The 253,801-nt window shown below is 42.9% G+C and overlaps 1 protein-coding gene across 1 annotated transcript; it reads left to right on the forward strand.

The window, feature by feature from the left end:
- The first annotated feature begins 14,046 nt into the window (after positions 1–14,046).
- Positions 14,047–159,795, forward strand: LOC131591765 (low-density lipoprotein receptor-related protein 6). The gene is made up of 23 exons (XM_058862805.1): positions 14,047–14,176; positions 28,865–29,258; positions 66,335–66,532; positions 84,458–84,654; positions 85,393–85,524; positions 110,243–110,639; positions 111,122–111,293; positions 126,090–126,306; positions 127,398–127,687; positions 128,810–129,036; positions 132,703–132,887; positions 134,588–134,914; positions 138,392–138,594; positions 141,256–141,467; positions 141,647–141,837; positions 145,981–146,190; positions 147,406–147,531; positions 148,896–149,132; positions 150,700–150,810; positions 152,593–152,823; positions 153,584–153,720; positions 154,900–154,997; positions 157,197–159,795. The coding sequence occupies exons 1-23, from the start codon at positions 14,122–14,124 to the stop codon at positions 157,480–157,482; spliced, it is 4,833 nt and encodes a 1,610-aa protein (XP_058718788.1). The 5' UTR covers positions 14,047–14,121; the 3' UTR covers positions 157,483–159,795.
- The last annotated feature ends 94,006 nt before the right edge of the window (positions 159,796–253,801 follow it).

The following is a 253,801-nucleotide window of genomic DNA, read 5'->3' on the forward strand; positions in this document are numbered from 1 at the left end:
CATCCCTTGAGGAAGGACTAGCCAATGGTATCTTTTTAAAGGTGCTTGTCTGTTTGGAGAGGGAACCGAGAATGCAAATCTGGGGGCGTCCTGAGGGTGGAGGGGTATGTTGAAAAAACAGTCCTTTATGTCAATGACAGCCAGCTTCCAATCTCGGGGGAGCATTGAAGGGGAGGGCATGCCAGGCTGGAGGGGGCCCATGTCTTCAATAACATCATTGATTTTCCTGAGGTCATGAAGGAGTCTCCACCTGTCTTTGCCTGGTTTGCGTAGGACAAAGACAGGGGAATTCCAAGGGCTATTGGTCTCAGTGATGTGGCCCTTGGCAAGCTGCTCTTCTACGAGAGCTTCCAGTGCGCGCAGTTTGGTCTCAGATAGGGGCCACTGATCAACCCACACTGGATGGTGCTGTTTCCAGGTGAGTTGGGGGATGGTAGGCATGGCGCGCTTCTCAGTGACCCCCACTAAAAATCCCTGCTGGGAATCCTCAGAGAAGCTCCCCATTGGGACAGGAGATCCCGTCCCCAGAGGGTGATTGGTGCTCTCACCACAAATGGCCTGATGGTTGCCATTTGTCCCTCAGGTCCTTTGATGACAATATTCCGTTTGCTCCTCATGGAGGCTGTCATCCCTCCAATTCCTGAAATCATGCCTGCTACAGGCTGTAATTCCCAATTGTCTGGCCACTCGGAGCGGGCGATGATGGTAACATCTGCTCCAGTGTCTAGCATTCCTGGGCGCTGAATCCTTTCCCCATAACAAAACAGGCTACAGTCTACAATGGGTTTGCAGGAGCCCACAACCTGTGTCCACATAGCACTGGGGTTGAGGGGAACATGATCTGGGCAGTCACTAGGAAGTAAAAAGGCCTGTGCCACAGGAGTCTGTTCCTTTAAATAATAAGGAGGGTCTATGCAGGTCAAAGAGATGGAAATTTCATCTCCAGGGTATATAGTCTGGACTTCAGGAACAGTATGAATTTGTCCTGGACAGTTGGTTGGATCCCCAAGTATTAAGATGTTAGAGGGACCGCCTGGTGGTCCACGTTTCCCTGTGGGGACTTTGTAAACACAGTCACCTTTCATATATAAAGAGAGTCTAGTTACCAGTTGACGCCGAGTTCCCATCTGAAGCGCTCCACCTGCTGGGTTTAATATTGGGGCCCCCGTGGAGGCAGGATGGTGGGTTTGGCAGGAGGGGTGGAACGGTGCGGCATTTGATTTGATGTCGAAGCGCGGGGCCGTTCTGCGCTCTGCTTGAAGTTTCCCGAATGCCAGTTCTGTCTGGGGAATCATTGGTGGGCTGGCAGTTGTATAGAATGTCTCTCCGGACAGTCTTTGAAAAAATGTCCAGGCTCGCCACAATTAAAACAACAATTTCTATTGGGGTCTGCAGCATAAGCTCCAGATATTGCCTCTGCCACTCCTTTAGCCACTGCAAGTGCCACCGTATTCTCACTTGAGGCAGAGGAGTGTTTGGTGCAGGCTTCAACCATCTGATCTATGGTTGGTTCGGGGTCCAGAGGGAGGGCTCGCAAAACTGCTTTGCACTCCTGATTAGCATTGGCCATTGCTATTTTTACTAATAATTCCTTTTGTGCCTGAGGGCTCTCTATCTGCTTTTCAATGGCTATTTTTAACTTATCAATATACTTAATAAAAGACTCAGTTGCCCCCTGCTTAATATTGGTGAAGCACTGCGTTGGCACTTTATCATCAGGGGTGGTAAAAAGAGATACCTTGGCAGCATTAGCTATATCTTGTAAAGCTGCTTCAGGCAGATCCCGGGCCTGATCTCGGGGCTTTTGGAAATCTCCTTCTCCTGCTAATTGCTCTAAAGTAAAATTGGGTCTGTTAGCATCTCTTGCATAAACATCTGCCAATTGCTTTAAATGTTTTTTCCACTGCCTCTCCCACAACGTATTCTGCTGGAGAGAGGAGGCAGTTCATAATATTTTTGATGTCATGCGGGACCATGACGTGGGCAGAGAAGGAGGCTTCCAGCAAGTGTTTAAAAAAATGTGAACCCCTGCCATGTTCCTCTGCAGCTTTACAAAGTTCCTGCAGTTCCCTATAGTGGAGGGATTCCCATGCGGCAACTTGTGCCCCTGCCCTGTCTCTCCTCATTATTACAGAAAAGGCAAGTATTTTCTGGGACAGAGCTGAGTTCCCCGCCCGTGTGGCTTCCCTCTGCACCTCAGCCCAGTGATCTTCATACTCAGAATCTGAATAAGAAGATTCACTGCTCTCATCTCCTAGTGGAGATGGGGGGCACTTGCTGGCAGCGCGGGGCCGGCTCGGGTGCCTAGAGCTGGCCCTTTTGTGGCCGGGTGGGGAAGCCGAGATGGCCCCGCTCTGGCCGGAGCCGTCCCGACCTCCGGGGCACTGTGACCCTGGAGCGGGAGCGCAGCTGGGGACGGGGCCCCGGCACAAAGGGACAGGAGCGGGGCCCGCGACGGGGAGGGGTTTCCCCATGGATGGGGGAGGGCCCGACGCGGTTACACCCAACGACGCAGTGGGGGGGGAGGAGGAGCAGGACGCGGCAGGAAGAGAAGGGGTGAAGGCGGGAAAGTGGCCATTTTGGGCATCGAGGGCGGGAAAACCGGGGTGGGAGTGGGACAAAATGGCGGGGCTGGCCACACTGCCGGCGCCATCTGTGCTAACGCTAGGAACTGGGGGGGACACAACCGGGTGTGAGGGCATAGGAGAGAGGGTAGGGGAAAGACCCAGAGCGGCATGGCCACTGCCACCCTGGTGCGGGTAGAGAGACGGTGGGGGGGTGTCAGGGAGACGGCAGCAGCCCTGTGCCCGGGGGCAATGTCCACCCGCCGACTGGCTCTCAGACAGGGAAAGGGGTTCAGGGACACCTGGAGGGGCTGACGGGGTTGGGGGGTTTAACTGGGGACCCAAAACTCCCTCTTCTTTTTTTCCCTCTTTTTCCAATGAGAAAATAATATTTTGAAACACAGGAAAGAACTTTGCAACAGAAAAATCCCCTTTAGCTTGAACTGTATATAACTTTCTCCCCACATTATCCAAAAAAATTCCTGATTTAGCAGAGTCCGAATTAATCTTAAAATGCTTAAAAACCCAATGAATAAATCTTTTTAAATCCCCTTTAGAAAACTTAAAATTTCCCGCTTTTAAGGTAGTTACAACTTGGATATAAAAGTCCCTCTCAGGTGGGGTCAGCCTCAATACAGAGGACTCATTCCCCATCCTTTTTCACTCCCCACCCAGCAGTAAAACAGCAAAAAAAAAAGAAAAAAAGCCCGAAAAAAGGAACCTTTCACGGGATACACTTACAATTTCTCTTCGGCAGATGCCGGCGGGCGAAAACAAAGCTGCTGGGTGGGTGGTCACCTGACGACCGGTCCTCAGGGGCTTTCCCTTGCCCCAGATGGTCAGCGAGGGTCCCGGTCGCAGCCTCTTGGATCGCTTCTTGCTAGAACGCAAGCAAGCTTCCTCGAGGGGTGGCGGCTCCAACGGCGGCTCGCCTCGCAGCTGAAGGTGCAGGCGGACGCTTCTTCAGGGCTTCTTCAATGCCCCACGTTCGGGTCGCCACTTGCCGCGGCGGCGGAAAGCCCGGAGCACCGCGACTTCTCCAGAAGCAGCCTTGAGAAAGGCTGGCCCGAAGCGCATGCGAGCAGCTTCGAGCAGTCGAGTGATTCCAGCTCAGCTCAGTAATAGTATAGTGATTTCAGCTCAGCTCAGCTCGGCAGCAGCGGCGGCAGGCAACACAGGAAGCAGGGACGAGATAGCTGGTCCAGCATTCCACCGAGGCACAAGCCTTTATTCAGGCAAAGCTTCGGCGAAGGGTGCCGGTAACAGCGAATCTCCCGAACAGAGGAAAACCCGGGATATTTATGGGGAAGGAGAGGGGCGGGGGGAAGCCCGAGATACCTGTATCGGGGTGGGACAGCAGGGGGGAACACCAATGAAACACAACAGTTTAACATAACTAACTCAAAGACCCCTGGGAGCGACATTGTGTCGCTCTTACAGAGAAGTATCTCCTCTCCAGGGGAGGGCCAGTATCTCGGGCCCAGCGGGCTCCTCCGTACCCACAACTAACAAGTTTTAACAAATTCTTAACAAAATGAAATAAACGAACTACAACACTTCTCTACATTCCTATTCATTGATAGTTACGGGATAGCTGCATCCCCTTATCCTTGAAGTCTTGCACATCCTTACAGGAGTGTACATGCTGTTCCCAGATGCTTTCCCAGTGTCTTGATAGGTATGCCCCCTGAAGGGCTAGGATATATTGAACATTTTTCTTCCTCTTCAGAAAGCCTACACTCAATCTCACAATCTAAATTTGCTTTTTTTTTCCTTTAGGTCTTTATACTTCTTGAGGATGTCAAAGTGCAAAGCATAAAACTGCTGTTCTTTGTCACCTGTGTGTTTGGTATTATAAGCAATGTATAAGTGTTTTTTAAGTTTCAGTACAACTATGCTGGATCCTTGTTTCCTGTATATTGGCTCACTTAATTTAAAAAAAAAGGCCTGAGGGTCATGCATTAACTTCTCTTCTGTTTTTCTCTTGCTACTCTCCTTCCATCCTATAAAAGGTTATTTTCTTACATGGCAAGAGTTTAGATATGCCATGTTCAAGCTGTTTTGATCCCTTTTCTTTTTGGTTCACTTTGTTTTAATAGAAAATTGATGAAGAAAATTGAAAATTATGTCATACCAATAATATTCAGGAGTAGTAATCAGATAATTTGTGTACCCTGTATTTTCTCAAAGAAATTTAACAAGCAGTTAACATCCAGAACAACTGGCTAAGCCATAAGGAATGTTTTGAAACATTTGCTGATTTGAACAGTCACTCTGAAGACTGCAAAGGTGTTTCATCATAATGCTGTGATGGTAAGGATGGTTATATGAGGTAAAATAACTCTTTGTAAGATGCTTCAGTACCAGCTACCTCAGAACGGCTGAATTCTGGCTGAAAGTTACCAGGAACATCACCAGGGTTTCTCTGTGCTTCCACTTGCACTGAAGAACGGATGTGGTCAGTGGAGCTTAGACTTTGACACTGTGGCTTTTGCAACAATTCTCAACAACACCTAGATGGAAAATTTGCACAAAATTTAAATATACATTGTTGTGTTGCGAAGATGGTGGAAGCCCCCTCACTATGACACAGATCTCCTATAGACTTGCCTGCTGTTTAACTAGTTTCTGAGTAAATTTTTCTGTTTGCTTTTGTGAAAGAACTTTTTTCCCTTACACTGAAACCCAAGTTCCACTGGCACTATTGAAATACTGGTGTGTAAGTATTTGGATACTACAAGCAAGGTTTTTCTGATCCTCCAAGTAAGGATCCGGGTTAGTTTGGGTCCTCTGAGTAAACTGTGAATGAGATGATCCTTTTACTACAGTGGTCATGTGTTATGTGTCTTTGTCAGTACAGCTCCAACTGGTGTCAGTGGGAGGTCTTTCAGCACGTATTTGTAAGTCAAGTCCTCCCACTTAGAGGCTCATTAACTGTTCAAAACAATTGCCTTACAGGATGAGAGAACATCTCAGCTCAGAGATAAAATTTTGAAAGAATCTGTAGAACATTTTCCCAGCTGCTTCTGATTATTTAACTATGACAATGTTGTCCTTCTTTGGTTCCAGGGCATGAAATAAGGAGTTCAAATGTTTTTCCACCATGTGATAATTCAGGCAGTGCTTCTGGAGATACTCCAGATTCAGCACACACTGTATGTTGCCTTTGCTCTGGTTTAGAAGAATTTGATTGTGAGATAGAGTTTTAAACCCATGAGAACAGCTCACTCCATGTTTCTCACTGCCAAACAAGATACACATGTGGCTTTCCTACACTGACAAAGCATAAAGCAAAGGTAGACCCCATTCAAGTGAACATTATAAAGAATGGTAGAGTTTGAAAAGTGAAAGCCTGAATGCTGAAGTCTATCCACATGCTACATCTAGCAGAGTAGCTACATATGGCAACTTTTCTAGAAATATGTCAGACACTCCATGTGGCAGCGGCCTCAGGGAGACTCAGGAGTTACATTGTTCCACCCCAAACCCCTTGTGAAGGGCGGCCCAGGAGTTCTGATTGGGTTTGAGTCCCTGGGGGGGTTCTCCCTTGGTGTGTTTCTATTGGTCCCTGACCCTGAACTCCACCCTCAAAGGTGTAAACCCTCGGTTCTGTCCCTCAAAAACCCCAGCTGTGCCTCTGTTCGGGGCTGTCTGTTCTGGACCTGAGTTTGTTCCCATGCTGAATAAATAAATGGTTTTATGAACAGGAGCCCGTCTCGTTGGCGTTTCATGCTGGTCCCCAGAATCCTGCTGCTTCCCTGGACGAGATCCTGAGGTTGCAGACTGCAACAACTCCATCTCAAGGATGAGTTTAAATGTAGTTAAGTGCTGAGATGTTTTTGCAGCTGCCAAAAATGGGTACGCCTGGTGATGGTAATGAAAATTATTTCAGGAGCATTGACAATAGCAAAAACAGCAATTGAAGAAGGGTCTGTGTGCTGCAAGCAGGTACAGTACAGGCCTCTTCCTCTTGTCTGGAGCATCTCCTGACTTTCTAAACCATCAGGCATTTGGAACATAGAATAAGGTTATCCTGGGCAGCAAACAGTTAAAGTGGGAGGATACAACAAGTCACTGAACAAAAGAGATGCATGGAAGTTGTGAGAGACTAGCTTTTCAATATAATGTAAATTATTTTTGCTTCTGTGATAATGAGACATGAACAGACATTAATCAGAATTTACCAATGCATGGTAAATTGCAGTTTCAGAAAAAAAAAAAAAGCAATAAAAAAAGTTAAATACTTAAAACTTCCAAATCTAGCTTTTCAATGCCACCAGTGCCTACTCTAAGGCAGTAGGAGCTGTGCTGGCTGTGGGGGCTGTGCTGGCTATGGTGGCTGTGAAGGGTGTTAGGGCTATAGGGTCTCTGAAAACTATAGGGTCTGTGAGGGGCAGTGGGGGCTATGGAGTGTTTGAGTGCTATGAGGGCTGTGAGGTCTACGAGGTCTCAGGGGGTTTTGAATGCTGTAAGGGCTATGGGGGCTTGGAGGGCTTGGAGGGCTATAGATGCTGTGCTATGGAGGCTGTAAAGGCTATGGTTGTTATGGGGGCTGTGAGGGGTGTGGCATCTGTGAGGGCTAAGTTTTTTCCTTTTCCTTTTTTTTTTTTCTTTGTATGGTTTGGTATTTTGGGGCTTTATCTTCCTCTGCTTGGTATCCCCTCTTCTCTGCTCAGGCCTCTCTTCTCTTACTTTTTCTTTGCTTTTCATTTTCCTGCAGGGAGCCTGCGTACCTTTCCACCCAACAATGGGCTTATACAGCTAAAGCCAGCATCAGTTGGCATCAGCTCTTGGTTTAGCCAAAGTTGGCTCATTTAACCCTCTTTTTGTAGGAAGGCTTTTTAGTTCTCCCATGTAATGCCAAGGAGTCTGCTGTAGCCTCTGGGGTGCACGGGACAAAAGCAACAGGTGCCTAAACTAGAAATGTCAGAGTCAGAAGTTCAACAAGGCCAAGTGTCTGCAAACAGTTTTGTCTCCTATCTTTAAGTGGTTTGGGTCTGTGGTTCCCACTGTTTTGGGTTTTTTACTATGATGACTGAAACACCTTTTCCTATACTGAATGATTTATTGCTACAGTATGCCCTAGGCCACACATATCCTAGCTGTTTCCTCCTGTTAAAGTTCCAGGATTTTTAGACCACAAATGAAGATAGGACTCTAAATCATAGTTCCTTTCAACACTTTGAGCTTTGGTTATCTTGAAAGAAAAAAGTGTTTTGGGAAAATAACACTTTAAATGTATTGTTCAAAAAAAAGATTTCTTAATATGCTGAGGTTAAACAGGGATTTTGCTCTGTGTAAACCCTTTCCAAATTGTTATAAAGGTATTAGATTTTTCACAGTTGCAATAAGAAAAAAAAAATAGTAGAAGTTGCATTATCTGCAAAGCTAATTGAAAAAGTCATTGGAAGGACACTGAAAAAGTCATTGGAAGGAGCTTTTTGAGTTAGGGGCTATTCAGACACAATTCCCTGTCTTTTATGCAAAGATCCATGTGACCAAATACTGTCTTTGTGGGTTTGACTTGGGAGAGGGTAGAAAAAGGAAGGATGAGGAATGGGTTGGGTAGCCTTACTCTAATCACTGTTTCTTCTTGAGAGAGGAAAATATAATCTAATTATTCCAAAATAGAATATTATCATCCTTCAATAATATCTTTATAGCAGCCACTACTTTTTTTAATAAATATATTTGGGAACTGGGTCTGACTTTTTCTGAGTTTTCCTTTGTCACTTATCTACATTTAGTTGCCAGCTGTATTGGAAGAGTATTTATTGAAATCTACACTGCAAGGAAATTATTCAAAGAACTAATGAAAATGGAATGGCAGTGAATGACACTTCAGCTCTATATAATTGCCTCTTCCATCTCCTCATCACATGAAGCATGAGTTACGGGCCATAAGCCACAGAAACCTTTATATATGCAGCCAGTGCGAGCTGGTGCAGTGTTGCCAGTGCAAGGACCCACATGCATCCCTGCTGTAACAGGCAATGTCTATTTGATTTAAAGATTTTTTTTTTATTTTAAAAAGGTAGGAATTTTGTTCCTTGAAGTTTACTCATGCAAGAGTGAGATTGATCTCTAGGGCTTTCACAGTAATTATGATACTGAAACAAACTGGATAGCTTTCATGCCATTTTTTCAGACCTTGAAACATTTCCCACAGTGAAATATAAAATTAATCAAATCCAGTATGAGTAATAGTTCTGAATTGTCAGAGGCATCCCTCTTCTCTTTGAGAAACCCTGGCTAATGGTAGTTTAATGAAAATGTTACCAAGAATATGCCTTCATCTTTGTTTTTAATAATTAATTTATTCATCAATTAAGAAGATAACAAAGATTTGGGTTTTCCTTGAAATAATAAATTGCTCCAACATCTTGCATTTGTGTGGCCTTACCTTACAAATCACATAGAAGGGGAGCACTTCATAAAACAGGACAGACATTAAACCTAGAGATTAACCATTAGAGGGCAATCTTTCCTGCTCTGAGGAACAGCTCATAAAAACACCCCTGAAGAGATACCATGGTTGATGCTCCATACCCATATTCTTGAGGTGCTTAGTGTCTTTGCTGAACGGCAGACTAATTTTTATATGAACATAAAAATAAATATATTAATATCAACACAAATAAAATATGAACATGGCTATAAATATGTAATACAAATAGGAAATATTAATATGACTCTTCCTCACAAAGTCTGAATGAAGAGGGATGGGTCTCTTTTCTTGCCATAAACTGCACTCTATGACAGAGTACTTCAGCCCAGAAGTGACTACTGCAGGTGGCAAATGAGCTCTTCTCTACACACACATGGTGTGTCACGCTATAAGACACACAAGTAAAGATTGAAAACTGTTGTAGGAAAGATTGCTTATTATTGTGACACAGTGACTTACCTTTCTTGACCATAGGCATAAATTCTACTCACTAATCCCTGTGACTAAGAGTGCAAGAAAATGCACAAGGCTTTACCAGTAACTAAGTTTTAAACTTCAAAGGCTGCAGTGCAAAGCAGAATTGTTAAATATTATGCATATTGCAAAACGCTGAAGGGGTTTGAAAGGGGGTTGAAAAGGAAATATTCTTAGATTGTTGTTGCTTAAAAGGCACACACGTTATGGTTAATAGGGCCCAGATGCTGACTGGTTTTGAAAAGCTGAGCAAACTAAAACAAAATAGTGTTTTGGTGTCTGTCAGCCTGAAATGTGAGCTCTTTTAAAAGGATGTTTTCACTGTATCAACATAGCATTAAAGCACTTTACAAATTTTAGAACAGTAACTTTCTCAAATGACATTTTTATAATATGGCTTTGAAATGTAGCCATGGCTAAATATTCACAAGGAAAGTCTTGGACTTGCCCTGTGGTCTGGTGGGCAGTGGCAAATTAAAATCAGAATCCTGCATGGTTCACACTAAAAAACATGACCGCTGATGAAGTGTATCCTCAGGCAGTGCTGTTTTCAACTCCATGGGAGATAGGAGAGAAGAGATAGTAGGTAGACAGCCTGACCTTGAATGCACCATCAGCAGGAGTCCAAACTCTCCTCCAAAGTCATAAAGAAAACGCCCAAGCCTTCCAGGTCATCTTATTTCATATTTCCTTGTGGGGATAATGCTGGATTTCTGTTAGACTAGCTTGCCTATATGGGCTGCTGAACTCAAGCACCTTCTCCTCTGTGAAGTTTTTGTTGTAAGGATTTTTTTTAGCCACAAAGAAACGCAGTTCTCATCCTGGGCACCAGGCAGCCTCTTGTGGTAGAGAAGATGGGAAAGAAAGGATGGTTATTAGCGGGGGGAGGGGGCGGGCGGGGGGGGAATGGGGTGGGGAGAGGAAGGGTGGGGAGATTTGGGGGGAATAATAAAGTAGTACTGAAACACAAGAGAAAAGGCAACTCCATATGTGATAAAAAAGGGAATTTGATGGGAAAATTGCCCCAGAATTAGTAGAAATGCTAATTTTTGCTGTGATTTGACTGTAGTGGTAGTAATGGCAAAAACAGGTCAGGTTTGATGCCTGGAGAAAATTGCTGGACTAGAGAGGTGACTCCCTGTTTAAGGAAATCTGCTTGTAAGGTACCTGTATCCTGGGAAAAAGGTGCAGTTCATATGGTATGGGAAGAAAAGTGAGGGGAAAAGTATCAACGCTTGTGATTGAACTTCAAGAGGGAAAACATGATCACTGAGGATGGTGATTCTGCTCTCATGAGACCTCACCTGGAGTCCTTCATCCTGCTTAGGGGCTCCCCACATAGGAGCCCCTGCTGGATGCAGAACACAGGGCTGGACCAGCTCTGCCTCAAAGACAAGCTGAGAGAGTTGGGGTCATTCAGCCTGGAGAGGAGGAGGCTTCAAGCCTTCTAGTGCCTGAAGGGGGCTTTCAGATGGAGAGGGGATTTTCACAAGGGCATTAGTGATAGAAAAAGGGAGAATGGCTTCCAGCTGAAAGAGGGCAAATATTAGGAAGAAATTCTTTATTATTCTATGATCTGGTCCTCTATCCATTGAAGAAGGAATGCCATGGTGAACCTATTTGCATGCTTGGAATAGGATAAACTGTGTCAGGCATTTCTATCACATTTATTAGAACGGACCTTGTTTTGAAGAGGAGTTGGATGAAAAATTTTTCTTTATTAATTAACTGCATGACCTAAGCAATGTGACAAGATGATGATGATGATGATGATGACGACACAAGTCAGGGTGTCCTATTTTATTCTGTGAAATCATTGTAACAGGCATCACTGGAGGCAACATCACATCCCATTTCCCAAGTTCCTGTGCTGCAGACTTTCCTGCTGGGGGTAGGAGGACTTGAGCTTGAATTTCAGTATGAAGGCATGGCCCTTTTGAAATCAGTGAGAACTTTACCATTGCCTTCAGAGGGACCAGCATTTCGGCACACTATGCCCATTAATTCTTGTTGAAACATTCAGTGAGAAAGCTAATTATGATAGTGGCTTCTGTGATGTGGGCAACCACAAAGTCATTTGCTGAGCATCCATCTTCTTCTAACAGCTTTTGCTCATTAGGAACTTTGGTTCTGGTTCTACAGATCTCATTGACTCCATTCAAATTCGGGGCACAGTTCAAAAGCAGAGTGACTTTGGCAGTCACTGCTGATTTCATGAGCTCCAGCTGCTGTCCCTTGCTGTCCTAGGAGCTGACAAAATTGCTTGTGAGGCTGGGCCACCAACTAAACCAGGGAACTTATCAAAGTTTAAAATTAATCCCATGAAAGCTCTTGTGTCATTGAGCCACCATCCAAATTCAGAGGTAAGGGTTAAGCTGTCCAGGTTTCTCAGCCTCAGTCAGATTTGAGCCAGCAAATCAAGGTTTCTCTTTCTAAGGTTGTGGGGTTCAAGCAAGGCTGGTACCCTGGCTGGAACCAGCACGGCAGCTAATCCCCAGCTGCTCGGTCCATATCCCACTGCATCAATGTGATGGATGGCAAATATGGCGATTTATTGCAGGGAAACTTAACATTTTATAGTCTGGGGTCACTGTGTTACTCCCATCTGCTTACATCACACCTAGATGCTATTGGCCAATTGCAGAAGGTTTTACTATCCTAACAGAGAGGGGGGTTAGCTAACTTTCCGTAACATCCCGAGTTCTTCAGATCACCAGGCCTTAAACTACAACATAAGGTGAATGAAAATAACTGTGACCAACAAGGGGAGCTTCTTACTAAAATAAAAGAGACATTCCCTCTCTACATACTTTGACTTTAAGCTCAAATAAAGGAACATAATAATTTCAGAGGAATCATGCCTGGTGGAGGCTTTTTTGTGTGTGCTAATCTTGCCTATTTTACTTTGTAGAAGCTTCAGCTATAGAGTTAATTCTACATATAATTAGAAGTAAAGCTCACAAACATTTAGGAGATAGGTATTTTTTGAATTTTTCCGCAGTAAAAGCTGAGTCTGATAATATCACACGACACCAGGAGCCCTTTAGAGTCAGCCTACAATGCCCAGGTCTTTAATCTGGCACAGATGTTATCTCCTACTGTAATAACAAGAAAAGCTATGAAAATATATGTTGAACAGATAGGAAGGTAAAAGTTAAATGGTTCTGTGAGTTTCTAATAATCCTGAAAATAGTAGCAATTTTGGAATGGCAAGTACCTCAAATACTGCTCTGAATTGTTCTGCTTCATATCATTATTCTACTCACCAGCTGTCACATTCTGTGAGGGAGAACAGTGCTGTAGATGTCTAGACTTAATGAAAACGTTTAGATGCATTGAAATCATGAAGTAGATTTTCTCATCTAGAGGAAATGCAAGAAAGCTGCATTTTACATTGTTTATTAGGAATGAACAAAGAAGTTAAGGAGGGGAGTTTTTTTCAATTGAAGGTGTATTACAAAATCTTAACTTTTTAGCCTCTTCAGAAAGAAAAGGGTAGGTTTACTTCAATGCAAGAGGGTAAAATACTATGTTTAAACACAGCACACTGGCCATGCATATTATTGGTAACACTGTTCTAACCAGCACAAACCCAGCCCACCACATTTAGTTTAGCAAGGGGGACAATAACGCAGAGGGTCCCCAAAAGCGCTGGGAAATAAATCACGCATCATTACATCAGCCGGGCAGCAACTCCTGCTGATAAGGAACGCCTGCTCCCTCTGCTTTGGGAAAGGCCGGGATTTATTGCTCTTCAGTCTGCACACCGGGGGAAAGGATCATAACTTCATTTTGCCACCCTGCCTGCTGCCGCCCGCCCCCCGGGCGATACTCCGGCGTTACAGCCCGTTCCAGGAGCAGAAGGGGGATCGGGATCAGGATCGGAATCGGGATCGGAGCCTTTGTGCTGCCGCTCGGACGCCGCCGCAGCTCTGTGGCAGAAAGTAGTCCCGTCCTCACGGGCCAGGGCTGAACCGCATCGCAGGCGGCGGAGGGGGCGAAAGGAGGCAAAGTAGTCCCGCTGGAATGCGGCCGCCCCCCACCTCGCCCCTTCCCTGTGCTCGGGGGGTGCTGTAACCCCGCTCACCTCCCTCCCTTAGGGAGCTCTCCCGAGCCGCGCTCCCCGCCGGCTGCGGGGCTGCCAGGGGTGTGCGCGATCCTGCCCGGGAGAGGGGAAGCAGAGCGCCCCCGCCCCTCCGCTCCGGCCCTCCCCGACGGGAGCGGTGCCGGGGGCGGGCGCTGCGCCGGGAGCCGGCCGGGCACGGCGCGGGAGGAGGAGAAGGAAGTGGAGGAGGACTGTATCCCTGCGCCTGTGCGCGGCTGGCGGAGGCGTGGATGGGGGAAGGACCGCGGCGGTCGCGGTGAGGCGGCGGCAGCAACAGCAGCAGCAGCCGGCATGGAGGGCAGCGCCCGCTCCCGCGGCGGCACGCCGGGGCCAGTGGCCTGCTAGGGACCGGCGAGGGGGGATCTCCGCGGCCGCCCTTCCCCGCCTCCCAATCCCCCCCCCCCCCCCCCCCCCCCCCCTCCCCCCCTTTCCCCACCGCTTCCCCCGCCCGCCTGGAAGCATGAACTGGCAGCGGAGGTGCTGCTCCCCGCCGCCGCCTCCCCGCCGGTGAGAGCGAGGAGGGAGGGAAGATGGGGGCCGTCCTGCGCAGCCTACTCGCCTGCAGTTTTTGTTCCCTGATGCGAGGTGAGCGGGGCGGGCGGCGGCGGCGGGAGGGGCAGGGGGAAAGTTGCTGGGTTGGTGGCGAGGGGCCATGTTTGGGCGTGCGGGAGGGGAGCGGCGAGGCCTGGCTGCCGGCGGGGCGCGGGGCCCGGCGCGGGGGCAGCGCTCGCTCCCGGCCGCCGCCGCCTCCCCGGCTCCTGAGCAACTTCCCGAACCGCGCCGGGAGCAGCCCTCCCTGCCAGAGGCCACCGGCCGCGTCCCGACCCGCCCTATTGTTGTTTTCAAGTTTTTTCATTTTCCTTTTTTTTTTTCTTTTTTTTTCTTACTTGTTTTGTTTGTTTGTTTGTTTTTAAGGCTCGCCTTAAACTATCTCACGCTCCCCCCGTGTCTCTCTGCACCCCCAGCAGTTCGTGGGCACCGGCGGCTCTGGGGCAGAGCTCGGCCGCGCCGGCGTCAGGCTGGTCCCGCTGTGCCCGTAGCCGGGCTGGTCCCGCTGTGCCCGTAGCCGGGCTGGTCCCGCTGTGCCCGTAGCCGGGCTGGTCCCGCTGTGCCCGTAGCCGGGCTGGTCCCGCTGTGCCCGTAGCCGGGCTGGTCCCGCTGTGCCCGTAGCCGGGCTGGTCCCGCTGTGCCCGTAGCCGGGCTGGTCCCGCTGTGCCCGTAGCCGGGCTGGTCCCGCTGTGCCCGTAGCCGGGCTGGTCCCGCTGTGCCCGTAGCCGGGCTGGTCCCGCTGTGCCCGTAGCCGGGCTGGTCCCGCTGTGCCCGTAGCCGGGCTGGTCCCGCTGTGCCCGTAGCCGGGCTGGTCCCGCTGTGCCCGTAGCCGGGCTGGTCCCGCTGTGCCCGTAGCCGGGCTGGTCCCGCTGTGCCCGTAGCCGGGCTGGTCCCGCTGTGCCCGTAGCCGGGCTGGTCCCGCTGTGCCCGTAGCCGGGCTGGTCCCGCTGTGCCCGTAGCCGGGCTGGTCCCGCTGTGCCCGTAGCCGGGCTGGTCCCGCTGTGCCCGTAGCCGGGCTGGTCCCGCTGTGCCCGTAGCCGGGCTGGTCCCGCTGTGCCCGTAGCCGGGCTGGTCCCGCTGTGCCCGTAGCCGGGCTGGTCCCGCTGTGCCCGTAGCCGGGCTGGTCCCGCTGTGCCCGTAGCCGGGCTGGTCCCGCTGTGCCCGTAGCCGGGCTGGTCCCGCTGTGCCCGTAGCCGGGCTGGTCCCGCTGTGCCCGTAGCCGGGCTGGTCCCGCTGTGCCCGTAGCCGGGCTGGTCCCGTTCCCCCCGCGGTTCCATCCTGCGGGGTGCGGGAGCGGGGAATGCCAGGAAAGCGGTGCTGCCCCGACCCGCTCCTCGCAGCCGAGGGAGCGAGGGGAGCAGTGAAGGCTCAGCTTTCAGCTGGGCTGGCGCTGCGCTGGGACTTGAAAGAAGTTTGTGTTTCTCTGGTGAACCACCACGGATGCTCATACGGCTTTAAAGGAACAGTCGAGTGCCTTACGAGGGGATGTTACTTAAAGTAGCTGAGAATTTTGATTCTACTTCCCGGCTGCTACAAATTTCTTGTCTTTCAGGGCACAATCTGAAAGAAAACAGGATTTCTTCAATTTTTTTTTAAATGCAAACCTAACTACAGAGTTATCTGTGCTCAGTCTTTCTGGGAAGAAATCGCCTGTGGTGCTTGCATACATAATTCCTCTGTTTACTTGATTTTGACTTTTTTTCATACTAGATGGGAAGAGATTAATTGCTAACAGTTAATTGACTACATTTTGAATTAGAGAGTTCACCCCCATTAGAGTGTTTTGATGAAAGTTAGTCTAAGGGTGGTGTAGATTGAAGTAACTGCTCAATCTCCAGTTGCTCAGTAATCTGGAAAACTAAGATTTTCATCTCATCCGTAGCTTTTTTTTTTTTTTTTTTTTTTTTTTTTTTTTTTTTACCCCGTGCATCTGTTTGCCATATTGTATCCTGTTTGCAGAGATACAAATATACTTATTTAAATGGCATGTGTAACTTTTCATACTTCATGTTGTGGCAGTTAAACCCCAAATTTTAAAAGTTTTAAATTGGCTCAGGAGTATAGGGAGAAACTGTTTCCTGCTTAGTTTCTTTTAATAAGTAACAATCATACCCATTCTTAATATACCATGTGTTTGGCTTCAGTTTGATGTTCAGTCTAGTTCAAATGACAGCACAGAAATAATTGTTGTATGTGATGTCACATAATATTGTTACAGTGATTTCTGCAAATTAATCTCAAAATAGTGGCATGTGCTTTTGCAAATTTTTGTATACTTCATGCTTAATGGGACACTTTGAAGAATCATTCAGTTTATAAATCATATGGCTGTAATTTATTTTCTCATCTGTCACCTCTGTCTATTGCCAAGGACCTTTGTGTCCAAACAGCATTTCTGTTTCATCTGTGTTCCTGGTGCTCTGCTGTTTGATTGCCTACCTGAAGTTGTAATCCTCTGTTTGTGACATGATAGTAATTTTCCTTCTGGCTAATTGTTACTTTAGCTAGACATAAACAGCAGGAACAGCTGAACCGTGAAGAAACAAAAATCAAATTTTAATGCATAATCCTCCCTAATAAACAGCATCTATGCAAGTAGAATAGGTTCAAGTAAGATGTGTTGAGTTCAGAAGAGGTGTCAGCAGTTCCTTAATGAGGCAGAGGGAGTGCCAGCATGAGTATGAATAAGCTTATACATGAAAGTAGAGTTGAAGTTAGGAAGTTCACTGTTTGGTTTGTGAATTCAGTGCTGTCTGTAGAGGATGCCAAGCCGACAGTGCTGGAGACAGAAACTCAGCAAATGTAGTAGTGTGTGTTTGTGGATTGCAGTATCCTCTCTGCTTCCAGAGCCAGCTTCCTGTTCTCATAGAAAACACAAATGGACAAAGGTTTATGACAACTGAATTATTACTCTGAAAAAACTATGGTAGACTTGCTTACCAGTCTGAAAAGGAATAAAATCAGTACCCTGGAAATGCATAAAGACTTGAAGAAATATGAGGCTGTTACTGGCTAAAAATGGATGCACAGGGCAAGGCACCTGTCTCAAAAATCATCCAAGGACTGCAATAAATTAGGTCCTACTGATGTTGTCAGGGCAAGTGTTTGAATTTCTAAGCGACAGGAGGTTATCATCATGACAGCTTGCTGTGGAGGTTCTGTGCTTTGGGCTTGGGTTTTTTTTTTTAATATAGCTGCTGGAAGAAGGATGTCACTGGTCTCTGTTCTGTCCTCTTTGCCTATGGGTTGATTTGGGAGATTGGGGTTCCACCTCTCTGACCAGCAGTGCTTCTTGAAGCCACTTCCTTAGGGTATTCCAGAGGAGTGGACTTAAGGCTGCTCCCTGGCAACTTTGAGGTGTTCTCCAGGACAGCTGTGAAACCAATCAGAGAGATAATTTTTAGATAACTGACAGATGCAAAGAAGCAAAAGCAGCGTCATCACATCTGTCAGGATGCTACAGATAACTGTGAAACTGAGGTTTCAACTTTTTAAAAAGTGATAAAGAGAGGTTTCCTACACCAGTGTTCATGGCTTGCTTTCTTCCTGAAGTAGCTCTCCAGCCAGCATGCAATTGCTGTTTTGTTGTGGCTTTAAGCACTGATCATGCAGGCAGTGCATAAAGCTCTTGCTTGAACAGAAACCTTATAAAGGATATTTGTGCAAACCTACTGAATGTTACAGTCCTCTCTGTTTAAAGTCAGATAGTGAAGAAATGAAAATGCCTTTTTAGTAATTGGTATTTTAAAACTATGCTTCCCTAGAGTTCAGAAAAGAGTTTGTTTGAATCCATTATTATTGTTGTAATATTGTTACTGTTTTAATTGATTTTAATCCATTGTTTCTGTTTTCATAAACAGATCCTTGGGTTTTTTGTGGTTTTTTTTAAAGACAGATCTATTTGCATGTTGTTTAGAGGAGTTTAATGTTTGAAACTTTGCTAAGCTGTGGTGTGTTTGAAACTTCCCTAAACTTTGATGGTGTGTGCATTTATTTTTCTACCAGAAGTCAGAGAAGGGGATAAGGAATAGATTTGTGCTCCTGAAGCACTCAGGTTGGAGACCAAATGTGGCATTTCAGGTGCCATTTCACATTTGCATTCAGGTGAAGGGTCTCTTCACCTAGAGACTGTACAATACTATGGCAATAAGACTTGGAAATATATATTTTTTTTTAATAATTGTGGTCTGTTTCTTCACTCAAGCTTGAATCAACCATTTTCTAGTTATGTTTCTTCATTGCATGATTCCTCAGAAAGCAGTGTGCCCTTGTCTGCCATTTCCCTCTTTAATATTTTCATAGAATAGTCTAAAATTAGTGTGATCTAAGTTGTTCCAAAATCCACTATTAATTTTATAGTTCTTTCAATTGCATTTCTGTGATATAGTTTAGTTATCTCCAGATTGCTTTCGCTTTTATTTAAAACTGAAAAATTAGGACTTAAAAACTTTGATGGCAATTTTTACTCTGTCTTAGAGGTGAGGTAAAGTAGCATTTCTGACAAGGTATAGGGAAGTTCTGAATAAACAGGAAAGTTCTGGTCAGAGGTATATGCAGGTAAAGGACTTGTATCCTTCAGCATGAGTTATATGAAGATAATCAGGTGGAAAGCTTTGTTCTTGTTTCTCAGCAATACTGGTTAGAGGGGCATGAACTGTATTCATGTTTCTTTTTCCCTAGAGAATTGCTTCAATCTGCATTCTCCGAGTTCTAGGTAAGGAATTTGGCTACAAGGTGTAGAATATGTAGAAGGGTTTTGTTTTGTTTTTTGTTTTTTTGTTTTTTTTTCTTAAGAATTGGGCATATAGGAACCTTTTAAGCTCTGTCTTTGGGAGCTGGAGAAATCTGATTCCTTTGGGCATCTGTAATCCACCTTTATGACGATGTCGCATTTCAAAAATGCCAGCTTCAAAAATATCTGCTGCAGTGCTTGTAATATGGGATTTACTTTTTAGTTTAAACTAAGTAGAGTGAAGATATTTTTTCTTCCCTCTGAGGGAGTGGGCTAGGGCAGGAAAACAGAGAGAAACAGGTCTCAGTTTCTGCTCTGTCACCATGCATCTCCTCTGGCAGCCAGTCTGCAGACTTAAATACTATATTCTTTGTCCCCAGTATATTTAACTTCATTAATTTCCTAAGAAATGTTAAATACTTCAGTTGCTTTGCTGGTGGCATCTTCAAAATTTCCTTGTACTTTTTGGGAGGTGTCCATGTTACTGTTGTGTGGCACCAGAAATGCAGTTAGAACTAAAGCTTTATTGCATGCTCCTGCTTCTGGCTGAGCTGGTGGTTCTGCTGTGTCTGGGAGTTGTTTGATTGCCTACTTGCTCAGCTCCTTCTCCAGTTCTCCTGCTGGGGAGCCTGTCGTTCTAATTAGGAACGGCGGAAAGAACGACACGGACTCTCAAGGGAGTCAGAACAGGAGAGAATCTCCAGTTTATTGCTTCAGTTATGTTATATAGACTAGTTCGTCGAGAGTACAGAAAGGAAACTCTTATTGGTTAGTAAAGTATTACATTACCATCATTGGTCAGTGGGGTTTACCACCCCCTGACCTTCTCCTGCAAGGAAAACACAGGAATCAGAAAAACAGCACCTGCAGGCTGTTTTGTGTCTTTGAGGATTGTTTTGAATCCTCCCATGAATTTCCCAGGCTAGCTTCTCAGGCAGGCCTGTCAGGCCATGGGCCTACAGCCTGCTCCAAAGCTAGCATCCACAGGAGCCCTCATGTTTCACCTCACCTGAGAGCTTTGGGTAGAATTCAGGTTGATAAGGAATTTCCCTCAGATGGAATTGTACCAGTAAGAGGTGTATGTTGCTTAGAAAGATGCAGAGGGGAATGCAGCTGCCCTGCAGGCTTCAAGGATGGTCTACTTGTGTTCGCAGTTGGTGCTCCCCACTTAACTGAGCCCTCAGTTTTAAATGAGTTTTAAATGCTGTGGCTCACTAAGGGTGACTGTTGATGTGTGCACATGAGGTTTGGGGTGAGCCAGCAGCCAGTGATTCCACTTCTTCTGTGCCGAGCACTTTGTAGTGATGACTCTTACAAAGTGTAATTACCGTTCAGTGAACGAAGTACATGCTCTCCTAATAACCCTTAGTTTTTCAGCTTACACATCAGGTGTGGCTTCAGAGTATGTACCACTTGCAGAGATACAGAATACACAGTACTCCAAATGAAGAGGCTGTCATTCTTTTCTGGTAATTGTCCAAGGCTTGAAAAGGGAAATTTTTGGATCTTTAATGGATTATACATAAATGCTGGGTATTGACACACTAAATATTAATCAACATTTTCCAATTTATGTATTTGCCAGACAAGCTGACATAGGGAGCCTTCATTGAACTCTCTAGATAGCCTTGTAGTTTATAAATATTTATGTCAGGACATTCACAATGTGAAAGGCTTGCTATTTGTTCCACATGGACAAACTTAGAACACAGTGCTTGCATTTGCGACTAGAAGCATCTTGTTGTCATTTCTGCTTTTTGGTATGTTCTCTGGTGAAATGGTTATGAAAATAGGGTGGGGTTTTTGTCTCATTATTGTCTTGCTACAGACCTTTCGATTTCCATGTAGTTGGCACAGTTCCCCACCAATTTTGAAATGGAGTCAAACATATCAGTCTATGAGTAGAATGGGAATATTGTTAATACCTTTATCTGTAATACCTTGTTCTTAATAGACTTATAAGAAATTAACCAGTCAAAGTCTAGGTTAAAAGAAGCAATTCTTTAGTTAGTAAAACTTTGTTTCCTTTGCAAAATGTTATAAACTACTTGGAGAAAGAAGCATGTCAGTTTAAAAGATGGAATGTGTTTTGAGCTTCAGTATTTATATAAAGAGAACAATAAGGAAATGTTTTAAATATAAACAGACATGGAAAATGGCAACATGCATAAAGATTTTTTTAGTGTCTTGTTACATGATCACATTACCTAAATAGAATTACTCCCTTGTGATATAATCAATGTGGCAATAATGGGATTATAGTTTTAATTCTGTTTATGAGGTCCATGTGTGAGTTCTTGATGTCCGATTTTAAAAGTAATCATATTTGAGACAGAAAAATTTAATCAACTAGCTATATAATTTTGCTTAATCAAAAATTGTTTGTTTTCTTCTCTATGATATTTTTCCCCTTATTCCTCCCCTCTCTGCCCAATCTGTTCTCAGAGGAAAAATATAGTTTGTATGTAGTGTGCTTGGGTTTTTTAACTATCTGTGCCTCTAGAATTCCTTAATAACAAAGATTCTCCTCTGTCCATTTTCAGAGAGTTCATGCTTCTATAAAGTAGCTGATATGTTTGCTGGTATTCTGGAAGTTAAGGCTATGTGGAAAGTAACAGAAATTTAAGGTGTCATAGGACTTCAGACTTTGCTTCCTTAGTTGTTCTGTCAAAACTCCTGCTTATACTCATAGTATTAGTGTTAATTAAAATATTAACACTTTGAAAATTCAAGAATCCTCTTGTCCACACACAGATTAATAGAGAAAGAATAATGAGGAAGAATTTGTAGACCTTGTGGTGAGTCTTATTATGTCCATTTAGAAAATGTGGTGATGTTCTTATAGCTCAAAAACTTAACTGAAGTTCAGCAGTTACCCTTTTACCCTGTAGGTTATGGTAAAATGAGTAAGATAATTCCAAGTTGCGTGGTTTTGTGTTTGTGGGTTTGTTTTTCTTTTGGATTTCTAGAAATGAGTCCCATTCATTATGAAAAAGACAAGGTCATTCACCCTTTCCAAGGGATCCTGCATATGTGTGTGTGTGTGTGTCGTTTTTTATGGGGGGTAGTTTGATTTTTTTTTTTCCCCTATGTGTCATTACATCAAATGTAAGCCTATTGAACATTTGACATTAATAGTGCTGGGATATTAAAAGTATGAGAGTTAAAAGTATGCTACATTTTTTCACAAAATAAAATGTCTAATAATTCTCAAAATTATTGAAGTATGTGCACATCTTTCCTTACCCATTAAAAACAGTCCCTAACTTTTCATTTGAAAAGGGTTTTTTTGTGCTAAGTTTTATGTTCCTGCCCTACAGCAACTTCCTGATAGTGCTTAAAAAATCTAAACAAAAAACCCCAGCCTCAAAGCAGAATAAATGAGCTGTTTTGTTTGATATGGTTTTTACTTAGTGAGACAAACTGACACACTTCAATAAATATTTTTTGAGTATCTTTTAGACTGGTGTGCAACCTTGGATAAATTGTTGGAAAAGTCATCTGAGAGTGGTTAATTGCTGTGAACTTCTTGTCAGTGTGGAGAAAGGCCTAGTTTGTTAGATGTGTGCTGTTGTTGAGGGTGTGAATCCTTTGATCCAAGTGGAGCTAACAGCAATCAAGGTAAGGCTTGGGCTGTTGCCATGTGCTTGGGTTACACTCCAGCAAAGGAGGTGAGTGAGCTGGTAGGAGTGACTGAGAGTAACACTCCCAGGCCATTCCCAACCGGATGTGCACTCTCAAGTGTGAGCTGTTTAGGCTGGAACACATCATAAGCTGCAGTTGCTCCAGAGTAGCAGCAAACCTTGGGGTATTCCCACCTTGGCTTGCCAGGGTGTACAAAGTCTTGCAGCCTTTAGCCTTCCTAGAATTTGGGAAATGAGCTCCTGCTGTCACAACACCACAGTGTCGTGTCTTGGCACTCTCCTTCAGTGGATGGACTCAGCTTCAACAGCTTCCTGAGGAATATGATCAAGACTTTTGGTTTGTTTTCTTACTGTTACAAATGCTGTAGGAAAAGGTGATGCCAGGTGTGAAGGGCAGTGTTTTGTTTCAGTGTGATCCAGTTGCCTTCTCTGTCATCACAGCACTTAGTTTAGATTGGAGAATACCATCCCTGTTCAGATGTGGAACTCTCATTGGTAGAGCCAAACAAGACTTCTTTCCTGCAGGAGCAGAGGTGCTTGCTAACTAACTTTTTCATTAAACAGATTGTGTTGATTTAAACATGGGTGTTGCCAGTAGAACTGGGGAAGTATTGCCAACGTATGTGGAACTGGTATGACTTCATCTGCAGTGCTATGTGTTATTCTGACAACCGTTTGAGAGGCTGGAAGAGTGTTGAAGGAAGATTACGAGGACACTTGAGAAAATGAGCTGTATAATGTTGAAGTTCTGCAGATATTAATGTGGATCATGGAAGTATTTGATTACACATCCCTAAGGAGCCTTTCTGCTTTCCGTAGCCTGCAGTTGGCCCTGGAAAGTGCCAGGTCACCTTTATTTTGCTGCTGCTCTTTAAGCAGAAGGGTCATGGAAGAAGGTGGTGGTAGTGTTTTATGGCAATGCAGCTGCAAGCTGATGCCTGACCAGGGAGCATCAGCTCTCTGCTCATCCTGTTGTCAGCCAGGTAGATTCAGAGCAGAAAGCTAGAAAAATGTCAGAGCTAAAGTGCTGTGTTCCACCCTCATGAGAGTGCAATCAAAAGAACTTCAGAACAGGGGAATACACGTTACAGAAAGGTGGACAAAAGATCTGTATGACTGTGCTACCTAGCTCTGAGAAGAGCCACACAGTTAATCCTGCTGTATGGCTCTTGCCAGTGGATGATTTGGCAGGTGATACCTACTATTCAGAAAGTTTTTTGCCTGTCATAGGCTGGGACTTCATGGTGTACTTCAGTCATGAGTGCTTTTGCTATAATCTGTCAGCTCTGTTGGCTTTTTTATGCCTGGACCTGGTATTTCTATCCTTCCCTGAAGCCCTGTTTCTTTTCTTTTTTCCTTCTCTCATTCTCATGTCTCCATCCTTCTATCTTTAGTAAGGTAATTTTTTCCCTGTTTTTAGCAGGCTAAAAGATGACTTGCTGCCTCTGTACTAGCTAGTCCTGCAGGTTGTCTTGGTCTCTACAGCTAGTAACTGGCCAAAGGCCTGAAAACAGTAAAGTTTAGTGCAGAATCCAAATGCTATTATTGCCTAGCTTGGTGTCTTTGCTGTTGCACTCGTATGGCTACTAATCTCCTTCACTGGCCTGCTGCTCCTGTGACCTTTTGAGTTACCATCTGAACGGCCTTTGCATGGCTTTAGCCTGAGGAATATACTTTAGGTTAGCTGAAAAGAGAAAAGGTCCTTTCTGCCAAGTTTGGGCTGCCTCATGCTCATTTACTGAATTCCTGGTTGCCTGCTGTGTCCTGCAAGTATATTTGTGAGAATAAGGAGGCTCCGAGAGTAGACTGCTCTCTGTTCACAGTGAAGGAGGGATGGCAGGCACTAGTAAGTTCATTATTCTTATTTTTAAAAATGTATGGAATTGTGTATTGCATGGAAAAAATTGGGAAAGTGCTGTGACAGAGAACTTAGTGCAAAATCCTGGCCTGTTGCTTGCTGTGCTTAAAACTCTTATGTATTTCCTGGTGATTTTATTGTTTGCTTGAAAATATAAACCATCTCTGTATAAGCTTCTTGAGGCTGGCTCCCCCCTGCTATTTGGAAAAAAAACTATGTCAATTTTCAAATTGTCTCTCTTATTTGATACAAGTCTCACAGGCTATATTCCCAATGCTACCTCAATCTTTTCATTCTTGCTTCTCCAAACTGAGTAGCAAAACTCAAACATTTGTAGAAAATAAATATACAGAATTTCTTAGAAGCATGAGCAGTGATGAAGGAATTTGAAACCCAGGGAGGGAAGGGACAGTCCTCATAACTGACTGCTCCAGAAGCCTTGTGCCAGTCCAAATGTAAGTTTTCCTTACATTCTTGTGTTGGTTCTCTGTGGGACATCTTGGGGATGATTACTGTATTGCATACAAGGAGTTTTCTGTATTGAATGGTTCTAGGGAGGTTGCAATTAATGTTCTTGGCTGGTTTTCTATGTCCATTTACCTGCTTTTCCTTCTCTCGTGAGCTGAATATGAACACATGTCATTCTGTCAATGCATTTGGAGTCCTTTCTTACTGTGTCTCCTCCAGGTCAGCATGTATTTAGTACATTTCATCACTGTGTCTCCTCTTTTCTCCAGTCCTCGCATTTGCTGTCCTCACAGAAGTGTGCTTGGCATTACCAATTCACTTTAGATGCTCAGAGTTCTTCAGCAAGACTTTTAAAAGATGGGGAGTGTTCCCTTCCCAACTCAACGTCATCCTCCAGTGTGACAGTCTGTGGGGTTTCTTACCTGTGACTTCTATGTGGATATTTCTTCCCACAATGTCAGCAGTTGTTCAGTGGTTTCCAAACCGTGATTCTGTGGCAGGTTGCCACAACTTATCAGTGGCCATCTCTACTCTGAGTCCTGTTCCTTAACTGGAGGTTCATGAGGAACTGGTTCAAATAATTAGTCAAAGCTGATGCAGTCCTTCCTTCCTCTGCTGTGCTAGTGCTTACGTTGATTTGATTTTTGGTCTGAACTGATTCTGGATGATGGCTGGCTAAAAACTGCTTTTTGGCAGGTGGTGGGGGAGAGCTCGGTAGCCTTCAGCGGGTTTAGCTTCTTGCTTTGTTTCGCCATGGCACGGGACAAGTGCTTGAGCCAATGCAAAAGAGGGGTCCAAAAAGGGCTGGAAGGGAAGCTGGGGAGAAAGGAGATGGCTGTAGTTTCATCTTGAGCAAATCCAGCAGGCTGCCAGTGGAGGGGGGAGAGCTGCTTCCCCTTCCAGCTCCCTGCTGCTTGCCTTATGTCAGCTTTGGAGTTCGCTGAAGCAGTTCTTGAGTTGATTCAACTTGCTAACCCAGTCAAACCTTTTGGTGACATAATGATTTGAATCAGCTTGGGGAGGGGCCCTTAACTGAGGGAGGGGGGAGAACAGCATTGCTGGGGCTTGGGACTGAAAAAAAAGGATTTTGTGGAAATGCGACTAATTGCTTTAGCCAGGCTAAACTCCATGTCAGTGAAAGAATGCACATGTTGAAGGTAACACTGGCCTTGCCTTATGGCACCCAGAGCTGTCCTGGGTCAGTCTAGGTAGAAAGGAGAAACTGGGAATTTGTGGAAAAGGCCACTGGACCAGTTAAAGAAAAGCATGACAAATTCTGACAGCTTATAATTGCCTCTTAAACACCAAAAAGATTAAAAAATCTTTTTAGCTGGTAAAGTGCTTGTTTTATGTTGGTTCATCACTTTGCATCCTGTGAGAGGCAGCATTTTTATACCTGTAATAGATGCCCTTAAGTCAGATGTACAATGCAAGACCTGAGTAAATAAGTGTAAGGGAAAGCAGACTTGAGTGTCCTAGGGATTAGCAACTTTCAGTAGGAGAAAGGAGTTGCAGCCAAGAGAAAGACGTGGTGTATGAACTGGAGTTTGGCAGTGGGAAGAAGGATGCTGGTAGAATTCTAGTTGTAAAAGTAAGGCAAAAAAGACAATGTCTGGCCCTTAATACTGCATGTGGTAAACTTAAGGTTTTACCTGAATATTGGAGTAAAGAAACAGTTACAGGCTCAGTGACCACTACTGGCAGAAGTTTCTTAACATGTAAATTATTTTTGTTGCTGTTGAAATATGTAAAACCTGAGTTTTGGTAACTTTTGTGTTCTTTAAGGAAACATTTGTTTCTGCTGGTAGGTACTAAAAAAATATCTTAGTTTATAAATAAGCATAGCTTTTACTCTGTGTTGGATACTTTAATTAGAAGAATTACCTGCATGTAGACCTCTCAGGTCACAGAGGAAATGGTAATACTCATTACTATTTCTGTTTTTTATTTCCAGGATAGGTGTTTTTATCTTTCAAGAATGTTCTTCTGTTCAATGTATTGTAATTTGCTGCAGTTACACTATATTTTATTATTGTGTCTATAGAAAGAGAAATAAAAACATGTAAAGAGTTCAGCTTCTTAAAAAAAAATCTGATTTGTATCTTTTTGCCCCATTATAACTTAAACTGCCAAATGGTTGCCCAGCTTTGAAAGGAGATGTTCTTGGACTTCTTCCCAGATCATTAGTACAGTTCATAACTACATTATTCAAGAAAGCAGTCTCTTCAGTGTCCTGTGCTTTTGAAGTTGGGACAGGGTGGGATCTGGCACAATTTTGCTCTTGGCACTGCTGCCTGGGTGAAGTAAATGTAGAGATGATACCCAGTCCTAATGCTGCCTTCAGTAACTTCAGTAACTGGGTTTTATAGCACATTGAAGCCTTCGTGTTTTCTGGGGAGGACTGGAGGCGGAGTGGAACAAACCTGGTTTTTATTATTTTAGTGATGCAGGCTTCATTCCTGAATGTAACAACAAATTGGAAAGCTTAACATGCAAGTTTCACCCCTCCCTTCTTCTATCTAAAGTTCATCATAAATCAAGTTATATTCAGTGTTTCTGAATTTAGAATGACAGACTAAGCAATTCAGTTTTCTTAAAAACCAGCAAAACTCCCACTGTCCTGAAACATATAGAACTCATTTAATTGCAAGTAGATGAAGGAACTTTCTTAGTTCTTTCAGCTTCTCCCAATTCAGATGTGACAGTGTCTTTGAGAAATTGTTTTGTGATAAGATGAGGGGAGTAGTCTGATCTTGGAAACCAGCTTTTGAATTTACTGAAGTCTGTTAGTATTTCTAATTTCAGTGTGAGTTTGTCATACAGGGAACTGTATGACAAACAGCAGTGTGGCTTTTTGACATTACTGAGCCATGCACAACCTTGGCTCTGTAAATTTTGACCTTTTGGTTAGGACATCCATCCTGCTGCAAATTTGAAGTGCCCATCTATGCTGAGGAATAAATCTGCAAGATCCCTGTGACATTTGTGTGGTGACAGGTAGAGGAGTATTTATGGATCTAAATGCTTCTGTAGAGCTCTAGTGCTAGAGTTGCTGAGTAAATACAGGGAAAGGTAGAAATGTTTTCTGATAGTCAAAGGGTGTCATTGTCTGCCTTATACAAATGTAGTGTTTTTCTGAACCTTTTGTTGAAGTAGGAATGAGGCTGGAATTTTCATAATGCCATATATAGTTTGTGGTTAAGGACAATTAAGCAGGCATACTACATTTAAGAAGCTGTCTTTTTTCATGGTTACTGCTTTACATTTAGTCATTTTAGGTGTTGTTATGAAAAATATACAGACTGTACAAACTGACAGAGTATGCAAATAAAGCACATAAAAGGAAGGCTTTGTGTTAGAGAACTAAGCAGGAATGGTAGAGCTGAGTTTGAAAGAACTGTGTTGTCCATTCCTGTATATTTTTTTCTTCCTGCCTCCTTATACCACCTTCAGCACGCTAAACCAGTATTTATTTGCCTGATGCTATGAAATGAATTTTGTATTTTTATGTACTATACATAAATGTTTGAGATATATAATTTCAGGGAGTATTGACATGCAGATTGCTCTGATAGCTTGATGTGAATTATGCTTCTATAGAGGTGGGGTGTATATTACTAAATTCTATCAAGAAAATCCATTCTCAGGTGAGCCAGTACTGAGTGCTTAAAAACTGCTTTGCTCTTATCTTTCTGATCCTTCTCTACAGAGCAGTGTCATTTGGGCACTTTCAAACCTCCATTTTTTTTTGTTCTCTCCCTTCTTTAATGTTATTTTAATAATGCACAACCCAGAAGAGTGAGCTGCCCATTACGAAGACTTATAACCAAGTTGAAAAGCTTTAAGCTGGTGCTTTTTAGTCAAACTTCAAAATGTCTCCCCAGTATTTCTTATTTTTGTAAAGAGTATTTAATCAGTAGCTACTGATGGCCTGATGCACCATCATAGTGCAAGTTATGCTTGATACGAGTGATGTTAACACATCTGTCTGTCTGTCTCCCCTGTTTCTGTCCTGTGTGCAGCTGCTCCGCTACTTCTGTATGCGAACCGCCGGGATCTGCGGCTGGTGGATGCTGCCCATGGCAAGGAGAACGCCACGGTGATTGTGGGGGGACTGGAGGACGCGGCTGCCGTGGACTTTGTGTTCCTCAAGGGCTTGATTTATTGGAGTGATGTCAGCGAGGAAGCCATCAAACGGACAGAGTTCAATAAATCTGGGAGTGTACAAAATGTGGTCGTTTCTGGACTTCTGTCGCCTGACGGGCTGGCCTGTGACTGGCTGGGGGAGAAGTTGTACTGGACAGATTCAGAAACAAATCGGATTGAGGTTTCTAACTTAGATGGATCACTGAGGAAAGTTTTGTTTTGGCAAGAATTGGATCAACCCAGAGCAATCGCCTTAGATCCTGCAAGAGGGTAAGTCTTTTTAAAAATAGTTACAAATACCAAAATTTGTACTATTTCTTGTTTGTTGAATGATTTCAAATGCTGTTTTCAAAGTTATCCTGAGCCATTTTGCATCATTTGTTTCTCTTTCTATGGGTGTGATTTGCAGACTTCTGAAATTCCATTCATGTTGGTTTGTGAACAATCAGGAATCATCAGACTTTAAAAGACAGTGCTAGAAACTTAGTTTGGCTATAGTGCAGAAAATTAGCAGAAATGGAGAAGTTCTAACCGAAAACCTAATACAATCTGCTTTCCTCAAAAGGCTGTGTCAGCTGCCTGTGGACAGATAGACTTGTGCCTCTGAAGTATCAGGAAATAAAATTTTTTGGAGCTCTTTTCATTGTTGATATTCATGCTATATTGAAGCATCTGAAGAAATGGGAGAAGTCAACATACTGTATTAATAACAACTTAAGATGTGTTTTGAAGTTTAATCAGAAAATTTACAAGAGATGCTCCTTTCCCCAACCTTGGGGAAACTCCTGTTTTAAAAAATGCTGTGTTTTTGTCCCAGCTCCTTCTAGAACTGATGTTATTTTCTCAGCTCCTGTTTGAGTCCCTGGGTGTGGCTCTTTTTGCTCTGTTCTTGGGACAACGCAGTGTTTGCCAGCAATGGAAAATTCAATGGTGTTTTGGTGATGTTACATAAATGGCTAGCTTGAGGTTACTCCAAAGGCAGTCATCTGTGACAAAGTGTTTGGGAGAGCCTAAGTGGAATAGTAATGGAATATCCTTGATCCTGTGGATCCTTTTGAAAAGATTTTATATGTGTCGTATAGAACTTGTTTTCACTATATATTTTTTCCCTGAACAAGCAAGGAAGTTAATCTATTGTACTGCCATTTCACATATGTTTTTCAGCCAACTCTTTTTTTGGGGTGGAAAAATTAGTGCCTTGTTTCTTTGGAAAGATGTGGGTTGTGTCTCACTGCTTGCCACTTCTTTGCATTATAATTTTTGTTTGGCTTTTTTCCTCCAAAACAAGAAAATCTCTGCAAAACATGACTTCTTTCCTGAACTTCATAGAAATACTGTATCTTGAATATTTTCTTCTACAGTTTCAATAGTCCTTTGACAATTTATATACAGAAAATATGTTTATTTTCCAGTACCTATATTTCAAGTTTTGAAAGTAACAAAAGTATGGATGTATGCTTTTCCCATGTATTTGCAACTTGTAAATCAGAGGCAATGATAGTGGGTTTTTTTTTTTTTATTAGATTCTAAAACCCTTTAAGAGTGTAAGGAAACTGTAATGTTCATGCCTTTTCTACCCACCATCCCAAAATTGAGAGAAAAAGGAAGGAAACACACATTTAAAATGGCTTTGATTTGGCTTGTACAGAGAGAATGAGATTCTTGTTGGTTAGGAGTAAAGCTCTGTTGTGAAGCCAGTTGGTCTTTTTCTTGAACAGTGTTTGTATTTTCTGAATGTGCACACTAATATGCTCAGCAATCCCAACTAAGTGTTTGCACACTTTTTACTCTTTCTTAATAGTTTACACCAAGAGGAAAATACAGGAAGAAAAATGAAATAGATCAAAAGTAAAGCAAACCTGTAACTTTTTCCATACTGATGATCTGTTAAAGCAGTAGGAGTAAACACTCCTGAAACTATGCTGAAATTTAAAACAAAACAACTCAAGCAAAAAAAACCAGCCAAACCCCCTTCCCCAACCCAAACAAAACCCCTCTAATCAAAACAAAAAAAATTCCTCCAACAACTGTAATTTAAGGACAAAATATTTTCTTTCTTCAAAATTTTTGAATAAGTTGCTTTCTAAGTTGTTATATAAAGAGTATGTTTTAGGAAGGTAATCCAGCAGTATATATCCACTTTCTGGTTTACTATATTGCAGTTGCAAATATTGCAGTTTTAATATGCAGTTTTATAGCAAAAAAGCTTTCAGCTTTTGATAAATTTGGTTACAACTCAGAACAGCCTCCAAGGCTTGAAATATAGGTGGAAGGGTGACGTAAGCACAGAGATGTAAATTTAAAAAGATAAATAATTCCCCAAACTCTTCTTGTATGGATGCTTCTTTCACTAATATTTACATATTTTTCAACCATGTAATTGTCTCTTGGTTTCAAGATGTTGCCTAGCAAATAGTGGTAGGAGTAAGCCATAAAAAATTTTAAGAGCAGTTAATAAAATCTGAAGCCTGGAAAAGCAAGAGGAAACCCTTCACATTTTCCTGCAGTCTAATCCACCTCCTATTGTGCTCAGATGATGTTTGTTTCAGATACAATATTCTAAACTTGCAATTCATGAAAATAAATAATTTAGCAGCAAAATTTACACTAAGGTCCTTTTTACCAATAAGTTCAGTTTTTCATCAAAGTTAAATTGTGAAAAATAGTTTATCTTAACTAGCATGCATCAAGTGTTTCATGAGAAAGCTGTTTTAAGGCCTAAACTACTAGTCTTTTCTGGAGTTGGATGTGTATTTGTTAAATGCATCTCTCTTGCTGAAAACATGAGAATACCTACTTGGAAATTAAACGTTAACAGTATAAACTAGCAGATATATAATGATGAATAATGCATTTTCTTGGCAGTGTCTCTCAAAGTGAAATTTAGTAAAATTTAAATGTTTCACCAGTGCTCTGGTCTTTCTTGAAACTACTTCTGTAGGATACTCCAGGGTTTTGAAGGTCACTGCTTGATGCTATTGTGATGCTTTGGAGGAATGTCATTGGGCTCTTTCAGAGCACATTACAGAAATAGTTGAGGCATTATAGAGTAAATGGTTTGGCCAGTCTTTACTTCATTGCCAAAACCATCAGGTGATTATGTGTGAGGTTCTGTGTGTAACTGAGATACTGGAGTAGAAGTTAAACTTGGTTCCTATGTCTTATTAGTAATAATAAATGCAATGGATTTACTAATGGAAAGTATTTCTTATTTGGTAACTGAGGCACAGCAGCCAAGACTGGGTTGTTGGTTTTTTTTACTTACTGTAGGAAGGCATTAAAATCTGAAACATCTATATTTTTCTTACTGGCCATCTCCCATGTACATTCTGAGGTTTGAGCTTCTCATTGCTCATGTTCATACACTACTACTTACTTGTTCAACTTGTCTTGATAATTAATAAAATACTTTGTGTGTAGCAGGAGAGAAAAGGGCCCTGAGATGAAGGTGAGGGGAATGGGGCGTTTGGTCAGTCTGCTTTTGAAGTGAACTGGCAGGTTCCAGGAAGGCTCCTTTGTCCTGTCCATCCTTGCTAGAACTGTTTATTCCATGGTGTTAAACATGAGACCCTTTTTAATAAGATCTGCAGCTGGGGATAACACTGACAGTTTAATGGTGACTTTTTGCTCAGAGAAGACCAGGTGTTAGATCACCAAGTGCAGGAGAGCACTGTATTTAAGAGCAGCTCACATGAAAGTTGAGAAAGTGGAAAAGAGATTTTTCTGCTTCAGCACTCAAGATGAAAAAAAAAGGCATATCCAGATTCCTGAGCAAGTACAGCTTTAAAGTGCAGTAATGTATATTTGTACTGCTGTTTTCTTGTTGTGTTTTGTTTTTTTTTTGTTGCTGAGGGGTTGGTATGTTTGTTTATTTTTGGTTTTTAATTTGTGCAGACTTTTTGTCCTTATGGTAAAGACTTCATTATCATAGTTTCAATTCCCCAAAAATTACACTATAGACAGCTGGATCAGATTTCTTCATAAGGAGCACTATCAGAATGAACTGGCTCAGTTCTCTGAACTGGCCAGTTCTATCAGAACTCTCTTCTATGTGTATTGTTTACCACAAAGGGAATTTTAAGTGCCTCCTAGAAGTGGTGACTAATTGCTTGCTTTTCAGGACATGTTTTAAATCAAGTGACTATATAGAGTTACCTTAATTGTTAAGGTCTTGTAAAACTTTAGGGTTGTAAAGGGGTTTGGTTAATGAATGGAATTAGAGTACAAAGAGCTACAAAGCTTTTTATGGCAGCTGAAGTTGATTTCTGGCTGAAGTACTTTGAATGTTGGGGAAGATCTTCAGGTTTAATGGGTACCCCTCCCCCAGCAGACTTGCATTTTTTTTCATGCAAAATTTTGCAGGGAACACATACTTTCTTTATGGACCTTCTTCTTTTGGTTTTTTGAAAGTTGAAAACTGGTGTCTGACCATGTCAAGCACAAAAGCAACTGTAGTACAGGCCTTACATCTGCACATTGCAACAAAAGATTTGTGGAAAGTGGTAGTACTTTTGCTGAATGGTAGATGTTGTACAACAGAATAAGAAAAGGGAAATGGATAGTTCTAATAACAGTTACAGTACCTTTGATTTTGGGAAAAAACATTTTAAAAATGAAAAAAATTAAGAATTTCCCAGTAAATTCACTTGTACAGTATATTTTTGTTTTCAGGCAAGTTAACATTACATAAAATAGCACTTTGGGTGTAAATTCCCAAAATAATGCAAGTAAGTGAAGGCTTTGCTTTATACCTTCTCCTGCTTGATGCCACCTCTCCTGTGAGCAGATAATTTCTGATTGGAAATCTTTCTGCTGCACCTCTGCTGACAGTAATGTTTCACAGGTGACAGATCAGTGCACTCAGCTGATCGTTTGTTCTATAGCCTGGATTGTGTACTAAGGAGGTAATTTTGAGGTTTTATAGGTGACATGTGGACAAGTGATATGAAATCTGCAGACTCCTGTGTGCGCAGATTATGGCACAGAGATTTATAAGATGTATTTCATCTTTCTTCACCTAAGGAGACTCTGTTGATCAGATGATGTTGATTGCAAATACATCACTAAATTCGGGTAATAACTAGGATATTAAACAAACCACAAGGTTCATTGCTTAAAGATTGCAACAGTATTGCAGAGGTTGTCCTGATGAAACTGCACCGGGAGTGGCCTACCTTGCCTCTTGGGGCTGCATGTGACTCTGGGAAGATCTAAAATGAATCTCTGCTGTCACTCGTAGCTGGGTGATCCTTGCACAGGCACTGCTGGTTGACCTGAATCTCCAGGCATGGCCTTTCAAAGCAGAGAAGGTTGCCTAGGCCAGGATTATACTGTGTGATTCAAAACCCAGCAGGGTGCAATGCTTCATCCTGCAAGAGCCTGGCAGAGCATCTGGGATGTCCTTGCTAACTCCTGTCCTAGAACTACTACAGCTCCCTTTGCTTCTTGAGTATAAGCAGTTATTTTGGAGTTTGGCTCTTGGTCCTATGAAGGTCTTTGTGGGAACAAGATCAGACACTATTCATTTACTGTAATAGCCTTGAATTTTAACTCTATGGGGTTGCTTGTTTTTCTTCAGGGCTTTTTTGCTTAGTTTGAATCTCATTGACAGGCAAAACTTTGCAAAGATTGTTTGAGATTGATTGTATATGGTCCATATGATGCTAGTTTCTAGTCCTATGCTAGAATTTTTTCATGTTGGATAGACGCAGAAATTGTAAATGAGTCATTTTATTGCACAGCTCAAAATCTTAGTTTCTTCCTCATCATCTCTTTTTGCCTCATGTGAAGGAGGAGGTGAAGGAAGGTAACCAGAAACCCACATATTTAAAACAGTGAGGACTTGGAGAGGTGACCTCTCTTGTAAATCTTGCTATGCTGGTTTTAGATGTTACTGCCACTGTCTGCCTGTCCTCACCCTACTGCTAGAGGTTACCAGGAGCTCAGATGAACATGCTTGCTATTATATTCTCTTTATTTTGCAGTTGTTTTACCTAGTGTTTTCCTTGTGGGAAGAGATGGGAGAGATTTGGCTTGCTAGAAATCAATCTAGAGTGCACAGAATTGATTAGTGCAGGAGAAATATTGTTCTTACAGACTCCTATAACAAACTTGTAGATGCTTTTAGCTGTAGGCAACTTTGAAAATAGTCTGACATCCCCATCTCCTTCATTCAGTTCTTGGGCTAGAAAACAAGACTGTAGAGAAGATCAGTTGAGAGCTGCACTTTCCCTCCCTGCAAACATTCCTGTGAATGTCAGTAGTGTCTTGTAGCACTGTAAAGTTTGTCAGAACATTTCATTTCTTTGGCTTTTTTTTTCAATTTATCTTCAATTTCAGACTTGTTTGGGTGAGACATGTAAATATGGTATGGAAAATTATAGTCTATTGACAATTTAAGGTAACTTTCAAGAGTATCATTTGTCCTGTCCTTTAACAGGTCGGTGCTGCAGTGATAAGGGTGACAGGAATTAGTTAATTTCATGCAACTTGCTGTAAAGTTTCCATGTATCAAAGTACACTTCAGATTTGTATGCAGTGTTTATTTAATAAGTTAGAACTAAGAATTTAAAGTGAGGTAGTAATTTCTGCTTTGCATGAATAACTGGTGATGAGTCTTTGGGCAGGCTTCTGTATCTGCATTTTCAGTCCCTGTAATTATAATTTAGCATCCAAGTCTAGACTATGAAGATCTGTTGTATTTAAAAAAAGAAAAATCATGATTTGAAGTTTCTGTTAGGCATTATGTTAATTAATTTTTCTTCATACACTTAAAAAACAAAAATAGTCCTAAGATAACTTTCAATAATTTAACAGAAACTCAAAGGGACCATATTAATTTGCAGCAGAGAGTTATAATCTGGTTAATTGTTCATTCTATGTTCTTGCTTAAGAAGTCCAAAGTAGCATTGCTTGTTAAGGAAGCAGAGAGGCTTTAAAGGAAAACCCATGCAGTTTCTGGGGAAGGGGCCAGAGAAAAAAACCAAGAAAACAAAAAAACCCCACTCTACAAATAATACTTCTCTCCCCCAAATGTAACTTAGATAACTTGGCAGTGTTTATCAGGAAATCATAACTTCAGAATTCATGACAGCTATTAAGACTTGTAGCAGGGAGCGTGTGATTGCTTACTAAAACCATTGCAGCTGACTGAGCTTAATAATCACAAGGAATTACTTCTATAATTCATCTTGGAGAAAGGTTTTGTTTGTAATCTCTTTGCTATCTCAAGGCAAGACATTATAGAGGGGATTTTTTCAGAAATTATGATGAGCCTTGCAGACTATGGTCGTTAAGGCAGATCTGCACCAGAAGACAAAATTAGCCTTTATTGATTACAGCTCATTGCAGAGTGGTTTAAACTTTCTTTCTGAATCCTGCAACCATCTTCTTGCCTTTCTTGATGAGCTTCAGTGCCACAAACACACTTTCTGTCCCAAGATGAAATTACACTCACAGGTCTTGCTGTGAAGTATCAGCCAACACACCTGTACAACTGACAGGTAATAGTAGCTGTGTAGACCCAGCCTGAGTCACGGTTGGGTCAGAGGAGTGTGGTGGTGTCTGGCCTTTTCACAGGGTGCACAGATGGAAGAAATCTTACATTTCCTTCATTTAAAATCAAAGTGGGTCTGGTTGGTTGTGGATTGGGTGTGTTCTCCATCTGTGTTTTGGGGAGTTACTGAAATGTGTTCATTTTAGAGTGTAAAGTTTGGTCCAAACTTTAGAACAAAGGTTTCGGTCTGTGCTGTAGAAAGTGGAGCAGAAAGTTTCCTTTGTTCCTCTGGAGGACAATGATAATAGGATTTATGTTTTTTACAAAAAGAGAGATTGATTTATGGCTTATTTCTTGAAGACAGCTGATAAATTCCTTTGCTAGCATGATTTGAAACAGACTGATAATATTCTTTAACTAAACTATGGATTAAGTTTGTTTAAAATATGAAAATCAGAACACTCAGCTGTATGAAATTTCAGCATGATTAACAAAGAAAAAAGTCTATAGAAAAAACATTTTTGGCTGCATTCCTGGAAAAAAATAAGACAATCCCTGTGGAGAATGAATGTGTTTCAGTTCCGACATCTTTGTAGAATGGTCAGATAAAATGTCACAGGATGATACATTGTATGGAGGACACTGAGCAGATGCAGCTTTTACAGTGCAGCCAGTGAGAAAGGAGGACATACCAGGGACAAATGTTAAGGTGGCCTAATAAAATACCTAAATAAGCATTTTGAGAACTTGCTCAGTGACCCTGGGACAGGAGCAGATTAGACTTGGCTCACATCACAGAGTGTCAGGGTTGTTAGTTGAACCTATATCTGAACCAGTACTATTTTATCATTTTAGAATCTGTGTATATATGTCTTGAAAATGAGCTGAGCAAAGCAAAAGTTAGTGCTTTGGATTACTGCTTGACACTTGGAGAAAGAAATTACTCCTTTTAACTCTGTGTTGTATAACTGTAGCCTAAGTTGTGAGTTTCTAGTTAGTCTGCTTCTTTCATAGTGGATTCCCCCTTCCAGGTTGCTTTCAAAACATCTGGCCCAGTTGTGGGTGTTCTATAATACAGGAAAGTAATAGAAAAAACCTGAGCCTTGTCAGTGGGAGCAGAGTCACTTCAGATGGGCCAGTGATGATGTTCCATGGTATTGCTCTAGATTTTAAACCATGTACTTTAAATGCATATGTGTGGGTGAGGCTGTATATGTAATATGTGTTTGTGGCGTCTGTGTCTAGTTAATTGTATCTCATACTAGAAACAGTGAAACAGTCTAATTGTGTTGTACCTTAAAACCTAAAATCCAAAGAAACTGGCAAAACATCTCCATCCCACCCCCCAAAAAACCCCAACCAAAAAAACAAACACAAACAGCAAACCTCAAGTGCCCATAAATATGGAACCCTTCTTTCCCCCTTGAACTGATGAGTAGAAATATAAAGAATAGTAACACATTTTCTGGACCTTAATAGTTTAATTAGAATCCTTCTAATACCACTCTCCTAAAAAAAAAAAAAAAATTAGCACTCTGGGCCTCTCTCTTACACCCTCCTCCGCCGCCTCCTTTCTTTCCCCAGGGTTGTTTAACACATACTTTACATTTTCATTTCTCATTTTCATTTCTCATGGGAACCGGGTCATTTCTCACTTTTACATCTTAATTTCATGTTTCAGCATAAAGTATTAGTTGTATTAAGTTTTCTCTGTCACTTCAAGCAAGAAGTACTAAAGATAGGAAATTATGCAGCTAAGAGCACTATTAAAGCTAAGAGCTTTTTCCTAAATAAATCTGAGTTAAGTATGAAACTTATTTTTCTTATTCAAAGGATAAGTAAGATCTCTGCTCTAGCCCATTGTTTAAAAATTCCCTTAAAATTCAAGAAAAATGTCTTGCAAATTAAGCTTGTGTGATTCCTTTGCTGTGTATTGTAGTGAAGCATATAAATGTCTTTAATTCTCAAGTAGAAACAGATTCTTATTATAAACAAGATGTTTGTCATAGAATAAAACTGTGCCTTATATCATGGTCTAAACTCCAAGTTAAATTCTGGCAAACTCACTCTTGTACTAAAAGATACTATTTAGATATTTCTATGATTTTTCAGCATGCATTTTTCTTGTATATGCTAAAAAATTTGTTTCTGTGAAGGACATTTTTAGATCTGGTTATAACCCTGGTTAGCCTGGCACAAAAATTAAGTGAGGGAGGGAAATTACTCAAGAGGAATATATGATTTATAAAGTAGAGGAATTGTAAGAACATCCTGGAAGAACTTTCAGATGTGTAAAACAAAACCTGCCTATTTCTTACTGTAAACACTTGAAATGTGATGGAGCTTGAGCAGTTGTTAACAGTGCAGAGCTGTCTGGTTTTATTGTCCCTGCTTATGTTACTAAAATGATGCTTTACCTGATCATGAGCTGTTACACAAATGCTCTGTTAGCTGTATAAAAAGTACAGGCTGTGCTGTAATTTTACCATGCCTTCCCGATTAAACAGGTTGTTGTTTTATTACAATAGGGTGACATGCTGTTTTAATCAGTATTTTATAATGTGCTTTATTGTGGCCAGCAGTGGTAGCTGGAGGTTCTGACTGAGCATTTCTGTTGCCCTCTCTCTACACATGTGTAAAGGCAGTCTCTTGACTGAGCAGAAGGATCGCTGAATATAGTGTCCAAGCCAGCCTTCAGTGCTGAGCTGGCAGGCATAGGATGGCTTGGCCAACTAGTCAATACTATAACCAGAGTTTTGTTTTAGTAAAGGTCTGATTGCTGCTCATAACCACTAAAAGGTTTAGCATTAAATAAATTATATAGTCCCAATCAACATTGTATAACTACAAAACCAAATTTGGATTTAAATGATGGATACTATGAAAGCATGAAAGTACAATGTGTTCTTGAGGTTTGACAGAAATTTGTTACTTAACTTGGGAAGAATTATCTCCTTGCATAAAATTGTTCTTCTATTTAAATAAATGAGACTTGGAAAACCGAGTTCCTAAACTGAGGCAAATGAGACTTGAAAAACCGAGTCCTTAATATAAATGTATTTGTTTTAATGTAATTAAAAATGGTGATCTTTCATCAGCTTTTATAACCAGAACATTTTGCCCACTATTTAAGTAGACAAAGGGCAACCTTGTTGATAGCCATGAAACATAAACAGGTTCTCCTTGCCTCCAGTCAGAAGTTTCCCTATCTGGGGCAGATTCTTATTAAACTGTGGCCCTATTGTTGCAAGTCCTGTCTTCTCTGTATCCCCCTTCAGAATAAAATGGCTGCTATCAACTGATCACACACAGATAATTAACTTATGAAAGTTAAAAAAGGAAAATCCAGAATATGGAATACTTCAATGTGTCAGAAGTTTCAAATGTCCATCAGGACGCACCTGAAATAGAGTGAAGCAGTGGCTGGAAGAAAGGCTCGGTAATTTTCGTGTTTTGGTAGGCTTTATGGTCATCCATTAAGAGATAGTTTTCCTGTTTTCTCCAGTATTAATAGGATTCCAGATGTCAAAGGGCCATCTGTGCAACAGTGTCACAGTATTGTCACAGTACAGCTGGCCTAGACTAGACAAAGTAAATCTGACCGTAACACAAATCAAATTTGGCCAGCCCCATCCAAGCTGAGAAGTAAGCACAACACTGGCCAGGAAGCTGGGCAGGGAGAGAGATCTCAGCCAATGGCTGTCTAGCCTGGGAGTTCTGAATGATAAATGAGGCTGTCTGTCTCATGAGCACCTGGAGCACAAGTTGTGGAGTTTTCACCTCCCGACCTACAACCGGCACATTACACAACACGATGGGAGGTTTTAGATTTTTGAGCTCTGGCTCCTGTTAAATTTTTTTTGTCATTCTCCTGCTTGCAAAGCCTGGCCCTCTGCAAACAACTGCTGAATATTTTATCTGTAGAGTTCACCAGTATAATTTTAGCAGTACATACACCAAATGATCTATGAATAAGAAGTGCCTGAAGTGTGTTACAAAAGCCAACCCATTAAAAATGGAATGTTGTTGCAGCGGCCTCAGGGAGACAAAGAGTTACATTGTCCCACCCCAAACCCCTTGTGAAGGGCGGCCCAGGAGTTCTGATTGGGTTTGAGTCCCTGGGGGGTTCTCCCTTGCTGTGTTTCTAATGGTCCCTGACCCTGAACTCCACCCTCAAAGGTGTAAACCCTCGGTTCTGTCCCTCAAAAACCCCTGCTGTGCCTCTGTTCGGGGCTCTCTGTTCTGGACCTGAGTTTGTTCTCATGCTGAATAAATGGTTTCATGAACGGGAGCCCGTCTCGTTGGTGTTTCATGCTGGTCCCCAGAACCCTGCTGCTTCTCTGGACAAGATCCTGAGGTTGCAGGCTGCAACAGAATGTAGCTCTAGAACAGCTTGGTTTGGGTGTAGGTATTTGAGTCTACAAAGCCTTTGGACTTTTATCTGGAGGCCTTCACAGGCATGCTTCTTGCTGCTTGTTTTACCTCACACTGTGGTCCTAGAGCTAAGGGTTTGGAGCAGCTATCAGGATCTTTGGAAAAGATGGAGGAGAGTGAAACTTCTTAAGATACTCTAAAACTAAGTTTATGAAGATCAGAAGTAAAATTTGTCATATTGGAAGATGCTGCCTGGCAGCTCTTTATAGACTAGCAGAAGTCCTGTATTTAAGGTAACAAAGACAAAATAAAAGACAGTGACCCTGAACAATTAAACAGGCTTGATGAGAACATTCCTGAAATCAAGTGGAAAGTCATCTATAGGAGTTACTTGATGCTAAAACCTGGCCTTTAGTACTGCATGTCTAATCTTAAACTCATGAGTGACTTGACATGATACTTCGATTGCTGATTTCCAGGACTAAATTTGATCGGGGATTGTCATTCCTAAATTTACAACTACCTGCTTAACTAGGAAAAAGAAGTTTTGTACCAGTGAAAGAATCTACAGAGCCAGTTATCTATAAACTAAATTTATTAAGTAAATATACTTTAAAAAAAAATGAAATTGTGCTAATGGAAAAGTCAGTAGTATTTTGAGAATAGGGTTACTCAGTGAAATTTCTGCATTAAAACAACCTAATTAAAAGCAAATATGTGGGTTTTGAGGTGGAGGAAGATGGGACCTTTTTTCGAAAACATTTATCATGATCATCTAATTGTGCCATTCTTGTTTCCTTCCCTCCCCTCTATTTTTCCCCACCACATACACCATCCACTTTTCCAACTTTCAAAGTATGCTTTACCATCAGCTTTGGGAGGGAATTTGTGTAATGTGAGCATTAGGTATATCCTTTGTGGTTGTGGCTTTTAAGTGCTTTTCTTTCTCAAGTTCTGCTTTCCAAAGTATATTTAAGATGCTCCTTAGAATCTGTCCTGTCAACTGTCTGGTTTTTCAGGTTGTCTTGTTCTGGTAGACCATGCAGCTTGGACAGATAAAAACAGTATTAATCATTAGTTTGCCATTGCATTGTTGACCATGTGTTTAGGTAGAGAACTCTAGTTTTGTGCAAAAAGTTTGTGGGATTCCAGTGTCCAGACTTAAATGATTGTTTTCTTAGTGCAGGACCCTAGATACCATATAAAACTTATTTTCAGGACCTGCTGAATATGAACTTCAAGAGTTTTCCCCTTGAGATGATAAAGGATATAATTAAGCTTAATCTATGTATTTTTTTCTGTTGAATAAAGACAGACCAAAATCCCATTTAAAACAGTGTAAGTGCTGACAGTTCTCCCCTATGTGGGTGCCAAAATTGGTTAATGAAGTAGAGTTCAGCTGAGAATTTGAAAAATGCCCACACTATGTAGTGAGAAACGAGTATGTGGTTAATTTTATGCTTGAAATTTTTTAAAATTTGTTATAGCAAAAGGCTACCTTTTTCTTTTGCACACGTATCTTCCTGGCAAATATTTGGTTCTTGTGAACCATGAAACTTGCCATTTTCGTGATGTTCTGCTGCTTCTAGGTAGGTTTCCAGTGGTGTGAGCATGGTCAAGAAGTTCACATGAATGTAAGAGAAAGCTTATCAAACGTATGTTTAGTGAATGCTTGGCTAATGTTTTTATGATGGAAAAGTTCTGGATCCTTTTTTTAGAAACAATAAGAAAAATCTATGGGAACAATTAGCCTTTTTATGTCTGACTTTGAAGATATTACATGACTTGTTTCTTCATTTCAGTCTGTTCCTCTGGAATTACAAAGTCACTGGCATCTGTTTTCTCAAAACTGTTGAGAGCTGTGTACTAATCTTCACAGAGATAGTTGGGAGTTTTCTTTGCGTCACTAACTGAAGTTTTAAGGATGTAAAAAAATAGAGTTTAATGCTCCAAAATCATGATGGGATGTGATTGATATTGATTTATTGATTGATATATCCAGAGAGTCAACAAAAATTCCTGGGAAACCATATACATAAACCTTTTGACCTTATATAGTTTTATTTCACCTAGAATTACCCTGTGTTGCATAACTGAAGACAATACCATTTTAATGTAGTTGCGTTTCCATGCCTGATGAGAAATCATGTAAGTTAAGAAAGTAGTAATTTAGGGCCTGGTGCAGTCTCCACCTAGACACTTGTAGACCGAGTTATGCAATTCACATGCCCTGTTGTATAGTTAATTTGATTACAACACCTTATTCAATGTTTCAGCAATAGGAACTGTTGACAGGAATGGCCATGCCCAGTTTTATTTCAGAGTGTTTTATTTTTCCTTGAGATTTTTTGTGGATAGATTTGTTACCCTTTTTGTGATTCAAGGTGCTTTAAGTTGTTTTCAAAAACTGAAATTCTCTGTAGTCAGCTGGTGATTTTGGAAACAGTAGTCGGCATGGACAGCATTCTGGTTTGGGACAGAGTTGCCCTTCAGTGAGGGTATGACTGCAGTTTAGTAGTGGAGGAGTTCAATTGGTTCTTTCAGAGTTTTATTTTAGTCCTGGTCTCTTTTTCACAAGTTTGGCTGAATTTGTGTCTAACACGGTGGTGTTAACAAGTGGGGAAGTATGAAAATGGAGTGGGAAGATAGGTTTTACCTTAAATAAAAATAACTAGTAGTGAAGACAAAGTGACCTGATAAAGTGTTTTTCACAAATATACATGAACACCAAGCTCTGTTTTTTCTCCTTTTTACCACTTCTTTCCAACCCTAAAGTGTTTTACTAATATTCCTCTTGTGAGAAGTAGGGTTGCTTTCATATATCATAAGAGGAAGCAAGCCCTTTTTTTTTTTTCTGCCAGTCACTTTTTAAGAGTTTCCTCTGCTCTTTCAGCCTTTACTCTGCATTATAGTGTTTTGTCTGTGTCACTCTTGACATGTTCCAGAGTGCATTGGATGAATTTGTTTAGAGAAGCAGTTCTTTTATTTATCTCTTTGGAAGCACAAGAATGAGCAAAATGTGTGAGCAAAAGTAAGCTGAATGATCCCACAAACAAACTTTTGTTGCTCACAGAAGAAAAGTACCATTTAATTAAATCAGTATTTTGATGTTAATGCTGTGTATTTTCTGTAATAAAATCCGTGACCATTGCCAAGGTGGCTGTGAGTGGGGTAAACATACTGTACTGAGAGTGCTGTTAACAGAGACTTAGGTGAGCGCTTTTGTTTTTATGCGTAGGTTCTTTTTTTGCATAGAAACACTTAACTGTGTGATTTGTTGAATGTTTGTGTGAGTGATGTACACATGGAAATGGTGGTTGCTGGGCTGGAAACAGGGTCCATTTGAAGACATCTGTTGTCACATGCACTTGGTTCTGAGTTGGTGGGTAGTGATTTTGTATCAATGATAGCTTAAAAATCACAACACAGCACAAAGCCTTAAATAGACAATTGCTTAAGGAAGCATTTAACTGATGGTTTGTCACCCAAAAGGGCACAGGTTGTGAGTTTTTTGTGTTGTAGAAGTCTAAATATAACCTGGCAAATGAAATCAGGAAACCTAGCAACTGAATATTTTAGTTGAGTGTGAGATGCTAGTTAATTTAAAGTTAAAAGCTGTCAAATCACTTGCATAGATAAATAGCTAATGTCTCAAAGGAAGGTTTCTGTGTGTAACTCTTGGTATAATGAATACTCAGCTCTTGTGATTAGCAGCAGAGTGGGCCATGATACAAAGTATCAGGCATCCAGACAGCATAATCATTCTGAAAATGCTACCAGCTGATTTACACAAGTAAGTCAGTGTGTAGAAAATAACTGTATTTGGTAGCATTACATCATTTGAACTTAAGAATTTAATTTTTAGATAAGGAATGTTTAGGTACAGATTAAGTTGAAGACTATACACCATGAAATGGCAATAGTTACAAGCATGTAACTTTACAAAAGCATCACATATTTAGTGGTGTAACATGTCTGGAAAGACAAGAGTTTTAGCAGTGGCAGTCTGCCTTATCACTATAGCTGAGTGGAGTGAGTGATTTGTGTATCACTGAGCCAGTACTCTGAACTACAACATTTTTCAAGGGGTGGATAACTGAGGTTTTTATTTCTGCTTCTTCTTTGTGTGGTGTATTGTGGTTTTGGTGTTTGTTTTAATGACAAATCCTGAGCAAATCAGTTTCTGACTTAACTTTCTTTTTCAAGACATTTGATGTTATTTAGGTGGTTTGTGAACACAACGTGGTTCTCTGCTTTTCTTTTTCCTGTTTCCCACTCCTGCAGATTCCTGCTGGAAGTGGCACTGAGATTCTCTCTGCCTGAATGAGATAGGCCTGGGCCAAAGCTATGCCAACCTTTTGTGTTTGTTTTAAAATGTGTGAAGCAGCAGCTGTGCTGTTATATATTCATTCTAACAGCACTGCTTGTCAAACAGTTTAGATGAATTAGAAAGGCAGAAATAAAAATATGTTTCAATACCTAGAATCAGTGTAAACACTTTTGGGAACACTTCGGGAGATTCTGAGATGGAATCTAGGAATGTTTGTGATAAAAGCATTATTTGCCATTGCTGAGTCCTTCTGACTGTAAAAGACATGGTGCTAATGTGCTGTTGAAATGTACATAAAGAAACAGATGCTACCTGTCTTCTTAATTTGAAGAGATAAATCATATAAACTGCATCAAATGGTGAAGTAAGAGCTAGCACTTTCATTAAAGGATTCAGTTAGCTGAAGCTGGTATAGAATTATCTGACCATTTATTTTAGTTGAAATGCTGTTTCATCAAAATTGACATTTTTGGTGGAAACATTTGTTTTGACAGCTTTTCATAAGGCTGACATCCTGGGGCACATGGTTGGAGCCTTGAGTTTCCTGTTCTGTTCCAGTTATTCCACACTAGGTAGCTGGTAAGGTGGCTGAGGATTTTCAGCTGTGGCAGCATTGTGATCTTACTGTTCTTAGGTGTTTCTATCCATAGAGATCTTTCATTTTTAAATGTTATTGTCACATGCTGTTCCACTGTGGTGATAACTAAGAAAGGCTTATATGACAGTGAAATACCTACTTCTAAAAAAAACATACTGCCCTTTCCACATCCCCAGTCCTCATTCCTTTGTCAGCTCTTCCTCATTCTGGCTCAGTGGTTTGTCCTACACTGCGCATTGCCTAGATGAAAGGTGGGATCAAGGCTTGTCAGGCTTACCATTTTAATACCTGTCTTGTAGACCCTAGAAGGCAAGAGGGTGATAAAAATATAAGTTTGAGATCTTTTTTTCATGAGACAGAAAATGACCAGCTGAAGAGAGATAGAGCCTCTTCCCCTTGTGAGAAGTTTTAGCTTTGTGTTCTTATTGACCTGTATACTTCCATTGTACAATCTGTTTGACATACAGGAATACTATTTATCTGTTTGCTGTTCTCATAGGCAATATTTTTTAATAGATACTAAGATGTCATATCAGTTTTCTAATTTTTGCTCACTGGCGGCTTTTCTCTAAGGTTAATAGAGACTTTAAGACATTTTTCAAGTTATATGGCATCCCTATGTAATGCTCTGATTTTCTTGCTGACTTATTAAAGTCCACACTATGAAATGCAGAAACATCTTTCTTTATTACTTGTCAAAAGCAGTGTCATTAAATTAGAAGCAGCCTTCTAATTCACCAGTGATTTGTTCATCTTTTGTCTCAGCACTAAGCAGCTTACTTTGTGAAAGTTGTATTGTCTTTAAATATATGAGCAGATACAAAAGAGGAAATATACACAGTTATTAACAGACCCTTTTTATCATTTGTTAGATGTTCTTGCTCCATCAGCTTCTAGCACAGGATGCATTCTTGCTTCTGCAGGTGGGATTGTGAGAACAGAAAAGAAGTAGCATCACTGTAATGCCAAGATAAATAGCTCATGGGCCTCATGTATCACTACAATCTTGTCAGAACAGCTGTTAACTAATTGTTTGAGATGCTTAGTGGTGTGGGGATTGGATACTACTGTGGTAGGGTGGCATATTTAGTGACAGGTTATTCTGCAAACTAATACCTGTTTTCTCTGATAATTTTGTTTTAAATATGCACAGCTCAAAAACAGTCTGGCCACAGATTAGTGCTGCCTGTGGAGGGTTGAACCAAAGAGCAGCAAGTCATTCCCATGAGAGCAACTGCAAGAGCTAATGTTGCTCTGTCCAAGAAGTTTCATCAAGAACTCTGCTGGTTGTCTAGCTTTCCACATATTTCATGCATGGATATCTAGAACCTCTTGCTACCTCTGCCAATGTTATTAAAAGACAAAAGTTGTTAGTGATGGCAATTTTCACTCCTGACCTTGGGTCATATGCAAGAATGCAAAGGAAAGGGTTGCTGCACAACTTTGTGGTACTCTTAATTAGCTCCTCTGAGGTTACAGATTTATGCATCTGAGGTTTGTGTAGCTGAGAAAAACAGTGTTCACAGCTTTTTAAGTGTATGAGATTGGGTTATGTTAAACTAACGCTGAGCATATGCATACAAAAACCTGATGGATCCAGGACCTGACAGTAGCCTAAAAACAGGGATAAAAGCATCATTAGTAGCTAAAATGTGATGCATGTGTGAATACTGCAGGTATCTGTGTCACACCCAATTTGACCTTTGCAACTTGCTCCGTTTTGGTCAAGCTGGGCCCCAGCTTCATCCCCCAGTGGCCTCCCAGCCCAGTGGCATCCTGCATGTTTGTCAAAGGGCAGCCACATGAGGCAGACCCTCCTCCAAGTGCTGCACCTGCTGGACATGCTTCATTCAGTGCCTTTGTTTTCTTTAAACTTCAAGGAATCTAGCTTGATGTGGCTTTTTCTAGATGATCAAGTTTTCTTCATTCCATTGTTCACAGAGAACAGGGGGCTTTTTCTGTTTGTTTTCAGAGGTTTTTCCCATTTAACATGAGTTAACATCATGTTCGTTGCAGGAGATGCACTAAATCAATACATAGATCTCTGTTACCATGTTTTCTTGTAACAGTCTCTTTGTGTGAACTTTGTTTAAATGATCTAGGAAAAGTTTGCTTGGACTTTATGTTGAAAAAAAAAATCCCTAGTCTCTGCTTTGACAGAAGTTTCATATCTCTTTAGAATGAGTTACCTACAGAGGAGATGATGGCCTTGCTCAAATACAGAAGCTGGTGACTTTACTTAGTCCAGGTATAACTGCCTCAGTGACATCTGTTTGGAGTGATGACTCTTTGCTTTCGCAATGAACAAAAAAACCCTGCATAGTAACTTCTCATTAGGATAGAAACAAAAGTTCAATTCTTGCCAAACCAAGCAAACCTTATTTCTTTCACTGTTATCTGGGACCTCAAGAAAGGCACAAATCCTATTTCTTTCTGTTTGACAGCCAGAAAGCCATCTTTGAGGGGAGATACTCTCTTGCCAACTACCTGAGGTCAGCTGGCCACCTCAACTTACTTTACAGTCACTGGAGCAGGGTGGCTTTCTCCTTGGGTTCAGTCAGAGCAGTACTGTAACCTCTGCAAAAGGTTATTTCTTCCCACCTTTTGTTTGAGGAGCCTAGCTGGTGAGCTCACCCTTTGAAATTGGGTTTTAAAATAGGACTTTGTGATTAATGACACCATCAGAGAACTCTCTGATTATTTAGAATTAATAACTATTTGTTTCAATGCCAACTTTGCTGAGCACAGTTGCTTCTATGGACTGTAAAAATGATGGAGGAAAAAAATGTATGTTCTTGTTTTGAGAAATGGCTATAGTTTAACAATTGAATTGAAAAACTAAAATTCCCCTACAATAAAGCAAACACCATAAATGTGAGTTTATTAGACAGTTTCTTAACTTGATATAAAAGACTGAACAAAAGGGTCATCTTGATTTCATATTCCTGTTCAAGAAACTGGTGTTTCTTAGATAAACAGGAGGAACTGGAGATGTATGTGCAGCCCCAAGGCTTTGGTCTCATTGCAATTATGGGGATGTGGTGGGATAGTTCCTGAGACTGGAATGTTGACGTGAAGGGCTACACACTGTTTGGGAGAGACAGACTGGGAAGGAGCAGTGGTGAGGCAGCACTTGGAATGTGTCGAGCTGTGTCTTGGTGAGGAGGATGAGTGAGTTGAGAGCTTGTGGGCTGTGACAAAAGGACAGACTAGTAAGGGTGACACTGTTGTGGCTGTGTGCCGCAGGCTGCCCAGTCAGGAGGAGGGAAGTGGATGAGGCAACTAGAAGCAGTCTGAAAGTCACAGTCCCTGTTTCTTGTTGGGGACTTTTAACTACCCTGGCATCTATTGCATAAGCTATACAACAAAGCACAAACAGTCCAGGAGGCTCTTGGGAAGCTTTGAGGATAACCTCCTGTCAGTGAGAGGATCCCACAAGGAATGTGTGTTCCTTGACCTCATACTAACCAACATGGAAGGCCTTGCTGGCGATGTGAAGGCCGAGGGCAGCCTTCGCTGTAGTGACCATGACATTGTAGAGTTCAGCGTTAAATAAAGAGGTAGCAGAATGGTAAGCAAGATTATGAGGTGACCTAATTTAAGCGTCTTTAGGGATATTCTTGGAAGAATCCCATGGGAGCAGGCCCTGCAGTGAAGAGGTTCCAAGAGAGCTGGTCAATGTTTAAGGCTCATTTCCTTCAGGCTCAAGAACGATGCATCCCAATGAGAAAGAAAGTCAGTCTGAGGGTATGAGAACCTCTATGGATGAATAAAGAGCTCCTGTCATTGCTCATGTATAGGCAAAAAGTTCACAGGAGATGGAAGCAAGGCCAGGTCACTTGGAGTGAACATAGGTGGTCAGGATAAATAGGAATGAGACTAGAAAGGCTAAGGCCCATCTAGAATTAAATCTGGCCAAGGATGTTAAGGATAACTAGAAGCACTTTTTCAAATACTCCAATAACAATAGGAAAATGAAGGATAATGTGATCCCATTAGTAGGTGAAGGTGGGGGCCTGGTAACAGAGGACGCAGAAGAGGCAGATTTATTGAATGCTGCCTTTGCATCAGTCCTCACCAGTAAGACTAGCCCTCTGGGATCCCTGACCCAGGAGATCAAGGTAAAGGAATGTCAGGAAGAAGACTTTTCCTTGGTTAAGGAGGATTGGGTCAGGTAACACTTAAACCTGAATGTACAAGTCCATGGCTTCTGATAGGATGCATCCATGAGTGCTGAGAGAGCTGGTGGGACAGCACAATGAAGTCACTCATGATCGCCTTGGACAGGTCATGGAGATCAGAAGTAGTGCTGGAGGACTGCAAGAAAGCAGATGTCATTCCAGTCTTCAAAATGGGCAAGAAGAAGGGCCCTATGAACTTTTGACCAGTCAGCTTCCCCTCAATCCCTGGAAAGGTGATGGAGTGCCTCATTCTGGAGACCACCTCTGTCCACATGGAAGATAAGGTGATCAGGAGCAGTCAGCATGGGTTCACTGAAAGTAAGTAATGTTTAATGAACCTGATTGCCTTCTATGGTTAAACAACTACTTGGATGGTAGTTGTGGAGCAGTGTATATTGTCTGCCTTGATTTCAGCAAGACTTTTGATACTGCCTTTCATGACATCCTCACTCAAACTGAAGAAGTGTGGGCTGGATGAGTGGACAGTAAGGTGGACTGAAAACTGGCTGAGTGGCAGATCCCAGAGGGTTGTGATCAGTGGCCTTGAGTTTAGTTGGAGGCCTATCACTAGTGGTGTCCTCCAGGGCTCTGTTCTGGGCTCAGTGTTGTTTAACTTGTTCATCAGGGATTGTATGATGGGTTGATGCCACCTCAACAGTTCACTGATGGTACAATGTGGGAGGAGCAGCCAATAGCCCTAAGGGCTGTGCAGCCCTTCAGAGGGACTCAGCTTGGAGAGATGGGCAGAGAGGAACCATCTGACATTCAATAAGAGCAAATGCAGGTCGTGCACCTGGGCAGGAGCAGCCCTGAGCACTTGTACAGGCTGGGGGCTGATCTGCTGGAGAGCAGCTCTGTGGGGAAGGACCTGGGGGTCAAGCTGTTCCTGAGCCAGCAGTGCTCTGGGGGCCAGGAAGGCCACTGGAACGCTGGGCTGCATCAGGAAGAGCAGTGCCAGCAGGTCAGGGAGTGATGCTGCCCCTCTGCTCAGCCCTGTGAGGCACATTTGGAGCGGGGCCAGCAGAGGCTGCAGAGATGAAGGACCTGGAGCATCTCCATGACAAGGAAAGGCTGAGGGAGCTGGGGCTGTCCAGCTTTGGGAGGGGCCCTCAGCCCTGTGTCCCTGTGAGCAGGGAGGGCTCAGAGCAGGGATCAGGCTCTGCTCTGTGGGGCCCAGCAATGGCACCAGAGGAACGGGCAGGGTCTGATACCCAGGAGGTTCCACCTGGACATGAGGCAGAACTTCTTCCCTGGGCAGTGCCCAGGCACTGAACAAATTGTCTAGAGAGGTTGGGGAGTCTCTCCATCCCCCTTTCAATAGGAATCCTTATGGTTGTTAGGCACTGATAGGTCTGAATTTGCTTTGGAAAATCTTCTTTTAGTCATCACAGCCCAGTGTAGAGGAGCACTGAAGAGCTCCGAGTAGAGAAGATCTTTATACAGAAACTCTTAAGGGGATAATAAAGTCATCAGTATGTACAACCCTGTAATTTTATGTATTACTTGGAATTTCAGCTTCTTAGCTTCCCTGAGTACAGAGCATGGTATTGAATACTATCCTAGAAAAGGGCTTGTTTACAGAATGAATTCTTGCTGCACTTGAAAAGCCCTTCCTTAAGCAAATAGTTACATCAGCTTGCTCAGTTGATCTTGTAGAAATGAGTCAATTAGACTTGAGGTGGAAAAAGTACCTTGATACCCCCACCCCCTTTCTTCAAATCTGTGAATTGTTACTTAGGAATTGGCATTGTTACTGGTGTGGGAAGGGAATTGATTAGAAGAAGCTTTTAGGAGGTATCTACTGCTGTTGGTAAGTCAATTTTCTTTCCTCATGCTGTGGAAAAGCTGCAGTTCCTGTTTTCTTGGATTTTTAATTAGTAAAGTTAAGTTAAATATGCATTTTTTTCCACTTTCAAGTAATAGAGTATATATTTTCTGGTCTAGCCATCCCTTTTATACAATTGGTATAATTCTATCAAGCTCTTAGTGGCAGGTGTTGAGGGAAGTTCCCTGTTGGACCGTCCAGAACCACTCTCGCATTTCTTCTTGCACCACCTGGGCCAGGGCCCAACCTCCTTCCAGCAGCTGCACACCCCACACTCACCCAGGTAGACCAGGTTTCCCGTAGCAGAGTGTCACACATGTTGATCCTTTAAATAATTTTATCTTGGTGCAATAGCTACATAACAAAATAACAGCTGGAGCTGGGTGCCTCTGAGGCCCTGGACAAAGGAAGCCTTGGCCTTTTATACCCTCACAGTCTAAGAGCAGGAAAGCCTGGGGGCTGTCAGTCCTATCTGAGTGTCTGGTCACCTGGCTGTGTCACAGATCCCTGTGCCATTTGTTATCTAAAAGGGGTTGGTCCTCTGCCTCTTCTGTTAACCCTGCAAAACCAACCTATCCTGGCAGCTCACAGCAGTCCATGGAACAGAAGAGGAGCGAGGTTATAAAGGGTTAAGTCTCTTGAATAAATTAACCATCTATATTTCTTACACACTTGGGGGAAATTCTTACTGTTGTCACCAATTCCGTATATTATTAGAATTACTCTCTTTGAATTGCTTCATGTAATTAGTTTTCCAAAGATATTTTTGTCCTCAGTGGTCATCCCAAACTCTGGGTTGTTTATTGATTTGTTTGGGTTTTTGAGGTTTTTTTGTTCAGTTGCAGAACTGGAGATCCATTTTATTACAATTCAGTTCAGAGAAGAGTAGTTAAAGAGTAATTGTCAATAAAGCAGATTAAAGCCTTTGGTAAAATTGGACAACAACCATGAAGGGATTACTGTTCATGACTTTTAACAAAGGAAAGTATTATCTGAAACAGACCACGGAATGGACAGACTAAAAGGGGACCTGATATGAAAGGAGTAAATTAAATGTAGGGGATAAGACAATTTTTTTGGATGCGTATGCAGTCGGTTGTCAGAGATTGTTGCACTTGAGATTCAATTTGATTTGATCACTGGTGGACATAAACTCAGCTCCTGAGGAGAACGTCCATACATATGCATACATCATGTGGAATTTTATTTATGTTTTTCTACAAGCTGATGCAAAACTTTAAGGAGTTGGGTTGTATGACCATGTTACACATTTCCATGAAAGATGTAAGCTTAAAGGAAAACCCAGAACACAGATGCATTAACCATACTTCACATTGGGACAGAAATAATATACAGCAAAACCTGTAAGTTATGGTACATGGTTTGGTCACAAATCTCAAACTTTCTACAGTCATGCTCAATGCTGGCACTGAAGCTGTCTTTTGGTTCCAATCCTTTTCACTCTGAAGACTGTGACTGTAAGAGTTTTGGAGTACAAGTGCTTAGTCCTCTTCAATAAAACAATACCAATGCTGTACTGCTTCCTAGAGAGTGAATTGTGGTTGCTTGGTGAACTTGGATTGGTGGCAAATAGGTGCAGTGGTCAGTCAGCTTGAGAAACAACTAATTTATAGTGGAGAGGAACAGTGTTACACCAAGTGCTAAAATATCTGCTTTTGGGTGTAACAGTGATATAGTGGGGATAGTGGGAGAGCAATAATAAATTGTGGTTTGAGGGATGAGAAATTAGACAGTTTGTATCCTTCCACAGTCATCCCACTAATGCAATTCTGTAGTAGAGAAAGGACTGCACCCCACCATTGTATGTCAGTGGTCAGGAGGGAGTAGTGTGGCAACAGACACCAACTCCTGCCCTGTTGCATTCCCACCCCTGGGTGGATACAGTTGTATTTTGGAGAACAGATGATCTTTGCTAGCATAAAGATTACAGAATGTGACACAAGTTTAGATATTGGGAAATGCAATTTCACTGTGAATTAAATTGCTAATCATTAAGTTGGCATTTCTTCTGCTTAGCTCTCGCTTGCTGTGGATGTGCAGTTGTTCTGGGGTATTGTATTAAGATGTTTTTAACACAAGGTTGTCAGTAGCACCAGTTTTTCACAAAATCACAGAATATTCTGAGTTGGAGAGATGCACAAGGATCACTGTGTCCAACTCCTGGCCCTGCACAGACACCCCAACCATCCCACCCTGTGCATCCCTGAGAGCGCTGTCCAAACGCTCCTGGAGCTCTGGCAGCCTTGGGGCCATGACCATTCCTGGGAGCCTGTTCGGTGCCCGACACCCTCTGAGGGAAGAACCTTTCCCTGATGTCCAGTCTGACCCTCCCCTGACACAGCTCCAGCCGTTCCCTCGGGGCCTGTCCCTGGTCCCAGAGAGCAGAGCTCAGTGCCTCAGTGCTCCTCTTCCCCTCAGGAGAAGCTGTGACTGCCATGTCTCCCCTCAGACATGTCTCCAGCTGAACAGACCAAGTGTCCCCAGCTGCTCCTCACACAGCTTCCCCTCAAGGCCCTTTACCATCTTCATGCCCTCCTTTGAGCATTCTCTTAATATTTTAATGTCTTTCTTACATTGTGGCACCCAAAACTTCACACAATATTTGCAGCAAGGTGCCCCAGCCCAGAGCAGAATGGGAGAATCCCCTCCCTGGCTTGGCTGGGCCTGGTGCCCACAGGACAGAGATGTCCCTTCTGGCTCCAGGGCACTGCAGCTGTTGACCAGGACCCCCAGGTCCTTTTCCCTGGCACTGCTTTCCAGCCTCTGATTCCCAGTCTGCCCATGCATCCAGGGTTGCCCCATCCCTTGTGCAGAATCTGGCACTGTCCCTTGCTGAACTTGAGATGATTGGTGACTGCCCAGCCCTTTAATCTGTCCAGGTCTCTCTGCAGGGCCTTTCTGAATGTGTTAGATTCCCATTAAATTAAGCAATAAATTTCACTGTAGAGCAAAATGAAAACTAAACAATTTGCAACACGGGCTATCCACATACAAGCAGAAATGCCTTTTCTTGGATTCTGTTGTCTTAAATCCTGTATAATGTAGGAAGATGGCTGTTCTCCTTCTATGCTCCTCAATTTCTCCCACTGGTTCAGGGCAGTAAGAAATTTTCCCCCACCTGTGCATATTGGATTTTGCTGTGCTTAAGTTTAATTTTCCCAACTCTTTATTTTCTCTGTACCTTTTTTTTCTGCATTTTTTTACAGAAGAACTGTAATGAGTGAAAACACAGCAAGAGACATTACATGAGATTGTCACATGCTTAGAGTTGCCATTTTCTATTCCTGCATGGAAAACTTGGGAACATTTTATAGATGAATAAGAGGGATGGCTAGCTTTCTAATATAACACAGCTGTATACTAGAAAGGTTTTCATACCTAGCAGAGTCTTTAAAGTACTGAACTGTAAATTCACAATATATTTAGATATAGAAAATATGTTTATTTGGTTTAGAGATGCCTGTTCATTTTTATTGTATTCTTATGCTTATTATGCATGTATTAGCATATAATTTACTTTATACATAGTGTTTTGTTTAATGTGACAGCTTTGCAAGTTAAATGCAAAAACAATGACACTGTTTTGTTAAACAGGTGAATGAGTTTTTGTATAAAATTACTGAATTTACTATCTCCTGCAGGAAAAGCTTTGAACTAGATAGATTTTGTTAAGTTTGCGTGGTTTGAAAACAAGATAATTGATTTGACCTAGGTGGGCTTCTTTGGTACCATCACTGTTTTGGGGTTTTCTGCACATCTCTTCCTTTTTTTTCTCCTGTTGTATCAACACATCTTTTTCACCTCTTTGGAGGGATTTGGAGCAGGGTAAGAGCAGAGGAAGGTAGCCAGGAGTAGGTGTACGGAGAGAAGCTTTTGGGCCCTTCTGCATCACCTCTTCACATTGATGCAGGAGAGAGGTGGAAAAGTGGCAGATTTGAGTGGCAAAAGCAACTACAAACAGAAGGGTCACTTTTATAGGTAAAGTAGTTATTGGGCAAGAAAGAAACATTTTTTAAATATGCAAAATATTGCTGGCTGCTTCTCTCAGCATCAAAGTCGCACACAAAGAAAACTGGGGGTTTTGCTGATGTTGAATATCTGATTTTACATAAGATGGGCAATTTCTAGAGGCCACTTATATATGCAATAATCCCCCACATTGTTGCTAAGTAAACATAGACTTCCTCTCACTAAGGTTTTTAGTATATCATGGTATCATTTCCGTAGTATCCGTTTCTCATTTGCCCTCCCAAGAAGCAGCTGAGTCTCAAAACTTGCTCTTTTATCTAATTTAATTGCTCAAAATGTGATCCTTTTTTTTTCTGCCTGCAGGTGCTGTAAGGAAAACAGGGAAGGACATTTTTCTGTTTGTAAGCAGCCTGTATTTTGTAAAAACCTTTTAACAGCATTTAGTATAATTTTCAAAAATTTTGTGAGCTGATGGCAAATTATCAGCACTTTTTTCTGCTGAGTAATTCAGGCTTGAAGTGAAAGGTTTAAACTAGAGTGAGTTTTATACTTGAGTGACTGAAAACATACTTGGGTTTTTTCCCTTAGTGTAATATTTGGTGGGCATTTTTGTGTGCCTTGTTAGTAGATGTCTTGTGAATGAGGCCTGTACTAGGGCGAGGATTTGGAATTTTTCCCACTTTTGATTTATCTCTGTGCTGGAAAAAATTTGTATGTAAGTGTATGCTTAATCATGGCTCTTACTCGAAGAGCGTACAAAGGAAGCCTGTAGGGAGAAAAGCTAATGACCTGTGTTTACAGCTGTGTTAATTGATTTTTAACTTCAGAATTCCAGGCTCATAATAGTTGCTGTATATGTATGTGCAGCATTAAAATTGAGTCCAAGTACTTAATATTTAGCTGTTTACAGTAGAAATGGAAAAGTAGAAGCATTCTTACTTTATAGCAAAATCTAACCTAGAAAAAGCTTGAGTGAAGTCTCAAACATCTGTTATTTTATAAGAATGTTTTTAGTATAAAAATGGTGTTTGTTCCATCTGAGTATGAAGCCTTTGGCCAGTATTCAAAACACATTTTGTGGACCTTTCTAAATGCTCTGGGCAAACTTAGTTTCTTCTCAATAAGAGCCAAGTCTGCCTAGGTTTGTATCTCCAGAATTAAGTCTCTAACCAAATCTTGTGTAATGTAACCTGTCTCATTATGCATTAATTACAATGTGTCCCTTTATTTCCATCCTTCTTACCCTCTATAGAGAAATCTCTCCTCTTCCTCCCACCCCCTTTTTTGTGGTTTGTTTTGTAATGAATGTCATGTAGCTTTTGGTTAAAAAGAAAGCCATATTTTATGTAATTTTGTGGCGTGAAAAGATTAATTGGTGTGTGCCACTTTCTTACAGGAGAATAAGTGATGTAGTGATTCTGGTGGATGATCAAAGTGGCATCAGGTTGGTTTCCGTATCAACAAACTGATAAATCACAGGGAAAGGAGCCGTACTGAAAATGTACTGAACCTCTAGATGACATGAATTAATTGAATTTTTAAAAAAGCCTTAGGAATGATGGTTGAAAGTAAGAATGATGCATGTAAGTAATCCTGATTTACATACCAAACAATAGGATGAAAACGATGAAAAGAGAATTAGCAGAGTCCTGAAATGTGATATGGAGAGTAAGATTCAGCATGACTTGGCAGAACATTAAACTTCCACAGGGTTTCTTGGAGGAGTCAGGAATCAGGAACATAAATATCATCCAGCTGGTAGCTGTGTACTCAGAGAGGGGCTGAATAACAAGAGGATATTTTACTGATGAAGGACTTGTAATGATAAAAAAAGAAATATCACAGAGGAAGAGTTGCAAAAGGATCTCATTATACTGAACATGTTATTCCCCAATTTTAGTTGATGGTAGACAGATCATATCACTGATAGATTTTTTGACCTAATCTTCTCTTGTTCCTGGCTGTGCCATCTTGCCCTTTTCATGTTTTAGCACAGTACCCACTTGATGTTATTGTGAACTGCATCAGGAGATTGATGGGCCCCAATTTAGAGTAAACTTCCATTGCATCAGAGAATAAAGTTGAATGAGTGGGTCTTGGTTAAAAACTTCACATTGTAAGCTGACTCTGCATTAAGGATTGCTGAGATGGTTATAACAGTACATTCTGTTTGCTTGGTGTAGGTGATGTATCTGTGGAGTACCTGGAATGGAGGAATTCATACCTCCAAACCTTGCACAGCAATGGGGTATGCCTAGATTTTTGTTTCTGAGAAACAGCCCAGAATGCCAAATAGCAGATTTGTCTCTCCTGCCGTCATTCACTGAGCAACACAACTGGCATAAATGACTATGCTCTCTTGCCATGGAGAAGTGTTTCTAGGGTTTCAATTTGAGATGCAAGTATAGGGAAAAATCTTTCTCCCCTTCCTACGTTCAGGATGTATAGGGAGATATGGAGAATAATTCTCCTGGGTTTTTTTATTGAAATATAAGAAACAAGTTTGGTTATGACTGAGCTGAAAAAGCAAGTAATGAAAAATTATTGTAGCAGCTGACTTGTCTAGTTTCAACCCAAATCTCTTTGAAATGACAGAATTCTAAATCCTTATTTACAAATTAAATATGTACAGTGCAAATGTTTATATTATTAGTGCAAGTCCCTGTAAAGAAACAGATTTTTTTCATTTTTCAAAGAAAGTAACTTTTATCTGGTAAAGATGAAGAACTGTGATCCCACAGTTTTCTCACTGCTTTTCCCCACTTGTAGTTTTAATGTGTCTAAATATTCTTTTGTATTAGCTTTCATAATCTCATTCAGTTCATAGGTTCATAGAGATCTGCACCTTTTGGTAGGTTCTTAAAGAACTGTTTGGAAGGTGTCTTTCTGTGTATATGGGCTCCTCTTGGGCAATGCTGGAGGCATTGACAGAGCAGACCTCTGTGAGACTTCTCAGCCCAGAAGAGTTACCCAGCACACGTTCCTGGCTCAGCTTCTTTCCGGGCCTCTTGAGAGACTGTCACAGTTGCTGCTTTGCGCTACTTTTGTTCGTGTGTTTGTTTTTTTGAAAGTCTGTCAAAACTGCCAGCTGTTTTTCTTTCCTTTATTTTCATGTTAAATCTGAAGAACCAAGGTAGGTTGGAAGGCAAGGAATTTTCTTTTTCTTTTATTTTGTCCATGTCCTGTTATAGTAACTATGTCTTAGTTTTCTGTTGGCTTACCTGCCATCTGAACTTGGCAGGGTCTGGTGTGTTGTATCTGGAATGGCTCCTGTGCAAGGGGAATGACTCCTGGATGGAGTCTTCCAAAGCACATTTGGATCTTGCTTCTGTCTTGCAGTCAGCAGGGGTCTATGGATGGTGTAAATTTGTAACAGAGAGGGGAACTTGTATTCCTCTCCTTTTTTTGGGTTTAAACTGGGAAAATTGTTTCAAATACTGTTTTCAAATGCTGGTAAGTTTTGACATGCTTTATGTCCTGCTTGCTCTAGGAGAAACCAAAAAATGGCTTTTCTTTCCTGACTGTGGAAGACATGTCATTAGACCTTTTGTGTCTGGAGATAGTAAAGGTTAATTTACAAGTTCAAGAGACCTTTCCACCTGCTCAAACAATTAAAATTCTGCCCTTGTGGGCATTCAGCAAAAAAATAGCTGCTTCTTGCTTTTTAATGAATATCTTTCTGTTTTTCCTGGGGATCTGTGGCCAAAAGGACAACGATATGCATGAGACTGCAGTGCATCAATGTATAGTTTGATAGCTAAGTCAAACCTTACTTCCTACAGACCCTTAGATATGTCTGGGTAAAAATGAAAAACAATCTCTCAACTGTTTTGTTGGATTGCCCAGCATTTTCTTTAATCTGGAATACTTGAGAAGAGAGGCCACGGTAACTAGCTTGAATATGGAGTTTTTTCTTTTTGGTTATGAGATGAGAATATCATGTATCAATGTCTGTTGATTTCTTATGAAAGACTTTCAGTGGCTTTTCTAAAGCATTATTTTCAGGGTTTATGAATGCCATATACAAAATCTCTTTCTAGTTTTATACTTCATTCTTGATGCTGAGCTAGAGACAAAGCATCACCTTTTGATCTCTATCACAGCTTTTCTTAATTCCAAAAGTGGAATGTTTACATTTATCCTTGTCATGAGGTTAGTTTACCTTTAAGGAAGTTAAAGTTGCTGGGGGCTCTTGGGAGTCTTTTCTCTTGACTAATTATCGGTCATTGCTGAGAATTGACAGCAGTTTTAGCCATTGAAAAGTAGAATCAACTTGTGAACCCCACCTTAAAGTGTACACTCAGAAGTCTGTGGTTGTTCTTTGTTTTCCTGACTGTGAAGGGTGGCGGAGCTCCGGCTGGCTTTCGGTTCTCTGCCCAGGCCATGCGGCCGGGCGGGGGCCGGGCCGGGCCCGCTGCGTCTCTCGTCTCCCGGCCGGGAGATGAGGCTTGCCCCGGGCCAGGTCGGGCTGGGCCGGGCTCGGCCCGATCTCTGGTTCAGCTAGAGGGTTTGCTGTAACTACATTCACTAAAAACTGCCGAGTAAAGAAAGAAAGGAACTCTGAGCCTGCAGCAAGCAGAGATGGAGACCACGCTCTCTAAAAGCAGCTATGAGAAACTTTCCATCGCAGACAGCTTCAGCTCCTGTTCAGCAGAGATCACCGAACCATCTACAAAAGCTTGGGCAAGATTTTAACTCTTTCTTATCCAGATGAGACTTGCGGATTAATCTTTTCATCCAGAGAAAGAAAAGGAGAGTGATCAACATGAAAAAAGACTTTATAAACTACTAGTGGCAAGAAAGAAAAGAGATTTCAAGAAAGGTAGAGAATTAAGAAGATGCTTTAATTAAGCTGAAATATCTTTCTGTTAAAACTATGGAGATGGACAATGAAGTCCTGAAAAGAACTCCTTTAATTCATAATAGAGTATGGGGAGGAATAAGGTGTTCAAAGTGTAAATTTGAGTAAAAACTGGAGTAATTGTGGTATAGTGAAGTGCTGGGAGATTTGAAGCCTTGAGAGGCAATGAGAAAACTGTTTTCTAGTGAAGCTCACAGAAGCAGATGAAGAATACTTTTTTTGCCTTTGACTAACTTATCCTTAAAAATGCTATCCCCAAACTTATGACCCATAACACATTTCAGAGTGATGTGGAATGGGAGGGGTGAGCTTTGATAACAGTAGCTCTGAGCAGCTGATATCAGAGAAAAGAGAAACTATAACAAAAAATAGTTTTCTTGTGAAAAACTCCATAAATTAACAGAAAGGAACTTCTGTTTCTCTACAGAAACTGAGGAAAAGACTATAAAAATAATTAGAACTGTTTAAACCATCAAAATTATAAAGTTTTTGTGTCTGTTGTCATGTGAACGAAAGAATAGTGAGCAGTGAGAAATGAAAAAGTTTTTCTAAAAGTTTATTCTGGTGTTCTTATTCTTGTAGTTTGTCAATAAACTTTTCTTTATTCCTTTTAAGTTTTATGCCTAGTTTGCTCTTATTTTAATCCATATCTCACAGCAAGAAATAAATAATTCTTTTTTTCCCCTTTTTATTAATTACTGGTTCAAAACCACGACAATCCTTTATTTTAGAGATTGATTCCAAGAAAAGGGAAAGTCTGGTGATGATTTTATCTCTCCTGCTAGATAAAGTCTGAGTAGGAGAGTAAAACTATCTCCAAAGTGGAAATCTGCACATTGCCATGATGGTTACAGTTTTGCTTGATTAGTATCCTGCCTAATGTTCTAGGATAAATGCAGATATTTGCATTAAAGTGCTATCACCAGGACAGCATCTTCATCTTGAGGGAACCAGTGTAGAGAATACTGGGCAAAATATTTGTATGCCTTAGAAAATCTGTGTCTCAGTAGAGCTTTTCCTGGTGTGTATAGTGTATTTACACATGGAATTTTACACATGACTTTCACCCATTTGTCAGTCAAATCTTTTAGCATCCCTGACAAGTGAGCTGTGAAGGCTGCAGTGATTTATCTACAATGACCCCTGTTCCTGCACAGGTTCCTGCTATGTGAGCAGTGATGCCATATTGAGGTGTCCCTGTCACACGTCATTGTGTTCCTGTCATGGCACAGAGACCGTGACTAGGTTTGATGCTGAAGGTCTGGGAAGCTGTGAAATAGCTGAGATCTAGTTGCTGAGATCCAAGCACCTGTGGAGTTGTGTTCCTCCTCCAGCCTCCCTGAGGTGCAAGGGATGGGGATGGAGAGTCAGGGTGGGGACAGCTGAAGAGGCACAGCTGGGCTCACTGGTGCTTGCTTGTCAAGCATTTTCAGCACATTTGGGTCATTCAGTTATTTACTAGACACACAGATGCCTTGCAGAAGAGAGAAATAAAAAAGGCTTTGTTTTCAGTGTAAGAAATCTTGGTTTGGTTTTATCCAGTATACATAGCAATGCTTAAGGCATGTGGTTCAGAACCAGCCATGCCTACCAGAGATGGGAAACCGCAGCTCTGTTGGGAACCTGTGGGCTTCTGAACCCAAAATAAGTGTAAAAAGTAAAAGATTCATTGTGTTAGGATGCTAACAGCTCCCTGCTTAATTCACACTCATGCCTCACATAGCTGTTCTTAGTATGTGCAAGAGTGGTGTAGAGGCAACCAAAAAGCTGCAGGTAGGGTAATTTGCACAGAAAATTATGTTGACTGCACTGAATATTAACATAAGATATTATTGTAAAGCAGCTCTGAAAATTGCATTCTACTAATCCACTCAATCAATGAATACACGTATTTACAGAGACAAGCTATTGTAAAAGAGTACAGTTCTCAGCTAGCTAAGAACATATTTTCTCTCATGTTTATCTTGATTGTATCCCCAAAGGATATTTCTTCCTCTCTTTTATGAAGAATTATTTCCATATTTAATTTATATGTACATTTTTTGCTTTTCCTCGAGGACTGGAAATATTTTCTGACTTTTGCAGTCGGCTGCAAAACTTGTTATCGAAACCTTCCTGTCATACTTTTAGTCCCCTTATTTGAAAATCCATTTTTTGTGTTTTTCAATACTGCTGTATGCTTCTGGATTGCAGTTTACCTCCCTTTGTGAACTTGCCTCAGAAAGAGTCTCCATTCAGCTACCTGAAGGGTCACTTGATTCAAATTCTCTTTCATAAACTCCTGAACATTTCTTCTCAAGTCAAGAGCTATTTTCAATAACCAAACATACTTATTGTGTGTAGTTTTCCTGAACTACTCCAGTGCCTCATGTTTAACTTTGTATTTCTTTGTATTTTTTTGTTAGAGGAGTGCCAGTCCTGTTAGAGCTGGAGCAGGCTGTATTTCACAGGGTCCACTGCAGAACTGATGAGCTCCACAGGGGCTGCTGCAGGCTCTGAAGTTTGGCAGCTCCCTGTAGAGCTCAGACGTTCTTAGTTCCTGAACCAAGCATAATTGCTGAGTTGCAACCTTCACTGTGAAGGACCTCACCAAACAATTAGCTGTCCTAATTAGGCAGCTGCTTTTGCCACTGAATAACATTCAGAAAAGTCAACCTTTGTGGATCAGAAAGTTGCAAAGCTGATGGGTACTGGCAATAACTTTGTGTCTCTGCTTACTGTTGGAAATCACTGCTAAATTACAGCATGTAATCTTGGCAAGTGTGAGAGCTTTTTTCTCTGGATGGGAGATATTCTGCCATCAGAGTGCCTAGACTTTATGGGTTTTTTGGAAAAAAAGCTCTGTTACATATTATATTTGTTCGTCGCACAGAAAGAACTGTGACATGCTATTTCATCCTTTTTGTTTGGTTGGGTTTTTGTTTTGCCATGGCAAAACCTTCTATTTGAGGCAAAAATCTAAACTGTGAAATTACAACTACACAGTGCATAGTGATTTCTGAGGCCATTTAGGAGGACGTTTTTTGCCTGGATTCGCCTTATGCACCAGAACGCAAAACCCAAAAAATGCCAGATTTAGAGGCGCAGCGAAAACAGTTTGTAGGAAAAAACTATCAAAACTATTTCTCTGTTTGTTTGTAATTTTTGATGATGGGTAAAATTTAAGATAAACCAACATTCTGAGCCACAGTCAAAACACCAACTATTTTTTAATTTTTTTTTTAAGTCTAAGAACCTTCCTCTCTTCCATAAGTGTATATCAAACACTTGATGTTCCTTAACTCTTTGGAGGGGGGCATGGCTCTGTAATATTGAAAGTTACAAGCACATATAAAAAGAAATACGCTTTGTTGTTGTTGTTGTTTTTCTTCTTTTAGATATTTATAACAGCTCACAACCATTTCCAGAGTCAGCTGGTAAAATGAAAATCTAGATTCCTGAGTTTTAATTGTATTTCAAGGTATAACTAGATGATTTAGCACAAAACATTACTTTTCTCTTAGTATTTTGCTCTATCTCATGGGCTTTGGTGGTGGGTTTTTTTTTTGGTTTTTTTTTTGTTTGGTTTTTTGTACTTGAAATAACTAATGTGGTTGAAGAGGATGGGGAAGAGGGACAATGGCCCTTACCTTGTCTGCAAAGCAGATGCATGTCTGTCATCAGCTGGAGCACAGCTGGTTCCAAAGATTTTTAATGGAGACATTAAAACCCATAGGCTTTCAAGCAAGGTGGAGAAAAACAAACGTGATAGTGAAAAAACCCCAAACTGTAGAAGAAAGTGCACAGAGGTCGCTGGAGCTGATTGGAAATATTACTGAATCTTAAAGCCAGATCTCTGTGTGTGTGTCTCCCTCTGACAAATGAAATAGGGCTGGTTTTGTGAAGTCTGGGGAGCCTATTCTTTCTTACCAAACTACCCCTCCCTATTTTTGCTTGAGTAATTGCATGAGAGGTGAGAGTGAATATGAGGCTGTACAGCAATTAATGAGCTGTTTCAGCCCAAAAAAATCAGTCTAACTGGCTGGTCAGGGCCTTGGAAGTTATTAACCTTGATTTTAAAGTCTTAAGACTTGACAGGTGGAGCAAAGCAGGGCTGTCTTAAAGAAATTTAAAAGTTCATCTTTTTCTCTCTTCTTTCTCACATGCTCACTGGTGAAATGTGGCCTGACTTTTTTTTAACATTTATTTTTTCAATTGTGATTTTTTACTGCATAGCTTGACCAGGTGCCTTGCTACTGTGCTACCTATCTACAAATTATTAGTGGTTTGTCCTTCTTCCTGATGAGAAACTAGTTTATCTTAGGCACTTGTTTATGGCTACAGAAATCTCATGTGTTCTTTCAGATATTTTTGTGTTAAGATAAACGTGTTGCTCCATGAAGAATGACTTACTTGGAATCAAATAGGACAATATTTGTGTTGATCAGCTGCATTTCTGTCCACAGATACTGATGCACATTAAAACAAACATGGTGTGGACATGAATTAAGGGGGAAGATATGACATGGACATATCTTTAAAATAATAATAATTTATTTTTTTTTAAAGAATATATATAGTTGCCAAGAAAAACTTCATCTGCAAGTGCTTCTTAAATGTGCTGCACATTTGTTTCCCTTTAGAGGATGGGTGGGTAGGCCTCTTCACATGTGGGTACCATATACTGACCTGTTGTGGTTGTGTGACAATCTGATTTAGATTAAAGGCTTCAGGTCTTTCCTAATCTGGATTGTTTTGACTGACCCAGGCTGAGGAGCACAGATACAGAGGTAATGCTTGCAGTCATGAGGTTATGAGAAGCAATTTAGGACAGTAGTCTTTTCCAGCTGCAACAACAAAACAGCAAGCACCATGGACACGGTTTGGCTGATCTGTTTATATTCTATGTTACTTCAGTTTAGTTATGCATTTTGTCAACAACCCACAAAAATAAATCCATTTTCTACCACCTGCAGAAAAAGGACAAATATTCTTACCCTCTGCTAGTCTTTAGCCAAAATAAAGTGGTTTCCCTGGATTTGCCTCAGTCTTAAATGTAACTGAGTAGCTTTCCTCTTTCTACTACTTGTTAAATTTTGTTTAAAAATTGATTTATGTTACATGTTTTAAAACTTGCTTGTCCAGTCTTGAAAGATTTTACAGAGTGTTTTTCTCAGTTACTGGATGCAAGCTGTGCTTCTAAGTGTGTTGACTTAGCTGCATATCTCAGAATTTCTCTGGAAATAAAAGGACATGAACTGATCTTCCATCAAAACCACTTCACTGCATCACATGCAGCTATGTCTGCTATAAATCTGCACACCTTCACCCCTAAATTCTGACACATATTAGAGAAGCTGTTGTACTTTTATGACAATTTGTAATATCTGTCTTTGCTGCTTAATGATGAATTTTTATATGGTTGTCAAGATCTGTTGGGTATCTCCAACTTTCTCACTTGACCCAAGGAAAGAAAGAAACATATGGAAGTATAACCTGATATAGTACTGTGGGTTTGTCTTAAGTTGTTTTTCTTCAGCTTTTTGTAAAGTACCTGCTTTGTTTCACCAGGTATGTGACCCTTACACAGTAGAGCAGGGGTCTACAGACATTGTCTCTGCAGAACAGTGAGTGCCTTTGTCTTTATTGAAAATTGTAGATTTATACATGATTGCTTTCTTTTTTTGTCTTTTCTTTTTTCAAATAATTGTAGGTTCATGTACTGGACAGACTGGGGAGAAGTGCCAAAGATAGAGCGAGCCGGGATGGATGGTTCAAGCCGCTCCATTATCGTTAACACGGACATATATTGGCCAAATGGACTGACATTGGATTATGAGGAGCAGAAACTCTATTGGGCAGATGCTAAACTAAATTTCATCCACAAATCAAATTTGGACGGAAGTCATAGGTAAGAAGTTTTTGTTTTATGTGTGTAATGTGGGGATTTTCTTAAAAGATGCTGCCTAAGCAGTATTGTAATCTCTGTTGTGTCAAATTGTCATGTTAGCACTAGCAAAATTTTAAGCAAACCAGTGTTGTCAGAAACTTTTATCCTTCACCATTCTCACCTTTCCAGCACTGTGAAGTAGAATATGTGCTTCTCTTCAGGCTATCCTGTAACCGTCCCAATGACTTTTCTCAGAACCAGTTCCATAAAAAAATCCTTGAATCTGGTTCTTAATTGTGTAAGACTATATAGTAAAATTGTCTCTTTTCAGTAGGTCTTCTGTGCAGTGTTTCAGAAATGCAGAAGATATGAGAAAATGGATCATCATATATTAGCATTTTGGTTTCACTAATCCTAGGGGCTGGGAAATCAGTGGAAAACAGTCCTTACAGGAGAACTGTGTTAAAATGACTGTTTTCCTTGAACAGTTTTATAGCAATGAAGGGATTCTTTTTGATCCAGTCACAGCTACTTCTTAATTAAGGGTATGACTGGTACTTTGTGTGTATACATTTATCTCTAATTTGGGCAATGACTCTCTTCATTTGATGAGCTTTGACAAGTACTGCTTGCACACAGGAATAAATCACAGTTAGCTTGTGCCCAAGGTGTCATATGAAGAGATGATTTTTTGTGGGGTTGCTCTTTGCAAATTTTTGTGATGTTTCTGCTTGTTTAGTTGGGCATGAAATATCCTTTCTTATGCTCTTTGTTCTCTTAGGCTCTTGGCCTCTTAGGAATTTACCCACCTTTCACCAAAAATGTTAATTTGACATAAATAAATGAATTCTATTGATAAGATTATTGTTTTGTTGACTGGCAAGTAGGACCACAGGCAACATGCATGAAACATGGCCACTGACTTCCTGTGATATTTATTTTGAACTCCACAATGTCTTTGTAATGCTGGTTTGAAAGGTTACATCGCTTTCCTCCTAAGCTCTGCCTTTTAAGCGATCACAAGTTCATGCAGTATGTTTGTAATGGTGTTTGTTCCTGGAAGGTACCTGGAGCTGGATGCAGTTTTAAATTTGTGTCTTTGGATATCAGTATTATGACCAGCTTGGCTAATTCAAAACATGAACTGTGGATATCTATTTTGAAGTAGTCCTTCATTTGCTATTTGTTTCGCAAGAAATAAAACTTAGTACCAAAAAGAGAGAAATATTTCATAGAGATTCTTTCAAGGAAGAGGACTGTCGCATAAGTTTTCAAGTAATGTAGAGAAAAGGACAGAAAGTATCAGGTACAGTAGCAATTTGAGTATTTTTTATTTTATCTGGTGTCTCCAGCCTTTCTTGTTCTAGAGCTACTTCAGTGTTTCCTGCTAGCACTTCTGCTTTTTTGACCTTGTTTTGCTACTGACTTCTTTGCAGTTTCTCTCTTGCTGGTGATCCGTTCCACAGTGGTGTAAATATACTTGGGTTTGGTATTCTGTTTTTATTTTCATGGTGTTTATTCTCTGTTCTGCCTTGGTTAACCTGGGGGATGAGGCTGTGGAGGTGCTGAATTTTCTTGGTGCAAGGGGCTGATCAGCCTTGTCTGTGTGTAGACAGTTGTGTCCAACAGCTGCCTCATGGCACAGAAGTGAAATCACCTGACTCCCAGTAGTTATCTCATTCCACAGAAAATTCTCTGGAATTAGTTGATCCTGTAATAAAGACCTGTGTAGACTAATAGTTTAGATTTTTAGATCTACTAATTCTTTCTTACACAGCCATAAAAACAGTCAAATGCTTTAAGTTGGATTTATTTTTTAAATTGATACATTTCAGTTATCAGGAATATGTTGTGGCAGTATGATAATATATTGCTATTTGAGGGGCAGAAAGGGAAGTCATCCTTAGAAAAGAAAGCACATATGATTTCCCTTAAGCACTCAGAGGTACAAACCAATTCTGACCGCACCTGTTTTTCCCTAGGCATGTGAGAAAGTTCTGAAGATTTAAAAAACAGTCAACATCTGTATCCAGGCTCTTTGGTTTCATTTTTTATTCTTTACAATTGAATCATGGGGGGGGGGGAAGGAAAGAACTGCAGAAGTTAGGCTGTTCTACAATGGGAGTTTAGGGGTTGTTTTTTTCTGCTGTGACCTCTTAGCCTCTGCCTGTATTAAGAAAAAATATCTTCTGAGGCTCTCCAAAGTCAGGGGGTTTTTGTGCAGATACTGTGTTTTTGTTACTCAACAACTTCAGATTTTTCAATGTGATATTTTACAGTTGCAATTCTGTGTTTTATCTCTTAATTATTTTGTTCATCTTTTTCAGTAATTGATATACTAATACTAGAAAAGAAAACACAGTTTCTAATTTTGCAGCCAAAGCAAAAACCTTTGAGATTTTCCTTTTCAGTGGAAAACATCCCACCCCAAACCACAAAGCCTTTTGTCTTTTTTCCTAGCCATCTCCAAACCCTCAAAAATAAGCAACTAACAAAAAACTCCACCTAATTTTCCACCATCACCTTTTAAGAGGGCTGTTGGTTAGGTTTTTTTCCTTAAGAGTTAAATGTGGGGGAGAACAAGTTCATTATCAAGTGCCTAATCTAACTTAAACCAGACTCTAGTTTATTTAGAAACTGCCAGTTCTGGTGTTTTCCTTGATATTTAGACCATTCTTCTAAATTGCTGCTTTATATTTATACTTGCTTGCTTTGAGGTTTTTTGTCTTTAAATTTTTCCTGATCAGAACAGATTCTTCTATCCTTGTGAAGTGTTACTAGTTTTTCTGATGCTTTACCTAATGTCTGGGAAAATAAATGCTTCTGGAAGTTGGTGCTATTGAAATGAAAAAGGCAAATGAGTTACTGAAAGACAATATCTTCATAAAAATTTGGTCTTTTAGATCTGGATAGTTAGATTAGTAAAGATTTCATCTGTCAGGTTTTTTTAGTGTTGCATGAGAGGTGGTGGGAAAGAGTCTGTAGCAGGTAAACAATTATAAAAGCCTCATGTAAAGTAGGGTGGCATAAGTTTTAATTGCTTTGAGAGGAATATTTGGTAGGAACTAACATCCTTCTATAAAAAAAAATTCAAACAGTTCAGAGAAAACTGATTTTGTGGTTTGGAAGATGAAAAAATACAGTGTAAATAGGAAAATATTTTAATTGGTGTCACTTACAGTATGAAAGTATTGAAGTTCAGACCTCAGAGATCTAAATTTGGAAGGAATTCTCTAGAAACTGACAATGTATTTCTAAATCTGTAAGAAATCTGAAACTTTTTTGTTCTTTTATTCCTACAGTCTGAATATTAGCTCTCTACACCTGATACAACACAAGAATTAAAACTTTTAAGATTTATATCTCAGAGAAATACTTTGATCTGAATCATGATGTATCCTGAGTTGGGAGGGACCCGCAGGGATCATCCAGTCCAACTCCTGGCCCTGCACAGACACCCCAACCATCCCACCCTGTGCATCCCTGAGAGCGCTGTCCAAACGCTCCTGGAGCTCTGGCAGCCTCGGGGCCATGACCATTCCTGGGAGCCTGTTCGGTGCCCGACACCCTCTGAGGGAAGAACCTTTCCCTGATGTCCAGTCTGACCCTCCCCTGACACAGCTCCAGCCGTTCCCTCGGGGCCTGTCCCTGGTCCCAGAGAGCAGAGCTCAGTGCCTCAGTGCTCCTCTTCCCCTCAGGAGAAGCTGTGACTGCCATGTCTCCCCCCAGACATGTCTCCAGCTGAACAGACCAAGTGTCCCCAGCTGCTCCTCACACAGCTTCCCCTCAAGGCCCTTTACCATCTTCATGCCCTCCTTTGGGCACTCTCTAATAGATTAATGTCTTTCTTACATTGTGGCACCCAAAACTTCACACAGTATTTAAGGTGAGGCTGCCCCAGAGCAGAGCAAGGCCTGGTGCCCACAGGACAGGGATATCCCTCCTGGCTCCAGGGCACTGCAGCCTCATGTCCAACTGGCCATTGACCAGGACCCCCAGGTCCCTTTCTCTGACACTGCTTTTCAGCCTCTTTCCCAGTCTGTCCATGCATCCAGGGCTGCCCCATCCCAGGTGCATGACAGACATGAATCCTTTATTTCTTGTTTACAAGGGTCTGGAAAGTCAAAGAGTACAATAGGCTGGTGGGAGGAATATGCAGAGAGAGAAACAAATTATAAGCCTTGGTTATTGGGGTTTGGTGGAGTTTTTTTCACCTCTTCCAGTAGGACTGGAGTCACATTGAGCCACTAAAACCGGCATGCAGCATGACAGCTCTGGCAATAGTACTCAGTAAAATATGTGGTAGAGTCATAAATTCATGAGAAAACCTCTCCTGCAAATGTTACAGGGATGATTATGGTTCATTACCTGTTAGCCGTGGGATTTACTAGCCCTAGCTGCTCCAGTGTTGGGCTCATTAGAATAAAGACAAAGAGCAAAGAACTCGATGACTAATGCCCTTGATTTGCCAGTGAGAGAAAGGAATGAACAGTTTTTCATGTCAGAATGCAATAATTAAAGAACTAAATTGATGCATAGAAGAGATGATTTTGGTTTTTTGCAGCTCTTGCCCTGCTCTTATCAGAGAGAACAGTTGCTTTTTGTGGGACTAATTAAACAAAACTGAAATGCAGACAGCTCTCGTGAGTAGAGTCCCCAAGATAGGTTGGCCTGCTAAAGCAGTTCTTGAATTAATTTCCTCTTCCTTTACCCTGCAGCAGCAGTTCTAATTAACGTTAACACGTTACTGGCTGAAGGGAAATGCACTTACAAGGTCCCCCAGGAAGAGTTTGTGCTAATGAGATGGTTTTTGAGGCCACTGTAAGAAAACATACTTTTAGCAACTGTCAGAAAGCAGGAAAGCTCTTGCAAGAGGTGAATGTCTTAAGTTTGTACTTGAGCATTGATTTTTCTAGTTTTTCTTTTCAAGCATTGGCTCATGTCTGTCTGCCAGATGATTAGTTGCAGATGTGTTGAAACACTAAAAATACTGTATCCCTGCATATAGAAGAGGATTTTTTCCTTATTTGCCTATAATGTGTACAGTACATGACATTATGTACAAGGTATAAAATCTCATGATCTTTCTGTACATTTCTGTGGGATAAAATTGCTTAACGCTTTCAAGCAAGGAAGAGGAACCAGTCAGTGGTGAGAAGCCTGTTTCAATACCTCACCAACACAGGCCAGTGCAGAATCCAAATAATGCCCTAATGAAAACTGCTAGGGAATCCTGCATAAACAGAATTAATTAGATGATTTGGACATAGAGCTAGGGTGAATTTCTTGGTTCTTCCCCAGGGTGCTTCTGAAAAAAAAAAATGCTGGAAAAGTGAAGCTTCAAAACATCTGTTTTCCTGAAAAATGACCTACAGAATGACTTCATTTCTTAACCATGATTTGATTTCTGATTGACTTTTTCAGACTTTCATTGCACGTAGGATTTGAAATGTCATTGCTAGACCTGTTTGTTATATATTCTTTCTGGAAACATGTGGCAATTGTGGCTTAAAGAAGTGGCAAAAGAGAAAAACACTTTGGCCTGAAAACAGAGCATTATATCCCACAAATTATCTTTCTTGCTTACTTTCTCAGGTAATTAAAAGCAGGCTTGTTTTCTGATAGGAATATTTGGACAAGCATTCATGGTAAAAAGTGCAGCTTAGTTTTCTGAGTTTGCTTTGCAATTGTTTTTGTTAGGTTGGCAGGGGAGGAAATCCTGTGAGCTGAGGGAACCAGAGCTCCCTGCCGTTCTTGTGGCATCCTTCGTGTGGTATTTTATGGGTGTGTCTTAGTCTTTGGTCCTGCTCCATCTGATTCATGCTCTGAGTGCTTTGGCCACTTGCTAGGATTTCCAGTTGTCACAAGCTGAAGATGTGTAATTCCTGCAATTTTCTTAATACTTGAAGCATCAAGCATTCTGTTGATAGCAAAAAAGGTTTTGTTTAAAATATTTTAATTTGCTTCATGCAAACCTCTTATATGCTTTCTTTAATATGATGAGCACTAAAAGCAGGGTTTTTTTTTTCCCTTTCTGATAGCCTGGGAGATAGTAATAGGTCTGGGATCCCTCACAGGGACACTGGAGAAATGGAGTGAAACATAAATGTCAAAAATGCTTATATCCTGCCCTAGCAACTGAACACAGGCAGCCTCAGGAGTCACCTGAAAGGAGTTTTGCTACTGTGAAGCTGGAATGTAAATGGTTTAGAGACATACAGGACAGAACATCTAAAGTAGCCCAGGTTTTCTGCAGGTGTTCTGATTAGATCTTGAGACTAGAAAACTGTAATGCAGCAAGAATAAAAGGCATTTGGTTCATGGAAAGTGTTTACTTGATTACTTTTATGGAGAAATGCTGTTATGCTTGGATATAAAACATCTGTTAATATTCTAGGAGGAAATTAGGATTTAATTTAGGAACAGTAGTTTTTATGATATTTTAAATTTAAATTATCTTGATCATTGGTGGCTTTCTTTTGGTGATCTAAATTAGTAAATTTCATAGCTATAACGTTGCTTTGAATGCTATTATTAGTTCAAAAAGAAATAAAGGCAGACTGAGGAAATCCTGGTTATAATAAAGGATATGAATTTAATGCTTTTTGGTAATTTTGCTGTTAATTTTTATTTCAAGTGAGTTTAGTATTTGTCTGAAATGCATATTATCCTGAAGCAAGAGCTTTTTTGTCATTGTTAATATAAAACTGGGTAGACTGTCTATGAAGTTTCATGTATCTATTCTGTTTCAGAGTTCAGTAGTCCCTTTTGTAATTCCTGCTTTAACTTGTTTATTATTTGTTTCCTTTTCTTCACAAAGTGTTTCACAGGACTCTTTAACACAGTAAGAATAGAACATAGGTGAATATATTTCAATGGGATCTATATTTTCTCCAGATAGTAGAAAACTCTACCATAGCAAGTATTTATTGTAATGGCATCTCTGATTACCATGATGATAGTTGTGTTTGGGAAATCATAATATTCAACACAGACTGAATTTAATTTCTGTGGAAACTGCTTGTTTTTCTCTCTGTTTCTCTTCTCACCTTCCTTCTCTGCTCTGTCCCTTTATGCATTTCCTTCCCAGCCAACTCAACAGAGATGTTGGCCTTTTAAATGTCAATCACCATCCAGATTTTAAGGCAAATTTTTGTGATTATATGCCTGGTGCAGGGAAGATTATTAAAGTTAGTGTGTGCTTAGTACCATCTAATATAGAGCAAATTTACATCTTGCTGAAGCCCTGGGGATGTCTCCTGAATGAATAACATTGCTCCTTATCCCCAGCTCTCACTTTCCCATTGTCTCTGGAGTCTCTTTCTAAATGAGACTAATGATACAAGTGCAGCAGTCTGAAGGAACCAAGGAGCTTGGTGAAGGATGATAGGGTGGTGTGCCTTTTGCTGTCGTATCAGTTGTTCCAGTCATGCCTGGCCTGATCATGTAGCTGCTACCAAAGGGCTGTCCCCTCCCATCAGCCCAACTCATGGCAGCACTGTACCTGGAACCCAGCTTGGGGCCAGGAATGTGGAGACCTCTCTACTCCCTGACCCTGTATATGTGCTTGTGAACCACCCTGGAGGTGGAAGGCACCTGCTCCCACCAGCTTTGTGCAGCAGCTGAATACTACAGGTTGTCGCTGCCCGCTCGGCCCCTTTTGCCTCGGCTAGCTGTGGCCGATGTCAGCGGCAGGAGTGGGGAACCAGGCAAGCACTGCGAGGCTCAACCTGGAACCTCCAGAGCTCCTCTGCGCTCTGGCGTCGTGGCTCACAGGGCGACACGGGTTGTGACGAAGGGAGAAAGAGTGCTCAAGCTCTCCCGATTTCCCAGGAACAAGTTTATTCCAACAGGTGCAGGGCTGGGATCACAGGGGAGAGGTCTGAGCCGAGACCCTGGGCACCCCCATGCGCCAGGTTTTAAGGACCGTGGGCGGCTCATATGGTGACCAATGGGACAACAGCAACGGAGGGGTTATGGGTGGGGATTACAATATGCAGGACCAATGGTAGGGACCCGGGGGGGGGGAAAGCAACTGTACAATCAATGGGGCGTCGAGGAAGGGATGATAGGCAAGGAAAGAACTGGAACAAAAGGTGGGGGTTCACATAGATTGACAGGGCTTAGGGGCAGGATTGGGGTGATGGATGGGGAACAATCTGGAAAAATGGGAAGGGTCTACAATGATGGGCAACTGGGGACAAACCATTCTTTATGACCGGGGAGCAACTGGGGTAAACCACCTCTGAACTTAATAAAACCAAGCAATATGGGCGGCAACATCTCCCCCTTTCCTTTTAAGAAACAGAGGAAGGCGTGGGGTCTAGGGGAGCAGAGGGTACAGCAAACCATTCGGGAGCGGGAGAGGGAGGAGGAGGAGGAGGGGAAAGAGGGTTTACATCAACATAGTTAACTTGCCGTGGGGGGGATAACAAAGAAAGGATGGATTGAATTAAACACTTCCGCAACACCGCGAATGTACCTAAAATAATAAAAAATTACAAAAACAATCTATAATATGGTCCTTATAACAGAAGAGAGCCATCCGGAGACACCCCATCCTGCAGGAGCACGGTGGCCAGTGCGACGTTCGGGGTGGTCATCCTTCTGATGGCTCTCTAAAAATAAAGGAAAACAAATACTTCAGTTAACATAAAGGGAGAGCAAAAAATCAATAGAGAAAAGGGGTTCGAGACATTCCTCCTCCTCGTCGTCCTCGGGGGTTACTGGGGCGGCCTGCACGGACGCAGCGACATCCTCTTGCTCATCTGGTGGCCTGGTAGGATGTTTTGGGACATAAGGTTTCACCCACTTTTGTGGGATCCACCTTAGTCCCTGGGGCGAGGAGACGCAAGCGTAACCTCGCCCCCAGGTCACCAGATCGAATGGACCCATGATCTTTTGGGTTTCTGGGTCCCGGACCAGCACTGGAGGGCGATGTTGGAGCTCGTAGTTGCTGGTGGAGTTAAAGTGCAGTGCCACTGGAGGATTGGGATTAGTATCAGTACAGTTCAGAAAATTGATAGTAAACAGCGCCTTTGATAGCCTATCCTGAGGGGCGCAACCTTTCATTGAATCCCATTGACGTTTTAGGACGCGTTTGAGCGACTGGTGGGCTCGCTCCACAATCGCTTGGCCGGTGGGGGAGTGTGGGATGCCTCTCTTATGTGTCACTCCCCAACTCTGCAGGAATTCTTCCAGTTTTCTGGAAGTGTATGCTGGGCCATTATCTGTCTTTAGCTCTTTGGGGACCCCCAGCACAGAGAAAGCCTGCATGAGGTGTTTGCAGACATGCTCGGCTTTCTCTCCTGTGTGGGCAGAAGCAAAGACTGCCCCTGAGAAAGTGTTTATGGATACATGTACGAACTTCAGCCCGCCAAATTCGGGAATGTGAGTTATATCCATCTGCCACACCTCACAGCTCCCCAGGCCTCGAGGGTTCACCCCCGCCCCTAGAGAGGGCATGACGGTGGTCTGGCAATGGGGGCATGTGGCCACAATGGCTCTGGCCTGATCCCGCCGCAGGTGGAATTGGCGGACCAGGCCAGGCACATTCTGATGGAACATTTGGTGGCTCAGCTTAGCTTGTTGGAACCGATCGGGGAGCTGAGCCATGGAAACAGGGGCAGCGAGGGAATCAGCCATCTGGTTTCCCTCGGCTACTGGGCCGGGGAGATCTGTGTGCGACCTCACATGCATCACGAAAAATGGTTGCTTCCTGTGGGAAACAGTATATATTAATTTAGAAAGCAACTCGAACAATTTTGGGTTAGAGACCTCCTTCAGGGCAGCGTGTTCTGCTCTGGCAACCACCCCTGCAACATAGGCCGAATCAGTGACTAAATTGAAAGGTTCAGAGAACCTCTCAAAGGCCCTGACGACTGCATCCAACTCAGCAACCTGTGGAGATCTCTCCACATATTGAACATCTGCTTCCCACTGCTGAGTCTCAGGATTTCTCCAAGTCACCACAGACTTGTGAGATGCCCCGGATGCGTCAGTGAACACAGTCAGGGCTTTGAGGGGCTTCCTGCTCCGTACTTCTTTTGGAATTGGTTCGAATTTGGAATTGAAAAATTTGTGGGCAGGGGCATGAACAGAGACTTGGCCCTCAAAACTATCCAAAGCAATCTGGAGTGTCTCATTTTCCCGAAGTAACTGATTAAACATTTCTTTTTTCAGCTTATCTGGGGACTCTTTGTCCCGAGACAAGCTGACTGGTACCCGAATGCATGCAAAGTCGCACCCAGCCATCTCCCGAAGCCTGGCCCGAGCTCTCCCGATGAGCTGAGCCATCAGCTCCTGTGGCCGGGTGACACTTTTGGACCTTTGATGGCTCAAGAAAACCCACTCTATGATCAAGAGGGGATCCTTTGAGCCCTGGTCCCACTGAAAAATCAGCCCACTGAGGTGTGGCATTCTCCCGAGCACAATAAACTCAAAAGGCAGGGTCGGTTCGTACCGATGCGCCTGTCTTTCGACAAGCGCCTCTTCTACTTTCTCCAGGGCTTTCCTCGCTTCTGGGGTCAGGGTCCTGGGAGAACTCAGCTCCTTCTCCCCCTTCAAAAGTGTGAAGAGGGGGGCTAGGTCTCCAGTGGAAAGGCCCAGCCAAGGCCTGACCCAGTTTAAGGTCCCACACAGCGAGTGAAGGTCTGACAAGGTTTTCGGATTGCTGTTTATTGCCAATTTTTGAGGCACAACGGTCCTCTCAGCAATCCGCAGACCCAGATATTTCCAGGGTGGCATCCGTTGAACTTTATCCTCCTGGAGTTGAAAGCCTGCAGATGTTAAAGCCTTAACCACTCGGTCAAGTGATCGGGTGAGTAGATCGTCATGGGGGGCGCACACTAGGACATCATCCATATAGTGATGGATGATGACCTCCCCCATCTCTTTGCGCACGGGAGACAGCAATGAGGAGACATACCACTGGCAGATGGTGGGTAAATTCTTCATGCCTTGTGGCAACACCCGCCAGTGGAATCTCCTCATTGGGGCTTCTCGGTTGAGGGTGGGCACCGAGAAGGCAAACCGTGGGGCGTCATCAGGGTGCAAGGGAATTTGAAAGAAGCAGTCTTTTATATCAATTACGGCCAAATCCCAATTTCGGGGGAGCATCGTTGGGGTAGGCATCCCTGGTTGGAGGGGCCCCATGTCAACAATGATCTTATTGATGGCACGAAGGTCGTGAAGGAGCCGCCACTTGTCTTTCCCCGGCTTCCGGATAACAAATACCGGGGAGTTCCAAGGGCTGGTAGTCTCTACAATATTACCTTTTAATAATTGCTCCTCCACGAGCTCGTTGAGCGCCCTTAATTTGTCTTTTCGAAGCGGCCACTGATCAATCCAGATTGCTTCATCAGTGGTCCAATCAAGTTTTTGGAAGGGGCGCTCCACAGTGGCCGCTATTAAAAATCCCGAGGGGTTTTCGGGATTTCGATCTTTACCCCCCATTGTGACATAAGGTCTCTCCCCCACAAGGGAACCTGAAAATCCGCAACAAATGGGCGCAGGTTTGCCAATTGCCCATCCGGCCCCATAATTTGCACTACGCTCCTTGATACTTGCGCTAATTGAGTACCCCCTATACCCTGAATTTTCCCTGCCACAGGTTGCAGCTCCCAATGCGACGGCCATCTCCTCTGGGGGATGATCGTCACATCTGCCCCCGTATCAAGCAGACCCTTCAGATGGACAGATTCCGCACCCTGCTTGATGCTGCAATCGATGATGGGTTTGTCCTCACCCACTATTTCTGTCCAGTAGACGCCTGGTGCGTGGTCGTCCACTGGGACTCCCTCCGGGACAGGAATGTATTGGGCTATGATTTGCCCCTTCGGGAGAAAATATGGTGGGTGAATGCAGCGCGCTAAGAGGATGAGATCTTCCGGACCCTCTGGGAAGGTGATCGGGGAGATCTCAATCTCTGGGGGTGTGTGTTTAGTGTCCCCGATGGCGATGTACTTACAGTCACATCCAGTATTTTTCTTGCCTCCCTCCAGTGGATCCACAGCAACTACTGTCCAGTGCTGGGTTCGAAAGAGGATGTCCTTGGTGGTGGTTAGATGTCGCGTCCGGTTGGGTGTCCAAGCCTGATGTAAAAAGCCCCCCTCCCCCGCAAGACCTGCCCCATTTATCGCTTCGCGCGGGGCAGGCTCGCGGAGCTCCCCTAGTTTTTTTTTATTATTGTATTGCTTGCCCTCGCCCCCGCACTGCTCCCTTGGCTAGGATGCCCTGCCGGGCAGTCCCTAGCTAGATGTCCAGGTTGCCTGCAGCGGAAACACAGTGGTTGACGCGCTGGTGATGGTGGAAACTGCGTCACTGCTGCAGTAGGCGCTCGTCTCAACTGTTGCGGTGGGATGGCTCTGGACATCCCCATCATCGGCACCTTCTTGGAGCAGGCTTCGATGAGGATGTCTAGTGTCGGGGTTGGGTAGAGAGGCAAACTGAAAATTATCTGTTTACAAATGTCATTGGCATTGGCTTTTGCCACTTCTAATACAAGCTGTTCTTGTAGATTTGCCTCTTCTACTTGCTTCTCTGCCTGGGCTTGCAATCTATTGATAAACTTATTAAAAGGTTCATTAGGGAGCTGGAAAATACTCATTAAATTTATCTGGGGTCCCTCCTCAGGTAATGTATTGAAAACCTTTTCTGCGGCCTCCATGACTTTAATCAGGACAGGCCGGGGTAATACCCTGGCCTGCTCCTCTGGCTTGTCCCAATTTCCCTCACCGCACAAGTGATCTAAAGTCAGAGGGACTCCATCTATACATCCATCAATACTGTGCAAGAGGCTCGGAAGGATGGTCTCTAATGATCTCTTCCACCCCTGTTTCCACAACCTGAAGTCAGCTGTGGAAAGGAGGTAGGAAAACAACTCCTTCAGATCACTGGGCACCATTTCGTTCGCAGAAAAGGTAGCTTTTAATAGACCTTTAAAATATTCGCTACCCCTCCCGAACTCCTTCTGTGCCTTGCACAGCTCCCTCTTAATTTGGAAGGAGAGGGCTTCCCATTCCCGGGACCGCCCACCCCTTCCACGAAAAGTCACCGGTGCGGCAAGGGGGATTTCTACCTGTTCCGGGTTCTGGCTTCCAGGCTTACCACCTCTAGCTCCCAAAGCATGGGAACTGGATGTGGGACCGTGGGAACCGGAAGAAAGGGCGTGGGAACCAGGAGCCGGAGGGGGCGGGACTGGAGGACCGACTGAGGAGGAGGGCAAGGGGGAGGAGCGGCAATCAGAAAAGGCGGGGTTTAGGTGCATGACTTCAGAGGGGCCCGCCCCTGAGGAGGAGGAGGTTTTCGAGGGGAACTGGGTGGAGTTAGGGTAGGGAGAAAGGGTGGAGCCAGGGAGGAAAGGGTTGTTCTTGGGGGTCTGAAAGGGATTATGGGGAGAAGAGGCACAAGGGAAGGTCCCAGCCATGTGGTCCCCGCCATCTTGTGCCCTCCGGGAGCCCTTTTGAGGGTTAGGAGAGGGGTAGGGGAACACAGGGGAACATTGGAAACTGGGGGAAACTGAGGCACGGGGATCTGAGGGTGAAAACTGGGGACTTGCAACCTGGGAAATGTTTAGCTGAGGGTTTGTAACTGGGGAGACGGGGGAATGGAAAAGTGCTCTGGTAACTTGGCCAGGGCTACCAGGGCAGGGGTTCTGGGAGAGACGTGGGGAGCCAGGGATCCTGTTGCCCTTGGGGGAACCCTGAACAGGAGAACTTGCCCTGCAGGTCGCTCCGCAGGTCTCCCTCAACTCGGGATCAGGAGGAGGAGAACACGGGGATGGGAAAACTGGGGAAACTGGGGCAGTTTGTGGCTGTTGCTCCTGCATTTTTTTTTCTTTTATTACGGCAGACTGAATTAAGATAAACAATGTTACAAATTTGTCAGCCGATGTATCTCCTTCATTCACTAACTCTGTTAACTTTGTTCCGACTTCATTCCAAAACTCTACGGTGTTTGCTCTGTCTGGGGTGAAGTTGGGGAAATGCAGGAACAGCCATCTCACAAACTGTTTCACCCTCCCACGAGAAAACCGTCTACTCCCTCCCTCAAGGGTACCCACAACTTGGTAGAAAACTCTTTTTTGCTGTGCTGACAGACGTGCGCCCATCTTTCTAACCCCAGCACAGCAGTTCCCACCACCCCCTGCAGCTAAAGGCAAACGTAACAAAGTAAAAGTACGGGTCCGAACCGGGCTACCCCACACTCCCTCCCCGAGGGATTCTCAACACACAGCAGGGGGAGCTGCACACCAACACACAGCAGGGGGAGCTGCACACACTTGCACACCCCCTCGTCCCCCACGTGGGGGCTACTCACCCAAGTCCGGACAGGTGCTGCAGGAGACGTCCACAAACCCCGAGGCGATCGTCGGCACGTCGACGGTTGCCGCCTCGATCCCCGGGAGCGGTACTCGACAGAAATGAGTCTGCTCTACCGGGGTAGCTGCCGCTCACAGTCTTTTGTAAAATCCACACAAGTGCGTAGATTCACCGACTTCTCCGGGGGTCTCCACGCCTCACGAGAGGCCCCACGTTGGGCGCCAACTGTCGCTGCCCGCTCGGCCCCTTTTGCCTCGGCTAGCTGTGGCCGATGTCAGCGGCAGGAGTGGGGAACCAGGCAAGCACTGCGAGGCTCAACCTGGAACCTCCAGAGCTCCTCTGCGCTCTGGCGTCGTGGCTCACAGGGCGACACGGGTTGTGACGAAGGGAGAAAGAGTACTCAAGCTCTCCCGATTTCCCAGGAACAAGTTTATTCCAACAGGTGCAGGGCTGGGATCACAGGGGAGAGGTCTGAGCCGAGACCCTGGGCACCCCCATGCGCCAGGTTTTAAGGACCGTGGGCGGCTCATATGGTGACCAATGGGACAACAGCAACGGAGGGGTTATGGGTGGGGATTACAATATGCAGGACCAATGGTAGGGACCCGGGGGGGGGGAAAGCAACTGTACAATCAATGGGGCGTCGAGGAAGGGATGATAGGCAAGGAAAGAACTGGAACAAAAGGTGGGGGTTCACATAGATTGACAGGGCTTAGGGGCAGGATTGGGGTGATGGATGGGGAACAATCTGGAAAAATGGGAAGGGTCTACAATGATGGGCAACTGGGGACAAACCATTCTTTATGACCGGGGAGCAACTGGGGTAAACCACCTCTGAACTTAATAAAACCAAGCAATATGGGCGGCAACAACAGGTGACACGCTGGTCCTCTTCATCCACCTGGGTGTATTTAATAAATAATCAGTCAAGGCAGAAGTCAGGACCCCCTGTCTTGCTTGCCAAAAGCAGAGCTCTGCAGTTCCTAGTGCAAGTTGTGCTGAAGCATAGCTGCTCAAAGCAGAAGGTCTTTTTTTGCTCTCTTTCCTTCTTCCTTTTCCTGTTTTTTAATAGCTGGACTCTCCAGACCTTTCCTCCTGCTCCTCATTAGGGTGTGGAGACTCACTGAGCTCAACTCAAGCCACTGCTTCCATGCTGGCACACATTATGTGGCTGTTGTTCGGCAGGGCTGCAAGTGTGGCCTGTGGAGGATGTTCCATGGGGGAAAAAGCCCTGCTGGTTTTGCTGGTTGGAAGTGAGCTATCACCTTGTAATGGCTTGCTGGAAACAAAGATTATAGAGTACATGTTACTGGTAATACTAATCTTAATGAGATGCAAGAAATACACACTTGTGTGTGGGCCCAAAGCCATCTTCATGCATTGCAACCTAGTATCTGCTGAGAAAAATAATATGAGTTGAGGAGTAATTGCTTAAAGGCTGCGACTGACAGCACAGTCAAATGAAGGGATCCTGAATCTCTCCAGATAAGGGCTGGTTTAAATAAGGGCCACAGTTCACCTGATGCATTGTCATATGAATAGATGGTTGTCTGAAAGTTAGGCATGTCTAACAGAAGCTATTGTACTCAGAGATTTATTCCCACTACTGGTGGGTATAAATCACATGTAAAATTCCTCTCTGTGTATTTTTTGTTTTGGTTGGTTGGTTTTGTTTTAAAGTAAGATAGTCAGGATGCTTCATATAAATGTGGCTTCTCTTGTTATGGGAATGCTGTCTTGGGTGCAGGTTTAATTATACTGAGAATTTTGGACTTCCGTTGCTTCTGTTTCATACGACAAAATGTTATATGTGTCATTTATCAAAAGTCACACAATATGTCACACATGAAGACTTAGTCTCCAAGCCTACTCTAAACTAAAATTCAAATCTGAAGATATTTAGGGTTTGAGGGTAAGGTTGGCTAAAATGTTTGCAGATTTAGAATGCCTTTATACTTGGTATGATACCAGAATGTGTTGTGTCGTTCTGGCTTCACTGTTTGGCTGGCAGGCTTCAGCTTTAAGTTATATTGCAATGGTCTTTTGTAAGATGCTTAGTTGATGCATTTAATTAGAAGCAAATATATACCTGACTCCAGACAGAGATGAGAAAGAAAAGATAATATGTCCTACTTTTGAGTGCAAAATACCAAGAAATAGAAGATTTCATTTGTTGTAGAATTGGAACACTAGAGTGACAAGCAAGGGAATCTATATCTTTTTCTCATAAGTAGAAAAAAAATAGAAGCTTTAAAAAGAATGCATCTTTTTCCAGAAGCTAAGGTGAAAGAAGGGTAATGACTATAGTCTCTTTGTACTCAGAGTCATTAGCAGAAGGCACCTTCAAGCTTCTTGCTTTAATATACTCTCCTGTTATATTTTAAAAGCAAATATTTGGAAAATGGAAAATAAGAGTATTTTTGTAGTCTGTTAAACCAGTTCAGTTAGATTTATTTCTGAAAGTGATGCCTGTACTGTGGGGGTATTTTCTCAGTAAATGTATGGATAATTACTGTCTTCCCCGCAAGAAGAAAATTGGGAGGCTGGTGTTCATAGTGGGCCTTACTCTGAAGGAGTAGCAGGGCTGTGTGTCAATCCCATATGCTTCCAGTTCAGGAAAGGGATGGTGATCCCCAGTATTCAGAAGGATCATGCCTAGGTGGGAACACACTTCATTTAGGCCATTAAGAAGAACAGAGATGGAAAGAAGCATTCATGCAAATGGTAGTTTGTGGTCCTGCTTTGCTTTGAGCAGGTTGTTGGTCCAGATGGCCTCTGTAGTCCTCTCCAGCTTAAATCATTCTGTGATTCTGAATAAAATAAAAATAAGAATTGAGCTACTTAATTCCAGTTCTGAGGATCTTAGGTACAGATAATTAGTTTCTACATCACAGGAACCTGGAAAAACTGTCTTCAGTAATGTTTGTGCCGCATTTTTGTGATGGCTAATGAGCATGTCTTTGTATATATACATAAAATATATGGGTATACTCTAATTTTGTTTGTGAACCTGGAGAGAAGCAGTGACCCAGTTTGCTCAGACATTATACCATTACCATGGAAGAAAATCACTAGAACTCTGTTTAATAGCATTGCTTATAATAAAAGCAATAGCTTAATAATTATCATAATAATGAAAGTAACTTTAAGGATTTCTTTATAATGAAAAACTACTTTATTTTGATGGTTCAAAAAAGCAAACCTGGATGGATGGACAGCCAGTTGACCAGTTTGTCTCAGTCTGAAATCTGTTGAGGCTGGACTTGGTGAACATGGTGTATCAGCAGGTAGCAGTCAGACTTGTATAAAATCAACTGGTATTACCCCGCTTCATGTGGTGGCAGAGAGCCTTACAGGTATACACTGCTCAAGAGATAAGTACCAACAGATCTAAGTAAGGATTTCAGTTAGCATCTCTTGGGCATCTCAGCATCAGTAGGCAGCCTGAAAATAGTATTCCTGTGTTGTTCCCTCATATCATTCCCCAAAGTGGGGACAGTATATTTGTTTCCCAAAAATAAATGAATACAACAGTACCCAAATGTCTTTTCACAGAAGCTGTGTTCAGGCAAAAGTGTCTCATGAATTCTGTTTGAGCATTCATTTTCTCCCTGTGCTCTATTAGGCAAGCAGTGGTTAAAGGCTCCCTTCCACATCCCTTTGCTTTGACACTGTTTGGGGACACGTTGTACTGGACTGACTGGAACACACATTCGATCTTGGCCTGCAGCAAGTACTCCGGGGAGGACCTGCGTGAAATACATTCCAACATATTCTCTCCCATGGATATCCATGCCTTCAGCCAGAAGAGGCAGCCAAATGGTAAGCTGTCTTCCTGTCTTCTTTTAATTGCAAGCTGGAACTGATTTGCAAAAATCCTAATTAGTCTTTCTCTGTGGTGCTGGGTGGCTTCACCAACGTCATGATGCAATTTTTCCAGTGCAGAGAATAGCAAAAGACCCAGAGGGAAACCAGATATTCTCCATATTTTTTTGCAGGGATTTTTAAGTGCAAGAAATCCCCCATCTCTTACTTTTTTTCTGCCTGACACATTTATGCTGTTGTCGTATTTTTCTGTTTCCTGTACCATAACTTCAGGCAACACAGTATTTTTATTTTTCAAAGTGGTAGTTCCTGAGTGGAAAGTAGTGTTAATTTGGCAGATGATATTAAGCAGGACTAGCTCTGTGTAGTAACCACTGTCTTAACCATTGTGTTAATTTACTGTGTTTGCATTTTGTTTTTATATATACATTCAGCACCAGGATGCTGAAGAGTTTGTAAAAATGAGAAGAGCAGAGCTGAAACAAAGTTCTTGTTTAGAGCTAAGTGTTACTTTCCCAAGAAGGGAAACCTTCAACATCCATGCATTTTGGTACCATAAATACCCCACTACTCAACACTTGGAAGTAATTTTTACTTGTTCTGTGTTTATCATTTCCTCCTTTAATCTGTGTTGCTGCCACTGATTCTAGCACTCAAATGCCGTATGTGTCTTAACACATGATATGAGGTCATTCGTTATCAGAAGCATTAATCTGTGTGATTTATGTTTAACAGCTACAAACCCATGTGGAATTAATAATGGTGGCTGCTCCCACTTGTGTTTGATGTCTCCTACCAAGCCCTCTTATCAGTGTGCATGTCCCACTGGTGTGAAACTTCTTGAGAATGGAAAGACCTGCAAAGATGGTAGGCTTTGTTTCTAAAAAATCCTTTAGATTAAACAAGAAGTAGCTTTTGGAGGGAAAGGGATTCTTCTAGCTGCACTATATGAATGATTCACGTTAATGGTGGCAAATTCTGAAACTATTTATGCTTTTGCAGTACACATAAAAGTGATTGGAAAATGTCCTCTACATTTTAAAAAGGAAACAGTCTCGTGACCAAGGGGCAGTTTCCCTCTAGTTACAAAATTTAAGTTGCAGATCTGTCTCTGTCATTAACTCCCTGCAAGTTTTGGGGGGCTCTGTTCCCTTTTCTTAGAGGAAAAGATACCTACCTCCTCTGTTGTCTCTAAAATGTTTCTTGATTATTGATCATGAAGTATTTGGCTAATAAGATTGTACAACAACCCCTTCTTTAATTTTTTTTTTAAAGTCCATTTATTATACACATACACCTGACATCTCTCTCTGAAAATAATGCCATGTTTTTAGAGGTGCTGAAAGCCCTAAAACTCAAGACATGATCAAGACTTAGAGCTTCAAGCACTGACCCAAAACTACTTCTAGTTTCTTATTGTGGGCTAATGTATATGATTTTAAATTGTTATATTTTGTAAGTGTATGTCTTGTGATGTTGTGCTGTGGTTGCTGTAGTACACTAACAGGCTCAAAATTAACACTGGGTGATAATTAGCTGGATCATAAATAATAATCTTTTATGCAGATCATCTCTTTAGGACAGAAGTAAATAGAGGAAGAAATGATACAGCAGAGCTTAGTTTAAATAAGCGAAATAAAATGTATACGGAAATATTTTTTTAATTGGAGTTTTATATTTTAAAAATTATTCCAGGCTTGTCAGCTATGTTCAGAGTTTTCTTTAATTTCATGCTATTTCATGCTCTCTGCTGATTATTTTTGTATGTCTCTGTGAACCTTGTTAAAATAAATTGCTGCTTTTATTTGAAAAACAGCTCCCAATTTAGCCTGGCAGGATTGTTTATAAGAATTTCCCAATACACAAGCAAGATGTTTTTCTTCCATTTCTCTTGGTGTAAGGAAAAGCTTTAATAATATTGCTCTGTGTTGGTTTTATGTAGTCAGAAAGTGACACAAATCCATGTGCTTTTTCAAAAATACTTGATATGCACAGATAAATAAACTCCAGTGTATCAAAGTAAATTACTCTGGGTAAGTAGAGGAATGGTATTAAAAATCCACCCCAAAACTTCTCATGGAGAGATGTTCAGAATCATCAGTTCACTTTTTTTAGCTATTTCTTATGTCTCAGAACTTTTAACTGTTGCTCTTTCTCCCACTCTCTGAACATGAGAAGCTAAATTTTATGTTCCCAGTCAGCCGTAACATAACTTGATTTATAGAATATAAGCCCCCACTGTATTAGAAATATTGTTAACGAAGTTGCTACAGTATGTTGTCCAGTTGTATACAAAAAATTTTATACAGGAACATTTCTCTTCTGATTGTCAATATCATGTTGCATTTTAAACCACCATTCTGCTTCTGTATCTTTTGGGAACATTCTGCCTCTGCCTTTTCAGGAACAAAAGAGTGGGAAGAGGGGAGAATACTGAGACTGTTTATTTAACTTTATTTAGGTCTTAGGAGACAGCACATAACCCAGATGAAACAACCTACTCCAGTTATTCATCAGGTCCATTGGTTTTATGCAGCTTTGATCCTGTGCAAGGCTGATTTCTGACATAGTCATGCAGGAAGTTCAGCATTTAGAGCTGAGCATGCCTCAAAATAGTGATTTTTTTTTTTTTTTTCTTTTTTTTTCCCCCCACTCCTCTCTCCCTGAAAGGAGGCGCAGATCTCTAAGAAGGCTTAGGGCTTTTGCAAGTGACCCACAACTTTCCAGAGCTCTTCAAGGCACAGATTCACTGGAATTTCTTCCTGTAGTAGCAAAGGCTGCAATTGCTGACTTGGTGGAGGGAAGAAAGCATGGTACTTGAATAGAGCCAGAGTAGCCTTAGACCAGAGTTCAAGATGTAAATCTGGACTTGTCTGTGTGGGGACTTCCGTTCTTAGGCTCCTCAAGGACCCCTGGCAAGTAAATGTTTTCTCATTTTCAGGTGTGCAGGGATTGATTCTGGTTTCTTGGGTTGTTTTTTTCCCCTTTTCCTTGCCTGTTCTCTGTATCTGCTGTGAAAGTAGAGCTGAACCCTGAGAACTGAACATTTTTACCTTGGATAGTTTCAGTAAACAGCTGTAATGCTGCAGTGCTGATTAAATCTCCGTTTGCAATTAGAATGTGTACATGACTGTGGGAGACTGGTTACTGAGAAGTGAAGAAAATTGAAAAATTAGGCCAAGTTTCTCTTCTTTAAGATGGTTTTGTCTTCTAGCAGTGGATTAAAATCAGGCTGGTTCCTTAATCTAATTGTTTAATGGTGAAATGAGTCTCTTTGAGAAGAGAGCTTCATTTCATGCTGTGCTGTGGAGAATACTGGCCTGTGCTGGAAAGATTTTGATCGGTAAATTTTGATTGTTGTGTTTGTGGTGTTTGCAGTGCTTTGGCATTGACAGATGATCCTGGCAGCCAAAGGTGAGGCTGGCTGACCCTCCCTGAGCAGTTTCCATGACAACCAAGCATTTTTGAATAATCTTGGTTTATAGGAAATCTTTTCCTCCTCTTTTCTCCCAGTGCTAGTTTCTCCATTTTTGTAGGGTTTTTTAATCATACCTTAGAGGAGTTTTACTATTTCTTGTAAGATCTGTGAATACAACAACACATACACATTCCAATTTTGAAAGATTTCTCCACAGTGTTTCAGGAAGGGGTAATACCTTAGAATAAAACTATCTATTTTTCTAATACCTGATAATACAAATCTAAGCAGTGAAGTATACTGAGATGTGGTCTTGTAGCAAGGTTTTAGCTCCTACATTGCCTAGGTGAAAGTTTGTAAATCCCTGACCCTCAAGCAAAGGAGAGGCAAAGTAAATTATTTAATGGCCAGATATTCCTCTATCAGTAACATGTGAAGCAGAAAGTCCTTTCTCAGTACCCAGGCAGGACCCAGGTCTTCTGCCAGAGAGCTTTTACCACCTTGTGTCATATTCTTGGTAATGTATTGTTCTTCTGCACAACATACTGGAACTTCTCTTTTTGAGTATTGTGTCTGCTGCTGTTGAGTTTGGCAGTGCTACATCTAAATGACCTTTCAATAGTTGTAAGACAAACCTGAATTTTCTTATATAAGTGAGTTTGTCATTGGAGTTACATTCTTACTAGTCCTTGAAGATCTCTCTGTCCATATGCTCAGCTTCTGTCTTTGCCTGTAAGGAGTTTTACTTGTGTCCTGCAGCTGTTCCCACCAATAGTGAAATGTGGTTTAAACTGAGAAAACCAGTGGTGACTTCAGCTGAGCGAGGAGGTGCAAGTTGCCTCATAAAGAAAAAGCAGTGCTTTACACTTTGATTTTAGCCTTGCTTTGGCCAGCCTGTTCTTTTCCAGGAAAAAACTCTTTATTTTGCCTATGGATACTCACATCCTATTTCCCTGGTAGGGGAAGCAGGAACCAGAATTTTGCACTTCCTTTTGCAATTTAGGGCTGTCCACTGCCTAATTTCCTTCGTCAGGAATAGCCAGGATCCCGACTTGATGGCACAGATCAGGATGTTAGTTTCACACTTTCATTCTTTAATTTCTTTTAAAGGAAAGAAGAAATATATGATTAATTTCAGGTGCATGTTCTTTTGCCCTTGTAGTTCTAAGGTTGAGCTTACGTGAAAAACTCTTGTTTGTATTGTCGTATCAGGGACTCTTTCACAATAGTGACTTTAAAACCGGGGAAAAAAATGTTTAGGAATTAAATGTTTTGGTCAAATGTGAAGTAATTCTATTTGGGATGTATTAATAATTGTGATTTCTCAGATACAGGAAATGCATTATACATGTCTTAGGTCTAGTATTTCTTTTGCATGCATTCCTGAGCCGTGTGTCTGTGTAGCTCAGCAACCACTGATGGTTTTAAAGTTCAATAACTTACAAATGACTGAGGCCTGTATATCATTGAGAAGATGTAATTAATTGTAAAGGTTAGAAGGGCATTGGACTTAAAGCTGTGCTGTTGCATGTATCTTCATGCTTGCTCTGCTTCTCCTTTTCTCCTCCCAGCTAGCACACAGATTTAAATTATTTAGAATTTTAATAGTGAATTTTTGAGGCAAGTATTAGTTCCAGTACTAATGTAATGCACCGTCTGTGAGCTTGTAATCCCAGCTTTCAAAGTGCTTAATAAAAGTAGGCTAAATCTCTCAAAACTAAGAGTCTGGAGTAAGGCTTATATGTCCATATTTAGACAAGTGAGGGGACTTGGCTTTCAAATAATTGTTAACTGTCTTGAATATCCTGTGACTTGAGGCACTTCTAAAAAGAATCTTGAACTTAGTCCACAAATTGATTGGTTTGGAAGCAGAAGAAAAACCGCCTCAGGTCTGCATATGCGTGCAAGGTCAGAGTTCCGCTGCAGCCTCCATGTGCCTTTTGAAAGCATCTAAGCCAGCTGAGGTTTGAGGTGTTTTATATGTTTGTGACTTGTTCCAGTTGTCAGGAAAATTAAATCCACAAACGCCAGAGGTTTATGTCCAAAAAGGAGACAGAGGAGTCCTTTTTCTTTATTCGAATAAAGGGAGAGGCCATGGGGCATTCCCCTGGGGTCTCTCAAATTCTTGGAGGGCGCAGCCTCCTTTTTATCCTAATTCCCGGCCGCTTGTCCCTTCTCTCTTTCCCCATAGGCTGAGGTACTTGAGAGGTACAGACTTCCCGGAACGCCTGATACCGGCGGTGATACCTTTTCCCCCCCCCCCATGCATAATCCCTTCTTAACTTTTATAGAATTCATAGTGTTCTTTTAGTGTCCCTTTGATCTTCTACTGGAATCCATCCCATTGTTTCTGTCGTCTCTCACTGATAGTACACCTTATCAACTGACCCACAGCTTGTTTGTAAAGACAAACCTGTCATTCCTCTCAATCCCTCCTCTTTTAATTTTTGTTAATAATTGTCTTTACAAACTTTAGTTATCATTGACTTAATTTCTTGTTCTTGGGTCTTTTTTGGCTTTGCAATTATTTGCAGGGGCATCACTCTGTGCCCTTTTGTAGCCATCTCTGGGTCAGTAGGCACTGCTACTACCTGCATTCCTTTGATCACATGTTGAATGAGTTGTATGAAGCAAGGGATCATGCATGGTAAAAAGATTAGAGTTGCTACAACACATAAGAGGAAAAAAAGCATTTGTTTGACCCATAGGCCACCAGGTAACCATGAAAACATGTCCCATTCCCATCCTTTCCATGTTTGGACCGGTACATGGGCTAACTTTCTTATTCTTTTTGTTATTTGTTTCACTACCTTTCCATTGTCATCTATTTGCAAACAGCAGTTTGAGTCATTAAATTTTCCACACACCCCCCCTTCTTCTGCTAATAAGTAGTCTAATACCATCCGATGTTGAAATATTGCATTTCTCATCTGGGTAGACTGGTCAGCAAGAAGGTCAAGAGCTGTAGCTGTCTGGTTGATTATTATTTCAAAGACAGCTTGCAACCTAATTATCCGATTTAGATTATAAATGGGTTCTCTGGCACCTGATATTAATTCATTTGGGTTCCAGGTAGCTGGTCCATAGTGTTGTATGATTCGTTCAGGTGGCCATTCATCTTTTCCCCACTTTTGGGTGCTCTTTCCAACCAGGGATGTATCAATGGACCGCTTTTCTCTAATTAGATCATCATATACTTTGATTCTTAACTGATTTCCTTGAACTTGTGGTAGCAGAAAGAACAATGGTCTAATATACCCCACATAACATATTCCTGACCAGTTTGGGGGTAGCCTGTGGTAAGCATTTTGGCCACAAATCCAGTAATGCCCCTTTAGAGCCCAGGTCTCATTAGCGAAGGGACCTTTCCAATTTTCATCATCAACTGGTGGGTCAAAATACAGCTTGCTTCCAGGGCCTAGTGGTCCACCAACAATAGTTGCCTCGCCATAAGAATCACAATATTTACATTTCCAAGCTCCTACATGAGGCTTCCACTTGCAATCACATCCCAGATCTGTTTTATTAGATCTGGACCAGAACTTACTGAAAAGGGTTCAAGTTCCATTCCGGTGTTGCCATTTCCACTGATAGTCTCGGACAACATGTGTCGGACTTGTGGAATTATCTCGGGGGCAGCTTAAAAATAAAGGGTCAAAAAACTTATCCTTCCCCACTGCTTTACAGCCTTCAAAATCTTTTTGGTAATTATGGAAGGAACACCTTACCCAGCTACCATTAGTGAGTTTAACATGTGTTTGATTCCATCTGCCTTGATATCTGGAACAGTCATAAGGAGGGCAGTTGGGGGTCCAACAATCTAAACTCAAAGATAAAGTCCAGTTACAAACGCTCTTTCCCACATATGTGCTTCCTGTTCTGTTTAGGCAATAAATGCCTCTTTCAGAAGAATGAAGCTGCCATGGACTTCCTTCTTTGTCCCAAAATCCTGTTTCATTATGGACTTCACTCAGGGTGCTAACCCACCATTTAGGCTCGACTGGGCTGGCTACCCATGGCCAGCTTTCAGATCCCCCCGGCCCCCCGCAGACCCAACAGTTCTTAAGGTTAAAGGTTTTTGCTACTTGTTCTCCTAAAGTAAAAAAATTATTTTCCCACTTTAGACTCTAACTTAACTGAAAATATAAAGGTAAAATTATTAAGAGAGACATTCTAATAGTGTTACAATCTAATTTCTAATTTTCAATTTCACGTTGTCTTCTACACCACCTGTGGCAAGTGAAAGCACAGAAACAGTTTAGCATAAAGAAAGCAATGACAGCATGGATTGGCTCCTAGTGTCTGGAGATTTGAGAGCAGGGATGCCTATACAGACTATTTCAGCAGTCAGTCTGTGGGTAGGCACTCAGGGCTTCCCCCGATGTCGACGCACCAGCTACTGCTCCAGGCCACTCCTGCGGAGTGTCAGTCACGGCTTCCCATCCTTCTCCTCCAGCTGAGATGTCCAAATCTCTGGAGCTTTAGAGACCTTGACTCGAGTGTGATGTGTCCACCCGTGTTCAGCTGTCTTGACGGCTGTTTCTGTAGTCAGTAACACCTGGAAAGGTCCACGCCACTTAGCCACCAGGGGTGCTTCTTTCCACTCCTTAACTAGGATCCAGTCTCCTGGCTGGATATTATGCACAGCAAAGTCCAAAGGCAGGGTCTGTGTCAGCTGAGCTTCCTGTCGAAGAGATTTCACAAGAGACAGTATCCGAGCTACATACTGTTTTAGATATACATCACTTATCTCTACCCCCGCCCCAGGCTGAGAATTACAAGGATAAGGAATTCCAAACATCAATTCAAAGGGAGATAGTTGAATATCTTCCCTAGGTCTGGCTCTTATTCTTGCTAAAGCCAGTGGTAAGAGCCGCAGCCATGGCATTTTGGTTTCTATCACTAGCTTCAGAAGATGTTTTTTTATCTCTCCATTCATCCTTTCAACTTGGCCTGAGCTTTGGGGATGCCAGGGAGTGTGGAGGTTCCATTGTATCCCTAAAGCAGTCATTACTCCTTTAAGAATTTTTCCAGTAAAATGAGTTCTTCTATCTGAGTCTATTGCTTCTACCATCCCATATCTTGGAATTATTTGTTCTAAGAATACTTTAATAACTGACCCTGTGGTTGCTGAAACAGCAGGGAAGGCTTCTGGCCATCCTGTTAATTGACATATTATTACCAAAAGATATTTAAATTTCTTCACCCGGGGCATCTCAGTAAAATTTACTTGGCATCTTTGGAAGGGACGTACAGCCCAAGGCCTCCCCACCCTGGCCAGTTTCTTTGTAACTTTGTTATTTGTCTTAGCACAAATCAAACAACTATCAACAGCTCGTTTTGCCAGAACAAAAAGACCCACAGCAGTATACATCTTGAGGAAGGTCTCTGCCATCCCTCGGGAGCCTCGGCACCTCCCCCATGAAGTTGCTTTAACAACTGCGATGTCGGAACTCTCGGCATCCGCTCACAATCTCCACAACTATCTCAAGGTCCTTCAGTGAAAAAGACAACCTTTCTGGCAAGGGGGCAGCCACCGGGAGCAAGGGAAACATCTCAGAAACTTCCAGCAACAATGCAGCTCCCCGCCTCTCCATCAACTAGTCCGCTTCTCCTTGCCTCCCCCGAGCACTCTGCCCGGTGCCCTCTAATGTGCATCATTGCTACTTCTTTTGGCAAATTCACCACCTCTAACAGCCAGGAGATTAAACTCTCACGAACCAACGTCCTTCCTTTGCAGGTTAATAAACTTCTTTCTTCTCACAGTTTCTTTAAATGCATGTATCACTTTATATACATATTTAGAATCAGTAAAAACATTTACTGTCTTGTCTCGGTATAATTTACAGCCACTCACAAGAGCACACAGCTCTGCGTCTTCCTTCTATCACTTTTGAAGACTCATCAATAAACACGTTTTCTCTTTCAGGCCATGGAATGTCTCGCAAATCATTCCTTGCCCTAGTTTGTAGATCTATTACTTGAATACAATCATGGAATTTGCCTTGGCTCCCCTCCTCAGGGCCATTCAAACAGGAGGCTGGGTTAAAACTTTCTCTGCTTTTAAATTCTAAATTTTCCTGTTCTAATAAACAAGACTCATATTACAACAACTGAGAGCTGGTCATCTACTTAGAGGCTCTCTCAGCTAACAACGCTTTAATCTGGTGTGAAACTTTAACAATCAGGTAACCCCCCCTTTGTCAGCTTTCGAGCCCTAGCCACCATCAGAGCTGTGGCTGCACAGTTTTGCAAACAATGGGGCCAGCCTCTGGCCACCGGGTCTAACATTTTTGAAAAATAGTCAACAGGTCTTTGTGTTCTCTCATGCTCCTGAACTAAAATTTCTTTTGCATTACTTCTCTTCCTGTTCTCTTGATAACAGCAAATCATGCACATACTGCAACAACTTAACTTCTGAGGGTGGAGCAAACTCTCTTAACATTTTTCTTTTGTGAAGTTTGCGCAAACAGGTGACTTTGTATAAACATGATTTAGTTCAGTAGCAAGTAATGCCACTGTTTCAAGCCAATTACATTACATTTCTCTATTTTTTTTAGTAACTAACCACTCTCCATCTCAATTTTTTGCATCAAGTTCATCCTAGGTGTATGGAGGTGACTAACAAATTAACTTCTATTAAGGAAACTCTAATATTTATAACATTTTATAACCTTTAACATTTAAAACTTTTATTAAGGAAAGAAACAAGATACTTTCCTTTAAAGTTTTCCCATAACTTCTACCGAGGAAGTGCATGACAAATACCCAGGCCTTCCATAGGACACTATTTTCACAAGGTTGTAGCTACAGAATTTGCTTTAAGGCTACAACAAACTACAGAGTGGTGGGCGTGTTCCCCACAAGGTATGACTTGCCGCATTGGCTTCATAACTGAAATTTGCCAATTCTGGCTTTTTACAACAAAACATACAAAAAGCAGAGGGGTGTGGTCCCCTCCAAACTGGAGGCATTCTGCACAAAACTTCATGTAGACAAATTAATTAAATCTTCAAATTAATTTACTAGAATTTTTACAATTCTTTCAGAGAAAGATGTGTTCAAACTTCTGAGCACACAGAAGAAACCACAATTCTCACAACTCTTTTGAACGATCAAAAAAATTCTTTAGACATTTTTCCCCCTCGGGGATAAAAATTAAGGTGAATCGAGAGGTCTTTGTTTTTACTAAGACACACACCTCTCCTCGATCCAGACTCACTTTAAAAGTTGACAACGGCTCTAGGTTGGTGGATATAATGAGAGCCTTTGACACTTAACAATCCATTTATCTTATCTTCTGGACTTTCTCGACAGTCCAGCTGTTTTTGGCTATTTTGCAGACATTGCCGTTTTCAGTGTCTTGCGCTCTGAAGACAGCACACTGATCTTTTCTCAGCCGCTGTTTGGCTTGGGTCTCCCCTGCTGGGGAGAGAAAGCTTCTGCTACTTTCTTGTGCCTGATCCCGTCCTCTCTGTCCCGGGGGACCCCTTGAACCTTGCGGTTTTTCCCTCTTTGGCCTGAAAAAGGCCATCACCTTCGCCTTTCCTCCTTGTGCTCACTCTATTTACCACACACCAAATACCAGAGCCAGTTCTTGTCCTGCCACATTGTCCAAACAGCTCCTCCCCGCTCCAGTGCTCCCGGCGGGCACGGCCGGCAGCACCACAGGCGGCCAGGGCGTCCCGCAGCCTCAAAGGGCCGGCAGCTGCTGCTGCCCCTGCCCGGGGCCGGTGGGGTCAGGCACTGCCCAGTGCTGAGTCCCAGCAGCCTCACAGGCCCCCAGCCTGTGCTCCTGGTCCTGCTCCTCCACTCCTGGTTCCTGCTTCAACCACATCTCTCCACACTCTTCATTAACTAATTCTGTTCCAGCACACTAACACAATCCATCCATCTCCTGCTGCCCGTACAAACCACATTAATCCACATTCTCTTTTAATCCATCTTTTCCAGCTCTCCTCTAGACACCTTCACAGAACTCAACACAAATGAATTCTGTTTTCTAAGGTGGCCATATAAGTCCATTTGGCAACTTATACTCTGGCCATACATAATAACAATATTTCACCATCATCTCTATAGTTACTTCTGTGTGAATGCATAATCTGTCCCAAGATCTCAGCATTCTCCCCAAGGGACTCTCCGGGGGTATTGTGGGATCGTCATCCCTTTTGCCGAGACCCCTTCCCGGCTGTACCCTTGCAACCCTCCATGGGTGCCCTGTTTAGCCTGTGCTACCCTCCATGGGTGCCCTCCCAGGCTTGCCTGTGCTACCCTCCCTGGGTGCCCTCCCAGGCTTGCTCCCCGAAGATCCCATTTTACTCACCGGTGAGATTTTCAGTGGTCCTTCCCTGTGGACTCTTCACGGACCCCCCTGGTCCGCCACTCGTCTGTCTCCTGGACAGTCTCGGGAACCCAATCGATCGCCCGGTGCTGGCCGCCACCAAGGGGAGCTGATCACCGAAACTGGGTGAGGCGCACCTTCAGCTCCACTCACTGCCTGCCGCCCCGGACGGTGGAAATATCCCGGACGAGCCCCCAAAAATTGTCAGGAAAATTAAATCCACAAACGCCAGAGGTTTATGTCCAAAAAGGAGACAGAGGAGTCCTTTTTCTTTATTCGAATAAAGGGAGAGGCCATGGGGCATTCCCCTGGGGTCTCTCAAATTCTTGGAGGGCGCAGCCTCCTTTTTATCCTAATTCCCGGCCGCTTGTCCCTTCTCTCTTTCCCCATAGGCTGAGGTACTTGAGAGGTACAGACTTCCCGGAACGCCTGATACCGGCGGTGATACCTTTTCCCCCCCCCCCATGCATAATCCCTTCTTAACTTTTATAGAATTCATAGTGTTCTTTTAGTGTCCCTTTGATCTTCTACTGGAATCCATCCCATTGTTTCTGTCGTCTCTCACTGATAGTACACCTTATCAACTGACCCACAGCTTGTTTGTAAAGACAAACCTGTCATTCCTCTCACAGTTCTCCTAATAAGTGCTGATAAAAGTTTTTAAAAAGCCAAAAATAAAGTTGTGTTTGTATGCAGCCTGCATTGTCTTTTCCATTTTTTGAAATGAGATTCTGTACTTGTGATATTCTCTCCCTCATGCTCATCATTAGAGGCTTGATTTTTCTTAGAGAGGCAAGGCAAGAGGTTTGGAGATCCTGCTGTCATCTTAGCTTTGGCTTCATAACTGGTCTTTGGAGCAGAAGTGAACAAAATTGATTTTGTCATGTCCTGGCACCCTTGAGTACCTTAAGAATCTTCTGAGTGGTTATCAGTGCCTAGCCAGGTAAACTTCACACAGCTGGTGTTTGCCACACTTTTGAGACCACCTGGGGTTCTTTTCCCTGACTGTTCTCAAGGCGGTAATGGGATCAGTCTATAAAATACGCCCAGCTCTTGCATTTGTTATTTCTGCTATTGTCAGGACAAGCCTGAAGGTATTTAGAGTGATCTTTCCTTCAGCCTGCCTGGGGGTGTGGTGCTTCTCAGCTGCTTGGTTTCTTTTTCCCGAGAGGAATGGCTGCTGATCTAAGTAGCTGAGGTGTTGGTTTGCAAATGTTTGGGTAATAGCTCTGAAGTAAGCTTTAAACTTTTTATTGCCTGTTTGGAGGGCTGAAGGCTGGTGTTTGATGGAGGGATTGGAATGTTGGCCAAGCCCCCAGATAAAGACCATGAAATTCTTAGCTCGGGGTTCCAGAGTACAACACGAGTTAGCTGAAAGCCAGTCATTTCCCAATACTGAATTAAAGCTTAAACACAGTGGGTTGTTTGACTAAACAACAGTGTTTCAGGCTGAAAGCAGGATACTGAAGCTGTTGAAATGGGTCCACTTTGGGAAGAATGGGAGGGTCAATTGGTCAATTTTAAGGGTGAGTTCCAGCAAAGGCATGGTTATACTGAACTGAGTCTTTCTGCAGATCTGGCACTGGTTCTTTGAAATGACTGTCAACTTCAGCCAGAACACACAAATTATTTTTAAATAATGCCTTACACTTTTTCTATATATGATAGACAATATATATGTTTTGAACTCAGAGGTTAGGACATTTGCTCAACCTTTGGCTTACTTGTTAATGCAAAAAAAGGTATCATTGTTTGGGGTTTTTAATATATTTAAAAGACAGGTTGGATAAATGACTGTGAAGTTGCTAAGAAAATGTAGAAGGGGTTTCTTCCTTGAACCTAAATTGTAGGGACTAGTTATGTACTAAGACTTTCTATGAACATAATGCATCTGTCTGCGTGAATCTTGATGCTGAATTTTTTGTTTTACTTAGTAGCAACAAATACAGATGTACACAGAGACTGCTGTGTTAAGATTAACTGCTTCTGTAATTTTTAAAAAACGTTTCTAACAGGCTTTTTTTCCATTGGCTATATCACAGCTTTACAGTATTTTGAAGGATACATAGGCATGTAATTGCAGGTTCCCTCTGTTATAAATGCAAAGGCAAATTTGGGATAAAATCAAAGAGAAATTTATTAATAAACAACATAGAAAAAAACAGAGAGAAAAACCACAATAAAATTGGTCAGCGCAGCGCTGGGTGGACAGGGTCTACACCCGAGGTGTAGGGTTCCCAAATCCACGTCTGAGCGCTCTCGGGATTGGAGTTTTATAGGATTTTTGAGTCCTCAGGCTAAAAATTCCAAGCAGGCTCCATTCACCAAGTGTTCTTGATTGCTCGGTGAATAGATTTCCTGGCTTGGAAGAATAGACCTAACTTGAGTCCGGACAGAGTCTCCTCATATGCAAAGAGACTCTGTATGTATTTTAATTTTGCGTTATCAAGGATGAAGTGATGTGATCCGGGGTTGGTGCCGATGGGAATCTCGGCGGAGTCTCCCCCTTTGTTTCCAGTGATTGTATCTTCAACACTGGTCTGGCAGGTGGGCATCCAAGACTAGCGGCGGATACCTTTCTGAGGCCCATCTTTGTCGACTTTGATTGTTTCACAATCGAGGTCTGCAGAGACGTTGGTCAGGTCCGGAGTTGGGAGCTAGTCCTTTTGTTATCCTTGATGGCTCCCATCCTGCCTATTTTCCGAGTTAATGTTTGTTATCTGGGTGTTGGCTACAATCCTTTTTCTTTCAGAGGAGAGCTTCCAGCCAGGGTTGGGAGAGAGGTTTCTGTCTTTTTTACATACACATCTTTGGTTTTTATTATTTTAACATATACATCTTATTTATATCTCTTACGAATTTTTATTTACACATAATTTATTACAGTCCCCCACCTAATAATTTATCCCATTAAAAATTCGTATTCTATTATTATTTTGGAGAGGAATACTAGTATTCCTCCACAGTTTTATTTTCTGGTGCTAACATGTGCTTGGTCTCAAATTCCTCTAATGCTTTGATCGCGTTTTTGCTTTCTTTTTCTTCCTCTAATTTCATTAATTTAGATAGAATTGTGGTTGGTCCCTGTGCTTTCTCTGGGTCTATTGGGAGGGCGGCAGTCTGCATTCCTTGTACCACTGAGTGTATTAACCTGATCAGACAAGGAATCAGACAAGGTAGGAAAATAACTCCAGCCACCGAACATCCTATAAAGAAGACTAGCTTTTTCCACCATGCCCCTTGTCCAAAAATTTGATCCCACCAGGAAGCCTGTAAAATGGAATTCCATTTTTGGACTGGCACATGGGCCACCTTTTTTATTTCGGCAGCTAGTCCCTTTATAGTCTCGCCATAATCGTCAATCTCCATGCAGCACTCGGACTCATTGTATCTCCCACACACTCCTCCCTCCTCAGCTAGCAGATAGTCGAGAGCCAATCTATTTTGATATACAAAAGCTCTCATTTGTGAATGCTGTTTTGCTAGCAATTCCAGGGCTTCCGAAGTGTGGTTTGAGACTACTTCCACCACGGCTTGTAACCGAATGAGTCGATTGAGGAGGTAGATGGGGGTTCGGTAACCCCAGCTGCCGTCATTTGCCCAGGTAGCGGGCCCATAATATTGTATGATTCGTTCGGCAGGCCACTCCTCCTCTTTCCACTTTTGGTTACCACCAGCCATCGGTAGTACTCGCCTCAAATCCCTCTTTTGCCGAGCCAATGTTTCAAAGAGGGGGGCCCCTAAAGACTTACTTTCATCTTTAGGTAATGTGAAGAAAAACGGCCGAATTACTCCGAGAATGCATGACCCTTTCCATTTTCTTGGCAATTCACTGTATGCTTTTTTCCCGCATACCCAGTAAATTCCGTCCGGTGCTTCCCAACCTTTATTTGATTTTCCCAGATCCTCCCAATAGTCCCTCAAACCTACAAAGGCCTGGAAGGGATTTGCCCCCTGGACTTTATTCCAGCAAAGCCCAATTGTGTCTACCCATTCACATTTGTTCTCCCGAGAGTAACTCCAATAACCCTCGGGTGGTTCAGGTTGCCAAACCTTTGTTTTTTTGTCTGAATTTACCGTTAGTGTGTTTACACACGGGGTGTATCCTACTAAATCGGTAAATTCCTTTCCCTCCCGGCTAATGCAAAATGTCCCAATTATCCTTTCGTCGATTACCCAACCCTCGGGTCTCCGTGTTGTTTTGGATAATTTTAATCCAGTCCATTTTAGCAATTGCTCCGGGGTCAGTCCTTCTCCCTTCCAAGGCCATCTTTCAGCTGATTTCAGACCACCACATATCCAACAGTTAGACAATCCTAATTCCGTGGCGATTTCCTGCATTAGATCTATGAATAAGTTCTGATTGGGGCTGGGTAAATTCCAGTTGTTGTACTGTTTTTCCAATTGTTCATATTGCTCGCTGAGGGAACTCAGCCTTTCCTGTTCTAGCCTTCTTTTCCTGGTCTCCATTTCTCGTTTTTTTAGTTCTAGGGTTAGTTGCTTTATTTTACTCTCTGGATCTAACCCTTCACTATCCTTTGAGAAACAACACTTGATCAAATTGTAAACACACTCTATCATCATTGCTTTCTAGCAAATCTAAAATTATAGGATCATTATTCAATGGCATTTTAGTTTCATGTTTCAAGTTTCTTCCCTCCCAGTACATTTTCCCTCCCATGGAACACGGCTTTACAGTTGCTTTATTGTAACAAATAGGGTTAACTCGATGATATGCTACAAAAATGGATTGTTTCCCTCCCCCAATCCAGACAGTCTTATTACACTGCCCGCAGACTGAGATCGGGGGAACCCCCTTCAGTTCTCTTTTTGTTCGGAGGTGATTGATTTGACCTTTTTGTTCCTCCCAGTTCCGAATTTGATTTTCTGAAATACTTGCTCCCGGATTGGAACACCAAATTTTCTCCCTTAATTTGCACAAATTTAATCGGGTATCATTTAACCAGCATATTCCTTTGTGCAGTTCTGGGGGACAAACGGTTAGTGTCTCGGTTCTTGTGGCAGCTTGACACTGCTCACACTTCCCCGTGGGCTCCATCCCCAGGGGCACCTCGGGGTCTAACCCCTTGGTCGAGCACATGACTAGGCTCAGGAACATCAGGATTCCCCACCACTTCATCCCTCTGCCTCGCCCTTCGCCCGTATATAAGCATACGGCGGGGTAAACCATCTTCCCGGCAGCAAGGACTATCTTCAGGGGCCCTTGATGTTCTGATGGCAAATCTTCGTTTAAAGATTGCCCACCGAGAAGCTTTAACCATGTCGAACCTGCAAGGAACCTTTATTGTTCGCCGGCACTCGACTACCAAGGGTTCTGCCTTGCAGTCAAGCTGACCCCTTAAACCGTTTCGGTAAAACAGAAACCACTCGGGAGAATCAAGTTCTAGCAAGCCCGCCCGGGTAGCGAGTATTAAAAATCGATCTGTCTGCTGCAATTCTTTTTCAAAACACTTTGTACATAAACCTCTTGGTTTACGTCCCATTAAACAGTGAGCAACCCAAATTTGTTTACAATAAGCGCATTTGAAATGAACGAAAGGAAAGCAATAACAATCGAAATTGACACAACTTATCCGATCTCCACTCATTTGCGTTGCCGCCGGAGTTTGATCTTCAAATCTCCTGGGGGGGTAGTAACTTCCCACTCCGTTGAGCTAGGTTCTGTGATTTTCTTCACTCGGGAGGAGTGAGTCCAACCTTTCTCAGCCGTCCGAACCGCTGTGTCTGTGGTTAGGAGGACGAGGAACGGGCCTTCCCAATGAGGGCTCAGGGGGATCTCTCTCCACGTTTTGATCAGGACCCGATCTCCTGGTTGAATTTTGTGGATGGGGAATCCGAGAGGGGTGCTCTGAGGAATCAATCCTCTCTTCCTTAATTCCTGTAAGTTTTTATTTATAGAAATGAGATAGGGTTGCAGTTGCACATCCTCAATTCGGGGATGTGCCACCGGCATCCCGTGCTTATATGGCATTCCATATAGCATCTCGAACGGGGACAAGCCTGTTTCAGAATGTGGCATCGTTCTGATATTCAGCAGTGCCAAGGGGAGACATTTGGTCCAGGGCATTTTAGTTTCAATAATTAATTTTGATAGTTGTGATTTTAGAGTCTGATTCATTCTTTCCACCTGTCCCGAGCTTTGAGGATGCCAGGGAGTGTGATATTGCCACCTTATTCCTAATGCTTCTGATAATTGTTTAATAATTTTTGAGGTAAAATGAGTGCCTTGATCAGAGTTGATATGGTCTACGATCCCATATCTTGGAATTATTTCTTCAAGTAGAATCTTAGATACTGTTTGAGCCGTTGCTTTTGTCCTGGGAAAAGCTTCCACCCAATGTGTCAGCTTATCCACTATCACTAATAAAAATTGTGAAGTCTACTTGAATTCTTTCAAACGGTCGGTACGAGAGTGGCCGACCTCCCCAATTTGATTGTTTAAAATTTGATCGATTTACTTTCTGGCATATCACACAGCCTTGCACCTCTTGTTTTGCGAGTTCGAAAATTCCTTTACACCCGAAAAATTTTAGAAATTGTTCCGCCAATGCCCTGGTTCCCCAATGCGTTTGTTCGTGTAGCCTTTTAAGTATTCCCTTTGCTACCCCCTTCGGGACTAGCTCCCTCCCGTCGGGTAACCACCATTTCCCTTCTTTTAGGTAACCTCCTACCTTTTTGAAATCTTCCAGCTCCTTCTCGGATGGAAGCAAGGAGACTTCTGGTGGTTTTCCCGGAGTTATCTCAGGAATACTTACCATCAACAAAGCAGCTCGTTTAGCTTCTTTGTCCGCTAAATTGTTTCCCCTTGTGTGGAACTGCCACCCCGTTTGGTGTCCCCTTACATGAACAACCAATATCTCTTGTGGCTCTCTGACTGCTTCTAGAATTTGCCTGATTATTTCTTCATGTATTAAATCTTTTCCTTTTGTGTTGATCAACCCCCTCTCTTCCCATATTTTTCCAAAAGTATGCACTACTCCAAATGCATACCTTGAGTCGGTGAAAATGGTCCCCCTTTTCCCTTTCAGGCCCTGAAGTGCTCTTAAGAGAGCAAACAGCTCGCAAGCCTGAGCCGACCAGTTTGCTTTCAGAGGGCCTGATTCTATAATTTTTCCCGTTATGCCATCTATAATAGCATAACCTGATTTCCGTTTCCCTTCCACCATTCTTGAGGAGCCATCAATGAACCATTTTTCTCCTCCTTCTAATTCCTGATCCTCTAGATCAGGCCTTACCTTTGTTTGCAGTTCTACTGTCTCAATGCAATTATGAAGCAACTCTCCTGTTGGTTCCCCAAACAAAAATTGTGCTGGATTTTGTGCAGCAGTTGTCTTCAGTTCTAAGTCTGGTGAACTGATTAACATGGCTTCATACTTCAGAAGCCTTGAATCAGTTAACCATTTTTCTGCTTTTTGTTGTAAGATATTTCTTACATCATGTGGGGTAAATACTGTCACAGGAGCTCCAAAAGTTACCTTTTTGGCTTCTCCAACCAGTAAGGCTACTGCCACAATTGCTTGCAGGCAAGTAGGCCAGCCTCGACTGACTGGGTCTAGGATTTTTGACAAAAATCCTACAGGCTTTCTTTTTCCTGCCCATTCCTGGGTCAGGACTCCCTGTGCTGTTTGTCCACTTACGTCTACAAACAGCTGAAATTCTTTATTTGTGTCCGGTAAGGTTAGTACCGGAGCTGTTATGAGGGCATTCTTTAATTCTTGAAATTTAGTTTCATCTTGCATTGTCCATTTCAATCTGTCAGTGTTTAATCTTTCATACAAAAATTTTACTTTTTCACTGAATCCTTCAATCCACTGTCTGCAATATCCCAGGAGCCCTAAAAATTGCCTGATTTGTCTTTTTGTTTTTGGGGCCGGGAGCACGAGGATCCCGGCCACTCTGTCAGGGTCCAATCTCTTTTTCCCCTGAGATATCCAATATCCAAGATATTTTACCTCGGGCTCTGTGAATTGCAGTTTGGATTTGGATACCTTCAAACCCTTTTTTCCCAGAAAATTCAACAAAGAAATTGTACTCTTTTTCACCTTTTCTTCCAATGCCCCAGCAATCAGTAAGTCATCCACATATTGTAATAATTTTGTCCCCTCCTCTGGAATAAATTCGGTGAGTAGCTGCTCCAAAGCCTGCCCAAACAGGTTTGGAGATTCTACAAACCCCTGAGGGAGGACAGTCCACCTTAGCTGTTGCTTTCTGTTGGTGTCCGGATCTTCCCGCTGGAAGGCAAAGAAGTTTCTACTCTTTTCATCTAAAGGGCAGGTCCAGAAAGCATCTTTCAAATCGATTACACTATACCATATATCTTCCGGTGAGAGTCTATTTAGTAAAGTATAAGGATTTGCCACCACCGGAAACCTGGTTCGGGTTCTAGCATTTACTGCTCTAAGATCCTGAACCAGTCGGAAGCTCCCATCCGCTTTCTTTACTGCCAGGATGGGGGTGTTATGTTGGGACATGCAGGGTTCGAGGGTACCCCCTCTGAGGAGGTCATCGATTACTAATTTCAAACCCCTTCTCCCTTCTATCGGGATGGGATATTGCTTGATCCTTATCGGATCCTCTGGGTTCTCTATTTCAATTTTGATGGGAGTAATATTTAACTTCCCCACCTCCCCTTTTGAATGCCACACTTTGGGATCAATTTCCCTTTCATCTTTTGGAGTCAAATGGAATATCTTTATTACCAATTCGGAATTCTTCACAACAATATTTATACCTAATGCAACAATCATATCTCTTCCCAATAAATTGTAATCAGCTTCTTCTACTAACAATAAATTTCCTAGACATATCTTATTTTGAGACTCAATTTCCACATCTTTTATTACAGAAACTTTGAAGGGATCTCCCTTAGCACCAATTACAACTACTTTTTCTTTACTTGCCACGCATCCCCTGGGTAATTTCTGCAGGGTGCTTCTCTCAGCTCCCGTGTCAACCAAAAATTCTATTTCTTGGCGATGGGGACCCACTTTTAATTTTATCAAGGGCTCTTTTGCTGTTACCATCCCCATCTGAAAGAGCCCAAGACTTCCCTAATCTTCTTTAAATACTTGTTCATCTTTTAATTTCTGACGGCAGTTCCGCTGAATGTGTCCTACTTTCTTACAGTAAAAACATTCTGGAGGATTCTTCCGCGGGGCGGAGCCATCCTTTTGAAACTCTTGCGGCTTTTTCGGCGCTGTTTTAAATTTGCCTTGTGCCTGTTCCTGCTTTTGAGCCTCCTTTACTGCAGCCACTAGTATTTTGGCCTGGAGTTTCTGTTTCTCATCCTCTCTCCTCATGTAAATCTTTTGAGCTTCCCTTAGAAGCTCTTGGAGACTTTTCTCCTGCCACCCTTCAATCTTTTCTAATTTCTTTCGAATATCCTCCCATGATTTTGCCACAAATTGGGTTTTGAGTAACACTTCCCCCACCGGAGAGCTAGGATCAGTCCCAGAGTAAATCTGCAGACTTCGTCGCAATCTCTCCAACCATTCGGTGGGTGATTCTTCCTTTCCCTGGCATTCCCCAAATACCTTACTAATATTTTGGCCTCGGGGAACCGCTTCCCTTATTCCTTGTACAATGATATTTCTCAAATCATTCATACTTCTCCTACCATCCTCTGTTTGGGCGTTCCAGCTCGGGCTTACGCTCGGCCATTTCTGATCGCCTGGCGTTCCCTGAGGGTTTCGCCGCTCCCAGTCTCTGATACCTGCTTGTTTAATCATTTCTCTTTCTTCTTGACTAAACAGGGATCTCAGGATAGCCATGAGATCCTCATATGTATAAATACTACTACCTAAAAATTCATCCAATCTCTCAGCCACTCCAAACGGATCATCTAACAATCGTCCCATCTCTTTCTTAAACGCTCGCACATCCCCTGAGTTAAGGGGTACATTCACGAACCCAATCACTCCTGGGGCGGTTGGCACTTCCCTGAGAGGGAACATTCTGTGCCTATTCTCATTCTCTTCCCATTCTTCACTCATCTGTTTAGACTTAAAACGAGTCCTGCTCGCAGGGGGGGAATTGGGGTTTTTGAGAGTCTGCTCCTTTATTATTGATGTACAGTCCGTTGCCACCAGGTTACCATGAGGGATTCCCTCTGCTAAACTCGAGGGGCCTGGCTGTGGCAGTCGGACGGGCAATGGGGGATAAGGAGATCCCCGACCTCGCACCACCATAGATTCTGGAGAAGCGGCGGCGGCTGCGGTCCCCACAGGAGGAGCCAGAGGGGGGGCCACCGGAACCACTGCGGGTGCCGGTTCCCCTGTTCGGGAAGTGTGTGCTTCACCCGGTTGTCTCAGTGAACCCGTGGGAGCTGATGGCACCACTTGATCCACCGCAGGAGGCCCTGCCGGCCCGTGGTATGGAGGGGGTAAATGATCAAGGTTCCCAGGTTTCTGTTTTTGTTCCACCTTTTAGTTTCATTGGGAATAGCCCTACTCTGGCCGTTAGCCAGAGCTTGGCATATTCCTTTTCCTCGGAGTCCGAGGGGACCTTACTCTCCACATGCGAGAGTAATTCGTTACACGTCCACCTTTCAAATGTTCCTAATATCGGCCAAGTGAGATGGGGTCTCAATTCCTGCCCACCCCAAATAGTAGATCATTTTTGCCTTGGATTTCTTTTTCCTTTCAGGGCAATTTTCCCAATACTTCAACATCCAACCTAAAGGACTTTCTGGTGGGATGTCTAGCAACTCCTTCGCCTTCTCAGAAGGGCTCCCTTCCTCACCTTTCTTCTGTATTTTACTTTTTCTCTGTCCCATGTTAAAAAAAACCTTACCTATCCTGCGTTGTGTTCGTTCTACTTTTCTTTACTCAGAAAAATCAAAGTCTGCCAATACTCACCTCTCGGTTAGCTGCACCGGGGTCCTTTGTCTCGATTTTCCTCCGGACCTTCTCTTAGGTCCTTGTGGCTGGAAGAGTTTACTAATTCCCGAGCTCAACTGGACGTCCTCTTCCCCTTCCAGCCCCTTGTGATCGGTCCCCCAGAGCTCCCTTTAGCCCCAGGCTTTACAAACGTGAAGAGAGAGTCCTTTCACACCGACTCGCTTCCTCCGTGGCCGGCCAATTCCCTCGCGGGAGGATGGAAACGCGGCCTTGGAGTCCGAACTCGCTCCGTGATCAGATCACGTCTCACACACGCTTGCCCAATCACCAGCTCAACCTCACAATACTTACAGCAATTTTCTTGCGAGGGTGTCTTCGTGCACGATTGACTTTTTATGAGCTACCAAGCCGCGGCTTTTCTTGAAGGCTCCGTGCCTTCCCGAGCTCCTCTGGATCCGTTTTCTCTTTTATTGTGGTTTTTACCCCAGCCTAAATTTGGTTCGGCTGTCGGAGCGAACTGCGGAGGTTCTCGGCTCCCCAGGCCGCCGAAATCAGCGGGGGTACCCGACCTGGACAGCGAGGTTCTCCCACAGTTTTTCCGATCCGAGTCACGGCACCAATCTCTTATAAATGCAAAGGCAAATTTGGGATAAAATCAAAGAGAAATTCATTAATAAACAACATAGAAAAAAACAGAGAGAAAAACCACAATAAAATTGGTCAGCGCAGCGCTGGGTGGACAGGGTCTACACCCGAGGTGTAGGGTTCCCAAATCCACGTCTGAGCGCTCTCAGGATTGGAGTTTTATAGGATTTTTGAGTCCTCAGGCTAAAAATTCCAAGCAGGCTCCATTCACCAAGTGTTCTTGATTGCTCGGTGAATAGATTTCCTGGCTTGGAAGAATAGACCTAACTTGAGTCCGGACAGAGTCTCCTCATATGCAAAGAGACTCTGTATGTATTTTAATTTTGCGTTATCAAGGATGAAGTGATGTGATCCGGGGTTGGTGCCGATGGGAATCTCGGCGGAGTCTCCCCCTTTGTTTCCAGTGATTGTATCTTCAACACTGGTCTGGCAGGTGGGCATCCAAGACTAGCGGCGGGAGACGTTGGTCAGGTCCGGAGTTCGGAGCTAGTCCTTTTGTTATCCTTGATGGCTCCCATCCTGCCTATTTTCCGAGTTAATGTTTGTTATCTGGGTGTTGGCTACAATCCTTTTTCTTTCAGAGGAGAGCTCCCAGCCAGGCTTGGGAGAGAGGTTTCTGTCTTTTTTACATACACATCTTTGGTTTTTATTATTTTAACATATACATCTTATTTATATCTCTTACGAATTTTTATTTACACATAATTTATTACACCTCCTCCTGATTAATTAATGCATAAGAGTTACTCAGTAGAAGATCAGTTGAGTAGTGTGTGCATGTATTTCTGAGTACAAGGTGGTTTAGGGCAGAGGATCCCAAAGCTGATCTTAGTCCTTTCTGGACTACCAATCAGAAACACTTGTAATAATAGCCTCAGCTTCAGTTGTTGAAAGGTGCTGTTTCTTGCAGCCCTGTGAAAGTGTCTTAGAGGATTTTGACACATTAAACTTGCTGTAAATGAAGCAATGGCTGCTTTGGCATCTTTCCAAGCTTTGGCATGCAGTGAGGTTTCAGCTAGCACCGACATCAATTACTGTCCTTTTTTAAAAAACAAATTTGGCATCAGACAACAAAATTCTTTTTTCATCACCAACTTAACTTCAGTTGCAACTCTTTCAGTCTTCTAGCTCTTATAGTTGTTACACATCAAAATCGAGACATGGACACAATGTGGATTGGCGATTGCTCATTTTCACTGCGTGTTCATGCATTTTTTTTCCTAACCCTCCCCCACTCTCCCACTCATCCCCCATCAGCCCCTGCCAAAGCCTGTCCTCTCACTCTTTGAGGAGAGCCATTGCACCACACTTTCCCTGCAATTATGCATGCATTTTTCACCTTAGCTCAGGCTTCCCTCAGGCCTGAGCTGCTCTTATCTCCCTAAGACTCCAAACTGATAAGCCCGTTTAATTAGAATGGGGTGTGGTGGTTCTTTATCCTTCATTACCTTGAAAACTGGTGACATAGAATAGAAAATTAAATGAAAATTAATTAGATTAGACAATAAGTGCAACTGTCATTGATACTACCATTAAACATGCTGTGTTGCCCGTGTGAAAACAACTTCTTCCATGCAAGCTGATCTTAGTTATTTATTGTGGTTCTGACTTTTGACCCAAAAGCAGCAAGACTTTTGTGTGCTTTGGCTCAAAGTTACTTTATAAGACACTGTTATTTATCTTCATGTATTCAATAAGTTTGTTAACAAATATGGGAGAAGGTGACAGCCCTACTGCTCTGTATGGTCATTGCACAGTGGTCTGTTCCCAAATCTGACTCCTCCAATAAGAGTTTCTCAAAAGAAGCTTACTCCTAGGGTTCTATGTTACATTTTTTCCATGTATCAGGCATTATTGAAACATACAGCTTGTTTGTCATGGTTGTCCTCTCACCAATGGCAGCAACAGTCGGTAAATTACCTAAATAATTGGTTTCTCATCTAAGAGGTTGCAGACCATCTTGTTGATTTGCATCAAATAGCAGCATAGTTGCTGCATATCTGTTTCAATAATTTGGAGGGAATGATATGGATAGAGAATATGTGCAACATGATACATTCTGGGAAAGGAAATGACCCCTGAATTTTCTCTGTAAGTACATCTGACTAGTTCTGCAAAAGAATAAGCAGAGACATTGCAACCAGTTTCACATCTGAAGCCTTGGGGTGGAATTCTCTGTTGGTACACAGCAGTTTTGTTAGGTCCTGTGAAATCAAGGTAGCTAGACCATGTTGTTGAAAAAGGACAGACTCAGATTCTCTGTTTCCAGGCTTCTTGCACAGTGTTTGCAAGGCATTTGTGTTTGTCCTGTTCCTGCAGGTGCCACTGCCCTGCTGCTCCTGGCCCGCCGGACGGACCTGAGGCGCATTTCCTTGGACACCCCTGACTTCACGGACATTGTGCTGCCACTGGAGGACATCCGCCACGCCATCGCCATTGACTTTGATCCACTGGAAGGATACATCTACTGGACGGATGATGAAGTGAGGGCCATCCGCCGCTCCTTCCTCGATGGCTCAGGCAGCCAATTTGTGGTCACTGCTCAGATTGCACATCCCGATGGCATCGCTGTGGACTGGGTGGCCCGGAACCTGTACTGGACGGACACCGGCACAGACCGCATCGAAGTCACGAGGCTTAATGGGACCATGAGGAAAATCTTGATATCAGAAGACCTGGAAGAACCAAGAGCTATTGTGCTGGATCCCATGGTTGGGTGAGGAGCTGTTGGCATTTTTTTAAATACTAGTCATGCAAAGAAGATACCTCTGTCTGCTTCTGTGTAGATAATGGGATGCAGTGATAAACTTCTGAGCTTTCCAAATGAAAATACTGGGATTCTCTGACAGTTAAAGCTCCAAGGCACAAGCACCACTGCTGTTTTTACCACCTGGGTAGTCACCTTATGTGTCTATGTTTTATTATTTTTAAAAATATTTTTGTGGACTGCGTGAATCAGCTTGTTTATTCTAGCTAATAGCACTGGTTATATTGTCTTGCTGAGCAGACCGAAACAGTAATTTTGTGTGTTTACATGCCAATTCTTTCTGAATGCTTTAGGCATCCTTACCTATGTAAGGAAATATTTTTGGTTTAGAAATGTGACTTTCTGCATGCTATGTGGTTTTGGGAAGAGTAGTCCAAAAAGCTATAAGAATATTGGAGGTCTGGATTAATAAGGTTTTGTTTGCTTTGCAGGTATATGTACTGGACTGACTGGGGAGAAATCCCAAAGATTGAGAGGGCAGCACTGGATGGCTCAGACAGAATTGTGCTTGTAAACACCTCGCTTGGCTGGCCAAATGGGTTGGCACTGGATTATGCAGAAAGCAAAATATACTGGGGAGATGCAAAAACAGACAAAATAGAGGTTTGTAATTGTACCTGCATGTTTTATTCCATGAAGTTATAGAATGTAGTTTTGCTTTTCTAAGTGTTCATATTCTGATACAGACAGAAAGGATGATGGGATGGTGGTTGAGTTGTGCTTTAAGAAACAACTCTGTTCTTCTTAGCCTTTGGGCAAGTTACTTGCTATTCTTCCCTCATTTTTTGTGTAAAATAGAAATTATATCCATGTAGTAGAGCTGTCTTTGTAACAATCTGTGATAAGGACTTGTTAAATAAGTCAATTCTTAGGTCATCAGGGGAAAAAGCTTTTTACTGGGATTAATGAATGTCATTTTAAAAAAAATTATCTTTCACTCTTTGCACTGCTCAGTTTAGAGCCTGGTAAAACATATTTTAAAGAAATAAATCTTACTTCACATAAAATTATTTGTACTTCCAAAAATCCTTAATACTTCGCATCTCTCTTCTTTTATTAGAGTTTTAGCAAGAGTATAGATTTTCCTTTTTTTCTGACATGTCCAGTTGAAACTTAATTTTAAAAAAGGGCACTTTTTCTTCTCTCCCACATTGCAAGTCTTGCGTTTCTTTTGTTGTGTAACAGTTATGAAACAAATTTGACATTTATTATCTGTCAGTTTTTGAGAAAATAGTATCGTTTAGCATTTGATCAGTTTGCTGTCAAAAGCTTTTGTTGGAATTAGAAGACTTGACTGATACCTGGTGCACAGGTCTGCCTTTGCTATATCCTGGTAGATTTATCGCCTTTAATGAATTTCAGCTTTCCTTGTTGATTCCTAGCCACTGCAGATAACTTTTAGCACTTATCATATTAGGCACAATCTTATTCTAGACTTACAAAGTTATTTTTACTTATTTATAACTATAAATAAGTCAACGTGAAGTCATAGTCATGTGCTGGAAGGTCGCATAATTGTTTGTTCTCCTTTAGAGCCAAAGTAACTCCAGTCCTGCAAGGTGAGTTGTTTTGAAGCACTCCTTGAGAGAACCTCAGGGAGCAGAGTTTTCTTTGTCCTGAAAACAAGATTTATATTCTGTAATTCACCTACTATTAACACCAGCTCTTAGAAAAGAGGAGAAAGTAGTGATGCATAGAGGTATATTTATAACAGATTGAGCACTTCAGCCCTGAGACTGTCTCAGCCTTGAATGTATTTTGCGAAAGGAAAGTTAGGCATTCTTCACCCTCATGTTTGCCAGAACACTGAGATTCCTTATTCATTAATAGTGATTCTATTCAGTGCTGGATCAGTTTGTGGCAGAAATTTTCATCTAGATCAGGCATGAGCTCACTGCTGCAATTCTGTCAAACTGGCTAGAACACATCACAGAATGTTTATGCCAACATTACAGTGTCTGTGGCAGGACAGAAGATATCTGATTCGGCAAGGTTTTTGGGACAATTTCCATTTCCTTGTTCTTAAATCAGTGTAAGCCAGCAAAATGAGTTTGTTCCAGGTTGTCATGTAACGTCTATGCAGGGCATCAGAAAAGATTTATCACTTTAAGATTTCAGAATTACTAGTTATTTTTTCTTATCAGTCTCCAAGTGTTAGAGTTATGATATTACTGCTGCTACACTTTATAAAAAGTTAACATTTGTTGACTCTTATCAACATGCAGTAAATCTTGAAACAGTATGGCTAAAACCTTTAAAGCAACAGAGAAGTTCTCCCACAGTTTATCTTTTGTGCTTTTGGATTTTAGTTTTGTTTGAGAATGTGATTTTGTATTTTTTGATTCCTGAAGGTGTTCATTTAGGCATATGTGACATAGATCTATAAAATCTTGTGTAAGGTGACCAACACTTCCCACAGAGACACTTTTTTTGACAGAAGATGTTGGTCCTTGTAACTAATGTGAGGTGGTGGGTGCAGAACAAATAAAAGCAGATGTCATGGAAATGGTTGTAGATGTTAAAAGCTTACATGTGTTACTAGGAAGACTGAGTAAGTTTGTGGAAGGGAATTCCACTGCAGTTTAATGGCAAATAGAATTGCCTCTGAACTACAAGTCCCTGAACTGTAAATTGCTGTAGAAGGAAGGAGTCTTCTTGAAAAGTTTCTGTAAGCATTTCCTTTGTTATGCAGTTCTGCGAGTGTAAGTGTTGATTACTCTCTGAGACAGGATACTGGGATGGGTAGACCTTTGGATAGAACCCATAGAGTCTCTTTTCTCCTGTGTTGAGGCCATTCTGTCATGTTCTTCCTTAGATACCATGTTGCTGCTTGCTAACTGCACTTCAGAGGGGCAAACAGGGGTTCAAAATCGGTGACCCTAGTAGTGATCACCACACATGTTTAGTGTGGCTTCTGCAATTAGTAAAGCATGGAAGGGCCCTATAGGATGAAGTGGGGGTGTCCATCCAGGAGAATGGTTCAATCTAAAGTGGATTTTTTCCATCTACACCTGTCATGATTAAGGAATGATGCTCCCCAATTTAGTGCTCCTGCCAAGAACTCTTCAAACCACACACCTCTCACTTCCCCCAAGAGGATGGAGAGGAGAATTGGAGGCCCAAAAGACAAAGATCATTGGTTGAAATAAGAATAATTTACTGAAAACAGTGATGGGAAGAAAACTATCAGTAACAGCACAATAATAACGAGAGAAAGAAATTATTCACTCAGAATATCCCTGACAATAGACAATACTGGATGGCTCCCTCTCCCTCTGCCATATTTCCTCAGTTGGGAGGACCTCCTTCTCCCTGGAAGAGAGTCCCTTCCCCCACTCCCAGCAATGACTTGAGGTGGTACAGAATAACTTCTAGGTCCTGGCCATGCCCCCTCCTGACTACTGCAAAAATTAATCCTGTTCTGGCCAGAACCAAGATACTTCCTACCCTTTATTTTAACCATGTACATTATGCCAGGTCCTACTCCTTCCAACAGTACACACACACACATAAATACTCACACACACACATACAAGTAGAGCTCTCATTCCTGTAGTCAATGGCCACTGATGGCTCAAGATGTCTGTTGAGTTAATTTAGTTCATGGCTGTGGGTTCTCTCTGTCCCAAGTGTCTTCCAGGGCAGGAGGACTGGTATGATGTTGGCTGGTTGCAAGTTACATCAGGAGCTCATGACTGGTGTATCTGGAGCAGTCCATTCTCATTGTCCATGGGAATTATGGCATGCAGTGGCAGTGTCATTCAGCAACAAGTATTCTACAGCTCAACATCACACACTGTTTTCACCCAAAAAACAAATCCCCCTGAGGCACCTATTGTGTTTCCCCATCCCTTTGCATCACCCACCAAGTGCACCCCAGTCCTTGAGCAAAAACAATCCCACTGATAGGTTTGCCTTTGCTTGAGGCAGAACTAATCCAAGCTGTCTTCCTGAACACTTTCCTCATAGGCACCACAAGGACTTGATCCCCTTCTGCAGCAGTTGGAGGTTGTGATTGGGCAGGGCCAGCTCAACTGGTAGAGCCTCTGGTGTTAAATAACCAGGTAGCCTTGGCTAAATGTAGATCCCTATCTTAATCTGTGATAGCTAAAATATTACTAGTGTTTCAAGTTTGCTCATACTGTCTACTCTCCAATGGCAACCAGGAATCTTGAGGAGATCTGCTGCACTTTTCATGCCCTCACCATCTATTTTTTATATCTGTGTAATAGAAGATGCTTTGGCCTTCAGTAAATGTTTTAAACTTATATTTGAAGAAAGGACACTGGCATAAGTGCAACAAAGAAAGGCATTTGTGAAGGATCCAAAGATGAAACTTAGAATTGGACATGAAGGCATCAGAATAAATGCCTGGTCCCTGCTTTGCTTCTTATGTTTGTATATAGTTGAAAAGGAGGGTAAAAGCAGGAGAAATACATTTGTGTACTTGCCTCTATTGCCTTTAAGAAGTTTCTCGTACATGATTTTACATACTTTGTGCTTTTATCATTTTTTTCGCCTCTGCATGTGGGATTCCTCAGAACTGTTATTTAATTGCAGTGCTGCCAAACTGAATGTCATTCTTACAAGCCATGTTTCTGGTTTGTTTGTGCTACATATGAGCTTTTATTATTTATTTTTTACCCACTGATTCATGCTATGCTGTTCTGGAGCCCCCAGACGATAATAAAGCATCAGCAGGGGTTAATGGAGACTGGTAGGGGGTACAGCAGGGAGCTTTTGTTCCCTTTTTATCTGGCAGCCTGCAGCAGGCAGAAGCAGGCTGTGGCTCAACAGCTTTGTCATTTATCTCGGTCAGGTTTCACTGCTGATAAACTTCTATTGAAATGGATGGCTGCTATTGTGCTTACCAGTGGGGAAGATTTCTCATTGACTTGCTACAGGTTTAAAGCATTTTTCCTGCTATGAGGTTAAAAATGTATGATCTGCTCTGTTGAATTGGTCTTGTGTTTTCCTGCTCTAGTGAATATTTGTGTTCTTGGCACATATGCTACCTGTTTTAAGGCATAGGTTGGATTTTTAAGTGGTCAGCAAAGCTAGTATCGATAAAGCAATTATGAATGGTTGCATGCGTGTGTGGCTGTGTGTGTTAAGGGGAAGTCATGATGATATGGCGGATTTCTCATAGTTTTTCAATCTCTGCTTCATTTTTCTTTATTCATCCTCTCCTAGTCTCCATTCTCAGAGCCAGAGATGACACCCACTAACACCTTCTAGTGGTGAGTGTAAAGAAAGGATCTGCCTCCTGCTCAGATCCAACCATTATCTAGTGATTTTTGAGTGCAGCTCTAACTTGAAATGTTTGTGCATTCCCAAATCTATTAGCTGTGCCTGGCATTACTGTGTCTAATCCTCATGATTAAGATGGAAAGTATTACATCCTGCTGTTTTTCAGCTTAAGTACATACAAGTGTTCAGAATTCAGCCTTGCTGGACAACAGAAAGCAGATAATGCTAAGACTTTTTAGAGCTCAGAAATCTTGAACAGAGAGGACATTTTTGTCTTTGACCTAGGAGTTAATAGTCTGGCATCTAGAGAATGCTCTAATTCACATTCTAATCTTGAAATTGCAGGGCTGTATTTTCCTCGGATGACAACTCCCTCAACTTTACTGCCGCCCTAATAAAGAAATTCTGTTTTCTATGTATACACCATTTATTTTCTGACTGAGAATTTTTGCTTCATACATTAGTCTTTGTACTGTGAAATGCTGTGATTTGCAAGCCTGATTACTGATCCTACCCCATCCAGCCTACTTGAAACACTGGTTTCAAAATTGAGAAGCAGAATCCATTGTATTCCTAGCTCTTGAACACAGCTTCTTTTGTCTACTTGCATTAAACTTTCGCAGGTATGAGAAGTAAGGTATTTGAAACAAATACCTGAAGTTACTTTGCTGTTTACTTTTGTTTTGGATAGTTGTGGCACTTGGGAATTTCATTCAACAAAAAACATGTGCTGTAGAAGGTAGGGACAGATCCCTCTACTCCATCACAGTTTCAGAAATTCAAGACTTACTTTGTCAGGGTATTTCCAGCTATTTCTTAGCATCTGCTAAGCTTGTATTAAGAAAAAGTATAGATTTTTGAAATTAGTAGTAAAGATTTTTTAAAAAAAAAGTATTAGTTAATACTTAGTATAATTTTTATTTGAATTAAATTTTGTGATGCTGACCAAGATAGTAAAACTATATTAAAAAACAAATGACAGCCACAGACAACATATCAGTAAGGTCTTTTGGCTGTCAAAGAGCTGGATACAAGGACTTGAATGGTCCCTTGTCATAAACTCCGATGCCGAGTCAGGACCTACTGGTATTGTAAGCTTGTTACTATTTAAAAAAAAAAAACACCTTAAAAAAAATCTTTTTTCTTTTCTTTGGCTTTTGAACATGGGGCTACAGAATTGTCACTTAGAGATACACCTTTTCACAGAATCATAGAGCTATAAAGGTTGGAAGGGATCCCTAGAGATCATCTAGTCAAACCTCAGGTGTTTTAATGAAAAAATAAAAAAGAAGAAACATTTAAAATATCCATGCTAGTTTCAAATCAAGAATATTAGAAGTTAACTTTTTATTACTTTTGATAAATTGAGACTACCTAAACAAAATTCAGATATGAAAAGTATGATGATTGAGACCTTACATTACAAGCCACTTATGCTGAAGAATTCTTCAAGAAGTCCTGAGGCATCTGCTGTCCATAGGCTGTTATGCTTCGTGCACAGGGAGAGGTTCCTAGCAAAGAGGCTACCAAGGCAAGATTTTGGGGGGATGGAGCCGGAACTCCTGCCCAAGAGTAACCTGACTCTCCAATCTGAGTAACAAACATGGTATTTTTCTAAAAATTAAGTGGAGAAGACTTTGGCATTCAGTTTTCAAATGGTTCTTGTGTCACAGATTTGCAATTCATCCTGAAATCTGTAGCAGGTTTTGTCTCATGAGATGTAGATATATTCAGCTCATTTAAGTTCCCTTATATTGCCTTTTTAAAAATGTTGTAAATCAGCACTTCCATACTGTAAATGTTTAGAATAGATTAGATGAGTCGAGTCCTACTCTAAAAGCACCCCTTTTTTTCTGTTGCCTCTAAGGAGAGCCTGGAATGGCTGTGTCAGAGGCAAGTACCCACACTTGAGACACATTTGGGCAGAATATTGTGAGGACTGCTCACATTGGGAATTCAGAGATGTTTCTTACAACCTTTGCTAAAAGATGAGCAGTCCTGGTTTGTTGCTGATGGCTCTGAAAGCCTCATGGTCCCCATGGCCCAGCATGCAGCCGATTGGAGTATAACTGTTGGATCTATATTCATATGTCTTACATGCTTCCCAGATCTTTCACACTGGAGTTAGGAAATTGTATTTTGGTTTATGCAGGTGTCTCACCTGGAAAGCAACAAGCCTCTACTAGCAGCCAGTATCGGTTACCTAAGGGAAAACACTGAAATCCCTCAAGCAGACACAGCCAGAACCATCAGCTCACCTGAGTCTGACATACTTAAACTATTTCATGACAAGCTGGGGAGCAATGTGAAGAGATACTGAGAGATACTGAGCTGCTGTCTGTGTTTCTGATTCAGCTGGGTACTGTTTGTCAGTCCACTATTATCCCTTACTCTTCAAAATTCTGGCTTTGTTTTTTTCCCCTTTTCACAAGCTGAGTTGCATTACTGTACAAAACCTTGTACTGATCTTTGGAGTTTCTTTGGAAGTATTCACCTGTCCTCCAGTTGTTCTCAATAATGATTTTGTTTTCTTCACACAGATGTCTTACTTTGCTGTGAAATTTTGTAGTCTTAACCTGAATATCTTTTCTGATACCATGGATGATCTTGTAGTGTGGCAAAGAATCTGTGGAAAAAGGTGGAAAACCAAGCTCTTGGACATGCAGGACCCTTGGAATTGAAGTGATTTAGTGAACAGGAGCAATTGAATCAATTTGAAAGCTTACTGCCACCAAAGGTGAAAAGTATCTCATAACTGACTGAGTCTCTCACTGCAGTATTCCCTGTATTCCCTGAACCACTTGACTCGATAAGACAGTAGAAAACTTTCCACATTTTTCCCCTCTATAAAAAAAAAAATCAATTATAGTCACTTATGAAGGAGTCTGGAAAACATCAGGTTAGGTGGAGAACAAATGAAAAGTAAGTTTCTGGGGCAAGGCTTTGAAAGAAAGAACCTTGGGAAAGAAGAGCACAGAGGCTTTTGCCCATATGCAAGAGCATCAGGAATTGTTATGCTGAACTTAATCTTGTAAAACTGTTCCCCTAAACCCACTGTGAGGTTTCAGGTTGGTCTTGGCTAGTCTGGTTTGCATTCTGCAAAGTGTTGTGTGTAGCTGTCCACAGGTCTTAGTTGCTAAATAGTAAGTTGCGGAATGCAGTCGTTAGTTTCCTTTGTTGCCCCCACAGCCTATGCCCAGCTAACAGAACACTCCCCTGACTGCTGCCATTCCACCCTATGGATTACATACCAAAGTTCATCTCCATAATAAAGCATTTTTAGTCATCTCTTTTACCACTGAATCTTTTCAGAGGAGCTTCTTGTTTTTTCCCCTGTGAAAATCTTTCTTCTCATTTATCATTTAGCTATTTTTTTTTGTCTTAGCCTGTTCTTTACAAATGCAGGGGTTTTTTTTGTGTTGCATGAGATTACCTAGGAGATGTCATGTGATTGTCACAATGGTTCTAAAGTCTTTTCCTTGCCTACTTGTCACTTTACCTGACTTGAGCCATTTCATTAAAAATTGAACCACTTATTTCCAAAATTAAATTCCATCGCAGAGAAAACATTTCTGCTTTTGGCATTGATCAGTGAGCTAAGAAAATTGTCCTGTTGTGAAAGGAGTGAGTTTACAGGAGTGTGTGTAGCCTGATGGAAAGGATATTTATGAAGTTAATCTCTATACTGCTTATACATCTTTATCTTCATGGCAGTCCTTTTAGGAATATTATCCATGCTTAGAAAAAATACATTTTGAATTCTTTGGAAAAATTGTTAGAGCTCTAAAGGAAACTAAGGGTGCTGAGGAACTCTTAAATCAGGAGTTGTTAATGGCCATTATAAAACAATTAACAGTAAGAAATAATGGATTTAGCTGGAAGCATTTGGTTTCTGAAGCAAATCCAAAGGATTCCAGGGATCCCTTCTGCTGATTCCTAAAGATTTTACTGCAATGAAGAGAGGACTTCCCATTTAATTCCTTAATATTTTAGAATTGAGGGGAAATGCTCTTAACAGTAAGTAAATGACACCAACAGAATAATTTCTTCAAACTGAAGTGAAAGCTTCAGTTGCTCACTTAAAGAGGATATAGTTGATCAAGATACTTTTTAGAGGGAAGACTAATAAAACTGGAAATTTAGACAAGATTTTTGTTTCTCTTTTAGAGCACCTGTTTTGTAGTAAATACATGTGTTAATTATGTGATATTACTGCAGCCATAATAGAAAAATCATTCCAGTCTGTTTTATGTTGCTTAGAGGAGTTGAAAATACATTGTTTTTAAACACAGTCCGGAAAAAATGCAAATATAATGATTGGAAGACATTCCAGCTATCTTTTGGAGTTATTTTTAAGAGAGATGCTGCCCAAGTTTCTTTTCTCTAGCCAAATAAATCTGATGAATGTAGTGTTGGTTTTTACTTTTCTTGTAAAGTAAGATTCATGTACATTTAAGTAGACAATGAACAGTCATATCCCTGATTAGCATTGCCATGAGCTGAGTTGTTATTTGTTGCATCAAACAGCATGTGTAGGTATTTACCTCTGGATAATCAGGGCTGAAGTAACTAAGCCTTGAGTGTGAGTATTCCTAAATTATTTCAGGTATAATGCAAGCCTTGGTCAATGTGGTATGTTGGAATGTCTGGGATATTTGTATTGAATTCAGTATTTCAGGGTGTTCTACAGTAATGCTTCCTTGCAATCATCTTAAGTAGATCAGCGTTAATGATCAAACTCATGAGAAATTCCCCATTTTACCTCATTGCTTTAAGTTGTATCTATTCCTTTGGTGTATTAGCATGACCATGTTGAAATTGTGAAGATGGTAATGCTTTCTGGTGATTTTCTGCTGGTTTTAAACTATTGGGAGAAACCCAAGTTATCACTGAAATGAGTTAAGAATTTAAAATCTGCTCAGGAAGAGTTTACCTTTTTTTTTTCATGACATTTTCATCATAGAAATGGGGTTTTGTGCATACTGTAAGGTAAGCCATATATATATATCCAGAGTATATTTCAACATGTTCCAAGGAAACAATAAGCTAGTGTGTTCTGCACTTGTGGGACACGTGACATGCAAAGCATTGCCACAGGGTCAGAAGGCTTTCTAATTCCTTATCCTTCCAGAAGAAAGATGAATGCTATGAATGCTACAATTGCATCCTTCCTGTGATTCAGTGGGGGAAGATGCTTTCCAGCTGTGGTGCCTGACAAAAATTTTGTAGAGCTGGGGCAGTGATGGCAGTAGTACTTGAGCAGAGCAATTGAGGTCCTGCATATTAAGTAAGGTCTTCTGGCCTCTCTGGGGATCAGTAAGCTGGTGCTGGTAAAGATACTGAAGTTCAGGAATCAGTAATGGCTAAGGTATCTGTCATTTGTCCAAAAACAAGCTGTTGGTTTTAAAAATCAGGGCTTAAATGCAAATGTATGAAATTAGAAGAGCTTATGGATTTTACTGGAAGAGTTATTTGTTTTAGGAGGGGGTTGGATTTTTGTTTTACTAATGCGTGTCTGTGAAAGAAATAATGTTCTAGCAACATCTTGTAGTGTAGCTGGGAACTTGAAGTCCATCACAGAGGCCTATTCCATGCTCATAAGTAATATATATTTTGAAGGTAGTACTGCCAGTTGTTGTTTATAAATTTTCATTGATTGTTGACTTCCTCTGCTCCTGGCAGTCAGAGAAAGAGCTTAGCATGTAAGATATTTAACCTGCTCCTTGATCATTTACAACTATATCCAAAAGAGGACCTGGGAAGCTGCAGGCCCATTAGTCTTATTCCAGTCCCTGGAAAGAGTTCTCCTGGAGACCTGCAAGCCAAAGGAAGCAGGTGATTGGGACAAGCCAATGCAGGTATACTGAGGGCAAATTATGCCAGTGTGCTGCTGTATAGTGAAGGCAAACAGGATCCTGGGCTGCATCCATGGGGACATAGACCATCCCATTCAGGGCTTGTCAGGCCATACCCAGCTGTGTCTAGCTCTGGTCCCCAGAATTCAACAGAGATGCAGGTAGAGTGGAGATCACCTAAAGGAATGATGAGAACCCACCCTGTGAGAAAAGACAGAAGGGGTTTGGACTTTTCTCATGGAGAAGAGAAGGCTTACATTTTTTCAGTACTCAGAGAGGAGGGAGGCTTTCCCGGCACTTGGATGGTGCCACATGGAGAGGACAGGGGCAACTGGTACAAAGTGCATTGAGAGAGGTTTCATTTTAATATAAGAAAGAAATACTTTACTGAGGCATGTAGTGGGGTCCCTCCCCTTACTAGAAGTTTTCAAGATGTAACTGGACAGGATGCTGTATAATCTCATCTAGGCTTCTTTCCACACAAAAAAAGAAAAACGGACCAGATGATCTTTCAGGGATTTTTCCAACCTGGGCTGGTCTATGATTTTGTGGTACTATACTGAAAATTCAACTGTGCTTATGAGTTAAGATGAAAGGTAATGGTCTGCACTCTGTCACCTTCATCTCAGTCTTGACACCTTGTAGGACTGGGCTCTTAGTTTGGTATTGATCTCAGTAAAGCCTGATAGGAACAGACGCTTTCTGTGAGGAGCATCTCCTCAGTGCTATGCACATAAACCAGTGCACATCTGCTCAGTCTCTGCTGCCCCTGACCTTGGTGCACTGGACCTGAGGGGACTGCTAGTCTGCACAGTTCTGCTAGCACAAGCTCTAAACAGACCTGAACATGATTTTCATAAATGAGTTAAATTTAATGATGAAACTAGACTTAAAGCAGTCAAGTGACAAGTTTAAACTACCATACATTCAAATCCCAGATTATCAGAAAGGTAAATTCACTGCATTAGCCTATTTATCACAGTGATTACTGGTACTTAGAAGTGAATTGAATGCAAGGTATCTAATAACAAGAAAGACCCTTACAATATGTCACTGTGTGTTCCAGTCTGTAACTTTAAATTAGAAGGAATGCTTCAAAGTTGTTATATTATTGTTCCTTCTGATCACTAAGTACAGCATTTTAAAATGTGACTATATTTTCAGCAGTAATTCACTTACTTTGAATAAGCTTTATGTTCATGAGGCTGTAGGTTTGCATTCATTATTGTTTCAGGATAAATAAAGCCCTTATTCTCCAGGCAGGATATCTGGTATTTTTTTCTGAGGCCATTTAATTTTCGCACTTTCAAATTATTATTTTTTTTTCATGGAACTACTCACTCTTTCAGTAAAGGTGGTGCTTGTGGTTAAACCACATCTGTTTCCTGTTGTAGCCTATACTTTAAGTGTGATTTCCAGTATTCAGAATGGCCTCAGAATGTGAAACTCACACCACATTGTGGTTAAAAGCAGCATAAACCTCTAGAGACATTGCCTCGTAGCAGCTGAAGGTGGGTTTCTTGTGTGTGGGATTCTGTGGGGGATGGCTTTGCTGTGAGGAGCTGATCCATGTGGAGCTGGGGAAGTGGAAAGAATCTAGAAAGGAATATGCCCTGGGACTTGGTTGTTGTCTGAGTATGTGAAATGATGATGCTGAAAGCCCTTGAAACTGGTTGATAAGTGACTGTTCCTTTTTGCTTTATTTTTCTTGTACATATCACCCCTACATCCCTTGCTGCTTCCCTTCTGTCTTACACCAGACTGATTCTGTAGCCAATGGAAGTAATTCTATTGATGCCATCTAACAAGCAGCCAAAGTCAGTGCAGACAAGACAGTGCCATGGAAATATGTATATATATATATATATATATATATATATATATATATGTGTGTGTGTGTGTTTGGTAGCTGGCTGGTACTGTGTGTGTGTGTATGTGTATATATATATATGTATATGATAGTAGTGGGCAGATGTTTATATTAGGCAACATAGTACAGATATACTCAGGTAAACTTGCAGTGGGAACAGAGTGGTAGGTATATGTAAGTACTTTCAGAAAGGTGCATGTTTTGTCTAGGAGATGTAAAGCTGCCTTTCAAAATAGCCTTTATGTGTCAAACCAAAGTTAATGAAAAACAGATACTTAATGCTTAAGTCCTCCCTTCTTTTTTCCTGACTCTTTTCAATATAGGGGGAAGCTTATTTGAACAGCTTTTAAAGTTTGCCAAAGAATGTTCATCTCACACCACACATCTTCCAACTAATTTTATTTGCCAGTAGTTAAGCACTCCCTTAAATAGAGAATTTTCTTTCTTTTATAAATACAAGGCAAAAAATGTAATTTCTAAAAATGCTACTTTGTGATGGTGATGTTTTATTGCTTATTATTGTGTGGTTTTAGTTGGTTCACTTTTCAACATGCTTCCATTCTGTGTACCTTCTTGGTCTGCTCAGAGCACTAATTGCCATGTATTAATTAGTTCCAAACAAATGGTTTATCTCTGTAGTTTAAAGGGGAGGGGGAAACAAGTCACCACAGACAAGTCATCTATTTTTGAGATACATGTACATTAGTGAATTTGTAGAAGCATCCTGTATACTTTGCTGGACTGAAGGGTTTTGGTAAGCTAATTCCATAAAGTAATTATGACTTTTCTTCAAAAGTAAATACAGAGCTTATTCGTACAATCCAGCAAATATGCAGAGCCCCTTTGATTTTTCTGTAGGAAATGTGCACATAAAGATTTGGTTCCCATTTTAATATACTGAGAGTAAGTGCCAAATGCTGGGAAGTTTGACTAGGTATAGTTTTAAGGAGAAACTGAATTATTGTGAAGGTTATAGCATTTCTTCCACTTTTAAAAGGGAAGTTATAAATATTTTATTAATGTGTACATTATACTCTGTCCTGGGAAAGGTGTGTGTTTCAGTTCCGTTTCTCTATTCCTTTCCTCTCTTCTCATATGTGCCTGGGTAGGAGTTGCTCCAAACTAGCCTTTACATTTCTTGTGATCTGGGAAGATATTCTGGCCACCATCTATCATCAGTCTAGTCTGAGGTACTAAACCAGTTGATCCTGAAGGTTGTCATTGCATAAGTCTTTGGGTTTGAGCCATGGGAAGGATGGGAAGCCATATAGATTTGTTTATGGCTATCTTAATTCTGTGAGAGAGATTTGAACACAGTGGTTTAATAAATCACTCCTTTTCCAGTCATTTACTTTAGAACATGCTTGGGTGGTGGGAAGGATGCTTTAATGTTTCAGGGATTAGTATGCTACCTTGGATTTTGTGAATCACATTGTTTCAGAAAGTTTTTATATTAAGGTTGGTTGGAGATTTTTTTCTGTTTTGGAAGGGTGGTACACATACTGTAGACTTAAGCTATGACCTTGAAACAAGTAGAAATATTTCAGAAGGATTTTTTTTCTGAAAAATTGCAGCACTGAACCATTTTTAAGCTTCTCTTAAAACATGGGACTCTTCACTCCTGTCAGTATAGTGTATTTTATAATAATACTTGGCATTCATAAGGCACTCTATCACTTGAACATGTTTATTATGTTTAATGAATCCTTTCAGTGCCTCGCTGAGGAAGTTAGGTATTACTCCTTCTTAGCAGTAGAGAAAAATGACACAGTAAATTCAAGTGTCTTGATCAAAGGTATGCAATTATTTACAGACTACTGCTGTTCCTTGTAGTAAAAAAATTACTGTACTTAATTTAGAAGAGTGTAAAACTGGTTCTTTATTCAGACTGGGGAATATAAATATACTCTAGATCTTTTTCATTGTTTGCCTCCCAGTATTTGTGCGGGGTCTCCTCTTAATGCTCTCTGTAATGTGGGCAAAGCTCTCTTGGGAGGGACTGTGAACCAGAAGATGCTGAGCCAGAACTCCTTGGCCATTATAAATTTGTCTTAATTTGTGTAAAAAACAGTGACTCCTCTTTAAAATTAAACCTAAACTCATGTCAGAAATGAGAGTTGTAACAGGAGTAACTATTATTACGTAATAATAGTTCCTAAAGCAAAGGTACCGAGTGTTGTGTCATAATTTCACATTACGATCTGATTATGACACTAACCTTCTAAATAAGGCTTTTAGAGTAAGTGGCTGTTAATAAACAGACTCCTATTTTTTTATTAGGGCGCTGTGTAACATTGATAGCATTATAATGGATAGGAGATTATTTTTTAATTTGAAGTCTAAGCATGGAGCAGCTAGTTTGTTAATCTGCCAAAGAGTGGCAGGTTTATTCTATATACCTAAAAAGTTTGTGTATATTCATAGGTCATGAATGCTGATGGAACTGGTAGGAGAGTCCTGGTGGAGGACAAGCTGCCTCATATATTTGGATTCACTCTTTTGGGAGACTACATTTACTGGACAGACTGGCAAAGGCGCAGCATTGAACGCGTGCACAAGTGCACAGCAGAAAGAGAGATCATCATTGACCAGCTGCCTGATCTGATGGGCCTGAAAGCCACCAACGTCCACCAGATCATTGGTGAGTGGTCTGCTAATCAGGCAAGGGAGAATGAGATAGAACATGTCAGTAGGGCTGTACTGCAGAGTAGAAAGGGGTTAGAATCTAGTCCTATAGCATGATAACTGCAGGCTGCAGCTTGATGGGGTGGGTTAGGTCTTCTGTGAGGAGCTTCAGTTCTGTAGCTTGGAAGAATATCAAGCTGAACACATGCTCCTAGTATGCGAAAGCTAAGAATGAGCCAGATTTAGGCTGTTCAGTAGCTTTTACATTAATACTAGAAAATTATCTTCAAAAATATCTAGAAGTACTTCCTGGCCTGTGGTGTTTTTGGTGTAAAAAAGCAGCATCTAGCTTTAAATTGCCTATCCGAGGCTATCCAAGCACTGGTAACAGTGTAATTGTAGTATCACAGAACTCATCACTGTACCTGAGTATCCTGCTATGTGGATAAGGCTTGCAGCTTCTTGCTGTCATGTCTGGATTGTCCTGCAGGAAATGAGTCAAATGTAGTTGAGATGTATCTTTGTGTGGCTGATGCCCCAAGGTAGGTGTGTTTTGAATGCAGCCCTCTTTCCAACTGTTTGGTCAATTGAACTCCTTACTGCCAAGCCTCTCTTAGTTAATTTCCAGCATGTACAGGTACATAAGTGAGTATTTCAAAGAGCTTGCATCCTTCATTTAGCTTGCATCCTGGATAGAAGAGACCATTGAATGGATGTGAAAATAGCTCTGCAAGTTTTTTATCTGCAGGAACACAAGGGGGTATGTAGCTGGACCAGTATACTGTAAAAGGCAGCAGAACATACACTTACCATAAATTCAGTGCTTGTGCTGTGAATTGGGATCATCAGTAGCTGTTGAAGCCCAGATCCCTTTCCCTAATGCTGAGCTTGTTTCTTGGCATGAGGAAAACAATCCAGCCAAGGAGGGTAAGGTCTGTCTAAAGAATTACAGAGAATGAATGAAAAATAAATTGATCAGAGAATACAAGGAGAAAAAGCTTGTTTGCTTGGAGGACTCATAATGTGGCTGATGCATGTGAGGACTAGCTTCACCTTTTACCTGCAGTCAGTTGGCAACGCCTGCTTTTCCTCTCACTGCCTGCTTAGGTACAAACCCCTGTGCAGAAGACAACGGCGGCTGCAGCCACCTGTGTCTGTACCGACCACAAGGCCTTCGCTGCGCCTGTCCCATCGGCCTGGAGCTCATCAGTGACATGAAGACCTGCATCGTCCCAGAAGCTTTCCTGCTCTTTTCCAGGAGAGCAGACATTAGACGCATCTCTCTAGAAACCAACAATAACAACGTTGCTATTCCACTCACTGGAGTCAAGGAAGCTTCTGCTCTGGATTTTGATGTGACAGACAATCGCATTTACTGGACTGACATTTCACTGAAGGTATAGATTTAGTCCATGTTGGCTATTAAGCTGCTACAAGCTTCTTGAGATATTTAAGAGTAGGTTGATTAACGGGGTTTACAAAATTCAAGGGATATGTAAAAGAGTTTAGTTTTTAATTACATTTTCTTCAACTGACTTGAGACCTGTGCCAACAATAATTTACAGACTTTTGCAACTGAAGAATCATAGTAGCTAAAAACACAGAATTGAAATGAGTCTGCAAGAGGTGACTTGGCTGAACTCCCTAAGCATGGTCTTCTTTTGGGCTGTGTAAGTGACACAAGTGAAGACAAATAAAAACTTCCCTGCTGTGTGCTGTCACAAATTGGCATAATTAGCAGGTTGTGTTCAAACTAGGAAGTAAACCAAAATCAGGGATTTGTTAACTTCTGGTTGGTGAGTATGAGGAGTGTGTGCGGATAGGAATACTGAGGACATAGAAAGGTAGCCCATGTTTGCCAAAAGAATTCTGTACTATTCTAGCATTAGTCTTTTACTTTCAGGCTTATCAGGGAATGCCTAAATTCTAATATATTATTAAAATGGAATTCTGGCTGTATCTGCTATCACAGGCTGATCCTGATGGCAGAGTTAAAAAAAGTATTTGAATAAAAGTGCTGAAAGAGATCATGCTTAGTGAAATTAAATTTATCCATCAGTACTGAACCTACTGAACTCATCAGTCGTTTGGTTGTTTTCTATTTGCTGTTCTGCCCTGCACTTTTTCATTAGGCTGCTTTAAATAGTGTTCCATGCTGTAACATTGATGCTTTTGTATAGTCCTGGGAGAGCCAAAATATTTCCCCCTCGAAGTTGGCACTGAGTTATTACGGTCACTTTGTCATGTAGATGCTTAATTCAACCAGACCAGTTATCCCATTTATTTCCCCAGTGAAATGCTATTGTAATTGACACAGAATACATTCACAGAGTGCAGTAAATCATTACTTCTGAATAACAGCATTGTTTGCTTTGCAAATAAGTAGCATATTGTAAGATCCTCTTTCCTATGAGATGTCAAAAATCTGAAAGTGTTTAAAATTCAACAAAGAAAACAAGCAGCCCAGTGACAGACTGGTAAGATTTCTAATTTGCCTGTGTATCTTTGTATCCCTGCAGACCATCAGCAGAGCATTTATGAATGGCAGCGCGCTGGAACATGTCGTGGAGTTCGGCTTGGATTATCCCGAGGGCATGGCTGTGGACTGGCTGGGGAAGAATTTGTACTGGGCTGACACTGGCACAAACCGGATTGAGGTGTCCAAGCTGGACGGGCAGCACCGCCAGGTGCTTGTGTGGAAAGATCTCGACAGTCCCCGGGCACTGGCGCTGGACCCTGCTGAAGGGTAACTTGCTGATTTAATTCTGTGTTTATGAACAGTGAAAAACAACACTGTAATTCTTCCTCTAGGGCATGGTAGTTAAGCACTGCCTGTAAACCCTGAGGGAACTGAGCTGGGGAATAGAACCTGATAATTTAGAGAAATACATTCTTAATGTCCTGAATAATCCTTAAAAATACTAAACACCCCCCCCCCCCCCCCCCAGCCCGAAAAAAACAAACCAAAAAAAACCCCAAAAAAACCAAACCAAAACCAAAAACCAAAAATAACCCAAAAAAAACCCCAGAGCAGCTCATTAGAGAAGGGATTTATATTTAGTTTTTTAATTAACCACAGAATCAAAGTAGTTTTAGGTTTATGGAATTCATTAATTAGAAAAGGACTGTAGCATTGAAAGGAATATATTTATCATTTTAAAAATTAGGATTCTTTTTATCACAAGTTAGGGTCCAATAAAAGTATTAAATGATTTAATTTGAAGGTGGGAGAGTGAAGTTTATGTCTGAGCATAAGGAAAGTGTTTGTTCAGATAAGGAAACCTTTTAGTTTGTATGGACAACGGAAGAGGAAGGAGTGGAAACAATTATATTCACCTATGCCCCAAATGAAGGATTTTCTGAGAAGAAACTTCTCAGTTGGATTAAGTGTAATAGCAAAAGTAGGGCAATAAACAGGGAAAGGAGGGAAGGAATGGGACAAGTCAAGCTAACTGTTCAGCTTCTGAAATAGCTGTTTGTCGTGGTTTTGAACCAGTAATTAACAAACAAGGGGGAAAAAAGAATTTTTTTTTTTTTTTTGCTGTGAGATATGGATTAAAATAAGAGCAAACCAGGCATAAAACTTAAAAGGAATAAAGAGAAGTTTATTGACAAACTACAAGAATAAGAACACCAGAATAAACTTTTAGAAAAAACCTTTTCATTTCTTACTGCTCACTATTCTTTTGTTCACATGACAACAGAGACAAAAACTTTATAATTTTGACGGTTTAAACAGTTCTAATTCTTTTTATAGTCTTTTCCTCAGTTTCTGTAGAGAAACAGAAGTTCCTTTCTGTTAATTTATGGGGTTTTTCACAAGAAAACTATCTTGTTATAGTTTCTTGTTCTTCTGATATCAGCTGCTCAGAGCTGTTATTATCAGAGCCTACCCCTCCTATTCCACATCACTCTGAAATGTTATAGGTCATTAGTTTGGGGATAGTATTTTTAAGGATAAGTTAGTCAAAGGCAAAAAGGTATTCTTCATCTGCTCCTGTGAGCTTCACTAGAAAACAGTTTTCTCATTGCCTCTCAAGGCTTCAAATCTCCCAGCACTTCACTATACCACAATTACTCCACTTTTTACTCAAATTTACACTTTGAACACCTTATTCCTCCCCATACTCTATTATGAATTAAAGGAGTTCTTTTCAGGACTTCACTGTCTATCTCCATAGTTTTAACAGAAAGATATTTCAGCTTAATTAAAGCATCTTCTTAATTCTCTACCTTTCTTGAAGTCTCCTTTCTTGCCACTAGTAGTTTATAAAGTCTCTTTTCATGTGGATCACTCTCTTTTTCTTTTTCTGGACGAAAAGATTAATCCGCAAGTCTCATCTGGATAAGAAAGAGTTAAAATCTTGCCCAAGCTTTTGTAGATGGTTCGGTGATCTCTGCTGAACAGGAGCTGGAGCTGTCTGCGATGGAAAGTTCCTCATAGTTGCTCTGGAAAGCATAGTTACTGTTTCTGCTTGCAGCAGGCTTAAAGCTTTTCTTCTTCTTTACTCGGCAGTTTTCTGGTAAATTCTATCACAGCAAAACCTGCAGCTAAGCCAGGAACCGGCCTGGCCCGGCTTAGCCCGGGGCAAGCCCCCGCCGGCCCCCATCTCCCGGCCGGGAGAACGGCAGGCCCAGCTCGGCCCCCCACCCAGGCCGCATGGCCTGGGCAGGGAATGAGAGGCTTGGAGCTCCGCCACCCTTCACAGCCAGGAAACAAAGAAGCACCACAGACTTCTGGGTGTACACTTTAAGGTGGGGTTCACAAGTTGATTCTACTTTTCAATGGCTAAAACTGCTGTCAATTCTCAGCAATGACCGATAATTGGTCAAGAGAAAAGACTCCCAATAGCCCCCAGCAACTTTAACTTCCTTAAAGGTAAACTAACCTCATGACACTGTTTTACCATGAAATGCTCACTTGACAATAACTAATTGCTGCAAAAACTTTTTGAGGTTATACCATTATTGCATTACTTTTCAAATGAGGGAACTTCATTTGCAAGGGTTATGACATTAACACAGTTCCCAGTCACACTTTGAGAGCTACAGTAATGCAGAGAATTTGAAACACATTCCTTCTGCTTTATTTCAACAAGGTGGTGGCAATGGTCACCTCCAGTGGGATCCTGCATTGGATTCAGCCTTGATGTGCCAGTGGTTGCCTGGATAGGGATTCAACATCAGATTCTTAGATCCAGTTACTCATTTGTAACAAAAGGCTGCTAAGGATGATTCTAGTTTTACACTGCAAGTAGGTTTTTCCCAAGGATTATCATCATTCAGTGCTTTGTCTCTTCAAAAAATTACCTGAGTCAGAATGCCTATTTTTCCTTACAGAAATAGTATAGCTGTATACTTATATATGTATGTATACTTATATAGGTATACATACAATATAGTTGTACTTTAAATGGAAGTTTTCAAGGCATTGCTGCCATGGGGGCAATTCTAACACTTGGCTCCATGCTGTGTCCAGCTTGCAAAATTTATACACAAAGTGCTTGCAAAAATTTTAAGACAAATTTGCAAGTGTTCCTGGTGTCTACTCCCCCTTGATCATCAGTTTCTGAAGCTACATTTCCTATTGTGCAGTTGGGTTGAAAGACTTCCCAGGGATTTGTTACTAGAGTTATTAAAATCCAAAGGTGTAAATATTGGATAGCTGCCTCTCACTTTTTTTAAGAATAGTATCAGCTTAATATTTTGGAAAAAGTGACTAACTAGCCATCAAATATATAATATGAAAATATGCATCCTATTCTAGTGTGCAGTGCCTAAAGAAAATGTAAACATGTGCAAGTCTGTCCTTCTTCCAAATGAGGCATAAGCTGGCATGTGAGTACGTAATAATTGTATTTTTACTCCAGTGGAAATGCCATATGGTTTTGTGCGTCTTGCCTGAGATGTAAGACACTTGTTACATGGCTGGTTGACTTAGTTGTGTGGACATGAGCAGTGGCAACTATTAACAAAAGTACCCTGCAGATCTACTTTTTTGTGTTCCTTCATTTGAGAGACAACTGCCTAGAAACAGAAGGTAAGTGCTCTGGAAGAACACCCTGCTAAATAACCAGGTATAAATGAAGGTGCCCGACTGCCAGCCTCTGCCTCTTAAATGACATGCATGGATTAGTTACTACCAAAGTGTTGCCACACAGAACTTGCTAGTGAAAATCTAGGTCCAAGTGGAAAAAAATAATGTTGGAAGCATTTTGAGGAAACTTGACTCAGTTTCTTGCCTGTACCTTGGAAAAAAAAAACCCCTCATTTAGCACTATGGGTCTTAATAAATGCTTGAATTTACAACTTTTTTTTTCTCTTATTCTTTCTGAGGATTTTTGTTGTTTTTCCTCTTGAGTTCTCTTGGAATGAATGCAATTCTTTTTCTTTCTTCTGTTCTTTTAATCAGGTTCATGTACTGGACTGAGTGGGGTGGCAAGCCAAAGATTGACAGAGCTGCTATGGATGGCAGTGAGAGGACCACGTTGGTCCCAAATGTGGGACGTGCTAATGGCCTGACCATTGACTACGCCAAGAGGCGCCTGTACTGGACTGACCTGGACACCAACCTCATAGAGTCCTCCAACATGTTAGGTGAGTCCTAGAGCCCTGGGCAGCATCCTGAAGGCAATGCTGCTTTTTGCAGCTCCCTCGTGACAAATTGTGGCTTAAATAATGCAAAAATACACATGATAAGACAAAAATAAAATTTACCAACCTCACACGCCTTTAATGTTTGTTTCTCTAATTCATGTTTATGTAACACTGTGGTTAGCAAGGCCTCAATTTTCTTGTAGGTGATTGGGTTGCTCAGAATGTTGAAATTACACAAGGTGTACATGTTTCTAGTTATATGTAGGACAAAGATATCAACTTGCAGTGTTTTTAAGGATCTTGTTTTACTACTCTCAAGAGCACGAGAAAATACGTAACAAAGGTAAAGAAAGCCAACAAGAAGATAACAACAGCTTATTCAACATGTAATTTAATACAATTTGGTTTTATATCTTTGTTAGTATCCTCAGGCATTTCCCTCCCCATGTATTCTGCATGTTAAGGACCTTTTCCTGGCTAGTGCATATCAGCAGGAGAGTTGTTTTGTGCTGGGGTCTGTGATGATTTTATAAACTGGTAATTGCAGCTAAATGGAGGTGGAATATTTTATTTTTTCACTGTCCCAGAGTACTGTGTGGAGGACCTAGGCCCTCTCAGATTTGCACAGCACCTTGTTTCAACTTCTCAGCACCCACAGGAAGGAACTGCCTTGTTGTACGCTAAATTATTCAGAATAGCATTAACAGCAACTGATATTTAAGCATTAATAGTTAGCTTGTATTTAACGCTAAAGGAGTTAGTCTGCTTTAAACAGTATGCTTGCAGTAGTGGAACAAAGCTAGAAAAAGATCAAAATAAGAAAATGTAATATGGGAATTATGTGTGATAGAAAAGCTTTTCTTCAGCTTCTCATGTATTTTGGTGTGCTGTGGAGGCCTGCTCCGTATTTCCCTGTAAAATGTGGGACTGGACATGACATTAGAGCTTCTTTTTCCCTGTGCCTGTGGCTGGTGACAGCAGTGTGGGGCTCTGCATCCTGTGTGCAAAGAGGGAATTACTTCTTGCTTCATAATCTCCTGTTCATTTTGTGTGACTACACATCAGGAGGTGCCATGATAATGAAGTGGTTGATAAAACACGGTTGAAATAATTTCCCCCTGCCGTGTCCTGCTCCTTAAGATCTCTTAACATTTCCATAGTATACACAATTAGCTGTTTCCTGTCGTGACTTTCTGGCTGTTCCTTCCTGTTGTGACATTCCAGAGACAGGTTAGTTTAGCCATGTATATTTAATTTTTCTCATAATACAATGTAGTATTTACTTAAGCTCATGACAATTTAATTTTATAAGCAGTGGAAAAAGTGTGGTGCAAGAGATGCTCAACTGGAAATACAGTGCCAGGATCCTGCATTAAATTGAGAGGCATCCTGTCAGTTTTGGGAAGGGGGGAAAGGACGGAATCTTTCTGAGAACCCTGATAATTTTCTAAATGGAAACTCTTTCTTCAGTAAACTACCTTTTTTTCTGTGAATGGCAAGCAGGATTAGCACATTTCTGTAATAGGCTCTGAGATTCCTTTTGACTACTGTACATTACTTTGTAATTTACTCTTGTAATGATGAAATAGTAACTTCAAAGTTAATTGCATGGTAACTTTTCTGGACAGGAGACGTGTTCAACAGTATACTACTTGTGCCCATATAACTCTGCTTTTTCTCTCCCTTCTTTCTGGACACAGGCCTTGACCGTGAGATCATAGCTGATGATTTGCCTCACCCCTTTGGCCTGACCCAGTACCAGGATTACATTTACTGGACAGACTGGAGCCGGCGCAGCATCGAACGAGCCAACAAGACCAGTGGCCAGAACCGAACCATCATCCAGGGGCACTTAGATTACGTTATGGACATCCTGGTCTTCCACTCCTCCAGGCAGGCAGGCTGGAACGAGTGTGCCTCCAGCAATGGTCACTGCTCTCACCTGTGCCTGGCAGTCCCCGTGGGAGGGTTTGTCTGTGGCTGCCCAGCTCACTATTCCCTGAACTCTGACAACAGGACCTGCAGTGGTAAGCCATAAGGAATGAAAAGGAAATGCAGGAGTGTATGTGTTTAGCCAGCATTGTACTTGGAGGAAAGTAGAGTTTTCCAGTTTTCCAGTAGTAGTATCTTTCTGAGTTTTAAGACAACATAGGATGTTGAAAGCAAAAAAACAGAAAAGAAAATAGTCTTGCAACATACCAGTATCTTAATTAAATAAGAATGGCTGTTAGGGAACTTTTCCAGTGGCTCAGCTACATCTGTGTAAATGTGAAAGCTAAAAATGGTTTGGTTCTATGTCTCTGTCAGACCCTCTTCAAGTGCTTATTTGCTTGTTTATTTATCTGCTTATATATTTCTAGTCTTGCCTGGCATAAAGGATATGTGATACTTTAGTCTGGATTCTAGATTTCGCGTAGCTTTTATGGAGTCAGGATTTCATTCTGTAGTAGCTGTGTTTGCTAGCTGATGAGATGCTGAGGTGGGCCACTCAGACCTCTACAAGTATTTTTCCTCAGTGAGGATGGGTTGGGCTCCATGGCTTCCCCAGCAGTCTGGTTCCACATCTCCGTGCAGCCAAGCCCCATTTTTCTTTATTGTTGTGCAGAATACAAACCACAAGGCCCCTCAGGCTGTGTGTAATTAGTTTCTAACCAAATAATTTATCCATCTCTCAATACCTGGCTGCCAATGAAGCTCTCATAATTTTGGCAGCAACTCTGGATGGCTGATTTCCACTGGTGTCATTCACATTAGTCAGTGGGTGAAGAGATTCATGGTACAGTCAGATTGCATCTCATCCTCATTATGTATGAGTAGAGACATCCAGCTGTTGTCTTAAAGCTGAAAGCTGGGCAGATTGTTCCACAAATGCCACTTCATGGCATTTTTTGTAAACCATGCTTCTCAAAAAACTGTGCTTTTCTTCTCCTCATGTATTCTGTACTTCTCTCCTTTTTAATTACAATGGCTCCTTGCATGACAGCTGGATTCTTGCACCCTGATACTCTCACATGTTTGTGCAAGTTAGAGGCATGACTGGCACCTCTCTGATAGTGACTGTGATCTTCTAGGTGGAGGAATTTGACTTCCAGTGGAGAAAAAGCAGTAGAATTATCAAAGGTCATGTTTTTCTTCTGCAAATGCTCCCAGAAACAGAGCAAGGAGCAAAATATAGAAAATACATTGCAAGCAAATAGAACTATTTCTCCATGGTACAGTTCAGGACTCCTTGTGTGGTATTAGTAGTTTTCCTCTGCCATATTCAAACCTGGGAACTTTTCAGCTTCTCATTTTTAGGTAATTGGAGATTTAGGCCTCTCTGCATATAATTTAGTTCCCTTTATTGGGACACTATAATTGGAGCATGAATTGTTTTAACTTTCTTTTGCCTGTATTATCAGTAACTCCTGAACATTATTAATCCAGGCCCTGGTTAGAAGTCTTCCTTTCTGGAATACCCTGCTCATGCATGCATAGGTTCTTTTAATTACACTTGGGTGAGATCTCTTTAGACCTACCATGTGCGATGAAATTGGAAGGCAGGGTTACACAGGAGACATACTTAATGCAGTCCATTGTTACCGCTGAAGATGAACAGATCACACGGACACAGGTCGAGGTGTGGTGAAGAGAAGAGTTTATGTTTATGTCTATGTTTACAGTTACTGTCCTGGGAAAGTCTTTAGAAAACTATGTTAGCAAGCTCAGAAGCTGAGTTTTCAGGGCGACAGTCCATTTGCCTGCTGCCAAAAATACAGTTAAAATATGTGACTATTGGGAGGGAGAATGATGAAAACTGGAAAGGGATTTCTGAAATTGGTACTGTTTCAGAGATGTGGAGTCTCAAGGGGAGAAATTCTGCTGTTGCTTTTTATAATGAGCCATCAATTCAAAATTTTAAGTCTTGGAAAGTGAGAGGGTGTCTTTGGGGAAAAGTAGAAATAATTTTAGGTGCTTACATGTTTACCTGCAATTGTTTTACCTTAAGTTTTTTCCCTTTCCATTTCTATCATAACTTCTTGGTAAGAATTCTGATGTTTCTGAATCCATTATTTTGCTATACACATTCATATAAATTTGTCTTTGCTTTATTTGTTTTTTGTGCTTTCTTCTACGGTTTAGAGCTAAGTAGAAGGCAGCTTAAATTATTGGAGAAGTGCTTGGAGGGAAAATACAGCTTTTCCAGAAAGCAAAAATACCTTGCAATTAGGCCTGATTGTTACAGGATGTTAGGACAGTGTTGGTTTCCTAGGAAACTCCTCCCTGCCTTTTTTCTCTTTTCCAGCACTCAGAATAGCTGTTCAAAGCATATGCTAAAATAACAAAGCTAGGTGATGGTGTTCTCCAGGAGACTTTTGCTTCCTCCCTTTTCCCAGGTGCTGCATTACCTGTTTTACAGGCTGGTAAATGAATGCAGTGTCCCACAGCTAATCTCACTCCAGACTTGAGCTGTAGAGAATTGATTGTACAAACTTCAGGGAGGCTTCAAGCTGCATTTCTGGCAATTGGCTCTTGTGCCATCTTGCACAGCAGTGGCTTCAGGCAGAGCATTATTGAAAAGAACCCTCTGAAAAAGGAAAATGCTTTCACTACCTTCTCTGATTTCTGACCCAGTTATGTAATACAGAGAAAATTTTTTTTCAATGATGTATTAAATGCTTTGTGCATTTACTGTAAGTTGCAGCTGGTAAACTACAGCTGTATGGGGTGTTGAGATCTTACTTTCTGCTGAAAGTATATAATACCAACTTTTTGTTGGCATTTCCAATTACGAAGAACAAACATTTGTCCAGGAAATTTTTGTTGGGCAGAATATCAGATTTCTTTTTCTCACTACAGGTTGTCATTCACAGATAACCACCTAGAAATAGTAAGGATACATAGAATTAAGAAGAGCAAATACATTTTTCTCCAAAAACACAGCCTTGCACATAGTTAAGAAATTTTCCTGTGAATTAGTTGTCTCATTCCAGTACAGGCAAAAAGAGGATTTGTGGGAGCAGGACTGAATCACTGTCCATCTCTTTCCCTGAAAAGTCTAAATAAGGAACCGGTGCTGGCTTTTTCTCACCTTTCTCTACAAGTAGAAGTGCACCTAGCAAAGAGTTCAACTTCAAAATAGATGAGCTGCATTTCCCTGAGACCCCTTTAGAAAATGGACAGCTCTTTTAGAGGCATAATTGACCATTCTTCTTTGAGATGCTTTTGACAGAAGTCTTTGCATTCACTAGTCCTGCCACTTAAAAAAATCTTATCTTTGCCTGTCACATTAATGTACAGACATTTATAGTAAAAAGAGGTCATTTGAAAGGCTTTTTGTACTCATCAGAGGTTGAGATTGTTATGTTTTGATTTTTTGGTTGGTTTTGACAAAGGAAATGGGAAAAAAGGGAATGAAGTAGATGTCTGGTTATGGATAGTAGTTGTCATTCTTAAACAAAAATGCCCAATGTTATTGCCACGTGTAACCCTTCCAACCCCTTTTCTTTTTTTAACCCATCCAGCTCCTACCACCTTTCTGTTGTTCAGTCAGAAGAATGCGATTAATCGCATGGTGATAGATGAGCAGCAGAGCCCAGATATCATACTCCCCATCCACAGCCTCCGGAATGTCCGAGCCATTGATTATGACCCTCTGGATAAGCAGTTGTACTGGATCGACTCTCGGCAGAACATCATCCGGAAGGCACAGGAAGATGGCAGCCAGGTATCCTGAGAGGGGTGGAATTGCTGAACATTTGGCATGCCTGTGCCAAACAATGACTGATTGTATGGGGATAATTTAAATGCACAGACTTCCCTGTAGGTTACTGTCCCTTGGCAAAACAAGTGTAATCTGGAGTTTTCTGGAGTCCTCAGTCAGTAAATCTGGGAGGAGCAGCAGTAAATAGAACATGGAAAACCAAGGCCAGCTTGAGGACACTATTGTTACCAGCACATTATTTGCTCAAGGCTGTGTTTTGTCTGGAACCAGTTTGAAGCCCTTATTTGAGATATGAAACATGGAAAGGAAGGTTCTTGGAAGATATGGGGGGTGTGACAAAGGTATGTGAGCAGAGTACAGGGATAGATGCTCTGAAATGAGGAGGCTGGGAACTATGTGAGCACACCACTGTGTCTAGAACCTCCCAGGTTGTGGAGCAGATAAGAAGAGAGTTGTAAATCACTGGGGCATGGAGTGACCATACTGAACCTGTAAAAGATGTAGCAGGCTTGGGAAAATCTATTTGACTGGAGAATACAGAAAAAGTAGAGTAGGATAGAAGGCAAAAGGTAATACAGCTGTGGTAGCTCAACCCTGGCTGGAGGGCAGATACCCACCCTAACCATCCTGTAATGTCTCTCCTCAACTGGACATGGGAGACAAGATATAGCAAAAGGCTCATGAGCTGGGGTAAGGGGTTACAGTCTGTTCATCACATTTTGTTCTGCCACTGTTTCCTCCTTGTGGAGAGGAGTCTTTTCCCTGCTCCAGTGTGGGGTCACTTGCACCTGAGATAGTCTTCCATGAACTTCTCCCTCCAAGATAAGTCTTTCCTGTGGACTACATTTCTTCATGAACTGCTCCAGTGTGAGTCCCTCCCATGGGGTGCAGTCCCTCAGGAACAGGCTGCTGCAGCCTGGGTCCCTCACAGGGTCACACATCCTACCAGGAAACCTGCTCCAGTGTGGGCTCTTCTCTCCATGGGGTTTCCCATGGGGTTACAGCCTCCTTTGGGCATCCCCCTGCTCCAGCAAGGGCTCCTCCGGGGGCTGATCTCTCCACCCCCATGCCCTCCATGGGCTGCAGGGCACAGGAGAATCCTGGAGCAGGTCCTGCCCCTACTTCCTCACTGCCCTTCGTGTCTGCAGGGCTGTGCCTCTCACATGTTCTTACTCCACTCTTCTCTGACTGTAGTTGCTTTTGCCCAATAACATTTTTTTTCTTAAATATGTTATCCCAGAGGTATTACCACCATGCCTGACTGGCCCAGCCTTGGCTGGTGGTGGGACCATCCTGGATTCAGTGGCATTGGCTCTGCTGGGCATGGGGGAAGCTTCCAGCACCTTCTCAGAGAACCCATCCCTATAGAACCCAACCCTACAGCCTACCCACCCCCACTACCAAAACCTGGCCATACAAACCCAATATGCAGGTTTAGTGAGGTTTACTGTGACCAGTCACTGCTTACTCAGTTTTGCATTCTAAAATAGATCTTTTCTTCCCGATTTTTTTGAATGTGGGAGGAGTGAGAAACTAGGATGAGCAACACAACATAAGAGAGATGCTATATTCAGTTGAATTTTAAGAGTGTGGTTTCTGGTGATGGGTGTGGTGGTAGTTGGATCCTGCTGTATGCCCTTCAGCCTTAACTCTTAATTTAGCAATGGTTTTAATTTTGGAATATCTAAATAATACTCAAAAGTAGTCAAAGTCATTGTGTTATTGCCAGCTTCATCAGAATAAACAAATGCAAGACTTGCAGGCACACCATTTCATAGAGGTGACAAGCCAAATAAAGTTAGGCAAATTTTCTGGTGAACTTTCATTTGGGGATGAGAGGGTAGAGGCTGCTTATTTCATAAGCATGGCTTCCAAAATGTTTATGTAGGCTATATTTAGTGATTTAGTTATTCCTCTTCAGAATTTTAGAAAAGTCTATGAAAAATGCTGATTAGGTTATTTCTAAAGATAATAATAATAATTAAAAAAGAAGGAAAATGCATTCCAACTCCAGAAGTCTGGAGGATTAGAAGGCAAGACCTTGAACTAGTAAGGTGTTAGCTGGAAATACTCTGAAGTCAGTGTTGTGCACTTGCTGATGTCCTTTCCATCTTTGGCAGACCTGCCTTCCATTTATTAACCACCATCATGTCCTCCAACTGAGATGGCAGCAATGGTGGAGAAGAATGAGGCAAGCATTTCAAGTGCTGTGTGGCCTCACCTTGCCTGTGTTTTTCTCTGCGCAGCTGCAGCTTTGGGAATTAGTGGTGGTATGTTTCTAATGTAGAGTGTTAAGTGTTCTGGCTTTGGGTCTATCCAAACTGAACTCTTGAGTTGTCAAAAAGGAGAGGAAATACAGAAGCTGACCCTGGACCTTAAACACAGTGACAATTTGGACTTCTGGTCAAACGCGCAAAGTCGTACAAGCTGCAGTCAGCTTGTGTGATTGCCATTACAGCAAACCATCAGGGCTAAGCATCACCATCTTATCAAAGGTGTTGGTGTGGCAACAGAACCTGGGTCTCTCCTTAATTTATGCTAATATTTTGGCTATCTCCTTTTTCTGAGCAGTAGTTAGACATGGTGCATCCATAGCAAATAACGTTATTCACATTAGATTAAGATGAAATGTTCTCCTGTGTGTTGTTTCTCTTTCCTTTGTAGAGCCTCACTGTTGTGACAAGTCCAGTTCCCAATCAGAACCTGGATATGCAGCCCTATGACCTGAGCATTGACATCTACAGCCGCTACATCTACTGGACCTGCGAGGCCACCAACGTCATCAACGTGACTCACCTAGATGGGAGACCCATGGGAGTGGTGCTCAAGGGGGATCAGGATAGGCCCAGAGCCATTGTGGTGAATCCAGAGAAAGGGTATGTGGGGAAATTCAGGCCTAGGGTTTTGAGAATCAAGTTGTTTTCTTGCTGCAGCTTGTTTTCTGTTTGTCAGAATGAAAAACAACTTTGACATTTGTTAAGATGTCTTGGATTTATAGCAAAAATGTGGACAGATCAAATAAACCTTTTTTTTCCTCTAATCATTTCTGTTCCAGATACATGTATTTCACCAACCTCCAGGAAAGATCTCCTAAAATTGAGAGGGCAGCATTGGATGGAACTGAGCGAGAAGTCCTTTTTTTCAGTGGTTTGAGCAAGCCCATAGCCTTAGCTATTGACAGCCAGCTGGGCAAGTTGTTCTGGGCTGACTCGGATCTGCGCAGAATTGAAAGCAGTGACCTTTCAGGTAGAGTAGCACCTTAATTCAGTGATTCATTTATGTGGTGTGGGTGTGGGGGAATGCAGAGAGAAAGGTGTCATCTTTTCCTTCCTACTATAAACAGTCTGTACTATGATTCTAATCACTCCCTGAATTCCCAGCCAGGGAATGTGCATGATTCATGCAGCGTGTCTTTACAGTTTCATGACTCCATGATTTGCATTATTAATTGCTACACATGCTATTTACTTCAGTTTCTCACTGCAAAACCTTAGTGTGGTTTCACAAAGTTAGTTGATGAATAAATAGCAGCAGTTTTGGAAAGGGGAGAGAAAGGGTTGTTTTTAAATGTATTGCTTTTGGTGCAGTAATCTATCAATCAGAGGAAAGCTCCCTGTTAGTGGAAAAATGTGTCCTGCAGAGTTGAAGCAGCAGGTGTCCAGGTTACTTATGTACCTGTCATTTGGGGTAAAAAGGTGTGAGAAGGATAGAAGAGATCTAACATCTCTCTGTCCTCAAAAGACAAAAATCTCCCTCTTCCAGCTGTGGAATTCTTTGCCTGCTCCCCAGGATTGGTTATGCTGCTTATATGATCTCCTCTACCAGTTCATTCAGCCCACTTGACAATAACCTAACAACATCATACAGAAAATGACAAATACGAGAATGGTGTTCTGTTGGCTTAGAAAGCTGCACTGGTTCAGGAAAGAGTCCAGCAAGCAACCAGAAGTGGAGCAAGAGAAGAGGGGAAAATCATATGGTCCAGATTGGGTGAGAAAGACAAATGTCTTTCATTTACTAGCCTAATCCAGCAAACTGCTGGATCAGCTCAGCTGCCTCATGTAGCATCAGTACTACTTTGTGATACAGATTGGGCTGGATGTTGTTGCTGGAAGTGAGAGTTGAAAACATAACAGGAGTTTTGACAATTTGCAGTAATGTTTGTGGTAATGTCTTCCACTTATGACATGGTACCTTCATTCAAAGTAGCAGCATGGAACCCTGTTGACACCACTTGGATTTTCATCCTTGTATGAAGTTCCTAGAATAAGCTTTTGTTTTGGAAAACATTTTGGTTTTGGACAAAAACAAAGATTTTTTTTCTAGATGATTGGAATTAAAGCTCAGAAAGACTAATTTTTCTCAGTGGTGTGTCACTGGAAGATGCAGGGTCACTACTGAACTGTGATATCCTGATTGTTTACTGTTTTAAAATGCAAGACACAGCTTGAGTTAGTGAATTATTAAAGAGCAACAACAAAAAAAAGTGCTGTGGTGTTGCTTGGTATTTTCCAAGCTGTCCCAGATCCAGCGTTTACATGAGTAGAGTAACAGGCGTGAGAATATTACACGAGCTTTATTTCTCTGTCTGTTATCTGCCTGAAATTAGGACACCAGACAAGAAGATGGGTCTAAATTCTAATTCAGTCTAGGTTTAATGATTCTGGTTTTGGGGTCTTTTTTTTCTCCTTAAAGATGTGGCTGTTGAATCATCAATGTTGAATAGTAAAAGCAAACCATATTTTGAAGAGCACAAAGAAAAAATATTCCAAAGCCTCTCTTGCTTTTTGGTATTTGCACCACAAATAGATTGCTATAATCACCACGATAAATTGCTAACTGCTGAGATGCATTCCTGTGCTTAGGAATGCTGATTAATTGGCTCTTTTAACCAGCAGAGCAATTTTTTCTGCGTATTAGCTTCTTAAAAACATTCAGACTCTTGCTCTGTCAATTCTGTAGATGCCAGTACCCATAAAGACAAGGACAGCTAGGATGCCTTTTATGTGATGTAGTCCTTCTTCTCCTCCCTGTCCTTCAGGCATGCAGTTAGGACTTGGTTATTCTGCCCAAATTTGAGATCCTATTGAAGCTAACCAGATTCTTCACATGATTAAGGGGTTGTTTATGAAAAGCTGGAATTAGCTCCCTACCATTGAAACTATTTGGAAATTAGTTCTTCTATTCCAGAATAGTTAGTGTGATTTGGAAATGGCTAATGATTCTGGAATTAAGTAATTTTTATTTGGAAATAGAATGAGCAATGGGTGTGTCCTAATTTTTGTATTTATTTGGTTGGTTTTAAGTCTTTTTCTAAAAGGTACTGCTGAAAAGGGGATGGTGATGCCAGGAGACAAAGCTTCTCTTAATCATGTCTCCTTTTCATCTGACTAGCAGACTAGCACCCTGATGAGTCAGCTTTAGGTTTCATTGTTGGTTTATGGAAGAAGGGATTTTAGTGTCTCAGTTTACCAGAAATAGTCAGTTGCACTTGGTCACAAGTATTAAAAAGAAAGATTAAGACATTAAGGGAGTGAAAAGATCAAGCTTCAGAGCTTTAGGAACATACTGCAAAATGCCATGCTGATTGACATGGGCATGGCAGAGCAGGGCATGTACAGACTCCATTCGGGTAGGTCAAGGTCTTAGCTTTTGTATTCCTTCTTGTCTTCTTTGCATTTTGCCCTATTCTCAGCTTAATTTTATTTTTCAAGATGCAGGTTTGTGTTTCTTACCTTTTCCCTATAGAATTAGTCATGTTATTGGGGTTTAATGGATGGTTGCAGTTATTTAGGTTGACTTACATCACTCAGTCTAATAATTTCTACATCAGTCTGGGTATAACCTCCTTCAGAATTCATCAACATCTTTTCTTAATCAGATCATTGCTGGTGTTGCTCCAAAGTGGTGGTGAGAGCCCAGCCTAGCTGATCTGAATTCCCATGTTTTCCTTCAGGTTTTAATGCTTGGTAAATGTTTGGAAGGTTACTTAACTCTCAGCTCTCTGTGTATTTAGTGAAAAGGAGATAAATAAATTTTTCATAGCTGAATTTATTTCTAAGTCATCATCATTGACATAATGTTGATGAAATTCTCAACAAGCAGAAAACCCCTTCTTGCTACTAAAGAAAGTAGAGTGGGATAGAACTTACTCAGAGTAAAAAATCATAAAGTACATGTGTCTTCTGTCCTGTTTTCTTCTGTGGGTATGGTAGAGATGTGGTAGATTTTTTCCCCCTGGTATTGAGCTATTCCAGTATATTTTTACAGAACAAAAATATAAAAACTTACTTCATCATTCTGTGGATGAACAATGTAAACTTATTGTTTGCTGTAGTAAAAGTTAAAAATAAGCACAGCTCAGATATCAGAAATACCAGGATTTAGAGGTAATTTTTCAAGCTTTAGCTTTACTTGTGTGATCCTGTTTCAGCTTCTCAAAATTGAAGCAGATTCTATGTGCTTCACAATTAATTTTGCGTTCAGAATATGATCAACTCACTGAATATTTAACTGTTAATGACAATGTCATCATAGTAAATAAAGGAAGCATGGATTAAGTCTCTCTCCTGAGCCCTCAGATTTTGACTAACATTTTTTTCTGTGTGAGTTACAAAGTCTTCACTGTCTTCAGACAGACTTTAGTGATACCTTTAAAACAACTGTTGGCTGTGTTCTCTACATGTGGTGAGTTAACCATGAAATGTGACAGTTGCTCTTGACTGTATTTAGTGCCAGAACATCTGGCATAAAAATCAACAACCACTCTTGAGGTGTAAGGCCTCTTGTGTGCTCCTGGTGATTGCTAAAGGAACTCAGGAAAGTATGTCTTTGCTAGGAAGAAAGGAGCATTCCAAATTTAGCACTAGGAGCTCAATTAAGGTAACATAGCTGAAAGAAAAGAACATGAGGAAGTCAGAAGTGTTAATCTCATAACTCATGTGAGAAGTCCTAATTACCCTGCTTTCACTTGGATTTTATCTTGTATGGTTTAGCTGAAGCCACTAATCCATCTTCTTATTCCTTGTTGTATAGTAAGAAAAAGCAATTAATCTCTCCTAAAAGGGAAAGAAGAATGAAAAGCATTACCAATTTCCATCATATTGATAAGAAACTGTAAAGGCTCATGAGAGATGAGCCTCTCTGCTCCAACTACTTCTTAAATACACTAGATATTTTCTGAGCACAAAAACGCTCTTCTTGGTGAAAGCAGAAAAAAAATTTGATCATCTGTCTGCAAAATGCATTATTAGTCTTGCATCAGAGGACCCAGAATTGCCTGGGGTTTTGTAGTAGGCTTACCCAGTAGTGAAAAATAATGGGATGTGTAGTGTAGAAGTTTCTGATAGTTTTTTCTAGTTGAACCAGAGCATTCTCTCCCTTCTGCAGGTGCTAACAGGATCGTTTTGGAAGATTCCAATATCTTGCAGCCTGTGGGACTAACTGTATTTGAGAACTGGCTGTACTGGATTGACAAGCAGCAGCAGATGATTGAAAAGATTGATATGACCGGTCGAGAAGGACGTACAAAGGTCCAGGCCCGTATTGCACAACTCAGTGACATCCATGCTGTGAAGGAGCTCAACCTGCAGGAATACAGTGAGTGCAATTCCTGCTTGCAGGTGCAAACAGAGCCTGTGAGACTCGAGCCAAGAGACACGAGCCTGTTGTGCTTTGTTGCTGATCAATATCAGTGCAGATGGAAGGGGCCAGAAGTTGGTATCGGTGCTGTTAGGTTGCTTCCTTCAGGCACTTGGCAATAGACTGGAAATCTATCACAACCCCAGCATCATGTTTTGTTGCTGATGACAACTTGATTGGTAGTCCCATCCAGGCACCTGGCATTTGAGTGTCTCTAGGCACAGTGGAAACATCCTGTTATCCCTAATAGAGGACTTTCTGGATCATGCTAGTGCATTGCTATAGGGTGTTCACTGTTTAGGCAAGCACAGCTCTCAGGGCCTGTCACTAGCTGTCAGTGTTTCAGTGGACTGCCTGCCTTGGAGGCAAAGTGAACAATTTTTGGTGGTGGTATTTCATACTGAAAGTGAATTGACAGAAGAGCAGTGTTGCATTGCACAAAGGAAATGTGTATTAAATAGCAATTTGTGTTGATCGTGGCTGCACTTTTACACACACACACGTCTTAAGTGGTAGGAGGTGGATGGTTAAAGCAATGGAGTTGCTGTCATCCTGAAGGAAATAGGCCTGGTTGGCAGGCTGTGGTGCATGCCTTGGAGAAATGTAGAAAAATGTCTGGGGATGTTTAATTAAAACATCAGTGCAGACTACTACTAGTTTTGTGTGCTATTAATCTCAGTGAATCTGTCAGGAGTTCCAAGAGAAATATGTTGTCCTTATTAAACATTAAAATGAAGAGACATATTTATCTAGAGCATGTTAATTTGAGTTTCAGAGACAGCATGGAAGCTTTAGAATCCATACATTAGAAAAGTTTATTTTTTTAATGGTCTTTGGTAGAGAAAATGAAATATGGAATCCAAGATATCTTTTTGTATTACTAATGTACTATTTGCTGCAGAGAACTACTGCTACCTCACACAGGAAGCAAAATGCTTTGAGTACTGTTTTAATATAAATTCTCAGAGTAGTTTCAGATCATGGAGAGTTACCAATGTATATTATAATTATAGATGTGTGTAAAGGGAGAAATACAACAAAATACCACATTAACAGAGATTTTTCATTTATCTTCTCCCCAGGGGGTAGGGGGTAATGAAGAAATGATTGAAAGGTCATAAAATAGGTGGCAATTTCTAATCGTCCCTGTCTTTCTTGTTTTTAAAATCCTAGGACAACATCCGTGCTCTCAGGATAATGGTGGCTGCTCCCACATTTGCATTGTCAAGGGGGATGGCACCACACGCTGCTCTTGCCCTGTGCACCTGGTGCTGCTGCAGGATGAGCTGTCCTGCGGAGGTGAGTCTTTCCTAAGTTCTGTCACTGGGCTTTTAGCTTTGGCCTGGGGGAGGGTCTCCATCTTCAGGGATGACTTCTGAGCCAAAGGAATGTGACAGTGCACCAGGTGCTGTTACACACCTGTACAGACTCACCTCTGTCCCTCCACCCTCCAGCTAAATCTGCAAGTATTGAGAAGGAGTAAGGGAAGAAGAAAATAACCCCTTACTGTTGGATAAGGATTTCTGTTCACCCTTTCTACTTAAAACTCACACTTAAGACTCAACTTAAGTTGAATTATTTCAACTTGATTCTTTAATTGTATGATTTTTGTTACTTTTTGCTGTCACTCCCCATGTTTAGCCTTTTCAGGCAATGGTAGATTCTCACATTCTGCACATTGTGCAGTCTATGCTGTTTTGTTTTTCTCTGTTGTCCTCCCCAAGCTCACCCTATGTCTTTCTGAACTGCAGTCCCAGAAGGGCAAGTTGCCTCCTTCCATGGCAATATGGCCACTGTAGCCAATGCCCTGGTGTCTCCAGGGGTGGGGCTGGAATGGGGGAGAGGACAGGCACTTTGGTGCTTGGATCTCTTTGTGCCACCAGACTGAATAGATTTATTGTGCAATCATCTCACCATCGAGGCAATGTGTGGTCTCACAATGGAACAAGAACTAACATAATCCAGACATTTTCTCAGAGCAAGTTTAATACTAGGCCAACAAGCTGGGGGAGGAAAAGAGGATTAAAAAAAGGGAAAAAATCTACACTAACTGCCTGAGATTAACAGTTAATGTGTAAAAGTTAAATAACAGCTAACAGATGTGTTGAGGTAGTAGAACTTGACTAGATGGAGAAGTTTTTTGTTTTAAAATAATTTTGACAGAATAGAGCTGTCAAGGGCACATAACTAGACACTGAGTCACAGTGCATCCATCTGCAGCAAATTACATCCTTTTAACATCTTCTATACAATGACTGTCAAACATGAAAAAGAGAGTAAGCCATTGGCTGAGTATACAGTGGTGTTGCAGAAAAGGGAGAGTTGAAGAGTGTGGTGACTTGAAGTCTTACTAAGAGAAAGGTGTGAGAGTCTGAAGTGGGAAGGGAAGAAAATAATGGTTTTGAGTGTGCATGTCTCTCTGTTCTTCTTGTTCTTTATCTGTCAAGCTCCCGTTGATGTGAGCTTGCATCAGTCACACTGGCCTCAAGGTCTGCAAAAGTGGCTGTCAACACAGTGCCTGTGGAAGTGACCTTACAATGTGGCACATTGTTCATCAGCTGCTTTGATATGGGAAAGCAGCTGAGCTCTTGTCCTTACCTGTCCCGATCTGCTGTTCGCTCACCTGGATTATTAACTTCTGTTTGTTTGCTTGATTTTCAAAGAACCACCAACATGCTCCCCTCAGCAGTTCACCTGTTTCACAGGTGAGATTGACTGCATCCCAGTGGCCTGGCGCTGCGATGGGTTCACTGAGTGTGAAGACCACAGTGATGAGAAGAACTGCCCGGTGTGCTCTGACACCCAGTTCCAGTGTGAGAGTGGGCAGTGCATCGACAGTGCCCTGCGCTGCAATGGGGAAGCCAATTGTCAGGACAACTCGGATGAGAAGAACTGCGAAGGTACAGAGGATACTGCCAAGTGGGATGGAAATGTACCTGTCACAGGGACACTGGGATAAGTACCAGCACTATTGCTCAGAAGGATTTGAAAAGATCCAAGGTTCTGCTAGTGTTTAAATGGGTCTGCTACACAGAAATTATTTCGTAACTCCATACTTTTGTTTCTCTACCTGTGAAGTGGAAATAAGAGGGATGTCCGTCAGAGTGGCTTAAATGCTGTTTGTGAGAAGTACTATGAAAAATGGCATGATTTTAAGCTCTAAAAACCTAGTATCTGAGAGTGAACTATAAAGTGGGAGTGAGAGACAGAAAAGATTTCTGAAGACCTCTTCTTCCCATAGAGCACAGCAAAAGAGAATATTTAAGCCATCTTTACATAGAGGGAAGTGCTGTTGCCAACACAATGAGAATTAAGTTCATTTTGGAAAGGACAGGTCTTGCTGGTGGAATCTGAAACCACCCCACCACTGCCCAATATGAAATGTGAGCAAATTCATCCTTTCTGTATTGCAAATGTAGTGAAGAGTTGTAGGGACAACCTGTAAGCTTGAAAGGATGCTTCTTCTTTATATCCTTTCAGTGCATTTTCCTTCTTTGTGGACACTCTTGAAAGGTCCTTAAATCAAGGCTAAATTTCTTTCCAAAAGATGTGCTCCAGTTCAAACAAAAATATAGAGCTGAAATTCCTGTATGCTTGTTACACAGGTGATTGTTAGCCAGCTGAGATGCTAACATCTGAAAATGTGCAAGTTAACTTCCCAGCTGTCATCCAGCAACTGGAGATGTCATAGTAGGGGCTGTTTATCACCTTCAAAGTGGTCCTGTTGCTGAGAGTATTCAAATTGATTACAAATCAGAAAAGCCTTTAGTTTAACTTCTTAATTCAGTTGAAGGCAAAAAAGGATTTCTGGATTTATGAGAAACAGGAGGCAGGAATATGTGGAAACAGCAGCAGCGAGCACCTTGCCTGCAGCACCTTTCAGTTTTCAATGTACTGACAGTTTTATATTCTGTCCTTCATCTCAGTTTAAAAATATAATATCAATTCACTATATTGTCTCATGATTGAGGAGTTTTCTGGTTTACAGGAAGAGCACAAGGACATTAAGAAGGACATTTATCTTTCTTAAACAATTTTATTATCATGGTTTGGCAGGTTTATTTTTATAATTTAATTCTTCTCTCTTATACTACAGTAAATGCTTAGGGTTGGAGATTCTTATAGTAATATTGCAATAACCATGTCCTGGGATAATTGCTTGTCTTTTCAATGGCCTCTGAGTTATTTTAGATGAGGATTACTTTATCTTGTAGTGTTCTTACTGTAAGCAGTCAGTAATGCCCAGGTGCCAGTGTGCACTATCCTCAACAGAACACTGAGTCACTTGCTCTGCATGGTTCACATGAGGGACTTTGCGTGCCACTGGCTACTTCCAGAAATGAAGCTTGCAGCATTCCAAGCTCTCCCAAGATACTTCTGATTGTATGTTTTGGTGTCTTTATTTCTTAATGATTTTCAAGAGAAGAAGTTTCTGGTGCTGACTGTTGGTGTGGGGCTTCTTTGCAGTGCTGTGTTTAACGGATCAGTTCCGCTGTGCCAGTGGGCAGTGCATCGGAAAAAGCAAGAAGTGCGATCACAACCTGGACTGCAGTGACAGCTCTGATGAACAAGGATGCTGTAAGTGTACTGCTGGAGACTTGGTTGCAGCATCCAAAATTTGCTTCTAACCTTTTCTATGAGTTTGATTTTATTCTGCCAAGCAGACTAAGTTAGTTGTTCCCAGAATTAATGCTTCTCTTCATAACTGCTGTCATGCAATTAACGCACAATGTGGTGGAATGTTTAACAAAAATAATTAGTATTCTGAACAAGTAGTTTCTGAGGCAGTGAATGCCAGTTATTTTTCTTTTTACCTTTTTAAAATTTTACAAGAAGTTAAAGGTTTGTTTTACTATAGTGTTAATATGCTGAGTTGGTGCAATGTTAAAAAAATACGTACTGGCATGAGGCATTCATATGTAACTTCCCTGCTTCATGGTTTTCTTATCCAGGCAATTAATAGCAGGTGCTTTTATAATCAGAGGAGCACTCTGTCTATAGAGTAAACCTTCTAAAATGTCTTTTTTTTTTTTTTTTAATCTTAAAAGGATGTAATTCTGAGCTTGATTTCTGACTTGGAACATGTAATATCCCCTACCTTGAAATCTCCAGGGCTCTACAAGAAAAGCACTGCCTTTAAAATTCCAACTCAAAAGTTCACTTTCACTGTTGGCGCTTTAAAAGAAATTGTAAATAGGGACATCTCATCTTGTGTTAGAGATCCATATATCACAGTTGGCACATAGATAACTTGAAAATGCAAAGTCAGAGCTGGGCCCTTGATCTTAAGAAGGAGTATTGAAAGATGTTCTATCATGCGACCAAGTTACTAGTGACATTATCACAGGCTTGTGTAGTTCCCTTTTTATTAGAGTTTATGTATTCTCCAGTTTTGTAACAGAGGATGGAAAATTGGCCCACCCAGAATAAGATGGCAGTTGTCACCATCCCTCTTTCACTATGATCAGAACTGTTTACTTATCTCTGTAGACTGTTACATGCTGGTTCAAGTGTGGGTTTGGTGTTCAGGGAGAAGAAAATGTGTTGAGGAAAAAGCTTTCAGTAATGCATAAGATGTAAAACACTGACTAGAACAGGAAAATACTTTAAAGTCTGCCTTTCTTGTCAAATTCATGAGCACAGGCAGGGGGTTGTCAGTTACTCCCAGAAATGTCATTGCTTAGAATTGGTCTTGTAGGGAAAGCCACTCATTTTGACTGTTGTGTAATTTTTTATAAGGTGTCACCTCTCAGGCTGATGCTCAGCTGTATCTGTAACCATAAGGTTGGGTCGGATGTGGAATAGTTTAGGTGGTTTAACAAACAGCAGCAAACCCAAAATTCACCACTGCTGAACACTCAAGGTATGCAACATAACTGATTTTTACACTGCTGAGAAAAGGGAGTGCCAGTCTGTTACTGAGGGATAACCGAGGTATGACGTGAAAAGTTGTTGTCATCTTCAATAACAAGAAAAGCACAAGAGGTGTCCCCTGCACAGTGTCATCTGGAGACGTGGCTGCAGGTCTTGTTCATCAAGTTCAAAGGCAAGCTCTTCTTGTCAGCCTGAAGCAAGAGTGGGGCCTGGCTCATCACTCCCCCTGCACTTGCATGTACTGCTCATTTCCTGTTATTTGTGATCTGAAAAACCTCATTGCATGTTTGGAGGTCATCTTAGGAGGCTTCAGGTAGCCAGTATGGACACTCAGAGTCTGAACGCACCTGTCGTAGGGGCTGTTTGTTCCTCCCATATATTAGTTTGAAAGTTGTTGTCTGCCAGCGGAAGAGGAAAGTGGAAAGATACCAGAAAAACTGATGTTGGTCTAAACTTACGTGATCTGATTTCTCTTTTCCCTTTTAGACACAACAGAGGAACCTGCACCACAACCCAACAACACCATAGGCTCCATCATTGGTGTGATCCTTACAGTCTTTGTGGTGGGAGCAATGTACTTCATCTGCCAGAGGGTGCTGTGCCCACGCATGAAGGGGGATGGGGAAACCATGACCAATGATTACGTGGTGCACGGGCCAGCCTCGGTACCTCTGGGCTACGTGCCTCATCCAAGCTCTCTGTCAGGGTCTCTCCCTGGTAAGTAAAGGAGGTGATCCTTCTCTTTGGCACCCCACAGCTGTACTTGAGGATACTGTGCATCTGTGTACAGGAAGTGTCTGCTCCTGATACAGTTCTTGGAAGGTGTGGGAAGCCAGGACTGCCAAGGCTTGTTGCCATCCTTCTTTACAGTAGTGAACTGCTATGTTACCTATGCTGTTCATGAGCATTTAGGTGCTTAGCAGAACCTAAGCTCAAATAAATGCATGCACTGTGCATTATCTTATTTTGCTACTAAAGAATCCCCTTTCTGGGCTGTTGTAGCACCAGCAAACAACAGTACTGGGTAAAGTTACACAGAGTTATATTCATGGGACTTTAAACATATAATCATTCTTGGTAGATTTGTAGACTAAGTTGGCATGCTTGTGAGACTTCTTGCCAAGTCTGTAATGACCAGCAATAACTTTGGTCCCAGCTTAATTTAATGATGAGTTTTCCAACACCAGTCCAAGCACATGATGCTACTGCTGCTTACAGAGTAAAACTTAACCACAATATTGCACTTCATCTATATGCATTGCTTCTGTATATACTGATTAAATATGTACTGTAACTTGTGGCTTTTAGATCCAACAGGCTCATCTTGGAACCTAATTTGATTTTAAAACCAAGATAATTAATTTTGGGTTTGCAAGCTGTGCTTATGCTGTTGTTGTCCTCCAGATTATTTTTTTTGAGTTTCGTTTTGTCTGAATTCAGGAAGAATTGAATACTGACACACGTCTCTGTTCTTCAGGTATGTCTCGAGGTAAATCTGTCATCAGCTCCCTCAGCATTATGGGAGGGAGCAGTGGCCCACCCTATGACAGGGCCCATGTTACAGGAGCCTCCTCTAGTAGTTCTTCAAGTACCAAAGGCACTTACTTTCCTCCAGTAAGTAATTCTATTATTCATAAACTTTTAATAGCTTTCAGGGAAGTGACAGTGTCTTTCTAAAGGTTAATCAATTGACACATTAATGTTTTGATTTAGAATTCTAGCCTAATAAACTTGTTTGTGTATGGAGTAAGTGATTTTGAAAGGGAAGAGGATTGTCTTTTTCCAAAATGGTCTAGAAATTTTCACTTAATTAAAAAAGCTGTGAGTGAGCTCAGTGCCAGGAAAAAAAGATGTTAGATTGAATGTCAGGGGAGATGAAAAAAATCCCTGTAGATGTTGAGCAGCTCTGGCAGAGAGATCTCCTTTCATTATACTCTGCCATGTGCCTCTGAAGGTAAAACTAAGGTTGATTCTGTACAGACCTTTCAAAGAAATAAAATGAAGCTTTGTGTCATGCGTATTACAAGTGACAGGTAAATAAGTAAGCAAGTATTTTGCAACTCTGTAACATCCCTCCATCACAGATAGATAATATGCTGCACTAACTGCTGTGTAACAGTTGGTGCCAGCCCTAGAGGGCTCCCTGTCTCTTCGCTTCGAGCATCTATGGTGGGTGGTTTGGATATTTTTATGGAGCTCACCAAGCCACACGGTTGAGTGTTAAAGAGTCCCATGCTTGGTCAGTGAAGGCTGAAATCTTCAACTGTCTGTTTTCAGTTCTGAGAATCAACCCAGCAGGCTTTAAAATCAGTTTTAAATTAATCCAAATATATGGAGTAAGAATACGCCTGCATAGGGAAGGAATGCTTGCCTTGGCCAGCACACTGCAAGTATTTTAAGCAGAGCAATACTTCGGGACTGCAGCTTGCAGGAGCAGAGATCTGCCAGTCTGCCTTTGGCAGTGGTATCCCTAGTGACAATCTAGAATAGAACAGCTGGCTGCAACTTTACTTTTCAGCACTGGCTATGTCAAAATAGCCACAGCAGTCAGCGTTTTTTGAGAAGAGCTTAGTAATAGTCAATAGGAATGGCAACAAATGGCATTTCCAGGGTCTGTTTAGGAGCTGGGGAATAAACAGGAAAAAAATCCTGTTTGTTGGGAGGGCTATGTGTTCAGTTCTTTACTTAAGGTTCCTGTTAGACAGTACTAAAAAATTATAAACTGGCATTTTCCCAAGTTTACTTTGTCTCTTTCCTTTTTAAAAGTGGCTTTTTTCCTTTCTTACTCCTTAGATTTTGAACCCACCACCATCACCAGCTACTGAACGTTCACACTATACCATGGAATTTGGTTATTCTTCAAACAGCCCATCTACTCATAGATCCTACAGGTAATTACTATTACAATAGCTTCTGTCAGGATCAAAGCAGTTAGTGTAGAAAATGCAGAATAAAGGCAGCCTCTGCTCCATAAGAATTACAATCAAAGGCCCTAATTCTGCAAGCACTGAACTGGTGCTTAAATGGGCTCACATGTATCATGTCACTGCTGCCTATGTAGAAGTGCAGCACTGTTTGAGGTAAATTATACATTTAAGTGGGTATACAGTGGCTACATCCCTGGAGTATATTCCTTTGGGGGAATGACAGCACTCATCACAGAACTAGCTACATGCCAAAAAAATTCAGCACCATGAGTATTTTGAGCCAAAAAAACTTACCCTGGAGTGAACCCTTCCTTTTTTTAGGCTTCTGTTGTAAATGATTTGTTATGTAATTATTAGAAATTATAAGCAAATACCCTGTGGAGGAAAAGTTGGCAATATAAAGGCATTGTAATAGGTGATAAGTAACATTAATAGTGTTGTCTAGATAAAGCACAGAAATTCTAGTTTGACACATTAAGGGTTAATATCTGGAAAAGATTGCTAACCTTTTATTGCTAACCTTGCTTTATATTCTCTTGACTAGTATTTATGGGCATGCATTTTATCTGTTTGAATGTATTCTTCTTACCTTCCCTGTAAGAATGCTGGAGTTAGTTATGATTTCATAACAAATTACCAAAAATAGATGAACCAAACCCTGCTACCCAAGGGTGTAAAGGTACCCCTCCCACATCACAAGTAGATGTGGTCAGTGACAAGAGTGCTGTATTTGTCTGAAATATGTGCCTCCCTAACACAGAGCCTTTGGGGGCTTTGGATAATGAGGTCTCTGGGGCTGAACAGACATCTCTTCTCCATTAGCAGAAAATATGGCCTCTGTTGTGCAGAAGGTCAGACCAGATGTTTATAATGATCCCTTGCAGCCATATGAAAAATCTTTTAAAATTATGTAATTTTCTAATGAAAAAACCCAAATTCAGGCACCAGCACAGGTCACCCACTGGTTAGCTGATGTGACTTTTAGTATTAAAAATTATATTAGGGATGTAGCATAGGGTTCAATATTTTCCAAATGCTCCTTCACCCAAAAATAAACACTGGTCTTGCTGCTTCTGATCTTACTTCTAACTTGACTATAGAGAAGCTGCACCCCTTTGTGTCCCCAACCACTGACTGTGATGCTGGGAGTTGTAGTTAACATGCATTTCCCCTTCTAATTTGTTTCCTTGAAACTATCTTGGGCTCATTTTAAAAGATGTTTTGTGGTAGCAGCCTTTGAGAATTTCATCCCAGTTATTTCTCTAAGGAATGCTTCTCCTGAATGCTCTGAGTGTGCCAGGTAATTTTCTGTTCTCCTGTCTGTCTGGGGAAGTTAGTATCCAGAAATTGCATAATGGAAATTGAATTATCCTCTCCATAATTGCAACACAGCTATTACACAGGCACATGCACACCCGTGCCCTTTCTGCTTCGCTGTCTTAGGAGCAACTTCTTCTACCTCAGTTAAGTCCTTAGGGAGTCTGTTGTGTGAGAGATTGTTCTCAGGCACTGCTCCTTTCTGTGGCACAACAAAAGTTCTTACAGGTGCTCCTTGCATCTCTGAGCAGGCACTGCTAGGGTCATTGGAAACGTCTGGGGAATGGGAAGCACTTAGGACTTAGCAAACCTGGGTTCTCCGGTTATCTTGGAATCACAGAATGCTGTGGGCATGAAGGAACTTTAGTCCATCCAGTTTCATCCTCTGCCGTGGGCAGGAACATCTTCTACTAGACCAGGTTACTCCCTGGCCTGTCCAGGCTGGCCTGGAACACTTCCAGGGATGGGGCACCCACAACATTATGGATTAGTTTAACCCAAATGCAATAATAGAATACTTACACCAAACATGGCACACTATCCAATTCCAGAAGTTTTGAGCACAAAATGAATTTTCTACGAGTAAAGCAGCACATCAGAAATTTGCACGACCGATTGCTCAGAGCTACAATTAATTACTTTTACGAGTTAGATAATTACTAAAGAAATTGGCATCCCTTTCACCTGTTGCTGTGATGTGCCCAACGCCGTAGCACTTCTGCAGGGAAGTTTGGAGAGGAGATGCTGTGCATCACTGCAGAGGTTGTCCTGCTTTCTGTGTCCACCTTGGCTTATCGCCCTTGAAAAAGGAAAACGACCCTTTTCCCCTCCATCTCCCCGCTACAGCTACCGCCCCTACAGCTACCGGCACTTCGCGCCGCCCACGACGCCCTGCAGCACGGACGTGTGCGACAGCGACTACGCCCCGAGCCGCCGGGTGCCCACGGCCAAGGGCTACACCAGCGACCTCAACTACGACTCGGAGCCGGTGCCGCCGCCGCCCACGCCGCGCAGCCAGTACCTGTCTGCCGAGGAGAACTGCGAGAGCTGCCCGCCGTCCCCCTACACCGAGCGCAGCTACTCCCACCACCTGTACCCGCCGCCGCCGTCCCCCTGCACCGACTCCTCCTGAGGGGCAGCCCCCCGCCCCGCGCCCTCCGCTCTGCGCTGTAAATACAAAAGGTTCTGCTGGGGACGGGGGGAGGGAGCCCAGGATGGGGGAGGACAGTGTACAGTTAAACGTGGGGCGGAGGAACACTGAAGATATTTGTACAGAATAATTAAAAAAAAAAGGATATTTATATATTTTCTTAAACAGCAGCTGCTGCTTGTGCCATAAGAAGAATTTTTGTATAAAAGAACCCAGACGTTTGTACAAAAAGTTTTTATTTTTGCAAATGGAACACAAAAACATGCCTTAATCCAGTGAATTGACTGAGCACATAAGGAAATGGAAGGACTGGGATATGTTACTTGTCCAGCGAGATGATGTGTGGGTTTTGTCAATACCAAAAATGTTTAAAGTAATTAATAATAAAGAAGTCTGTCTCAGAGCAGCATACCATAGATACTTGGAAGTAGCCAAATAACCTCTATGTTAACTGCAGAGGGCCAGCAAAGTTAAACTTGAAAATGCAGTCAGGACAGATATTAACCTTACACAAAGGGCTTTCTTTTCTACAGGAACACAGCAATCATAGCAGTGAATCCAGAAAATCAGTCACACACTTTTTAAAACTAATACACCTCTGGTTTTCCATAATGCATTTAACAAACGAGAGCATTTAGAGCTCTCTCCCTGCTTCTGGAATTTCAGTTGTTTTTATTGGATGTATTTTAAAGTTTGTTTTTTGATTACGGTTAAGTTTTCTTGTCTTTTCTTCATCCTTTCTTCCTGCCTGCGTCACTTAAATTCATGAGATTCCTATTTAAAGTACTGCTAGAACTGGGCTGCCATAAATGCCGGGTTTTCTCCTAATGAGCCTTGTCATGCAGTGATTTATCATGCCAATCACTACCCTCCCCATTTTGCCACCATGGTAGGACTCTGTTTTGTACCAGGTCAGTACGATTCTCACGTCATTGACAAGGGTAATATGCATATACCTGAATGATTTTTAGTCCCTTAAAAAAGAAAAGCTTATTTTGACCTAGTGCCCACAAAATGTCAAATATTTTTGTACCACATATAATATAGACAGCATATTTATAAACTATAAATTTAACCATGGATTGTTAGTTTTACTGTAAATGAATAATATATCCTTGCAGTACTTTCAGTGTATATTGATATCACAGTATACAAATCATATATATAAATATATATATTATTTTTTCCTAGTAAGGAAACATTTAACTTTCAGTAGAACAACTGTCCATAGGAAAAATAGATGATCATTGGAAGGGGTTCCCCTGCTGTATTAACTGCTCGTGTTTTGTGTTAGGTAAAGCCAGTTTTTCTCAGTATGATTTTGACATACCTCCTCTTTTGCATTGTGTGAGTTTAACACTTAAGTATTAACCGCTGTGAATGTCAAATTTTAAGATATTCTTAACCAAACCATTTTATATTCGCATCTCTATTTTTGTATATTGTCATATTTAGCCCCTTCTCCCGTCAGCCTCACCATGGTGATTTTGACAGGGAGATTATTTAATCAAGTGAAAACATTATTTGTGTGGTTTAAGGGGCAACATAGGGTATTAACTCCTCCTGGACTCTAGTGCAGTACTTTGAATTTGTTTTGTTGCAGCAGAGCTCACCATGTACCTGATCTTAGATGGCATTGTGCATTTCTACCTTTTTTTGACATCACATCCACTGAAGGTGCTCAGTGCCTTCGCAGACTGGTCCTCTGAGTCTTCTCTCTCAAAACAAAGGTCCTGGGGAGCTCCTGCCTCCTCACCTTTGGGTATGGAATGGGGATAGAAACTTTCCAGAGGCACCTTTCGGGTTTTATTGTTCCCTGTTGCTTCTTTCCCAGCCAGTTCCAACTAAAAGAGAAGTTATATGAAAATATGGCATGGGCTTGCAATTGATGCTGTTGACAAAATTAGTGACAAGTCATTCTTGCTAGCTGCCACTCATCTGGAGTACTGGATCCTCATTTGGTTTCAGCTCCAAGGAAAACAGTGTCATTTGGATTCCATCTGTAGTCAAGGGTCTTTCCTACGAGTCCAGAATACCTGAGGAAACTTTAAAAAGCCTTGGTGATCTCCAGGCTATTGCTGTTGATCTATGAAGATAGTATTCTAAGGGTTTTTTTGCCCAGCTTCATTCTCGGTTTCTAGGAATTGTGGTAGCTGTTCTTCTGGCTCTTCCTTGCTGGTAGAGAAGCTTCCTTGTGTTGTCCAGCAGGATGGATGTTGAGGAGGGTGTTGTGAACTCTAAGGGAACTCAAAACCATATATATGAAGGGGGGGAGGGCAGGTGTGTTGGGGTGGGGGGTGAGGCTGGCACACTGATGAGAATTAGAATTTCTCTGTTTACATTTTTTCATGTGCAGCATTCCGTGTGGGGTTCACATGTGGAAACTTGCACTAATGAACTCAGAAGAATATTGTTTTGTTGTATCTCAGTCCAAGTGCTTGTACTGCAGTGGCAATGGTGTCTTCTTGCAAAATGTGTTTCTCAGTGTGCCAATTTCTTTTTGAAAAGCTACAGGATGGTTGAGCTTAAGGAGTGGTATCCTCTTTCTGGTGCAGCTGGACTGCCTCACTGAGGCATCCCCTTGGAGGGAAATTCCTGCAGATAAATTTGTGTCTTAATTTAGCAAGGATTTGTTTAGAAGAAAGACATTCTCTGCATGTGTATCTTGCTGCCTCCTGTGCTGGTTTACATCCACATAACTCAACTGAAATCTGTGGGGTAGACATAGAATTCCATGTAGCATTTGATCAAGTCTTTCTGATACAGATATTTCAATTTGTGCATCAAATATTTTGGGTGATCTGCCTCTGAGAGGTTCATGACAAGGGAAGTGGACAGGCTGGGGCTTTTCACTGAAAATGCCCAGCATAAAGAACAGGCTGTTCCTTGTCTGAGCAGAACGCTATGATCTGATTTTGCAAATACCTGTATTTTCTCAGTAAATCTGGAATAAATTTTTGAAAGAGGTGCTGATGTGTGAAGCTCTTCTCGGGCAGATGTCCAAATTGCAGAAGGATTGATGCAACCAGTACCCACACCTGACACATTCCCAGTGGATAAACACTGAAACTGAACATTTTCTCTTTGCTCCTCTTTGCCACTGAGGCAGTTGTGATTCATATTCTCTCTTTTCCTCAGTGAGGATCATCTTTTCTCCTGCTTCTCCGATTCACTGAGGTGTTTGGACCGTAAATAATACAGACATGCCCATTCAGGAGATTGGTGAAGTGAGTTTTTAGCATGGAAGGGATCTCACTGATGGCAGTGAAAATTGCTCCTTATCCTTCAAGTTAAGCATAAAGGGTCCTTATCCTACAGCATCAGGTACAGTTAGGGCATTAATACAGAGACCCTTGAGAACTTTCTCCTCTCTGTAGACATCTGGGCAGTGTTCTTAGCTGACTGTCTGGTGATTGGAACAGCTGGCATGCCCAGTCTGGAAGGAAAGAGTCTGTTGTAGCTAAAAAAAACAAAACCAACAAGACATTACAGCATAATTTGTTGAAAAATGACTTTGCATGTTTAAATGGCAGCATTAATGAGAGCTAAGTCTGCCTTTTAAAGTTAGACCTGGCATGTCATGCTGCATGCAGTTCATAGCTTCCTAAGGGTGCTCCTCATTTCCCCACTGCTTTTGGATACCCAGGTATTTATTAGGAAATAACTTGAATGTGATAAATGGAACGCGCACATGGCATTTACATATGAAAATGGTTTCCATGAATATAAATTAATGCAACCTGTGCATATACATTAATTGAAATATTTACAGTAATGCAAAATACGAAAGTGAGCCATTTGATATCAAGGGATGCATTTTGCTGTGAGTTGAAACTCTGCATGGTAAATTCTGGATTTCTGCCACAGCATTTCCCTCCCATGTGCATGTACCAGTGTGTGTGCAGGTACCCAGATCTTTGATAATGGGCATTTACCCAAAGCTGATCATTTTCTCTTATGTATCGATTCAGCCTCCCTGACTCCCAGAGTGCCAATGCTGAGTGTTGTCCTGCTTGTGTCTCACCTACCCTGGGCTCCTTTTGGCCAGCTCGTATGACAGCAGAACACCTGAATGCTTAATGCTCTGTCAGGCTAGGCAGGAGAGGAAGCACATTTTTTATACTGTTCCCCTATTTTTGGAGTCCATTTTGCAAAGTAAAGTGCTTCTGTGTTTTGTGGGGACATGAAAAGCAGTCTGCTGCAGTTCTAGCATAATTATGAAGAAAACTGCACCCAAACTGCTTGACATGGCAGGTGCTGCAGTCAGCTGCAAGTGAAGTGCATGGGGAAAATCCCTGTCATTCCTATTTATTACACTATTGGGCCTTGATGGTGCTGTGGTCTCCAGCTCTGCTTTGCTTCTCTATTCATTACAGCCTATTCTCTAGAGATTGCTTCATTGGCAAGTCCTAAACACAGTCTAAGCTTTAAAATAGTTAAACCTGTGCTAAGAGAAAGAAAAGGCCGCTGCCTGAATATTATTTCCATTCCTGATTGCTTGGCAAATCTCAGATTAATTAATTAGCACCATACTGGGGGGAACTGCTTAACTACAGAGCTCCCTGGTCACACATGCTATTGGATCATATGATTCTTCATAGTATCTCTTAAGAAGAAATCAATCACTTTCTTTTCCTGACCTTTTTGCCTTGAGCATGTTTGTCACACAGTATGGTGACAGAATCTGCTTCTGAACCTGTACTGTGCAGATTACTTATTAGTTCTCAACAGAAAAATAACTGGCTCATTGAGTGCAATAATAATTTGAGCATTGCTGTTCGGAAATTGCTTTCTAAGCAATGAGATTTTTTAAAAATTGCATTGTGGTGTTGGTCAGGCTTGAAAATTAACCTTTAACTTAATGGCAGGTGACAGATAAACGTTGCAAATAAGTTAGGAACTAATAGCTTGAAAAGGACTACAGAACAGTCATTTTCTGTCTAAAAGAAGTCAAACTACAGTAATGATCCACAATTTTCTTTCTTTTCCAGCTTTCAAAAGGGAAGTGATTTGTGCATTTATAGGGACTGGGTGATTCACATCAGAACTGTGCAGGGTAAGCCAAGTGTCAGGGTTTTCAGGATTGTCCTAATAGAAGACAGGGTGGTTGTTACAAACTCTTAGAGAGCCATGTTCCTCTCTTCAAATGAACCAGAAGCAGCTTTGAAGTCCTGATTAAAATGTCTGTAGCCTTAAGCCATGCAGAGAAGAGTCAGCAGAAAAGGGAAGTGTTTTTTTTGTAAAGAGGATACCACCAGGCTTAAGCTGAACTAGCCTTGTTTGCAAGTGAAGGATCTGGTGCTGCTTTTAGATTTTAACTCTTCGTTTTGTTTTTGGTTTGTTATGTTTGTTCTTTTTTGTAAGCTTTAATCACTGTTTGTCATTGTCTAAAGCCAGCTGGTGTCTCTTGTTCATCAACTTCGGTACGATGGTGCTTTGCAAGGATATATTTATATTATAATGGCCAACATTTGGCCAGCTTTACTCACTCATTCACTAACTTTTTTTTTTTTTTTTTTTTTTTTTTTTTTTTTGTAAAATAAAGTGCTTTACTTGTACGGTGTATATAAACCTTGTACAAAAATCCTTTCCAATTATTACTATAAACTGAGTTGTAACAAATGAAATGTTAATTTTTATAATAAAACTAAGAGTGAAAAAGGAGAGCTATGTTTCATTTTATGTCAGCATCTGGAGGACAGGTCATTAAAGGTACAATGTACGCCTTTGCTCTCCCTAAAAGTTAGAATGGGCTGAGTTTTCTAATGTTGTAGAAGGCTTTGCAGACACATGGATTCGCAGTGCAACTGACAATATTTTAAAGCTTAAAGTCTCAATTATTGATCCCTTAGATTGGTTTACAGGATAATACCAACCAGATTATTTACCAAATGAATGTTTATCAGGTGCCAGTGACTGTTCTGGACACTGCTGATTCTTGAAATCTCTATTGAAATGTTCGCCAAAAGAGAAGCATTTAACTTCAAAATGTAAAAGAAACTCCCCCAACCTCTCATCCTGTTGCTGTAACAAGTAATTGGAGAGGAACCAGTTCTGAATTTATAAGCTCAGCATAGGAATTCCCACTCCACTTACATCCACTAGTCTTGGAAAAAAAATACGTGGCTTTGTATTATTTGTGTATGTGGCTGTACTGAGACTTGCAGCTCAAATTTTTCTGTATGGAGGCATCACAAGCCACATATCACTTTTAGGGTCTGCATTTGTCGATCTCACAGTCTTGTAAAAATACCTCCCTTTTACTCTAAACCAGGGTGATGTGCTTACTTTGTTTCAAGGTGTTACATTTATTTTGCCTTGGAAAACAAGCCATTGGTTTGGAGCTGCAGGGTGCTGCGTTTTTCCCTAAAAATGCCAGTTGGGAATTGCTGCTGGGCTGCAAAGGGCTCAACAGCCCTTTTTTTTCATTTAAACTATGGTGGCTACATTTAGTGTCTGTGCAGTTGTAATATGTAATACGTTAGAAGCATTTGTGTAATTTTGGATTCCCTAAATCTTGGGACTTTTCCAGATGCAGCTGTTAAACACAAGAGTGCATTTGTTCCTTAAAGTGGGTATGGAAAGACATATAAAGACAAGGATAGGCCCTCTCCATAAGCAGCTTGAGTTAAACCTTGGGGAGAAAAACCAAAGCTCTTTAGAGGAAGAGTGTAGCTCAGGAAGCAGAACTTACTTGTTGTCAGTTGTCTTACCCATTCCAGGCAAGTCTCCAGTAAGGACAGAGCTGCTGAAATAGTGTTTAGTGTTTGCTAGGCAGCAAGGGGCAGGAGGCATAGTAAGGAGCACTGGAGTACTCATCATTTGAAAATTTATTCCCTGCCTGTCCAATGAAAGACCATTTGTAAATCTGAAAAGAATTTGAGATTGGGAGCTGCTGGCCTTTCCTCCTCGCACCCTCTGAAGTATAAGGAGATTGCTCAGTGGGGATGGTCTGAAGCTGGGGTTCTATGCCTTGGAGTGGCACAGCAGTGACCTTATCCCAGTTCTGCTTCCACAGGAAGACAGGAGTGCAAGGGAATGAGTGCCCTGCAGTAACCACCAAGCTGGCTTCTCTGAGGATGTGTGAAGAACATTCTTTGGGTCTAAGGAGATGGAGGGATTTCACCTGGTGTTTTCTACTTGTTAGTATTGCCAAGATCCTTAATCCTGTCTCCTTCCCAAAAAAACAATAACCTCACCTTGCAGACCACTGGGCTGGAGAGGGACAGCTGAAGGACCTTCCACCAAGCTCCCTCAGCACTGCCCTGAGAAATGTGTTTCAACCACTAATGATCCCTTCTGGTGGCTGAATAAAGGACTACAGGCTACTGCTGGCTCCTGTGGAGCTGGGAGCCTCCAGGGGACAAGCTCAGGACCTCCACCTGCAGCTCAGGTGCTGAGAGCTGTTCTGGTTTCCTGGGCCAGGTGTTCATGCAGGTGAAGAGTAGTAGGGAAACGTTGTACGTTAGAGATGTGCAGAGAGATTGTGGTGTTTGTGGTCTGGGCTCCTTATCTCCAAGGACGTGCATGGAGGAGAATCAGAAAAGTAATGTATAAAGTAAGATGAATAAAGGATGCAGGGCATAAGATAGGAAGTATCCTGGAAGCCAGCGGCAATAAAAAGAAAGGATAATATTACAGTTGTCTCTTGGAAGTCACTCAGGAGCATAGCAGCTGCTCCTCAGAACATGCCTGGCTGGCATGACAGGGGTCCCAGGGAGATAACCTGACAAGGGTCGAGAAAAGGAACATGTTGGGCAATTCAGGGTGAAGAGCCAGAGGACTCTGGTAGAAAAGCAGGGAGTCCTGTGTTTTCTGCATCCTGTCTGTGGTAGGAATGAAAGAATCATCATGGGGCCTGACTCCTGTGGGGCCAGATAAGATCAATTCAGGAGGGACCAGAGATGATTTAAAAGGTCTCTCCTGCCTTCCCACCTACACTGCTGTCGCTAGAGGACATGAAATGATTCACACTACTACCTTCAGTGTTAGAACAAAACCTGTGACTTTATTACTTGAATCCGGTATTTATAGATTCTTGACAATGACCAGGGATTGGATAATTAAGTTACCATCTTCCCAAGCACACTGGTCCTGTGAAACGTCCATCAATAGACATTTCTTAGAAGGAATGCATAAACATCTATGCTTACAGTTACTTTCCTGAGAAAGTAGCTACAACTATGAAAAACAAGATCAGAAGGCTTAATTTCAGGGCTACACACCCTCAGCACTTTAGCAGGGAGACAAGCTGCTTTTTGCTCAGGGCTTCCTTGACTTGGCTCCCAAGGAAGCACCCAGGCCACTTTTGCCTGGAAGAACAGCAGGATGGAAATCAGCACTATAGCTTGATGGGGCAGGAAGTGTCTGCATGGAGTGCTTTCAGAGGCTGTGAGGGGTTTCCAGTGGGGACAGTCCCTCTCAGGCACAGCCCTGACTGGGGTCTTCAGTAGTGAGAGGCTGTCATGCCAACAAGAGTGACCAGTTCTGGGTCTGCTGTCAAAGCTGCTAGTGCTTGGGGCCAGCCAGTGGGGAGCACACAAGCTGGAAGAGGAGATGGCATCAGGAATTATCTGAGACACCTCAGCAAGCTCTTCCTTCTCCCAAAATTCCTGTGGGCTGCAACTGTGTACAGCTTTCCTGCATTGCACCTCCCCTGCCTCTCTAATGAACACCAGACCTTGGCCTCTGAGGGCATTCCATGAGTTTTTGTGGCTCTTTCCTTAGCAGAGACCCATTGTCCTCACTGTGGAACCACACTCATGGGAATGCTGCTGATGCGGTTCTGCCAGAGCCCAGGCTAGCTTGGAGACACACACCGGCAGCTCCACAGGTGTGGGGAACTACCGTGGCTTCATCAGCACCAAAGGCAGAACCTTTGAGCCTTGTGCTCAACAGGCAGGATTGTCACCACAGTCATGGAGCAGGTAGAGGAGGAGGAGGCTCTTGGTGTGGGGTTCCATCCCAGAAATGGTTATTACTGAAGGGGAGTCAGGAACCAAAGAGCCCCGAGCATAGCTGTGCTCTGGATTTTAAACAGCAGTAACACAATGGGAGGGTACAAACAAACATCCAATGGGGAATCCAGCGAAGGGAGGGGGTTACAATACAGGGACCAACAGGGACGAGGGGGAGGACAGGACTGGTCACGCAGGCCAATGGGGCCTCGAGGGTTAGGGGATTGACAGGGAAGGATCCAGAACAAAGGGCAGGGTTGTGGTGACAGGCAGGGAAGGCTCGGAATCAGGGGCTGGGTTTACAATGAAGGGCAGTTCAGGGGAGGATACAACTCTTCGGGGCAAACCAACTTGGGAGGAACGGGGGGGAGCACAAGAATGAACCATGTAACTGATAAACTGACAACCACGAATAAACTTAAACAATCACTGCAACATGCTGCTGACACAGTGATTCTGCTTCAGGTGCAGAGTGAGCAGCAGGGGAGTCCTACTGATGATCCAGATTTTAGGCAAGCATGTCCTGTGCTGAAAAGTCAAGGAAGAAATTACCAGAACATGACACCCACTGTGGACAGCAGGAGAATTTGGAAATCAGTTTTTTATTTAAACAGTTCATGAGGCAATAGATGCTTTAAAAATACAAATCCATTGGTGTATTTTTCCTAACTTGGTGGTTTTTGGGAATGATCTGTAGACAGTGATTCCTCCCTAAATGCCACTGTATTCTTTCCACCCTACAAATGTTTTGAGAAACGTTTCAGTATTGAAACGTTTGTGGCTGCAGTATTGCTGTGCAGATGGCGTAATGTGGGCTGATGTTCTGAAGCACAGCTGTGAGGGATTCATTATTTGATGGAAGAAAACCATCAAAATTTCAGATGCTTCCAATAAAAAACTCTTCCACCAGCAGCATTAATAAGGAAGGTCGATATACTTTAAAAAATTCACTTCTCTCTCTTACCTTCTAGTGTGATGGCCAAAGGTCCACTCCATTCTGTGTTGCAACTTGAGTAGTGGAATAGGAAAGACATATTCCCTCAAATTTTGAAAACGGAAGGGTTACCAATTGTCTCCTTCACTGGCCTTCCTCTGCTCCCAAAAAGATCCAAAAGATGCTTAGAAGTAAAAAGTTAGACAGAAGCATGAGCTTGTCATAAAGCTGGAATTGGAGGAACAGATTGTGGCAGCAGGTAAGGAAGAGTTGCAGGTCTCTCTTTCAGCACAGGGCACGTGAGAACAGGTAGGAAAGGGAGAGATGTGACTTCTGTTGTTTAGGATACTTGGCTTCTTTGACCACATGGGTATTTTTTTTTTCCTTCTCATTTAATGTTTGTATTGTCCTTCAGCTTTGGATGGCTCCAAAATGAGGACCAAAAAGACAAGAGATGTAACCATCATGTCCCAGTTGTTAATTTCTTTGAATTAATTTCATGTTGGTAATAAAACTTCAGTCTTTCCATAAGTGTAAAAGACAGTGGGCAAAGCACCTGTAGAGCTGGGAGGTCTTGGCAATTCAGATCCAACATTTACTGTGGGGTTTCTCCAACATCCTTTCCCAATGGAGCTGCCACTTGTCATTGTGCACAATTAACTGCAGTTGCTGTCAGCAGGTACTTGGTGATTTCTTGGTGGATTTATTCTCCAGCATGTGCTGGAAGCCAGCTGTAAATCGCTAAAAAGATTGTTTCAGAGAAAAGGATCTAGGGTGAATTTTTTTTGGTTTTGGCAGATGATCTTCACTATTGCACAGCTGTGTGAGACCACCTCATATTTGAAATTATCCCCAGCCAGTCCTATTCCTGAGTTATTTTGTGACATGGAAGAGTTGGTGAAAAGCAAAAAGCACTGCAAGCACAGAGTATATTAAATGTGAAGATCCCTCCCCTATGTCCAAACGTACTTTGCTACTTGTAAGTCTAAAAGTCCTTAGAAGGAATTGAATTTCACATGCAGCATCAAGAGAAGGTTCCTCTGAATGTTCCTTCTACATTGCTACTGTGATAGCTTTATAGTTAATGATTTCTACTTTGGTTCCTTCCAGACAGAATAAGTTCAGTGATCTGATATATCTTTTACTTCTTTGTGAGTTTTTAATGTATTTTATATGTGTGTATATATATGTATATGCCTAGAAGAACTCAAAGCTTTATTTGTAATTACAGCTATTTCCACTGTTTTCATTGCAATTTTTTCAGAAAAAAACCCCCACAAATAGTGGATTTTTGGATTTATGTAGATTATCATTTCAGAATGTGCACAAAAAGCTGACATCCCATCCTTCTTGGGAACGGCTACAGCAAAATACTCAGCTCAGTGATAGCTGTAAGAGCACCGATCTTCACCCATCCTTGGGCTGCTAGAAAGAAGGACCCTGAGGCCAGAAAGTAATTAGTCGACTTACTTTAAGGCTGAGATGCTTGATAATGTCCCTACTGAATCCTCATGAATAAACTTGGAACTCACATGCATAGTATTAACACCAAATTTGTTCCCAGAGTTGTATTCAGTTTCATCTTCTCTTGAGCCACTACCTCTAGGTAAAACGATATGATCCCTTCCAGCCCCTTGCTTTGAAAACCCCTAGTATTCAATGCTCACAATTAGGATGTTCTGCAGGTTTCCTGCTCCTTTTCCTTGTGTGAGAGGCCCTGGTGAGTGATTGAAGGTCTGCATTTTCCCGTATTTTATCCTATGCTCTATCCAAGCAGAAGGGGAGGTGACAATCTCAACCCACTTCCTTTCCCCAAAGCTGAGGTACAAAACACAAGGTCCTGGGGTGCTGAGGGGAAAGGAAAGTTACCCCAGGCCCCCACACTTAGAGCAATATACACTTTCTGAATCTTAAAACCTTTTCCAAAGAAAGTAAGCCTTCAAGTTTTAGCCTTCAAAGTGATTGTGAGTCACACCCCTTTCAAAGCATTTCCATGGATTTCTTGAAGTTTCTTTCCAGTGTGTATTCCAAACATTTTTGTGGGAGTGATAAATCTTTCCTGTCTCATATTTTATTTTGGTCCATCAATCTGGCCCTCATTTTGGTTTTTCTTCTGGCACTAAGGGCTAATTTATGTTCTTTAATTGAAAGCAGATATTGTGTCCAACATGACAGGCCCTACCACTCAAAAATGGGATATTGTCTTTCCTACTTGCTTTAATTGGCTGCAGAGGGGTGACCTCAGCCCTGAACTCTGGCCTTGCTAGGACTTTCACACATCGCTTCAAGCTAAGGCACAACAGAGCACCTGCAAGTTCCTGGGGGGACTGAAATCCATTTTCAGGCAGGACCTAGGATCTAGTACATATTCTGTGGTCTATTAGATATCCAGTCTGGGTTTCAGGCTTGGAGTTGGATGTTTAAACCTTCAAGGCTTGGGGCTTTCATCTTGTGTCCTTTTACAACTAAATTTAGGACTTTGTGTGCTCAGGTCCCCATCAATTAAGCCAGCACAGGACCCTGGTGTTCAGGAACCCTTGGGTTTCTGAACTGTGAGGGTTCAGCAATAGCTCCTCTGGACTGGCCACAGTGGAAGTGTAACAAATGAAGCCTCACTCTCCCAAACTGGGATGCAGATGGTGCAAACCAGGAGGCAGCAGTGGCTGAAGGGGTGTGGGACAGGGTGTGTGGAGATGGTGGTGAATGCTCCCCTCTGGAGCTGGGCTGTCCTTGTGTGGGCACTGTCTGGGGAAAAGGCACACAGGGTGGCTGTGCTGTTTGTATTAGCTGTAATCATCTCTACAGAGAAGCATTTTGCTGAGTCTCCAGCTCCTGGAAAGGAGAGGCATGGGAGAGCTCAGCTTTCTGTAAACTGCCTTCACTCTCCCACTTCTGAAGTAAAGGTAACCAAGTGATCTGCTTTTATCTGAAATGGTAAAATACAGAAGGCAAATATGACACCTAGCCTCCACAACAATTTTGAAAACCTCAGAACACCACCTGAGGGAGAGGTTATTCTTTCTGTATTTTCCCAGGAGAGCTTGGAGGTGCTCTCTTGGGGTTTGTGGAGGCTGGGGTTGGCCAGGCAGAACACAGGACAAAGCTGCCATCAACAGCCCTGCACAGCTTTGCCAGAGCTGCTCAGTCTCAAGGGCACCCTCCTTTTCTCCGCTGCTCAGCATGGTGATAATGCCTAAAGCAGCCCCTGCCCCACAGAAGATCTTTGTAACCCAGGTGTGTACAGGAAGGCACCTTGCCCAAGATCTAAACTCAAACCAGTCTGACAAAAAAAAATAAAAAAAACCTTACAAACCAAACCCAAGCCAGGGGTAGCCAGACACACACCTGCTTTAAATACAGAGTGTGCAGGTGGTTTTCCTGTATCCCTGGAGTGCAAAAGCTTTTTCATATGTTTCTCTTGAAGTGTTTGGGAAAGTCTGCCTTCTGGATTCTTCTTCTGCACTGTCATATTGGTTTGGAAGAAGACAGAACTCTGTTCTGTACTGTTCTGGTAGTCAGTAGTCTTCCAAATTACAATGCTTTGGACCTGAGAGAGAAAAGCTGCTTTGATTTGTTGTTTTGTCTCATGGCCAGCAGCAGTTATTTCCATGTAAACAGTAAAAATGAGAGAGAAAATTATACCCCTGCCACTGATTCATTCTAGTACCTTCCCCAACTAAAAATATTAATTTCACTACAGGCACCTACATTGAATACTTAGGCACTGCTGGCAGCACCAAGGACTTCCCTCAGGTGTTGCTTGACAGAAATAGTCCACACTTACCTGCATTTCTGCCACAGACACGGGCAGAGAGCTAAGTCTGAGCAGTGATTTGATCCGTGGTGTCGGCTGTCCTCTTGCCTGGGGAGCAAACAGGACCCACCCAGCTGATGCTTCCCTGCATAGATCATTTCAGCTTGGGGGAGCAGGTAGGATAATACTGGTGGAATTCTCCAAGAGGTGGTATTACATCAGCGGGGCTAAGAACAGCTAGCTGGCATTCAAGAAAATCTAGGTTCAGATCTCTAGGGAAGATATCATAAGCATAATCCAAAGTTTCCATTGCAGTGCTGTGTGAAATTAATATTTAAGGCAGGACCACTGCAGTGGCAGACAGAAAGTTCCATTTTGGGTTTTAGATTTCTAAAAATTATCTCCCTCCAGCGACCAGGGATGAATTTGGCTGATTCCTCCTTCAGCATGCTAGCTTTGGCTGGGAAACATCTGAGCTTCCCCTAAGAGAAAAAAGCCATGTTTGGCATGGATCTACCAAAAGGACTCTGGGGTGGAAAGACGAGGGGCAGACTAGCTTAAAAGTCAGCATAGAGATAACATCAGTCAGTAAACCTGCAAGCAAGAAATTTTTGGAACCCATCACTTCCATCTCCCCAGGCAGGAAAATGCATCATCTCTGCATTTTGTACAGTGAAAAGTTTTCTACTTTGGCTGCAGCAGGTACCCAGTGGAGCAAGACATGGGACACAGGAGAAACCTTCTCTGAGGGCTGACTAGGAAGGATCACAGTAACTCCAAGCACACAATGTCTCCTAACCCCACCCCACAACCTGCTGTATGGGGATATCATGCAACAGCACCAGAATTCCTGACTCACTGCTGGAATTTGCACCACCCCTGCCAAGAGTACCCCAAGTTCAGATAACAAACAAGCACAGCATCAGCTCTAATGGTTTGTGCCTGGTTCTCACCCTTCACTCACACTGCAGCGCCTCAGCTGTGAACTTTTAACCCTGAACTTGATTGGGAGCCTGTGCAGCAGACAAGTCCCAGGGAGCAAATCCACTTTCAGACAAGCCCCTGAGCACAGGGGAATGGAGCTGTTCCCCTCTGTGCCTCACTGCAATTCACCTCCCACCTGCCTGCTCCCTTTCTGCCCACTCACACGTGTGTGTTGGGTGCAGCATTCTGCTCACCTGTGGGCAGCCTAAGAAGGGGAAGACAGTGTGATGCTGTGAGAGGAGCCAAGGATAACTTCTATGACTCATCAGCCTGGTTTTGGAGAAATACTGGATCATTTCCTGAGAGCTGAAGCAAAGGTAAGCAATAGGCAAGTAAAATGTTTGGGTTTGACTGAGGGCTGTTTTCTACTATTTCTGTCTCCTGCTTACCTGCTGGAGCAAGGAACGCTGTGGCTATGAGCTGGGACAGAGCTCCTTTGTGCAACATGTGTGCACATGGACAGTGGGAGCTTCTTACCTGATGCTGTAGCTGCTCCAGGGAATGGCAGGGGCACAGGTCCCACTCTGCTCAGAGCACAGGCTGCCCCAGAGGGCTGGCTCCCTTTAACACAGCCAAAATGAGCTGCAGGACACATCCAGCACCCTTTTAAAATTAATCCCTCCATCACCTGCACAGGGCTAAAAGCTGTTGTTGCAACCCCAATATACAGTGAAATAGCAGGTTTTAAACTTAAACTTGCTGATATAACAAGTACTGATGGTGATCTGGGTGGATATACAAGAAAAATCCCAAGTGGCGCTTCCTGTATTAACAATAAACCTCTCTTCCTCCTGCAGGAACACACCAGAGGGTCCTACAACAGAACACAAAGATTTTTTAAAAAGATTAATGTAAGATAAAGGCATGGCCAGTCATTCTGAAATATGACTGGCACTTGCCCTTGTTCATCTTCACATGGTTGATGATTGTTCACCTCTCTGTTTTGTCCAGGTCTCTCTCTGGGTTCTCTCTGTCCTCAAGGGAGTCAACAGTTCCTCCCAATTTTGTATCATCTGCAAACTCACTTGGTCTCCCTTCCAGTCCTGCATCCAAGTCATTCATGAGGATGTTGAAGAGCACAGAGATGAGGATGGAACCCTGCAGAATCCTGCCAGTGACTGGTGCCAGCCTGATGTCACCCCAGTTACTGCCACCCTTTGTGCCCAACCCATGAGCCAGTTCCTCACCCATTCCATGACATGTTTATCCAGCTGGAAGCTGGACAGATTGTCCAGAAGGATCCTGGGGGAGGCAGTTTGGAAAGCTTTGCTGAAGTCCAAAAACATCACATTCCCTTGGTCAAACCGTGTTACCTTGTCATAAAAGGAAATTGAGCCCTAAAGTGACAAGCAGCATCTCTGCTTGTCCTCTCACATGACCTGACCTTGCTTCCACTGGGCATACATCTTTTTTTTTGGCCTTATCTCCAAAAGAAGACCCCTGTTTAACCAAGCTGGCCTGTTGTCTTACCTGCTTACCTTCTGACATTTTGGAATTGCCTGTTCCTGTGCCCACAGGAGGTGATGTTAAACAAGTGACCAGCACTGATGGACCCCAGCACCTGCATAAACACTTTCCATGGGGACTTACTGGTTTGCTGCACAGCCTGAAGTCTGCTCTCCTCATGTCCCGGGCTGAGGTTTTGCTGGCACCTTTCCTCCTATCAACAGAGATTTTAAACTCGATGGCTCTGTGGTCACTGTGGCCAGGACAGCCCCAATCCCCACTTTGCTCACAAGACCCTCTCTGTTGGTGTGCAGCAGATCAAGGACATCTTTCCAAGTTGGCTCCCTGTTCCATAAAGTTGTCATCCAGGTTTTTTTAAGAATCTTTTTGACCTGCTTATGCCAGCTGTGTAATGCTCCCAGTTTATTTCTGGCAAGTCCAAGTCCCCACAGGGAGAAGGGCAGGTGATACAGAAGTGTCCCTTAGTTCCTCAAAGAATAATTCATTGGGATCAAGAGTCAGAACCATACCTATGACAGGGCACACGAGTAAGGCTGGGGCTGAAAAGAGATGCCTTTGTGCCCTCCTTCGCCAGCTCCTGGGTCTCTTTGCTAACTCTGTTGTCTACTCCAGGATGGTGGAAGAGGAACACTTCCTTCTCACCCTAACCATGCAAACTGACCCATCCCAGGTCCAGGCCTTTCCCTTCAGCTCTGCTCACACAGGAGCAGATTGGGGTACATGGTAGTGAAGACCCTTCTCATGCCAGAGGAAGAAAAGGCTGGGTTTCCTCTCCCAGCTCTTCCAACTGGATCCTTTCCTTCTGGAGGACCTTGACTCACAGGCAGTTCTCACAGAGAAAAGCAGGACCACCACAGCTCGCCAGGGTTCATTAAGCAGCACATCCTTCCCATAAAACCCAACCAGATAGGTGTTGTCTGTGCAAGAGAATTGAACTGTATGGATGGTGTGGGAAGCTGATTTTGCTCACAAACCCACCCAGCGGGACCCCTCTACATGGTACAGTGGATGCATTGCAATACAGTTGCTAAAAGGGAATACCAGATCTTCCTGCTGACTGTTTTAGGCCAACCTGTTATCTGTTGGATTACCCCCACCATTCGCTTGGTTGGATTAGAGCTCTAAAATCACAGGGCAGTTCCTTCTCTTTTTTGGTACTACAAAATATTTTATACCTGAAAGGACACTATTTTGTATCTAAATTAATGATGATGAATATATAATTTAATCAATATATAACTAATATCCAGAGAATCTTTTGCTGGATTATAGACAAACATTATGCAAAAGAAACTGAGTTTAGACAAAAAAGGTTTTGTCATTACCTTCCATGGCTATTACACCTGGGTGCCTGCTGATTTCCATTCTTTCTTCTCCTCTTCCAGTGGCTAGACTTATCCCGCCAGAGACAGCCTTGCAAGCACAGCACTTCCCTTAAGAACACAGAAGTTCACTTCTTTTATTTCATATTTTCAGTCTTTCATCAAAACGTGTTCATAAGCTTTCACTAAGAAGGGCACTGCACTTGCAATAAAATTCAATGTCTGTTGTGCTTCCTTATGAGAAAAACATTCAAACAAGTCAGTCTGCTTATAGTCGTGGTTTAGGAATGGTACTTCCCAATGCACTGCTTACACTGAGACTCTTCTCTTATAAACAGCCATAAACTAATATATATTTTTTCATATGGCATTACATTTTTTCCCAAAACTCATGTTAATTATTAATTAGGTAAGATCAATAAAATGACATGGTGATGCTCTTTTAGCTTGTGGACTAAAATGATGATTTCGTTACCTGTATAACTAACCCCAAGCACACTTCCATTTTAAGAGGGATTTTCACCACACTGGTGATCCTCCTTTTCCAATAAGCTTGTACATGAAATTGCTAGGACAGGCCTGGTGCATATGAAACAGCTGAATGGGGGAAAATTTGCATTCATCTCTGGCAGAGAAATAGTTTTAGGAGATGCAGAGGGATTTCTGACTGGGAGAACAAAAGCACTTGAGGCTGCACCTTCCTCTGAGGCTGTTGCATGGATAAACTCATCCTGGTGCCTTTCTTTCCAACAGAGGAATTTACTACTATGAACAGAAATGTGGCCAGAGTAAACTTTGGATTTTCCAGGGAATAGCAGCTTGGCATTCACATACACATGCAGTCTTATAGAAGGCTTTTTGTCCGTGTTCACTGAAGCTTCCTGTTTCCTTCCTGCTTTCCTTGGACCAGCTGACCTCAGAGCAAGAATAGCAGATGGAAAGCTTGCATATTAAGGATTATTAATGATCTGTCATGCCTGAGGACTGCAAAAACTTCAATTTTCGTTTTCTTTTCAAACATGCCCCATATCCTGATGCAGAATATATTTGCTCTGATACTAAAAGGAGGGCAGGAGGTGGAGGGAAAGGGAAGTGGTATTTGAGGCCCAGTAAAGGGAAGGGCAGCCTGAAGGGAACAAGAACAAAAGAACTAAACAACTACAGCTTTAAAGGTGAACTTCTGTATTTTATAGAAACACTCAGAAAGAGGGAAGACTGAGCAAAACCAAACTAATGTCAACTCTGTCCCATTGTATCTACCCTGTTCTAATAGAAATTATTGCCTTGCTGTGTGTCATATCATGACAAAAAAGGGGAAAATTGGCCATTTTCCACTTGGCATTTGTGTTGATCTTATAACCAGAGCTGTATTAATAGCCCTGGGTAACTTTTGAAATATAGTAGCAAAAAAACCCTTTCATTTGGTTTGATTTTATTTGCTTTGATTTAATTTGATTTGATTGAGGCAGCATCACTACCTATGGAGCAATGTCCTCCTCTGACATACAGCCACTCACCCAGTCTGCTACTTCCATGATCATCTGCCACTTTCCACCTCAGAATACACCCTTGAGAAAGCCATCCTGGGCATAATTTTAAACTGAAAATCAAAACAAAACACCTCGATTCTTTTAAGTCCCTGGTGGTATTTAGGGAATAGTGTGGCAGTACGTGTTTGCAAATTTCCAGCCCTTGGCTGCACACAGGAAAAGCCGTAGCCAGCTTTCTTCCTTGGCTGGAGCTCTGGGTTCCTAAAACCTCTGGGTGGAGGGACCTGACTTGTCCATTATGGAGCAATATAAGAACTTTAGAGTTTAGAGATATATCTAAACATGTTACAGCCAGCCTGGGTGGATGTGGGTGTAAGGGAAAGTGTGATCTGACTCCATCTTTCATTTTGGTGGTAGCTTTTTCAAACAAACAGAACTGGAAACTATCCCAGATGGATGTAAAAGGGAAACTCTGATAGAGACAATACAATATAATTTTTAATGTGCTTTAATTATTTTTGCTTCGTTGTGCTTATCTATTTTCACCCCACTGCTTTGTTTCACAAGGAAAATTTATTTCAATAGCCTTTCCTGAAAGAGGATAGAAGAGCAAGCATTCTGAATAATTGCAGTATAATTCCCCACTTTCCAGGATGTTCACATTTGGTTTCTCTTCAGCTTCTCAGTCTCTTAATGAGATTTCTCACATTAAAACTAAAACTAAGTTCTCTATGTTGATTTTTATGATACGTATTGAGCCAAAAATGTAAGAAGATTCCCCTTAAAAATGGGAAGAGACTGTGAGCTCTGCTGAGAGGAAATATTTGTTTCCGGGGGGGGGGGGGGGGGGAAAGTCAATCAAAGAGGGAAAGAACGTATTTTGAGAGATGGAAAGCTTGGGTTAAGGTTTTTCCTCACCAGCAACAACAGTGCCAGGGGCTTCCAAGGGCCTTTCTAAGCTGGGCACAGGCAGGTCAGCGGTGCCTCCACGCATCCCCTCCCAACAAATGCCAACATCTCTTGCTCTGCAGAGCCGCTCACCACGGGCATTCGGGCTCCTCAGCGACAGCTCACGGCGGGTTTGGAGCAGCGGCCTCGGGGAGCGCCTGCCGGAGCTGCGGGGCTACCCCAACCCTGCCCCGGCCTCAGCTTCTGCCCGGCCCCGGCCGAGCCCCGAGCCAGCCCCAACACAGCACCGGCTCTGCCCTGGCCAGGCCCCGATCCCAATCCCAACCACAACCCGGCCCGGGCCCAGCTCCGCCCCGGCCCCAGCCCGGCCCCGGCCGGGGAGAAGGCGTCGGGCAGCGACACCCGCTGGGGGGAAGCGGCTGCAGGCCCGGGAGAGCCGCTCTCTCTCGGCAGGGAAGCGGGCACTCGCACCCCGGGACGAGCTGATGGCTCCGCTGGAGAACCACGAGACCGACCCGGCCTGAAGGGCTTTGGCTCTTCTGCCGGGCAAGAGTTCGCCTTCCCGCGCTGGTGTTTGAGTGCGGGAAACACAGACTGAGCTGCAGAGAAGACTGAGGCACCGAAAGGCGGCTGAGAGTCCCGCCTGGCGCTTGTCACCGTGCCGAACCAGAAATGAAATGTGCGAGGGGAGATCACACAAAGATACACTGCGCGTTAAAGCGTGTTTCTGAGTGGTGCTGCTACCTTTGCTTCCTTGGTTAAGATGGTAAATTTTAGATGGAAACTTTTTTCTAAGTTACCAAATAATGGATTTTTTCCGAAGTGTTTTGTCTCATCTTCTCGCAGTGTATTATTGCAGTGGAGTGAGTGGTGTGGCTCAGTGAGGTTGGGGGTCAAGGAGGCACTGCTGTCCTTCTCCTCCTCTTTTAACACTGGCATCCCCCACTCCTCCCCAGGGTTTGGCACTGATGCTCCAGGCAGCCAGATGTGGTGTGGCGGGGTGACACCAGATGGGATGCCAGGGAAGGCCACAGCAGGAGCCTTTACTGGGAAGGAGGCTTTTCCTTGCTGTACTCAGGGGTTACGTCTCTCTCAGGCCCTCATTCTTTGTGCTGCAGCTCTGCCAATCCAGACCGTGACTCCTTCTGAGCCTTGGCTGTGCCTGCTTAGAATCACCAAGCCAACTCTGCACACCTTGCACAGGTACTGGGGGCTGTCCTATGCCCATGAGGATGCTGCTCCGGGCTGCTTGCTCTCACCTCCAGCTCCTGGCTCCCTTTTCCTATGGAGCAGCCTGCTCTGCTGGCACCCAGGCTCTCGGAAACCTCAAGTTGTGCCATGAAGCTGCCAGTAGAAAAGTAATCCTGGACTGCATTTCTTTTGGTACACTGCATGGGGAAAACCTGTGTCCTTTTATTTTTCTTGTTATTTACAGTCACTTGTTGTCTTTCTTCTGACCAGCAGCTCAGCACAGTTCAGGTGGTATAAGGTAAAGACACTGCAGTCTCCCACTACCCTGCTCTTTAACCCATTTGGTTTAGGATACTGTAGGCTGTGATCTGTTGTGAGTGCCAAGGATATTTCCCAAAGCCTGGGAGTCAACAAAACATTTAAGTATTGTCTTCTTTTCTCCCAGACTTTTCAATAAGAGATTAAGTGGTGTTTCCCTAAAAGCCACTGAGACAAAATCCCTCTAAGCAAGTTTTTCTTAATTCCTTTATTCTATTCTAAACCACAAAATGTGTAAATTTCCAGATTAATAGTGAAATATAAGAGAGGGATTGACTAAAAAATCATATACAGGTGTCTCTGGAAAGTACTTTCACATTTGAGTTGAATTTCCTGACATCATTGAGATGTTTCAGGTTCTCGAATTATCCATAACTGTACATTCTTGTTTGTGAGGGAGGTGGTTATATCCTGCTACTCCATTCTGGTGAGACCAATCCTGGAGTGATGCATCCAGCCTTCAGCACAGGAAAGACATGGATCTGTCAGAGCAGGTCCAGAGGGGGCCACAAAGATGGGCAGAGGGCTGCAGCACCTCCTGTGTGAAGGTAGGCTGGGAGATCTGGGAATTGTTCAGCCTGGAGAAGGCCCTGAGGAGACCTTATTGTGAATTTTCAGTGTATAGAGGGGGGGTACAAGACAAATGGAGAGGGGCTTTTTACCAGATGCTACAGTAGAGCACAAGGGACAATGGTTTTAAACTGAAAGAGGGCAGGTTTAGGTTGGACAGAAGGAAGAAATTGTTCCCCATGAGGCTGGTGAGGCCCTGGCACAGGTGGCCCAGAGGAGCTGTGGCTGCCTCATCTGGGAAGTGTCCAGGCTCAGGTTGGACATGGCTTGGAACAATCTGGGATAGTGGAAGGTGTCCCTGCCCATGGCAGGGATTTGGGCTAGAGAATCTTCAGTGTCCCTTCTGGCCCAAAACATTCCATGATTCTTCTGCTTCTTTTTGAGGCACATTGAAAGAGTTTCAGTAACTTCCTAAGTATTTTCTTGACACATGTAGATAAAAAGATTTGCCTAGAAGTGAAGCTGACATGGATGTGTAGCTTATACTCTTGCAGGCAGAGTTGAACTCACTGTCCATCACATAACTCAGCCCACAGGAAAGTTTTTGTTCCTCCTGATATTTGGGGTCGTATGAACACATCCTTGTGTAAGTGTGCATGGGGTTGGTTTTTTTCCCTTTTTACAGCAGAAAGCTTTCATGAACTTCAAGCAGAAAATACATAGTGTTCTTACACAGCTTGACACAGCAAAGCTGATGGTTGTGAATGCAAAAATGGTTTTGAGTGGGAAGCATGGGACTGGAAATCATGGGCTGAATTAAACCGTCTGAATCAAGAGGCTCGGAGGCTGACACAGCTGCAGTCTGTGTTGGTTAGTTTTCTTCACAGGTCAAATGGAATAAATTCTTTAATCAGGTTTTCTCAAAAAATGCAGAATTTTAGCAAGATTTCCAGAGAAAAACACTGTATAAGAATAAAATGCACCCTACAGTGAGCTAAACTGCCATGATTTTCACAGCTACTAGCAAGTGGAAGAAGCCTTGATGGATAACACTGATGGCAGATCTATAAGCCTCAATAATTAAAATATTATGAATTTGTTGTTTTGTGTGAAATTAAGATAATACTTCCCAAAGGAAAATGTGGGATATAATCTTTGACTTCTTCAGAAAGAACCATGGTTTCTGAATTTTGGTATATCCATTTTAAGCAATCCTTCTAGGACTTACTACCTTTTTTTTTAAGATCAACAATAAAAGCTGCTTTTTTCATTTCAGTTAAAACCAATCATCCTTGTGCATAAGAGCCTTTTCATCTGAGACAGCAATAACTGAGTTTACAATCTTCCTACTTCTCCGGCATTTGTTACTCCATTAGTCATAAGATTTTGCACTCCCGTGGTGCTGTAAATCTCCAAAACTCCCTGCTACCATGAGGGACTTCATTCAGTAAATGAATCTAAGGAATTGGGCCAGTGGGCTTGGTGGAGCCCTATGGAAAAGAGCATTCCTGGGAATGTCAGTGGGTCTGAGGCCTGGGATATGGTCTCTCCTGATAACAGTGTTGTCCTCTACACAATTTTCCAGATGGGAACTCCAAGATGCAGATGATAGCAGAGAAGAGTCAGTGTTTGGAACTTCTGGTCGCTGAAGGGGGAGAAGAAATCTTTAGTGAGCATTATGACTTGCTTTATTGTCCTCTGAAACGGTATCTGAGGCTCTCTGTGAGGGCTATTTAATGACACAATTTTCTTACATGGAGACACAGAGCACTTGCAGCACTTTGCTCACCAAGAAAGCTGGTAAGGGGTTTCTTATTGATTCTATTCCAACTTTGGTGAATACTGAAAAAATTCTTCAAGGGGATATGAAATTGAAATGGTCTTTTCCCCCACAGACCAAACTGTGGTATTTTATCTCTTTGGTCTAAGGTATGTTCAGGTATGTGTTTTCAATAACACTGAAATCAAATTACATTACAACTACCTTGTCTGGTGTTGCTTTACTTCCTGGGAGTTGTAGTTGAGCCCCCATTTTGTGCCCTGGGTTTGGTTCCCTAAGGAACAACCTCTCCCTTCTGACTGTGCTGGTTACATATATGGGACAATGTCCAGAAATGCAGAAATGGAGCTAGGTAAAACACTTACCTTTGCTTTGACCCAAAATATTTTATTTGAGGAAAATTGTCTACAGCAATCCATCCAAAAATGGGAGAAAACAAGATACTGAAATAACAGAAATTCCCACAACTTTGAAACTGTTTTGCATTTGTCCACATCCCCATTCTGTGCCCAAAAGTGCTGTGCCTTGTTGCTGCTTCTCTTCTGGTACAACATAAATGAAATGTTATCTTCAGGGTGCAGAGGGGTATGCACTCTGGAGATCAAGGTTGGGTTTTGGGGTTTTTTGAGAAATTATGCTGTCTATTTACATTCATAAGGATCCAAGGCACAAAGTCTCACTTTTAGAAACAGCTTGCAGTCAGGAGTGCCCAAAAAACTGAAAACAGAAATTGGGGTTCTAATTAGTTATTAGGAGAAGACTTTTTATTTTATACAATTAGTAGGATATTAGGTGTATGTCAGCTTCTGTGCTGAAGTCTCTTGACAGATGTGGTAAGAACTATCTGAATTTCGAAGTGTCTTTCAAGTTATTTTAACAGAAATCTGTACATCTACATGTAAGAAGATTTTTTGTTGTTGTTGGTATTATGTATCTGACAGCTCCTACGATTTTCAGGTGTCACTGTTTCTGGTAGGGTTGTACAATTTTGGAGGGCTATTGTTTTCATAAGACATGGTAAAGAAAAAGAGATATGCAATAAGTTCTATTGAATAGAGGTGCTGAAAATGTTGAAGAGATTTTCTGAAAGCTGCCTGAGATTAATTTTATAATGGATTCTTTTTATATATATAAAAATAATAAATTCAGATTTTAAATAAACATTGCTTTTCTGTGTCTAGAATGTGTTAGTAAGAACAACACTATTAACCAAGTCAGGCTATTACCAGTTTTCATACCAATAATTTATATTCAGGTTATGTTTATCATGTGCTGAATGTCATCCACACACATGGGAGGATGCTTGTCCTTTCCTGAAAATCCTACCATCACTGGCAAAGAAAAGAGCATTTTATTTGCTGAAGGCTGAATAGGCCCTTCAAACATCTTCATGCTTTTAAACAATCCAGAAAGTAATAATGGCTATAAAAATAATGACCTGTAGCTTCCTCCATGCCTGGAGCCTTTTGTTTTTAAAGGTCAATCTCTCCATTCTGGAGCTAGGGACAGACTCATTTTTGCACTTGTATCACAGCAGGGAAAAAACAGCATCTTGTTAATAGCTTTTGGTCACTGCAGCCTGAGTAAGATCATCTATTACATTTCTTCATTTCAGGAGGAGGAACACCTCATTTCCCACATCCAAGCTCACTCCCAGTTCTGCTTTCCTCTGTCAACAGAAATTTCCATGCCAGGAAGACTAACAATGATTGTTTTCTAATGACAGCATTGCCCTTGTGCCCTGGAGGTTCTGCCTTGTAAACTTGTTTTCAGTAACAAGATAAATTCAGCCCATTTGTGACAGAAGGAAGGATGGTATGAAGGACCTTGAGGGGTTCCTGCCAGCCCCAATCACAGCTCAAGGGCTATGTGAAAAATAGCATCTTTAACCACTGTAGGAGATAAAGTGGCCAGCAATTTGACAAGTAAAATTGATTTTCACCTCGCAGACTCCATATATGCACCCTGAACATTCATGAACCATTCCATTTCTCATCCCTTTCTCCTCACGAAGTTCATTGGGAATTTCTCCTTCTCCCCTCCTGAAAAACCAGCTCTAGCACTTATAGAGAGCTTTTTAGCAGATGGGGGACGTGATATATTAGTAAAGGCCTGTCTGCACAAACCAGCCTCTGGGATAAGTCGCAATATTAAGGGCTAAAATCCTTGAAACTTACCTGCAGAAAGTAAAACAATGTTCTTGTGTAATAAGACAAGAATGTAAACTCGTGTGTGTTAACCAATAGTAGCTCACTCTGCCCGCAAACCCTGTAGAACCCTATAAAAGTGTGCTGATAATAGAAATAAACTGGCGTTCACAATTACTTCTGTGAAGACTGGTGAATTGCTCGGGGGTCCTTCAACATTTGGCGCTCCGACCAGAGACACCCCTGCAGGCAGAGGGGCCTTGGAGTCAGCGGAGTGGATCTGGGCATTAATCGTCGCGGGCTCGGATCGGCACCAGATAGGCAGTCTGAGCGCGGTGAGACGCAGAGCGGTTAGACGTGGAAGTAGGGCTGCTGGGGGGGGCCCAGAGGCAAGTGCGTGTGAGAGGGATCGCGACCTTCCGCCTTGCGGGTTGCCGTCGCCATGGAGACAGAGTTCGCGGCGGCTAAAAAACTGCTTCTCAGTATCCTTGTCAAACGAGGTGAAGCAGCCAGGGAAAAAGACCTGGATAAGCTCATTATATGGGCGAAAAATCACGGGCATTTTGCAGTGCCCTCACTGCTTTTCGCAGTGGAAGAGTGGACGGATGTCGGGAATTTGATGTGGGACACGGCCATTACGGGAAAGAGTAAAGAGGTAGTAGCCCTCGGTTCAGTTTGGAAACTTCTGTTAAATGCCCTACAGGATATGAAAGCAGAGTCATCAGTAGCAGCAGCTGCAATACACGCCATGGCGCAGCCCGACACAGACGCGCCGCAATCACCCCCCGCAGAGTCCGCGAATCGTTTGAGTGCATTTTTCGGGGTGGGGCATGTCCGGCCAGCGAAGGGGCTTACCGGGAGGCAGTGTAGCACCGTAGCAGAACTTTTAAAATCCCAGGGGTGCGCCGATGCGGCTTTGGCCGCGCCGGCGGAGCACGCTGCCGCTCCGGCCGCGCCGGCAGAGCCTAAGCCGGAAGTTACCCTGCCGAATGCGGATGTAGAAATGACGGCTCCCCCGGAAGGAGCGGGCGCCAGCTCCAGCCAGGCGGAGCCTGATACGTCAGCAGAAACAAGAGCCGCAAAGTGCAAACCGAAGATCTACCCTTCGATGCCATCTACCGTTCACTGGAGAAAACCGCAGGACGTCCCTATCCCCTCCGATGACGACATCTCTATGCATTCCGATGACGGACGGCTTGCAGCAGGAGCCGAGCCAAGTGATGACAGTGCAGCGACACGGAAAGAGCTACTGGGATGGCAACATCAAATGGAGCAGCTCGTGCAGCAGCTCCAAGCTCAAATTGAGCAAAACCTATGTATAAATAAAGCGCAGCCTCAGCAAGAGAAAACAGCTCTGCAGCAAACGCCGAGACAACGGGCAGAGTCAGTTCAACAGCTACAGGATATGCTGAGCCCTAAACCATCTGCTCCACCTTTGGAGACACTGTCAACACCACAGCCTTGTTCTAGCTCTATCACCATGGAGGAAGAGAACAGAAGGCACAGAGCACAGCAGAGGTGGTCCAGCATCATTCGAGATGCAGTTCTTGAAGGGGAGTGGCAAGCAGCAGGGACAGTTGCTTGTCCCATTTTGTATGACCAGCAGAATCCACGTTATGAACAGCATGACTGGAAGATCTTGCAGCAAGCCAAGAAGACAGTCACTGAGAATGGCATCAAATCTGAAGCTGCAAACACTGCATTGGACTGGCTGTTCACTTCTGATGTGAACAGTCCCACAGACAGCCAGAATCTCGCTCGTCTGCTTTTAACCCCATCACAACTTATGGTGTGGGAGAAGGAATGGAAGAGGTTAGCAATCCTAGAAGCTAATCGACCTCGAGATCCAAATGATATATTGCATGGACTCAATCCTGACATGCTCACCGGTTCAGGAGTTTACAGTCATATGGCCGTGCAATTAAACTATCCTCTCGCAATGCATCATTTGTCTGCACAGCTCGCTCGTCAAGCCTTTAATGCTGTGCCTGATTCCAAACCTCATCCTTCCTTCACAACAATACGGCAAGGTCTCACAGAACCATATTCTCACTTCATCGATCGTCTGTCAGCAGCCCTTAAAGCTCAGAATGACATGACTGAGGAGGCAAAGCAGAACATGTTTAAGCTGCTGGCTTTTGAGAACGCCAACTCAAAGATAAAGCCTATTCTTGCCACACTCCCAAAGCAAGCAGACGTGGGAGACATGCTAGATATTGCCCTGCGAGTAAATCAAACGCAGCAAGGACAGCTAGTAGCCAATGCTGTTGCAGAAGCCATCAAGCCAACCACAAATCTGATTGCTGCCGCTGTTGGCAAGCTAGGGAGTGGAGGCAAACCCTTCCCCTCACCTCCAGCCATCTGTTTTCGATGTGGCAGCAGAGGGCACTTGCGAAAATCTTGCCCAGCTACTGTGTGGTGTGATCACTGCCAGAACAGCAAGCATGCTACCTCGGTATGTCACTTTGCAAAAAACATGAGCAAGAGCGCGGAGAGCCGCCGCGCGAGGACACAAGTTGCCGGCCCAACTCTATTCAACAGCTCAATCCACCAGCAACCCGAGGGAGCCTGGGACTCGATCTGGCAGCAGCAGTAGACGTCACATTCATCGACACCAGTGTCCGCAAAATTCCAACCGGAGTCACAGGCCCCATTTATTCTGCTACCAGTGCGCTTGGTGCTTTGTTGATTGGAAGATCATCTGCTGGAATGGCAGGACTTATTGTTCTCCCAGGAGTCATTGATGCTGATTACACGGGTGAAATCCAAGTGTGTGCCTACACTTTGGCTCCTCCACTTACAATCAAAAAGGGAACAAGAATTGCTCAATTGGTGTTGCTTCAAAAGGTGGCAACTGAAAAAGACATTTTTCGAAGTGCTCCTGCACGTGGAGCCAAAGGTTTTGGATCAACAGGAGACACCGTGGTGAACCTTGTTCAACAGATGAGTCATCGACCGGTAATTGAAATCACCCTGTGCCACGGATCAAAGCAACAAAGAGTCAAGATGATGCTAGACACGGGAGCTGATATTACCATCGTCAGCCGAGTCTGGTGGCCAAGAGAATGGCCTCTCCACAGAGCCTTAAGCTCGGTACAAGGTGTAGGGGGATACTCCACGCCACTGAGAGGTGTACACCCAATTCAATTTCGATTTCCTGAAGGACAGACTACCACCTTATGTCCATACGTCATGCCTTTACCTGGAACCCTTGGAGGGCTCGTTGGTCGAGATGTTCTCAGCCAGCTCGGAGCAACGCTAACTCTCCCCAATCAATCGCCTTTTTAGTAGTCGCCACTGCTGACAGGCCGCCAACCCCAAGGATTCAGTGGAAGTCTAATGAGCCTGTGTGGGTTGAGCAGTGGCCTCTATCCCAGGAGCGGCTGGCAATTGCACATAAGCTTGTCCAGGAACAGCTACAAGCAAAACATATCCAACCATCTCTCAGCCCATGGAATACTCCAATTTTTGTCATCCCAAAAAAGTCCGGAAAATGGCGATTGCTGCATGATCTACGCAAGGTCAATGACCAAATGTGGGCAATGGGCGCGTTACAGCCAGGGATGCCCTCTCCCACAATGCTGCCACAAGAATGGCATCTTCTAATCATAGATTTGAAAGACTGTTTCTTCACAATACACCTGCAGAAGGAAGACACAGTGAGATTCACCTTCACTTTGCCGTCAATCAACAAAGAAAGTCCATCTCAGAGATTTGAATGGGTGGTTCTTCCACAGGGGATGAAAAATTCTCCAACAATGTGCCAACTGTTTGTGCACTGGGCACTGACACCTGTGCGGGCCAAGCTCTCCCAGACAATTATTTATCACTACATGGATGACATCTTGTTTTGTCAACGTGATCCATTTCAAGATGAAGATCTCACATTTATCACCACCCAGCTCGCAGCAAAAGGCTTGGTGGTTGCCCCAGAAAAAATCCAGAAACAAGCCCCCTCGAAGTACCTAGGGTGGATTCTGACATCCTCATCAGTCCACTCGCAAAAATTAAAATTAACTACCAAGATCAACACTCTCAACGATGCACAAAAACTTATTGGAGATCTGCAATGGGTACGATCTATTGCCGGTATCCGAAATGATGAGATAGCACCCTTAATGAGCCTTTTGAAAGGTACAGACCCGCAAGCCCCGATTACTCTTTCAGCAGATCAAAAGAACTGTCTCATTTATCTGGGAAAGAAACTACTTTCAACACAAGCAGATAGAAGATTGCCAGATGTGCCTTTGGGACTTTTGGTTTGTAACCACTCTGTTGCACCATGTGCCATCATATTTCAGTGGCCTGCTTGGCAAAAAGAGAAAGGGGGAGAAGACCCATCTAAGAAGAGCCGTCGAAGTGCCAAGCAGCCTGCCAAGAAGCCAATGTTAGTGCAATTAGTGAGGAAAAGTGCAGAACCTTTAGCGATCCTTGAGTGGATCTTCACACCACATACGCCGCCGATGAGTATCTGGCAGAGGACAGAAGCAATTGCTTATCTCATCAAAAAAACGAGAACACGAATAATGGAGATTAGTGGTGCTGAACCAGAACATATCAGTTTACCAATAACAATAGAGAATCTTGAGTGGATGCTGAGACACTCAGAACCAATTCAATTAGCGCTGCTCAACTATCCAGGAACTGTACACAACAAGCAACCTAGCGACCCGCGCCTGCAAATTGTTCTAAAACAGCGGTGGTTACAACAGCCTAAAGTTGTGAAGCAGCCAGTGAAAGGCCCTACAGTGTATACGGATGCAGGAAGTCGGCGGAAGAAAGCAGCCTGTACCTGGCAAGAAGACTCGAGCTGGAGAAGTAAAGTTATAGATGGAGATGCACACGACTCACTGCAGACATTAGAACTTACAGCCGTCGCATGGGCACTGTCTCATTGGCGAGACAGTAAGCTAAACATTGTATCAGATTCATTGTACGTGGTAGGAGTGGTACAACGCATTGAAGACGCTCTCATCAAACCGCCAGATAATAAGCGATTGTGTCAACTATTTTTTCAGATCAAAAGAGCTATAGAGGACAGAAATGAGCCCTGTTGCATCATTCACATTCGCAGTCATCAAACAGAATTCGGTCTCGGAGAAGGCAATGCAAAAGCTGACATGCTTGTCAGTCCTGTTGTAGCAGCACCAAGAGACTCTCACAGCTGCAAGAGAGTCATGCTCTCTTTCATCAAGCCGCAAAAGCCTTGCAGAGACAATTTAACATCAGCTTAACAGATGCACAAGGCATTGTAAAATCCTGTCCACAATGCAGTCAATATGGAACCACTCTAGGCTTAAGTGTTAACCCTAGGGGTCTTCAAGCCTGTGAAATTTGGCAAATGGACGTAACACACGTACCTGAATTTGGTCGCCTCAAATACGTACATGTTACAGTAGATACCTTTTCAAAAATGGTTTGGGCCACTGCACAAGTAGGGGAAAAAAGCATACATGTAATTCGGCATTTAGTAGCATGCTTTGCCGTAATGGGAGTTCCAAAAGAAATAAAAACAGACAATGGGCCTGCATATGTAGGAACACGAGTTTCTCACTGTTGCTATATTTTATATATTACTAAAGGCCTGTATGCACAAACCAGCCTTTGAAATAAGTCGTGATATTAAGGGCTAAAGTCCTTGAAACCTTCATGCAGAAGAGAGAGCAAAGCAAAACAATATCCCTGTGTGTAAGAGAAAAAATGTAAACTGTGTGTGTTAGCCAATAGTAGCTCGTTCTGCTCGCAGACCCTGTAGAACCCTATAAAGGTGTGCTAAAGATAGAAATAAACTGGCATTCACGATTACTTCTGTGAAGAGTGGTGAACAGCTCGGGGGTCTTCTCAATATTTGGCGCTTCGACCAGAGACACCCTGCGGGCAGAAGGACTCTGGAGTCATCGGAGTGGATCTGGGCATTAATCGTCGAGGGCTTGGATCGGCACCAAATAGGCAGCCTGAGCGCGGTGAGACGCGGAGCGGTTAGACGTGGAAGTAGGGCTGCTGGGGGGGGGCCCAGAGGCAAGGGCGTAGTAGAAGGGTCGCAACCTTCCCCCTTGCGGGTGCTGTCAGCATGGATGTGGAATTTGCGGCAGTAAATAAACTGCTTCTCAGCATCCTCGTTAAACGAGGCGAAGCAGCCCAGGAAAGGGACCTGGATATGCTCATTATATGGGCTAATTGTCTTGAGCATTTGCAGTGCTCACTGCTTCTTGCGGGGCAAGAACGGACTGATATATCGGCTCTGATATGGGAAACGGCAATTACGGAAAAGAGCAAGGACACTGTGTTTCTCGGTCGAACTTGGCAGATTGTAATTAATACCTTAAAAAACAGAAAAGTGAGATATGCTGAGGATGTGAGCCCTGTAATTCTACCTGTGTCACAGTGGCAGATGCCTTTACCTCCCACTGCTGGGCAAGCTCTCCTATCTATATTGCCCATGGAGAGAGGGAGGGAGAGTTAGGGAAAAGAAAAAAATAATGAGAAAAAAGCTCCACAGGGAACGCTGAAACAACGAACAGAATCTGTTCAGTTATGGCAGGATGTGATACATCCAGAACTATTTACTTCATTTTTGGAGTCACTTTTAGCACTACAATCTTATTTAAGTTCCATCTTTACCACCCTGGAAGAAAAGAAGCCAGATTTAGACTGGTTTCCACCCGAACCAGGAAGACATGAGGGAGCGAGGTGAGCGCAGAGAACAAAGGCATCCTGGGGGTAGAAGCAGCGCAAGAAAAGTTCCAAGGCCACTCTGAGCAATTACAGAAACAACTGAGCAGAAACAGGTGGCTCAGACAGCTTCAAAGAGAGACAAACTAGTCAAAAAATCTCAAACTATATGGTATCTAGTTCAAAATTCATCCTTGTAATTAGAAGCTGATAAGCTGCCATGATCGCTGTTGTTAGCACCTGGCCGTGAGAGACTTTTCATGTAAAATCACCTGCTTTTGCAAAATCATGCCCTTTTCCTCTATCGGCAAACAACAAGAGAGATTGAGAGAAAAAAAACTGCATTTGTTAAAGTTAACTTTGTGAGGCTTTTTTTTTTCTTTCTCTCCGTTTTTCCTCGCTGCGAGAGTATGTAGAGAATGTGAAGAAAGATAAGAGCAGAGCTGCAGCAGCGGCGGGGCGGGCGGTTGACCCCCCCGCTCCCTCTCTGGGGGGGGGCACTGAGATAGTGCCTGGTTTGTTGCAGAGTCGTGATTTACTGGGTTTTCAAAATGCTTTTATATACCATTGTAGAGTTAATTTTGTGTTTTAAGTAATTATGAGTTTATGCAATTGCAGTTTTTAGAGTTTTACTAGAGAAATTATTGTGGTTCTTTGAAAGTTAAGAAAAGAAAAGAAAAAAAAAAAAAAGTGTTTAAGGTGAATATTAACAGAAGTTGCCTTGCAATAACTGGTTTTAGAATCCAAGGTTAAAACATGGTATGATTTATAGCTTCTAGGAAAACCTTCTTCCAATTAGTGTTATCTACAGAAGAGATTTGTGGTTTAAAAAATAATTAGTCAAGAGAATTCTACTGTATAAGACAAAGTTAAGTTAAGGTATATATTATCTATTTGCTTGTTTTTTCCACAATTTTAATAAGGGAATTTTAATGTAAGTTTTTTTGCTATATAAAACGCATATAACTGCATATATACCAATTTGGATTTTAGATTTTAGTTTAAAAATTGGACTTAATGTTTTTGAAAAGTGCTACAAAAGCTGGATGGCAACTTCCCAAATCCTGTGTTGTTGTGGTGGTTTTTCTTTAGAAAAACTACATTTTAAAATCCTAACCAATTTAAGCATATACTAGGCAAATTTCTATTATGAATAAGTATTTTTAGTAACATTTGCAGTTATTGTGGGTTATTCTCAAAGCTAGATGACATAGAATTGTGATGTGTTTGCTACATTTTTATAATCTTTATAGTGAATCCATGTTATTGTTATATTGTGTTTAAAATGTATATATTAAACTTTTAGTTGCTTTTTTGTAGTAACAGAATAAGATTAAGTTATGTTTTCATTTAATATAGATTAAGTGTTAATAGAATTAAGGATAGTCAAGTTTTATAATGTTTAGGCTTGAATGCTTTTAAGTTAAGTTTTCTAACTTAGATATTCTTTTAAGGTTAAGTTTGTTATTTCCTTTTGTCATATATAATTATTGTTGAGTTTAGATATTGTTTAATTTAAATTGTTTTATGTTTTCTTGGAGACACTTGTTTAAACTGCAAAGTATAGTTGTTTTCCTAGAGTGAGGAGGACGGCCACAGCTGAGACAGCTGTGATGGAACACTGGTGAACACCTGCTTGTGAATAGAAGTGAATGCAGTTTGTGACACCCTTGACTTCATCAGGAGTTCTATTGGTTGTTGCAATCTCTGCAGTTTTTGTTTGTTATAGTTTTCTTATTTTACAGTGTTTCCAGAATTTTAAGAAGATGTACCATTGCTGAGGATCAGCTGCCATGGGGGAGGCTCCAGATTAAACCAACTGCTGCATGGTTTAATTGGTCTGGTACCTAAGGCTCCTGATCATTTGCTTTGTACAAATGCATTTTAACAGTTTGTTGTACTGTAAGCATCTCATAGCTGCTACTATTGAGAACCTTGTTTTAGAAATGAGTTAAGAGGCATCTTTCCAGTTTAAAGCCTAGGCCCTGGCCAAGCCTTGACTTTACCTGGACAGAATGTTTGCCAACAGATCCAGATATTTTCTGTCCCAAATCAGTATTTGAGTCACTTTTTGACTCAACAATTTGACCCTATTAATATGACAGCTGGATCAATTTTGAAGTGGGCTTGGAGAATCATTTTCCGGAGGTGATGATCCAATCCTTCACTGATTTTTTGTTTCTGTTTGTTTGCTAACTATGGGATGCTGGTGCAGTGTTTTAGTAATTAATAGCAGTTTTATATTATATATGTTATTAATAATGTTTAAGATTTAATTGATTTTTAACTAGTATAAGTTCTTATTAATTGTGTATATGGTTTTGTGTTAATGTTGAACAGAAGTACATCTCATTTTTATTTTTTTTTTTAAGAAGACGGGGGAGATTGATGTCCTAAAAGCATTTAATTAGTATAATTTATTAACTTCAAGGAGAGAAGTGTCTGTGTTTTGTTGGCAGGTTCAAAAAGGTCACCTGTCCATCTGACCAGACTGTCTGCCTCTGAACACATGAGATCCAGTGAACAGAGATGTCATCACACAGCCTTGGTACTCCAGACATGGATCAGAAGTGAACCTGTCAGGACACAGTTGTGTCTGAACACTATATAGACAGTTGCCAACAGAAATTTTATGTTGTTATTATGATGTTGTGTCTCTACCAATTTTTCAGGTATCCTTTGTTTTAAGATTTAGAAGGATCTGAAGAACAACTTGAACATCAAAGCCCTCAGTCACCGATCAACTGCCAGCTGACATCATGGGAGCAGTGAACGTTCCAGGACTGAATCGTGCTGGAGAAATTCTGTAGAAGATCTAAGAAGTGTAGAGACTCCATTTAACTGTATATAAAGCAAATTGTAGTTGTGTGTTTACCCTTTCAGCAAATTGCTTTCACGCTTAGACTACATATATACCAGAGCACCTGTGTTAAAAGTAGTTAGATAATAGTTTAAGTGTTTAGCTTGTGTAGTAATTGTTATGTTAGTATAAAGTATAAGCATTCCCTCTTTAAGAGGTAGTGTAAGCATCTTTGAAAGTTCATTTAACGATTGAAGTTCTAGCTATGAGTTTGCAAATATGGTGTCATTTACATGGTAAAATGCTTATGGTAATTGTGTTGTGTATAGTCATGACCAACTGTCTGCTAACTAACATCCAAAAGTAACAGAACATATGGGTCACTCTGGCACATTGAACTGGCCAAAGGTCAATGTGTTTGAGCCTAGCCACACCTGGAGATCCTTTTGCACCTGTCTCACAGGAGTCCCTGAATGGGATCCTCCGGCATTTAAAAGTTTAATTAGTAACGAGACTTGACTGAATCGATTGGCAATGTTGCAAGAGTGCAGTCGCACTGCTGGCTTCACATTAAGACAACTTGAAGCCTGTTAGCAAGCAAAAATTACCAAAGTTCTTAATGTTACAACCCTCAGAAGAATTGGATTTGTTATGTTCCACCAATACCTCGGGTGGATGGATAATGTTTGAACCCCCGACAAAAAGTCATTCTAACAAAGTAATACAGCACTGGGTTGCAGTCAACCCTATAGCTGATCTCGTTACTACCATTGAAAGTAAAGCCTTTATTCGTGGTGCAATCTCACAGGACAATTACCAAAGCGATTACCTAGTTCCATATTCCTAATCTGTGGAGATAGAGCATGGAATTAGATTCCTGCTAATCCACATGGAAGACCCTGTTATCTTGGGAAACTCACTTTGTTCCACCCAAGCTTACATCTATTGTTGAATGTAGCTAGCAAAATGAAGAACATCAAACAGTCAAGGCGAAGCCTGAATGAATTAAAGTTTAGCCACCCTAAAAAGGCTCGCTTGCTGGACTAGGAAAGAATTAAACTTAACATCCACAATGTTAAGTGAGCTTTCAGCTGATGTGAGTAGTGTATATCACGCAGTACTATGAAATTAAGTTGCAATTGACCTTTTGCTCTTAGCACAAGGACATGGTTGTGGAGAGTTTGAAGGCATGTGCTGCTTGGATCTTACTGATCATTCAGCTTCCATCCATGAGCAACTACAACAGCTACAGGATGGGTTGCATGCCCTGAAAGAAGATAGTGATCCCATTGGAAGTTGGTTCGCCAGCTGGGGCATCACTGGATGGTTGAAGTCTCTTGTGCTAGAAGGGGGACGGACTTTACTTATAATGTTAATTGGGATGACAGTCTAAGTTGTATGTTATCTTATCCAAAGCCTGGTTTGTGCAAAAAGAGAAAGGGGGATTTGTTGCTATATTTTATATATTACTAAAGGCCTGTATGCACAAACCAGCCTTTGAAATAAGTCGTGATATTAAGGGCTAAAGTCCTTGAAACCTTCATGCAGAAGAGAGAGCAAAGCAAAACAATATCCCTGTGTGTAAGAGAAAAAATGTAAACTGTGTGTGTTAGCCAATAGTAGCTCGTTCTGCTCGCAGACCCTGTAGAACCCTATAAAAGTGTGCTAAAGATAGAAATAAACTGGCATTCACGATTACTTCTGTGAAGAGTGGTGAACAGCTCGGGGGTCTTCTCAATATCTCACTTCTTACAAAAATGGGGAGTCAAACATGTAACTGGAATTCCCCACGTGTCAACTGGACAAGCCATTGTAGAGAGAGCCCATAGAACTCTAAAAGAGTACTTGAATAAGCAAAAAACACCAGAACAGTTAGACCCTACCATTCGATTGCAGCAAGTGTTATTCACCCTAAATTTCCTCAGCTTAGTTGGAGATTTAGAGCAGCCCCCAGTGGTCATTCACAATAGCCAAATAAAGATGCAAGCTACCCCAGAGATTAAGTTATACTACAAAAACCCAAAAACAGGTATCTGGGAGGGACCGAGTCCATTGCTATTTAACGGGCGTGGTTACAGTTGTGTTTCCACAGATACTGGACCGCTGTGGGTGCCTAGCCGATGGACCAAACCAGCCACGAAAGATCTGAAGAACAATCAAAACGTTGATGCCCTCAGTCAATCCCTGATCGGCTGTCAGCTGACACCACGAGAACAACAAATGTTTCAAGACTGAGCTGTGTCAAATCGTAGTCTGTTCGTGAGAAATTCCTGTGAAGATCTGAGAAGAGTGCAGAGACTCTATCTAGTTGTGCACAAAACAAATTTTAGTTGTGTGTTTATCCTTTTGCAAATTGCTTTCACGCTTAGATTATATATATATATCAAAGCACGTGTGTTAAAGTAGATAGATAAGAGTTAAGATAAGAAGTTTAGTGTGTGTAGTAATTACTATATTAGTATAAGGTATAAGCATTCCCCCTTCAAAAGCTAGCGTAAGCATCTTTGAAAGTTCACTTAACGATCAAAGTTTTAGCCGTAAGTTTGCAAACATGACGCCACTTGCATGGGACAAACTGCTTATGGTAATTGTGCTGTGTGTAGCCCCAACCAGTTGTCTGCTGACTGATATTCAAAAGCGACAAAACATATGGGTCACCTTAGCACACCTGACTGGTCAGAAATCAATGTGTTTGAGCCTAGCTACCCCTGGAGATCCTTTTCGCACCTGTCTCGTAGGAGTCCCTGAATGGGATCCTCCAGCCTTTAAAGGTTTAGTTAGCAACGAGACTCGACTAAATCGATCGATGATGCTGCAAGAGTGCAACCGCACCATTGGCCTTACATCTAGGCAACTTGATGCCTGCTGGCAAGCGAAAATTGTTGAGGTTCTCAATGTCACCATGAGACCCCCAGAAGAGTTAGATCTGCTAGGTTCTACCAATACCTCAGGTGGGTGGATGATGTTTGAGCCCCCAACAAAAAATCGTTTTGACAAAGCAACACAGCACTGGGCTACAGTTAACCCCATAGTTGATCTCGTTACTGACACTGAGAATAAAGCCTTTTATTCACGATGCAATCTCACAGGACGATTACCAAAGCGCTTGCCTAGTTCCATCTTCCTAGTCTGTGGGGATAGGGCATGGAATGGAATTCCTGCTAGTCCACATGGAGGGCCGTGTTATCTTGGGAAACTTACCTTGTTCCATCCAAGCCTACATCAATTGATGAATGTGGCTAACAAAATGAAAATCAATAGACGGTCCAAGCGAAGCCTAAATGAGTTACAGTGTGATGATGTTAAAAACCCAGACTTTTGGAATCGCGGTGTAATCTGGGCAACCTCCTTCTTCGTTCCAGGAGCAGCTGCAGCCAGGAGTCTAGCCACCCTAAAAAGGCTCGCTTGCTGGACTAGGAAAGAATTAAATTTAACATCCACAATGTTAAGTGAGCTTTCAGCCGATGTGAGTAGTGTACGTCATGCAGTATTACAAAACCGAGCTGCAATTGACTTTTTGCTTCTAGCGCAAGGGCATGGTTGTGAAGAGTTTGAAGGCATGTGCTGCTTGAATCTTACTGACCATTCAGTTTCCATCCATAAGCAGCTCCGCCAGCTACAAGATGGGTTACATGCTCTGAAAGAAGATAGTAACCCCATTGAGAGTTGGTTCGCCAGCTGGGGCATTACTGGATGGTTGAAGTCTCTTGTGCTAGAGGGGGGACGAATGCTATTTATAGGGATAATGGTAATAATGTTAGTAAGTTGTATGCTATCTTGTGTTCGTAGAAGTGTAGTACGAGCTGTATCCAAAGTCTGGCTTGTGCAAAAAGGAAACGGGGGAATTATAGAGAGCTTTTTAGCAGATGGGGGACATGATATATTAGTAAAGGCCTGTCTGCACAAACCAGCCTCTGGGATAAGTCGCAATATTAAGGGCTAAAATCCTTGAAACTTACCTGCAGAAAGTAAAACAATGTTCTTGTGTAATAAGACAAGAATATAAACTCGTGTGTGTTAACCAATAGTAGCTCGCTCTGCCTGCAAACCCTGTAGAACCCTATAAAAGTGTGCTGATAATAGAAATAAACTGGCGTTCACGATTACTTCTGTGAAGACTGGTGAATTGCTCGGGGGTTCTTCAACAAGCACTACCCAAAGATCTCTACCACTGCCAGTGAGGGTGAGGCAGTAAAATTTTAAATGGGACCTAACTTACTTCTTTATTTTGTCCTAGAGCCAGTGCTGTAATCTCCTGAGGGCTGTAAGGGAGTGTGTTGTGATGACTCAAGGCAGGACCAGTCTCAGCTGCCTGTTGTGCCCTCTGCTCAGGAACTGGAGAGAATCTGGGGAAGTGGGCAACACTTTGGATGCTTGTGAGTGTAGAGTGAGTTTTTCCTCCCTCAGGGAATCTCAGGGCAGAGCCAGTCATGAAGCAGAAAGATGCTCAGGAGATCTGGCTGATTCTATAGAGAAGTTCTGGAGAGCTCAGGGATGTATCATCCCATTGTAGAGGACAGGAAATTTTACAAGATGCATTTCATGCTCTGACAAAAGAGAAGTTACAAAAGCGTTGCTTAGGGTCTTGGTCACAAAAGAGCCAAAGCTCAATTTGAGATAAAGCCAGAAATGGCCATTAAGAAATGGGGCTGGAAGATATCCTGATTTCAGTGAAGCTTCTCTATAGCATCTCTTACAGTATTGTGATTTGGAAAGAAGGAAGAAACAAAAGGAATGCTAGGAAAACTGGTTTAATTGCCAGCCTCACAGGACAGTGGTCAGCAGCCCCTCACCTGACTCGTGCTGGCAATGGGGAGCTCAGGAGCCAATATTGGGACTGATACTGATCAATGCCTTCAGCAGTGATTGGGAGGACACAGAGTGCACCCTCAGCATCTCTGCAGGTGAGAAATGTACTATAATACTATAATGGGAAAAGTGGCAAAGACAAATGCCAGAGCCTCCATCCAGAAGGACCTCAAAATCCTCAAGAAAAGAACCAACAAAGACTGCAGTAAGAACTCATGTGAAGCTCCACACTGGAGCAGAACTGCCCTGCATATCAGCAACTGGCTGAACAGCAATTTTGCTAAAAAGGACCTGGGGTTATGGTGGATGCTTGGTTGACTGTGAGCTGGCAGGGTGCTCTCACTGCAAGCAGACCATGATAAGCTCCTTCCACCTCCTGCTCAGTGCAGCTGGGCCCACACCTGGAGCAGAATGTCCACAGAAGGACATGGAGAACCTGAAGAAGGTCAGCAGAAGGCTCCCAGATGGTTAAGAGCCTAGAGCTCATGTCTTACAAAGGGAGGCTGAGAGAGACAGGCAAGTTTAGTCTAGAGAAGAAGAGGCTGAGCTGTTTTCAGGTCCCCACAAAGTATTGGAAAGGAAGAGCCCAGCTTCTCTCAGGAGTGACTGAGTAGAATAGTGAGGGCTGTAGCTGTACCTATCTGCCATCCTCTTTCCTGGAAAGACCTAGAGCCTGTCCTATAACCTTGCCTCTTGCCCTATCTCCTCTCCAAGCTTTCTGGATGGACCTATTGTACCGCCTGGTTGAGGGCTGTTAATGATCACTGTTCAGGTCCTGTGGACTGTGCCAGGGGGCTGGAGGCATGAGGGCACTTTTTGTGCAGTGCTTGGCCCTCAGCTTCTGGCTTGTTCTTCCTTGGGGAGCAGTTTCTTCCCATTCCCCTTGTTGATCCTTGATGTTTCATGGACCTCTGTTTTCAAGGCCAAAATGGACAAATTATATGATATACTTAGACTTTCCCTTCAGCACAAGGAATAAACCTTTATCTGGTTGAACCTTTGATCCTAACAGCCTTTCACCGACTGGATCTAAATGCTTCTAAATATTTTCGGAGATTTTTTTGCTTAGGGTATTTCCCTTGGTTAAATAGAAGGTGAGGCTCAAATCTTACTGGATTTTTATTTGGAACTTTTAAGACCTTTAGTTAGCCAATATTACAGAATACTTTGTATCTTAAATTATACTTATTATGGGATGATGTCTGCTTGTTTTAAATATTGATATTTCATGCTATAATTTATCTTATGGTTAAAAAATCACACACACAATCTTACTCAATAGCTGTTGCAGAAATTGATTTGAGCATTGTGAACAGCTCTTATTTCTTGAAGAGAGCAAATCTGGATGCCCAGCAATTGTTTAAAAGTAACATTAACCATATGGCTGCTGATCCAAGATGTTTGAAAGCAGAGGAAATCTGTAAATTTTCGAAGTAGAATCAATGTGAGCTGAGCAAATTAACATTTTGGTGTCACGAGGTACTGATGCCTGAGGAAATTCCATCACTTCTCTTTTCTTTCATATGTGTCTCGGAAAGCCAGAAGAGAGCAGCACAGACACAACTGCAGAAACAATTGCTTCTCCAGAAAATGGTAAGATATACTTGTCCTGCAAGAGTATCTTACTGTATATATAAATATACATACATACATACATACACACATACATATACATATACATATACATATACATATACATATATTTAATTCACATATGGAGCCCAGGACAGCAACTTGATGTTTCTCTCTCTTCATAAATTCTTGCTTTATAAGCTCTATTTCCCTGATTTTCCGTAGAAACTGGCATTACAATGTGTAGTAAAGGCCAGCTTTGTGCAGATCACAGCGTAATAGATCAATCCATAAATTATTTACATGGGAGTAGCAAATATTCTCTTCATCCTCGGATCTGGAGTGTTTATTTAAGTGCCACCATGGGGAGAAATTAATGCAGTGTTTTCTTCCACTGAAGTCTCACCTGCAGCCTAGAATTCAGCTTAGGAAGCTCCATAACAGGGTACTAATGGTTCCATAGACATACCAAGTTTTAGGCACCAAGCCTTTAAAATCATGTTTTAGGAAATTCTTAGCTGAATAATAATGTGAACAATACTTACTGTTATGAACACAGCTGAACAGGTAGGGCTTGATGGGTGTTCCTTGGGAAGAGATGATCTGACATAGAATGTAATGGTGCAATTTCCACTGTAAGGCTTTGGGATGGGAGGTAAGCCCCTTTCTTTGGGGTTTTCCTCTGTGGATTCGGGGTGTTACCCACCCTCATATGACAGCACTGTGTTTCTTCATACGTCATGCTATTGAGAAAACTCCTGGAAAGACTAAGACCACTTTTAAGTGCTTTAATCCACCACTTGCCAAGGTGACACAGCTGCTTTGACAGCTGGCTGACTGTCAAGAGGACTCAGCAAAAGCCGGCACTCCGGCCAAGGATTTGGTTAACTTTTATTATTTTTTAATTACGTGTCAAATTTTTGTTTTAATTTCGTTTTAATTAATTTTTAAATTTTAATTGACTCGGGAGAGGCCCCCGGCGAGGCCGCCCCTTCCCGCGGCGGCGCCAGGTGGCGCCATGGAAGCGTGATCGGGACAGCGCCGGGACATCCCGGGATACACCCGGGACATCCCCGGTATTCCGCCTGGATACACCCGGGATAGTGCTGGGATATTCTGGATATAGCCGGGACACCCCCGGTATTCCGCCTGGATACACCCGGGATAGTGCTGGGATATTCTGGATATAGCCGGGACACCCCCGGTATTCCGCCTGGATACACCCGGGACACTGCGGGACAAGAGGTGCCTGTAGGGGACAGCCGATGCCGCAGCGCAGTTTTGGGGAACAGGCAGGGTCCGGGGGTGCTGGTCACCCGTGAGTGTGGGCTGGTGCTTTTCACTTCCACACAGGCACATCTGCCCCGGGCTCCACAGGTTCTGCACTCCCCTCCTCAACATCCCTCAAAACCCCTCCTTTCTCCAACACGATCCCGTCCTCTCTGTGGAGAGCACAAACCCGTGGCATTTCCCTCTCACACTGGGTTACATCCGTTCAAAACCTCTGGAGACCCTGTGGGAGAAAATGTATGGTGGGTCTGCTTTAGGGAGACAGATTCCATTTGCTTTTGCGAGGGGGGAGAGAAAGGAGAGAGCAGGTGTTTTTGTTTTTCTACGTTGGAAAGAAAACCTTGCCTTGTTTCATGCGTGTGCCTACCCACAGGCAGCTTTTCCACCCTCCGTGCTCCTGCCTCACACACCGTGGTTGTGGCTGCCATTGCCTGCTGTCTGTTCATCTGTTCAGGCCTTGTGCTTTGCTATTTCCTTACCAATTTTAGTTTAAAGCCTCACTCCACAGATTTCCTAGGATCAAAGTCTGCCTCCCTCACACCTCTCACCCCCTGGGGGAGGGGGTGCAGTTTCTACCCAGCAGGAGCAGCTGATCCATCACCAAAATATTGAGGACCTTCCACGTGCAATCGTGCAGCAGAGGAGCTTCAGAGCAGAGCAGGCTCAGAGGGGTTTTCACAGTTCCTTCACAGCCCACCCTGTGCATGGTCTTCCCTCCTCCATGCCAAAGGCTCACGGGGTGCTGCCATGTGAAGTGCCCTCTGTCAGTGCATTTTAAAATAGTTTGATCTTACTCTCAAGTAAGATGTTTATATGATACAGTTTCCTCTGCCATACAGAATCCAATGGGTGTTTGCATAGAGCTGGATGTCCCTCAGCATGAGTGAACAATGAGTGATGGTTTTTCTCCTGCCCTTCAGGGGTGGTTTGTGTGTGCCTTTAGTGTCACTCTAAGTCTACCCTCTGCCACTGCCACCAAGAGGTGCAACCCCTTCCTTGCTTCCTACCCTCTACTTGGTGGCACCACCCTTTGAGTGATTGCACAGTGATATGATCCAGCTGAGAGCCAGAAAAAACAAAAAGTGCAGGAGGGCAGGGATGAGGGGAAGTTAGTTTTCAGTGGGATCAATTCCATGCTCCAAACACTTGCATAAGCGCAACAGAGGACTTGGCCTGGGCACAGGAACAAACAGCGTGGGCACAGAGAGAACACAGTGTCCATATCAGCTAAAACTAGGACTGGTAACTTGTGTGTCAAAAGATACCCTGAGGGCTCTTGACATGAAAGTAGTTGAGACATAATCTTCCACACCTAGACAATCCTGATCTTACCCAGTGAGCTGGAAGTAGAGGAGCTGGCAGTGGTGGTATCAACACGCTTTCACAAGGTGGTATTTTTTTCCCTGGAATACAACACTTTTTGCAGGAAGGAAGGAAGGAAAAAAGAAGACTACAACCCAAAATCTTCAGTTTTTAAAATATAGTCATTCTATTCCTGGATTGTTTTTCTAGTGCTTCAGCATTTAATAGAGAAGCCTTTTCCATTTCCCTTTCCCCTCTCCTCTTCCTGTGGCAAAATATAGATGGACCTTAAAGAGAGGGGTGGGGGAGGGTAAGGTGCCCTGTTGATTCTTGTGAAGATGTTGCTTTTGTTCTCTCTTTGTTACTGCATTATAGGATGAAAACAGATGTTTCTTCTCTTCACAAGACACTGTATGGCCTGTCTAAACACAAAGAAAACAGCACTTCTGCAGATGGTGCTAAGTTCCAAGGGTGGAATCATCTTTATCATGAGGCAGTTGCACTGTGCTGGATACTGTGATGAAATCAGCATCCAGATTCATGCATGCATGCAAAATAAATGCTCATTTGTTTCAGAAAAATTATTTGCTGGAGATCTGTCTACCAGACAGTGGTTTACATTTAGGGAATACCTTTGCAGAAGATTAAGTGCTTTGTCTTATGACCAAAAATATAAAGAGTTTTTACATAGTGAAATCAGACAACAGACTTTGCTTCTTATGGTGATGTTTGCTGCTGGTTTTTTTTTACAATTGTTTGTAAGTTGGAATGCTCTTTTTGCAAGGGAAAAGCTCTTGTTGGGCAGGTAGGAGTACCAGAGTGGTCAGTGGTTTTGTGAGTAGGAATGCTGAGGTCACCTAGATATTGGCAGTTTGGAAGCACTGAGTCTTGCTTGGCCAGAGTCATCAGTTACTGAGTAGGAAAAATTTAAGTCTAAATTAATACACTCACATAAACAGTTATGCAGAAGTGTGTTCAGAAAGTATTCACACTAACAGTCAATGTTGTTTTTCATTCAGCAGTTGGGTTTCTCCACAGGAAGTTCCTGACAGTTTGCAGGGAAGTAGCTTTGGCTTTTATTTGGAGCTAATCTCTGCTAACAAAAATAACCTTTGTGCTTTTACTTGCTGTCTTAGTTTAGGGCAAATTAGGGAGGAAAACTCCAAATGGGGATTTCCCCAGGGAAATGCCCCTCTTCACTTTCTGGTCCGGGAAAAGAGAGAAAAAAAAAAAAAATTCTTTGGAGAGAAGTGGAAAAAGCTGTTTATTTAACAGAAATTGAGTAATATTAAATAATAGTAATAAAACCTCTTGCTGTTCGATGGGGTGGCAAATCTAGGAAGAAAAGTCCTTTTCATGTGGTGTAGCTCGGCTCGCTCAGGTTCTTATCAGTCCCTCCGGCGCTGGAAAGTGCCGAGGCCCAGGTCCCGGTGGGCCACAGGCTTGTGAGCTCCCGGGGTTTGGCTGGGTGTTCAGTCCAGAGCAGGCTTGCACAGATCCAGAAAAAAGGGAAAAAAAACAAAGGTCCGGGGAACTCTGCCTCAGCTAGCTAAAACTAACTAAAAACCAGGGAGAAGCTCTGTCCCGCTGTCTGTCCGTGCTGCAGACAACACAGTCCAGGAGCGAGATGTGTGGGAGTGATGTTTTCTTTAACACAAACTGCGGCTTCTTCTACCCCCCTCTCTTGCTCTCAGAGTCAGTCTTAAAGGTGCAGAACTTAATATATAACATAAACCAGACGACTGGGGATACCAGTATTATAAAGTCACCCCAGGACATTCCACCCCTTATCCCCATATCGTCAACTTATTATCAAAATTAATATATATATATTTTAACTCTACAACACATACATTATATACAGACAAGGGAATTAATTCATGATCTTCGCCTAACTATCAGATCTCCCGGAGGTACACATTGTGTTGTTCCATCTTTCCGCATTATTCGCCATGTGCAACCCGGTTCCTGAGCAAAAACAACCCCACGAATGGGTTTGTCTGCACTCGAAGTAGAATTGATCCAAACTGTCTTTCTTAACAAACCTCTGAGGTGTACTGCTGGGACTTTGTCTCCATTTACTATATGTAGGGTCTCAGATTGGGCTGGTCCTGCTCGGTTGGTGGAACCTCGGGTGTTAACTATCCAGGTGGCCTTTGCTAGATGCTGCTCCTAATTTTTGAAAGATCCCCCACCCAACGCTTTCAAGGTAGTCTTTAACAGTCCATTGTACCTCTCTACTTTCCCTGCAGCCGGTGCATGGTAGGGGATATGGTACACCCACTCAATGCCATGTTCCCTAGCCCAGGTGTTTATAAGGTTATTCTTGAAATGAGTCCCATTGTCTGACTCAATCCTCTCAGGGGTGCCATGCCTCCAAAGGACCTGCTTTTCAAGTCCCAGGATGGTGTTTCGGGCTGTAGCATGAGGCACAGGGTAGGTTTCCAACCATCCTGTGGTGGCTTCTACCATCGTGAGCACGTAGCGCTTGCCTTGGCGGGTTTGGGGCAGTGTGATGTAGTCAATCTGCCAGGCCTCCCCATACTTGTATCTGGACCACCGCCCACCGTACCAGAGGGGCTTCAACCGCTTGGCCTGCTTGATCATGGCACATGTCTCACAGTCATGGATAACTTGGGAAATACTGTCCATGGTTAGATCCACCCCTCGGTCTCGTGCCCACTTATAGGTGGCATCTCTACCCTGATGACCTGAGGCGTCATGGGCCCATCGAGCTAGGAACAACTCTCCCTTGTGTTGCCAATCTAAGTCTATCTTTGACACCTCTATCTTTGCAGCCTGATCTACCTGCTCATTGTTTCGGTGCTCTTCATTAGCTCTACTCTTGGGGACATGGGCATCTACATGACGGACCCTCACAGACAGTTTCTCTACTCTGGTGGCGATGTCTTTCCACTCATCAGCAGCCCAGATTGGCTTTCCTCTGCGTTGCCAGTTGGCCCTTTTCCACTTTTCCAGCCATCCCCACAGAGCATTGGCTACCATCCATGAATCAGTGTAGAGATAGAGTTTTGGCCACTTCTCTCTTTCAGCAATGTTCAGGGCCAGTTGAACAGCTTTGAGTTCAGCAAGTTGGCTTGATCCACCTTCTCCTTCAGTGGCCTCTGCGACCTGTCGTGTGGGGCTCCATACGGCTGCTTTCCACTTCCAGTTCATCCCTACAATGCGACAGGAACCATCAGTGAACAGAGCGTAGCGTGTTTCTTCTGCTGGCAGTTGGTTGTACGGTGGAGCTTCTTCAGCCTGTGTCACTTGTTCCTGCTCCTCTTCATCAGTGAGATCAAAGTTTTCACCTTCCGGCCAGTTTGTAATTATCTCCAAAATCTCAGGGCGATTTGGGTTTCCAATACGGGCGCGCTGTGTGATGAGAGTGATCCACTTGCTCCATGTAGCGTCGGTGGCGTGGTGGGTAGAGGGAACTTTTCCTTTAAACATCTACCCCAGCACTGGCAGTCGGGGTGCCAGGAGGAGTTGTGCTTCTGGGCCAATCACTTCTGAGGCAGCTTGAACTCCTTCATAGGCAGCTAAGATTTCCTTCTCTGTGGGAGTGTAATTGGCTTCGGACCCTCTGTAGCTTCGGCTCCAGAATCCCAGTGGTCGGCCTCGAGTCTCCCCAGGCACTTTCTGCCAAAGGCTCTAGGACAGACCATGGCTCCCGGCTGCAGAGTAAAGCACGTTCTTCACATCTGGTCCTGTTCTGACTGGGCCAAGGGCTACAGCATGAGCAATCTCCTGTTTGATCTGAGCAAAGGCTTGTTGTTGTTCAGGGCCCCACTGGAAAGTGTTCTTTTTGCGGGTGACCAGGTAAAGAGGGCTCACGATCTGGCTGTACTCAGGAATGTGCATCCTCCAAAAACCTATGGCACCTAGGAAAGCTTGTGTTTCCTTCTTGTTGGCTGGTGGAGACATTGCTGTAATCTTGTTGATGACATCAGTAGGAATCTGACGCCGTCCATTTTGCCACTTTACCCCCAAGAACTGAATTTCACGAGCTGGTCCCTTAACTTTGCTCTTTTTGATGGCAAAACCGGCTTTCAGGAGAACCTGGATGATTTTCTCTCTTTTCTCAAAGACCTCTTCAGCCGTCTTTCCCCAAACAATGATGTCATCAATGTACTGCAGATGTTCTGGAGCATCACCCTTTTCCAGGGCAGCCTGGATCAGTCCATGGCAGATGGTGGGGCTGTGCTTCCACCCCTGGGGCAGTCGGTTCCAGGTGTACTGCACTCCCCTCTACGTGAAGGCAAACTGAGGCCTGCATTCTGCTGCCAGGGGAATGGAGAAAAATGCATTAGCAATGTCAATAGTGGCGTACCACTTTGCTGCTTTGGACTCTAGCTCGTACTGGAGCTCCAGCATGTCCGGCACGGCAGCGCTCAGCGGTGGAGTCACTTCATTTAATGCACGATAGTCCACAGTCAGTCTCCATTCTCCTTCAGATTTACGCACAGGCCAGATGGGGCTGTTGAAGGGTGAGTGGGTTTTGCTGACCACCCCTTGGCTCTCCAGTTCTCGGATCATCTTGTGGATGGGGATCACAGCATCTCGAGTTGTTCTATATTGTCGGCGGTGCACCGTCGAGGTGGCAATTGGCACTCGCTGTTCTTCCACCTTCAGGAGTCCTACTGCAGATGGGTTCTCTGACAGTCCAGGCAAAGTGTTCAATTGCTTGATGCCCTCTGTCTCTACAGCTGCTATCCCAAATGCCCACCTAAGTCCCTTTGGGTCCTTAAAATACCCACTTCGGAGGAAGTCTATGCCTAAAATGCATGGGGCCTCTGGGCCAGTCACAATGGGGTGCTTCTTCCACTCATTTCCAGTCAGGCTCACATCAGCTTCCACTAAAGTCAAGTCCTGTGATCCGCCTGTCACACCAGCAATAGAAACAGATTCTGCCCCTACATATCTTGATGGGATTAGGGTGCACTGTGCACCAGTGTCAACCAAGGCCTCATATCGTTGTGGTTCTGATGTGCCAGGCCAACGAATCCACACAGTCCAAAAGACACGGTTTTCCCTAGCCTCTACCTGGCTAGAGGCAGGGCCCCTCTAAGCCTGGTTATCCTTCTTTCCTTGGGTATATGTCTTGGAGGTTCCTTCAAGGGAATCAGACATGTCATCATCATACTTGTCAGTTTGACTACAGGCTACTGGAGCGGCTTTCTTTTTGGTGGAGTATCCCCCCTGAGTCTTGCTGTCTTCCAATTCACGCACCCGCTGTGCCAGAGCACCAGTAGATTTTCCATCCCATCTTTTCATGTTTTCTCCACAGTCACGTAGGAAAAACCACAGCTCAGCTCGTAGCCTTTTCTCTCTATCTGGGGAACTTCTGCGTTGAGTACCAGGGCTCTTGGTCTGTACTGCCGAGACTGGAACAAGGTCCTCCCTGAGTTTCTTGAAATTCTCTTCCATTTTGTCTTGAAAGTTTTGTATACGTGTTTCCATAGCTGCAATTTTTGTCTGTATGGGGCCATGCACGGTATCTGCATATGCTCGAAGCTTCTTCGCCATATCTATCACAGTCTCCTCCCGGTCATCCCGCTTCATTGTTGCTAAAGCAGAAGCGTATTCTTGTGGCCCAAGTTGAACAAGTTTTCGCCACATCACAGATGTACATGGCACCAAATCTGGATTTCTAGTACCTAAGTCACCCACAAAGACAATCTCTACTATTGCCATTTCTCTCAAGCGCTGAATCCCTTGTTCTATGGTTTTCCAACGAGTTTGCTGTATATAGAGATCATCTGCACACAGATATCTTTGTGCCACACTTCTCAGGACCCGTTCTCAGAGACTATAAGGGTCAGCCCCCCTCATCACTTCTTGGTCGATAACCGGATCGTGTGACAGGGATCCCAGATGCCTCGCTTCAGTGCCATCCAGAACTGTAGCTTCACCTGCAGCATCCCACAGACGGACTAACCAACTAATTATAGATTCATCAGGTCGTCGAGTGTAATCTTTTCTCAGGCCACGAAGGTCCTTCAGGGAGAAAGGTTCACCAGCGCCTTCTGATTTTTGATCAGTTGCTGGTCTTGAGGGTCCTTCCCCCGCATCACCATCATCATCATCTACTGGCCGATCGGTTTTGGTTTTGAATTTCATACCTCTCGTGGTAGGAGCAACAGACACTGGCTTAGGCTCACTGTCTGGTGTGGCCACTGGCTTAGGCTCACTGTCTGGTTTGGCTGCAGCCTGAGTGACTGGGGTAGCTGCTGATTTATCTGCCTGCCCTACAGTATCTAGCACCGTGCGATAAGCATACGCTAGGGCCCAGCTTATTGCAATGATATTTTTCTGCTTAGAATCATCACAGCAATTCTCTTCCAGATATTTCCCTACTTCATCTGGGTTCTGAATTTGTTCAAGTGAAAATTCCCAGGCTGGGGGATCAGAGAATTCCTTCAGAGTTTGGCCAATTCTCTCCCATTCTCTACTCCACTCAGGATTTCTCACACCTGAGTCTACTTCTGGGGCAGGGGTCTCATTGGCTCTTCTGGATATCTCAGCCCTCATTCTAGAGAAGTTGCAGACCATATAGAGGAAACCTAACAGCTGAACTAACAAGAAAGTGGTATCCTTAACACTCAGGGGAAACTGGATATTCTCAAAGAGGGACATAACAGATTCAAAGGAGAAGAAGGAAAGAAAAGGCTGGAAAGCCTCATCCCCTGCTCTTCCTCTAACAAACTGGGTACAATTACTAATAAACTCCCAAAATGTGCTACTGGGACTGGGAGGCAGGGTCGGGCGAAGAAACCATAAGCCAAACATACCTGACAGAAACTTCAGTAGTTCTATAAACTTCTTATAAATCATTATCACCGAGCCCAGCACAATAACCATTCTAATCCGTGCCCCTCTACTGGGAAAGAGGGCAAAGACAGGTATTAAAACCTCAAAAACTTTTAGGGACCAGATCCACATGAAGGCTTCCACCCCGAGAGATATTATGTATCCAAGCAACATGGCTGCTGACTGCTTTATCCCAATACAGAATAAATACAACCAACAATCAGTACAGGTTTTTCCACTTTCTCTTGCCCCTGTTCGTTGGGCGCCAAAAACTATATTTGTCTTAGTTTAGGGCAAATTAGGGAGGAAAACTCCAAATGGGGATTTCCCCAGGGAAATGCCCCTCTTCACTTTCTGGTCCGGGAAAAGAGAGAAAAAAAAAAAAATTCTTTGGAGAGAAGTGGAAAAAGCTGTTTATTTAACAGAAATTGAGTAATATTAAATAATAGTAATAAAACCTCTTGCTGTTCGATGGGGTGGCAAATCTAGGAAGAAAAGTCCTTTTCATGTGGTGTAGCTCGGCTCGCTCAGTTTCTTATCAGTCCCTCCGGCACTGGAAAGTGCCGAGGCCCAGGCCCCGGTGGGCCACAGGCTTGTGAGCTCCCGGGGTTTGGCTGGGTGTTCAGTCCAGAGCAGGCTTGCACAGATCCAGAAAAAAGGGAAAAAAAACAAAGGTCCGGGGAACTCTGCCTCAGCTAGCTAAAACTAACTAAAAACCAGGGAGAAGCTCTGTCCCGCTGTCTGTCCGTGCTGCAGACAACACAGTCCAGGAGCGAGATGTGTGGGAGTGATGTTTTCTTTAACACAAACTGCGGCTTCTTCTACCCCCCTCTCTTGCTCTCAGAGTCAGTCTTAAAGGTGCAGAACTTAATATATAACATAAACCAGACGATTGGGGATACCAGTATCATAAAGTCACCCCAGGACACTTGCTCACACATAAATCTGGAAAATCTTGACTCCTAAGCAATTAATGTGAGTCAATGCAATAACATTTCTTGACCAAATAGCTGACAGCGGCCAGGTGCTCCTCTGCGGGTGCTTGGTGCCAGTGACCCTGTTCCCCTCACCTTGGCATTTTTGGATGGAGTCACTTGGCCCCAGAGGCCAGGCCAGAAAGGCTGATTCACTGCCCAAGGCATCTACTCCTTGTCACTTTCCTTGCTCTCACATATACCTGGGGGACACAGCAGGGGACATGCTTTGCTGGGTTTTATATTCTCTTTTGGTTTCCTGGAGCTTCCTGAGTAAACTGAGAGGTGTTTTCTTTATAAGGAATTGTCTGTACATCCCACGTGTCCCTCTATTGTTCAGGCTGAGGGAAACTACACTGCAACAGGATCTTTGTTTCCGGCACCCCCGTCCCTCTCCCTGTATGCAGGCTGAAGTCATAACCCTCTCCAGGAGTCCTTAACACTGGTTACTCTAGAAATAATTGTGTTTTTGTAGACAGCTGTTTACAATTTCAGGTCTGTGAGGGAATGAGTGACGAATTTAGAGAAGTAAAGCTACTTGAGAGACTTTACCCTATTTGCTGGAAAGAAGTAAGGAAAGTTTGGGGAAAATAAAACAGCTGGAAGGCAGGAAGAGATTACAAGTGGATAGTTGCAAAATGAACCTTATAAGGGAATAGATGCTTGGCCTTACCAAGTTTAGAGCACTGGACCTAGAAAGGCATCCTAGATAATTGCATTTTACAGCAGCTTGAGTGAGGGAGCAGGATTAAACAGTTTTTAATCTCTTGTAATAAGCTATGAGCTATTGTTGTTTTTAGGAACAGAGAAAAGAAGTTGTCCCTTGTTGTCATTCATCTTTCTTTCTCCTTCCCCAAGCTGATCTTCTGCCAAAGATTTTTCCTCACTGGTCCCAAGGCTCAGCTGCCCGAGTTTCATCACAGGTTACACACAGTCCCTCCCAGTCTTTTCAGTGAGGGGACGGTGGCACACAGCACTGGAGTTGAGTGCTTAATGGCTTCTATCTGCTGCTCTTTGCCTTCCTAGGAAGTGTTCCTCTGGCCTTCCCTGGGTTGCTGCTGTGGGGTGGGGCTTGGGCACTCTCTCCTTGGAGAGTGGGTCTCCAGCCACGCCTTCAACATTTTCACCCTCCACGTCCTCCTATTGCTCTTCTACACAAGTCTTCTCCATGTTTTTCCTGCATCTCCTCCTGAACCCAAACATGTCTCCTCACTTCTCTCCTAACAGCTGCCAGTCATGCTTAAATATGTTTGAGTGGGGGTGCCATGTTCTGCTTTGGTTGGACATTTGCTCACTGTGGGCTGATCCCACCAGTTCAAAGCCTCAGGAGGTGGCTGTGCCTGGCCCAAGGCAGTTCATGGGCTCTACAGGTCACCCCCACAGCCCCTGACAGTAAAACCCTCCCAGTTTTGCTCAGTACACCTCCTTTCCCCAAATGACCAGTTTTTCCCAGTTTATTTCTTATTTGTGTCTGCCCATCTCTTGCAGTGCACTGCTGGCTTCTAGAGAACCCATGATAATTCTAGAGAATTCCAGACATCCATGTCTCTAGGTTATCTTGGGATTTACTTGCAAGCAACACTACTTTTGAAGTATTGGTGATTGTCTCATATGAGCTTTTTCATACTGGAAAAGTGCAGGGATTTTTTTCCCATTACAGCATTGTTCCTGCAATCACCCAATTAAACTACCACTTCATTTTTAATGTAAATTCATAACTCGTGCTTAAAGAGGAAATCTTCAAAATGTAATTTGTAGCAAGTGAACTAAAAAAAAACATTATGGGAATTGTTTTTGTGTTTTAGCTTTTGGAGCCATTTCCTGATATGTAAGCCCTAAGGGTTTGCAGTATCATGGAAGGAACTGCTTCTCTGTTGTGTCCATATCTACAAAATTATTATAACCTCTGTAACTCTCTAGTGTTATACAGAATCCCGGGATGGGTCAGATTGGAAAGGACTGCAGTGGCTCACCTGGTCCCACCTCCCTCCTCCAGCAGGGCCATCCCAGAGCACACAGCACAGGATTGTGTCCAAAGGGATCTGGAATATCTCCAGTGAGGAGACTCCCCACCCTCTCTGTACAATCTGCTCAGGGCTTGGTCACTGCCCAGGGAAGAAGTTCTGCCTCATGTCCAGGTGGAACCTCCTGGGTATCAGACCCTGCCCGTTCCTCTGGTGGCATTTCTGGGCCCCCCGGAGCAGAGCTTGATCCCTGCTCTGAGCCCTCCCTGCTCACAGGGACACACAGGGCTGAGGGCCCCTCCCAGCTGGGGCTCCTCTCGAGGCTGAATAGCCTCAGCTCAGCCTATATCTCTTAAGAATAGCTATAATATCCCTACCAAATATGATAGTTTATATTTCAGCACATTTTTGTCTGTTTAAATCACAGCCTACAGTGCTCTACAAATTACAGTTGAATCCATGCACAGTGATAAGAATGGATATGCTGCAAAGCATGGTCTGCAGCAATAAAGAAGAATCTAGATTTGAAAGAAAAATTGCCACTAATGTTGCCCTTTATAGAGAGTATCACGGAAAATTAAATTTCTCAGAATCTCTGAAAGTATCAATTCTTAATTTTGAGTCCCTTCTGCAAGACATTTTTCTTAAAAAAACTAGCTCTGTGTTTTCTCCCACAACCCTATCTTCACCTTCCTTTGGTAAATTAAAAACTGTCAAGCATAACTCAGCTGCTCATTCATTTCAGCCCCGTAGTTTAATAACTTCAGGACAGCCAAACCTGTCATCTTCTAATGCTAAAATCTCTATACATCAGAAACTGTTGGCCAAGACACTAATTTATATTTCAGGGGTGACCATGGCTACGCTTTAGACTTCCTGGAAGTCTAGACCACGGAAATGGTCTTTTCATCCATGTTATGCCCTCAAGGTTCTTGTCACGTGTTGAAGCCTTGACCAGCCAAACAGTACAAACCTAAATTTTACACAGAGTAGTAAAAGTAGCATAAGGTATATGGATGTTAACTCTGAAGCAGGCAGCATAGTGCCTGTGGAATAGCAGGCCACATAACTTTCTCAGTCTTGCCTGAGAAAGTGTCCTGGGAAATCATAAGGAGGAATTAAAACAATCCTCAGAGATAGAAAACAGCCTTGCAGGTGCTGTTTGTCAGTTCCTTGTTTTCTTGCAAGAGAAGGTCGAGGGGTGGTGAACCCCACTGACCAATGATGGTGATGTGTTAGTTCACTAACCAATAAGAGTTTTCTTTTCTGTACTTTCACATATTGGTCTATAAAAAAGACCTGAGGTAATAAACTGAGAGAAATTCTTCTGTCAACTCCCAAGAGAGTCTGTGTCGTTCTTCTCGCCATTCCCAATAGAGCGACAAAGGTAGAAGACACACACCAGGCTGCTTTCTGCTGCTACTTTTTGCTGGATAAAAAAGCCATCACATCTCAGCTTGGGGCCTTGCAGGAGGACATCAACACAAGTCTTCATGAATAAACATAATGTTAACATTATGAAACATTATGTTAACATTATAAACATTATGAAAACATAAGGTTTTCACTACTTTTGCTGTGGGGATTGTTATGACTATGTATACCTGTGGAAACAACCTCTGGACAAAGCAGGCCTGTGTTCCTTTATTCCCTGTTTAAAGCCAGCTCAAAGGGTTGTTTACTTGTGATAACCCCAGGGGTGTGGCAGTCTCACCTTGTGTTTCTCTTGGGTTTCTTGGCCTCAGCCTACCAACACCTTCGGATGGCAACACCCCCTCTTCTTGCAGCGGTCAGGTGATATTTGGAAAGACAGATGTGAAGTCATGGAGAAGTGTGGCTGGGTCAGAATTCAGCTAAGCTGCTGCAAGACATCACACATTTGGAACAGAAGCTGCATATTTGCCACTGAAATAGATCTGTGTAGTTCATTTGGATGAGACAAGAGGGAAGCCAGGCTTGAAGCTGAAGCCTGGAGCTGTGTACTGTGTGGAGAGACCACCTTGAAAGGGTGTGTATGAAGATGTAGGTGTTGAGGGCTAAATTTGCCACTTCTGGTTCTTAAAATTGAGACATTTGATTTGATATGGTTTAATGAATCTCTGTGTCCTCAGTCTGCCATGAACTGACTTAAAATCAGTACAATTCTGGGGTATAAACCAGACCTAAAATAAAAATAAAATAAAATTCTCAAGAGATTATGCCTCTTCTTAGCCTTTAGTCAGAATTTTTTTCCTCTGTGCAGGAGGTGTGGTCCATTACAGAACTACAGAGGAGTAGAAAAAGCTTTTCAAATACAAAGCATGAAAGGGTGGTCATACTATTCTGAGCATTGCATGCTGACAAACAGATTATTAGTTCCAGCTTCTGGAGTCAATTAAATATGGAAAATAATCTGTGTACTCATACAAAAAAAAAGAAACAGTAAGCAAGAGAATGCTTTGGAAACTTTGGGAAGTTGAAGTCAGACTTGAAGTTTCTGAAGCCCTGATTCACAGTTCCTGAATGTGTGGGATTGCTGATGTGGTCAGAGATTTGACCCTTGGAGCATAACAGACAAGTCATCTTCTGGCTCTCTGATGAGGCTTGTCTTGCTTGTGCTGCATACTGAAAGCCCACAAACACCATGCTCCCAGTGTATGGGGAGAGGAGAGGTGTCTTCATTTTGTGAATTCTTTTTTTAACACCTCAAAAGCTATGCAAGCCCTGGTTTCTACCTTACTTCTTTCTTACCACCCGTCTTCCACATAGACCTTGCAGCAACGGGCCAGTCTGTGCCTTGGCTGCAGATGTCACCTAGCCCTTCTGTGCCGTTGACAATGTCCAGGCTGTTCCCAAGCAGTAGTCATCAAGGAAAGTCTTTATTTCTCGGGGCAGTTAAGTGACTAACCCAAGATCAAACAGTGGGTCAGTAGCAGAGGCAGGAACTGAAATCAGGTCTTCTGACTCAAGTTTCTCTTGGCTACAGCCTCTGGGTTACATAGCAGAATTCATTTGTGTTGTAAGTTTCAGCGGTTGCTGAGACAAAACTAAACTACATTTTCTTTCCCTGATATACTGTATCTGTGTAATCCTATTCTCTGCCCACTAGGAAGCAACTTCTCAGTGTTGGACTTTAAAAAGGGAAGGCAAGCAGGAGATGTTTCTTAGCAGTTGCACTCTTTTGATCGATGAGAGAGGTGAGCCAGAGTGTGTTCCAGTGACCTCCTGCTATATAAAAGCTTGGCCTGCCTGACAAGACTTCTGGCTGCCGAGTCGCTGTGAGTCACAGCCTTCAGTGCTTGGGTTTAACGCAGTTTTTTACACCAGGCACTGCAGAATTGAGGTAGCCTCTTGAATATTTGCATTGCTTGGCAAGCAAGGGTATAACCGGGGGTGGATTCAGGAAGTTCTGGCGAGGGCAAGCACAGCTGGTGTTAAGGTCTTTGCAGGGCTCCTTTGTGTGTGTGTGTGTGTGTGTGTATGTGTGTGTGTATAGGAAAATAGCAAGGCCCCTGGATTTTTTTTCAGCCAAGGTTCCTGGGAAAGGATGAGTAATCTGGAGATTGATTTCCTGTTACTTTTGGAGTGAGGAATAAAAACACTTCGCCTTTTGGGGGAATCTTCTTGGATCTTCCACTATCCCAGTTTTTCCCTGAGTGGCACAGATGCCTCCTCCCAGGACTCAGCTCTGTTTGTGGCAGCAACATGAGCTGTGCTGTGCAAACACGGCACTCTGCCCTTGTTTGCCTGAACAGTCCAGGATCCAACTGGTACAATTCCTATTGCCTTAAGTCAGCTTCAGGAACTAAACTCCATGTAGGGCACGGGTACCTGTGGTCGAGCTGTGTCTGGCCTGGGATGCTGGGAGTGTTTCCCTTTCATGTCTGAGAGCATCAGCCCTGCCAGGGAAGGACTATGTGGCCACAGTGTTTGCACAGCACCTACCGTGGCTGGAGTCAGGTTCATGACTGAGTCAGCTGGGTGCTGCTGCTGTGCAAATGAGTAAATAGGAATGACAGAAGAAATGTGGGGGTTTCCTGTTGGCAGAGGTAGAAAGGAGTGAGGTACCTCAGCTCTGAAGATATTACTATTTATTATTTCAATTGCAATACTCCCTGCAGGCTGCCTTCAGGGTCAAGGGCTGTGTCGTGCAACAGACAGCAAAGGCAGAGCCATTCCCCACCCTGAACTCCAACTGAGGCAAGTCGTTTGAGCCCTTTGAGAGCAGGGATTCAGGGACTGAAGTGTAAAGCAAGGGGTGCTGCTGCAGCCAAGAGCCATACACAGGCAGTTTGAACATCAGGTGTACATCCAAACAGCTGCTGCTATTATTTCTATATTCTTGTCCACCATTATTTGGCCACCACTTTCTCTAACTGGTATTTCTTGATGTGTGCTTAGCTATTTCATGTTCTAAGTGTTTTACAAATATTATGTAATTAGGAAAATAACTCTCTATTTGCACAGGCAATTGCACAACCATATGTTCAAAATTTAGCCTTCAGAAATGCAGCCTCAACTGAAATTTCTTTATCTGCTCCTAGCTCTCCCAGCTGCTCTTCCCAAAATGATTTTTCACCCCTGTAACCCAAAACTGACTGTAATGTCCTGGGTTGATTATGATGTTAAATTGTATCCCCATTCGTCCACCTAACCCAGAGACAGGTTTTATATTCTTAAAATTCTATCTGAGACTAAAAGTGAGTGGAAAAGAAGCACCGAGTCTGTTATCAGAGACTGTACTTGCTCCCCCCGCATCGGGAGTTTTGACTACAGCACAGACAGACAACAAGACACAGATCGCCTTGGCTTTCCAACTAGCCGGAGCAGAGAGGTCTTCCTGGACTGTTTTCTTTCCCTTTTTCTGAAACGAATCGAAGCTGCTCTAGACTGGGGACTCGGGGGAGCACCGGGAGCTTGCACCCGTGAACTACCGGGAGCCCAGCCTGGGCAGCAGCATTTTCCAGCGCCAGAGGGACTGATAACAGAGCGAACACCCACAGGAAAGAGACCCTCGGAAGTTTGTCATCTTTTCTGAAGGGCGAGAGGTTTTGTAACTTGATATGATTCATTTTTGTGCTGGGTGGTGCTGTGCCTGTGAAATAAACAGGTTTTTTCCACCTCTCTCAGAGAAATCTCTTCCCGAACCGGTTGGGGGGTGGGGGAAAAGAGCCACGTGAATTTGCTTCCCGGGGGGGGGAAGCCCCACTGGAGGTTTTCTCCTAAATTTGCCCTAAACCAAGACATGTAATGACAGTAATAAAATGAATCCAGCCTAGGCAGACAAACTGCTCCTCTGCAATGTAAAATGCAAGGCTGGTAAAAGAAAGGAAGGGCTGGTAGGGAGTACATGTTTTAGATTCCAGTGTCAGTCTGTTTGCTAAGTATGATGGCTTTTAGTGGAGGAAAATCAGCACAAAAGAGCCACATCCCCCACTGCCTAATTCCCAACTGCTGCGATAGAACCATGGGCTCAGGAACAGCCCAGTTTCTTCCTTTGCTCGCAAGCTTTGGTGTTTGGCTGGGGAAGGATTTATCCCTATGACTGCCTGTATGAAGTGTGAGCCGTTGACACCAAGCTCAAGAATTTTCTTCCCACCAAAATCCAGGGTATTTTTGTTTTGTTTTCCCTTTATGTTTTTTCTCTTCTCTGCTCTCTCAAAGATTAAATGGTTCCCACAGGGTGCAAGAAAGGGTTATTGAAAGCAGCAGGTCCACTTTTGAATATTGCACTTCTGGTAAATCTCTGATCCAGCATCTAGTGGTTAACCACTGATACAGGAAATGACATTTAACGTTTTATCACTCAGCCAGAAATGGAAGAACAAGGCAAGTCTGTATGTGGTGAAGATGGATCATTGCCTACTACCTACCCCTTAAAGGCATATCATGCCATTTAAAAGGAAATGTTTTTCAAGCAGGGACTTTTTTTCCCCCTTTTTGTGTATGTTTCTGCTTAAGGCAGACCAAAAACCTGGAAAACAAATCTCCTTCCTCCCCCCCACCCCCCTAGTTTTGCCTGCTAAAATAGGGGTTATGGCCTTATAAACAACTTAAATCCTCTTTCCTGCTCTTTTGTGTCTTTTGGAGGTGTATCCCAGACCGTGGAGGAAGCTGGGGGGGAAAGCGGGGTGGGCAAGTAACCAGTGATGGAAAATTCGTGTTTCAGTAGATGGCACTCGCTGCCCTGACTCAGGGTTCAGCACTCCCAGGCACGATGTGCTGCTGCCTTTATTCCAGGCAGTCCTGAGCAAACGTGCTAAAGTGGCAAAGGAAGAAAACAGTTTTAAAAAAAAAAATCAAAAAAAAAAAAAAATCAAAGGACGGAGCCGGAACTTCAGCAATGATAAATTGTTGTGGGTTATTGATTTCAGTGTCGCTGCATTGGTTTTTGGTTTACAGCAGTGAGTACCCGCCTGTTGTCACCACGGCAGCCGTGCTTTCTGTGGGAGCTGCTAAACCTTGGTCTGATTGCCGAGTGCATATTCAGGAAGCAAGCAAGCTCAGAAATTCAATGGTTGTGTACAGTTCAACTAAAATTCAAAAGGCTGTCAGATCTGCTTATAAGCTTTTCTCATACATGCTGGAGAGAAAAAAAAAAAAAACAAAACAAAAAACCAAAAAGATGCAGCAGGGCACTTTCCTCCTGCAAATAGGATATGTGGGTAAACACTTTGATTTTTCAGCTGTTCCAGAGGCCATTTTCATGTAATGACAGAGTGTGAGATGTTTTCCAAAGAGCAAACATCACAGATTGCCAAAACTTTCCTGGAAGTGAGCACAAAAAAACGCATTAGAAAGCAACATATTAAAGGTAGACCTCTCCTGATCTCTGGGGCTGCATAACATGATTTTCATGAGCCCAAGAGCCACAAGAATCAAATTCTTCAGAGAGCCAGTGAGTGGTGGCAGCAGCAGGGTCCTTCGTGAGGAGTTCAAAGGCCATGGATGAGGGCAGCTCTCCAGAAGTCCTGCTGTTCTCTGGCTTGGCTGGAAGTGAAGCTGGATGATGGGGTGAGCACTTGGATGCTGGAAAGCTGGCTTGCTCAGTCCTGCAGCAAGGATTTTGGATTCAGACAGAACCTACCAGCATAGCTCTCCTGTAGCTGAAACACTGGCTCACTCATAGTGTTTGAAAGCCATTTTTGCAGCACCGCACTAGTAGCTCAGGCAGAGAAAATCAAAATGTGTACGTGTCGTGGTTTTGAACCAGTAATTAACAAACAGGGGGGAAAAAAGAATTATTTATTTCTTGCTGTGAGATATGGATTAAAATAAGAGCAAACCAGGCATAAAACTTAAAAGGAATAAAGAGAAGTTTATTGACAAACTACAAGAACAAGAACACCAGAATAAACTTTTAGAAAAACCTTTTCATTTCTCACTGCTCACTATTCTTTTGTTCACATGACAACAGAGACAAAAACTTCATAATTTTGATGGTTTAAATAATCTTAATTCTCTTTATAGTCTTTCCATCAGTTTCTGTAAAGAAACAGAAGTTCCTTTCTGTTAATTTATGGAGTTTGTCACAAGAAAACTATTTTTGTTATAGTTTCTCGTTTCTCTGATATCAGCTGTTCAGAGCTACTGTTATCAAAGCTCACCCCTCCCATTTCACATCACTCTGAAATGTGTTATGGGTCATAAGTTTGAGGATAGCATTTTTAAGGATAAGTTAGTCAAAGGTAAAAAAGTATTTTTCATCTGCTTCTGTGAGCTTCACTAGAAAACAGTTTTCTCATTGCCTCTCAAGGCTTCAAATCTCCCAGCACTTCACTATACCACAATTACTTCACTTTTTACTCAAATTTACACTTTGAACACCTTATTCCTCCCCATACTCTATTATGAATTAAAGGAGTTTTTTTCAGGACTTCATTGTCCATCTCCATAGTTTTAACAGAAAGATATTTCAGCTTAATTAAAGCATCTTCTTAATTCTCTACCTTTCTTGAAGTCTCTTTTCTTTCTTGCCACTAGTAGTTTATAAAGTCTCTTTTCATGTTGATCACTCTCCTTTTCTCTCTCTGGATGAAAAGATTAATCCGCAAGTCTCATCTGGATAAGAAAGAGTTAAAATCTTGCCCAAGCTTTTGTAGATGGTTCGGTGATCTCTGCTGAACAGGAGCTGGAGCTGTCTGCGATGGAAAGTTTCTCATAGCTGCTTTTAGAGAGCGTGGTCTCCGTCTCTGCTTGCTGCAGGCTCAGAGTTCCTTTCTTTCTTTACTCGGCAGTTTTTAGCGAATGTAGTTACAGCAAACTCTTTAGCTGAACCAGAGATCGGGCCGAGCCCGGCCCAGCCCGACCTGGCCCGGGGCAAGCCTCATCTCCCGGCCGGGAGACGAGAGACGCGGCGGGCCCGGCCCCCGCCCGGCCGCATGGCCTGGGCAAGGAACCGAAAGCCAGCCGGAGCTCTGCCACCCTTCACAGTCAGAAAAACAAAAAAGAACCACAGACTTCTGGGTGTACACTTTAAGGTGGGGTTCACAAGTTGATTCTACTTTTCAATGGCTAAAACTGCTGTCAATTCTCAGCAATGACCGATAATTGGTCAAGAGAAAAGACTCCCAAGAGCCCCCAGCAACTTTAACTTCCTTAAAGGTAAACTAACCTCATGACAGTACGACATAGAGACAAGCTCATATTTGTGTTCAGGTGGGTCTGATGTGGTACTGGAAATGTTAAACTGTCAGTCGGCATAAAAAAATTGGGGACGTGTAGCTGTAGTTCTCAGCACACTCACTCTTCACTTAGAGTGTCCATTCTTCAGCATCCTGCTTATTTTTACAGTTGTGGAAATCTGCTTAATACAGAATGCAAAATGAGAAGGCTGTGGAAGCTGCTTGGAACATGTGGGTAAGGGCTCTGCAGAAGCACACATGCACTTTCCACAGGGTGAAGATGCACATGCATGAAACCAGATTCTCAGTCTTTAAAGCTGCATATTTTTGAAAATGTTATGATGTATTTTGTGCAGCTGAAATCCCACCATGCTCAGGCATACTGGTCTCTGTAAAATACTCTCTTCTCTCCAGCCTTGTGTTATAAATGCAAAGGCAATTTTGGGATTAAATCAAAAAGAGAAATTTATTAATAAACAGCAAAGTACAACAAAGAGAAAAAAACCACAATAAAAATGGTCAGCACAGCGCTGGGACAGGGTCTACACCGGAGGTGTAGGGTTCCCAAATCCATGTCTGAGTGTTCTCAGGCTTGGGGTTTTATAGGGATTTTAAGTCCTCAGGCTAAAATTCCAAGCAGGCTCCATTCACCAAGTGTCCTTGATTGTCCGGTGAATGGATTTCCTGGCTTGGAAAAATAGACCTAACCAGTGTCCGGACAGAGTCTCCTCATATGTAAAGAGACTCTGTATGTATTTCAATTTGGGTTATCAAGGCAAAAGTGGTGTGATCCGGGATTGGTGCCGATGGATATCTCGGCAGAGTCTTCCCTTTTGTTTCCAGTGATTGCATCTCCAACACTGGTTTGACAGGTGGGGCGTTCAGGACTAGCGACGGATACTTTTTCTGAGGCTTGTCTTTGTCGACCTTGATTGTTTCCCAACAGAGATCTGCAGGGACGTTGGTCAGGTCCGGAGATGGGTGTCTCCTCCGAGCTAGTTCTTTTGTTTTCCTGATGGCCCTCGTCCTGTCTATTTTCCGAGCTAATGTTCGTTATCTGGGTGTTGGCTGCAATCCGTTGCCTTTTGGAGGAAACTCCCGGCCAGGCTTGGAGAAAGGGTTTATGTACATTTTTTTGGATTTTATATTATTTCAACACATATACATCTTATTTATACCTTTACGAATTTTTATTTACAGATTAATTTATTACAGTCCCCCGCCTAATAATTCATCCTATTAAAAATTCGTATTCAATCGTTATTTGGAGAGGAATACTAGTATTCCTCTTACTTACTCTCATCTTTCTTCCCAGTTTGTTAGTGTATCTTCACTATTTTCTTGAGTCAACATGTGTTTGGTTTCAAATTCCTCTAATGCTTTGATTGCATTTTTACTTTCTTTCTCTTCTTCTAACTTCATTAGTTTAGAAAGAAGGGTTGTTTGTCCTTGTGCTTTTTCTGGGTCTATTGGGAGGGTGGCAATCTGCATTCCTTGTACTACAGAATGTATCAATCTGAACAAACAAGGAATCAAACAAGGTAGAAAGACTACTCCGGCAACCGAACATCCTATAAAGAAGACTAGCTTTTTCCACCAAGCCCCCTGTCCAAAAATTTGATCCCACCAGGAGGCTTGTAAAATGGAATTCCACTTTTGGACTGGAACATGTGCCACCTTTTTTATTTCAGCAGCTAATCCCTTTATAGTTTCTCCATAGTCGTCAATCTCCATGCAACACTCGGACTCATTATATCTACCACACACTCTTCCCTCCTCAGCTAGCAAATAGTCGAGAGCTAATCTATTTTGATATACAAAAGCTCTCATCTGTGAATGCTGTTTCGCTAGGAGTTCTAGGGCTTCTGAAGTGTGGTTTGAGACTACCTCTACTACAGCTTGTAACCTAATAAGCCGATTGAGGAGGTAAATGGGGGTTCGGTAACCCCAGCTGCCGTCATTTGCCCAGGTAGCAGGCCCATAATATTGAATGATTCTTTCGGCAGGCCACTCCTCCTCTTTCCACTTTTGGTTGCCTCCTGCCATCGGTAGTTCTCGTTTCAATTCCCTCTTTTGCCGGGCCAATGTTTCAAAGAGGGGAGCACCTAAAGACTTACTTTCGTCTTTAGGCAATGTAAAGAAAAACGGCCGAATTATCCCAAGTGTGCAGGATCCTTTCCATTTCTTTGGCAATTCACTGTATGCTTTCTTTCCGCATATCCAGTAAATTCCGTCCGGTGCCTCTCAACCTTTGTTTGATTTTGCCGGATCCTCCCAATAGTCCCTCAGGCCTACAAATGCATGGAAGGGATTTGCCCCCTGGATTTTATTCCAACAGAGTCCAATTATGTCTACCCATTCACAGTTATTTTCCCGAGAGTGGCTCCAATAACCCTCGGGTGGTTCTGGTTGCCAGACCTTCGTTTTTTTATCTGAATTTACCGTGAGAGTGTTTACACACGGGGTGTACCCCACTAAATCGGTAAATTCTTTTCCCTCCCGGCTAATGCAAAATGTTCCAATTATTCTCTTATCAATTACCCAACCCTCGGGTCTCCGTGTTGTTTTAGATAATTTCAATCCTGTCCATTTTAGTAATTGTTCAGGGGTTAATCCCTCTCCCTTCCATGGCCATCTTTCGGCCGATTTCAGACTACCACATATCCAACAATTGGATAAGCCTAATTCGGTGGCAATTTCTTGCATTAGATCTATAAATAAATTTTGGTTGGGGCTGGGTAAGTTCCAGCTGTTGTATTGTTTTTCTAACTGCTCATATTGTTCACTGAGGGAATTTAGCCTTTCCTGTTCTAATCTCTTTTTCTTGGTTTCCATTTCTCGTTTCTTTAACTCCAGGGTTAGTTTTTTTATTTTATTTTCCGGGTCTAACCCTTCATTGTCTTTCGAAAAACAGAATACTTGATCAAACTGCAAACACACTCGATCATCATCATTCTTTAACAAGTCTAAAATTATAGGTTCGTTATTAAATGACATTTTAGTTTCGTGTTTTAAATTTCTCCTCTCCCAATACATTTTTCCACCCATTGTGCACGGCTTTAAGTTTGCTTTATTGTAGCAAATAGGGTTGACTTGGTAATAAGCTATAAAAGTGGATTGCCTCTTTCTCCCAATCCAGACAGTCTTGTTACACTGTCCACAGACCGAAATTGGGGGAACCCCCTTCAACTCCCTTTTGGTTCAGAGGTGAGTTGTTTGAATCTTTTGTTCTCCCGAGTTCCGAAATTGCTTTTCCGTAATACTTGCTCCTGGGTTGGAGCACCAAATCTTCCCCCTTAATTTGCACAAATTCAGTTGGGTATCATTTGACCAGCATACCCCTGCGTGCAGTCCTGGAGGACAAACGGTCAATGGCTCGGTTTTTGTGGCAGTTCGGCACTGCTCACACTTCCTCGTGGGGCTCACCCCCGGGGGCGTCTCGGGGTTCATTCCCTCGGCCAAGCACATGGCTAGGTTCAGGATCATCAGGATTCCCCACCACTGCATCCCTCTGCCTCGCCTTTCGCCCGTATATGAGCATACGGCGGGGAAAGCCATCTTCTCGGCAGCAGGGACTGTCTTCAGGGGCCCTTGAAGTCCTGATGGCAAACCTTCTCTTAAAGGTTGCCCACCGAGACGCCTTGACCGTGTTAAATCTGCACGGTACTTTTATTGTTCGACGGCACTCGACTACCAAGGGTTCAGCCTTGCAGTCAAGCTGACCCCTCAATCCCTTTCGATAAAACAGAAACCACTCAGGAGAGTCGAGTTCCAGCAGGCCCGCCCGGGTAGCGAGTATTAGGAATCGGTTGGTCTGTTCTAATTCTTTTTCAAAACACTTAGTACATAAACCCCTTGGTTTATACCCTCTTAAACAGTGAGTCACCCAAATTTGCTTACAATAAACGCACTTGAAATGAATAAAAGGAAAGCAGTAACAATCAAAATTTGTACAACTTATCCGTTCTTCACTCATTTGTGTTGCCGCCGAAGTTTGATCTTCAATTCTCCCGGAGGGGTAGTAACTTTCCACTCTGAGGAATTGTAGTTTGTAACTTTCTTTACTCGAGAGGAGTGTGTCCAGCCCTTCTCTGCAGTTCGAACCGCTGTATCCGTGGTCAGGAGGACGAGGAATGGGCCTTCCCAGTGAGGGCTCAGGGGAAGCTCCTTCCACACTTTGATTAGAACTTTATCTCCTGGTCGAATTTGATGAATGGGAAATCCCAGTGTGGTACTTTGAGGAATCAATCCTCTTCTCCTCAGTTCCTGCAAGTTTTTATTTATAGAAATGAGATATGGTTGTAGTTGCACATCCTCAATTTGGGGATGTGCCACCGGCATTCCATGCTTATATGGCATTCCATATAGCATTTCAAAGGGGGACAAGCCGGTTTCAGAATGTGGCATGGTTCTAATATTCAACAGTGCCAAGGGGAGACATTTGATCCAGGGCATTTTTGTTTCAATTATTAGTTTGGACAGTTGCGATTTTAATGTCTGATTCATCCTTTCTACTTGTCCCGAGCTCTGAGGATGCCAGGGGGTGTGATATTGCCATCTTATCCCTAATGCTTCCGATAATTGTCTAATAATTTTTGAAGTGAAATGAGTGCCTTGATCCGAATCAATATGGTCCACTATCTCATATCTTGGAATTATTTCCTCTAGTAGAATTTTAGACACTGTTTGGGCTGTCGCTTTCGCTCTGGGAAAAGCTTCTACCCAATGTGTCAGTTTATCTACTATTACTAGTAAAAATTTATTTCTACCAATTTTTGGTAATTCTGTGAAATCCACTTGGATTCTTTCAAACGGCCGGTACGAGAGGGGCCGGCCTCCCCAGTTTGATTGCTTAAAATTTGATCGATTTACTTTTTGGCATATCACACATCCTTGCACCTCTTGTTTTGCAAGCTCGAAGATTCCTTTACACCCAAAGAACTTTAAGAATTGTTCAGCCAATGCCCTGGTTCCCCAATGCGTCTGTTCATGTAACCTTTTGAGTATTCCCTTTGCTATTCCCTTTGGGACTAGCTCCCTCCCGTCTGGTAACCACCATTTTCCTTCTTTCAGGTAGCCTCCTACCTTTTTGAAATCTTCCAGCTCCTTCTCTGACGGAAGCAAGGAAACTTCTGGTGGTTCCCTCGGGACTATCTCAGGAATACTTACCGTCAACAAAGCCGCTCGTTTGGCTTCTTTGTCTGCTAAATTGTTCCCCCTTGTGTGGAATTGCCACCCTGTTTGGTGTCCTTTTACATGAACAACCGATATCTCCTGTGGCTCTCTGACTGCTTCTAAAATCTGTCTGATTATTTCTTCGTGTATTAAATCTTTTCCTTTTGTGTTAATCAACCCTCTCTCTTCCCATATTTTTCCAAAAGTATGCACTACTCCAAATGCATACCTTGAGTCAGTGTAAATGGTTCCCCTTTTTCCTTTCAAGCCCTGAAGTGCTCTTAGGAGAGCAAATAGCTCACAAGCCTGGGCCGACCAACTTGCTTTCAGGGGACCCGATTCTATGGTTTGTCCTGTCATGCCATTTATGATGGCATATCCTGATTTTCGTTTTCCTTCCACCATTCTTGAGGAGCCATCAATGAACCATTTTTCTCCTCCTTCCAATTCCTGATCCTCCAAGTCAGGCCTCACCTTTGTTTGCAGTTCTACTGTCTCAATGCAATTATGAAGCAGCTTACCTGTTGGTTCTCCAAACAAAAATTGCGCCGGGTTTTGCGCAGCAGTTGTTTTTAGTTCCAAGTCTGGTGAGCTGATTAGCATGGCTTCGTATTTCAGAAGCCTTGAATCAGTTAACCATTTTTCTGCTTTCTGTTGTAAGATATTCCTTACATCATGTGGGGTGAAAACTATCAAAGGAGCTCCAAAAGTTACTTTTTTAGCTTCCCCGACCAGCAAGGCTACCGCCACAATTGCCTGCAGGCAAGTAGGCCAGCCTCGACTGACTGGATCTAGAATTTTTGACAAAAATCCTATAGGCTTTTTCTTTCCTGCCCATTCCTGGGTCAGAACTCCCTGTGCTGTTTGTCCACTTACGTCTACAAACAGCTGAAACTCTTTATTTGTGTCCGGTAAGGTTAGTACGGGAGCAGTTATGAGGGCATTCTTTAGTTCTTGAAATTTAGTTTCATCTTGTACTGTCCATTTCAATCTGTCAGTGTTTAATCTTTCATACAGAAATTTTACTTTCTCACTGAATCCTTCAATCCACTGTCTGCAATATCCCAGGAGCCCTAAAATTTGTCTAATCTGTCTTTTTTGTTTTTGGGGCAGGGAGCACGAGAATTCCCGCCACTCTCTCAGGGTCTAATTTCTTTTTCCCCTGAGATATCCAATGTCCAAGATATTTTACCTCGGGCTCTGTGAATTGCAGCTTGGATTTTGATACCTTCAATCCTTTCTGTCCCAGAAAATTCAATAAAGAAATTGTACTCTTTTTCACCTTCTCTTCCAATGCCCCGGCAATCAATAAATCATCTACATATTGCAGTAATTTTGTCCCCTCCTCTGGAATAAATTCGGTGAGTAGCTGCTCCAGAGCCTGTCCAAACAGGTTTGGAGATTCTACAAATCCCTGTGGGAGGACAGTCCACCTTAGTTGTTGCTTTCTGTTGGTGTCCGGATCTTCCCACTGGAAGGCGAAGAAGTTCCTACTCTTTTCATCTAAAGGGCAGGTCCAGAAAGCGTCTTTCAAATCGATTACACTATACCATATATCCTCTGGTGAGAGTCTATTCAGTAAAGTATAAGGATTTGCCACCACCGGAAACCTGGTTCGGGTTCTAGCATTTACTGCTCTAAGATCCTGAACCAGTCGGAAGCTCCCATCCGCTTTCTTTACTGCCAGGATGGGGGTGTTATGTTGGGACATGCAGGGTTCGAGGGTACCCCCTCTGAGGAGGTCATCGATTACTAATTTCAAACCCCTTCTCCCTTCTATCGGGATGGGATATTGCTTGATCCTTATCGGATCCTCTGGGTTCTCTATTTCAATTTTGATGGGGGTAATATTTAACTTCCCCACCTCCCCTTTCGAATGCCGCACTCTGGGATCAATTTCCCTTTCATCTTTTGGAGTCAAATGGAATATCTTTATTACCAATTCGGAATTCTTCACAACAATATTTATACCTAATGCAACAATCATATCTCTTCCTAATAAATTGTAATCAGCTTCTTCTACTAACAATAAATTTCCTAAGCATATTTTATTTTGTGATTCAATTTCCACATCTTTGATTACAGAGACCTTGAAGGGATCTCCCTTAGCACCAATTACAACCACCTTTTCTTTACTTGCCACGCATCCCCTGGGTAATTTCTGCAGGGTGCTTCTTTCAGCTCCCGTGTCAACCAGGAATTCTATTTCCTGGCAATGGGGACCCACTTTCAATTTTATCAAGGGCTCCTTTGCTGTTACCGTCCCCACCTGAAAAAGCCCAAGACTCCCCTAGTCTTCTTGAAATACTTTTTCATCTTTTAATTTTTGTCGACAGTTCCGTTGGATGTGTCCTACCTTCTTACAGTAAAAACACTCCGGAGGGTCCTTTCGTGGAGTGGAACCGTCCTTTTGAGACCCTTGTTGCTTTTTCGGCATTGTTTTAAACTTGCCCTGTGCCTGTTCTTGTTTTTGGGCCTCTTTTACTGCGGCCACTAATATTTTGGCCTGGAGTTTCTGTTTCTCATCCTCTCTCCTCATGTAAGTCTTTTGAGCTTCCCTCAGAAGCTCTTGGAGACTTTTCTCCTGCCACCCATCAATCTTTTCTAGTTTCCTTCTGATATCTTCCCATGATTTTGCCACAAATTGGGTTTTGAGCAAGACTTCCCCCACCGGAGAGCTAGGATCAGTCCCAGAGTAAATCTGCAGACTTCGTCGCAATCTCTCTAACCATTCGGTGGGTGATTCTTCCTTTCCCTGGCATTCCCCGAATACCTTACTGATATTTTGACCTTGGGGAACCGCCTCCCTTATTCCTTGCACGATGATATTTCTTAAATTAATCATGCTTCTCCTACCCTCCTCCGTCTGGGCGTTCCAGCTCGGGCTCACGCTAGGCCATTTCTGATCGCCTGGCGTCCCCTGCGGGTTTCGCCGCTCCCAGTCTCTGATACCAGCTTGTTTAATCATTTCTCTCTCCTCTTGACTAAACAGTGATCTCAGGATGGCCATGAGATCTTCATATGTATAAATACTACTACCTAAAAACTCATCTAATCTTTCAGCCACTCCAAACGGATCGTCTAGCAATCGCCCCATCTCTTTCTTAAACGCTTGCACATCCCCTGAGTTAAGGGGTACATTCACGAACCCAATTACTCCAGGGGCAGTTGGCACTTCCCTGAGAGGAAACATTCGGTGTCCATTCTCATTCTCCTCCCACTCCTCACTCATCAGCTTGGATTTAAAACGAGTCCTACTCGCAGGAGGGGAACTGGGGTTTTTGAGGGTCTGTTCTTTTTATTATTTGTGTAAAGTCCGTTGCCACCAGGTTACCGTGAGGAACTCCCTCTGCTAAATTTGAGGGACCTGGCTGCGGCAGTCGGACGGGCAATTGTGGATAGGGTGATCCCCGGCCTTGCACCACCATAGACTCTGGAGAGGCTGTGGCGGCTGGGGTTTCCACAGGCGGGGACAAAGGGGGGGCTGCCGGAACCACTGCTGGTGCCGACTCCCTTGTTCGCGATGTGTGTGCTTCACCCGGTTGCCCTGGGGAACCCGCGGGTGCTGACGGCACCACTTGATCCAGCGCAGAAGGCTCTGCCGGCCTGTGGTATGGAGGGGGTAAATGATCAAGGGGCTCCCAGGTTTCTGTCTTTGATCCACCTTTTAGTTTCATTGGGAATAGCCCTACTCTGGCTGTTAACCAGAGCTTGGCATATTCCTTCTCCTCGGAGTCCGAGGGAACCTTACTCTCTACATAAGAGAGTAATTCGTTGCATGTCCACCTTTCAAATGTTCCTAATATCGGCCAAGTGAGATGGGTTCTCAGTTCCTGCCCACCCCAAACCTCGGCACAATAATAGATCATCTTTGCTTTGGATTTCTTTTTCCTTTCAGGGCAATTTTCCCAATATTTCAACATCCATCCCAAGGGACTTTCTGGTGGGATGTCTAACAACTCCTTTGCTTTTTCGGAAGGACTCTTTTCCTCACCTTTCTTTTGTAATTTACTTTTTCTCTGCCCCATATTTTAAACAAAAATCTTACCTGTCTTGCGTTGTGTTCGTTCCGCTTTTTCCAGGAAAATCAAAGTCTGCCAATACTCACCTCTCGGTTAGCTGCACCAGGGTCCTCTGTCTCGATTTTCCTCTGGACCTTCTCTTAGGTCCGATGGCTGAAAGGGTTTACTAATTCCCGAGCTCAACTGGACGTCCTCTTCCCCTTTCAGCCCCTTGTGATCGGTCCCCCGGGACTCCCTTTAGTCCCAGGCTTTACAAACGTGAAGAGAGAGTCTTTCTCACACCGAATCGCTTCCTCCGTGGCCGGCCAATTCCCTCGCGGGAGGATGGAAACGCGGCCTTGGAGTCCGCTCTCGCTCCGTGATCAGATCACGTCTCACACACGCTTGCCCAATCACCAGCTCAACCTCACAGTACTTACAGCAATTTTCTTGCGAGGGTGTCTTCGTGCACTGTCGACTTTTTATGAGCTACCAAGCCGCGGCTTTTCCTGAAGGCTCCGTGCCTTCCCGAGCTCCTCTGGATCCGTTTTCTCTTTTATTGTGGTTTTTACCCCAGCCTAAATTTGGTTCGGATGTGGGAGCGAACTGCGGAAGCTCTCGGCTCCCCAGGCCGCCAAAATCAGCGGGGGTACCCGACCTGGACAGCGAGGTTCTCCCACAGTTTTCCGATCCGAGTCACGGCACCAATTTGTTATAAATGCAAAGGCAATTTTGGGATAAAATCAAAAAGAGAAATTTATTAATAAACAGCAAAGTACAACAAAGAGAAAAAAACCACAATAAAAATGGTCAGCACAGCGCTGGGTGGACAGGGTCTACACCGGAGGTGTAGGGTTCCCAAATCCACGTCTGAGTGTTCTCAGGCTTGGGGTTTTATAGGGATTTTAAGTCCTCAGGCTAAAATTCCAAGCAGGCTCCATTCACCAAGTGTTCTTGATTGTCCGGTGAATGGATTTCCTGGCTTGGAAAAATAGACCTAACCAGTGTCCGGACAGAGTCTCCTCATATGTAAAGAGACTCTGTATGTATTTCAATTTGGGTTATCAAGGCAGAAGTGGTGTGATCCGGGATTGGTGCCGATGGATATCTCGGCAGAGTCTTCCCTTTTGTTTCCAGTGATTGCATCTCCAACACTGGTTTGACAGGTGGGGCGTTCAGGTCTAGCGACGGATACTTTTTCTGAGGCTTGTCTTTGTCGACCTTGATTGTTTCCCAACAGAGATCTGCAGGGACGTTGGTCAGGTCCGGAGATGGGTTTCTCCTCCGAGCTAGTTCTTTTGTTTTCCTGATGGCCCTCGTCCTGTCTATTTTCCGAGCTAATGTTCGTTATCTGGGTGTTGGCTGCAATCCGTTGCCTTTGGAGGAAACTCCCGGCCAGGCTTGGAGAAAGGGTTTATGTACATTTTTTTGGATTTTATATTATTTCAACACATATACATCTTATTTATACCTTTACGAATTTTTATTTACAGATTAATTTATTACACTTGCAAAGCAGTAGGACACTAGTCCTGCCAGAAAGTCTGCAGAGACTTGAGCATGTCTTTGACCCTTCTGAATGTTTGCCAGCAAACAGCGACTGTCAGGATCAGAGCCTTGAGCTACACCTTGGGAAATTCTAGTGTTTATCTCTGCATTTGATTGCACCCAATTACTTGCTAGGAACATGTTCTTTGAAGAAAGATCTGGAGCTGGATGCTTCTCTCATTGTGACTATGCCAGCTGCTGTCCCCTGAGCTATTTTTAATCAGACAAGCTTCTCCATCCCTGCCAAAAAAGCCTCGTAACAATTAATAACAATAAAATGAAGGCAGCCTGGATAAACGAATTTTGCTGGCTCTATAAATCAGCATCACTAGCAGCTCAGGAAGATCAGTGCTGCATTGTTAACGTGCTTTCTTCCATTTTGGTGTAGCATTGGTCTCTTGGTTCACACTTGGTCGTGGTGCTGGTCTCCACACTGCCTGTGGCAGGTAGGCTGGCAGATGGGCACCAGCACCTCTGCACAGCAGGCTGCTTTGATTTGCCTTGTTGTGAATGTGAGGAGGGTGTGAATGATGCCATTTACGTACCAGCAGTCTTGCATGACAGTTCATTAATTCTGATGACACAGAGCTGCACCCAAGGCAGGCCCAGTGCTTGGGTTAACTCCCAGCCCTGTCATGTCCCAGCCTCTGGTGTGATAATTTGCCTGCAGGCACGTGTGTCCCTGTGCTGTGATCCTGTCAGAAGCTGGGCTGTGTTGGGCTGGATCACAGTGTGGACAGGAGGCCTCCAAGGACAGGCTGCCACAGTCAGTGATGCCATTAAGCAGGAGGTGGTACTGTGTGCTCTGCTAGAGAACCCCATGCCATGCTGCACTGCTGCTAGAGGCCTGCTTGCTGTTGTTTCTTTAACCACATGTTAACGAAACATTTCCTGGCAGTTTTCTTTAGGAAAAAAAAAAAAATAGGGGCACAAGTCCAAAGGTACTGTCCTGCCCAAGTCCCAGGCTGAGTGACTGGATTTGGTTTTCTTCTTCCTGCTGGACAATGTATTTCTTCTCAACCCTGTCTCCAAACTGTTTATAATATTGCTCTTCAGGTGTTATTTCCTACTCCAGATCTGGAGGTCTTGTCTGTTGAAGAGCTGCACAGTTTTAAGGGTTCTGGACAGAAAGATAAATGGGAAATGGAAAAAGAAGAGGGAAAGATAAAGTAAACAACCAACCAACCCCCACCACCTGTAGCATAAAACCTGTCCCCCAGAAGAGTGTGACTGCTTCACAAACAGCAAGGATAGCTTTCCCAGGCCCTGTGGGATGGCACATTCATCTCCTGGGGAGAAAACACTGAAGCTGGTCCATCAGCTCCTCAGCCAGCAAGGGCACTGCAGAGATCACTGAAAAGAAAAGAATTTGAAAGCAGGCACAACAGGACAGCAGCCTGAGGAGGGCCCTGGTAACCTTGGGGGAAGAGAGGGAGAAAGCTGGCTCCTGTTTCTCTTGCCTGTTAATCTCACATCATTAGGATCCATTTCTAAAATGTGCCTACGAAACTGAACTGAAAGTCGTGTCATTTCTGAAACTGCTGCTGGCAGTAGCCATCTCCCTTTAAAAACCTGTTGGGCTCACCATGAGGAAGCACATGGAGAGAGCCTCTTGCAAGCCCAGCTTCCCCAGCTCTGAGACTCGCACAACAGAGGGGAATACACATTTTTCACAGATACTTTCTTTTCCACAAAAAAACCAAAACAACAAAACAAAAACCCCAAAACCCCTCAACACTATTTTGTGCTTCTTTCTGAAGAAAGAAGGGCCAAGGGCCCTGGGAGGTAATAAAGGTGAGGTGAGTGGTCAGCTGCAAGTAACAGTGTTCATAAATTAGGCTACTGCAAGGCAAAGCAGCAAAAATTCCACTGTGCCTGCCAGCTAGGGAAGCTGCATTCTCAGAAAACTCTTACTTTGTTCATCTGTCTAGGGTTTCTTATTGTCATCTATGACACAAGTACAGATCTATTTCCAGCAGTGGTTTTAGCATAAGAAGGTGAATATCTAGATATTTCCCACTGGAAGTGTATTGCTGTTGTTATAAATGCAAAGGCAATTTCGGGATAAAATCAAAAAGAGAAATTTATTAATAAACAACAAAGAACAAACAACGAGAAAAACCACAATAAAAATGGTCAGCGCAGCGCTGGGTGGACAGGGTCTACACCGGAGGTGCAGGGTTCCCAAATCCACGTCTGAGTGTTCTCAGGCTTGGGGTTTTATAGAGATTTTAAGTCCTCAGGCTAAAATTCCAAGCAGGCTCCATTCACCAAGTGTCCTTGATTGTCCAGTGAATGGATTTCCTGGCTTGGAAAAATAGAACTAACTAGTGTCCGGACAGAGTCTCCTCATATGTAAAGAGACTCTGAATGTATTTCAATTTGGGTTATCAAGGCAAAAGTGGTGTGATCCGGGATCGGTGCCGATGGGTATCTCGGCAGAGTCTTTCCTTTTGTTTCCGTTGATTGCATCTCCAACACTGGTTTGACAGGTGGGGCGTTCAGGTCTAGCGACGACTACTCTTTCCGAGGTTTGTCTTTTGTCGACCTGATTGTTTCCCAACAGAGATCTGCAGGGACGTTGGTCAGGTCCGGAGATGGATATCTCCTCCGAGCTAGTGTCATAGGGTTAGTTTACCTTTAAGAAAGTTAAAGTTGCTGGAGACTCCTGGGAGTCTTTTCTCCTGACCAATTATCGGTCATTGCTGAGAATTGGCAGCAGTTTTAGCCATTGAAAAGTAAAATCAACTTGTGAACTCCACCTTAAAGTGTACAACCAGAAGTCTGTAGTCTTCTTTGTTTCCTGACTGTGAAGGGTGGCGGAGCTCCGGCAGGCCTCCAGTTCTCTGCCCAGGCCATGCGGCCGGGCGGGGGCCGGGCCGGGCCCGCCGCGTCTCTCGTCTCCCGGCCGGGAGATGAGGCTTGCCCCGGGCCAGGTCGGGCTGGGCCGGGCCCGGCCCGATCTCTGGTTCAGCTAGAGGGTTTGCTGTAACTACATTCACTAGAAAACTGCCGAGTGAAGAAGGAGAGGGCTCTGAGCTTGCTGCAAGCAGAGACAGTAACTATGCTCTCTAAAAGCAGCTATGAAGAACTTTTCATCGCAAACAGCTCCAGCTCCTGTTCAGCAGAGATCACCGAACCATCTACAAAAGCTTGGGCAAGATTTTAACTCTTTCTTATCCAGATGAGACTTGCGGATTAATCTTTTCATCCAGAGAGAGAAAAGGAGAGTGATCAACATGAAAAGAGACTTTATAAACTACTAGTGGCAAGAAAGAAAAGAGACTTCAAAAAAGGTAGAGAATTAAGAAGATGCTTTAATTAAGCTGAAATATCTTTCTGTTAAAACTATGGAGATGGGCGATGAAGTCCTGAAAAGAACTCCTTTAATTCATAATAGAGTATGGGGAGGAATAAGGTGTTCAAAGTGTAAATTTGAGTAAAAAGTAGAGTAATTGTAGTATAGTGAAGTGCTGGGAAATTTAAAGCCTTGAGAGGCAATGAGAAAACTGTTTTCTAGTGAAGCTCACAGAAGCAGATGAAGAATACTTTTTTGCCTTTGACTAACTTATCCTTAAAAATGGTATCCTCAAACTTATGACCCATAACACATTTCAGAGTGATGTGGAATGGGAGGGGTGAGCTTTGATAACAGTAGCTCTGAGCAGCTGATATCAGAGAAACGAGAAACTATAACAAAAATAGTTTTCTTGTGAAAAACTCCATAAATTAACAGAAAGGAACTTCTGTTTCTTTACAGAAACTGATGAAAAGACTGTAAAGAGAATTGAAATTATTTAAACCATCAAAATTATAAAGTTTTTGTCTCTGTTGTCATGTGAACAAAAGAATGGTAGGCAGTGAGAAATGAAGAGGTTTTTTCTAAAGGTTTATTCTGGTGTTCTTATTCTTGTAGTTTGTCAATAAACTTTCTTTACTCCTTTTAAGTTTTTATGCCTGGTTTGCTCTTATTTTAATCCATATCTCACAGCAAGAAATAAATAATTCTTTTTTCCCCTTTTTGTTAATTACTGGTTCAAAACCACGACAGCTAGTTCTTTTGTTTTCCTGATGGCCCTCGTCCTGTCTATTTTCTGAGCTGATGTTCGTTATCTGGGTGTTGGCTGCAATCCGTTGCCTTTTGGAGGAAACTCCCGGCCAGACTTGGAGAAAGGTTTTTTGTACATTTTGGATTTTATATTATTACAACACATACATATCTTATTTATACCTTTACGAATTTTTATTTACAGATTAATTTATTACACTGTGAACACTAAAATTGAGCTGCTTTTCCTGGGCTACTCTGAAACTATCCATGGACCTCTCCCAGCCCCTGCTAGACAGCAGCCACTGAGGTGGGGTTTTAAAGCCAGAGATCTAGCTTCTAGCTAGATGGTCTACAAGTTAAGGGGCTGAGCACAAAGACATGCCAAACTAGCTGACTTCTCAGTTTTCATGTGCCAAATGGGTTTGTATTGGTAAGCTGGTGCTCCAGAAAGGCAGAAATGGATATGCCATTTCCTTCCCTGGATATGCAGTCTCCTTCACTGAACACTGATAGCTGGCATCATCCTTTGGCAGAGGTGCAGAGAAGACCTCAAGATACTAATCCCAAAAGAAAGGTGAGATGACTAAGGTTGTCTATGTGTTTTAAGAGATTAAAATGGGTTTTTTTTTTCCTGTGAGAATGGTGGAAGGCAAGCTGCTTTCATTTTGCCTCAAGTGTTTTGCACAAATGGTGCTGCAGCAAGCTCTGCATACACACACAGGTGGTGCTGAAGTCACTGTGCAGGCTCTGTGCATCCACACATCACCTCTCCTTTGGAGAGCCTCAGCTCCTGCCATGAGGTGAAGAATTCACACCACCCCATTCAAATTAGCCCCAGATTGTCATCTCAGCCCTGAAGTCAAGGCTAGCCTGCAACACCAGGAGTGTGGTGGTCTGGAAACAGGCTGGTGTGGAGAGGGTAAGCACAGAGCACAGGGTTCAGGGACAGTCAGGCTGACTTACCATATTCTGCAGAGAACACCCAAGCTTTATTCTTAAACTTGGTATTGTAAATTTTTGGGAACTAGCTCTTCCAATATAAGTGTCCTTATACTGTTGGAACTAGTGATGGTGGTGGCTTTCCACTGTGAAACAGAGTAAGCAGCACTCCAGTGAAATCCATGGGTGATCTTGTGGTTGTGGTGTATTCACTTAAGCACTCCATGAGCCCTTTAGTGGTGGTTTGAATTTTAGAAAACAAGCAGAGCAGTAGAAGAATAGAGATCTTAGAGCTAGGCATTGTGTGTTGTGCAGACATAGTCCTCCACTGCAGATATCTAAGTGTTCTGATGGTTTGTGTAATTACACTTCTAATTTTTTTGTTTTTTTGTTTTTTTGTTTTTTTTAGAAGTGAAAAACACATCAATGCTGCTCTGGGAAAGACTGTGAACACCCTTATAAACAGGAAAGTGGTATGAAGCAATTCAAGAGAGATTAAAGAATGTCTGGAAAACAACAATACAAGTTCCAACTTGGAAAAATGCAAACTGGAGAAAAACAACTTGAAACTCAAATATGCAGCAGGAATAAATTGAGTTGAGGAGATCTAGGAATGATAGCAGCTAGCTGATTGGAAGTGGTATTTCTTAAGCTGCAGAAGTGGGCAATGCATGGGAAGCCACTCTCTTACATGTGGGAAGGCAGAGCATGTGGAATATTGCCCTGAGTCCTGTGTATTGCACTTCTAGGAAGGCAGAGGCATGGTGGAGGGGATTCAAGAACAGCAACCAAAAAAACAGAGGGGAGGTTGTGAATATGCTATCCCTAAATTTTTCTCCATGAAGTAGTCAGAAGATGACAAAGAGGGAATGTGGTAACTATCACCAGTATTAGAAAAAAGTAAATGCTAAAGAGATCTACTTAAGGATATATGGAGGGGAATAATCAGGGGGAGTGCTCCTATAAAAAGAACATTGAACTGAATCTCAGGAATCTCCTCAATGGAGAGATGTGCAATGGAAGGAAGTGGTGGAAACTTCATTCCTTGGGGACATCTACCACTTGACCACACAAAGCACTAGGAAGTTTATTAGGGGAAATGACTGCATTGGATAGGCGGGGGAAGTATGATACAAAAGATCACTTTCAATTTATCTGAATGTATGATATGAATGGGAAAATATGTACCAGGATGTTTGTGATTTCCACATTCAACAGTCTTAAGCTGCCTTTCATTTATAGTAATGAGAGACCAATTTATTCCCAAAAGGTTCCTTTTTTTTCCACTCTACCAACTGTACCTTCCTAATTTATGCTGTGAAACAATAACCTTAGAGCACAGAGGATTGGAAGGCTTTTTCTCAGAATAAAGAATAGTTTTGTTGGAAAATCTCATTTTCTGGGTGGATAATGCCAAAACACAGGGCGGAAGGTAGTCATGTTGAATTCACGGGTATCACCTCAGTATGATGTTCTTTCACTGGAAGCAGCTCAGTGTTCTCCATGGAGGCACCTGGCTTTTATATCTTCCCACATGGGTTGTAGGAGCCACTTGCATATCCCATTAAAATTGGCCGCCAGAATGAGTTGCCCTGGTTGTTGATTGGAATGCTTAAAAGCCGTGCTATCCCTACAAAAAGACGGAGTTATACATGCAACAAAAAAGAAAAGTTTACGGCTACAGTATTTTGCAAAGCACACCCCTCCCATCTGTGGAAGTGCTTCCCCATCCCGCCGGGCGCACAGCAAGCACCGCATTCCTGTAGGCTGTGAAGGTTTTCAGGGTTTCCTAGTTACTCGGAGATCAGGTGGTCAAGCCGTACCTTCAGAGTAATAGGAGTTAACCAAGGAGAGTGGAAAAAGATAGAAATGTGTATCTGGCTGAGCTGCAAACCCAGCCTCGAGCAGCTCCTCCAGAGGTGTCCCTTTGCTGCAGCACTGGGTTAACCGTGTGCTCATTAGCCTTGACAGTCTCTCTTGACAGCGTGCCCTCCTATAATCTAAAGCTGTGCTTGGGAGATAAGGGCTTTGTGTACTGGCTATAAACAGCGAGGCTGGAGTGGAAATTCACAGGGCTGGGAGTCAGAGAGCAGCTTTGCAGCTACATTGAGAAAGCCTCAGAAAGGGTGAGGGCTCCTTCTCTCTGCACATTCAAAGCAGCTTTTCCTCCAGTCTCTCTCAGGGCATTTGTTTGTGCTTTGTGTTCTGCCCCCACCTACACAAATCCTTGTGCTGAAAGGTTTTTCTTGCTTTATTCTGGAGTCACTTTGGATGCATTGTCCTCTCCCAAGTGCTTTGTACTTTTGACAAAGCAAGGTGCTTGTATAACATTGCCGAGGGGGAGGGAAAATAGCAGGATTGGAGGAAAAGCACTTACCTTGGGAAACTTTTAGGAATCTGGTTTTATTTTGTGTCTCGAATCGAAGGCTGATTTTCTCCTAAAATGTTCGCTGTTCCATGGTATTTGTCTTCTTGCACCTCTTTGGCTCTTAATTGGTTTGGAAAATTCCCATGTTTATTCACTATGAGAGTACTGAGAGACCTCCCACCACCATTCTTGCCCTGAATATTATCAGATGTCAGGGAGAAGCTGGACTTGGGAAATTCCTCTTCATTAAAATGAAAAGGAAAAATCTAACACTGCTATGGATGAAATTAATAGAACTGCAAGTAGTTCTCAGTAAAGGATAGTTGTGGGTTTGTTTAGAGAATACTGTTTAATTGCCTTGGAAGTCATCTAAAGACTTGAGCTATGAAAGTGTGCACAGCTTTTGAGCTTCCTACCTTCCTGTCCTCCAGTTTTGGTGTTGTCCCAGACTAATATTCCTTTTCACTCACCCACCTGCCTGGTGGTTTTCAGTGGTCTTGCCAAGGCAAACAAGGTGAAGAACATGGGAAGCTAAATAATAGGTTTGTAACCATTATCCTGTTTTAGAGCAATATTTTATGACTCTGAAGCAGATGCAGGATCTTACTCTGTTCAGCTCTGTCTTCAGTGATCACATACTAAGTGTTACAAGAGCAGCTGTAGCCCAGGACCTGGTGGGGACATAGGAAATCAAGCAGAGGAAATATCAGAGGTGTACCCAGGTCTGCAGATGGTCTGTGGAGGTCCCCAGAGTGAGGAATTGAAATAGCAAGCTCTGCATCTTTTATTCAGCATTCTTACTGGACTCCAGCATCCAAACTGTTTTCCATTCCTGAGGTTTCTGTCTATCATCTCTCAAACCCAGCATCTCCTTGTCTGTCTGCCAACACAGTGAAAACCTAGACCTTTGGACCTTGGTATGGCCACCCTTCCTTCACTTTTACTGAAGCTTCCTGGGTGCCGGCAACTTTGATCCTCTCAAGTCTCCTAAACAACTCCTCTTTTTTGGCTCCTTGCTCTGGCCACCATATTGCTCATCTCTTTGCTTCCTTTTGCTGCATGACTCCTCTCCACTTTTGCTGGCCCTAACCTTCTTGAACAAATCTATCCCCCAGGGACATTTTGCAAAGATGACCTGACTGTCACACCCCAAAACCCCATTCTGGCTGGCTCACATTCCTCCCAGGTCTCTGCAAAAGCATTTTCCTCTCCTTTGGATCTCTGAAAAGCTGCCACTCCCCACACTCCACCAGCACCTACCATGTCAGGAGCTGAGGTTGCCTGGTCTGTGCCAAATACTGTCCTTGTGTTATTGATAATTTGTCCTTTCCTCTCTCCTTCACATGAACCTAAACAAAAGTGAGGTTTTGTTTGAGTGCAGATGATATTCATGTAACTTCATTAATTTCAGGCTACTAAATTACATGGAGTCAGTTAGTTCCCTACATAGTCAACAAAGGAAGACAACATCTAATAAACCTAAGCTGTCCTACCCTTCTCCACCGATTGCATAAGGAGCTTATTTATCTAACTTAGGTAACAAATATATCCTCCTGAGGATAATAACAAAAATACCATCCTTTCTCTGTATGCTCAGCTTTTTCTCTGAGAAAGAAAGTGTTGGGGAATTATGTGTGCAGTAAAGAAAGGCAGGCACAGGAAGCAAGGAGGAGATAAACTGAGGGGAGATGAGGATGAGAGACTGGGATGATGTGAAAGGAAGAACAGGAGATGAGATGGTTGAAAGGATCTTCAGGAACAAATAAACTTAAGAGGTGGAAGTGGAGGAAAGATAACTGCAGAAGAGAACACTGAAGGAAAAGAGAAAAGAGCAGCAGGAGGCAATATGATGCTTATCAGAGAAGTGTTTGTGAGTAGGCAGGCAGGAAGCAGCCAGCAGGAAGGATACATCCAAAGTGATACCAAATGTGAGTCTGGGGTAGAAGGGCCAGCTGTGATACTAAAAAGCCTGAGAAGGGAAGGAAAGGGAAGAGGAAAGGGAAAGGGGAATAGGAATAGGAAGGGGAAGGGGAATAAAACACAGTGAATTCAGGAAACAAAATCTTACAAACTTTTAAGGAATGACACTGTGCCAGAGGAAGTGTTGGTTGAACCCAATGACAGAAATAGTCAGACAGGAAAAAAAAAAGCAGCCTAAGTGGAGGACAAATGAACAGAGGAAAGGCACTAAAAGGAGAGTAGGCAAAAAAACCAGGGGTCTTGGCTTGCTGTTCTGGAGTCTCTCCAGGGACTTTAGTGGGAGCAGTTTTGGGCCTGGAGCATCTGAAATGACTGTTACTCAGACTTTAGCCAGAACTCATTCTCCTAACTCTTATGTAAAAATTATGTATCTTCAAAGCTTTTGTGGATCTGTATGTATGCAACTCCAACCCTGCCAATCCCCACACTGTAAAATCCTAGATAGATAAGTACTGAATCCTCTTGGGGACTGAATAAGGTTTGACCTCTACAAGTATGTAAACACTTGCTGTTTGGGTTGCACCTTGCCACTGACCTACAAAGTACAGCAGCTTAACTCTCTCTAAAATAGATACAGATCCAAGGTGTCACAGAGGTGGACCCAAGACTGCTTGGTGTCCATGCAAAGCAGCAGTTTCCAGCTGGAATGGTCCCCTACTTTCTTTCTGAATTTCTGATCTGTGATTTTGGAAGGTTGTTCTCTGCCAGACTGTTTTTGCCCTTTCTTTCCTTCATCCCCTTTCCTCCTAAGGAATGACCACGGTGCCTCTGAAAGTAAACAAAGCACAGGACAGGTTTGGCAGGACCTTTCAAAAGGAAAATATTCCCTCTCCATCTGAGTGGTTATGAATAATTATCTCCATAGCACATTTAGTTCATACTTCAGAGCCATTGTCACTGAGGTTGTGTAAAAGTTGATTTGAAACACAGACTAACAAAATGAAAGCATTCACAGGAAATACAATTCTCCCCTAGAACAGATTGTCAGAGTACCTGTGGCCACCTGGGTTAAGCTGCTTTTATAAATTATTAGATTTCTCTGCTCAACATCCTCTACTGGCTTTCTGTCCATCATTGCTCTTCCACAGGGAAGTGCGGCTTTTAATGCTGCCTTCAAGAAAGACAAAGGGTGCATATCTGCTGAGCAACTTCAGAAATGGTCCCTCTGCAGCATCACCTGCACCTGGCACTGCTGCCCCGGGCATCCCAGTGTGATGACTTTTGCCTGGGCTGCAGTAATTTGCCTGCTATCAAGCTGTGTTTGATGAAGATCAGAGCTGAAAACAGGCTAGATGAAATCTGCTTGGCTAATTTGTGTACCTCACCCTCTGTAAGCACTCAGCCTCTTGCTCTTTGCCCTTCTCCGAGAAAGAGAGCACTTGCTGAACCGAGATGTGTCACCCTGCTCTGATGCACCCAGCAGCCCTGTCACAGCTGGATGGAACCCGGTCACTCTTAGACTGTTAGCATGTTACGTCCCCTAGGCGTGACATTTCCCTTTCCAAGCTCTGGAAATGTGTGCTCCTTCTCCAAGCCAAATAGGGATGGCTCCATCCGCTTGAAAAAAACTCTCCAAAAGGCAAACCTCCATAGATAGACACTGCAGACAGTTGATGCAGAATGTTCTGGAGTCCATCTTGCTGTCAGAAAAACAGGAAGTGCTTTTTCCCCCCTTCTTTTGGCCACAGATTGATGGCACATTGTCTGCATTTACCTCCTTTTGCTGTGGCTTTCTAGCAGTGATAACCCTTGGGCTGCAGAGTATGGATGGTCAGTACATACCCATGGACAAAACAGGTTCTTGTTCAACTCCTGTGCGTATCTGCTCCTGTGTGTATCTTTGACCTCCGGGTGTCTCCTATAAACTAACTGCTTTTGTGTTTGGGTATGAGTATGCACATGTAAGTGGCCTGTGATGTGTGTGGAGTGATTTTAGTACCTCTAGGTACTCTAGTACCTTCTAGGCTCTAGAAGAGATGGCCCAAATCAGGACAATTAAAAAAAACAAACCCGAAATAAAGAAAGAGGACAGCAGAATAAATTTTCTCTCCACAGTTCTAAGAGGGGTTTTGTGAGATTTTTGTAGAGGTAAAAATTGGGTTGAATTCTGTCAGGAGCATCTGAGGCTGAAAACTGCTTTTGGCTCAGAGGCCACCTCAGATGAGAGGTGCAGACCCAGATTTTGGAAAAATGCACGTGCCTCTGCTTTTAGATGCCATCAACCTGTTTTTGCAGAGGCACTGAGCTGTTTTTTTTGATCTCAGTAGGAGTTCTGCGTGTGTTAATGCTCATGCAAATCAGGCTGCGGGTATCCAAAGTCGGGCAGCCAAAAGCACAGGCGCCCCAAATTTTCAGGCTGCTTATTACATAATCACAGCTCAAAAACCTCTCTGCATTTAATTTTCCCATGTTGATAATAATGCAATTCTAAAATGTTCCTCAGATGGACCCTGGGACAAGAGTTAAGCCTTTATTTAGCTGGAGAAAAAGGATCGCTGTAAGTGGCAACCATATTTACAGTATTACAGGAAAATGTGTATCGAAAGATCTAAAGTCTTCTTCTTATTCTCCCTGTCCATCCTATGTCCCTGGGTATATTGAGTAAATTCTCTGTGGTCCTGGTTGTGTGCACCAAAAGTAATCATAGCAGAAGATGTGCTATGAACTGCTCTTAGTGTTTGCAACACTCAGTAGGGAGGTGGTCATAGTTTTCCTCAGTGGCTAAGGTGAATGTTTTTGGGAGAAATGCTGATTCAAGGCAAAGGAGATCTGGATTTTTTTCCCCTTGAAAAATAAAAAAAAAGAAGGCCAAGCATTTCTTATTATCATTAAATGCTATACATGATCCAGAGTGATACAGTCTACTTCTTATTACTGTTAATTAATATCTTCCTTTTAGAAATTTAGGTCAATCTTTAAATTAAAATTTCTATCCTGAAGTGAAAAAGCAAAAAGTTTCTATTTGACATTTCTGGAACAAATTTTCAGGGATACTAGGCTAAACTTTTTCAATGCTACAGTTTTTTTTTTCATGCTTTTTTTCAGCTGGAACTCTTTGCTTCACTTGACTTGAACTTGCAGTTCTTGACAGTCCATCTGAAATGGCTTTTTCCCAGAAAAGACACTATTCACAAAAATAGCTCATCCAGCTGAACCCAGGCAGAGGATTTTAGTCTCATCTGGTTGGTTAGTGATTTACAAACTGGCCATCAGCCTTTATTCTGGTAGCCAAGTTGTCAAATTGTTCTTTATTTCTGCTGAATGAACTTCTAGGAACTCCAGTGAGTAAGTAGGGCCCAGTTTCATTAGGCAGCACACATCCATGTAAAGGCAAGCTAACCCACGCTGCAAATAGCATGTTTCTACCAGGTAATGAAATCAGCTGGAACAAAAAGGTATTTGAGGGCTGCAAATAAACTAGAAGCTTCTGCTGAAAAGATAATTGAGAGAGCATGTGCCTTGTCGAAGGGCATTGAAAGCAACAAGAGACTAAGGGTGAGAGACTGGGAGGTATCATGAGCTACATTTGGATGCTGGCTTGGGATTTTGTTCAAGGATAACAGGCAGTAAGTGCTGGGTAGCTCCTCTGCAGCCCTCCAGCGGGAATCTCCTACCTGACTTCAAGGTGGTGTTATTATTCTCCTCAATTTCCTCACTGGAAACCTGGTGCCAGTGATAGAAAAGATTGAATGTCAAAATGTGGCCAGTTAAATGAATTAAACTTTTGTCGTTTCTTTTCTATTGTGTGCCTGATACAGAAAAAAAAAGTGTGTATTGGTGGAATTTTTTTTGGACAGGTTCAAGGGATGACAGTTGGAAGGTTAGGGCATTGGACAGCCCAGCCGCTCCCTCAGCCAGCCGCCCTGCACTTGCAGGTAGTGCAAGCAGTAAGGACCCAGGCAGCTCACTGCTGCCTGAGGGGCTGGGGGAAACCCACCTCTCACCCTCTGAGATGCCACTAAGCCGAGGCTCTGCTGCAGTGCAGTCATGTTGTGACAAAAACTGCTTTTTCTGATGAATAGAGATCCATGAGAAGTCTTCCATGGGGGTGCCATTGGCCCCCAGGCAGGTTGGTGGAGAGAGCCCAGCTCTGAAGTGCACACGGGGAAGGAGGGCGCAGACAGGCCTGTTCTGGCAGGCTGTGAGGGGAGAGCGCTGGAAGCGTCTCTGCTGCACTGCTCTCCTCGCCTGCCCACAGGGGATCCCTGCCTGGCCTCCTCCTCCAACCACAGCTCTGGAGCAAGGAGAGGACCCTGGCATGGCTCCCTGAAAGCACCATGTCCTGGGGAACACCAGGCCCAGCCAAGCCAGGGAGGGGACTGTTCTGCTCTACTCTGCACTGGGGCAGGCTCACCTCGAATATTGTGTGAAGTTTTGGATGCCACAATGTAAGAAAGACATAAAGCCATTAGAAATTGCCCAAAGAATGGCACAAAGATGCTGAATGGCCTTGAGGGGAAGCTGTGTGAGGAGCATCTGGGGACACTTGGTCTGTTCAGCTGGAGGAGACTGAGGGGAGACATGGCAGTCACAGCTTCTCCTGAGGGGAAGAGGAGCACTGAGGCACTGAGCTCTGCTCTCTGGGACCAGGGACAGGCCCCGAGGGAACGGCTGGAGCTGTGTCAGGGGAGGGTCAGACTGGACATCAGGGAAAGGTTCTTCCCCCAGAGGGTGTCGGGCACCGAACAGGCTCCCAGGAATGGTCATGGCCCCAAGGCTGCCAGAGCTCCAGGAGCGTTTGGACAGCGCTCTCAGGGATGCACAGGGTGGGATGGTTGGGGTGTCTGTGCAGGGCCAGGAGTTGGACTCAATGATCCTTGTGGGTCCCTCCTAGCTCAGGCTATTTCATGATTCTATGATTCTGCTAGCCATGAGTAGGGGGACGTTCCCCTTCCTCAGCTCTGCTCAGCTGCTGTTCTGCCCCAAACTCCACAGTGGTTGCTAAAGGCGGGCATTGGAGAGGCAGCCCTGTGCACTGCAGTCCCTCATGGGCACATGGATTGTCTTCCAAAGACAGGGAGCTCCCCCATACAGTGAGGACAAGGCTCCTGGGACAAGGCCTGCCACTGAGGGTGGTTTAAGAGGTTGAAACACGGATCGGGGTTTTGAGGAAGCTGAGATTACCACAGCATGTCCTCCTCTGCCCTGATATGCTGTCAGTTTCCCTCCAGGCACTGTGTGAGAAAGTGAGCATGGATTTAATTGCTGTGGTGGCACAACATCCAAATGTTTTGAATACTTCTGTAGATTCCTCATTGTTTGTGATGTGGTTAAAACTGCTGGCAGCAAGGTGGGGAGTATTTAATTTTGTGTCAGAGAGAAATTGATATACCTGCTGTGATAGACTGGTTCTTGCTGGGGCTCCCGCTGCTGCCAGCAGTGCTGGGTGGGAGGGTGAGGGCTGGAGATGCAGGGGACCCCAGAGAGCCCTTGGTGAGGGGAACACAGCCTGGGACAGGCACAGCATCTTGGTGGTGAAGGCTGCTGGGCTCAGCCCCTGGCAGGGGGCTGAAGGTACACGAGCAGCCAGCAAGGGCTTCTGCCCTGCTCTGCTCCACCTCATCATAGTCATAGCTCTGGAATACAGCTCTCACACATATTTTATCCTGAACAAAACCTGACTTGAGTCAGCACACCAGATGCAATTTTCCTGGGGTATCCTGAGTTAAGTGCTGGGGCTAAATGTTGCCTCTCTGGCCTCACCCCCAGCCGGATACAGCCAGTGCAGCCATTCCCCATGTGGTCCCTGGCAGCCCACATTCAGCCCATTGCCCCATGCACTGGGGTTACTGACTCCAGCTGGGGCCCTCAAGGATGATGTCCCAGCCCAGCAGTTCAGCTACTGGTAACTGGAACTCCTGTGAAGTCCTGCTGTGTTGTGGACAGGGATTAGTGGGATCAGGTTTGCAGGACAGGTCTGAGCACTAACCAGCATTAAAACATGACCTCCATGAAACAAAATGAAGCTGCTGTTTGAAATATTTGTTGCAACTGCTTGTGGAGGATTATGCATTGTGCTTTTCTTTGTCTGGACTGGACATCCCAAGACAGAGCTGAGTTTGAAGTACCTCTTCTAGATGAGGATGTTGCTTTGGGCAGGCACTGCCTGCACCTGCCTGAAAGTCTAAATATGAACCATCACTTACTGCTCTCAGTCTGTCTGGTAAGTGCCAAGCACTGATCTTAGCTAGGCTCTCATGCTGATGATGGGTGCTGAGTTGGTGATTCTGCATGCAATGTCGATAGCGGATGTTCCAGTTCCCATATGGGGTCAGGTGTTTAGTGTCCATCTGGTTTCAGTCATGCTGTGCCAGTTTATCACACTGAGTTACAGACCCCTGCTTTCTGGGGAGGTCCTTTGAGGAACAGCACACCACTGGCAGAAGCAGAAGTAGTTGCAGATCTAAGCTGTATTTTCTGCAATCCTTCTGTGGTGAGTGTGTGCAGCTGTAACTTTTAGAAAGCTTTTTCTTCTTTTATCTTTGTCTCTGTGATGGAATGAACAGTCCCTGAGGATCCTGTGATATCAACTCTGCCTCTGTGGCTGTAGATATCCCACTGAGTTCCTCACCTTATTAGCTGAACTGGCTCTCTGAAAGTGAGTCCATATAGGAGGTGGGATTTTGTTTTGCTTGGTTTTAAAGAAGAAAAATGTTAGTGCATTTTACATAAAGGCTAAGGGCCTACACAAGGAAAAATTTTCTAATAGTTCCTGCTACAATGTGTTTGGCAGTGAGAAAAAAAATGTGGGTGGGGAATACAACACCTACTGCAATTATCCTTGCCTCCTTGTAGGGGGAGGGAAGAGAACGTAAGCAATTTGTCTTTGGCAGGCATTTGTGCTTTTCTGTAGGGCTCTGAAGTTGTTGACTATCAATGCAAGCAAAGATCTGCACACCTAGTCTCATACTTGTGTAAAGATGTAAAAAAAAAAAATCAAAGCAGCTTGCAGAGTTAAATTAAATTAATTAACAACTTCTCACATGACGCTAAATGACAAAACTGAACCCCCAAAATCCCCTCAGTGTCTTTCTTGGACTTTACCAGGCAGTAAAGGACCAGAAGGGTTCAAGGTGAGGAGAAGTGTCTCAGGGGCAATCAGGCACATTAGGAAAGTACCTGCTGCCTCTGTGAATAGAGCAGCACCCACCTATCTTGCAACACCCATCATCTTTCCCCAGCTCATCTTCACTGAGGCTGCAAAGATCAAAATACTGGTGGGAGCTGGCAAGTGAATATCCTGGGGATTTCAGAGCCTGGGAATTTCAGCAATCTCGTGTGGAGGTGGTTACTCCTGTGGCCAACTCCTCATCAAAGAGGAGAGGGTGCTGGAAGTGTGTGTCACACTGCCAAGGAAGCAGCCAGCAGACTATGCTGTGTTTTGGATAATCAGATAAAACATGTACTGAAGTGAACTTTCTCTCCAGTGGATTTTTATCTTGGAAAAGATGGGGATTCTCTCTAAAGCCTACACACAGGGTGGTCTTGACACAGGAGGCCATCAGTGGCAGACAACAGTATTGTTTGAAGATAAATGGTGCTCCCAGGTGAATAAAGGGGCAGCACCAGTGAAAGACAACAGGGTCTGGCTCTGGGAACTTAGGCATCCTGTATGAACCACAGAAGTGCTACTTGCTTCCGTGTTCCTCTACCCCACTCTCGTTCCTCTGCCCAGCCATGAACGCCCCAACAAAGGAGCTACAGACTCTTTTGAAACAAAACTGTTGGGTCACTCTCAGATGCTGCAGAGAGCAGTTGGGGAGGTCATAATTGAAAGGTAGAAAGCAAGTGGTGAGGGCTGCAGTTTTCCAGCCTGGTTTGCTCAAAAATGAAAATAGTTGTGGGTGTGTTGGGTTGGGTTAGATTTCAGAAAGCAAAAAGGGAACATCAGCATGGAGCACCATGGGAAGCAGATGGCCACAGAGAGCTGGCCCAAGTGGGATCCAGCTTGGCTGTGGTTTCCCACTCCTCTCCCCACTTTGGGATACTTTTTCCCACTATCCATCTTACAGCAGCTTGCTGCTTGTGTGGTTGGGTAGTGAGTCAGACTGAGGAGCAGAAAACCAGCTGCTTCTTTCTGTGCAGGTAATTTTCACCAGGTCAGTGTGCATGGCAGCTGCCAAAGGGCTGGTGCTGGCACCAGGAGGGGTGTGGGAGTATATGGGAGGACCTGGGTGTACCAGACTAACATCTGAGACTGCAGAGAGAGACTCCTTATTGTCAATTAGGGTGAGACAGGTTGTGTTGGCTGCTCCCAAGGATGTGTAACAGGAGCAGAAAGAACTGGGGAGGTGGTTATTTACTGTGTTTTTATCCTTTTTCCCTCTTGTTAGTCTCAGGTGGAGCTGTGTTCCTCTGCTTTCTGCAGGTGCTACTGGAAGCAGTGTATTGTCTCCTGCTGCTTTGCAACAACTACTCATGATTGTGCCTGAGCTGACACCTCTTCTTTCCCATACAGGCACATCCATTCCTGTAACTGGACGGATTTACCAATATGTTCTCAATTTGGTAACACATTAAGACACTATTTGTTTTCACAGAGGCAAAAAGCAGCCAACACACTCAGAGACAGTTCCTGTGTCCATGACCTGTGATTTTTATTCAATTTTGTTCTGTTTCAGCATCCATAAGATTTAAATTACAAGCAAATTGTTTGCCTGATTGGTCACATTATTACTACAGCTCCTAGTTTGGTGGTGGACAGGAGCAGATGTCAGGTCTGAGATGTCCCCACTCGTGACAAAGCTGGGTTTAGGGAGAGACTCATTTATAGCACTGAGAATTTTTCACATGGCTTCCTAGGGATGCTGGCAACACTGCAGTGAAACAGGAGATCAAAAGAGCAAAAGACAACAGGACATTTATTTTGTTGATTGGAAATCTCTCACTCATTGCATACAGACCACATGTGGCTGTGTCTTACATAAAAAGAATCAAGGTGGAAGAAGTAGAAGTGAACTAGATACTTGTTTTCTTATTAGGACTACCTAAATGGCTCTTGAAGAGGTCAATGAATTGATTTTCCCCTTTGCTTTTCTGGCAGTAAGCCTTGAGCTCTAACGAGCTCATTACAAATAGCCTTGTGCCCATTGCTAACAGGTGAAGAAGAGCAGAATTTCTTTTCCTTACCCTCTCCCTCTGCAGCAGCAGCAGCTACAGCTCTTCAGCAACACCTCATAACACTTCTTCCCCCACCGAAAGTGACTTCCCAACCCAAGATACGAGGCTTGGTTGGCATTTTTTGGAGGAAGGATGAAAGAAGAGAGAGCAGAGCTGAAACACTTCCCTCTTTTGTAAACTAAACATGTGAGAAAAACAGTTGTTTTGAATTTAAAGAAAATATTTTCATTTGAAAAATGAATGATTTCCTGAAAGACTTATGGTTGAATGAGAAATGTTTCCTTCTTTGTGAAATTCTCTTGGATAATCATTTACCCTTTCTCAATTGCCTCTTGCACCCTGTGTTCTGTTGCTGGCTTTTCAGTGGGGAATGAGTGTCTTTCCCTCTGCTCCTCCCCATGAAAAATCCATGGGTTTTGTTAACTTCAATGAAAACTGTAGGTTAATCAGTCCTTTAGGAAATTGGACCATAAGTTCCTAAGTCTTGAGATGGACTTGGCTTGTTTTAATGAAGTGGGTCCTTTGTTTTGTACAACAGCCTTTTGCTGTGCAATTGTTTCTATTGAAACTCTTCCAGTTGGGAAATACATGATTTGACAATCCCGGGTGCCTCAGTCCTTGAGAGGCCTTAGGTCTGAGGCTGATTTTGTGCTGTCAGTTCATCTGTGTTAGGATTTGGTGGATGTCAGCACTGAATACAGGTCTCTGCAAAGTACCATCAAAACAAATTATTGTGTTTTTCACTCTAGCTAGGATGGAAATTGACTTGGTTGAGAAGGTTGCTGCGAGGGTTAAGTTTTACTTTTGCAGTAAAACCTCTATTGGTCCTGGGTAGGAAATTTTTTTGGACACTGCTCAGATCTTTATGTTGCACAGATTTTATATAAGACCTAATTTCCATTTGCTTTAGCAGAGCAAAGGCGTCACTTCATGCATTAAATTGTTACTGTGGGATGGCAGATCTCTCTGGCCCATTTTCCTCCTGTCTGGGAAATGTTGAGGAAATTTCAGTGGTGGGTCAGATTATGTGAATAAACTTGGCCACGTGAAATTTGTCTGCCCATTAATTATTCTTGCTTGCTGATTCTATGGAAATTTTAGGAGTGATCTGGGATGTTAGTTGGAGAGGAAGAATCTGAGAGGCAGCATGTTCCAAAGAGCACCAACACTAAGAATATTTTGAAAAGAAATAAAGACACAGGCAGCCTCTTTTTCTGATATGTTTGCTACTCTATTTGCAATCTCCCCAGGGTCATTCCCAAATGGAGAGAGAGCCTCCCACCCTAGCTGGAGGGTCGGAAGAAGCACGATTTTGGGTTATGTGGGCTCTAATGGAACCAGAAAGATGCCTCAATGTGTGTTCCTCCTTTTCCCCATTCTGTTTCACATCAGCCAGTTCCCAAGAGACTCTCAAGGCTCTCTGGAGCCTTTCCTGCGGGAAAGGTCTGGTCAGCACCCCAAGAAACAAGTGTGGATGTGTCCTGTAGCTCTCTGGGCCAGGAGCAGCCCCTCTGGGAAGCCACTAAGGAGCTTCAGTTCCTCTCTTGCTTACTTAACTGGAAAAAAGAGTAAGAGTTGCACTGATTGCAGTCAGTAAGGATCTCCATGTACAAGTGGGAATACTGTGGTTTACAGAAGTTAGAGAAGAGAAGCATAATGAAAGCTAATGTTTGGAAGCAGGATTAAGATGGAGTTAAATGGAAACAAAGGGACACATATTAATGCAGGAGATCACCTTTGGTACAGAGGAGGCTGAGTCCTCATTCTGCAGGGCTTTGAATAGAGACCTGCTCAGATCCTGCAAGCACACATTGGCCAAGTGAAAGTTACTGACCTTGGCAGCCCTTCCCTTGGTGAAAACTCCCATCTTTCCTTGTTGTGATCATCCAAACTGACTCTTTGCTTGCCTCAGCTTTCATGCCACCCCTGCTTCTTTTCCTCACTTTCTTCTGAAGGGTCATATACTCACATCTTTCCGGAGTCTACTGGAAAAAATACCTGCTTTGTTTGAGCTGCCTTCAGTTCCTTCCCTTCACCTTGTCAAACACCAGGAAGGGCGGACTTGGAAACTTCATCCATTTAGCAGAACTTGGCTTCAAGTCAACAACCCCAGGCTAACAGTGTTTATCAGGCAGTAGGAGATCAATTCTAATTCCTGAACAGTTATCATTCTTCCTGTTGTGGCTGTTCTCCAGCACTTTGAGATGCTGGGAAACTTTATGTAGAGGTGTTTGCAGGAGGTAGAGAGACTGATGTGTCCCTGCAGGTTTTACAACTGATCATATCGCCCATAACTACCTCTACTGTCTTATGGGAAGGTGCTGTGTTTTCCTTTTTTCCCCCTAAATGTTGGTTGAAGTTTGTGACAGCCAGCTTGGAGCTGTCATACAAAGAGGTCTGCCTGGTTTTAAATTGGTGTCTCAGCCTGGTTCCTGTGCTGGCACTGAGATGGCAGAGATGCACGCACTTGCTTTTGTTGACAAGTGGACAACACTGAAGTAAACAGATGTACTACTCCAATTCTCTGTAGCAATTGCCAGATTATTTCTTTCCTATTTGTACATTTAGCCTGGCCCAGTCTGCCAAGAATCACAAGAAATGGGTGTCCTGAAGAGTGACAACCTAAGCCTTACCCTTCAGTGGACATCTAGCCAGGGGTGGAGAGACAGTAAGTAGACAGGTTGCCCAGGTTATGATGACTAACCCTGGAAGATGGTCATTAAGCACTGTTAGTGCTGTCCTTTTGAGCAAATGAGGGCTGTTACAGCAGGGATACAATAGTACTGCCACAGGGGAGGAGGAAAAAGGCTGTTTCGTTCACTGGTAACATTAGCACTATTGGACCCAGCCCAGGCTGAGCTCCTTTTTTCAGGGCAATAAGGTGAGGAAAGAGTGGACTGGAGGGATTCAAGTGGGAAGACAGGCTCTTGCCTCTGCTTTTCTGCCCTGGCTTCAAAATGACATAAAACTTTTCAGCTGATTGGGGACACCTAGAATGAAGAAACTGATGTGATTTTGTTCACCACTGGAATAATCCTGTCTTATATTTTGTGCTGGAGTTCTGGCTGCCCTGGCATTGATTTCTTGGCACCTCATGTCCTTACTTATTTTGGAAGTGGGTCCTGGGAAGTTCATCCTCACCTAGCTCTCTATTGGGCTCTTAGGAGCTGCTTGGTGGGGTGAAAGCTTGAACCAGGCTGCAAACCTCCCCCTCCTCCCTCTGCAGCCTCCCCCTTGCTGGGCATGGCAGGATGGCACTGTGCAGTGGGACATCTCTTCTGAAGCAGCTCATGAAGTTGCATCCTTCTGCCATCAGGTGGATATAATTTAGCTCAGCTTCCAGTTCTGCATGGTGAGAAGGCTGCAGCAGAACTGAGCAAGGTGTGCCTGGGGTGAACCCAGTGTAACCAGCAGATCCCTGGGTGCATGGGCATCCAGTATGGACAGACCTGACATGGTAGATCCACCTGTTCCTGTGTTGTTGGAACACTTACACTGACACACCAACTCTTTCTTTCAGGTAGTTAATGAAGCACGTTTGGTTTTGGGCTTCATGCTGTAGCAGTGCATCCTTTCTCTCCTCACATCTTTCCTAAGTGGCTCTTTCTGTGATGCTTGGAAGCTGCTTGGGTTTCAAACTGAGGTCAGCGTGTTTTTATTTGCTTGTGCCACAGAGGTGGCATTGAATCTGGGAGAAGTGAAAAACTTTCTTCCTACATAATTAAAAAATGCTGCTGTCAGCAGCCTCTGTAAGTCCTCAGGGTGTGTGGACAGTCACTGAGGTCTTCATTGACACCCTTGCTAAATCTCTCCTGGTCAGTGTTGGGGAGCCAGATGGAATGCTCCACCTTGCGTGGGGCAGCTGTAGCCTGCAAACCTCTGCATTGTCCATGTTCCCTGTGCTGGTGTTGGCCTGGGAGCTTTCCTGTGCAGTCAGTCAGTTTTGAAAATGGGAAGGAAGATACACTGGACATGCACTGCTGTGTCTCTTCTGTCCCAGAGCCTCCAAAGGACGTTCTCTGGACTCAAGACCGGTTCTTAAGCTGAGCCTAATCCTCACCGGAGCAATAGCCAAAAGCACTGAGAATTTCCTCCACTATGCCTTCAACCTGCAGCATTAGCTATTGTTCAGAGTGAAAAAGAAAGCTGTGCCAAGGTGTAGGATAGATGTATTTCCTCTTCTAAAATTAAAGGAAAATGGCCTTAAGGGACTGAATTATGGAAGAACACACCTTGTTTCCTTCTTGCTTGATGTCTTGGCTCAGAAAGGGGTTTGCTTACTGCTTACTCTTTGCCTTTGTGTTTTAAAAACACCAGTGAAAGGAAACAGAAAATGAACAGATATTGAGCAAGGAGCAGCTGAGTGCTCCTATCTTACACATCAGCCAGATTGTTATGGGTCATCCTGAGCTGTAGATGGGATCCAAACATTTTAACCTGCCATGAAGACATGGATCTGTTGAACAATACCAGAGGAGGGCCACAAAGATGATCAGAGGACTGGAGCATCTCTCCGAGGACAGGATGAGAGGGTGGGGCTGTTCAGCCTGGAGG

This window comes from Poecile atricapillus, chromosome W, assembly GCF_030490865.1.
Source record: "Poecile atricapillus isolate bPoeAtr1 chromosome W, bPoeAtr1.hap1, whole genome shotgun sequence".
NCBI lineage: Eukaryota > Metazoa > Chordata > Aves > Passeriformes > Paridae > Poecile > Poecile atricapillus.

Coding starts and splice junctions, on each gene's coding strand:
- LOC131591765 (XM_058862805.1), top strand. CDS start 14,122: ATGGGGGCCGTCCTGCGCAGCCTACTCGCCTGCAGTTTTTGTTCCCTG. Junction 85,525..110,242: donor TGGAAAGACCTGCAAAGATG/GTAGGCTTTGTT, acceptor CTGTTCCTGCAG/GTGCCACTGCCCTGCTGCTC. Junction 129,037..132,702: donor GCGCTGGACCCTGCTGAAGG/GTAACTTGCTGA, acceptor TCTTTTAATCAG/GTTCATGTACTGGACTGAGT.